The sequence below is a fragment of the Budorcas taxicolor genome, chromosome 18, assembly GCF_023091745.1.
Source record: "Budorcas taxicolor isolate Tak-1 chromosome 18, Takin1.1, whole genome shotgun sequence".
Lineage (NCBI taxonomy): Eukaryota > Metazoa > Chordata > Mammalia > Artiodactyla > Bovidae > Budorcas > Budorcas taxicolor.
The window spans coordinates 56,181,081-56,444,149 of record NC_068927.1 but is presented as its reverse complement, the minus strand read 5'-3'; the positions used below and the strand labels follow the sequence as shown (position 1 = coordinate 56,444,149).

General features: G+C 50.5%; 14 protein-coding genes and 1 pseudogene across 17 annotated transcripts; 6 read left to right on the top strand and 9 right to left on the bottom strand.

Moving 5' to 3' along the window:
• The first annotated feature begins 22,619 nt into the window (after positions 1–22,619).
• LMTK3 (lemur tyrosine kinase 3) lies at positions 22,620–43,974 on the top strand. The gene is given in 18 exon segments (XM_052656819.1): positions 22,620–22,717; positions 24,615–24,727; positions 25,623–25,756; positions 26,018–26,168; positions 26,625–26,701; positions 27,177–27,295; positions 30,338–30,425; positions 31,012–31,160; positions 31,512–31,596; positions 31,704–31,825; positions 31,965–32,114; positions 32,768–33,872; positions 33,874–35,269; positions 38,137–38,546; positions 40,011–40,146; positions 40,311–40,448; positions 42,272–42,341; positions 43,731–43,974. Coding segments are annotated over 18 exon segments (4,785 nt in total).
• A 4,585-nt stretch (positions 43,975–48,559) lies between these two features.
• Positions 48,560–57,490, bottom strand: CYTH2 (cytohesin 2). The gene is made up of 12 exons (XM_052655463.1): positions 57,303–57,490; positions 56,327–56,474; positions 56,162–56,228; positions 55,025–55,143; positions 53,692–53,772; positions 53,104–53,216; positions 52,836–52,984; positions 52,201–52,312; positions 49,303–49,379; positions 49,138–49,209; positions 48,883–49,037; positions 48,560–48,789 (listed from the first exon to the last, which is right to left on the bottom strand). The coding sequence occupies exons 1-12, from the start codon at positions 57,319–57,321 to the stop codon at positions 48,702–48,704; spliced, it is 1,200 nt and encodes a 399-aa protein (XP_052511423.1). The 5' UTR covers positions 57,322–57,490; the 3' UTR covers positions 48,560–48,701.
• Positions 57,491–61,252: 3,762 nt separating this feature from the next.
• KCNJ14 (potassium inwardly rectifying channel subfamily J member 14) lies at positions 61,253–64,403 on the bottom strand. Its single transcript, XM_052656491.1, has 2 exons — positions 63,696–64,403; positions 61,253–61,892 (listed from the first exon to the last, which is right to left on the bottom strand). Exons 1-2 carry the CDS (start codon positions 64,401–64,403, stop codon positions 61,296–61,298), a joined length of 1,305 nt encoding a protein of 434 aa, XP_052512451.1. The 3' UTR covers positions 61,253–61,295.
• Positions 64,404–69,421: 5,018 nt separating this feature from the next.
• On the bottom strand, positions 69,422–76,126 carry GRWD1 (glutamate rich WD repeat containing 1). The gene is made up of 7 exons (XM_052655998.1): positions 75,736–76,126; positions 75,416–75,533; positions 75,103–75,265; positions 72,764–72,977; positions 72,534–72,676; positions 72,167–72,364; positions 69,422–70,855 (listed from the first exon to the last, which is right to left on the bottom strand). Exons 1-7 carry the CDS (start codon positions 75,920–75,922, stop codon positions 70,538–70,540), a joined length of 1,341 nt encoding a protein of 446 aa, XP_052511958.1. The 5' UTR covers positions 75,923–76,126; the 3' UTR covers positions 69,422–70,537.
• Positions 76,127–78,150: 2,024 nt separating this feature from the next.
• GRIN2D (glutamate ionotropic receptor NMDA type subunit 2D) lies at positions 78,151–108,020 on the bottom strand. Its single transcript, XM_052656170.1, has 12 exons — positions 107,556–108,020; positions 103,472–104,091; positions 98,651–98,765; positions 98,049–98,260; positions 97,609–97,777; positions 96,916–97,069; positions 94,384–94,509; positions 93,954–94,183; positions 92,513–92,673; positions 80,075–80,262; positions 79,656–79,888; positions 78,151–79,482 (listed from the first exon to the last, which is right to left on the bottom strand). The coding sequence occupies exons 1-12, from the start codon at positions 108,018–108,020 to the stop codon at positions 78,151–78,153; spliced, it is 4,005 nt and encodes a 1,334-aa protein (XP_052512130.1).
• Positions 108,021–114,195: 6,175 nt separating this feature from the next.
• On the top strand, positions 114,196–121,948 carry KDELR1 (KDEL endoplasmic reticulum protein retention receptor 1). Its single transcript, XM_052655825.1, has 5 exons — positions 114,196–114,461; positions 115,106–115,206; positions 115,515–115,673; positions 119,916–120,168; positions 121,183–121,948. Exons 1-5 carry the CDS (start codon positions 114,371–114,373, stop codon positions 121,215–121,217), a joined length of 639 nt encoding a protein of 212 aa, XP_052511785.1. The 5' UTR covers positions 114,196–114,370; the 3' UTR covers positions 121,218–121,948.
• A 3,270-nt stretch (positions 121,949–125,218) lies between these two features.
• On the bottom strand, positions 125,219–134,029 carry SYNGR4 (synaptogyrin 4). The gene is made up of 4 exons (XM_052656720.1): positions 133,937–134,029; positions 127,453–127,690; positions 125,709–125,848; positions 125,219–125,452 (listed from the first exon to the last, which is right to left on the bottom strand). Exons 1-4 carry the CDS (start codon positions 134,027–134,029, stop codon positions 125,219–125,221), a joined length of 705 nt encoding a protein of 234 aa, XP_052512680.1.
• Positions 134,030–135,626: 1,597 nt separating this feature from the next.
• Positions 135,627–154,662, top strand: TMEM143 (transmembrane protein 143). 2 transcript variants are annotated; one of them, XM_052655991.1, is made up of 8 exons: positions 135,627–135,655; positions 136,005–136,245; positions 138,017–138,121; positions 144,527–144,721; positions 146,251–146,378; positions 147,318–147,597; positions 152,757–152,946; positions 153,572–154,662. In XM_052655991.1, exons 2-8 carry the CDS (start codon positions 136,027–136,029, stop codon positions 153,829–153,831), a joined length of 1,377 nt encoding a protein of 458 aa, XP_052511951.1. In that variant the 5' UTR covers positions 135,627–135,655; positions 136,005–136,026; the 3' UTR covers positions 153,832–154,662. The 2 variants fall into 2 exon arrangements, with proteins under 2 accessions (XP_052511951.1, XP_052511952.1); XM_052655992.1 differs by lacking the exon at positions 135,627–135,655 and having other exon boundaries at positions 136,009–136,245; positions 153,575–154,662.
• A 1,723-nt stretch (positions 154,663–156,385) lies between these two features.
• Positions 156,386–160,776, bottom strand: EMP3 (epithelial membrane protein 3). 3 transcript variants are annotated; one of them, XM_052655995.1, is made up of 5 exons: positions 160,758–160,776; positions 159,313–159,405; positions 158,994–159,096; positions 157,786–157,926; positions 156,386–156,662 (listed from the first exon to the last, which is right to left on the bottom strand). In XM_052655995.1, exons 2-5 carry the CDS (start codon positions 159,388–159,390, stop codon positions 156,493–156,495), a joined length of 492 nt encoding a protein of 163 aa, XP_052511955.1. In that variant the 5' UTR covers positions 159,391–159,405; positions 160,758–160,776; the 3' UTR covers positions 156,386–156,492. The 3 variants fall into 3 exon arrangements, with proteins under 3 accessions (XP_052511955.1, XP_052511954.1, XP_052511953.1); XM_052655994.1 differs by lacking the exon at positions 160,758–160,776 and adding an exon at positions 160,453–160,702; XM_052655993.1 differs by lacking the exon at positions 160,758–160,776 and adding an exon at positions 160,453–160,700 and having other exon boundaries at positions 159,313–159,479.
• Positions 160,777–164,188: 3,412 nt separating this feature from the next.
• Positions 164,189–187,456, top strand: ODAD1 (outer dynein arm docking complex subunit 1). Its single transcript, XM_052656335.1, has 15 exons — positions 164,189–164,241; positions 164,587–164,679; positions 165,882–165,981; positions 166,140–166,329; positions 173,626–173,748; positions 174,039–174,152; positions 177,379–177,446; positions 182,940–183,127; positions 183,340–183,474; positions 183,772–183,854; positions 183,949–184,117; positions 185,494–185,657; positions 185,750–185,853; positions 186,403–186,481; positions 186,592–187,456. Exons 2-15 carry the CDS (start codon positions 164,610–164,612, stop codon positions 187,084–187,086), a joined length of 2,082 nt encoding a protein of 693 aa, XP_052512295.1. The 5' UTR covers positions 164,189–164,241; positions 164,587–164,609; the 3' UTR covers positions 187,087–187,456.
• Positions 187,457–193,189: 5,733 nt separating this feature from the next.
• ZNF114 (zinc finger protein 114) lies at positions 193,190–197,089 on the bottom strand. The gene is made up of 2 exons (XM_052656818.1): positions 196,918–197,089; positions 193,190–194,424 (listed from the first exon to the last, which is right to left on the bottom strand). The coding sequence occupies exons 1-2, from the start codon at positions 197,087–197,089 to the stop codon at positions 193,190–193,192; spliced, it is 1,407 nt and encodes a 468-aa protein (XP_052512778.1).
• Positions 197,090–226,113: 29,024 nt separating this feature from the next.
• LOC128064166 (vomeronasal type-1 receptor 4-like) lies at positions 226,114–227,064 on the top strand. Its single transcript, XM_052656961.1, has one exon. It carries the CDS (start codon positions 226,114–226,116, stop codon positions 227,062–227,064), a length of 951 nt encoding a protein of 316 aa, XP_052512921.1.
• An 8,438-nt stretch (positions 227,065–235,502) lies between these two features.
• On the bottom strand, positions 235,503–236,151 carry LOC128063995 (vomeronasal type-1 receptor 3-like; annotated as a pseudogene).
• Positions 236,152–243,328: 7,177 nt separating this feature from the next.
• Positions 243,329–244,282, bottom strand: LOC128064167 (vomeronasal type-1 receptor 4-like). The gene has a single exon (XM_052656962.1). It carries the CDS (start codon positions 244,277–244,279, stop codon positions 243,329–243,331), a length of 951 nt encoding a protein of 316 aa, XP_052512922.1. The 5' UTR covers positions 244,280–244,282.
• Positions 244,283–256,046: 11,764 nt separating this feature from the next.
• LOC128064168 (vomeronasal type-1 receptor 2-like) lies at positions 256,047–256,976 on the top strand. Its single transcript, XM_052656963.1, has one exon. It carries the CDS (start codon positions 256,047–256,049, stop codon positions 256,974–256,976), a length of 930 nt encoding a protein of 309 aa, XP_052512923.1.
• Positions 256,977–263,069: the final 6,093 nt, after the last annotated feature.

Sequence of the window (263,069 nt, the reverse complement as noted above, 5' to 3'; positions counted from 1 at the left end):
GACTTTTCTGGTGAGTCGGCTCTTCGCATCAGGTGACCAAAATACAGGAGCTTCAGCTTCAGCATCAGTCCTTCCACTGAGTATTCAGGGTTGATTTCCCGTAAGATTGACTGGCTTGATCTCCTTGCAGTCCAAGGGACTCTCAGGAGTCTTCTCCAGCATCACAGTTCGAATGCATCAATTCTTTGGCGCTCTGCCTTCTTTACAGACCATATGTGATGACTGGGAGTTGTCTCGACACTCAGCACTTCCATATTTTAACATACATTCCATGAAGAAGCAAGTGACTCAGATATGCCCAAGATCACCCTACTCATTTATTCCATATTTTTCATATTTATTCTATAAATATCTCAAGCCCTTCACTTTTGGGACAGTAGATCTGAGACATGTTCTCCTGTCTTCCCTCTTGGCTGCCTAATGAATAAATCTTTTCTCTGTTGGAAATCTCAACATCTTAGCATTTTTGTCTTGCTCTGCATCAGGCAAACAACCTGGTTCAGTAACAAAACCTTATATATCTTCTCCACAAATACCCATCTTATGATTACTCTAAAATAGAAGCTATGAAGTCTCTGCATCTGTCTGTATGTTCGTGCGTGTCTCTCTATATATATGCCTTGTAGATGTGTGGCTTTTTCTGCCTCTAGTTGGCATTGTCTTGAGTAAGGACGCTCACTTCCTGGCAGGGGCAGTAACCCCAGGATATTCTGGGGATCCCAAAAGGGAGGAATTAACCCAAACCTCTAAGTGTGGCAGGCAAGATCTGATGGTAAGTTCTTGGCCTGACTTCCTCACCTTGAGAGATTTTTTTAAGAAGTAATATGAGATTTCTGATAAAAAGTTCGAGCAAAGCAGATTAAAAGATTCTATGTTGTCCATCACTATTCTTGCTCAGGTCAGTTCAGTCACTTAGTCGTGTCTGACTCTGCGACCCCATGGACTGCAGCACGCCAGGACTCCCGTCCATCACCAACTCCTGGAGTTTACTCAAACTCATGTCCATTGAGTCGCTGATGCCACCCAACCATCTCATCCTCTGTCGTCCCCTTCTCCTGCCTTCAATCTTTCCCAGCATCAAGGTCTTTTCCAGTGAGTCACTTCTTCACATCAGGTGGCCAAAGTATTGGGCTTTCAGCTTAAACATCAGTCCTTCCAATGAATATTCAGGATTTCCTTTAGGATGGACTGGTTGGATCTCTTTGCAGTCCAAGGGTCTCTCAAGAGTCTTCTCCAACACCACAGTTCAAAAGCATCAATTCTTCAGCACTCAGCTTTCTTTATAACCCAGCTCTCACATCCATACATGACTATTAGAAAAACCATAGCCTTGACTAGACAGACTTTGGTTAGCAAAGTAATGCCTCTGCTTTTTAATATGCTGCCTAGGTTGGTCATGGCTTTTCTTCCAAGGAGTAAGCGTCTTTTAATTTCATGGCTGCAGTCACCATCTGCAGTGATTTTGGAGCCCCCCCCCCAAAAAGTCTGCCACTGTTTCCACTGATTCCCTATCTATTTGCCATGAAGTGATGGGACTGGATGCCATGATCTTCGTTTTCTGAATGTTGAGTTTTGAGCCAACTTTTTCACTCTCCTCTTTCACTTTCATCAAGAGGCTCTTGAGTTCCTCTTCACTTTCTGCCATAAGGGTGATGTCATCTGCATATCTGAAGTTATTGATATCTCTCCTGGCAATCTTGAGTCCAGCTTGTGCTTCATTCAGCCCAGCGTTTCACATGATGTACTCTGCATAGAAGTTAAATAAGCAGGGTGACAATATACAGCCTTGACGGACTCCTTTTCCTATTTGGAACCGGCCTGTTGTTCCATGTCCACTATTCTTGCCGCATATATGTACACGATCGAGCCAAGTTTTTTGAAACCAGACTTAATTGGCAAACAAATTTATCTTTCTGTGGTTATCTCTGATGGAAATTGGGGTGCTTATAGAGAGTATAAAGCTATATTTCAGTAGACACTATAACACACACACGTGCTGGGACTTCTCTGCTGCTCCAGTGTTTGAGAATCCTCTTTACTATGCAGGGCACACGGGTCCGATCCCTGGTCGGGAAACTAAAATCCTGTGTGCCAATGAGAACTGAGTCCTTGGTGCCGCAACCCCAGAGCCCATGTGCTCTGGAGGCTGTGCTAAAACTAGAGAGAAGTCCGTGACCTGCAGTGAAGTAAGTGTCCAGACGCTGCAACAAAAGATCCCACAGGCTGCAGTGAGGATCCTGCATGACGCAACTAAGACCTGATGATGCCAAGAATAAATTTTTTTTTTAAGAAAAGAGTATTTGTTAAAAAAAATACAGAAAGTATAAAAGTCATTTTAAAAAAGTACATACCTATGGATATTAGATTCTAGTTCTGTTTATTGTCTTTGAGATTTTGTTTTCTCCCTGTACGTTGAACTAGATCCTGAACTCATCTAGTTTCCTCCAGTATTTGACTATTGTCCACTAACATTTCCAATGTTTTCCCTACCCTTCTGACTTAGAATCACGGAAGACTAACACTGCCCTGTTCCCAAAGCCTTGCAAACTAAAGCTGGACAGATGGATAGCAAAATCACAAACAGCTCATGTATGGACGGTCTTCAGGCCCATTGTTGCTATGTGAACACTCAGAAGGATCACCAGGGGGACTTTCCTGGCGGTCCAGGGGCTGGGACTCTGCAGTCTCTGTGCGGGGGGTGGGGGGGGACCCAGGTTCCATCCCTGATCAGGGAAATAGGTCCTGCCTGCCGCAAGTAAGAGTTCACAGGCCACAACTAAAGATCCTGCAGGCCATGACTAAGACCCAATGCAGCCAAATAAATAAATATTACAAAGAAGAGAAAGAAGAAGAAAGATCACCAGAGACATACGGACCAGGAAAACCTGCCTTGCTGCCATTGCTTGCCCACACTCCATCTGAAGACGTTCTGAGCCCAACACGTAGAAATGTTCTCAGCTGGCTGCCTTCAGAACTCAGAAACTGGGATTCTAATCTTCTCTAATCGTTAACCATTGTTTTCCTTTTGTTTGCATAGAAATGCCTTATTAAATACCTCATTTCTCATGCAATATAGGCCTCACTTTGGGAACCCAGCTGTACTACCACCTCCTAAAAATGAGACACAACTGTTTCACTGAACTGACCTATTTTCCAGACTAAGAGACTAATTCAACGAAATAATGGAACGATCTACCAGTTCAGCTTTTCCTGTGTGGAGTTTCCAAAGAAGTTTCAGAGGAGGGGACTGATGGGGTTTATGACAGGCTAGTCTAACACCTGCCACTTTGGTATATAGATTATTTTAAGCTGAAGACAATCAAGGCCCGACAGACCCAAGAAGTGCTTTTTACCTTTCCCTTAGCTACCTAAAAGAATTCAGATAGGGAGCCTAGTCCAGGAAGAGAACTATCCCCAGAGATAACTATTTAATACAAAGAGGATGGGTAGGTATGCTAAACTGGAGGGGGTGGGGTGGGGCTGGCCAGGTCCCCATTTGTTCAAATTCCTCTGGGTCCCATTGTCTCTCCATAACATGGCAAATATCTGTCAACCAAACATTTCCCATCTTCCTGTGAACTGGCCTCCTTCCCTTTGAAGCCCCGGACCCCCTCCCACTTTTTCTTGGCTCAGGCTGTCATTTAAGCCTCAACTGCCCGACAGTCTATGAGCCTCTCGAGTCTGTGCAAGTCTCCTGCATGTAAAGTTAACTTTGTTTTTCTCTTGTTGATTTGTCTTAATTCAATTTAATCGTTGGACCAGCCAAAAGAACCTAGAAGGGTAGCAGAAAAAATCTTAAATACTTATTTCTTTGGCTGTGCCCGGTCTTAGTCGTAGCACTCGGGATCTTTGATCTCCCTCGTGGCAGGTGGGATCCGTAATTGCCACGCACAGACTTCGCTGCAGCACGTGGGATCCAGTTCTGCGACCGGGGCTCAAACCCCGGGCTTGCATGGAAGTGCAGAGTCTTGGCCACTGCACCACCAGGGAAGCCTCAACAGAGGAGATTTTTTTCCTCCCTACTGTTATTAATTTAAGTTTATAGGCGTCCCTGGTGGCTCAGTGGTAAGGAATCCACCTGCCAGTGCAGGAGACATGGGTTTGTTCCCCGATTTGGGAAGAACTCCACATGCCGTGGAACAACTCAGCTTGTGTGCCACGTCTACTGAGCCTGTGCCTGAGAGCCCAGGAGCCGCCACGACTGAAGCCCGTGTGCCCTACAGCCCGCGCTCTGAAGCAAGAAAGATCACCGCAATGAGAAACCGAGCACCCGCTCTCGGCAACTACGAAAAGCCTTCGCAGCAGTGAAGACCCAGAACAGCCACAGATAAATACATTTACATTTATCATATGACCCAACAATTATATTCCTGAGTCTTTACCCAAGAGAAACAAAAGCACATATCCATGGGAAAACCCATGAATGGTCACAGCAGCATTATTTATTCTAAGCAACTAGGAAAAGTGAAGTGAATGAAGTGAAAGTCACTCAGTTGTGTCCAACTCTGCAACCCCATGGACTATACAGTGCATGGAATTCTCCAGGCCAGAATGCTGGAGTGGGTAGCCGTTCCCTTCTCCAGGGGATCTTCCCAATCCAGGGATCGAACCCAGGTATCCCACTTTGCAGGCAAAGTCTTTACCAGCTGAGCTACAAGAGCAGCCCCAAAAGCAACTAGGAGAGGCACCCCAAATGTTCATCAACAGGCAGTTGAATCAACAAAGTCTGGCACCACCGGACCACGGAATACTGCTCGACAATAAAAAGGAATGAACTTCTGAAGCACTCAAAAATGTGGACAAACCTCAAAATAATTCTGCTGAGCGAAAAAAAGCCAGACCAAAAAAAAAAAATAGAACATTCTGTATGATTCCATTTATATAGAAGTCTAGAAAAAATGCAGACTAATCTGCAGTGACAGAAAGCAGGTCAATGGGTGCCTGGGGATGAGGGTGGGGTGGGGTAGGAAGGAGGATTGACAAAGGGACACAGGAAACTTTTGGGGTGATGATGTGGTCACCATCTTGCTTGTGGTGATGGCTTCACAGGGGTACACGTATCAAAGCTTAGCAAATTGGGCAGTTTCGAATATGTACCGTTTCCTGTATGTTAATTATACATCAATAGAGCTGTGAGTAAGTAAATGGAAACAAATTCATTGAACCATATGCTTTAAAAGTTGAGTGAGTGAAGTCGCTCAGTCGTGTCCGACTCTTTGCGACCCCATGGACCCTATAAGGCTCCTCTGTCCGTGGAATTTTCCGGGCAAGAGTACTGGAGTGGGTTGCCATTTCCTTCTCCAGGGCGTCTTCCCGACCCAGAGGTCGAACCCAGGTCTCCCGCTCTGCAGGCTGTACTTTAAAAGGATGTGTTTTATTGTATGGAATTGGATGATTATTATATAAATTAGAGCTGAGTAAGTCTGACTTGAAACAAAAATAAAATTGCAGCCAGTAGATAAATAAGTCCCGGAGATCCAATGTACAGCGTAGCGAATGCAGACGACAATCCTGGATTACAAACTTCAAAGTTGCTAAGAGACTGGATTTTATTTATTGTTTATTCCTTTACTTTTTGGCTACACCTCGAGGCTTGCAGGATCTCAGTTCCCCAGGTGGGGATTAAACCTGGGTCACAGCAGTGTAAGCCTGGAATCCTAAGCGCTAGCTCACCGGGGAACTCCCAAGAGTGGATTTTAATTGTTCCCACCACAAAAACAGAAATGATCATCAAGAGATAGGATAAAGGTGTTAGCTAACGCTCCAATAGTAATCACACTGCAACAGATCAACGTATCAGGTCATCATATTGTACACCTTATCTTACCCAATGTTGTATGCCAGTTACATCTCAGTGTAAAAAGTGGATGGGAAGATAAGCCGTAAAAAAAACTGAATGAAAATTCTACGACGACTCTGAAGGATGGGTATGCAATATTCATCGTACAATACTTTTGATTTTTTCTGTGTGCTTGAAGTAGTTTATCAGTATATTCATGTCAGTAAAAAGGGGGCAAAGGAAAACTGTCTCCGTTCACACTTGTGGCACCACTACGTATGGTTTCTCCCCCTCAATGCCCCCCCCCACACACCCACCAATTCTCCAGACACCAGCTGGGTGTTCAACAACTCACTTCACTAACTACCCCGAGTCAGCACAGACTCCACAGGTTGAGGGCTTGGTTCCACAAGACTGGCCCATCTTCTAATGTCCATCTCAAGTCCCAGATTGTTTGGTTTTAGTTGTGGGGTTTTTGTTTTGTTTTTGTTTTTATATTGGAGTATAGTTAATTTATAATATTGCATTAATTTCAGGTGTGCAGCAAAGTGATTCAGTTATTCATAAACCTTGGAGAAGGCAATGGCAACCCACTCGAGTATTCTTGCCCTGAGAATTCCATGGACAAGAGGAGCCTGGCAGGCTACAGTCCATGGAGTTGCAAAGAGTCGGACACGACTGAGTGACTAGCACACATACATATGTCTATTTTTTTTCAGGTTCATTTCCCATTTAAGTTATTACAGACTATTGAGCAGAGTTCCCTGTGCCATACAGTAGGTCCTTGTTGGTCATCTATTTTATGTTATTTATTGGTTTTGGGCACACTGAGTGGCATGTGGGGTCTTAGCTCCTAGACCAGGGGTCAAATCTGTGCACACTCCCTGCAGTGGAAGTGTGGCGTCTTAACCACTGGACCACCAGGGAAACCTCCGGTTATCAGTTTTAAATATGGCAGTGTGTACATGTCAATCCCAATGCATCCCTCCTCCCCACCTTTCCCCGTTGGTAACCATAAGTTTTCTAAGTCTGTCTGTTTCTGTTTTGCAAGTAAGCTCATTAGTATCATTTTTAAAGACTCCACACATAAGTGATATCATATGATATTTATCTTTCTCTGTCTGACTTGCTTCACTTAGTACTTGATAATCTCTAGATCTATTCATGTTGCTGTGAATGGTTCAGTTCAGTTCAGTCGCTCAGTCGTGTCTGACTCTTTGCGACCCCATGGACTGCAGCACGCCAGGCCTCCCTGTCCATCACCAACTCCCGCAGTTTACTCAAACTCATGTCCATTGAGTCGTTGATGCCATCCAACCATCTCATCCAGGGATTGAACCCCAGGTCTCCCACACTGCAGGAAGATTCTTCACTGAGCCACCAGGGAAGCCCAGAAAATGGTGTGCAAATTTGCATTCTTCCAAATCACACTGAATGTTTGTTTTCATGAAATCACAGGCTCAAAATGGAAAACCTGATGATTACAAAAAAGGAAGAAGAGGAGAGGGTCTCTGGCAGGGCTCCTGAGCCTTTTAATGCGTGTCCTCTTCATCCTATCATTTCACTACTTGGAATCTCCCCTAAAGAAGGACTTCAACCCGCAGCAGGACGTTTCAGGATGTTCGCAGCACTATTGTTTATCACAGCAAAGGCACTGGGAACCACCTAGGTGCCGCCAATAAGAGTAATCAGATCAACTGAGACTCACCCTTCTATGAAATGTGACGCAGCAGATTAAAATCGCAAAACAGGGCTGGTGACAGATTAAGTTCTCTGAGGCCTATTAAGTGAGAAAAGCAAGTTGCTGGACAGTTCATCTGGGACACTATACAATATTTAGGTGAAAAAAAACCCTACAAAAGTGTATATTTATGAAGACTTCAATATGTGGGAGAGTATAGGGGGAGAAACACTGTGAGGAAACACACCCGACAAAAAGAATGGGTCCCCTAGGACAGACATCCAGTGACCAAGGGGCTTTCTCTATGAACTTGAACTTCGTCTCATCGAACAGCTGTGTGCAAGTAATCCAAAGATTTCGAATTCTGAAAGTCGCTCAGTCGTGTCCGACTTTTTGCCACCCCATGGCTTATATAGTCCATGGAATTCTCCAGGCCAAAATACTGGAGTGGGTAGCCTTTCCCTTCTCCAGGGTGTCTTCCCAACCCAGGGATCGAATCCAGGTCTCCGGCACTGTGGGTGGATTCTTCACCAGCTGAGCCACAAGGGAAGCTCACAAAGTTGAGCAAGATTAACCCCCAGGGGGTCCACCACCAAGAAATAACCAGGAATAGTGTTCTGACATATTTTTTTTCATTTCTGCATAGTTTACTTTTAATTGGCAGAAATGTTTTATAAATTGACATATTTATTTTTAAGGGTTTTATCTTTGTAAAATTAGGTGGTTTAGCATCCTGGTTTTTGTCTCTTAATGTCACATATATATACATTTTTTATAAACACATAATTTGTAATATAAATCTACACAATATTAATATGTGTTTATATGATATTATATTTAATATATTTATAATTTAAACATATACACATTTATATTTACTCATCCCACTGTTTTCTGTGGGGATATAAAACCCCCTCTGTGCCCCTATATATATATATATATATAGGAGAAGGAAATGGCAACCCACTCCAATATTCTTGCCTGGAGGATCCCATGGACAGAGCCTCCCTGGCGGGCTATAGCCCATGGGGTTGCAAGAGTCGGACACGACTTAGTGACTAAGCAACCATATACATATAAAATCCTCTCTATGAATGTATATGTGTGCATATGTATATATACACATAAATGACTACACAAATACGCAGAGGGGATGATATTATATCTGTCACTTTTTTCTTTTTCTTTTTTGCATGTTTCCTTTTATATCGTGCAGTTTTACACACGACTGTCCACGTAAACATTTGCCATGGTACTTCAGGCTGTTTATAAACATAACTTTTAATGCCTGCCTAAGTTTCTATGGGTGGAGTAGGGTTTACTTCCTCAGTTGCCTCTGGCTGGACATTTGGTTCCTTGCCAACTGTTCTCTGGGATAATTACGTTTGTACCCAGTGCCATCTCTGCATTTTGGATTTGTTCCACCATCTCCAGAACTGAATCCTTGACTGGTCAGCAGGAGTAAACACTTGGTTCTGAAAATGAGTTTCTTGCTTTGTGATTACCAAAAAGAAAAAGAAAAAATTGCATCCATGGTTGTGGAGCGAGTTTGGGAACTACAGATAAGCAAAAGATGGAAAATCAAAACTTCTGGTGATTCTGTCTCCATTATTGGCTCTGGAGCTTTCCATTAATTCCAAGTTAAATAATTTTCTTCCATTTCATGTTGAGAATACATTACACAGCACTTCCACATTCTGCTTATTTTGATTTAGTGCATCATAAAAACGTGTTCCCCTTTTGCTTAAAATGATTGCATAACATTCCGTAACGTTGCTATCCCATGCTTTACAGAACCTCTCCTCTAAAGCTTATTATTACTATAAATATTTCAACTTATGATTACAAATATCTTTTCCATCTATTTTTTTTTTTACTGATACAAATAATGCAACAGAGAAAATCTTTGTGCATCAGCTTTCCTGCAGATCTTAACGTTATGTCCTTCCCATGAAAGAAAACTGAAAGTTGCTCAGTGATGTCTGACTCTTTGTGACCCCATGGACTGCAGCCCACCAGGCTCTTCTGTCCATGGGATTCTCCTGACAAGAATACTGGAGTGGGCATCTATTCCCTTCTCCAGGGGATCTTTCCAAACCAGGGATTGAACTTGCATCTCTTGCATTGCAGTCTGAGCCACAAGGGTCCTTCCCATAGACTCCCAGAAACAGAATTACTGGGTAAGAGTGCCAAGTCAGCTTCTGGAGAGGTAAACAACTTCCACTTGTTTACAAAACGGATGATACGGTAGAGTTTGTGTTACACATCCTCCCTATCAAATGTTACTTTATTAGAGTTCTCCTATTGGTCATGAAAAACGGAGTCTCACTTTCATTTCTGTATTCATTCACTGAGTCACTAAACATTTATTGACCAGCTGATACATGGCCGGCATGGTTCTGGACGCTGGAGATGCAGCAATGAACAAAATGGGCTCATTCTAGGGGAGGAGGGGAGGGGAGAGAGAGTAAACAAGTCAATAAATAAAGGGATAGATCATTTCAGAAAGCAAAACGTACTATTAAAAGAGTTAAGAAGGAGGGTAAAGGGATTTCCCTGGTGGTCCAGTGTCTAAGACTCCTCTTTCCCAATGCAGAGGGCCTGGGTTCGATTCCTGGTCAGGGAACTAGATTCCACATGCCTCGACTAAAGATCCCTTGTGCCACAAGTAAGACCCAGCGAAGCCAAATAAATAAATAATTTTCTTTTTTTTTTAAAGAAGGAGGGTAAAAGCTTTCCCACAGGTTGGTAATCTGTTGTAGTTCTGCCTTGTGACTTATCCATTTATTGGCATGGCAGTTCTGCATTTTCCATATCTTTATCATTTGTCACAACTATGATAAAAACTATGGGCTTCCCTGGTGGCTCAGATGGTAAAGTATCCATCTACTTGCAATTCGGGAGACCTGGGTTCGATCCCTGGGTTGGGAAGATCCCCTGGAGGAGGGCATGGCAACCCATTCCAGTGTTAGGACCATGGAGAATCCTCATGGACAGAGGAGCCTGGCAGGCTACGGCCTACGAGGTCGCAAAAAGCCGGACAGGACTGAGTGACTAAGCATAGCACGTGACGAGCACAGCAGTGATATGTCCTCAACATCTTCTCTGTGGCAGTGATTCAGATTTGCTCTGGTCATTTCAGGCAACGGTGCTCGATAAGCATTACCTTCATTTTACAAATGCACAAACTAAGGGTCAGAGAGGTTAAGTAGCTTGCCCAGAGCCACACAGCCTTGGTGGCACAGCAAGACACTAAAGACCCTCAATTGAAAAAGCTTGAGACACTAAGGAGTTATTGGATAATTTGCCTCCTTGACAATCAAATTTTTTTAAAGTTTATACTGGACTATCAATATAAACATGTCCAATTCCATGGACCTGAATTTGAGCAAACTCTGGGAAATAGTAGAGGACAGAGGAGCCCGGTATGCTGTAAGTCCACGGGGTCGAAAAGAGTCAAGACACGACTTGGCAACTGAACAACAGCATCAACCAAGTGCATATATATAAGAGAACATATTTCAGAAGTGAACGGCTTCGTGAATTAATTCTACGTACATATACCAATCATCCAGCACCAGATTTAAACAAAACCAAAACTGGGCCCTTGTGCCCTGCGGCCCCAATCTGCAATGTAATCATGCTCCGTGGTGAATTCTCCTCTCTGCTAATCTCGTTTTAACCGCCAGCTCTGAATTCCTGAAAGGCATCCTTGATGAGATGCCTTCATCAAACCAATGGAGCATTGTCAGCATGCACTCTTGGCCCTATATGCTAAAACCCACAACTTTTCATTCTCTGCCTTCGGAAGGTAGACTCTGTCTCATTTAAATTAATAGCAGATGTGCAGACACACAAGCCCAAAGCCAGAAGGTGACATGGGGACAACCAGATGGAGGCGAAAGGTCATCAAGGTCACGGGGAACAGAGTAGGTCCCCCGGGGGGTGGTCAGGAATGTTATGGGCCAGTGAGGAACATTTCAACCATAGCTTTGAAAGCTAGGTTGAGTGTCACAAACGGGGCTGGATAGCAGTCAGCTAATTGCACCCCACGTGATACTGGTCCCAGATTGCAGCAGGCAGCCCCCAAGATAGCCCCTAAGAATCCCCATTCTTGGCGTTTCCTACACAACTACATTACATTTAAATATGTAAGTGATGGGAAGCAGCCATAGCGCAGCTTTAGGCATTAAGAGCCCACCTAGGTATCCTCTGACGCTCTAGGGATGGGGAGGCAAATGTTTTCTCCATAAAGGCCAGAAAAAATATTTTAGCCTTTGCCGTCATATGGGCTGTATCAGCACCACTTGACTCTGATCTTGAAGGGAAAGAAGACCCAGGGGGCAGGGGAGGGGAGATAAACCAGGAGTTTGAGATTAGCATATGCACACTACGGTACATAAACTGGATAAACAACAAAGACCTGGTGTGCAGCACAGGGAACCTTACACAATATCTGTAAGCTACAATGGAAAAGAACCTGAGAAAGGATACAGATATACGTACGTATATATGTTTACAAAACATGGTAAAAACAGAAGAGTGGGCTGGTTATGGCCAGAAGCCTGCTATCTGTCAACCCCTATTCCACAAGCGGGCTTTCCGCGTGGTAAAGAATCTGCCTGCCAATGCAGATGTAAGAGACATGGGCTCTATTCCCTGGGTCGGGAAGATCCCCTGGAGAAGGAAATGGCAATCCACTCCAGTATTCTTGCCTGGAGAATCCCCAGGGACTGAGGAGCTTGGTGGGCTATGGTCCATAGGGTCACAAAGAGTTGGACTGAAGCAACTAAGCATGCACGCATTCCAGGGGAACGAATCTTTGACTTACTTCCATTTTTGAGTGTATTATTGATGTTTTTGGTTTTGGTTTTCTAGCCACACCGTTTTAGTGGGTGGGATCTTAGTTCTCCAACCAGGGATCAAACCAGTGCCCCCTGCCTTGGGAGTACGGAGTCTCAACCATTGGACCACCAGGGAAGTCCCTTGATGGATTTTATTATATAACTATTTCTGTAATTCTTAAGATTTAAAATACTTATAAAATTACATTTTGCTTATTTATATTATTTTTAGCCGTCTAATTTTATTTTTTAATTGAAGTATAGTTGATTTACAAAGTTGTATTAGTTTCAGATATACAGGAAAGCAATTCGGCTATATATATGTATATTCTTTTTCACATTCTTTTCCATCATATATTATTGCTGCTGCTGCTAAGTTGCTTCAGTCGTGTCCGACTCTGTGCAACCCCATAGATGGCAGCCCACCAGGCTCCCCCGTCCCTGGGATTCTCCAGGCAAGAACACTGGAGTGGGTTGCCATTTCTTTCTCCAGTGCATGAAAGTGAAAAGTGAAAGTGAAGTCGCTCAGTCGTGTCCGACTCTTCGCAACCCCATGGACTGCAGCCTACCAGGCTCCTCCGTCCATGGGATTCTTAAGGCAAGAGTACTGGAGTGGGTTGCCATTGCCTTATCTGATTATATGTTATTACAAAGTATTAAATATAGTTCCCTGTGCTATTCAGTAGGTCATCATTGTTTATTTTATACATGGTGATGTGTATCTGTTAATCCCTTGACTTACTGTTTATTACTGATTGAGAGTGTCGTACCAGTTAAGTTAGATGTTAACTAGTCTGAAGTCAATTAGGTATGAAATGATGGTTTTTCAAGTAGAAAGACAATCCCCAAAGTTATTGTCCTTTAGGTCATGAACTATTTTTGGAGTTATGTCGCTCATTTCCCATCACTTATATATATAAATGTAATGTAGTTGTGTGGGAACGCCAAGAATGGGGATTTTTAGCAGCTGTCTTGGGGGCTTCCTGCTGCAATATGGGACCAATATCAAGTCTCTAACGCCATTATCTCATTCTGGAATTCTCTGTTTTTAAATTTTCCCTTCACCACTTGGACTGTGGGATCTTAGTTCCCTGCCCAGGGATTGAACCCAAATCCCCTGAATTGGAAGCTCGGAGTCTTAAACCACTGGACCTCCAGGGAAGTCCTATGCTTCTTTATTAACGTATTAAGTGACAAGAACTAGTAGGTTTTATAATTCCAAAGTGGAATTGAAACAATATTTCAAATATCTGCAACAGCTCTGGTATGGTTTGGAAATAGCTGTGATTTCTATCAGTAGGATAAGAGATTCCAGAATAAACATGACACGGGTATTGCTAATGTGGGTTGTCACCTACATTCGTAACTATATGAGTTATCCACTGATAGGGGGTAAACCTGTGCAAAACTTAGTGGCTTAAAACAATAGCAATCATTTACTTTGCTCTTGAATCTGCATTTGGGGTGGGGCTCAGTGGAAACAGCTCATCCTGGATCCATGAGGCAACAAGCGAGACAGCTCCTCGGAAAGTCGGGGAACCCGTTATCAAGACGGCTCACTCACCTGGTTGGCAAGTTGGGACTGGCTGTTGGGCAGCAGCTCAGCTGGGACGGGGTGGGGGGACCTCAAGCCCTCCCCATGCAGCCTTTTCCACGCACTCGTGGGCTTCCTCACAGCATGGACGCTGAGTTCTAAGAGTTTGTCCAGAGAGAACAAGGCAGAAGTAAGTACACGGCAGTTTTATAACCTAGTCCCAGAACTCACACAGCATCACTATCATTGAACCCTATTGGGCAAAGTGGTCAAACAGGCTCAAGGGGGAAAGACACAGACTTCATCTTTTAATGGGGAAGTGGCAAGATCTTGAAGATCTTACTTTTTAAGTTAAGCCCCCTGGCAGGAAAGATCGTGAACACTGAACTCAGTTCCTTGGCCTCTATCCAATAACAGAGGCGCGTCTTTGTACAAAATCGGAAGGCCTGTCTACAGAGGTCTGTCTCTGTATTTTCTGCAGAAAATACAACCCGCCCCCAAAACAGAATGAAATGTTGGATTTTAGTTGGAGGTTACTGAAAAGAAAGATGCAGTTTCCTTTTCTTTTTTAAAATAATTTTATTTTGCTGTTGATTTTTGGCTATGCTGAGTCTTCCATCCCGCAAGGGCTTTACTCTAGTTGCAGCGAGCGAGGCCTACTCTCTTGGGGCTTTCCTTGTAGCTCAGTCAGTAAAGAATCTGCCTGCAGTGCAGGAGACCTGGGCTCGATCCCTGGGTCGGGAAGATTCCCTGGAGAAGGAAATGGCAACCTACTCCAGTATCCTTGCCTGGAAAACCTCATGGACAGAGGAGCCTGGTGGGCTGCAGTCCATGGGGTCACAAAGAGTCGGGCGTGCCTGAGTGACTAACACTTACTTTAGGCCTGCTCTGTAGGGGTGTATGGGCTTCTCATTGCAGTGGCTTCTCTTGTTGCGGAGCACAGGCTCTAGGGGCCCAGGCTTCAGTAGTTGGGGCTCCCAGGTTCTAGATCACAGTCTCAATAGTTGTGGCGGACAGGCTTAGTTGCTCCGAGGAATGCGGGATCTTCCCGGATCAGGGGTCAAATCTGTGTCTCCTGCACTGGCAGGCAGATGCTTTACCACTGAGCCACCAGGGAGGCAGGCGATCTCTTTTCCTTATCCAAGTTCACGGACTCCATAAATTCTATCTACAAACCTTTTGAGGGTCCCAGGGCCCCAGGCAAGTCTAAAAAGTGACTGCTGGGAGGGGTCCACATGACCTGTCTGTGCATGCGTGCCAAGTCGCTTCAGTCGTGTCCGACTCTTTGCGACCGCCTGGATGGTAGCCCACCAGGCTCCTCTGTCCATGAGGTTCTCCTGGCAAGAATACTGGAGTCAGTTGCCGTGCCCTCCTCCAAGGGATCTTCCCCACCCAGGGATCAAAACTGCGTCTCCTCTGGCTCCTGCATTGCAGGCAGATTCTTTAGTGCTGAGCCACCAGGGAAGCCCCCTTACATAGCCTACCATGCTTCAAAGTTTCCCATGGCTCTCTTCTGCCCAGAGTACAGAGGCCAAGGAACTGAGCCCAATGTTCAGGATCTTTCCTGACTGGGCTTAACTTAAAATGCAGAGGTTTATTGTTCAACATCAATTCTCTCCTTCCTTAGTCGTATGTACAACTCCAGTTTTGTCTGAGACAGAAATGCGCTCACCTAAAATGCATCATGACCCAACCTCCCTTGCAACTGGTGGTCAATGATATTGTTTCTTTTTATTATTATTATTATTGGCATATGTGGGTCTTAGTTCCCCAACTCAGGGATCAAACCACTTCCCCTGCAGTCTTAATCACTACACCACCAGGCAAGTTCCCTCTCACTGTACTTATTATTCGGCAACTTGCTTTTTTCAGTCAACAATACATCTTAGAGGTTTTCCCCTGTCAGTCCATGGCTCTTTCTCATTTGTTTAAACAGGTGTAAAATATTTCATGGGATAGATGCACCCCTATTTATTAACCTACTGGTGAACATTAAGGTAGCTTCCAATTTTTGTAGCTTTTACATAAATGATGATCAAAGACAAATAAATAAATGATAGGCAGACAGTATCTCCACGGTGGAGCTGATGCTTCGGATTCTGTAGGCAGACCTAGCTCAGTGGTATAAAGAATCTGCCTGCCAAAGCAGGAGACTCGGATTCAACCCCTGATCTGGGAAGATCCCACATGCTGCAGAAAAACGAAACCCGTGGGCCACAACTATTAAGCCTGTGCTCTAGAGCCCGGGAGCTACAACTACCGAAGCCCAGCCGTCCTAAAGCCTACGCTCCGCAGCAAGGGGAAGCCAGCAGGAAGAGAAGCCTGCACACCGCAGCTAGAATTTAGCCCCTACTCTCCTAGAGAAAACTGAAAAGCCCACACAGCCATGAAGACCAGTGCAACCAAAAATGAAAATTAATAAATAAATATTATTTTAAAGCAGTGATTGGGACTTGCCTGGTAGTCCAATGGTTAAGACTCCGAGCTGCCACTGCCCGGAGCCTGAGTTGGATCACTGGCCAGGGAAATAAGATCCCAAATCCTGCAAGATGCAGCCAAAAAAAAAAAAGAAATCAATGAACTATCGATACATTCAATAGGATGACTGCACCTCAGAATCATTGCTCTGTGCAAATGAAAAACTCTATAAAGATACAAACTGTACGATTCCATTTAGTGCTCTAGAACAGGCTAAATTAATAAACAGTGAAAGAAAACAGACTAATGGTTTCCTGGGAATGGCGGATTGAGCGGGAAGGGGTGCAAGGGAATTTCCTGGGGTAAGCAAATAGTCTATATCTTAACTGGGATATTGACCTTGCACAAGTGTATTCATTTGTCAAAGCCCATCAGACTGTACTCATAAGACCTGTGTATGTGACTGTAGGTAAATTACAATACACCATAAAGGTGAAGTGCAGGTGGAAGGTGAGAGGAAAGTTCCAAAGGGAGGGGACATATGATACCTGTGGCTGATTCATGTTGATATATGGCAGAAACCAACACAATATTGCGAAGCAATTATCCTTCAATTAAAAATAAAAAAATTTAAAAAGCAAAGTGCGTGCCAAGTTGCTTCAAAGTCGGGTTCAATTTTCTGCAATCCTATTGACCGTAGCCCACCAGGCTCCTCTGTTCATGGGATTCTCCAAGGGAGAATATTGGAGTGGGCTGCCGTGACCTCCTCCAGGGGATCTTCCCAATCCAGGGATCGAACTCATATCTCTTAATGTCCCCTGAATTGACAGGTAGGTTCTTTACCACGAGCGCCATCTGGGAAGCCCAAAAGTAAAATAAAATGTTGTTATTAACATCGCTATCCCTGGGGACTTCCCTGGCAGTCCGGTGGTTGGAACTCCATGCTTCCACTGCAGGGAGCACAGGTTCGATCCCTGGTGGGGAACTAAGATCCCACACACCACATGGTACAGCCAAGGTCTGAAAAAAGAAAACATTGCTATCCTTGCTGCCTCCTTCTTTATGCCCATGCCAACCTGCTGGCTGGTGTGGAGACCTATTTGCCAAATGAATGAATGAGTGAGTGAGTGAGTGGATGAGGTCTGAGGGAACACCCTGGGTGCATAGAATATTCCTCCTCAAGCCCTTCAGTTTTCTAGAGGAGGAGGCTGGGTGGCCTCCCACCCTGATAACCCTATGCAAGGCCCCTCCCCTCCCCCAGTAGACCACTCAGCTCCTTGGCTCAATAGCCGGAGACTTTCGACAGCTTCACCCCTGCACATTGCTCCCCTGCCACTCCAGTCTCACTCCTTTAGTCACTAGACACACAATGCTCCAGCGCCTTCGGTGTGCAGGTATTGCAGAGAGAGCTGGCAACAAGACAGGCAAAGATTCTGCCCTCGGGAGCTCCATAAACAAACCTGTAGCCTGCTGCCAGGCAGAACTAACCCCACTGAAGCAAAACGAATTGGACTAAGGGCCTGGGGAAGGCAATGATTGGGGCTGCAGCTCTGGTGGCGGGGAGGCTGCTCTGGGACATCCACACAGGGGCAGAGGCTGGACTGAAACAAGGGCATCAACGAGGGCATTCCCTAGAGGAAAAAAAATAGCCAGCGCAAAGGCCCTGGGGCAGGTTCCTACTTGCATAGTGTGTTCAGGGAACAGGAATGAGGCCACTGTGGCTGGAGGGGGAGGGAAAGAGGGTCAAAGGAGAGAACTGAGAAATATTGAGGGGCAGACCATTTAGGGCCTTGTGGGCCAAGGAAAGGAATCTGGCTTTTACTCCAAGTGAGATGGGAGCCAAGGAGAAGGGATGTGAGCTGACTTAGGTGTTAACAGGCTTCCTGGGCAAGAAGAACCTGTAGAGGAGGTGGGGAGGGCCAAAGTAGAGAGCCTGTTGAGCTGGCTACTGCAATAGTCCAAGCAAATCATAATGGTATTTGCAGAGGTGACGAGAGTTGATCAGGCTCTGGGAATATTTTGAAAGCAGAGCCAGCTGACGGATCAGATGTGGGGGTGTGAGAGAAAGACAGGAGTCAGTGATGACTGGGAGGTTTTCGGCCTGAGCCACTGAGCTGGGGAGGCAGGTGGAAGTTTCCGGAGTGTCCCAAGCTGTTTCACACCTCCAGGCTTTTGTGCACTCCATGCCCCTGAGCCTGCAATGCCCTCCTTTCTCCACTTCCCACCCCAGCCTCAGCCTCAGCCTCGCCCCCGCTCTCATCACAGCTGAGCCCAAATGTCACCCTCTCTGGAAGCTTCTTTTGAAATGTTCTAGGCTCCACATGGTGCGCCCTCCTGCGTCCCCACAGTACCTTGCACTTCTTTCCCCAAACGGATGATCAGGGTTTATTTGCCAGCATCTCTCGTGCCAAGTGGGCGACACTGGAGGGACTGAGGAGGGGCCGTGGCTTTAACCCTGCAGCAAGTGCATTGAAAGGAAATGAACTTGAATTCTTTCCTTCATTCAGTAAATATGTCACATGCCAGGGACTCCAGTAGGCGCTGAGAAGCGAGCAGGGAACAGGAGAGGCAGGTCTCTGCCCTCATGAGTCTCTAGGGAGAGAGGTGACAATAACCCAAGCAAAGAAGTGAAAGATGTAGGGACTTCCCTGATGATCCAGTGGTTGAGAATCTGCCCTGCAATGCAGGGAACGTGGGTTCAATCCCTGATCAGGGAACTAAGATTCCACATGCAGTGGAGGAATTATGCCTACATCCGACACCTGGAGAGTCTGTGCACCACAACAAAAGATCCTGGGTGACACACTGAAGATGCCGCGTGCCATGACTAAGACCTGATGCAGCCAAATAAATAAATAATAACTATTTATTTTTTTAAATGGAAGATCTGATGTGCCATAATGGTGATGCGATGGAGAAAAAAGCAGGATTCCATGTGTGAGACGGAGGAGGTGCAGTGATTCATAAGGTGATAGGGAGGCTTCACAGACTCACTTGAGGAGGTGACATTTGAATATGGATCTAAAGGAGGTAAGGGAGGAGCCATGTGGCCACTGGGGAAGAGCAAACAGCAAGTGCAGAGGCCCTGAGGTAGGATTGTGCTCAGAATATGGGAGGAACTTGAAGGAGGCCAGCGTGGCCAGAGCCGCTGAATAGGGGGTAGAAATCCAGAGAATGGAAGGGGAGGGACCGTTCCAGCAGGACCTTAGGGACCACAGTGGAGACTTCACTTTTACTGCCAGAGAGATGGGAGCCACAGAAAGTCTCCAAGGAGGAGTGAATGGATCTGATTCAACTGTCAACAGGATTGCCATAAAAATAATAATGGACATTTACTGAGCACTTCCTACTAACCAGGAAACGTGAGAAGTTTCTGCAAGTGGTGTTGACAGAAGGCCCATTGTCTAGATGGCTAAGCCACCCTTGTGGGCCTTCTAGATCCTTCCCTTCCTCTCAGCCCACACCATCCCCTCAGGACTGATACAGTCTCCCACCAAAACATAGCCTGAAGCATTTTTTTTTTTCCCTGAAGCAATTTTTCAACAACTTGATGGAGACAGAATTCACATACCGTGCAATTCAGCCATTTAAACTGTACAGTTCAGGCAATTCCCTGGCAGTCCAGTGATTAGAACTCCATGCTCTCATACTGCCAAGGCCCCAGGTTCAATCCCTGGTGGGGAAAGTAAGATCCCACAAGTCATGCAGTGTGGCCAAAATAATTTAGAATTAAAAAAATAAATAAATGGTAGAACTCAGTGGATTTTAGTATGTTAATCACTTTGTGTAACTGTCACCACAATCAGATTTAGAATATTTTATCACTCAAAGAAACTCCTTAGGCACACCCCCATCCCAGCCCCACGCAACCACTAATCTACGTTGTCTGATTTGTCTATCCTGGATAATTCCTGTAAATGGAATTCTACAGTCTGTGGCTCTTTGTGTTACCTGACTTCTTTCACTCAGCATAATATTTTCAGGGTTCATCCATGTTGTAGCAGCTGTCACTAATTCAATCCTTTTGGTGGCTGAATAATATTCCACTGTATGAAGGTAGCCTGTTTTGTGTAGCCATTCATCAACTGATGGACATTTGAGTTGCTCCCACATTTTGGTTGTTATGAACAAGGCTGCTATGAACATTCTCATGCAAACGTTTGTGGGGACATGTGTTTCCATTTCTCTGGGGAGATACCTAAGAGTGGAATTCCTGAGCCATATGGTAATTCTGTGTTTAACTGTTTGAGGAAATGCCAGACTGTTTAAGTGCCCGCAGTCTTCCCACCAGCAGTGTATGATGGTTTTGATTTCTCCACATCCTTGTTTGTTGCCGTTTTTAATTTATTTTTTAATTTATTTATTTGGCTGCATGTGGGATCTAGTTCCCCAAAAAGGGATCGAACCCAGGCCCCCTGCATGGCAAGTGCGGAGTCTCAGCCACTGGACCACCAGGGAAGACCCTCTCCACATCTTTGTTGACACCTGTTATTGTCTTGAAGTGAGTTGCTCCTCTCTGCCTCCACTGCCAGTAGCCATCTCTCACCTGGACTTTGAAGTCACGTCCTCCTTGTGTTCCAGGTTCCACTGTCAGTCTCTCCCCACACTACAGCCAGAGAAAGCCTGTCAGCACCAGGGTCAGAGCCTGCCTCTCCCTAGCTAAGAGCTCTTGCACTGCTGTTTATTGACTGATAAATCCAAATTGCTCGCCGGGCTTGGCCCCTGTAGCCAGCCCCTGCTCACCCGTCTCTCTCTCTCCAGTTTACTCATTGCTCACGCCCCTATTTCCTGCTCATTCAGATCTAGCCACATCAGCCTCCCATTCACTTCTTGATGCCCCAAGGGCTGCCCAGCCTCAGCCACCCGCAGTGCTCTTCTCTCTGTCCTAGTACGTTTTGCACTGCTCTCCTCCAACCTCTTTCCTTCCCCTCGCAGATCTGAGCTTTACTGTGACCTTTCCAAAAGAGCCTCCTTGGACTCCTCCGCCAACCTAACAACTCCTCTCTCCCAGGCTCGTCCTTATTGCATTTAGCACTGTTACAAGTTGCGTGACTATTTGTAAGACAGTTTGCCCAATGGCCGCCTCCACCTTAGGAAGAGTCCCATGCGGGTGGTTGAGCATCAGTGCCTGGCCTGTTATGCTGTTATTGTTCAGTTGCTAAGTTATGTCTGACCCTTTGTGACCCCATGGACTGTAGCCCGCCAGGCTCCTCTCTCCATGGGATTTTCCAGGCAAGAATACTGGAGTGGGTTGCCATTTCCTTCTACAGTCCCTCCCCAACCCAGGGACTGAACTCACATCTCCCGCATTGGCAGGCAGATTCTTTACCCACTGGGCCATCTGGGAATCCCCCTCGTTTCTTTTCCTGTGACCCATAATGGTGGTGGTGGGGGGGGGATATGTATCTATATCTATATCTATAGCCTCCTGTCAGAAAATAAAAGTTTCATACATGGGTATTTCCCCTGCATGTTCTAGATTACTCTATTCAATTTTTCAAAAAACTGGCCTCAGCCAGAAAGCTTGATGTCAGCCCTTGGTAACGGATCACTGTTCATAGTTTGAAAAACTAGCAGACCTTCTATAAGCCCCTCTGACACACATCCACCCACCCCCCCTATCAAAAGCAGGAAATAGGTTTGACTGGTTACATGCTGTATCCGCAAATTCTGGCATAGGTCCTGGCTGAGCACAGTGGGTTTAATGAACATTGAGTGAATAAATGAACTAAGAGCAAGCCAGGGCCAGAGTTAGGACTGCAATCCTGCCTGTACCGCTCCCTAGGACTCAAGAATTCTGACCACCTCGATTGCAAAGATCCAGGCAGCGTAGCCCCAGCTCCAACTACTTCACCCACCCTCTGCTTCTTCTGGGGTTGGAGGTTGCGAGTGGGGAGACGACATTAACCTGAGCCTCCCTTCTGGAGGAACCAGAACTCCATTTCCCGTAAGCCTCAGGGGTGGGACTACATTTCCCATAAGCCTCTGCTCCTGCCAGAGTCTGTGCCCTTCAGCCACAGGGGCAGATAATTGCATCTTTCCTCATCCCCCAGCCCCCAATTCCGTACTCTCTACCTGCATATGGTCAGTCCACCCTGCAGCGCTGGTCCCGGCACCCCCTCCTTCCCACCCCTCCTGATGTGATGAACCTGCCTCAGTTTCTCCAATGAGTGCCCCCCTCCAAGAGGGCTCATTGAACCCCTCTCCCTCCCCTTCCCCTGGGGTTGCCAGTCCCAATTGCGCTGGCTGCGTATGGGACCCGCGGGTCCTGGACACCTGCTGGGGAACGGGGGCAGGGGCGGGCCGTGCTGGGGATGGGGTGTCTGGGCCGCCTCCGCGGTGTGCAGTGAGGCTGCGCCTGCGATGCGCAGCTCCGGCCCAGCCTCAGCGGAGAGGGACGCAACGCAGGGGCTCAGGGACCACAGAGAAGTCCGCGCGCAGGGTGGGCGCCCGTGCTTCCGGTGTGTCTGCAGCTCGGGGTGCTGTGCGGGGGCGGGGGTGGGGGAGTGTGACCCCGAGACGGCGGCGGCCTGGCACGTGATGTGTGCGTCCTTGTCTGTTTTGTCTGTGTCCCTAAGGGACCAAGTTCCAGTCCCCACTCAGCCACTTCCCGGCTGTGTGCCTTGGGGCAGATGTCTGCACCTCGCTGTGCCTGTTTCCTCATCTGTACGATGGGAATGACAATTTAAAAGTAATATGTGTAAAGCGCTGAGAACAATGCCTGGCGCAGTTAATGCTCCTAAGAATAAATAAATTAAATAAACTATGATCATGTATCTTCTGTATGAGGCAAGCACCTCTGGTTGTGTAAAGGTTTCGCAAACTCATAGGAAATGTGGGTATTTGTGATGCGTGTGTCTGTGTGTGTCTTTGTATGTGTTCTGTATGCGTGTGGGTATTTGTGTATGTAATGTGTGACTACACTGGGGTAATGTGTTTTTGTAACCTGGTGTGAAATTTGTATGCATTTGTGATGTGTGTGTCCATGTGTGTTAAGGTATGTGATGTATCTTTGTGTATCTGTGTGTTCAGTGTATATGCCTGTGTTGTCTATGTGTGTTTCTGTCCGTATGATGTGTGTGGCTGTGTATGTTATGTGATATGTGTGTATCAGTGTAATGTATTTGTATTTTTGTACATGATTTGTGTAGCTTTGTATATTCTTTGTAGTGTACATCTATACCCATGGGTGAGTTGTGCTTGTATATGTGTATCTGTGTGTGTGACTTGTGTCTCTGTATTCATGTGAATGAAATGTGTCTGTGTGAGAGATATGTGTATCTCTGAGTCTGTGTTGTGTATTTGTGTGTATTCGCATATGTGATATGCATGTCTCTCCTTGTATCTGCTGTGTATCTGTGTATATTTGTGCACGGGATACTTGTGTCTATGTTAGTGTGTATCTTGTGTGTGTCTCCATGCAAGTGATGTCTGTGTGTGTGTGTGTGATGTGTGTGTCTGTGGGTCTTCTTTGTTGCCCATTTGTTTGTGGAATGTCTGTGTTCGTGACTTTGTGCTTTGGTGTGTCACCATGGTGTCTGCGTGGATCTTTGTGGTGTGCGTGTCTATGGAGTTGGGGCTTTACTTTGTCTGTGGCATGTGTGGGTCTTTGTGATGCGCTGACGTTCCTGCGTGGCCGGGTGCATCTGTGCCGGGGGCCGGCCTGCCTGTGCGTGCTTAGTGCAGCCCATCATCCCTGCGTCTTTGTGTATGACGTGTACGTGTCCCCGTCTGCCGAGCGCTGTCCACCTTTGTATGTGCTGTGCTTGTCTGTGAGGGTCTCTGCGACACGGGTCAGCCATGTGTGGGCTGCGTGTGCCTGTCTGACATCTGCATCTTGGCGCGGAGCACACGTGTCCGTGCTGGTGGCATGTCACAGAAGAGTCCGGGCCAGGCACGGTGGGCCCTGGGTCCCCCCTACACGAGGGTCTGCTGGTCCCTGTCTGTCCCTCCCCCTCCCCTCCCTCCTGGCAGCCAATGCTACTGGGGAGCCAGTTGCTATGACGACGCTCCATCCTCCCTCCCTCCTCCCTCCTCCCACCCTTCCTCTGACAGGCTCTCTGCTCCCCCAATCCCGGCTGCCCTCGGGGGCGGGGCCCTCATTCTCCCCCCCCACCTTCTACCCTCTCCCCCCCCACCCCAGCAACCCCGGCTCCCCGGCTCCTCTCCTCTGTCTGTCTCTCCATCCCTTCATCTGTCTGTCCCTTCAGAGAGGGGGAGGGGGGTCCCTGAGCCTGTAAGCAGCCCCTCCCTCCCCCTGTCCTGAGCCTCCTGCCCCTCTCCTGGGCCGGGGGGAGGCCAGGGTCGCGCGGGTCCCCATGGCTGGGGGCTGAGGGCCCGCCCCCCCCTCCTCCCCAGCCGCCACCACCTCCACCTCCCTGCCATCCTCGACAAGATGCCTGCCCCCGGCGCCCTCATCCTCCTCGCGGCCGTCTCCGCCTCCGGCTGCCTGGCGTCCCCGGCCCACCCCGGTGAGTCTGTCGGGCCATCCTGCTGTCCAGTGTCCCCCACCCCCACCCTGGCCTGCCCCGGGGTCTGTCTGCGGGGCTCCGGCTCCGTCACCTGTGTGGCGTCTTCCCGCAGCGAGCCAGGGCCTGGGGAGGCGCAGGAATGGTGCCTCTGTCAGCAGGGCCTGTGGGAGGAAGGCTGGGGGCTGGGTGGGGAGGGGGTCCGTTCGGGCAACATGTGTGTGTGCAGACGCGCGCGCGTGTGTGTGTGCAGGTGTGTGCAGGAAGCCGGGGAAGGGCAGGGCCTCTGGGAGAATTGGGGACAGAGGCATACTATTTCTAAAGGGGACATAGCCTTGGAGGCTGTCTCCGGCTTTGGGGGAGTCCCAAGGCTTGCGGAGCTCCCGACTCGGGACCTGGGGCTGGGGACCGAGGACATGTGTGTGCTCCAAGCGTCCCTAAAAGTGGCAGGCCTCAACCCCCGTAACTAGGATCCAGCATGGGGCGAGCACCTTCTCCCAGCCTGCAGCTGGGGGCTCATCCTCTTCTTCAAATAGGGGGTAAGAAGGCTGTCGTGGGAGCGTATTTTAAATTCTGAGCGCTCCAGGCTCCACTGTTACTCCTCCTTCCCTCAGTCCTCACTGAAATTCATCCAAGCCTGAGGGTGAGGTGATGGGGTGGGGGTGGGGGGGTCCCAGTTTGGGGCGAGAGGAGGGACCCCACCCCCAACCCAACCACTTGAGAAGGCCCCAAACTACAACTCCCACAATGCCCCGAGCCACCCGGCTCCTCTGCCAAGGGGCCCCTGGGTGTAGAGCATCATGGGAGTTGTAGTCAAGACTAACTGGACGGGGAGGGGCAAGGAATCCGGGAGCCAGGGGCGTGAAGACGGGAGCCCAGCCCAGCCCTGTCCCCACAGATGGATTCGCCCTGGGCAGGGCGCCTCTGGCTCCTCCCTATGCCGTGGTCCTCATCTCCTGCTCTGGCCTGCTGGCCTTCATCTTCCTCCTCCTCACCTGTCTGTGCTGCAAACGGGGCGATGTCGGCTTCAAGGTGAGGTGCACGAGGGAATTTAAGGTGGGGAGGAACACTCTAGCAAGGCCTTTCCTCCGCTACTCCCCCACCCCCACAACCGGGGGAGCCGGGCAGTGAGTCTGAGACCCCTTCAGGCCTGAAGTTACAGCAAAATCCAACTCCAGATGAGAATTGGACTGGGATTGGAGGACAGTTGGCAGAAAGGTGGGATATTGATTAGAAGGAGCATGGCGTGTCTCACCGCTGTGTTCTCCCACCCTTCACCCCTCCTGGCCCCAGGAGTTTGAGAACCCTGAAGGGGAGGATTGCTCCGGGGAGTACACGCCCCCCGCCGAGGAGACTTCCTCCTCACAGTCACTGCCTGATGTCTACATTCTTCCCCTGGCTGAGGTCTCGCTGCCAATGCCTGCCCCGCAGCCATCACACTCAGGTATGGCCCTGCACCTTGACTGGGATCCCGTGGCCCTCCAATTCAGGGTGGGAGGAGCTGACAGCCCTCCCTCAGGGAATCAAAGAGAAAGGCAGAGGTGGGAGCCTTGGAATGTTGGAAGAAGCTGTTGCTTAACCCCGAACCAGATTTGGAGATTCTTGCGGAGCAATCCATGATGAGGTCAGCCTAGATCTTAATGCCAGAGGCAGAGCCAATGGCAGGCTGAAGTTAAGTCATAGGATCTTGGGACACCAAAGGGAAGAACGGATTGGACACTAGAAACTTGTGGGCAGCCAATGAGGAGACTGAGATCTCTTCATGGAATGTTGGGGCAGCCAATGAAAAGATTTGTTGTGTCTGCTTTGACCCCGGTCCCCACTGAGGTAGGGGATGTTGGTGGCACTTGGGAGGGGAGAGAGGCTCAGGTGCCTCCCCTTTTACTGTCCCCCACGCCAGACATGACCACCCCCCTGGGCCTTAGCCGCCAGCACCTCAGCTACCTACAGGAAATTGGGAGTGGCTGGTTTGGGAAGGTAAGTAAGTGGGGCCGGGGGTGGGAGGTGGGGGCTCCCACAATCCAGGGCGACACTCCTGTTCTGTGTCCATTGCCCCTGCTCCCACCACTTCTCATCTGCCCCCTGCCTCCTCCCCCTGCCCCCTCGGCCCACCCATTGCCCTCCCCTCTGTTCACCTCTCACCGGCTCCCACCCACCCCATCCCCCCATCTGTCGGTCAGCGCCTCCCTCCTCACTCCATTGACCACTCCGCCTCGCCATCCGGCTCTCCACGCGTCCGTCTGTCCATCCTTCCACCCGTCCCTGCGTCCATCGGACTCTGGGCCTGTGAGTCTCCCACCCCGTGTCTGGGGGGGATACGAGGGTGGTGGGAGTTGAAAGAAGAGGCTGGAAAGGAGAGGGAAGTTGGGAGCCATACGGTGGGGTGGAGGGCACTCCCTGGGATGGGGCTGGGGAATCCCCAGGCACTGATTCCTGGGTCCTCCTCGAGCAGGTGATCCTGGGAGAGATTTTCTCCGACTACACCCCGGCCCAGGTGGTGGTGAAGGAACTCCGAGCCAGCGCAGGGCCTCTGGAGCAGCGCAAGTTCATTTCCGAGGCACAGCCATACAGGTATGGGGACCTCTGGGTAGACATGGAGCCCTGAAGGCCCGAATATCTGAGTCTGTGCTTCATGGCGGTAATGTTTGGGAGCAGGAGGAGTACAGCGTGGGGTCAACTCTGGATTCCAATCCTAGATGTACCTTTCCCTGGCTGTGCCCGTCAATCTAGATCATTTCCCTCACTCAGCTTCGGGGTCTTCCTCGGGCCAGAGGCAGGGACATGAAGGCAGTGTGATGCAGGCAAGGGAAACAGTGCAAAAGCTGAGCTGGAAATCTGGAAATCATAGTGGAGAAGGCTCCACTCTGAACCTTCATCTAGAAAGTGAGTCCAGGAAGTCTGAGCAGCCTCATGCAGAGGGCAGCTGAGAGGATACAAAATGGGCCTTTGCCTGGCACAGGGTCCATGATGGTGGTCCCTTCTTCGGGCCCCTGCCTGTGGGTTAAGAAAGGCAGAATCAGAATCACAGACCAGGGTCCTGAGTGGCTGCACCAAATGGCCACTGTCCACCCACGCCTGTCCCCACTGGACTGGGAGGTCTGGGAAGACAGGACGCTATCCCTCTCCTGCCTGGCGTCCACTCTCAGAGCTTCTAGATCAGGGTTAATTAAACCTCTTTTCATATATGCTCTGTGGGGTATTGCGTGCCCAGGCATGGAGAAGGTGTATATATGGGCACCTTTTAACAGAGGGCTGTAAAAGTGAGCTTTGCCCTGAGATTTTATGAACCTTTTCCTCTGAAAACTCCCGTGGTTTCCTGTGAGTCCCAGGACAAAGTCCCAACCGTCCCTACAGCCCACAAGCCCTGTTCCCTGACCCTCCCACAGACCAGCCTCAGTGCCGCTGTCCTTGCTTTTCCCTCTGTCTGGAATATTGCTCCTGGCTCACCCACTCCCAGTTTCTGATGGTGGGATCCCTCTCCTCCCTGGGTCTCAGATCAGAAAGGCCTTCTTTATACACACAAACACACACACTGCCACCTAAGGAGGGCCCTGGGATGCTCCATCATATCAACTTGTGTATTTTCTTCATCACACGTATCTTAGTGTGTCATTATTTCATCCATGTATCCGTGACTTGCCTCTCTCTCTCAACCCATGCTGGCAAGCATCAGCCACATATGGGTACTTAAATTCATCTTAAATAAAATGCAGTCAAATTCAAGATGTCTTCCTCAGCTACCCTTGCCACATTTCAAGAGCTCAGGAGCCATATATGGCCAATGGTTCCCACGTTAGACATCTCAGATGGAGAACATTCCCACCTTCTCAGAAAGTTCAGGTGGAGAATGTAGGACTATACTGGCAGCTCGGGGTCCATCTTGTCACCCAGCTACAAGCTGGCCCTCAGTAGACATTTGCTGGATGAGCCACAGACCTGAGAACAAATCCCAGCTCTGGCACTGTTACCAGCTGTGTGACCCTGGGCAAGTTACTTTACCTCTCTGAGCCTCCCTTTTCCCCTGGATCCAATGGGAAACATCATCCTGCCTAGCAAAGGTGTTAGGAGGATTTGATAACAGAAGGGGCCAGCCGTGGCTCAGATTAGTAGGTGTGCAGTGGATCCAAGCTTCCTTCTACATCTGCCATCCTAAGTCTCCCCATGATGGGAGCTCCAGTCATTATTATTTTTTTTTCAAGCCCCAGCATATGCTGGTGCTTTAGGAAAGCTTTATCTCATTAGTCGTCTCCCAAGCAGGAGCAGAAGCCACTATCCACACCCGCCCCCCAACCCCTCTCCTGCCAGGCCCCAGTGAAACAAAAACTGTTCTACCCTCCTCAAGCCAGGTTGCAAGCTGCAACCTGGGCTGCAAGCCCTGGATGTGTTAATCTTTCCAGAGACCCTAGGGTCATGTAGCAGGGTTAAATCCTTCATTCCACACGATTTTATTGAGCACCTACTTAGTCTAGGCACCGGGAACATGGCCACACACACAAAAAGCCCCAAATCCTTGTCTTGTAAAGCTTGCCACCTAGTGGAGGGGACACACAATAAATGAGCCAGTGAAGAAATAAATTTTAACAGGAAAATATCACAGACTGACAAGTGCCTTGAGGAAATAAGGCAGGATGTGATGGAGACGGAGGAGCTCTGGGATGGGAACTGTGGGAAAGGCAGGCTTGACTAGGGTGAATCAGTTTCACAAAGCACTGTGGGAAGCGTGTTCCAGGCAGAGGGAACAGCAGGAACAAAGGCAGTGAGGCAGGAGAAATGCCAGCTCCTCTCTGCTCCTATTAGATTTCTTGCCACAACTTTATGAGGGGATTACTATGACCATCCCCATTTTACATTTGAGGGAGAGGCCAAGTGACTTCTGTGAGGTTACATGCCTGGGAAAGGTGGAGACAAGATTCAGAAACCTGCTCCCCCAACCTGACTCTTAGCCACAGTGAGAGGATAAAGGAGGGGCATCCCCCAGTGTTGAGGGAAGGGCAGTGATATCTCTTGAGGAAAGGATGTTGACATTAAGGGACAAGGAGGACTTTGAAAGTGGAGTGTTCTCCACAGAGAGAGGTATATAAGGCCTGAAGCCTAGGCAGGCACCTGTGAGTCTAGGGAGATGTACATGGGGTGAAGGGTGATGCTGGGAGAGGCAGGGGAGCAGGAAAAACAGGAGTGAGCCAGGCTCTGTCCCAGGGCAACCAGGGAGCCATGGAGGGTTGTGAACAGGTGGACATCAGGTCGGGGCAGACTGAAAGGGAGAGACTGGAGGCAGGGAGGCTGGGAGGAGGCTTGAGCTGGGGCTGTGGGAGGGGAGGGGAAAGAATCAAGGGGCAGGAAGAAAGGCTGAGGGGGTGGTGAGCCAGAAGAAGGGGCAAGGAGGTGCCTGAGGGTCTGGCTTGGAGATTGGGAGACTGGGATGGACCTGAGATGGGGATACAGGGAAGGAGTGTGTGTTTATGGGGGAGGGGGGTTAACTCTCAAGTAAGGAAACTGAGACCCAAGAGGTTGAAGCAACAGTTTGGTTTTGCTGGGAGGTTGGGGTGGGACACAGGGCTGGGGTCGGATGGATGGGGCTGTTTCCTGACCCAGGCAACCCCCAACCCCATGCAGGAGCCTGCAACACCCCAACGTCCTCCAGTGCCTGGGCGTCTGCGTGGAGACATTGCCCTTTCTGCTGATTATGGAGTTCTGTCAACTGGTGAGGGTCGGGGGGGTCGCGGGGTCGGGGGAGGGGCAGAGTGAGGAGCTGGACCCGGTGGGGGCTCAGGGCCATTCGCAATGACATCGTCATAGCGACACCTGTGACAAGATAGCATTTCTTAGATGAGCCCTCAGTCCCCAGGTGGATGGGCTTCCCTTGTAGCTCAGTCGGTAAAGAATCTGCCTGCAATGCAGGAAACCCGGATTCCTTTCCTGGGTTGGGAAGATCCCCTGCAGAAGGAAATGGCAACCCACTCCAGTATTCTTGCCTGGAGAACCCCATGGTCAGAGGAGCCTGGCAGGACAGAGGAGCCTGGCAGGCTACAGTCCATGGGGTCGCGAGAGTCAGCACGACTTAATGACTAAACAGGAAAACGGGGACCCTGACTAGCACGCGAGGAGGTGGCACACCCTGACTAGCACGTGAGGAGGGTGCGTTCTGTTACTAAAGTGTTTCTCAGCAGCAGGGGAAACTGAAGCCCAAATGAGTGCAGCGGCCGCCCCATCCTTGCCTCGGGTTGGCTGGATATGTCGATGCCTGGGAGAGGGCGGTGGGACTGACCCCTCCCTGCCCTCTCTCCCAGGGGGACCTGAAGCGTTACCTCCGGGCCCAGCGGCCCCCCGAGGGTCTGTCCCCTGAGCTGCCCCCTCGAGATCTGCGGACACTGCAGAGGATGGGCCTGGAGATCGCCCGCGGGCTCGCACATCTCCACTCTCACAACTACGTGCACAGGTGGCAGCCCGGAAGCCACCGGGCAGAATTGGGGCGAGGAGGGAGGGCGAGGGGCTTAAGGACGCAAGGACGCTTGAGTTGGGGGCGGGGCACAAAACGGGGGAAGATTCGGGATGGGAGAAGAGGCGGGGTCGGGGCGGTGGGGCGGAGTCAGGGAGGGGCGGGGTTAATGAAGGGGCGGGGTCACTGAGGAGTGGGCGGTGTCGGGAAGGGGGAGGGGTCAAAGGAGGAGAAGGAGGAGTGAGAAAATGAAGACGGAGCAGTGCGGGGAAAACGGCGCACTCTTTAAGTAGCGGGGCGGGTTTCCCTAAAGGTGCCCGCTTCTTACCTCGCCCCCTCGCCTGCCCCCAGCGACCTGGCCCTGCGCAATTGCCTACTGACCTCCGACCTCACCGTGCGCATCGGAGACTACGGGCTGGCCCACAGCAACTACAAGGTGGGGGCTGCCCTCCATCAGGGCGGGGAAGGGGGCAAGTTGGGGTGGGGGTTGCCCCGGCCCGCCTGACCGCGCCCCGGCCTGCGCACCCCCCACCCCCGCCCCAGGAGGACTATTACCTGACCCCCGAGCGCCTTTGGATCCCGTTGCGCTGGGCAGCGCCCGAGCTCCTTGGCGAGCTGCACGGGACCTTCATGGTGGTGGACCAGAGCCGCGAGAGCAACATCTGGTGAGGCGGGCGGGGGGCACAGAGGGCAAGGAAGGCGGAAGGGTCACAGGTTCTACAGATGGGGAAACTGAGGTCCGGGGAGGGGGGCGGCTCCCTGGAGGGTCAGGGCGGGGCTCTGACCTCTCTCTACTCCCTGCAGGTCCCTAGGGGTGACTCTATGGGAGCTGTTTGAGTTTGGGGCTCAGCCCTACCGCCACCTGTCAGATGAGGAGGTCCTGGCCTTCGTCGTCCGACAGCAGCACGTCAAGCTGGCGCGTCCGAGGCTCAAGCTGCCCTATGCAGACTACTGGTGAGGGCGGGGCCTGACACCCGACCCCTGACCTTCCACCTCCCAGCCCGGGATGATCCCAGAATCCTCCACTTCATTTCACACTCTCCCCTGCACACTTGCACTACGTGCTGCCAGCCCTAAACTGGAGTGGGGACGTCCCAACCCCTTCTGCCAACATCTGCTTGCCACATGGAGGAAGGGAAACTGAAGCATGGAGTGACACAGCTGGTCTCCAAATCTAGTTTCTCTGACCCTAGAAGACCTCTGCTGCTCTCCTGTCTCTGATTCCAAAACTTGTAACCCAACCAGAAGGCGGCCTTAACTGTCACTTAACTATCATTTCCCTACTGTGCCTTGCTGTCCTCTCTTCTAGGTCTCTGTCCCTCTCTCTCTGGTTTCTGTCTCCCACCTTGGTCTTTTTTTCCCCTCCCTTTTGGCTGCGGGTCAGGGCATGTGGGATCTTGGTTCTCTGACCAGGGATTGAACCTGTGCCCTCAGTAGTGGAAGCCCAGAATCTTAACCATCGTACCACCAGGGAATTCCCCTCTCTTGGTCTTGACTCACATCTCCCTGGGTGTCTGCCCACCTGGTCTCTGCCTCCCCTGGGGACCCCCCCCCCCCCACAGCTGGGACTCTGCCTTGCTCACTCTTGCCTCCTCCCTCTCCCCCAGGTACGACATCCTGCAGTCCTGCTGGCGGCCCCCTGCCCAGCGCCCCTCAGCCTCTGATCTCCAGCTGCAGCTCACTTACCTGCTCTCTGAGCGGCCCCCGAGGCCCCCACCGCCACCACCCCCACCCCGAGATGGTCCCTTCCCCTGGCCCTGGCCCCCTCAGCACAGCGCCCCCCGCCCGGGGACCCTCTCCTCTCCGTTCCCCCTTTTAGATGGCTTCCCTGGGGCTGACCCCGATGACGTGCTCACGGTCACCGAGAGTAGCGGTGGCCTCAACCTTGAGTGCCTGTGGGAGAAGGCACGGCGGGGGGCTGGTCGGGGCGGGGGGGCACCCACCTGGCAGCCGGCATCCGCGCCCCCGGCCCCCCACGCCAACCCCTCCAACCCTTTCTATGAGGCGCTGTCCACGCCCAGTGTGCTGCCGGTCATCAGTGCCCGCAGCCCCTCCGTGAGCAGCGAATACTATATCCGTCTCGAGGAGCATGGCTCCCCGCCGGAGCCCCTATTCCCCAATGACTGGGATCCCCTAGACCCAGGAGTGCCTCCCCCCCAGGCCCCCCAGGCTCCCTCCGAGGTCCCTCAGCTGGTGTCCGAGACCTGGGCCTCCCCGCTCTTCCCGGCGGCCCGGCCCTTCCCGGCCCAGTCCTCTGCATCCGGCAGTTTCCTCCTGAGTGGCTGGGACCCCGAGGGCCGGGGCGCCGGGGAGACCCTGGCAGGAGACCCTGCCGAGGTGCTGGGGGAGCGGGGGGCCGCCCCGTGGGCCGAAGAGGAAGAGGAGGAGGAGGAGGGCAGCTCCCCGGGGGAAGACAGCAGCAGCCTTGGCGGGGGCCCCAGTCGCCGGGGTCCCCTACCTTGCCCCCTGTGCAGCCGCGAGGGGGCCTGCTCCTGCCTGCCCCTGGAGCGGGGGGATGCTGTTGCAGGCTGGGGGGGCCACCCTGCTCTTGGCTGCCCCCACCCCCCAGAGGACGACTCGTCCTTGCGGGCCGAGCGGGGCTCCCTGGCCGACTTGCCCCTGAACCCCCCCGCCTCGGCCCCCCCCGAGTTTCTGGACCCCCTCATGGGGGCGGCGGCGCCCCAGTACCCCGGGCGGGGGCCACCTCCCGCTCCCCCCCCCCCCGCCGCCACCTCCCCGGGCCCCCGCAGACCCAGCCGTGTCCCCCGACCCCTCCTCGGCCGTGGCCAGTCCCGGCTCGGGCCTGTCGTCTCCGGGCCCCAAGCCGGGGGACAGCGGCTACGAGACCGAGACCCCTTTTTCCCCCGAGGGAGCCTTCCCCGGCGGGGGGGCAGCAGAGGAGGAAGGGGTCCCTCGGCCACGGGCTCCCCCCGAGCCCCCCGACCCGGGAGCGCCCCGGCCGCCCCCAGACCCGGGTCCCCTCCCGCTCCTGGGGGCCCGGGAGAAGCCGACCTTCGTAGTTCAAGTGAGCACCGAGCAGCTGCTGATGTCCCTGAGGGAGGACGTGACAAGGAACCTCCTGGGAGAGAAGGGGCCCCGGAAGACGGGGAGAGGCCCCGGGAATCGAGAGAGAGCCCCGGGCCCGAGCCGAGACCCCCCAGTCCCGGAAAGCGGGAAGCAAGCCCCAAGCCCGAACGAGGGCCTGAGCCTCCCGGTAAACGGGGTGACAGTGTTGGAGAACGGGGTACCGAGAGCCCTGGGCGCCGACGAGAAGGTGGCAGAGAATGGGGACCCCGGGTCCCCAGAGAGAGAAGAGCAAGTGCTGGCGAATGGGGAGCTGCCACCCCCAAGGAGAGAGGAGACAGTGCTGGAGAATGGGGGCCCAGGGCCCCCAGAGAGAGAAGAGCGAGTGCTGGTGAATGGAGGACTGACACCCCCAAAGATCGAGGAGGGGTCAGAGAATGGGGGCCTGAGACTCCCCAGGAACCCGGAGAGGCTGCCAGAGACTGGGCCTTGGAGAGCCCCAGGGCCCTGGGAGAAGATGCCCGAGAGTGGGGCTCCAGCCCCCACGAACGGGGAGCCAGCCCCAGAGACCTCACTGGAGAGAGCCCCGGCGCCCGGCGCGGTGGCCTTGGCCCTGAACGGCGGGGAGACAGCCCCTGGCCCCGCTGGCCCAGCCCCCAGGAGCGGGGCGCCGGAACCCGGGACCGAGAGGAGAGCCCCCGAGACTGGGGGGGCACCGAGAGCCCCCGGGGCTGGGAGGCTGGACCTCGGGAGTGGGGGCCAAGCCCCAGTGGGCACGGGGATGGCCCCCGGCGGCGGCCCCGGAAGCGGCGCGGACGCAAAGGCCGGATGGGCCGACAGCACGAGGCCACAGCCGCCCCTGCCGCCGCTGGAAGCGCAGCCGAGGAGACCGGAGCCAGCGCCCCCGAGAGTCAGGCCGGAGGTGGCCTCCGAGGGAGAGCCCGGGGCCCCAGACAGCAGGGCCGGCGGAGACACGGCACCCAGCGGAGACGGGGACCCCCCCAAGCCCGAGAGGAAGGGCCCCGAGATGCCACGACTGTTCTTGGACTTGGGACCCCCTCAGGGGAACAGCGAGCAGATCAAAGGTGAGCAGGCTGCTGGGAGCATGGAAGCGCGGTTGGGGGCTGAGGCCCAGCTCTTTCCAAGAGGTAGGGTGCGGTTGAGAAGCTCAGCCTCCCGGGTACCAGGCAGGTCAGCCTGCTAAGCAGTGCAGATCCTGGAGTCATACTATCTGGTCTCAAACCCTGGTTCCGCCCCTCTCTAGCTCTGTGACCTTGGACAAACTCCACGCCTCAGTTTCCCCATCTGCCAAAAGCAGAAGACAAGGATAGCACCTACCTAAGAGGATGGCCAGAGCTGCATGAGTTAGGACTCCCAAAGCCTTTGACCCAATGCCTGGCACTTCTAAGCACCAGCCATTACATCACAATTGACATCAACCAGGGATTGCAAACTCAGATGCTGAGCGGGGGGAAGGGCAACAGACAGTATAAGGGAATGAATGAATGAATGAACAAGAGCTGGGAGACGGGTGGGAGCTGGGGAGGAAATGCAGCCATTTCTAAGCTTCATTCGGGAATGCCCACCCAGTATTGCCAAATCTGCTGCTTTCCCCCTTTAAGCCAGAGTTCTGGGTGTTTTAATGGTGGAAACTAATTCAAACGAGGCCTCTCTGTGGGCTTGGCTGCCAGTGCATGATCTCTGGCTTAAACTTTCCACCAAGCTGAAGTGTCATCAGTGTGCCAGGCCTCCCTGGTGCCAGGCTCTGAGCTGCCCAGGGCTGGGACCCAGGGAGCCTCAGACCCTGCCCTGCCCACCGAGGTACTGGTGGCCTGAGAGCCCAGGAGAAACGCCTTTTCTTGAAACTTGAGTTTTGATAGGAACACAGTGGGTGTTTTGTCATAGAGAAAGGACAGTGTAAGAGAAGATAAATGGAGAGTAAAGATAAATGGCCCCTGTTTAGATCTGGACATAGGAGTAGTTCGGACTCCAAGCTTCCACTGCTGAGGGCATAGGTTCAATCCCTGGTTAGGGAACTAAGATTCCTGCATGCCATGTGGTGCAGTCAAAAAAAAAAAGAGAGAGAGAGAGATTAGGGACTGTGGTTCTACTCGAATCACCTGGAGGCCTGATTTCCTTAAATACTGGTATGAAAGTTATACTGGTATGACCCGGCCAGTTTCATATTGGCAACCTCATAGCCATACTTGAGGGAAGGGTTATCATCTTGGTTTGCCAGAAGAGCCTGAGATTCAAGAGGGAAAGGTCACGAAGGGGCCTGGGCCCACAACCTTCCTTCCTCAAACCCATGGTATTAGAATACTACCCTTTCCTCAAGGTTGTTGTGGAGAGTTTGCAACCAGCTGTGTCAGAAAAGACCCTGGGCCACATGAAAATGACAGAGGATGAGCAACTAAGATGCCTCAGAGGGTCTGGGGTGGGGGTGGGGGATTGGTATTGGGTGAGAAGAGACTGGGGATAGCCTTTAAAAAAACAACAAGAGTGAACTTCTACTTATCCTTCATGAGCCCACTCAAATTTCCCCTTCCTGGGGAAGCCTTCCTGATTTCTAAAGACTGTTACCCTGTACTTCCTCTGGGTATCCAAGCCCCTGATAGTTCTCTCCATAAAGCCCCACCCCACCCCATCACCTTGAGATGGGTGGTCAGGGAAGGCTTCAATGAAGAGGCAACTTATAAGCAGACATGAAGGAGTGAACCCGGTGGACATCTGGGAGAAGGATGTTTCAGGTAGAGGACACTGAGATGGGTACTAAGTTGGCATGTTCAGGGGAAAACAAAAGGCTGGTGAAGCTGGAGTAGAGTGAATGAGGGGTGCAGAGAGACTCAGTCCACTCCCACCTTTCTCCTTGCCCTACCCTGATCCTCTTCTCATTCCCACCATCGCTCTGCACAGGGCCTGGCACACAGTTCACTTATGCAGTAATGGAGGAATGGGTGGCCCCTGTCCATTTACCAGTGAGGAAACAGGCTCAGAGAAGTGGATCTGCTTGCCTAGTGACACATAGCAAGAGAGCAGGGTAGGCTTGGCATTTAAAGTGAGGTTTCCTCCTCCAGGGACCTGAAGTCCTCTTCTTCTCCGACTTCCTAAGATTAAGGAGTCACAGGGTAGGGAAAGGACCTGGAGATGCTTAGACACCCCAATTTTCTGGCCATGCAGGGCCAAAAAGGGAAAGAGAGTACCTTGGTCAACACTGTATAGCAGGGAACATTCATTCATTAATCCCACAAATATTGACTGAGTACTTCTGTGTACTGGGGCTTGGGAATGCAGCTGGAGTGAGCACGACTCAGCCTCTGTTCTGTGGCAAGGCAAAAACGTTCATCACAGTGCCGCAGAATTAGAGTTCTATACTGAGATCAACTGCTCAGAAGGAGAGGTGCTTGGTACTACAGGGGGCAGAGCAGGTAGCCTGGCCTGACCTCCTGGGAGATCCCCGAAGGCTTTAAAAGCCCAGACAAGAGCCAGATGATGTACCAGACTTGAGTTCTATAAGGAATTTCCAGGCAGAGGGAACAGCCTATGCAAAGGCTCAGAGGTGGGAGGAATGGGGGGTGGCCCATGTGGCTGGATGGAGGTCAAGCCAGAAGGAGGAGGCAACAGAGCCAGGAGAGGTCAGCAGAGCCTGGGCACTGGGCTCTGATGGTCCTGGGGAGAAGCTGGGGCCTAGTGCTGTGGGCACTGGGGTCTGACGGTCCTGGGGAGAAGCTGGGGCTTTGTGCTGTGGGCACTGGGGAGCCGTGGGGGAAAGTTAAGCACTGGATTAGGAGGAGATCGCTCCCCTTCTGCTGGGAGAATTCCAGTGCAACCTTTTGGTTCACAAGGGTGGAAACAGACTGTGCCTGAGATTACCTGAGGACATACAGCTAGGTGGGAGGGCACGCCTCAGTTTCCCCGAGAACTGGAGCTCACCGAGTCTCTCCCCTCGCAGCCAAGCTTTCGCGGCTCTCGCTGGCGCTGCCGCCGCTCACGCTCACGCCATTCCCGGGGCCGGGCCCGCGGCGGCCCCCGTGGGAGGGCGCGGACGCCGGGGCGGCTGGCGGGGAGGCCGGCGGGGCGGGGGCGCCGGGGCCGTCGGAGGAGGACGGGGAGGACGAGGACGAGGAGGAGGACGAGGAGGCGGCGGCAGCGGGCGCGGCGGCGGGGCCGCGGGGCCCCGGGAGAGCACGGGCAGCCCCGGTGCCCGTCGTGGTGAGCAGCGCCGACGCGGACGCGGCCCGCCCGTTGCGGGGACTGCTCAAGTCTCCACGCGGGGCCGACGAACCCGAGGACAGCGAGCTGGAGAGGAAACGCAAGATGGTCTCCTTCCACGGGGACGTGACCGTCTACCTCTTCGACCAGGTGCGCTGCAGCTGCGGGCCCGGGACCCCCGGGGCGGTGTCTGCGGAGGGGCGGGGCCTGGATGAAGACTGCATCTAGATTGGGGCGGGGCCTGCAGGGTGAGGGCGGGGCGTGGGAGAAACTGGCCAGGGAATGGGGCGGGACTTGGAGGACCGGATGAGGCCTTGAGTGTGAGGGCGGGGCCTGAAGGAAGCCCACGCCCATGGGGCGGGGCTTGCAGGCTGAGGGTGGAGGCTTGCTAGGGGGATAGGGCGGGGTCGAGGGGTTAGGGCCCAGTCCAGAGCAGAGGCGGGGCCTGGGGTAGGTGTGGGTGCTGGAGGGCTAGGGAGAGGCCTGGAGAAGAGAAGGGACCCGGAAGAAAAGCGTGATACCTGCTAGCCAGAGGCTAAGGAGGAAAGTGGCTTCCCTGGTGGCTCAGTGGTAAAGAATCCGCCTGCCAATGCAGGAGACTCGGATTGAATCTCTGGGCCGGAAAGATCCCTTGGAGAAGGAAATGGCACCCCACTCCAGTATTCTTGCCTCAGAAATCCCATGACAGAGGAGCCGGGCGGCCTACAGTCCTTGGGGTCGCGAAAGCGTCGGACCTGACTTAGCGACTAAACAACAACAAAGGAGAAAGTGAGGATTAGGGCATAGTCTGCAAGTGGAGGTGGAACCTAGTGAAGTTCCGGGCCGGGTTTGTTCACCAGCGCTCTAAGGATGTGGAGGCTGAGGGGCGGGCTCAGAATGGAAGAGATCTTACCCACTAGTTGGCGAGTGTCGGAGAAGCTGCAGGTAGGGCTTAAGAGATGCTGCTTGTCGTGTTAAGATGCTAAATTCAGTAAGTGGGTTCAGGGATGGGACAGAACGAATGAAACAGGGATTGAGGGTTGTGTTAAAGGTAGCCTGAGAGGTTACTGTTGAAGAGAAAATGCTGCTTGTGGACTGGGGAGGGGCATACTAAGGTCCTGAGATGAGTGGGAACAGGGTCAAGAGCTGAGGCCTAGGGCACTAAAACAAAGGGGCGAGGCTTGGAGAGCTGGAGCGGGACCACTTCAGAGGGCGCGAGGAGTTCACAGGAGGGTCCGGAGGTGCTCACGATGGGTTAGGGGTTTGGAAGATCATAGGGGCAGGTAGTTCTGCGGTCAGCCTGCAGCTGAGATCTAGGACATGGGTAAGGGTCTTGGATCGGGGCAGGACTTACGGAGATAGTCTTGGGTTAGGGGCTTCCGTGGAGGCAGCGCGTTAAGGAGCCCAGAGGCAGTTCCTGCGGTGGACTGTGTAGCTGTGGTCGAGGGAAGAACCTCAGGCTGGGGTGAGGTTAAAGCTAGCCTGCGGCTTCGAAGGGAGAGTAGGGGATTTTCAGAGACAGAATGTGAACTGAGATGCGTGAAGCCCCAGAAATGTCAGCGGGGTTTGTTGCTTGTTGGGATGCAGTGAGTGACAAGTTCGTCCCCCTCCTTGCCTCCTAATCTACCCTCATAGGAGACGCCAACCAACGAGCTGAGTGTCCAGGGCCCCCCCGAGGGGGACACGGACCCGTCCACGCCCCCAGCGCCCCCGACGCCTCCCCACCCCGCCACCCCCGGAGATGGGTTTCCCAGCAACGACAGCGGCTTTGGTGAGGGGCGGGACGGGGCAGGGTTGGGGGCGGGGTCTATGGCTCCGGCAGTGATGGGCGGGGCCTGCCGAGGGGCGGGGTCGGAGGGCAGAAGGCTGATATTGCAGGGCTAAAGGAGTGACTGAGGGGCTGACCGCCTCCTCTCCTCTCCTTACCCACGCTAGGAGGCAGTTTCGAGTGGGCGGAGGATTTCCCCCTCCTCCCCCCGCCAGGCCCCGCCCTGTGCTTCTCCCGCTTCTCCGTCTCGCCTGCGCTGGAGACCCCGGGGCCCCCCGCCCGGTCCCCCGACGCCCGGCCCGCAGGTACGGTGCTTCAGATCCTCCGCCCTGCCTCACCTCTGCCAATTTCTCTCTGTCCCCATCTCTCTGCATTTGCCTGCGTCCCTCCAAGTCTCTTCCTTTCCTCTCTCTCTGACTGTTCACCAGTGAAACCCACCCACCCAACTCTGGAATCGGCTCAGACCAAGAGATGTCTATCAGATGGGCTTGGGGAGTCATGCCCTTGTCTGATTCTCACTTTCCCTTCTGTAAGGATCCCCTCTTAGTCTTGTCCATGATATTTTTTTTTTAATGCGCTGCAAGTGGGATCTTAACTCCTCAACCAGGGATGGAACCCGCGCCTCCTGCAGTGGAAGCGCAGAGCCTTAACCACTGGATCACCAGGGAAGTCCCAGATTATTTCTTTGTTCTTTTTTCTTGTTTTCTTGCCCATCTTTGGGCTCAGATTCCTGCCTGGTACTTGTGTGATTCTGTTCCCCTCTCTGTTTGAGGGTACAGGTTGTCAGAGGCAGACAAGGAGACGGAGGAAACCAGGAGGCTCAAAGCTAGTTAGCAGGAACAAGAGCAGAGAGGCCATGGCCAGGGATTCCCATAGCGATAACAGCAAGCACTCACATAGACCCTAGAGTTTGCAACATCTTAACCTATTTAATCCTCACTATGATCCCATAGGATGGATTCTAGTCTCATCCCCATTTTACAGAAGAGACAACTGAGGCTTAAGTAGGGAGACATGAGGAGCCAGGGTACAAACCTAGCTCTGAGTCTGTGCCTTCTCCAGCAGTCAGCGTTTGTCCACTTCCTTTCTTGAGTATTACTTATGCCATATTGCTAATCCTCACCCACCTTAGGGGAACGTCCTTAGATGCAGGGCTTGCCCTGGGCCAGGCAGGTGGAGGTGTTCCCAGAGGACAGAGCTAAATAGGTGGAAGGGGCAACTGGCTCTTGTCAGGGAGGGCTCCTGGCAAGGCCTGGCTCCCCTACACTGTGCCTGAGTTCAAGTGTTGGCCCTGCCACTTCTTGGCTGGGTGATCTAGGGTGAGTCACTTTCTCTCTCTGTACCTCAGTTTCTGCAGAATGAGGAGGATAACAGGATCTAACTCATAAGATTGTTAAAGGGATTAAATGGCTTAATCCTCCCCTTGCAGGCAGCGGTGGTCTTTAACTGGTAGCCGCTACTGCGTTTAATTAAGTAGATGCTTACTGAGCATCAACTGTGCAGGCAGTGGGTGAAGGGGATGTTCTATGCTGGGCAAGATCAGTGAGCCCCCCTCCATCCCACCCACAGCACTGACCCCAGTCCCACAGTGAATGAATAAGTGCAAAACAGGGTCGCTGAGAAAGGAGATGCTGAGAGGAAAGGGCTTTCTGTCCTCGGTAATGGAAGGGCCCTTTAACCAGGGACTTGAGGGGTTGGTTGTTGTTAACTAGGTGAAGGGGAAGGGGACAGTGTTCTAGCTGATGGAACAGCTTGCCGAGGGCCTGAGGCAGGAGAGAGCTTGGCTGGTTCATGGAACAGAAGGGAAGTGGTTGTCTGGGGGTTACTTGGAGAGTGGGGCAGATGGAAGTGGGTGGGGGGAGGTGAGAGAGAGCAAGGCGGACCTTGTGGGCTTGAGGGTGGGTTGAGGGGCAGGGACTTTGTCCTGGGGGCCCTAGGAAGCCATGGGAGGACTGTGAGCATGGGAGGAGCAGCTTCAGTCCCAGAGGTAGGAAGACTTCTCCCAGGCCTTGTGGAGGTGAAAGGAGGCTGGGGAGGAGGCCAGGGTGAGTGTCCAGGAGGGAAAGAGGAGGGCATTCAGAGTCAAGGGCAGGAGGAACGGGCTGCGGGCTGACTCTTCACTTGGCAGCATCCTCAGATTTCACCCCCGAATGTCACTTCCTCCCAGAGGTCCTCTCGGAGGCCCCCACGAGAACAGGGTAAGACGGGTTCCAGCGCATGGGGACACCGGCCAAGTGGTGAGTCAGGGCTGAGGCTGGCAGGGCCAGCAGTCCGGGATGACTTCACCTTTATTCACTGGGAGACAAGAGGGAGGGCCAGCCAGGTCATGCAAAACCCCAAATCCCTTTACTCAGTCCTTAGACATTCCCACTGCAGCTGGGCTGCTGAGCTGGTTTCTAGAGACCATGGGTGGGATGGGGGGCTAGGCAGAACCCCCTTCTACCTCAGACCCCTGTGCTCGGCCTGGCTCTGCCCACATCACACATGTTCCCTGGGTGCTAAGTGATGCTACAAATGCCAGAGTTTTCCTACTCCTTTGAAAAAAAATATAAGTGTCATGATCCTCATTTAAAGATAGGGAAACCACAATTTTCCTGGCAGTGCAGTGGTTAGGACTCCATGCTTCCACTGCAGGGGTTCCTGGGTTTGATCCCTGGTCAGGGAACTAAGCTCCCATGAACTAGGCAATGCGGCCTACAAGTAAGTAGAATAAAAAATAGGGGGGACACTGAGGCTCAGGGACTGGGAGTGAGGGCTGTGACTCAGGTGGGAAGTATGCGGTGTAGTGGGAGGGTGTCTGGCATGTATCCCTCGTCAACAGTCTTCACCCCATGGGCCTCGATTTGCCGGATCTGTCGAATGGGTGAGGGGCTCTCCTTTCATGAGAGAAGAGTCGTGGTGGGAAACTTTGGTGAGAGGGCACTTTGTGCAGGGCCTCTACTGGACGCTGGGAATGCAGCAGTGACCAAATGCAGTCCCATCCTCTCAGGTCTTCTGTTTTGCAGGGGCAAGCTAGCTCTTTGACAATGACTGAGATTATCCCAGAGGAGAGACATGAAGAACATTTATGTTATGTTATGAAGACATAACTATAGTTCAGAGACTTCCATGCTCGTTAGGACTCAGCACTTTTTCTGCTGAGGGTCTGGGTTTGATCGTTGGTCGGGGAACTAAGATCCTGGAAGTCATGCCACATGACAGAAAAAACAAAAACAGAACAAAAATCAGGGGTGAGGAATGACTGCTTGACTGAGAATGGCCAGAGAAGGCCCCTGAAGAGGGGGCACGTGGGTGGAGGCCTGAGTTCTGTGGGAAGGGCTTAAGGGTGTGCCAGGTAGTGGGAGCAGCCAGTGCAAAGGCCCTGGGGTAGGACTGTGCTTGGAGGAACAGCAAGGAAGGAGACCAGTGTCGCTGGAGCAGATTGAGTTGGGGGAGGGAGTAAATAAAGACAGACAAGGGACAGAGCAGACAGACCATGGGGGTTTGTGGGCCACAATGAGAACTTGGTTTTTTACTCTGATGAGCCAGAAGCCATGAGCCCTTCTGCCCAGTAATCCCATTTCTCCCTCTTCTTCCTCCATCTTCAGGCCCCGTGGAGAACTGACTCCCCAAAGACCCGACCCCCCTGCACCCCCAGAAGAGGGGCTGAGAGTAGAATCCTCTGTGGACGACGGAGCCACTGCCACCACCACAGACACCGCCTCCGGGGAGGCCACCGAGACTGGGCCCTCCCCCTCCCCCACCATGTGCCAAACGGGAGGCCCTGGCCCCCCGCCCCCTAGCCCCCCGGACGGCTCCCCTGAACCCCCTGACCCCCTCGGTGCCAAATGAGGCAGGAAACCCCTTGCCCCTCCCTGGAGAGCCGCCTTTCTTGGAACTGAACTGAACTCTTTTGGGCCTGGAGCCCCTCTGCACAGCAGAGGCCCCTCCTTACCCCCTCCCAGCCCCAGACAGGGGCCGCAGGCTTCGGGGACCTGGACCCCTCCCATCTCGCGTCTCCCCTTCTCCACTCTGGCCTGGCCCCTGGAGGGGTCTCTGGTTCAAACCTTCGCGTGGCATTTTCACATTATTTAAAAAAGACAAAAACAACTTTTTGGAGGAACGTGGGGCATGTGTGTGTTTCAGGAGGCAAAGAGGGGAGGCTGTCTAGGAGATGTCCATTCTCACAGCCCTGTCTGACAGATGGGAACACTGAAGTCAGGAAGGCAGAAATTCCTGTGTGGCAGTGAGACCCTGGGCTTCCCACTTCGCTGGATCTCAGCTCTGTGTCTGGTGTGGGCATCACTGACTTCTACCACTGTCTCAACTTACAGTTCAAGAGGTGACGAGGAGTCGATGAGGGTTCGGGAATGGGGCAGAGCCAGGTTTCTGCAAGGTGGCCTGTGATGGTGGCCCTATGTCCCCGGGGCCAATGCCGCTGAGGGAGGTGCTCAGAAACGACCTGCCAGCACCCATACACTGCAGAACAGCACTGCCTGTCCCATCTATCTCCCTGGCCACGGTGACTGTGCCTCAGTTTACCTCTTTCTCCGTGTGACCACCTACCTCCCTGACATTCTCTTGCCTTCACCTTAATCAAAATTCTTCACTGAAATTTTGTTCTGTTCCTTTCCCTTCAGCTCCCCATTCCACCTGGCCCTAGTTTGGTCTTCATTTTCCCATCTCCCCATCTGTGTTTTTTCTGTCTGTCTTCCCATCTGATTCGATTTCTGTCTGAGCGTCTCCCCATCTCTACCTTTTTTCTCCTTGTCTGTGCCTCCTTGTCACCTTCCTGTCTCTGTGATGTCTTTCTGCCATGGCTTTTTGTCTTGATTTCTTTTTCTCAACTTGTTTTTGACTGATTCCATCTTCATCTCTTTTTTTCCTGACTGGGTTTGTCTTCTTTCTTTGCGTCTAGGATCTCCTGGCTTCTGCTTGTCCCCTCGCCCCCCTGCCCTGCACCTTGGTACCCGATTCATTTGTCTTTGAGGGATGGAGGAGGTGGGGGGTCAGGAGACTCAGCTGGGATGCTGTGTGGACTCCTGGCTTAAGAATTAAGGTGATGAGAGCACTAGGGTCACGTGTACGTTGTGGGAGATGGAGAAAAGGTGAGTGAGAGGGTTAGGTTTTGCCTCTTTCCCCTGCAGCCACTGCTGCCACGTTCGGCGTTTCTTGAACTGATATGCAGCGCATCTGCCCAGGGTGGGTGCTCCATGGAGCCCAGCCAGGTTAGGCGCAGTGACAGCCAGGCTCCTGGGTCTGAGGGAGGAGCAGGCTGGGGTCCTGGACTCCGAGGTCTGAGGGTGAAAGGGTAGTATCTGCTGTAACCAAGTCCCGCTAATTGGGTGGCTTCAACCACAGACATGTATTATCTCACGGTTCTGGAGACTAGACGTCCAAGGTCAAGGTGTCAGCAGGGCTGGCTCCTTCTGAGGATGGTGAGGGAGAATCGGTTCCAGACCTGTTTCTCACCTTCTGTTGGTTGTCTGGCAGTCTCTGGTGTTCCTCGACTTGCAGAAGCATCATCCCCACCTCTGCCTTCGTCACCTGGCGTTCCCTCCTTCTGTGGGTCTGAAATGTCCCTTTGTGTAAGGACACCAGTCAAATTGGATTAGGACCCACATGAATGACCTCATCTTAACGAATTATATCTGCAATGATCCTATTTTGAAATAAGATCACATTCTGAGGTGCTGGGTGTTGGGACTTCAGTATCTGGATTTGTGGGGGACATGGTTCAACTTGTAATGAGGGGATTGGAGTATGGGTTCCTGGGAGAAGAGGAAGCTGGAAGCCAGAATTTCTCAGTGGTTGGGGAGAAGACTGATTAGCGGACAACTGGAGGGCAATTTGGAGGTGATCTGAACGTTCCACGGGCATCTCCAGCTTAATTTGGCCAAACCACCATTGACTTCTCCCCCGTAAAGCCCCTCTTTGGCCATCTCAGTAAATGACTTGGCTGCTCACCAGTTGCTCAAGCGAGAATCCCAGAGTTGACCCAGCCCTCTCCAAGTCCCGCTGGCTCCTCTTCCAAAATGACTCTCATGGGTCCAGGTGTCTCCAGCTCTAGTCACACCTTTATACTTGGATGACCACACAGCCTCCTAACTCACCCCCCTGCTACCGGCCCTGTTCACCTCCAAATTATTCTTCTGCAGCAGCCAGAGACGACTCCTGCAACATCAGTCCAAATACATCACTCTCCTGCATTATATACCCTTGGGGGGCTTCCCATTTTAGCTAAAGATACACTCAAAGTCCTAGCACAGCTGTCCAGGCCCCAGATGATCGGGCCCAGGCATCCCCTACATTTCCCATCACCCCGTGCCCACTGCATCACTACTGCACATGCACACTGAGCTGCTGTCACTTACTCCAGCATAACATCCTTTCCTGCCTCAGCACGAGCCATTCGCTATGCCTGGAAAGCTCTTCCGGGGCATCTCCACTGAGCCAGGTACTTCCACACAGCAGGCACTCGGTACCTGTGGGATCATTCCATGCGTTCTGTGTGGAGTCATGTCCGACTCTTCACGACCCAATGGACTATAGCCTGCCAGGCCCCTCTGTTCCATGGAATTTTCCAGGGAAGGATACTGGAGTTGCTCAGTGGTGTCTGACGCTTTGAGCCCCTCTGGAGTGTAGCTCACCAGGCTCCTCTCTCCATGGAGTTTTTCCAGGAAAAAATACTGCAGTGGGTTGCTATTTCCTTCTCCAGACTCAGGGATAGAACTTACATCTCCTGCACTGCAGGCGGATTCTTTACCCACTGAGCCATCAGGGAAGTCTGTGCAGTAGAGCAAAATAAGGGGAAGATTGTGGTGGGACTCTATTAATCCAGGGACCTCATTTCCCATGACTTTCTTGGGTCAATGGCTCCATTTCTATGGAACCTTTCAGAGGAGTTTGGGAATTCTATTTCATTTGGGAACTCCATTTCCCATCAGCCCCTGGGGTTGAAATGAGCAGGCCGGGTTTCCTTTCCCAGCATGCCTAAGTGCCTATGTAGTGGAGGAGGGGATGGGGGATCAGCCTAAGGAAAACCCGACAGCCAAGTCTTAAGAAACTGCACTTCCCAGACCTCTGGAATGGTTCTCCCAACAGTGGGGTGGCCAGCACCGCACCACCGCCTGCTGGGAAGTGCAGCCCAGCAGCCTCACCTCATAGAGGAGTACACTACCTCGGCGCTGTTAATAGCGTTTAGGAACTTTCTTGCCTGTGGAAGCCTTTGGCCAAGGGCGGGGCCAGATCTTCCTCACTTCATGGCAGCACTTGACAATTAGGGATTCGGTCCCTCGGGAACACAAGAGGACACAACAGGTGGGAATAACTGCCAGTCTGGCACATCCGCAGGCAACAGGCTTCCCTTCCAGCCTGGGCTTGGTCCTGGGCCTGTCTGGGGTTGTGGTTTCTTGTACTAAATCCCCCTCAGCTGCAGGTCTGGACACAGGAGAGACACATGGGCCTGTAGACACCCCTCTTGGGATCCGTGTGCTTTTGTTCTCTGGGGACACCCCAAGCTGGAAGGCACACTCCAAGCAGGAAGGGAACAGGGGACAGACCTGGACCTGAGGCTCGGGTACCCCACCCTCCAAGGTTTCACCCTCAGAGGAAGTGGTCCTTACACTCCAGGTTGTCAGATTCCTGGGAAAGATGTTATAAAACTGCAGGTTCTCAGCGCTATCTCTGCCTAGTGTTAAAATGACCTCCAAAGGATGATCGTTACGTGGCTGAGAAACCTAGTTCCAACTGCCCAGATCCCTGCCCCCAGCCCCAAAGCCCCACTCCACCTACACTGGGCAGACCCAGCCCATTTCCGACAGCACTGACCTCTGGCCCAGCACCCTGAGCAGGGCCTTCCCACTCGCTGTACCCAACACTCCAACCTTCATCCTTCCTTTTTCCAGATTTGTCCTTCCACGCCCTCCCAGAGCAATCCCCCTTCAAAGCTCTTCTGGCTCCTAGCTTTGGCCTCAAAGCATTAGCCCAGCCCGTCAGATCTGTATTGCTCCTCAAAGACCACAAGCCCGTGGGAGCAAAGGTGGAACAAGTGTGTGTCTGGATGTCAAGTAACATCTAGAATGAATCGACAAGGTACACCTTGTCCAGGAAGCTTTGCATACCTGCACTCTCAGTGCCCTGCAGCTCTAACTGAAAGCTAATTCCAGCCAAGCTAAGCTTCTCCCTTCACTCCACCCTCGCAGCCTACAGATGAGACCAGAATCGAGCCATCCTGGAGACACACCCATGGGGCTACACGGTCAGCACCGTTTTCACACGTCATGAAAGCTACCAACAGATCAGCACTCTGGGCCCTGGTCATGGATGGGGGTGCTGGGCCAGCTCTGCCAAGCACCTTAGCTCCGTGAACCCCAAGAAATGAGGTGGGTCTGCAGGCTGCAAGTGGTTAAATAATTAATAAGATTACCAACAGGGTTGCTAATTACAAATAACAAGAGAGGAGCTAGAGGTGATGAGTTTTCCAAATGAGGAACCAGGATCCGAAGCCCCGAGGCCCAGGGGTCCGGCCACCCGGGCAGGGCAGCTCCGAAATAAATAATGGAGTCGGGGGCAAGGGGTCAGGGCTGCTCCTGCTTCTTCTTGACTGAAATCCGCTTCTTCCTTGCTGCCAGCATCTCGTAGAATGGGTCCACGCTCACAGCAGCCCTGCGGAAGGGGTGGGATCCCAGGGTGAGGGCTGAGGAGCCTGGGCCCCCGGGCACCCTCCGCTCCCCCAGGACTCTGGGAGCCCCTGCTCACTGGATGGACTTGATCCACTCGTCCTTCTCCTCCTGCGTGGGGGCCGAGATCCGGTACACCATGTGGTTCCCCTCGACCACGCGGCCGTCGGCCTCAGTTTTGCAGGCTTTGATGAGCTGCCCCTTGTTGTTGGGGATGTACAGCTCGAAGCAGTTCTGGGGAGACAAGGGAGAGGAAGGACCGCTAGGAAGTGCCAGCCCTGGGGCCAGAGGGGCCCTCCACCGCCAGCAGGACAGGGTACAGGGAGGGTCTTACTGGTTTCCGGGGGTCGTCCACCTCGCGGATGCTCAGATTCTCCAGCGGGATGATTCCTCGGGGCTCCTTGTCCTGAGAGAGCGAGTTTGACAGGATTCAGATTCCGAGTCTCCCCGGCGGCCCACCCCTAGGTCTTGGGAGTCCCGCCCCCGGCCCCGCCCTCACCGTAGTGTATTCAAAATAGTAGAGGCAGTTGTCTGTGAGGATGAACCAGCGCCGCTTCCACGTCTTCACCCGACCCCCTGGAAGGGAAGGGGGGGAGGGGGCCTGGGCTCAACAGGGGGGCGGGGGGGCCTCTGAGAGGGCGGGGAAGGGGGCGAGAGACAGAGCGAGGGCAGGGAAGGTGGGGCTGTCAGGGCCTAGGACAAAGCAATGCGTGGGAAGACAGACAAGCAGGGACAGGCGAGGAGTCTGGGCCCGGCGAACCGGTCCACCCGCCAGCGTGGGGCTCTATGCTCTCTAAGCCTGTCTGTGGACCCGAGTCCGGGCCCCCAGTCCCTCTCCTGTGGGCCCAGAGGCCAGGGCAGTCCCCTCCCTCTGTGTCGTGTTGGGCAGCAAGGATGGGGCCGGCCATGTACCTACCTCCTGGGGCAGACAGCGAGAAAGCAGGCAGGACCAGGCGAGGAGGAGGGAGGGCAGAGGAGTGGAGTGCCCCCAAGAGCCGTGGGTGGGGGCAGGGAGGGATGCGCAGCGGGTGGGACAGAGAGAGCCGGAAACAGCAGAGAGAAACACGCAGAGGGAGGGAGGGAGAGAGAGGGAAGAAAACCAGTTACATCCACACGAGGGGGTAATGGCCAGACCCTGTCCCTCCGGGGAGGCCCAGGATGCTGGGCTAGCCACGAGCACCTCCCAGCATCAGTGCCTGACTCCAGCCCCACTCCCAGGACGTGTCCCAGCCAGGCAGGCCCTCTGTTGCCACGGTGACAATGGGGAAGTCATCCCCAAGTGGCACAAGAGGAAACCCCCAGTCCTTGGGTCAAGGTGGGCGTGGGGGCCTCCATTAGCACCAGTAGGACCTGTCTGTGTGACCTCAGGACAACCACTTGTCCTCTCTGGACCCCCGTCTGGAGATCCACACCCTCCTGCTGCAAAGTGACCTGCTTCTGGGCTCCTTGTGGTCCCAGAAGAAGTAAACAGCGACAATACTTTTATTAACCATCTTTTTCACTATAACTGCTACCACTATCACTGATCCCCTTTCCTGTATTTCACTGTTTTAAGAGGTACCTTTTACTAGTAACCTTGTGCTGTGCTCTGGTCAAATCTGGGTCCAATGCCACTTCTGCCCTGTGGCTGCTGGACAGTGACCAAGCCTCAGTTTCCTCATCCAAGAAATGGGAGGGAGTCCTGAGGCTGGGGCGGGGGGTCAGTTTGGAAGAGATCTAGTCTTTCGGGAAGCTGCCCTTCCAGTTTTTCTTTCCCCGCCCATTCACTGCCAGGGGCATCATTTGACCTTCCATGAAGAATCTAAATTCCTCTGGGATCCCCCAGGCCTGTCTGCCTCCCTTGGAGCTGCTGCAGGAATCCATCTGCCCCAGCAAGTTGGCTGAAAGGAGTGATCCATATTTCGTGTGCACCAGGGACCTGCCTCTGTGGCCTGAGAAGAGAGTCCCTCTAAGAGTACAATTCCATGCGCACCCCCCTGCCACCCCACCAGAGGGTAGATACTGAGACCTGCAGGGAGGAAAGGCCTGCCTTGAGCCTGCACCCGGGCTGGAAGCTTCTTCTGGACCCTTCCCCTGTCTGGACTGCTTCCACTGTAATTCCTCGCCAGATTCTCTGTCTCCCTGGGACAGCAACTCAACACTTTTCCATTAAAAAGCCACTGCCAACCTTCCCTCGGCACCTACTATTTACCAGGCCCCACCTACTATTTACCAGGCCCGGCTCCGAGCCAGCAGTTTTCAACCTGGGCCACACATTGGGAACCGCCTGGAGAGCTTTCAACATGACCGATGGCCTATCCTGCCCACAGAGACCCTGATTTCACGAGCCTGTGGCCTGGCCCCTGTGGTTTCCAGGTGAATCTCCCAGGCAGCCGGGGTGGAGAGCTGCTCCAACCCTCAGCCAGCTGCCCTTGCCGGACCTCTGCTAACTGAACCAGAGTCCACTGGTACCACATGTTCCAAGGGGGACCGGCCCCTGTCCCACCCATCCCACCGTAGCCAGGGGCTCCCAATTCTCCTAAGTCAGCCAAGGTGCATCCCCTCTCCACGTGCATGCCAAGTCACTTCAGTCGTGTCTGACTCTGACCCCATGGACTGTAGCCCGCCAGGCTCCTCTGTCCATGGAATTCTCCAGGCAAGAATACTGGAGTGGGCTGTCATGACCTCCTCCAGGGAATCTTACCAACTCAGGGATCAAACTCCCTGTTTCTAAAGTCTCCTGTGTTGGCAGGAGGGTTCTTTACCACTAGTGCCACCTGGGAAGCTCTTCCCCTCCCCACTAGGAACCAATCCGACCAGCCGAGAAGTGCATCGGGGCATTCCGGGACCGTTTCTGCAGGCTCTTTACTGCCTACAGGTGACATCTGAGGAGGGAGGACACTTCTAGAACAGCCACCATGCTACAGGGCTGAGGAGGAGGCCACAGGAGGTGGGGATAAAAATACAGGAGTCTCAGAGTGGGTCTGCTGCGGACTCCCCGAGAGTTCCTGCCAAGCAAGGTAAAAGGCCCAGTTGCTTGGGTTGTTCTGTTTGCTACAGCTGAGGGCAGCCTGAGTCATGAACACTCTCCCCACAGACAGGGCCTGTGCCCTTTGGTTCTTGGCTGTGTCCTTAGTCCCTACACCAGGGCCCGGCACAGAGGAGGGGTTTCATAAACCTGTGTGAACAGAAGGGGTGAGGCAGCACCAATTCCAAGCCCAGCCCCAGGCTTGGGCCCAACACAAGAGACCTGATCTTGTTCTCAACCCCACTTTTCAGATGTGGCTACTGAGGTTCAGAGAGCTCAAATCATTGTCCTAAGGTCACACAGCGGCTATGTGCGAAAGCTGAGTCTAGAACCTGGGCCTGCTAACTTCCCCCACTTGCAGAGGCAGCCAGCAGTCAGGAAGGGACGTACCCAGCTTAAGGAGCCAGCCCTCCCGGTCCGGGTTGAAAAAGGTGTGGGTCAGATCATTGCCGTCATCCTCAGGGATCTTGAAGGGCTCGTTTCGGATGCTGTCGTACAGATTCTGAGGGGTGAAGGCACAGTCAGCACCTCAGGGCTCCTGGGATCCTCCCAGGGCTACTGCAGTGGGGATGGGGCTCACTGGGAACCAGTGAGACCACGGGTGGGATGGCCAAGGGAGGGAGGAGCCTGAGGAGGAAAGGGATGTAGAAGGGGGAAGAGTGGAGGGAGCTCCGGCGAGGAGAGAGGGAGAAACAAAAAAGATGCAGGTTCTGAGAGAGACAGACAGACGGGGGAAAATGGGACAGACCAAGGCCCTCAAAGAGTCAAAGGGCCAGGAACCTGGGTTCAATCCTTGGTTGGGAACTAAGATCTCACATACTGCCTGGCGCAACAGAAGAAAAAATAAAATGAAAAACAGAGAAACAAAGACAGGCAGCCAGAGAGAGAGAGAGAGAAGACTTGGGCAGGCCAGTGTGACCATGCAGTCCATGGGTGGGCGAGGCAGTGATCCTGGGTGGAAGGGGGCTCAGGCACTGAGAGGAGAAAGGGGGATGGAGCTGAGGGGGCTGGGGAGGGGGTCTGACCCTGAGCAGCTCCTCAGGCAAGTCCCCGCCCTCGTTGATGCCCCGGTTCATGGCCACGAAGCGCTCCAGTCCCGGCTTGTCCCGGACGTTGGGGTTGTGGAGGCTGGTGTTCAGCATGATCACAGCGAAAGACAATACGTAGCACGTGTCTGCAGCAGACAGTCATGGGGTGACGACTGGGGCATGCGAGCCCCCGGGACCCAGGAGCTCAAGTCCCCCCCACCCCCAGCTCCCTCCTTCCCCAGGACCCCAGGGTCTGGGTCCCTACCTGTGGACTGGAAAACCCCAGGGTTGCACAAGCAGTAGCGCTGGGCAAAGGCCTCCATCATGCGGTCAATCTTCTGGGCTTCTCCAGGGAGGCGGAAGCTCCAGAGGAACTGCCTGCGGCAGAGACAAGCCAAGGGTAGATCCAGGACTGGTGGGGCCACCCCCCACCCGCTCTCAGTGCCCGTGGGAGGAACTGGCCAGTGAGGGCGCCACACCTGTGGCCAACCTGACCACTGAGCGCCGGCCAGGAGCTCTGGATGATGTATATGCAAACGCCCTTGCTTTCTACCAAGGTTGCTGCATGGAACAGATGGTTGCTTGGGGCCTCTGCCGTCACATGGGAGGAGGGTCTGCTACGAGCAGCGCCCACCCCATGGCGAGCACAATCAAAAGCTGTCCTTCCCATTCCATTCAAGTGCCTGGATACGGCTATGCCTGAAGGAGGCTCTACTGTGGACTTTGGCAACACTTACGTGCAATCCATCCCCTAAGTTTTCATTCTGTTTTTGCCTTCAGGAGGGGGTGATCGTCACCGGTAAAGAAAGCCCTGACAGGTCCCTTCCTGCCCTTTCAATCCCATCCTTCTCACCTGAGGGCCTGCACCAGGTTGAGGTCAGTGAACTCGTGCAGATCCACGAAGGCATGAAGCACTGCCAGATTCAGCTCTTCCCTGGAAGGATAGGGACAAGGTCACGGGCAGGAAGGGGCTTGGGCAGGTGGGGGTAGAGAGGAGGTGAAGTACTGAGGAGGCTGTGGCCCCTATTCTGCACAGTGGCTACCTCTGTAGCCAGTGAAAGTTTTGGCCAAGCCCCTATCACCAGCCTGGCACAGGGGTAGGGACACTTAGAACGCTCCTGGGAAGACCATCTGCCTTAAGAACTCTGGTGTGGCTGGAACTCTGTGCAGTTGGGAGAAACACAGCAAATGTGCTCTGCTGGTCATCTCTGATGAACCCGATTTCATAGATGCCCAGAGACGGCCTCCTATCCCCTAGAGACCCATGGAGAGTCCCCGGGCAACCCAGATGCCCACAAAACCAGCCCCACAATGTCAGACAACCGGACTGTCCCTATGCACTCCAGATGTCCACAGGCGATCCCAGACAGCTAGAAATGACCCCCATGCTCCCAGACTCTCCAGTCCCCATGCCCTCCAGCTGCCCCCAGACGGTCTCTGCACCACAGATATCCAGAAGGTTCCACAGAACCCAGATGTCCACACAAACCCTGGGCATCTCACACAGTCCTGTGCACCTCAGACATTTCAGACGGCCTCCACACGTCCCGGACGTGCACCGATGGTCCCCAGGTTTCCCAGACTTCACAGAAGGTCCCAAGCACCCTGGGAGTCCAGATGGTCCCCACACACACCCCACAGCCAAAGGTCGTCCGCATGTGTCCCAGAAGTCCACAAACTCCCAGGTACCCTAGACATCCACTGCTGGTCCTCATACACTCCCGATGTCTCATGCACTCTATGCTTGTAGGTGGTCCACAGACCCCGGACATCCACAAATGGCCCCCACGTTTCCAGATGTCCATGGGCCCCTCATGCTCCCCAGATATCCACTGATTGATCCCTCCCACTTCCTGCATCACTGTCCACGTCGCTCTCATGCACACCAGCTGTCTCCAATGGTTCTCACGCTCCCATACCACCCACAAATGTTCTCCACTGTCCTGACATAAATGGGTGGTGGTCCCCGCATTGCTCAGATGTCCGCAAAGGTCCCATACCCTCCACATGCTCACAGATGATCCCCGGGTTCCTCAAAAGGTCCTCCACCCCAATCTCTGTGTCAGTCTATTTTGTCACAGTCCAGTTGCAAGGCTCATCTATCAGGGCCTCTCCTCAACAAAAGCTGGGTGCAAGGGGCAGAGAGATGCCCAGCAGGTGCTGGGTGCAGGGAGTGCGATTCTCACCTCTCCCCCAGGTAGTCCCCAATGGCCGTCTTGTTCAGGCCCTCGCCCTTGTACAGGAAGCGGGCGATCTCCTCAGGTGTGTTCTGCAAAAGTTCATTCTCCACCAGGAACTGGATCCCCTGGTGGGAAGGGCTGGGTCTCAGTGTTGGCATGCTCAGAAAGACACCCCCAGAAACCTTAGCCTCCAAACCCACCCCCATTCTCAACAGAGCAGGGCCTGAGTTTCATTTTCAGGCTCTTCCCAGACCCCTGAACACCGCCGCTCCCATAGCCTGGACTTTGCATCTACTGCTCCCTCTGCCTTTGCCTGGTGAATTCCAGTCCCCCCAGAGCAGGACCTGGCAAGGAACAGGAGCTTCATGAATGTCTGCTGAACGACTTTACAAGCTACCATTGCTTCTGGCAAGAAGAATACAGTGGGAAACTGTTAGAAGACATCAGTTCACGAGGAGCTGTGAGGGCTCAGGCTGGAGGAGGTCTTTCTCAGGCTCTCCTGATGTCTTGAGGACCATGAACCGAGGACCCCTCACTCTGGATTTTAGTATCTGCGTCTAGGGGCTCCCTGAGGGCAAGGCAGCATCAAACCCTCCACTGGGTCCTATGCATTACCTAGCAGAGACGCAGCCCAGAGGGAGGCCTGAGGAAATGGTGCAAAATGAATGAATGTACGAACGAACATCCTTTCTCCACCGGGTGGACACCAAGTCATCCTTTGCCTGACCCAAACGTCCTCCTGAGGGAAGCCCTCCTCGATGCCACCAGGCTCACTCCTCTGTGTCCACAGTCCAGTACCTCTCTTTCTCTCTGTCACGGCACTTCTCTGTCCATATTCCCTACCAGACTCAATCAAGCTCCTCCTGGGGACTCAAGAGTGACAAGAGAAATGGGTCCTAAAATATGAGCAAAAAGGAGAGGAGGACCACTCAGGTAGAAGTTCCAGCATACACAAAGATCAGGAGGCCGAAGCACTTGGTTAGTGTTCAGGGAACAAATACTGCCAATATCTGGATCCAGTGATCAGGACCAATTCTGTCCACCTAAGACAGACCTTTAACCACCACACTTCTGGAACCCAGAGATGCCAGAATCCTATCTGGATGTCAGCTTGGCCGATCCCAGCCCTGTGGCCCCAAGCACCTTTTTGGGGTCCATATTGAACTTCTTCCTGCCCATTGCCATCTTCCGGTTCCGTTGCAAAGTTTTGCTGCAGGGGCAGAGAGCAGAAGGGTCAAGGTCAATGCCTGGGCATCCCTGGCCCCCGCCTGGCCCCATGAGCCCCAGGCTCCCTGCCCTAGCCCTCACCTGCCCTCATTGGCCTCCAGACCCTCCACCTCGCTCATGGCTTCGCTGAGCTCCTCCCGCAGGCGCTGGATCTCCACCAGCAGCTCCTGCTTCCGCCGTCGAATGTTCTCCAGCTCCATCCGCTCCTCCGGAGTCAGGTCCGGGGGTTCTGGGGGAGGGGATCAGGGGCGGGAGATCAGTTCTGGGGACTGGGAGCCTGGACTTCTGAAATCTGGTGAAGGACAGAGCTCCTAGGTTCATGGGGAGGATGAGGATAAGAGTCCCGCCTCCGGTCAGTGGAAGAAGGAGCTGGGGGGCCTAGATTCCTCAGTCCAGGGGAGGAAGGGCTGGGAATCTAGACTCTTAGTCCTTGGGAGAGAAGGGGGCTTGGAGCCTCTACTCTAAGGTTTACAGGGGAAAGGGGGCTGGAAGCTTGACACTGCGGTTCATTACTTGCAAGGGGCCTGAGGCCTTGGTTTTCTGCCTCCATTCTTGGCGAGGTAGCTGGGGAACTGGGTGCCCGGACTCCTGGGTCCAAGGAAAGTAACCATGGCAGGGGAAGCTAATGACAGCTTGCGAGAGTGAAGGAAGGGGTGGGGCATCGAAGGCCCCCGCCCTGGCCCTAGCGGAATCTCTGTGGCCCCCACAATTTCTCCCCACCCCACCGTCCCCAGAAGCCCCCCTCCCCTCTCCCGGCAGGCACTGGGCTCGCCCGGCCCCTCCAGAGGGAATGGTTCCGCCTCAGCCTCGCCTCCGCCGCTCCATCCCACCCCCTCCCGCTGCCACCGGAAACAGGCTCGGCCCAAACAATGGCCTGGAACGCCCCGCTCTCCTGCCCTGCCGGAAGCCCGTCCCGCGCCCCACAAAAGCGAGGCGACGACAGGGCCGAACAAGTTTCTCAAGGCGCGCGTCGTGGGGGGGAAGGTCGTTCGCGGCGGAACGTTCGGGCTGAAACGCTCCATCTGCTCCCAGCCGGCCCCGCCCCTCCCCGACTTACCATAGACACCGTCCTCCATGGCGGCTAGGAAGGCCCGCGGGGAGTCCGGGGCGGTCCCGCCGGTCGGGCCCGGATCCGCGTTGGCCCGCGGGCTCGGGTGAGCCCGCTCAAACGCCCCGGGAGCCACCGCCGCCTCCTCAGCGCCAGTCCTCAGCGCTGAAAAGACTCTCCCTTCGTCTCCCAACCGCCCCGCCAGTAGGGACCGCCCCTCGTTTTGACACCGCCCAATCCACGGCGTGCCCTCTCTTGTGTTCCGCCTCGAAACCGAAGGATCGCCCTCCAGGGCCAATAGGCGCACTAGGAGCAGGCGTAGCAATGTTCAGCCCAAAGTAGACGGTCTGTGGGGCCAATTGGAGTGAGAGCAGGGGCCGGGCCCCGCCTCCGAAACCAAAGGGTTCTTGGCAGGCTTCCCCTCCAATGAAAAGCCTCGAAAAGGAGTTGCATGGAGGCGGGACTAAGCAGACGCAGAGAGAGGACTACGCCGGCGCAAGGGCTCTGCGCAATAGGATACCAGGTCAATCGAGCCGGGCCTATAGCAATACGTTGCTAGGGGGCGGTACTTTGTTAGGCTTGTTGCTAGGGGGCGGGGCCACAGCTCCCTGTTGTTTCCGTGAGCCACACCTCCTAGCTGGCCCGCCTGGCTTTTGACCGCAGTGGTTGCCAAGCAACCGGGAGCCGCTTTGGCTCACTTTCCTTTTGGCCCCCTTTCTCAAATGTACTGGCCTCTCCGATCTGCAGACCCTTTCCTTACCCTCCTCCTTTGACCTCCCCCATCCACCTCAGCCTCTTCAGAGTCAAGGAGTGGTGAAAAAAAAGACTTTCTCTTTCTTCCAAATGCTGCTCTTTTTGGTCTCTGTAGAGGAGAATGGGACTATAGAGGAAGGCCAAATCCAGTGAAAGGACAGGCTCTGCCTTCCTGCCTCTCGAAGCCTCTCAGTTTCCTCCCTCTCTCCCCCAAACTCCTCCCTTTATGTTAGCATCCTTTCCCTGCCCAGGACAGTTCCCCTTTCCTCAGCATCCTTCCACCTCTGATCCCTTCTCCCTTCTCCGAGCCCTTTCCCTCCTCTCTGTCTCATTTCGCGTCCCCCTCCTCTCATACTCTTGCTCTTCTTAAAGTCCTCCCTCTTCTCCGACTCCTCTGGCATCTGCGGCCATTTCCCCTCCCCCGCCTCTCATTTCCATTCCTTGAAGGCAAAACAGGTGCAGGGGCCTGGCTCGGAGGGAGAAACTGGGCACCCCCATCACGGACAGGTCCCAAATTGGGTCTGAGGGTCGTGTCTGGGCCTGGGCCTCACTCATCGTCCCAGTGTTCGGCAGGCAGGGTCAGATTCCAGGCCAGGACCTGGTTAAGCTGACAGATTAGACACGGAGCCTCCTAATCCCCTCAATGACCTTTATGAGTGGCTCAGGCTCTGCCCTCCCTACCAGAAACTCAGGTTGTGCCAGTCCTGACCCCACTCACTCCCCTTCCAAACAGAACCCTTTTCCTGTCCCTTCACCTCCAATTTAACACCCTTCTTCATGCTTAGGTTTCCATTGTCCTGCTGCCTACTCCAGCCACCCAGAGGTGGGGGAGCAGCCAGCTAATTAATCCCATCCGGTTATTATCTGGAGATTCTGCAGGATAAAGGGAGGTGGGGAAACAGGAAGGGGGGAAGTGGGTTGACACAGCACTGGGACAGGCTGATGGGCAATGACAGTGCCTGCCCTCAATCCTGGCACACAGGGGTGGGAACACGTCCTCCTTGGCACTGACTCCTTCTTCGACTGGCTTCCACCTGCTAGGCACTTAGGTAGATAGCAGCATGGGCAGAGGCCAGATTCAAGGACCCATATGTACCCCAGAAGCACACTGGGTTCCCAAAATTTGACCTGGGGGACAAGCCTCCCTAAACACATACATTCCCCTGACATTCAGAGGTAACTCCTCCTTCCCCTGCCCCTCCAAGCTGGGCCAGAAAGGAGGTGATTCTGGCCCTTATCCACAACCCATATTCTCCCTTGCCTTCCCTGTCATGCAGGCATCCAAGTTCAGACCTAGCTTCTGAGAGCATCTCCCATCCCTGTTGCCCCCAGAAGGCCAGGCATTCCAGCACCTGGTGGGGGTGGTTGACTGGGGTATCTCCGAGACCCCCATTGTACCCTCAGTGAAGAATAATGCTAGTGGAAAGGCCCTTGGACAACTTCAAGTTCCAATGCCCTGTTTTTTATGGATGGGAAAACTGAGGTGAGGGCTTCCCTGTGGCGCTAGTGGTAAAGAACCCGCCTGCCAATGCAGGAGATGTGAGAGATGGGGGTTCAATCCCTGGGTCAGAAAGATCCCCTGGAGGAGGGCAGGCAACCTACTCCAGGATTCTTGGCTTGAGAATCCCATGGACAGAAGAGCGTGGAGGGCTACAGTCCAGAGGGTCGCAAAGAGTCAGTCCTTGCAGACTGAAGTGACTTGCACAGCACAGCACAAACTGAGGTGAGGAGAGGGGGGGTGATTTGCTCAAAGCCACACACTCAGCTGAGGCAGAGTTGGGATTCAGAGCAGAACTTCCTGGATCCTTACGAAGGACTCCATTCCACTTCCTCAAGCTCAGTTTCTAACCCTACTGTAGGAACCACAGGAAAAAAAATAGATAGATATCTTTATTCATATTATATATATATATAATACATATATGTATAATATCTTTAAGAAGTAGAGACGCATCACTAGATGGAAGATTCCAAAGCACTGTAGACTCACCAGCCTTGGGCTTCTCCCTTCTCTTGCCCAATAACCAGTCCTGTTACCCACAGGATCTCATCCGGGCCCTCACCTTCTAGGTCAGCCCAGCAATGCTGGTGGTCAAGTCCCAAGTCCACCTCCTCGAACAGCCATGATCCAGGAGCTGATTAGAACTTCCAGACTGACAACAGACAACTCTGGGTCCCTGGAGCCTTGACTCCTTTTGGCATCACAGAACCACAAAGGAGTCATCTATCCTCATCAGTACTTTCCACTCCATTGGGAAAGCTGGAACCAGCAAATGTGACGTCATCACCGCCAATCCTTCCCTGACTGTGATCAGTCTAGAGTCACAGAATCTTGATTCCTTTGGATATTCTAGAATGGCACTTGAAAAAAGACACAAAGCTTATGAATCATGGAGAAGCCTTGCATCTCTCTCTGGCTGGATGCTCTACCCCCAGTGGGTTTGGAGTTGTCGCCTATCAAGAGCTCCCAGTCTGTCACTTTAGTCCTTGTAGACCCACAGACTCTCCCCTGTTTTGTGCCTTCTAGAGACATAACTCGTTAGTTTCTGGAATAGTCCAACTCTCAGGTCAAAGCTGCTCTAGAACCCCCAGTGCTGGCCTCTGTGGCCAATCTGGATTCACAGAATCTCAACTCTGGGGTTTTCTGGAGCCACAAAGTCTTTCCTTGACTTAAAATCAACAGTCTTTGTCATTGATCAATCAGTATAGTCTTAAACTCTTGGGAGCATCCCACAACTTCCCCTCCTTAGGTCATCTAGAAAAAGTGATTTGCGATGGAGTCAACTGAGTCGAGAAGCAACAGTCCCTTGAATCTAAAGTCAGTTCAGGCCAATGAATTCTGGATCTCTGTTGCTACTTGAGAACAGCTGACTTCTTCCCCTGGAGGCAGTCTATACTTTCATTTCATGATCCTGCTTAACAAACCAAACCAGCCATCTAGAGGAATCTAGAATCACCAGTCCTTGCCTCTTGAGGGGTCCAGAATTCTGGGTCCCTTATCTCTAGCGAGTCTCAGGAATTGGAACGACAAGTGGGTCTCAGGAGGGAGCACAGAATTCCGAGGAATTAAGGTCCCTCCAGTATGTTCATGGTGGGTCCACTAGGCATGGCAGAACATCACCAGCTAATAATTTACTCAGCAGGCTTGTTGGTCTTAGGAAACACCTGCCTTCACCCCAGGAGAGGGCCCAAACTCTCCATCTTGCTACCTCTGGGAAAGGGGTGCAAATAAGGGGATGCCAGCTTGCGTCACGGGGGCAAGGTCAGCGCCAGGGTTGGTGTGAGAACTTGGGGGCTGGCAGCCTTGTCCTCTGCCTCTGCCGCATCCCCCTCTGTGGCCTCCTCTTCCTCATCTTCTTCCTGGCAGCAGCTCAGAGCAAGTTCATTCTCATAGCAGAATGCTGCCAGAGAGCTAGGGAAGCCAGACTTGGGGCTCTGGGACGCACGCTCTGCCCGTTCATCCAGCTCCTTGGCGCTACAGACAGGCGTCCCTGGGACCTCATAAGTGCGATGGAAGTGGCGATAGTCGACCTCGTACTGGGAGCCACGCTGGAAGAGGACTGGCTCGAAACGATGGCCCCAGAGCAGCTCACCAGGGAGGTAGGAAGAGCGACACTGTGTGGTCATAGCTGTGGCCTCGACCATGCCCTCGAGAATGACCACCAGCTCAAAGTCAGCCCGGGCCAGCTCAGCCCGTCCTAGTTCGTACAGAGGACTGGCGGAGTCAATCTCATGCACGATGGTGATGGGAGACACAAGGAAGATGCGATCAGTGCCACCATCAAAGCCCACGTCCACATCCTGGTGGTCCAGAGGTATGTACTCACCCTCCGGGGTCACTCGAGGCTGCAGCAGAAGGCAGGTGGCCAAAGACAGCAGGAAGCAGAGAGATGAATGGAGATAGAGATAGCAAGAGGAGGGGATAGAAGTGCAGAAGAAGAGGAGGGCAGAGACCAGGAGGGGTAGGGGTGCAGAGAGAACATGGACCCAGAGAGAGAGGGATGGTGATGCAGAAAAAGGAGGACACAGACCCAGACAGAGGAAGATGGGGGTCCAGGAAGGTGAGGACAGAAACCCAGAGGAAGGGGGGAGGGTAGACAGAGACTCAGAGAGGGTTTGGGGAAGGAAATTCGAGAAAGACAAGGGAGAGAAAAAGATAGTGACAGAGTGACATTGGCACAGAGCCACAGAAATCAGCAAGACAGAAACAGTTAAAGAGACAACAGACGATAAGAATCACATCCGAAAGCAATTGGAGAAGGAGGAGAGGGATAGAAAAATGGCTTTGATTATATGGCCAGAGAAAGATAAACCAGGATGACAATCTAAGTCCAACAGAAGCTATGCTTATGTTCTGCCTGTTTCACCATTGCCTCAGTCTAGTCCCTGGGATATTCTCTTGCCCACCCCTCAACCCAACTACCTCCATCCCCTTGTGTGCCTGTATATTTCTGTGGGGTGGATGCCTAACCCCAAACCAGGTATCGGCAGTTTCACCGCACCTACCTATTGGTTCCATACCCACCTATCAAGTCCTGTCAATGCCCTACAGACTTCTGGGAGAGACAGTGTCCCTCCTGGTTATGAATCTCTGGATTTCAGTCAAGCAGGAGAGAGAAGTGGAGAATGGGGCTCCACTCTCTTGCCAATGTCTACATGAATCCCTAGAGGCTGCTGGGAGTTGTAGTTCCCACCACAACCCTGTCCTCTTCTCATCCAAGTCCAGCCCCAATCCTGCATTCAACTTAAGGGTCTTTACTGGGGCAGGAGCTGCTACTGCCCCAGAATTTGTTTGGGCAGTTTGACCACAATTCTAGAAACACTAAGGCTCTTTCATCAGAGTGCCAGAGGGAGCCATTGCCCCAGGGGCCAATGGGAATTGTAGTTTTGTTTTTGTTTTTTGCTGAGAGGCTAACATTAGAGTTTCCCAACCCCCTGCCCTGTACTTCTCTGAGCAGGAAGCTGGTGGGAAAGTCTGGGCCCCAGAGGTGGAAAATGAAGGCTCCCACAAATGCTGCAGGACCACACACCCAGAGGCCACGGAGAATTGTCTTCCCTGGCTCTGCAGGTGTGAGTAGCACCCCATCCTCAGGCCTGCATCTCCCACAAGCCCGTAGGAGCCTGACCTCCGTCACAGGCCTCTCTCTGTACCACAACACTGGCTGGGGATCGTAAACCTGAGCCGTGGTTTACACCACCAGCAAAATTACAACGCCTCTTCAGACCAACCTGGGTGGGCGCTTTCCCTGCCCCCAGAGCCTTCTGGGAATTGTCGTTCAAGAAGTGAACGATCAGAAGTGGACCTCGCAGGCCTGCATTTCCCACAACTCCACGGGGGAAGCAAGTCCCAGGGGACTCTAAGTCTCAAAATCTGTCTCAAGTCTAGGCTTCCAGGAAGAAATGATCAGAGACCTTTCTCTTGGGTTTACATTTCCCACAGAGCTTTGGGAACCATCCTCAGCCCTCAAGGTAAGGCAAGTGTCCTGCCCGAGAGACTGCTGGGAATTGTAGTCCAAGTCCCTTCCAGGCTCCACGCACACTTGCTCGGTAGACCTACAATTCCCACCACCCCCTGCGGCTCCCACTCCCAGACCTCGCGGAGGGGCCCGCCCACCAGGGGGCGTGGCCTGCCACGGGGTCGACTCGCACCTGCAGCAGCTGGGCCCGCACGTGGGCCTCGACGAGATGACTGCGGCGCAGGTTGCCGACGCGCCACATGAGGCAGAGGCGGCGGTCGCGCAGCGCCACGACGGCGTTCTCGCTGAAGACCAGCGTCTCGTTGCGCTTCTTGGGCTTGGCCATCTTGGCCATGACGGCGCCTACCACGAAGGCGTCCAGCACGCAGCCGGCGATGCACTGGAGCACCACGGCGGCCACAGCGGCCGGGCACTCCTCGGTGACGCTGCGCACGCCGTAGCCGATGGACGTCTGAGTCTCCAGCGCGAAGAGGAAGGCGGCCAGGAAGCTGGCCACCTGCGAGAAGCAGGGTGCGGGCGGCGGCGGGGCAGTCAGGTCGCCGTGCAGGGAGGCGATGAGCCAGAAGGCCAGGCCGAAGAGCAGCCAGGAGGCGAGGAAGGAGCAGGAGAAGAGCAGGCACATCCAGCGCCAGCGCACGTCCACGCACGTGGTGAACAGGTCGCTCAGGTAGCGCGCGCCCTGGCCGCCCAGGTTCACGAAGCGCACGTTGCAGTGCCCGTCCTTCTTGACGAAGCGCCCGCGGCGCCGCCCCACGGGCCACTGCGCTGGCGCCCACCCGTTGTGGCACAGCCCCGGCCCGGCTTCCTCCTCATCGCCCGCCCTGTCGTCTCCAGACTCCAGGGCGCCGCTGAGGCGGCGCAGGGCCCTGGCCAGGCCCATTGGGCGGGGACACCCCCTCCACTTGGCCTAGCAGGGGGCGGGCGCCCCGAACCTGCGGGGACAAGACACGGGCAGCCACGTCAAGAGTGCCAGGAATGGGGGCGGGGCGGGGCTCACTGGCCAGGGATACTTACTGGGCCTTAGTGGCCTCATCTGGCAAATGGGTGGAAAATCATAATCGACAACACTGATGGTAATACTATAGTAGATATTTGTGTATCAACAACAACACAACTATAGTGGTAGCAGCAGTACTGTGTTACAAGCACTACAGTTATTAGAGCCAGTGTTGTGAGCACGTCACATGAATTTAGATATTTGAACCTCAGCAGCATAAACATCATCGCCGTTTTACAGATGAGGAAACAGGTACAGAACATTTAACTTGCCCAAGGTCATGGCTGAATAAGCTGGGGTGTGAGTGCTAGCAGTCCAGATCCAGAGTCCAGACTCATAAAAGACTAAGCAGGCACAAAGAAAACAAACTTATGGTTACCAAAAGGGAAAGGAGTGGAGATGGGGTGAGGGTTGGGGAGTGGATAAAATTGGAGTTTGGGATTAATAGATACATACTACTATATATAAAAGAGATAAACAACAAGGACCTACTGTATAGCACAGGGAACTATATTCAATATCTTGTAATAACCTACAATGGAAAAGAATCAGAAAAAGTATACATATATAACTGAGCCACTTTGCTGTATACCTGAAACTAACACAATATTGTGAATCAACTATAATGCAATAAAAATTTAAATTAAAAAAAGACTGAATGGTAACTGCTGATCTGTATGGAGTCAGCTTGGAGAGATGATCCAGGGCTCTAAGGTCACCTATGGGTCAGGAGGCACAAACGACAAAAGGAAAAAAAGACAACAGACAACTTGAGCTTCATCAGAATTAAAAATTCTTGTGCGTCCAAGGACCCTAAGACGAAAGTGAAAAGACCATCTGGTAATGGGAAAAAAAAATTTGCAAATCATATCTAAAAAATTTGTATCCACAACATATAAAGAGGCCTTATAGCTCAATAAGAAAAAGACAACCCAATTTTAAAATGGGCAAAGGATCTGAGCAGACCTTTCTCCAAAAGATATAGTTGACCCTTGAACAATATGGGTTTGAACTGCATGGTTCCAGTTATACGCAGATTTTTAAAAATAAATCCTAGAGTAGTACTACATGTTCCGTGGTAGGTTGAATCCTTGGATTCAGAACCATGGATGCAGAGGATCAACTCAGGGATTTTCCTGGTGGTCCAGTGGTTGAAAATCTGCATTGTAGTGCAGGTGACCCGGTTCCATCCCTGGTCAGGGAACTAAGGTCTCCCATGATGCAGAGCAACTAAGCACAAGCACCACAACTAGAGAGGCCTTGCACCACGAGGAAAGATCTTGGATGACACAGCTGAGACCCGAGGCAGCAAATAAAAGAAATAAATAATAATGTTATACTTGGAATTTTGACTGTGGAGAGAGTTGGCACCCCCAACCCCCATGTTGTTCAAGGGTCAACTGTACAGTCAGTAAACATAGGAAAAGGTAATTGACATCATTATGCCATCAGGGAAATGCAAATCAAAACCAAAATGAGTTACCACTTCATACTCACTTAGGATGGCTATAAAAGCAAGAAAAAACAAAATAGAAAAGTGTTAACACGAATGTGGAGAAACTGGCACCTTCCTGTTGTTACTGGTGGAATGTAAAATTGCACAGCTGGTGTGGAAAATGGTCTGGTAGTTCCTTAAATGGTGAAACGTAGAGTTGCCAATTCCACACCCAAGTATCTACCCAAGGGCATTAAAAACAAGCGTCCACACACTGTACACGGATATTCACAGCCGCATTATTCACAACAGCCAAAAGATGGAAACAGTCCAAATATCCATCAACTGATGAATGAATAAATAAAACGTGGTCTGTCCACACAATTGACTACTACCCAGTAACTACAAGAATAAAAAGTGATAGATGTTACAATGTGGATGAACCTTGAAAACACCATGTGAAGTGAAAGCCAATCACTAAAGAGCATATATTGTATACTTCTATTTAAATGAAATATCCAGCATGGGCAAATCTGTTGAGAAATTAGACTAGTGGTGGATGGGACTGGAGAGATGGGGTGATCGGGAAGCAGTAGCCAGAGGAATGGGGTTTCTTATTGGAGTGATGACAACGTTCTAAAATGGATAGTGATGATGGGTACACACCATGAGGCACGCTGCAGTCCATGGGGTCTCAAAGAGTTGGACACAACTTGGTGACAAAACCACCAAATTGTACACTTTAATGTGTGACTTGTAGGGTATGTGGATTACACTTCAATGAAACTGTTATGAGAAACAAGCACAATAAAATCTAGGCTCAGCCCTGACTCTCAGATCATGGGGAAACCTTTCTAAACCTGTTTTCTCAGCAGTAAAATGGGGATGTTGGATTTTATCAAGGTCAGGATCAAGTTGTATAGACCCAGGGTCCCATCCTGGCTCAGTTGCTGACCCAGTATATGCTCTGGGACCACCTGCTTCAACTTTTGGAGCCTGAGGTTGCTCATCTGTGGAATGGGGATTAAAAAAAAAAAAATCCTTAAAAAGGAATCCAGAAGAAAGAACTTAGGCTTTTGAATCAGGCAGTTTTAGGCTGAATCCCAGCTCAGGCACTTAAAAGCTATATGAATGGTGGCAAGTCACATTTCTTCCTGAGCTTCAGTTCTCTTATCTGAGAAATGGAGGGAATCTTAGTTGAACCAGGGGGACGCAGAAGAGGGAAGGGGCCCGCCTGGACCTGTAGACCGCATTGCTCTCCAGCAGCTGCGCCGTTAACATTTGGCACTGTGGTGTTGGGGCTTCAGGGACCTGTCTGGGCTAGGGGTTAAACGTTTTGCATCTCAGTTCCATCAACACCTACCAAGCACCTGGGTACAATGAACTCCCTGTGCCAGGTTCTAGGGTGCTACGAGCCTATCGACAAGGAAGTCTGCTTGTCTTTGTCCGGTTGCTGGGGGCACTTTCTCCATGAGGAACGAGTTGTTAGTTGCTGTCAAGTTCAACTTGCATGTACCCACTCCCCTGCCCCACTGCTCTGCACCTGCTGTCTGTGACCACCCAGTCTCCACCCCCAACATGGGCATTTCTTAGGCCCACTCTACACAGGCAAAGCTGAGGCTCCAGTCCGCAGACCTGGTTGTGTGCACAGCCCACGGTGTGCCCCAACATTTTTTACACCCTCAACTTTCTGGGCATTAGAGACTGTTCTTCCAAGCAGCGGCAACTGAAGCTGTTGAAGGGGGCAGGTCTGAGGTTAGAATACAGGCAAATGTTACCATTTGCAGCCCTCTCTTGCTCAGAGTCCCCACTACCCACTAGTTTCCTTTCAGGGGCCACCTGATGACATGATGCAGGAGGTGGGTGATGGGTGGGGGGCCTCCTCACACCCACACCAATGGGTGTGGGGACTCTGCTTCTGATGGGAAAGCAAACAGAGGCGCTGAGGTTCATCCCTTGTCCTAGGTGTCTCAGTCAAGGAAACAGCAGACCCTGGACTCCCATCCAGCCTTCCTGGTGCCCAAGCCTGAGCGCCAGACTGGACCACAGACCACCTCATCACTCGCCCTTGTTTCCTGAGCACCTCGGTCCCCAGCCTTGCCAAGCTCCCAGAAGTCTGCAGCCCACCCGCTGGGCTCACCTTGGCTGCTCAGGACGCTGGAAAGTCAAGATCATCGCCCTGCTTCACAGGTTGGGGAGCGGACTCAGAGATCCGGCCAGAGCCATGAAGTGCCGGGGGTGGGCTGCCGGTTTGAGTCCTGAGCCTTTGCAACCCAGGATCTCGTTTCCCTAAATCCTCCCGTTGTTACCCTCAGCCCCAAGAGACAGACTGATCTTGTCCATTACACGAGGCAGGCTGGGGGTGGGGGTGGGGATGCCTTTCACCTCTGGGAGGGTCCCGTCAGAGTCCAGCATGGCCCCGAGAGCTGGGATGGGGCTCTGCCTTGGGGCCCATGCACCTCCCATCACCGACAGCAGGATCCGAGGGAAGCGGATCCAGGGCCTCAAGCCCTCCCCAACCCCCCACCGCCTCCCTCTGACCTGGGAGAGCAGCTTAATGTTTCCATATAAAGGTGACACGGGGCTTAAGGTGCGTCAACTTCGTTTCAAAGTCACTGTCTAATCTGGGGCCAAGAAGCCCCGCCCAAGTGCTGCCCCCCCGCCCCCCCAATGGAAGCATTTTCACATGCTCCCTGAGACCCTGGCTGTCCCCCCACGACCCTCCCCCGACTCCCCAGTGGGGCCTGAGCAACAGCAGGTTGGAGGGCAGAAACTGCCAGGAGGGGGTGTAGCATGGAGACTGCAGACAGACCAGGGTACAGAGGGTAAGAGATGGGCAGGGAGAGGCTGTCCCGAAGAGGAAAGGACAGAGGACCTCCCCACGGCCACAGGCACCCAGAGAGGACAGAGTGGGAGACAGAAAAGAGGCAGGCGGAACGAGGAGCAACCGGGCAAAGACAAGCAGAGATCCCATCTTAGGAAATGGAGAGACAGACCAGATCAGAGATGAAGATGGGACAAGAGATGCAGGATGCCTGGGCCAGGGCGAGGGCGGGGCGGGTGGCCGCGGAGGCAGTGAAAATAAGGCCGAAAATGGAGATGGGAGATGGGCTGAGCTGGGGGGCCCAGATCTGGGGGATGAGGAACCGGGAGGATAGGGTGGGAGCACTGGGGTAGACACCCGAGCGAGGAAGATGGTGGGGGGAGGCGGGGGACAGCTCTCAAAGTCAGGACCCCTGCCCAGGGTGTCTGTGTGGAGGCACGTACCTGGTGGGGCAGCCCACCCCCATGCCCTCTGCCGGGGGCTCCTCTGCTCGGGCCAAGGAAAGGCCTCTGTGGGTGCTGCGGTGCTGCGGGCCGTCTCGGGCCCCCGACCTCTGTGCTCACCGGCGGATCAGAGGAGTCCTAGCCCGAGGGGGGGCAGGGGGTGGGGCCAGCTCAGAGCCGCAGAGGGGGAGCCAGGGAGGATGGCCAGGCAGGACGGCTGGGCTGCGGCCCAAGCAGGCTGGAGAGGAGACAGCGGTGGCGGAGGAGAGACACAGGGGGGAGGGGGCGCAGAGACAGAGGCTGGGGGCCAGGAGATGTGGAGAGATGGGGACACAGTCGAAGGAACAAAGAAATGGGGAGAAAGTGATGACGAGAGCAGGGGCAGAAGGATGAGATAGACGGGGGCTCCCTTGTTCCCCCGAGGTGAAGCCTCAGCACACGGGGGCACACATGAGATAACTCTTCCCCACCGAGACCTGGGGTGAGTTCCAGATGGAAAAAAATTAGGAGAGGCAGACCCAGAGAGTGCCAATGGGCTGAGGGCTGGACCCAGCGGTCCAGGGACAGCCAGGTGCCAAACCCTCCCTGTTTCCTCATGAGACTGCGGCCAGAAGGACCAGCCCCCACAGTTCGGGCTCCATTCTGGCCCTTTATTGCCCCTCGAGAGCCCCTGACTTGCCCCCTGCACAGTGCCTGTCTCTGGGAGGAGGGGAGAAAGCTCCGCCCAGTCCAGCCCAGCTGGCAGGAAGACAAGGGCCACACCAAATTCTGTTGGAGGGACCCACAGCTCGAATTTGGTCCAGCCACTCCAAGGCGCTTGAGTTCCCTGGGGGAGACCAGCAGCAGAGAGATCAGAGAATCAAGCCCAGGGCCTGCAGCTGACAAAATACCCACAGCAACACAGGCCACCCCAGGCCCATTTGGGAAATGGGCTAATGGACTCTTCTGACAGGTGGGGCTCACTGGGTTGACCCAAGTCTTTGGGTCATAGGGTTCACTGGAGGCAATGGCAGTGGTTTTACAGGGGTCAACCCAAGTGCTTCAGTTGGAGGAATCAAGGGGAGCAAACTGAGTCTTACTTTTAGAGCCACAAGTCAAACCATCTCTCTTAGCAAGAGGGGCATTGGACCAAACCAAGTCCTTGCAAAGAGCAGTTAAGTCAGACAGAATCCATCATGGTGGCCAAAGGGCCAAACCAAGTCCTTCTGGCGAGGCACTGGCCAGCAGATATGAATGAGTCCCGTCCAGGGAAATGATGAACTTCAACTTCAGTTCCAAGTAAGTGGAGGAACAGGCAGGCTCGGCCAGGCCAAGCTCAGACGCTGATGGTGCGGAAGACCGTGAAGCCCGACAGGGCGGTGCTCACCAGCACCCCGGGGCACTGTGGGTGCCAGTGCAGCTCCTTCAGGTCCGTCTCGCCCTGGTGCACGAAGAGCAGCTGCTGGGGGAGGCCCGCCAGCGCCGGGTCCGTCTCCACGTCACCGGCCTCAGGGTCCCGCTCCACAGCCAGGTCCCACTGTGTAATTTGGTTGTCCGCACCCGAGGCCGCAAAGACCCCACTGTCCTGGGGGTGCCACTCGACGGAGGTCACAGGGGCCACGTGCTGCTTGAAGGTGGCCACTGGGGAGCCAGACTACGGGAAGATGGGAGTCAGGGCGTCTGAGTCCCTCAGCCTGACTCCAGGGGTGACCCAGGCAGAGCCCCCCATCCCTCTCCAGCCTCAGGGTTCAGCTAAACCTTCACCCCTCCAGCCCCCAAAGACCCAGGGTCTCTGAAAGGGATGGAGGGCAGAGTACAGCTGGTAATAAAGGGGTAGTGCCCCAGGGCCTGCTGGGAGTTGTGGCTTCACCTGCAAAGAAGCCCCTCCCAGCTCCAGGTCACAACTCCCCAATCCTTGCTCCTCGCTGGGCCTGCCTCCGCCTCCTTCCCTGTAAAAGGAAGGTGTGGGGGACTCCCTGCTGGTTAAGACTCTGCACTTCCAATACAGGGGGAGCCAGTTCAAACCCTGATTGGCTGGGAACTAAGATCCCACATGACACGCAGCCAAAATAAATAAAATTGGGTCTTCAAAACAAATATTTAAAGTAAATTAAAAAAAATTAAAACGTCCCCCTACTTCCCCCACCCAGAAGGCTGGGTTTTCTAAGTGCTCTCCCCAGTGATTCTAAATCATTAACGGGGGCATAGGCACGACTCCCAGGCTCGAGAGAGAGCAGATGCAAAGAAAAGCCCTTTTACTAAAAGCACAGCTGCTGGGGGCGGGATCAGCATGTCTCTAACTTGGAGGGGTGGTTCCAAAGTTTCAACCTGGGCCTGTGATCCACCTGGCCATGCACCTGCCTGGGAGGGGAAAGGGGGCTGGAACCCACGTCAAGAAGCTTCCCCAGGGCTGATTCTGTAGAGCTCATTACACTGGAGGGAGAGTAAAAAGACGATCCCGGGAAGGCCCAGAACTGTATGGAGTCGTGGCTTTGTCCAGGGGGAGGCCTGGAGCTCCTCTCAGCTCTGCCGAGTCACCACAAAGCTGGGTGATCACATCCTATCTCTTCCCGTCCCTCTGGGCCTCCATGCCTGCTCCCAGCATGACTGAGCTGAGCTCTGTTCTCAGCTGACCCTATAAAATCCACCTACAGTCCCTGAGCCCTTGAGCCCCTGGGCAGCACGGCCAGTGCACGGCTCCCCTCGGGCAGATGGGAGTTGTAGTCTCTGCTCGGCCCAGCCCCGTTCCTCCAGTCAACTCTCCAGATGGTAGAGGGAGAGACCCCACAGCAGCCCCAAGCCTTCCTGACTGTTTCCTCATCAGTATCCCAGTCCTGATGGGATCCCAGTTCTGATGGCAGGGCCTTGCCAGCTCTGGCGTATAAGCCATCTCAGAAGGGAAAACCCACAAATCCTAGTGGCCTCTGGGAGCTCTTCCCGCCCCAGGAGTTGGTTGGGATGGTACCTTGAACTGCCGCAGGTCCCAGACCTTGAGGGCTCCGTCGTCCCCGCCGCTGAGCAGGAAGGGCTCCCGGTGGCTCCAGTTGATGACGTTGATGTCCCCGTCATGGGCAGTGGCGGTGGTGAGCATGCAGGCCTTGCTGGGGGCTGCCCGGATGTCCCAGATGCGGATGGAGGCGTCAGCTGAGCAGGAGGCAAACACCTGGACGGGGCAGAGTCGGAGGGACCCGGTGGACCCCCGCTCCACCCTGGAGACCGGGGACCAGTGGTGGGCCAGCCTTTCTTTTAGTGACCCTCCCACCCTGCGCCATCACTTAGACCTGCCCCTGGCCCTCTCCTTCCCCCAGTCCAGACCCCCAGCCCTTCCTTACTGTGTCCTCGGTCGGGGACCACTGCAGGTCCTCCACGGAGCGTGTGTGGCCCACGAATGGCCGCTGGTCCACGTGCCAGGAGCCCCCATCCGTTGGCGTCCAGAGGTGGATGTTCTTCTGACAGTCACCGGTCAGCAGGCGCCCTGGAAAAAGCAGTCGGGACTCGACCTTGTCACACTCAGCCGGCCGTGGCTCACCAGACCCCGTTCTCACCCACCCGCGGGACTCACCAGGCACACGAGGGGACCAGTCAAGGGCAAAGCCCTCGCCCATGTGGCCAGAGAAGGCGAAGATGGGCTTCACGCGGGCCTGCTCATTCCGGAGGAAGGTGGCCAGGGCTTGGGGGTCATCCACCACTTGCAGGAGTCGCCGCAGCGCAAACACTTCCACCTGGCCCTTCTCTGACCACACCCCAGCCACCGGCTCCTCACCCAGCCACGACACCTGCAGGGCAGGGAAGAGGGGAGGGGAGGTGAGCGGGACAGGAAGCACAGCGTGACGACGACAGCCCTTTCATCCCTGAGAACCAGAGCTGCCGCCCACCCAAGCCCGGGACTACAGCTCCCAGAAACCTTCACAAGAATGGGCTCACAACTTGAAGACCAGCTTGGGCTCCAGGACAACTCCCCCCACTGTGGTACAGATGATGGCTGAGGGATGACAGAACTCCTGAACTCCCAAGACTTGAGCCCCCGGAAATCTGTTCAGACTCCTGGTCTCTGGAACTGTTTAAGTCTAGGCAGGTCCCAGGCCCCAGTCTCCGGATCTCTCTGCCTGTATACCTTTGCTCACTAGGAGATCCTGTTCAGCCTCAAGGTTTCCAGTAGCCCCTAGCACTGACCTCTCTCAACTCCAGGCTCACATCAAACTGACTGTTTATAGACGCCCAAGGCCAAAGCCAAGTTCCCAATTGCCCACTGCCACCTACCCCTCCCTGGGGGGTCCCCACCTTGGGCTCACTGCCTGCTTGCCTCTCCTTCCTCACACTACGCCGGCTCCACCCAAAATGCCACCACTTCCAACCCTCTCTCGGTAGCTCTGCTGTCATCACTCAGGCTACCGCTGAAGTCACCCTTCCCTGCATTCCTGTCCTGGCCCCCTCCTTCCCTGTCCTTCTGCCCTGGCCTCCCTGCAGTCTATTCGCAATACAGCACACAGAGGGATCCCTTTAAGACACAAGTCAGATCTCATCCACCCTTCGCTCTAAACCCTCCAGTGACTCCCAGTTTCTCCCCACATAAAAACCAAGTCCTTACAATGGCCCACAAAGCCCTAAACAATCTGTCTCCTCCGTGCCCACCCGCCAAACCCCGTCACTCTCCCCCTCATCCATTCAGCAGTGTTCTCCCCAACTTCCCCGAAAACTCCTCAATCAGTTTGCCCCAGGACCTTTGCACTTGTTAGTCCCTTGCTGGGAAACCTCTTCTCACAGATAGCCTTGCTTCACTCCCTCACTTCCTGTGGGTCTCTGTTCAAAGGGCACTTTATCAGTGAATGCTTCCTTGACCACACTGTTTAAACTAGCAACCCCAGGGGCTTCCCTGGTGGTCTGGAATCTGGCTTTGCAGTGCAAGGGACACTGTTCTGATCCCTGGTCTGGAAAGATCCTACATGCCTCAGGGCAACTAAGCCCATGATCCACAGCTACTAAGCCAGTGCTGTAGAGCCTGACAGCATCAACTACTGAGTCCACTCGATGTAACTACGAAGCCCTTGCACCACAGAGCCTGTGCTCTGCAACAGGAGACACCACTGCCAATGAGAAGCCGGAGCATTGAAAGTAAGAGCAGTCTCTGCTTGTTGCAACTAGAGAAAGCCAGAGGGCAGCAACAAAGACTCATTACAGCTAAAAAACTAACTAAATAAAGAAAATAGCAAGTCCATTCCAGAAGACCCTAACTCCCTTACCTTGCTTTATTTTTCTCTGCAACTCTTAGAACCTTTGGACATTACACATATGCTTAGTTTCCCGTCCCTTGTCCCACTGGCATGTAAGTTTCACGGAGCCAGAGACCCTTTGTTCCCTGTTAACTCCCCAGGTCTAAAACAGTATCTGAAACATAGTAATATCTCAACGGAAACACTTCTCAAAAACTATGGGCTAAGCACTGCTCCAAGCACTATTGCATAGAGCATCTAGTTCAATTCTCACATCGACCTGATTAGAAGGAGCTAGAACTCTGAATCACAAAAGTGACCTCACAGCCCAGGACACTCCCTGAGCAATAACAGAAAACACATAGATCTCGTGTTACTGCCAAGTGCTGTTTCTAGACCCCGGAAATCACCATATTTCAGTTATTGAAATAAGGGTACTGGCTATTCCATTTTATCTTCACATCAGCCCCACCAAGTAAGTTTGGTAACTCTCACCATTCTACATAAGAGGAAAGAACATTTTAAGAAAAACATCTCCATGGCATCTAGAACATAGTGACAACAATCACAATTAACACATAACTAATTTAAAAAACTATGTGCCAAGAGCTCTTCTTAAAGCTGAAGGGCATGGACGTGGGGGGTGGTGAGCTCCAGAGTACACAGGGCAGGCTCCTGGGGCTGCATTTACCCGAACTCTGTTGATGCCTCCATAGTGGGGCACCATAGCCAGCTCCAGCTGAGGCTTCCGCTCTTCTTCATCCTCTTCGTCGTCCTCCTCCTCCTCTTCGTCGCTGCCCTCGGATGGTGGGGGCTTTGTCCCATGCAGATTGTGCATCCGAAGCATCATCAATCTGAGGGAGGTGTGGGAGGAATGAGGCACCGGATGGCGGGATCCTTAGGAAGGAGGGAGGGAGGAAGCTGGAAACCCCGACTTCTAGGTCCTGAGAAAGAGGAAGCTGGAGGCTCAGACGCCCCTAGCCCTGTAAAGCCTCAGTTCTTACCTGTTGCTTTGGGCGCTCTCGGCCTGCGTCCCAGCACACAGGTAAAGAGTAAGAGGAAGCTCAGTCCGGTTGTCTCCCAGGTGATCCCGGACTATGTCGAAGCTGAGACAGGGGGCGCCTGGGAATGGAAGGAGGGATGGGAAAATTAGGATTGGACAGAGGGTTCTCGGCCCTCTTAAGTGTGATGTCAATCCTCTTAAGTCCTAATTTCTCTTTCAAACAGCCTCTCAAGTTAAAGATTCAGGATCAGCTCCCCTCAGGACCCAAGATTCCAGTCTCCTCATTCGTGAGGACCCAGGATGCCGGGTGCCCAGCCCTACCAGTCTGTGCTCGATGGTAGAGCACGTAGGCCTCCTCGTCCATGACCAGCTCCTCTCCTTCGCGCAGCGGCGGTCCCCGGCCCGGCAGGTAGACCTGAGCCTGACCCTTAGACCCTGTTTCTTGGGATTCGGTCTCCATAGACTCCCCAGGTTCACACGTGCGCCGCCGACCCTTGCGCGCCGCCATCTTCGGAGCCTCTCGCCGCTGGCGCGAGGTAATAACGTCACTTCTGGATTGCGTTTTCCTTTCTTAGGAGGATCCGCCCTACTGCCCGGTTACCTTGGAAACCTCCTGGTTCACCAATTAGAGAGGGCGATGGGGAGAAGGCGAAGAAGAACTAAGAAAACAGCATCCTGGCTTGGCTAGCGAGGCCTGCAGATCCGAAGCAACGATACCCTTCCCGTGACTTTGGGGCGCTCTTCCGCAGAGCGGCGGCAAGGCCTCCTGGGAGTTGTAGTTCTGCAGGAGGCCTGTTTGCCCCATCAACTATACAGGCACTCCAGACCGGGATTCCATCATTCCACCTTTGACTCCCAATGCTTTCTTACTTAATTAATTATTTGTGGATGCAAATGAGAGCTTTTACTGGCAAGGAGACTAGGTTTCTGCTCCCTGAGGATCCATAAAGCCGATTTCTTTTCTCCTCCTTGTTATGAAGGCTTTAATTTACTTCAAAATGCTTAAGGGTAGGCAGGATGATATGTATAAATTAGTTCGTTGGATCTACCCTCCAGGGGTAGTCAGTTGCCTAATCAGGCGTTCACGGTGAAGCCCTGGTCAGCAAGCACTTAATCAGAAAGTCTACCCTCTTGAGGCAGCTACTACAAGTGCTTCCGCTCTTTTTATTGCCCATCAACACCAGAGATTTGGCTAATTGGCATAATGAAATGTTAGAAATAGATTCTCATTGGTGAGATTAACAGAATTCAAGATATGTGAATTGCCTAGGATATAATAGACACTCACCTCCCTTGCATGAACAGGATATTAAGAACCTAGCAAGCCTCATTGCTTGTTGCCATAGGAATGGTACCCTAGACTGATCCTAAAATGTTATGATCCCAGATCTTTAGTGAGTTCTCTGACCCCCTCTTCTCCTTCTGCCCCCACCCTTTCTCAGCCCACCCCAGCTGTTTTGGCCTAGCTGGGTAGTTTGTGGGATCTTAGTTTCCCAACCAGGGTTCAAACCCTTGCAGTGGAAAGGCAAAGTCCTAACCACTGACCGTCAGGGAATTCTCTCTGCCCTTCTCTTTTTAGGGTCTTTTCTCACCACTTCTTTCTGGGTCTTTATTAGCCACCTCCCTCCAGGATCTCTGTTCTTGCTGAAATTCTCTTTCTGCCCCCTCTTCCTCTGTAGGACTTTTCTCGCTTTGTTTCCTCCACAGAAGTTTGAAGGGGACTAAGAGAAGGACACGGTGCTCACACTGGGCTTGAGGAGGCATAAAAACATGGTTTATTCCAAACACTGCAATGTGGTACAGGAGAGAGGGAAAAGAGGTTGGTAGTGAGTGTGGACTCCCAGACTCCTCCCTTCCACAACCCAGCTCCAGACCCGGCTGGAGATCTGGGAGGTGGAGGTTTTGGGGCGGGGTGGGGAGGGTCTGCTGCGTCTTTACTGAAAGGGTTGGATTTGGAGAAGATATGGCCGGTGGCACCTGGGGCTGGTCATGGGAAGTTTTGGCTTGATGGAGGTTGGGATCAACGCTGGGGCAGTGGAGGCGGGGCTTCGTTGGGGGCGTGTCCTAGGACAAAAGAGGGGAAAGCTACTGAGGGCGGAAAAGGAGAAGAGGGTGTCACGGTTTGACGTCGAGGGGCACAGTCTGGTCGGGGCACAGTCTGGGGCTCGGGTCACAGTATGGGGTCAGGGGTCACAGTCTGGGGTCGGATGACCATTTTCAGGGGTCGGAAGTCACAGTCTGGGGTCAGGGGTTTCTGTGTGGCGGGGCCAAGGTCTGGGGTCACAGTTTGGCGAACGCGTCTCACAGTTTCGAGTCCCAATGGATGAAAGGTTAAAAACGGGCTTCCCCGGAGGCGTGCCTGGGGGGCCGGGGAGCTGCACAGTGATGTGGGGGCCACGGCCCCGGGCGTGGGGGTGGGACGCGGGCGTGGCGTGACCCCGCCACCTCCCGCCCCATCTGGTGACGTTAAAAAGCCCTTGTCGGGTTAAAAAAAAAAGTCCAGTGGGCTCTGAGACCCCCGCCCCCTTGCTCCCAGGCTGGGTGAGATTTGAGGGACCAAATCCCCTCCGGTTTGAAGTGCCCCCCATAGCGAGGGGCGCAGGACGCTGCTCCAGGCGGGGTCCGGCCAGTTCCATTTTCTTCATTTCCAACCCTCGCGGGTCCTGTCCACCCCGCGTGCCCCCTTGGGCTGTGGCCTGCGCTGACCAAGGGGGCGGCGGGGCCTCCCAGGCCGCGTCATACCTCGGACTCGAGGCTGGAGAAGTGCGCCGAGCCCCGGCGGGTACCCAGGTCCCCGCCCCGGTGTCTCCGGTGGGGCGCGGCGGGCAGCGGCGGCCCCCAGTGAGCGGCGTGCGGGCACCGGCGCGCGTGGCGGGAGGGCCCAGTGAGCCTGCGCGCGGGGGCGGCGCGGGGACACGAGCTGAGGTCCTCGAGCGATCGCGAGGTGGGCGCGGGCGGCGGGAGGTCCCAGCCCCCGGCGGCGCGCCGGTGCCGGTGGTGGTGCGGCGCGGCGGCGGCGGGCGCGCGGTGTGAGGCCCGCGGGCGGTGAGGGTGCGGCCGCGGGCACCCGCAGCGGGCCCGGCGCCGGTGCGGGGGCCCCGCGGCCCAGGGCGGGGGCGGCGGCGCCCACCAGCCGCCGTCCAGGCCGTCGTGCGAGCAGCTGAGATGGCGCGGCGGCGGCAGCAGCTCCAGGCTGGCGCAGTGGCGACAGTGCCAGGCGGCGGGGCCGCTGCGCGGGGGCAGATAGTCCCAGCTGCCGGCGCGCCAGCCCCCGAGCTTGTCGACCGACCAGTAGCGGCCCGGCGGCGGCCCGAGGCGCTCGGCATATGGGTAGGGGAAGTCGGCGAACCACCAGGGCTCTAGGCCGCCCAGCGACGCGCCGCCCAGGCTCTCCGAGTCCTCCGAGTCCGACGGCGACGGCTCGAGGTCAAGGTAAGGGCAGGGGGGCGGCGCGGCGCGGCACGGGGGCGGCGCGGCCTGGGCTCCAGCGCCCGCGGCCCCCGCGCCGCCCGCGCCCCCAGCGCCGGGACCCAGCAGAGGCTGGCTCTCGGGGTCCGAGCGCGGCCAGCGCGTGGGCGCCGGAGGGCTCTCGTCCTCGAAGGCCAGGCGGCAGAGCGGCGGCCCGACGGCTGTGGCCGCGGCGGCAGGGGGCGCAGGTGGCGACGGGAAGCCGGGGAAGGCGCCGGCGGGGGGCTCGGCCGGCTCCTTGTCGCGCACGATGGCGAAGTAGGAGGGCGGCGGCTTCTGTGGCGGCTGCGTGGTCGGCGGAGACAGCGGGCGCCCAGTCGCACCCCGGGGCGCCGCGCGCGCCTCGCCCACGCCCAGGCCCTGCGGCTCGATGGGGCCGTAATAGCGGTGGAAGCCGTCGGCCAAGCCCGCGCCGCCGGGCGGCCCCGCACCTTTGGCGCGGCGCCAGCGATCCACGGCTGCGCGCTCGCGCGGCACGAAGGGCGCTGGGCCGGGCGGGGGCCTCGCCGCCGGGTATGCGGGGCTGGGCAGCGGCTGCGGCGGCGGCGGGGGTTTGGCGGGCGGCGGCGCAGCCTCTGCGCTGCAGCAACTGTACATGCCCTGTAGGAGCCGCGGGAGGAGCCGGGTCAGCGCGGGATGCTGGGGACCACCTGCCTTCCCTCCGACACTCCCTCCTCTCCCGCACCCGACCTCCCCAGCTGCCTTCCACTTCTCGCCATGCCTGCCAGTTTCTTCCTTTCTCTCCCCCTTCCGCCCCCCTCTCTCCCCCGTACCCTGGAGAAGGCCAGCAGGAAATCCATGCGGTGGGTGGGCCCCAGGCAATGCCGCAGGCGCCAGTACACCAGGTGCTCCCAGGCGAAGACCAGCAGGGAGAGGCCCATGGCCACCAGGAGCATGTAGAAGACGCCCGCCATGTTGTCGATGTCCAGCTTGCTGCTCATCACCTCGATCTTGTCATTGTGGCAGATTCCCGAGAGCCACAGCCGTTCCAGCATCTCGATCTCATCTGGGGATAGGCGGGTGGGCTGTCACCTTCCGTGGGCACCCTCTGAGGATCATCTTCTCTGATATGAAAGTCTAGGTCCTCAGACCCTCCCCCCCCACCCTTCCCCAGGACCCAGGGGTCTTTGCCTCCCCTCCTCCACTTTCCCTCCCCCGCCCCCTCCCCAGGCATCTCTGCGTGCAGCCGCACCATCCCCCAGGAACTGCAGCAGTGCCAGGTCAATGGGCCGCTTCCAGCGGGAACCCTTGTGCAAGGCGATGCCATAGCCCGTGGTGGCAAAGACCTTGCCCGAGCCGATGGTGACGAGCTTGCAGCCCTCATCTTTGCGGGCCATGTAGTTGAGCACAGCCGCATCATAGATGAAGGCGTCCAGCTTCCTGCGGGCAGGGGCATGAAAGGCAGAGTCAGTCCCACCCAGATGTCCAACCCAGAGCCCCGCTAACTCCTAACCTCCAACTGCTCCAGATCCTAACTGGTGGTGAACTCCTCAGAAAGCCACTGCACCTTTCTGTGCCTCAGTTTAAACATCTGCCCAATGGGGACAGCAGCAACACTCTCCCTTCCAAGGTTGTCGCACAGATAGCCCTGGGAGCAAAGGAAGTGCTGGAGAAATGTTAGCTGTGAGTGTTAATAACTACTTGTTCAGTCCCTACTGGAACCTTCCAAAAGAAGGTCCTGCATACGCCTCTGTTTTATTTATTTTAAAATTGTATTTATTTAAATATTTATTTATTAGACTGCTCTGGGTCTTTGTTGTTGTCGCTCAGTTGTATCTGACCCTTTGCAACCCCATGGACTGCAGGACACCAGGCTTCCCTGTCCTTCACCATCTCCCAGAGTTTGCTCAAACTCATGTCCATTGATTCGATGATGCCATCCAACCATCTCATTCTGTCACCTTCTTCTCCTCCTGCCCTCAATCCTCATCCTGCGCTGGGACTTAGTTGGATCTAGTTCCCTGACCTGCGCCCCCTGCATCGGAGCCTGGAGTCCTAGTCACTAGACCAGCAGGGAAGTTCCCTACTCCTCCATTTTAAAGAGGAAGGCTGAAGCTCAGAAAGGAGAATCATACCAATACTAATAATCTTGATGATGACTTCTGTTGTGCCACGCATTCGTCTAGCTACTATAATAACTCAATTCTGTCAACATTCCTGTGAGGTAGAAACCATCATCTCCGTTATTCACACCAGGAAACGCAGGCCCAGACATGTGTCTTAATTTGCTTGGGTTCTCCCTCTAGGCCCTGATTTCTACAATTCGGTGGGAAGACAAGCACAGATTCTGAGTTAGTAGTTCTCAGAGATGAATAATATGTTGTGGCACTTGCCGCACATCACTTCCTTCCTACCTGCTGCTATTTTACGTTTACTTCTGTGATGATCTGATTAATCTCAGCCTCTCCCACCAGACCGCAGACCCTCTAGGATAGAGTCCAAGACCCATCACATTCCAGGCTGTGACCCAGCAGTTCCTGACACAAACAAGGTGGCGGTTATATTTGTGGGATAAATGAAAGAATGATAAAGGAATGCAAACTTCTGGGGATGACACACCGTGTAACTATCCTGTGACATAAGATAACTGCTCTCGATCTGACCTATGAAGATGTCCAGGGTGTCTTAAGGAGAAAAAATTAAAAATCTAGTCCCGGTATCCTAGATAGAATAGAGTTCCACCGTTATTTCCTGGGGTGAAATTTTGGTCATCTTAACTGTAGACACTGGACTAGTTCTTAGAAAGAGGAATCTGTCTTGTCTAGTCCAACACTGTCCAAAAGAACATTCTGGGATGCTGGAAATGTCCCATCTGCACTGTCCAACATGGTTGCCACCAGCACCCTGTGGCTCTGGAGCACTTATGTGACCAGTACAACAGAGGGATGGAACTTTAAATTGTATTTATTTATTTATTTTTGGTCACTGCAGCGTGTGGGATCTTAGTTCCCCAACCCGGGATCAAACCCACACCCGCTGCAATGGAAGCACAGAGTCTTAACCACTGGACCACCAGGGAAGTCCCGAATTGTATTTAATGTTAGTTCAAATTCCTCCTTCATGTATCACAGCCTTGTTGTAGCACAGGGGCTTGAAAGGTCTGTATAGTCAAAGCTGTGGTTTTTCCAGTAGTCACTACGAATGTGAGAGCTGGACCATAAAAAAGGCTGAATGCCGAGAAACCGGTACTTTCAAACTGTGGTGCTGGAGAAGACTCTTGAGAGTCCCTTGGACTGCAAGGAGATCAAACCAATCAATTTTAAAGGAAATCAACCCTGAATATTCACTGGAAGGACTGATGCTGAAGTTGCAGCTCCAATACTTTGGCCACCTGATGCAAAGAGCCAACTCATTGCAAAAGACACGGATGCTGGGAAAGATTGAAGGCAAAAGGAGAAGAGGGCGGCAGAGGATGAAATGGTTGGATGGCATCACCAGCTTTGTGGACATGAGTTTGAGTAAACTCCAGGAGATGGTGAAGGACAAGGAAACCTGGTGTGTTCATGAGGTCACAGAGTGGGACACGACTGAGCAACTGAATAACAACCGGTGGTGTAGTGGTTAAGAACCCTTCTTCCAATGCAGGGGATATGGGTTCAATCCCTGGCTGGGGAACTACGATCCCATATGCCTTAAAGACAAAAATAAATAAATATTTTTTTAAATTTGAAAAAAAAAAAGGAGCCAAATGAATGAATTCATACTGGTTCAAGACCAGCATTCTGGGTGCCAGTCCCTGGACCTAAGAGCTAAGATTTAGTTAATAGGGAAAAAAATGCAAAGAGGCTTTCCTCCACGGCCAAAGCAAGAGAACAGTGTGTACTTTTAGTGAGGAATGTATAAAGAGGTGTGTGCATACATGGTTTAATTGATCTGGAAAAAAAAATGAAAAATAATGCTTCCTTTAGGGAATGGGGACTTGATGTTTCCTTTTTGGCCCTTCTAATGTGACTGAGAAATTGAACCTCTCTCATGGGCTAGGCTTCCAGAACTGACTGGGAGGAGAAGCTGTGTTTCTTTATATCTTTTTAAGAAATGCAGTTCCTTTCTCTCCCCATGAGGTTGCTTGCCCTCAGCAGTAGGGTAAGCACACATTTGGTGTGTGAGCCAGGCAAAGCCACGCGAGGCTGCCAATGCCCTTGTACCTCTCTGTAAGGATGGAATTTTCTAGTGTTGTCCACAGCGGTGGCTATTTGAGCTCCAATTTTAATTCAATTTTAAAATTCTGAAGTCGCATCAACTACACCTCCAGTGATCAAGAGCTGTTGGCTACCGTATCGGACTGCCCAGGTTTAGCACGTTTCCATCATCACAGAAAGGGCTCTAGGAAAGCGCTGCTCTACATACATGTCCATCTGGCGTCCAGACTAGAATGGAAGCTCCAGGAGAGCAGAGACTTCGATTTGCCCACTGCTGTACCCTAAGTGCCTAGCCCAGTGCCTGGTGCGAAAAGACTCTTCTATCTTCTATCTTTATGTGTGCTCACCCCACAGACTATAGCCCGTCAGGCTCCTCTGTCCAGGGGATTTTCCCGGCAAGAATACTGAAATAGGTTGCCATTTCCTTCTCCACGGGATCTTCCCAACCCAGGGATCGAATCTGCATCTTTTGCAATGCATGCGGATTCTTTACTGCTGAGCCACTGGTTTCCCAAAAGAAGACCTTAATAAACATTTACTGGATGAATGAACGAATGAATGGACGAGTGCCTTTTAACTTTTATATCATTAGGGGTATCTTGTCAGAGGCATTGTGACTCATTATTTGGTTTCTTTCTTGGTCCTCTCTATATTAAAAGCATATATATATATAGTATACACACATATACATGTACATATTCATATGCATATATAGGGGCTTCCCAGGTGGCACCAGTGGTAAAGAACCCACCTGCCAATACAGGAGACATAAAAGACACGGGTTTGATTCCTGGGTTGGGAAGATTCCCTGGAGAGGGAAATGGCAACCCACTCCAGTATTCTTGCCCGGAGAATGCTATGGACAGAACAGCCTAGTGGGCTACAGTCCATGGGGTCGCCAAGAATTGGACAGGAGCGGAGTGACTTAGCACGCACACATGCATTCATATATATAGAGAGAGAGACAGAGAGACAGGAAAAGAGACTGAAAAATACTGACATTGGGGATCCCCCAATACAAATGGTCCAGACAGCCCAGCCCACAGTGAAGTCTATAGTTAAAACCCTGCTCATGTGCTCACAGGTGCACCACTTCCAGAGTTTTGGATGCCTACTTCCAAATATGAACTGACTACCAGAGGTTACTAGACACCAGATACAGCCTTGAACAAAATTAAAGATAGAAATAGGGACTTCCCTGGCCGTCCAATGGTTAGGACTCCACATGTCCACTGCAGAGGGCACAGGTTCAATCCCGAGTCAGGGAACTAAGATCTCATAAGCCACGCCACACGGCCAAATAAACAAATAGGAGGGAGGGGGAACTAGGAGGAAACATTATACAGAGAGAAAATGTTAAAAAAACAAAACTCAGCAACTATCATTAATGTCATCAGAAAAGCAAGACAAGATACTGCAACTTTGAACCATTAATAGGGTTTTATGAAGTAGGATACTAGAGGGACTTCCCTGGTGGTGCAGTGCATAAGGACGGGCTGCTCACGCAGGAGACACAGAATCGATCCCTAACCTGGCAAGATCCCATGTGCCGCTGGGCAACTAATAAGCCTGGGGGCCACAACTACTGAGCCCGCATGCCGCAACTAAGCGTTGCATGCCAGAACAAAGATCGACTATCCCACGTCATGGAGAACTAAGACCCGGTGCAGCCAAACAAATAAGTATTTTTAAAAGTCTGTATTTGACTCTCCAAACTATATGGATGTATAACTCTGATAGAAATTGAATGAAAAATTAGAAAAAAATGTTAAAAGGAACACTGAGAAGAAAAAGAATTCAGCAGAGGCAGGAAATCCAAGCAAGAAGTGACACTGAGAAACACAGGGGGATCCTTTGTGGATCCACCAAGGGTAAGGGGCAGAGGAGGAAGAGTCTGGGTTTCTCACTGGGTGAGTGAGGTTATATAGTGCAGTGGTTGAGAAATTGGGCTGAGAATCAGACTGCCAGGGTTCAAATCCCAACTCTTCCCCTCAGCAGAATTGTAGGGTCTTACCATATATTCTCATCTATAGAATGAGAACAATAATATTCACCTATAAAGAGTTATAGCTGAGCACTGAAGAACTGATGCTTTCGAACTGTGGTGCTGGAAAAGACTCTTGAGAGTCCCGTGGACTGCAAGGAGATCAAACCAGTCCATCCTAAAGGAAATCAGTCCTGAATATTCATTGGAAGGACTGATGTTGAAACTGAAGCTCTAATGCTTTGGCCACTTGATGCGAAGAGCCGACTCACTGGCAAAGACCTTCATGCTGGGAAAGATTGAGAGCAAGAGGAGAAGTGGGTGGCAGAGGATGAGATGGTTGGCTGGCATCGACTCAGTGGACATGAGTTTGAGCAAACTCTGAGAGATAGTGAAGGACAGGGAAGCCTGGTGGGTGCAGTCCATGGGGTTGCAAAGAGTCAGACCCGACTGAGCGACTGAACAACAAATGAGAAGTTATGGGTTGAACTGTCTTCCCCCGAAATTCATAACATTGAAGTCCTATCCCAGTGCCTCTGAATGTGATCTTAGTTGGAGAAAGGGTCTCTACAGTGGTGATTAAGTTAAAATGAGGTCACTAAAGTGGGCCCTGAATGGTGTTCTTATATGAAGGAGGAATTTGGATACAGGGATATGCACAAAGGGAAGATGACGTGAAAAGACACAGAAAGGGACTTTCCTCGTGATCCACTGGTGAAGCATCTGCGCTGCAATGCAAGGGACACGGGTTCGATCCCTGGTCAGAGAACTAAGGTCCCACATGCCTTGGAGCAACTAAGTCCACACGCTGAAACTACTGAGCTACAACTAAAGACTCCACGAGCCACAGCAAAAGATCTCACATGATACAACTAAGACCCACATAGTGCCCCCCCCCCCCGCCAAAAAAAAGAAAATGAATAAAAGACACAGGAAGAAGAGGGCCATCTATGAGGCCAGGGGGAGGGGCCTGGGATGGATCCTTCCTTTATAGCCAAGCGGGATTTCTAGCCTCCAGCACTGTTAGATGATAAATTTTTGTTACGGTAGTCCTAGCAAACCAGTAACGGACTTAAATGAGTTAGAACTTGATGTAGAATAAACATTATAGTACATTAAAAAGATATAGGAATGATGCCAAGCCTTGGCAAGGATGTGGAAGAAATGGAACTTTCCTACACTGCCGATGAGACTGTAAATTGGTACAACCATGTTGGAAAATGTCTGGCAATATCCTTTGAAGCTAAGCAGACACCGCTATATGATCCAGCAGGTCCACTCATGGGAATTTACTGAAAGACAATGAACGTGTATGTCCTCCAAACACCTGGACAGGAATGTTCATAGTAGGATAGTCACAATGGCCAGTGCTGGAAACACACAAATGTTCACCAATCAGGAGAATGGAAGGATTCTGATATATTCCTGTGTTGGTATACTCAACAGAATGGAATGCAATGAACAAACTTGGTAGTAGTGTTGGACAAAGCAAGCTAGACACAAAAACTATTATATACACTGATTCTATTTATGTGATATTCAGAATGAAGCAAAACTAATTTACACTGATAATCTATGATGACTAGGTCAGAGGGGGACCAGAAATGTTCCATACCTTAACCTGAGTGTGGAAACATGAATGTGTAGAAGATCAATGAGCTTCACACTGAAGATTTGTGGATTTGTGTATGGCAGGATGTAAATGGGTGCAGCCACTATGCAGAAAAGTATAGAGCTCAGTTGGTAAAGAATCCTCCTGCAATGCAGGAGACCCCGGTTCGATTCCTGGGCCAGGAAGATCTGCTGGAGGAGGAATAGGCTTCCCACTCCAGTAGTTTTGGGCTTCCCTGGTGGCTCAGCTGGTAAAGAATCCGCCTGCAATGCGGGAAAACCTGGGTTTTTGATCCCTGGGTTGGGAAGATCCCAGAAGAAGGGAAAGGCTACCCACTCCAGTATTGAGGCCTGGAGAATTCCATGGACTGTATAGTCCATGGGGTCGAAAAGAGTAGGACACGACTGAGCGATTTTCAGTCGAATTGATTTTCAGTCATGAAATTTTAGTGAAATCTAAAAATAGAGTTACTATGTGATCTAGCAATCCCACTCTTGAGCATATATCTGGGAAAGACAAAAACTCTAATTCAAAAAGACACATACATCCCAGTGTTCACAGCAGCACCATTCACAAGAGCCAAGACATGGAAACCACCTAATGCCTGTTGACAGATGAGACAGATGAATGGATAAAGGAAACATGGTGTGTCTATATATTATATATATACACATATATGTAAATACAATGGGATCTTGTTATTTGTTTGCTAAGTTGTGTCTGACTCTGCCATGGACTGCAGCCCACCAGACTCCTCTGTCCATGGGATTTCCCAGGCAGGAATACTGGAGTAGGTTGCTATTTCCTTCTCCAGGGGATCGTCCCAAGCCAGACATCAAACCTATGTCTCCTACATTGGCAGGCAGATTCTTTACCACTGAGCCATCAGGCAAGCGCACAGTGGAATACTACCTGGTCACAAAAGAGAATGAAATAATGCCATTTGCAGCAATATGGATGGAACCTAGAGATTATCATTCTAAATGAAGTAACTCAGAGAGAGGCAAATATTATGTGATATCACTTATATGTGGAATCTAAAAAATATTACACATGAACTAATTAAAACAGAAACAGACTCACAGACATAGAAAACAAACTTATGATTACCAAAGGGGAAAAGGGGGAGGGAGAAATTAGGAGTTTGGGATTAGCAGATATACTATACATAAAATAGATCAACAACAATGGTCTACTGTATAGCACAGAGAACTGTAGTCAGTATTTTATAATAAACCATAGTAAAGAATCTGGAATATATATATACATACATACATACATATTATATTCTCTTGCTGTACACCTGAAACTAACATAACATTGGAAATCAACTATACTTCAGTAATAATAATAATAAAAGATCTGTGCATGTTACATCTCAATTTTTTAAAAGATGCAATATAAAAAGACCCAGGATGAAGCCTCAAGCTATTCTTACTTAAGGGCTGAGACTGTGGCTGACATTTAGATGAAAAGAAAAATACAGGTAACCCTCGTCCTCTGAACTCAGGGGTGGGATAGATTTGGATTCCTTTTCTTGAGATGGGGCTGTTCTCCCTTGCTGGTCACACTTTCACTGCTCTCCAAAACTCAGAAACCAAGCAGACTGAGGACGCAGGGCTTCCCGCTACCCAATTCTTGCTCTCCAAACGTAAGGATGAAATTGACTGGAAATGTGAGGGATCCCTGCAGAAGTACAAGAGAAGCGGAAGGCAATTCTGCCTCTCACGGAAGGGCACCTTGTGCTCGGGAAAGTAGGGATCGGTGAGCAGAGCCGGGGAAAGCCGCCCTACTTTGCAGAAGCGAGGTAGAGGATCTGGAATTCCCAGGGGCCTTCCCGGAGGGAGGAGCCCAGGAGGAAGAAGCGGAAGAGGGAAGGGGGAGAAATGAGTCAGCTGGCTGGCTGGGGAGGATACTGGGGGGCGGGGGGGTGAGTAAGGCAGTGAAGAAGTCCCAGGGAGGTGGGGAGGTGGCCAGAGCCCTTGTACGTGTCATGTTCATAACCTTCACTAAGAAACTTTCTGCATTTAGATGATGTACACCCAGGCCGCCCAATTCAGTAGCTGCAAGCCCCTGTGGCTGTTTTGAGCACTTGAATTGAAATGTGTGGTGTGTAAAACGCACATGCCTGCGTGCTAAGTCGCTTCAGTCGTGTCCTACTCTTTGCCACCCCATGGATTGTAGCCCGCCAGGCTCCTCTGTCCATGGGATTTTTCAGGCAAGAATACTGGAGTGGGTTGCCATGGCCTCCTCCAGGGGATCTTCCCAACCCAGGGATCGAACCCATGTCTCTTGTGTCTCCTGCGCTGGCAGACAGTTCTTTACCACTGCCGCCACCTGGGAAGCCCGGGGTCTAAAGGTACCTAGATGCTAAGGGGCAGGAAACTAGATGACATCTGGGGATCATGGCAAGTAAAGGAAGGAATTAAGAAGTGGAAGAAGGACCCGGAAAGGGACTTCCCTGGTGGTCCAGGGGTTGACTGCGTGGTTCCAAGGCAGGGGGCCCACAGGTTTAACCCCTGGTCAGGGAACTAAGATCCCTCACACCCTGTGGCACAGCCAAAAAAAACAAAACAAAACAAAAAAAATTAAGGGAAGTACCAGGAAAGACGAAGAGGAGGAAGAGAGGAAAAAAGAAAACAGAGAGGAAAGGAAGAGAACAACAAGAAGAGGTAAAAAGACAGAGCTCTAGAACTCCACTGTGACTGCCACTAGCCAGAGGTGATTGACTCTGAATTGAGATAAGAGATGGGCTGTGATTATAAAATCTGAAGCACCCACCCTGCCCCCTGCCAAAAAAGTAAAACATCTCAAGGGGTTTTTCTGGCTGTGCCTTGCAGCTTGTGAGATTTTAGTTCCCCAATCAGGGATCGAACCTGGGACCTTGGCAGTGCAAGCACAAAGTCCTAACCACTGGACCGCCAGGGAATTCCTCATCATTAGTTTCGATATTACATACTGAAATGATAATCTGTTGGAGCTGTTGGGTTAAATACAATGTACCATTCTAATTAATATCACCTGTTTCTTTTAGTGTGACTCCTGGAGACAATTACATTACATATGTGGGTCTACTGTACAACACAGGGAACTATATTCAGTATCTTGTAATAGCCTATAATGGAAAAGAATCTGAAAAGAATACATATTTAATTTATATATATATAAAACTGAATCACTTTGCTATACATCTGAAACACTGTAAATTTAAAAATGTTTACTTCAGTTAAATTTTAAAATGTTTCATTAATGAAAAAAAAACATTCATCCACAACTAAAAAAAAAAAAGAAAGAAAATTAGGGACTTCCCTGGAAGTCCAGTGTTTAAGACTTCGCCCTCGGGCACAGGGTGCTGGTTCATTCCCTTGTCCCAGAGCTATGGCCCCACATGCCTCGTGGCCAAAAAAGCAAAACTTAAAACAGAAGCGATTTTGTAATAAATTCAATAAAGACTATATAAAAACAGTCCACATAAAAAAAATCTTAAAATATATATAAATGTGTATGTGTGTGTGTGTGTGTCTCGCCAGCTCTGCTCTAGGAAAAAAAGGCTCGAGGAAATGCCTTGAAATATGAATAAGCAGGGGGAAAGGAGAGAGCTCCACTTCTTTTTCATTTTTGACTGTGAGCCTTGGGGGTTTTAGGTCCTTCAGCAGGGCTCGAACCCCGTTTCTGGGCAGTAAGAACACTGAGTCCTAACCACTGGACCGCCGTGGAATTCCCAAGATCTTCACCTTTTACATTATTATTTTTAACAATGTGCAAGTGTTAAGCAAATAAAAGCTTTAAACAGAAGCAGGAAAGAGATCTGGGAAGGGGAATGTCTGTTCATGAAACTTGGGAAGGTGAAGGCAAAAGGTGCCACATACAGAGAAAGGGGGTGTCCTCCAGGCAGGAAGCCCTGGGGAAGGGGTGAGGGCATCCATCAGGCATCACAGCTAAAGGAAAGGCAGGAGGAAGCATGTTCTGGAAAGGAGTGTGAGGCTTTGTAGCCCACAGGTTCCTGGGTGTCTTTGAGAGCCTTTATGAAATAGGGAAGTGGCAGCTTGGGGAACCACGTGACAATTAGAATCCAGACACAGAGATAGGGATGTCTTTGGTGGTCCAGTGGCTCAATTAGAATCCAGACACAGAGGTAGGGACTAGGTGGGGCCTGGGTTCATTCCCTGGTAGGAAACAAGATCCCATATGCCGCATCTAAGACCCAGTGCAGCCAAATAAATAAATATTAAAAAAAAAATGACAGCCGGGTCAAAAAGATTCAGTTACTATAAGTGGCCCCTTCAGGGATCAGCAGAGCGTGGGCCTGAGGGAAGGTGTCTGGAGGGCAGTATAGTGTGTGCGTGTGTGTGTGGGGGGGGGGGTTAGTCGCTCAGTCGTGTCCAACTCTTTGCAGCCCCATGGACTCTATCCTGCCAGGCTTCTCTGTCCATGGAATTTTCTAGGCAAGAATACAGGAGTTGGTAGCCATTCCCTTCTCCAAGGGATCATCCCCTGTGGAATCGAACCCAAGTCTCCTGCATCGCAGGCAAACTCTTTACCGTCTGAGCCACCAGGGAAGCCTGGAGGGCAGTTTAGTCTCTGTCTAACTGGTCCCTCTAATCCCCACCCCGCTTCATTCTCCACTTGGCAGCCAAGGAGAACATTTACAAACAGAAATCTAATTACATGGCTCCCTTACTTAAAGTCCCCCTTTCCCATGGCTTCTCACTGCCCTTCAAATAAGGCCCAGCCCTAACCTCAGCCTCAGGGATCACACCCTGTGTGGTACTCTCGTCTACCCTTTAAACTGAACTGTCCACCCTTCAGCCATGCTTGCCTTCTTGCTGTCACTTTTCCTTTGTTAAAAATTTTTTGCCTTTCCGCCCAGCCTGCCAGATCTTAGTTCCCCCAACAGGGATCGAACCCATGTCCCTTGTAGTGGAAGAATGGAGTCTTAACCACTGGACCACCAGGGAAGTCCCCCTGCTGGTCCTCTAAGAAGCCAAGACCACTCCTGGCTCAGACCTGCACATCCTGTTCCCTTTGCCTGCAAGGTTCTGCCTTCATAAGTCCACCTGGCCAAGAAGGGGTCCCTCACCTCCTCTGGGCTCTCCACAGGTGAGCCCAGTCACCTCCCCCGCCACTTTCTGAAATGATCACACTGATTTTTCTGCTTGCATGTTTCTTGTTAATTTCCTGCCTCTAGACTGTAAGCTCCCTGGGGGCAGGAACTGTGATCAACATGTTTGTTCACTGCCTGGGATGGAGTCAGGACTAAGGAAATAAATGCAGGCTGAATGATTAAATCAATGAGGAACAGGGAGAGAGAGTCATTGTGCCAAGCTTTGTTGTAACCTTGGACCGCTCTTTGGAGCCAGAATTTAACTTTTCCCTATGATTGGGGAAACTGATGTTAAAAAGAAAAATCCAAGTATTGATTCCAGTGAGTTCAGATTTAACGATGATGATGATAGTAATAATAATAACAACAGCAGACACCTACAGTGTGTCCCGCACTGTTCTAAGTGTTTTGCACAGATTAACTAATAATAACTACTATAACAATTCTTACTTAAAAAAACCTTATGAGATGGGTTATTCCCATTTTACAAGGAGGAAACTGAGGCTCAGAGAGGTTGAGTAACTTGCTCAAGGTCACACAGCCTAGAACGGACAAAGCCAGGATCTGAACCCTGGCAGCCTGGCCCCCAAATCCATAACCACTGGATCCTTGAAAATATCCTAAGGGGTTCATTCCTACCCTCAATGACTTCTGACCTCCAAGCCGACCCACCCTGGGCTGGCCACTGAGGCTGACAAATGACCCTGACCCCTTGCCAGCTCCGAGCCTCCTCAGGACCCCCAGTAGCCACACCCCCACCCCACACCTCCCGGCCCCCAGTCTGCGCTGACCCTGCCTTGAGCTGAGTGAGCGCTTCCTCTACGCGGGGCTGGTTGTAGCGCACCATGTAACTGTGCATGTCGGGGTAGTTGCTGCGGATGTTCTTCTCCGTGGACCCATTGGGCACCGTCCCAAACTTCAGGGGCGGGTACTGCTCCTGGGGCCGCTGGAACTGGGGCATAATGGGGAGATATTAGAGTGACCCCCCAGGGGCCATCTGGGTCAAGGATGTCCTCAACCAGCCTCTCCATTCTGGGGGCCACCGGCAGATGCCCCAGTCCAGAAGTGGTTCTCACACTGGCTCACTGTGACCCCCAGCAGGAAGCACTACTTTTCACCCAGCACGTATGTTCACGGTTATCAGTACATGTGCCCGCAAGTGGGTATACATACACGTACGCATACACAATCAGGAGTAATGTTGAAATATTTGATCCCCAGGATGGCCTGATCACGGTCTAATTAGAAAAGACCCCCTAATTAGAAAAGAGGCCCCTGATGGGTCAGGCATTAACCCTTAACTTGCTGGATCATGGGAGATTCCCAGGGTAGGGGCTGGCATGGTGCACGGTAGGGGATGGCATGGCACAGGCAAGGGGCAGTTGCTAAGAGTTACCAATCTGTTCAGAAATAGTTCACTATTTTTTTTTTTTTGCCTTACCACATGGTACATGGGATCTTAGTTCCCTGACGGGGGATCAAACCCACATGCCTGGAAGTGGAAGTGCGGAGTCTCAACCCCTGGCCTGCCAGGGAAGTCCCAATGGTGCACTGTTTTAACAACACACTGGTGTGCTGGCTCCGTGTCGGCTGTATATATGACTAAAACAGAAGCTCCCTGCAACCATACTCACCCTGATTATAGAAAATACAGTCAAACATATTTTCTAGTCTATTCCATTCCATTAAGAAAAAAAGTTTGTCATAATTCATGGAGTGGGTCATGACGCCCAGTTAACCACGTTAGTCTCAAAGTGCGCTGTGCGGACCACCTGTCCCCTGAACAAACTGTGATCCGTGGTGAGGTAAGTACAGAAACTGAGAGAGTGAGCATTTCTAGTTATCTCAGAGAATAATTTTGTGCCTAAGAAATAAAATGTGGGTTGGAATTTTGCATGTCTTGGTTTTAAATTTTATTTTACTTTTTCAGTCATTCCTTTCTATTTTATTTTATACGAGAGTCAGTCTCTACTGGATTAGAAATGTCAAAAATTAGCCCTTCATCACAGTTTAAGAGAAGCACTGATCTAGAATATTCCTTGTGGCACTATGGCCCCTAGAATATTTGGCGATACTCTTTTCTCCTTAGAATATTTAAATAGTTCATTGTGAAACATAACGTTTTCCTTCCAGAATATTCCATTCTAGTACTCTGGAACTCTTTCTGGGAAAAAAAACCCCATCTGCCACCTCCAACCCCAGCCCATTCCCTCCCTCCCCAAACACACAGACCTTTCGGTCACTGAGCCCAGACACGGTGTCCACGTACTCCTCCTGGATCATGAAGGCGGCCAGGTTGGCTGTGTAGCTGGCGAGGAAGATGACAGCAAAGAAGGCCCACACCAACACCATGATTTTGCTGGTGGTCCCCCGGGGGTTCTCCACGGGCACTGAGTTGTTGAACACCAGGGCCCAGAGCAGCCAGATGGATTTCCCAATGGTGAAGGTTGAGCCACCAGGGCCTGCAGGGGGCCAGGAGGGGGACATGAACCCCACATCCCTTCTGCTCAGAGGGAGAGCAGAGAGGACTACAATTCCCAGTGGCCCCTGAGGCCCCTGCTGCCTCAGGGGACCACAGCTCTTTCCCAGGGGCTGTTGGGAAATGTAGTTCTATCTGTGGTCCAGGCACACTGAGATAGGGTGATGGAAGAAGGGGACTCACGTTTGCCCGTGGCCAGGCTGCGGTTGTAGCCAACGGGACTGAGGTACTCGAAGATGAAAACGGTGACCGCAACCACAGTGAGGCACATGACGAACATCATCACCCACACGGCAGGGCTGTATGGCTCTGAGGGCAAGGGAGTGTGTGGTCATGATTCATCCAAGCCAAGGCTTGGGTGCCCACAGACATGTGACCCTGTCCTACTCTGCCCCCTTCTCAGAGATAGACTCACTGCCCACCAGACCCCGGGGGAGAGCAGGGGTAGGTGGGTCGGGGGGAGAACAGTCTCTTCCAAAGACAGTCATCTCAACCATTTCTGTGATTTCAACCACCAAATACAAACTGTCTCCTAAATACCTTTCCTGAACGCCAGACCTGATTCTCCACCCACCCCCAGCAATCGCCCCAGGCCATTCATACCCCACACCCAGCACCAACTCCCATGTGCCCATCCTGGGAGTTTCGCCATTCATCCAGTCACTCCCCAGACCCTCCTCCGGTATTTGCCACCCTCTCTCCCTCCTCGCTCCTCCTCCCCAGCATCCCATCAGTCCCCAATGCCCTTCTCCTGTCCTCCCTCTACCTCTACTCCCCACCTGGACCTTTCTTCTCCATTCTCTCTGCCAACAAGGCTCAGGCCACACCCTGTCCCCTGGACCATCTCCCCATGCTCTCCCCTCCAGCCCTTCCTTCCACTATGGCCCTAAGAGGCTCTCTCTACACCCAGAGATGAGCTCTCCTCAACTCACAGTCCTCTGCGGCTCCTCTGCAGCTCCCCTGCGCCCCCAAAACAAAGTCCCTGCCCCTCAGCCTTGCTTCCACTCTCCTCTCTGGACTGATCATTGTCTCAAGAACCCATTCCTTTAACCACCCAGAACCCACAGTTCCCCAAATGAGCCACATCTTCTCTGCCTCTTTCTCAATAGCTTCCCTGCCAGAGGCCCCACCCTGACCTGTCCATCAGCCAAACTCCTCACACTGCCTCCCAGAGCTCACTGACAACAAACCCAAATCACCGTTTCCTTGAGATCAGTCCAGGGAATTTGACCTCCCCGGGCCAAGTGCCAGCAGCCAGGACTGCCCCTATCACAGCAGGGTCACCAGCCTGGACTGCCACCGCAGTATCTGGGGATCTGCCTGTCACCTCCACCAGGCCACGTGATGGGGCATGAACATGACCTTGTCACTCCCTTGCTGAAGGCAGGGGCCCCACGTGGTACCTCTCAGGGTGCCCTGCCGAGACCTCGGTGCAAAGAGGAGGCCTCAAGAGACACCACTGGGAAAACAGATAGAAAACAAAACACCAGGGAAGGGCTGTCCCTTCTCCTCCCAGCCCTTCCCCCTCCCAGGAGCTTTGCTCAGACTTCAGAGAGCAAGAGGGAACGACTGGATGTGAACCGCTGCCCTTGGCCTCTCTTTTGTCCAAGCTCAGTAAATGAGCTCGCTCCTCAGTCTACCTCAAAGCCACCAGCCCATCGGGTGTCGGCTTTCTAATAGCATCCTAAGCCTGTTTACTTGTCTCACCCTCTCAGTCACCTTCCTATCCCATGCCCCAGCCTCTCTCCGCACTGACCTCTGCAGTAGCCTCCTCACGGGCCTCCTGCCTCCGCAAAGCCACCAGTGGGATATTTTAAAAGCCTAAATCTGATCATATATCCCCACACCACTGCCTGCAGTTAAAAACCTGGCCATTGCAAACAAAACAAAACAAACCAAAAACAGCCTTCCTGCCGCAGGGACCATCTGCGCAATCCACCATCCAATTCCATCTCAGTCCTCACCTCCCACCCCTCCCATGATCACACACTGCCCCCTCCCCAATTCACATGGGCTTCCTGATAGTTCACAAATAACCCCACAAACATTCCCACCTTGGGGCCTTTGCCTGTTCCCTCTGCCTGTGACACTTTTCCAGCCAGATCTATGCAGGACCAGGTCACCCGCTCAGACGGGCCTGCCTCTCCACCCAGGGCAGCATCAACCCTATTTCTCTCCATCTCTTCCCCAGCTTAATTTCTCGTAGATTTACCACCATTTGAAATTATCTGGTCCAGGTTTCCCTTTCAGAGATTGTTTTTGGTCTCCCCTGAGACTGGCGCATAGCTCTTAGAGGGCAGAGTTTTGTGTGCAGCCCAGAGCCTGGCACATAGTAGGTGCTCAGTAGACACTGTTTGATGAGGCCCGTGCTCTTTTCCTCATCTTATATACAGGGGAAGATGGGTTTTGTGGGGCCTGCTGCTTACACAATTTGGAGGGTTCTCTTTAAGAAAAAAGTACACACGATTATGAAGACAAGGGCGGGTACAGGGCCTTGAAGGGATTGTGTAGAATACTCCTGAAGCTCAGACTTTCTTAGCTGCATGGCAAAATTGCTTCTGGTGGGGGAGATTCTCCTATTTTACAGATCAGGGAACTGAGGCCCTCAGTTCACCTGAGTCACCCCGCTGGTACAAGTAATAGCAAGACGGGAATTAGACACAGAGCGGCTCCGCCCCACTCCTGACTCCTTGTCTTTCCAGGGCCCCCGCTCACCAAGGAAGGCCGAGGGGGACACAGTGCCATTGCTCCGCGCCACCATGACGCTGATGCCGGTCTCTACGAAGGGCACAGAGAAATCCACGATTTCGGACCGCTCCTCGTTGATGGTGAGGGAGCCAATTGCCATGTCTGCTCGCTGGTAGAACACCTGAAGGTGAGGACAGGGAAGGAGTGAGGGAAGCCGAGGGGCTCTGGACAGACAGGCCTCAGGAGGAGACTAGCGACAGGGTGAGAGAGAAGGCTAGGAGGGTGGTGGGGTGGGTGAGGGCGACGCAGGCAGAGTCGGGCAGGAAAGGCAGAGGTGAGAGAACAAGAGTGGGAAGAAGTGGTCTGCATCCTCCTTCCCCGCCAAGCGGAGGTTTGGGGCCGCCATCCTCCTGGCCCTGCCCCCTTTTCCTAGTCTCTGAGGTTCCACTCTCCGAGTCCCGCCTCCTCCGCGCCGAAGGTCCCGCCTCCTGGCCCCGCCCCTCCACCAAGGTGGGCCTTTCTCGTGGCCTCGCCTCTTCAAATCCAGGCGTGGCCACTTTGGCCACGCCCCCAGGCCGTAGCGTGCCCTCGCAGTCCCGCCCCTCTCGGAGACACAGCTCCTGCCTCCCGGCTCCGACCCCCGACCCAGCAGCTCCTTGCCCGAGACCTGGTCCTGGCTCCGCTTCCCACCTGCCCCTTCTCGGTCCCCGCCCACCTCACCTCCCCGATCATGCCGTTCCAGACGCCGTCGATCTTTTTGCCGTGCTTGCCGTTGGTGACCAGGTAGAGGTCGTAGCTGAAGCCAATGGTCTCCGCCAGCCGCTTCAGAATGTCGATGCAGAAGCCCTTGCAGCAGCGCTTTTCCGGGCGGGGGGCATCGGGCGGAGGGCTGCGGGGCGATCGGGCTCGGGAGCGCTGGGGACACCCCGCACCCCCACCCCGCGCCGTAGGGAGAGAGGGACGAGCAGCAGCCAAAACGGTGGCGGGCGGTGCTTTCTGGGAAAACTGAGACTCCGAGGAATTACGCGACTTGTCCAAGGTCACCCCGCTGGAGGACTTTCCGGGGCCCAAGGTGGGTGGGGTCTGGGGGGCCAGGACTGCAGGAGACTGCAAGGGGGGGGGGGGTTTGAAACGGGAACTCCTGGGTCCCAGGCTGTCACCTGTGGGTGCGGTTGAGCTGGCTCCGGCAGGGCACAGAGTCTCGGATGCAAGTGCCACTGATGGGGTCGGCGGGCTCCACGATGACGAAGGGCCGCTCTTCCAGCGTGGCCACCGTGAGGTGCTGCGTGTCATCCACTGGCTGCAGGAAGCGGCCGTAGCGCGACCACAGCGGGTACTTGAGGCGGAGCGTCTGCTGCTCCCAGCTGCCCACCTTGGCCAAGAGCAGGGGTTCAGGCTTCCTGAGGGGGGACTTTCCAGAATGTTCTGGCCTTCCTGGCCCTGCTTCCTCAGAGCCCCAGGCTCCCAGCTCCTTCTCCCTCAGATCCAGAAGTCCGGACCCCCTCCCCCACCTCTCCCCAGGACCTGGAAACCCTTCAGGCCCACGACACTGGGCTTTCTTCTACCAGGATCCAGGGGTCTGGGTTCCCAGTTCTTTCCTTGACCACCTGGCATCTCAGGCTCTCAGCCCCTTCTCCCTCAGAGGCCAGAGCCCAGGGCCTCAGCCCCCACCTCTGCCAGAAGTCTGGGTCCTCACTGCTTCTTCCCCAGGACCCAGGAGTCCCACTCCTCGCCTGTGCCTGAGGTCAGCGCTGGGACTCACCACCTCCCAGGTCCTGTCTCGGGTGAGGGAGATGACCACCAGGGAGGGGTTCACAAGGAAGCCATCCTCATTGAAGGAGTAGTCGCGGTTGTCCCAGGTAATATTCATGAAGTACCTGCCCAGGAGGAAGGGAGGGTAGTGTGGGGCCCTGGACTGGACCTTGGCACCTGAAGGCAGAGAAAGTCCCCTTGCTACTGACCAACCCCACCCCACCCCCAGTTCGAATCTCTTCCGGGTTCTTGAAGGCCTGAATATGCCCCTTCTTCACTAGCCACTCTCCTTCGGCAGCCTGGTGCCCCCAAGACAAGGTCCCAGACCCTTAGCCTGAGTTTCGGGATTTCAGGGCTCCACCTGCCTCTGCAGCCCCATCTCTGATCACTTCCCATGGGCACTCTTTCCACCCAAACCCTTTCCCTGCCCCACCACACCGTATGTGGGGTGTCCTCCAAACGCATCAAGTGGTTTCCTAGCTCTAGGTCTTTGTAGGTGCTTTTCTCTCTGCCTTCCCTGGCTCAGTTGGTAAAGAATCTGCCTGCAGTGCAGGGGACCAGGGTTCGATCCCTGGGTTGGGAAGATCTCCTGGAGAAGGAAATGGGAAACCACTATAGTATCCTTGCCTGGAAAATGCCATGGACAGAGGACCCTGGTTGCAAAGAGTGGGGCACGACTGAGAGACTAACGGTTTTCACTTTTTCTGTCTGCCTAGGAAAAAACCCTTGGAAAAAAGAGAAAGACTCCGAGCTTTCAGTGCAGGGGATGCGGGTTCAATCCCTGATCAGGGAAGTTCCACATGCTGGGCAGTGCGGCCAAAAGGAAAAAAAAAAACCTCTTATTCTCTCCTAATCCTGACTAGTTCTTAGGTGTTCGAGACTCCGCTCACGTCTTCTTTCTGGACAGAAGCCCTGGGAGGGGCTCTGGACTCCCAAATATCTTCACTATACAGTGGCAGCCTGCACTCTGAATGCTTGTCACATCACCCTGGTCACTGGACCAGACCCTCAGCTGCCATCCTCACCCTCTCACTCCCCCTCCCGCACCCCCCCCCATGCAGGGCATCCGTCCTCAAATCCCATCCTTCCTGCCCTGGGGATATCTCTGCCCCAGCCCTCCTCTCTGTCCCTACAACCCTCCAGGACCCCACCCCAGCCTCCTACTTTGCCTCCAGCCTCCAATCTTTCTCCTCTAATCTGAACCCATCCCACCCCAGAGGGGTCTGTCTACACCCCAAACTGACTCCACTCTCTCCTGCTCAGAGCCCACTCATAGCTCCCGAGTGCCCTAGAATATAGTTTGAACCTCTCAACCTGGCATTCAAGACCCTTGTAGGGACTTCCCTGATGGCCCAGTGGCTAAGACTCTGCTCTCCCAATGCAGGGGGCCCAGGTTTGATCACTGGTCAGGGAACTAAGATCCCACATGCTGCAACTAAGACCTGGCACAGCCAAATACATTTTCTTTTTTTAAAAACAGGGCCCTTGTGGCCTGTCCCCCCTCCACCTAACCAGCCTCATCCCTCCCAACCCCTAAATTCTCCTGCCTTTATCCACCCTGAGCTATTACGGTCCCACCAAACTGCCCCAAGTTTTTCTCCCTGCTGGTCCTTTGCACAATGCTCTTTCCCCTCCCTGGATTATCTATTTCTGGTGGACTCCCGATTGCCTTTGAAGCCAAATCTAAATCCCTAACCTGGCCTAAATGCCCTACCTACGCTGGGCCGCGTGTCATTCCATCATATTCTGCCCGCTTGCCCACTGTGCTCCAGACACACTGGCTTTATTTCAGGCATTTCCAGCCCCAGGGCCCTTAAACCTTCTGTTCCCCTTCCCTTCTCTTCACACGGATCTTTCGATAGTTGGCTCTCTCTCTCTGTCTCCCTTTTGTTTCTGGCCCTGCTGCTCAGCTTGTGGGATTTTAGTTCCCCAACCAGGGACTGAACCCGGGTCTTCTGCAGTGAGATCTGGAGTCCTAATCACTGCACCACCAGGGAATTCTCCTGGCTCTTTCTCTTTATCCATTTTTTTTTTTAACCTCCAAATTCCCCCTACTCAGAAAGGCCTTTCCTGACGACCTCGTCTAACCTAGCACCATAGGCATTTCTCATTACATTCTGCCTGCTTTATTTTCATCTCAGAAGTTATTACCCATTGATGTTTTTTTTTCTCTCTTTTCTTGTTTGTCCACTGATTGTCTCGCCTATGAGACTGTGAGCTCTGTAAGAGCAGAGGCCTTGTTCAACATTATACTCTGTATATAAAGCAGGGCTTGGCACATCGCAGACTCTTGATAAAGGGCTTTTCAACAAATGAATGAAGGAGCAATTTATTCTTCGGGTCTCAACTTAGATACCACCTCCTCCTGGAAACTTCCCTGAAACCATAGGCTGACCCATAACTTGGGTAGCCTAGTCTGGAATGTTGACTGGGCCAACCCAATTCCTCTCCTGGGAGAAAGTTAGCTGTGAGATTTGGAGGGATGGGTGGTGGACAGGGCTTCCCAGGTGGTGCTAGTGGTAAAGAATCAGCCTGCCAATGCAGGAGACATGAGAGACGCAGGTTCAATCCCTGGGTCGGGAAGATCTCCTGGGGGAAGGCATGGAAACCTGCTCCAGTATCCTTGCCTGTCCATGAGATGGCAAAGAGTCGGACATGCCTGAAGGGACTTAGCACGCACACACGTGGCAGACACAGTGGGCTGAAATGATGAGTATCATGAGGGAACAGAAATTCTGGGTCATCAGAAGAACTGCCTTCTGTGGGGACAGGTAGAGACAGAGATGGAGATGTTGATGAAAGAGTAGCTAGAATTGAGGAACTGGCCTCAATTCCTGATGTCTGAGTTTCTGTGTGTGTTTATCTTTTCCAATAAACCCCATTTTCCCTGAGGAAACTTGAATGAGACTCTGCTTCCTGCGACCAAAAATGTTCTGGCTTAGCAGTGCCTCCACGGTGCTCCCACAAAGCCGGTGCAACCTCCATTATTGCAAGTATCATGCTGTGCTGTCATTATGCCGTCCCTGTCTGCTACCCCTACAGGACCCCGTGTTCTTTGAAGAGAAGTCCACGGTCTTATTCATCTCTGCGTTCCCAGGTCCCAGCAGGAACCCTAGTTCCTAGCGGGTGCTCAGAAAGTATTTATGAACGAGGGAGGCTTCTATCATCGTCTGGTCCCTGGATCCTGATTCCCAAATCACCACTTCTCAATTCTCCTCCCTTAGGCTTTCTTCCCCACCTCTCACCTCTTCCCAAACTCAGCTCATCCTCACTTCAGTATCCAAGGCCCCTCTTTCCACTGCTCTGTCACCAAACTCCCAAAGCTTCCTAGGGTAGAGATGCTGTTTCTCAGCAAACCCTGGTCCCCTCATCTAAAACGGTAGTGTGAACAAATAAAATAATATAAAACAGTAGTGTGTCAGTTGGGTACACCCCTGTCCAGCTAGAATCAACATTCCCCATATTCTCTGACATTCCTTGCAGCTAATCCAGGCCATGGGCAGGTGATATTCAAACTCTAACAATCAGTGTGGCACAGATACTAGCCAATCAGAATCGGTATCTAGCCAATCTGCATGGATGTGGCCACCAACTACCAGGAATTCAAGCCCCTGCCAAATGACTATGTTCTCACGAATGGGATGTAAGACTCATCCCTTCTGCCTCATTAGCCGAAAGGAAATGGTGTGTTCTCCACTTCCTCTCTTTACCCCTTCTCACGAGCTAGAATTCAGACATGCCCTTTGACCCAGCTTCCACCTTACGGAAAGATGGCAGAGCAACAAGGTGGGAGGGTCCTGGGGCCCTTGAATGACCACGTGGAACGATGGAGTCTCCTGATAACCTGGACCATGGATTTTTGGTAGTGAGAGACCTCTCTACCTTGTTGGAGACATCGCATTGTTGGGTCTTTTTGGTTACTGAAGTTCAGATCCTACGCTAACTTAGGGTGGTGGTGGTGGTTTAGTCACTAAATCACGTCTGACTCTTTGGGACCTCTTTATGACCCTTGCCAGGCTCCTCTGTCCATGGGATTTCCCAGGCAAGAATACTGGAGTGGTTGCCATTTCCTACTCCAGGGGACCTTCCCGACCCAGGGATCGAGCCGGCATCTCCTGCATTGCAGGTGGATTCTTTACCGCTGAGCCACAGGGAAGCCCCCCAACTAGATATTTCACCGAACCTAACATGCTATCACGGAGAAGGCAATGGCACCCCACTCCAGTACTCTTGCCTGGTAGATCCCATGGACGGAGGAGCCTGGTAAGCTGCAGTCCATGGGGTCGCTAAGAGTCGGACACAACTGAGCGACTTCACTTTCACTCTTCACTTTCATGTACTGGAGAAGGAAATGGCAACCCACTCCAGTGTTCTTGCCTGGAGAATCCCAGGGACGGGGGAACCTGATGGGCTGCCGTCTATGGGGTCGCACAGAGTCGGACACGACTGAAGCAACTTAGCAGCAGCAGCAGCAACATGCTATCAACTAGAAGATGTATCGCTATTTTTACAACCATGAAGGGGAAAAAAAGCACTGCCCATGAAATCATGATAAGCGATGACTGTAAGACATGTCTTGATTTCAAAGACATTAAAACTGCAAAAACGCACATGCTAAAATCATGAAATACAGTAATCTTCTCCCGGTATCTCAGGTGTCTTTGTCCAAATCACTTGACTGAATCCCAGAAAGGAGAGCCAATTTCACTTATTTTACAGAGAAGGAGATTGAAGTTCTGAGAGGCAAGGTGACCCATTTGAGGTCACCAAGCACCCCAGGTGATCTGGCTCAGGAGTCCTCCCACGGCCCTCCCAGCCCAGCCCTGCTCACCTGTGTAGACTCTCCCCTCGATGGGTGCGGTTCTGGGCACGACAGTCGTGGCCAAGTTCAGGCAGGAAGCCATAGTCACGCAGCAGGGCCTGGGCACCTCTGGCCACAACGGCCACACCAGCTGCCACACGCCGGGCCAGGTCATCCCGCCAGCCTGCCGAGCGCACTGCAAACAGCCCAGCAGGCAGTGGGGCGCCTCCTGGCAGAAGAGGCGGCTCCCCGGGGGCGCCTGAGCCCCCGCCTCCAGCCAGCTGGGGCCCCACCATAAACCAGACGTAGCCAGGCCCAGTGAGGCCAGCCTCCTCAGCTGCGCGGAACACGGGCTCGGCCTCCTCACGGGCACAGAAGAGCAGGCGGATCTGGGCGCTGACACTGCGGAGCTGGGCGCTCAGCACAGCCTCGCCAGCCCCAGGGTCCAGTGTCAATGCCCCACGGTGCTCCCAGCCCACCAGGCTGCCATCAGTGAGCACCTCGATGTAGGACAGGAAGGCCCGGTGGCCGGGGGCACGCGTGGTCACGGCTACAAAGGACGTCCAGTCGTATTCCTCCAGCACCTCGAAGATGACCTGAAGTTGCTGCTCTGTGGATGAGCCCAGCTGCAGAAAGGTGGAACCTTTCTCCTGCAGGGGAGAAGGAGGATGTCAGTCCTCCCCCATGTGGAGATCTCAGCTCCTAGCTGCTGACCTTCAGCAGCCAGCTAGGGGCTCACAGCTCCCAGGAATCCAGAGGGGACCTCATCTCCCAACAATGGATAAGGGCATCACAGCTCTCAACATCTAGCTGTTTGCCAAACCCATCTCCTTTCCTTGCTTGGGGCACAGAGCTAGACTTGGGTTAGGTTTAGCCTCTGGACTGAGTTCTAGGCTCATCCATGAAAACCTCTCCGCCTATGCACCTTACTCTTCCCTGTCCGAGGGCAGATGCAGAGGCCCCTGAGGAGGAATCTAGGGGATTACAAAGCCACAGCATGGAGGAAACTGAGTCCCTGAGTCAGAGCTTGGAGGAGAGCCAACTCCAATCAGGAACACCTGTTTGGATTTTATATGAGTGAGGAACAACCTTCTATTGAGTTAAGCCACTAAGTGGGGGTTTATCTGTTACAGCAGCTAACATAACCCTAGTGAACACAGGCAGCAACCCAGGAAAGAACTACAGTTCCCAGAATCCACTGAGAGGGACTACATCTCCCAACAGGCCATGAGGGTGCTGAAGGTAGTCTCTCCCAAATGGGAGAAGCTTTGCTGAGTAGGCTTGCCCTTCTCTGCTTTTTTTCCTACCTTCCTGTCCCCTCCTTCTCTGTTTCCTTTGCTAGACTCTCTTCCTCCGTCAGAATTCTAAACATAGGAGTGCCCTCATCTCCTCTTTCCTTCTCTGTCCTCTCTTCCTGGTGATCTCATCCAAACCCATGGGTTTAAATATTGTCTCCTGTGGTCTCCAGTATGGTAGCTGCTAGCCACCCATGACTATTCAAATTAAATCAAAGTTAAATAAAATTTAGTTCTTTGGTTATACTAACCACACGTCAAGTGCTCAACAGCTCACATGGCTAGTGGCTATCATATTTGACAGAGTAGATGAAGACCACTTTCATCATTTCGGCAGAAAATCCTGTTGGACAGCCCTTGGGCCCACATCCAGGCCATCTCCAAGTCTTCTCAGTTCTCTGTTCAAAACATGACCCCAGCTGTTCATTCTTCACTATGGCCCCATCATGACCCTCATTGCTTCCCCTTTCTTGCCTAGACGACAACAGCTTCCTAACCCATCTCTGCTTCCTTTCTCGAACCTTTCATTCTCCAGACAGCAGCCAGAGTGATCTTTTCAAAATATTAGTTGGATCGCCTCCCTTCTTGGTTGAAAACCTTCCAAAAATTCTATGTCAGAGTCAAAGCCAAAGTCCTCTCTGTGGCCCATAAGGCCCCACATGACCTGGTCCCTGTGGCCTCTTTGACCTCATGTCCCGCCAGCCCCACCTCTTTGCTCTTCCTGAAACACCTCAGGTTCCTTCTAGATTCAAGGGCTTTGCCCTTCACTGTCACCTTTCTCAGGGACACCCCCTCCTTCCCCTCCTCCGCCCTCAGGTCCAGCTCAGTTTTACCTCCTCAGGGAAGCCTCCCCTGACCACTATCCACGGCCTTGGTCATTACCTCTCCTCCAGGACAGATTTCACTGTCTGTTATTTGTTTTGTCTGTCTCCTCATTAGGAATGCAAGCTTCGTAAGAGCAGAGACCGTGTCTTTTTTTTTTTAACCTTCCCTAACTGTATTCCCCAGAACCTGAAACAGCCCTGGCACAGAATCAGTCCTCAGTAAATCTTCCAGTAATGCAATGAGACGAGCAAGTGGACTTTCTCCCTAGGCATATGCCTGTGGTTAAATGTGAGCGGGTTACGGCACTTGTCCTGAGGGTATGAGGTTTCCCAGAATGCTATGAGACCCTGTGAGGCCCTCATGCTTGGCAGCTGAATGTGTACTCAGGGGACCACGTTCCCAGCGTTCAGTGGGGGCACAGATAGAGCTGTGAGGACCACGCTAAGACACTAAAAGGACTACATTTCCCAGAAGGCAATGGGTATGCACTCAAGGGGCCACAGTGCCCAGCCGACAATGAAATGGAGGGGCACACACTTCTCAGCCGCCATGGAGGCAGGAGGGACCACATCTCTCCGTATCCCAAGGAGGCGTCAGCCAGGAAGTAGTAAGTTCACCTCGCAGGTGATCTGCCTACAGATCTCTGGACAACCCCATGCCAAAGAGAAGAAGAAAGTTGGACAGAGGTCTTTCCCACAGTGCTCGAGACAGAAGAAAACTACGAGTCCCGGCATGCAATAGAGATCTAGTCACAAACCCGCCGGGCCCTCACAGCAGGGAATTGGTGGAGACTTAGGCTCCACCCACTCAGGTGGCCCCATCCTCAGGCGATACCCGCTTCTCTGTTACACTGGCTCCACCCCTGAATAGGCCCCGCCTCTTCTCAGACGCCTCCTCTAAACTGACCTGGTTCTTCTCAGTCCGCACACCAGGCTTGTTCAAATCCTGCCCTTCCCTACCAGAAGTCCACTCCAGCTGACCCCTCCTGTGCCCTCGGGAGGCAGGCCTCTCTCCATGCCACAGCCAGCTAGCTCCAGCCTCTGCCCCTGCCTTCCCTGCAGGCTCCTGGCTTTGACCTCTCAATGGCTGAGCCTGCCTCTAAGCGGGAAGCCTTCATCTTTCCAGGCCCACTCTCTGGATTCTCGCTTTCCACGCCTTCCAGTTGGGTACCTCCCCTGCCCAAATCCCACCCCCAGACCGTCTTCCTCTCTAGACTCTGCCCCTTTAGTACCGAACTGAGGGCCTGTCCTCCCTGGCCTCCCCCATCACCAGCTAGCCTCGCCCCTTCCTTGACTCACCTCTTCCTTGACTGGCCTTACCCCACTTTCTAGCTGCAAGGCTACCCCTCTCTCTCTCACTCACTAAGGATGCCTCCCCTTTCTCATACTCTTCCTTCCACCAGATGATTCAGTCCTTCTACATTGACCTCTAGACCTCATGCTCAGCTGCCCGGGCCCCTCCCTGTCCCTCAGTACTTAATAATCCTTTTTCCTGGTCACCGTCTCTGACTTTCTGGCTCCTGCTTGCTTACTCTCTAGCCTTCACCCCTTTTTGAGCCCCATTCCTTTTCACTTGACACCCCGTCGCTGATCCCAGAGCCCACCCCTCACTCAGATCTTGCCATCGCAGGCATGCCCCCTCTGGCACCCACCCAGTCCTCGCCCCTCGCTGGCCGGCCTCGCCTCTTCCTCGGATCCCACCCCCTCCCGATTCACCGCTCCCGCAGCCTCTCAACTCTTCCCATAGCCTGCTCACCTCAGACCCTGTTTCTAGATGATTCCCCGGCACACTCTGTACCTCCTATAGATCACGTCCCTCCAAGTCAGCCCCGCCCGTTACCTAGACCTGACCTTTACGTCTGTCCTCACTGTATCCCCGAGGCTGACCCTCAGGACTGGCCACGCCCCTTACCACCCCGCCCACCCACGGCCGGCCCAGGCCCCGCCCACGGGTCGCCCCCGGTCCCCCGAGCCCCGCCCACGGGTCGCGCGCACCTTGGGCGTGAGCACGAGCGCCGCGCCGCCGTGCACGGCCACGATGGGCAGCGAGGTCTGCGCCGACAGGAAGTCAAGGATGGGCGCGACGGCGGGCGCGCGCGAGTCGTCCTCGAAGACGACGCCGTGCACGCGCAGCCCCGACAGCAGGTCGCAGAGTTGCAGCACGAGGCTGCGTGGATCCGAGCCGTTGAGCACCAGCGCCACCGGCCTCACGTCCAGGCCCGGGCTGCGCACGGCCGCCGCTACGGCCGGGCCCAGGCGCGCCGCCTCGGTCGCGTACGCGGGCCCGGAGAACACGAGCGCCACGTTGAGCGGTCGCGCCCCGCCGGGGCCCCCGCCAGGCCCGCCGGCCCCGCCCGGCCCCGGCACCTCCTCCGGGAACGGGCTGGCACAGGCCAGCGCCAGCAGCAGCAACATCTTAGCGGGGCCCCGAGGGCCGCGGGGGCCACCGGCGCCGCGCATCGCCTGCGGGCCCTGCCGGGCGGCCTCTGAGCGCGAGGGCGCCCGGGGAGGGACACGGAGGAGGGAGGGGGGGCGCAGAGATGGGGCGGCGGACACGCGAAGCAGAGAGAGGGACAGGAATGAGAGACAAGAGGTAGAACGACAGAGACAAGGAGAGATACACGGTGAAGGGGAGATGCGAGGAAGGAGAGATGCGGAGGTAGGAGAAAGGTTGGATGGAGTAATAGCGGGAGAGACACAGGGGAATACGGAGACAAAGGGAAAGATACAGAAGCGAAGGGAGAAATAGGGAGAATGGGTAATGGGGCCAGAAAAGATACAGGAGTGGGGAGAAGAGAGAGACAAGGGAGGACAATGAGACAGGCCAGATCAGAACAGGAGCAGAGAGAGAGAGGCCCAGGAAGATAGGAAGGCATGAAAACACCCACAGAGAGGTGGTCAGGGAGAGAGAGTTGATGGAGTGGAGGAAAGAGATGGAAGAAGAAACAGACAGGGACAGATAGGCTCAGAGTAACACAGCGAGAGATAAGACGGAGTGACAGAAATAGGGAGGGAATGAGAGAGGCGGGAGAGATGCAGAGATAGACGAAGGAAGGTGGGAGAGAGGAGAGAAACCGGAAAGTTGGACCGAGAGAGGAAGGTGGAAAGAAACCCCAGGAAGATGGAGGCAGAGACCCCACAGCCACCACAAGACACGCACCCACAAGAGACGGAGAAACAGGCAGAATTAGAGATTGAAGAGGCAGGCAGAGCAGACGGAAAACACAGGAAGACAGAAATAGCGAGGCAAGGCAGAGATCAAGACCCCCACCAGGGAGGTGCCCAGCACAGACATGAAAGGAAGGCCGGGAAGGCGAGTGGCAGGAGGGATCAAAAATAAAAGGAAGAAAAAGTGAGGGGAACAAAAAAAAAGAGAGAGAAAGGGAAAAGGGGTCAGGTGTGTGGGGGGAGAGAGAGAGAGAAAAAAAGAAATTAGTGGGCCATCCTGCAGGGAGCAAATGCCTCTGTGACTGTACCCCTCCCCTGGAACACAAACCCCCCAACCCATCTTTGTCCCCTTACTCCTACCCCCGTCCCTCCACTCTCAATAAGAGCTAGAAAGAGTCACAGTCCAGACTGGGCTCTGGGGTTAGGGGGAGCACAGCTGTGGAGAGCTGGGAAGGGTGGGGGTCCCTGGCTCCCAGCCCAGAGCAATTTGGTAAATGAGAAGCAATACAGCATCTCTTCCTATGTTCCCTGTTGAATACTAGCTGCCTGGGGTGGTTGGGCTGGGAGCCCAGACTCCTGGCTCCTGGGTCTTGAGGAAGGAGGACCCTGGGGGCCTGGACCCCTGCTTCCCAGAGAGGGATTGGAGCCTGCAGAAGGGGCTTCTGGAAAGGGGTGAGGGTCCAGACAAGGAAGGGCTTGCTCTTAACTGTCAATCAGCCTCCTGTCCGGTTGCCATGGTAGCGCAGAGCCTCCATCCACCCTACAGCCACCCAGGGGTAGGGGAAAGGCCCACACCCCTTTGCCTGCCTAGAGGCCTCACTCCCTACCCTCCTACCCCCAGGCCTTCCCAAGGACCCTGGGGCACTGTCTCCCGAGGGGTGGGGGTGGGGGCTCCTCGCATGCTTCAATCCTGGCTCCCCCTCGCCCCTCCTCTCCTCTGCCCTTCCCCAAGCAGCTGGTTCAATCAGTGCTCAGAATAGCCCCCCTCTGCCCCAAAATAACCCACAGCTGTGGCCTGGCACTCCCCCCTCCCCAGGATAACACTGGCTCTCCCCTCCCTTCCTGGTGGCTGCTCACCCCTCAGCCTCTTCTCTGCCTCTCTCAGACTCACCCCTGCCTGGCCTCTGGCCTTGGGGATTCTGGGGTCCTGCTCCCTGGCTGAAGCCCAAGAGGGTAGCTCCTGCCCCACCCTTCTCAAGAGGCTGGATGCCCAGTTCTCTCCGGTGAGGGATTTGAAAGGACAGTCTCCCACCCCTCCAGGGATGGATAGTGAGGTGGCAGCCCCAGCCGCTGGGGCAGTCTGGCGTTCCAACCCCCAAACCTGCACCCTCAGGGATCACATTGTTCAGGCCTCCAATCACCACCTCCTCGTGAGTCTCAGTCCCCACTTCCATCCGCACAGGGCCAAAGAGTCCAGAACCTCATCCCCTGCCCCGTCAAGGGCCCAGGACACTGCGCCCCCAGCCCCCTCTTCCCTCAGACACAGAAGCCCCATCCTCCCAATTTCTCCCATCAACTCCGGAATCCTGACTCTCGGGCCCCTTCTTTCCCCCAGACCCACCGGGGACTGTGGGTGCTCAGCTCCATCCTTTCCCAGGACCCAGGAGTGCCGGCTCTCTCCTGCCCCCAGACTCAGGAATCCAGGGGCCCAGCCTCCTTTACACCCAGGACCCAGGAATCCAGGCCCATAGCCCTCTCCTCCCTTAAGGACCCCTTGTGGTCTCCCACCCCATTTGTCCAGTATCCTCGGCAACCCCTGCCCCAGCTCCAGCCTCTCTGAGTCGCCCCACTCAGGTCCTGTGCATAGTACAGTCTGTCCCCCAGCTGAGGAGGAGGAGGGTGCCAGAGATTCCTGGGGTGTCCCTGTCTCATCACTCCCCCCGGATCCATCACAGAAGAGATGAGAGGCCACTTCAATACACAGCCCGCGTTCCCCACCCCCCACAGTTCGCGTCGTGCTGCGGACGGCTCCCGCCCCCCCACTCCAACCCCAATCTTTCCCCACCCTGATCCTGGTGCTTGGAAGAGGCTAGAAGGGTATTCCAGAACCTTGAGGAAGGGATGGAAGCTTGGGGCGAGGGGTGCCAAGGCCTGGATACTCTCAAGGTCCTTGGCAGGGGTATTAATAGCCGACTGGCAGCTGAGGAGGGAGGGGAGATGGAGCTGGAGAGAGGGAAGCGGACCAGCCGAGGAGGGAGGCTGATGCGGGCAGTGGGGGGGGGGACGGCTCAGAGAGGGAAGGTGAGAGGGAGAGATGGGGGACAGAGAGACGGGGCGTCAGGTGTATGGGGCTGGGGAGAAGGATCAAAGTGTCAGCAATGGAGGGGTTAGGAGATCTGGGGTGCAGAGACCTGGGGAAAGGGCTCAGCAAGGGAGAAGGAGATAGGGGGCAAAGATTTCCCCCAGAGACCCCTGTCCACCATTCCAGCCCTCTCCCTCCAACTGAGGCCCCTTGCCAACTTTCTCTGTCCTAGATCTGGAGCGGGGCGGGGGGGGGGGCAGTCCACGTTCCCACCCCCTCCCCTGCAGCCCTACCCCAGCCTTACCTTTTCATGACCCTGTTCTGGGGGGTGTTGCAGGGGTGCCAGGAACGGAACCGGAGTCCAGCGACCCGAAGATTCGGCGGGGGGCTCAGGGAGCCGCGGGGTGTGTGTGTTGGGGGGGCAGGCCCTGGGGCGGCGGCTGCGGTGGTGGTGGCGGCAGCCGGGACCTCCTGCCCGGCCCTGGCTCCCTGGCTCCGGCTCTCTCTTCCTCAGTCCGTCCTGCCCTGTCTGTCCCCAAGGTTGAGGCCACCCCGGCTAGGCGAGGACGCGGCTACACATGTTGCGCTGGAAGTTGGGCCCCGGACATTGCGGAGGCTGTCGGGGTGTCCTCTCGCCGCTCCGACCCCGTGGGGATCCCCCCTCCGCCCACCCGGGGTGCCCCCCTCTGCTGCTTCAGCCCCGGCTCCTCCCCCCCGTCCATGTGTCCGGTCCCGCCTCTCCCTGTCTCATTCGCAAACCCCCACTCTGTGCCCTCAGTGCCCCCCCCAAGTCTGTGTCTGTCTGTCTGTCTGTCTGGGTCACCTCTGAAGCCGGTGGCTGGTGTGTGTGTTTGTGTAAGGGGCAGGCGGGAGACAGCCTGTCTGGGCGACTGCTTGCCCCTTCCTGCTTGGCCACCTCCCACCTCCAGGCACCCCCCCACGTCCCCACTCTCAAATACAGGCAGACACACACATATACACACACGCATACATGCACCACCTCACTTCCCTGGGATTCCCCTAAACACCCCCAGAGCTTGAGGAGGGAGACACACACACACACACACACACTGGAGGGTCTGATGGGCCAGGCTGCTGTTGCCGTCAGGGGCTGTTCAGACAGACAGGAGGACACAGGCAACCAGACGCCCGGCCGGCCGGACGCAGGCAGGAGGCGCAGAGCCCAGGTACACACCATGCATCCGGGTTTGGGGGAGGCTCGGAGGGAGGAACCTGGGGGGCCCGCGACACCCAGGCAGGTGGCTCGGGGTCGAGAGAGACAGACAGACCCCTCCCTCCCTCCTGCCCGCCTGCAGCCGCCGCAGCCCTTACAGACACACCCCCCCTCCAGCCCAGCCCCAGACACCCGCACACACAGATCCTCACCGGGCAGATGGCAGACGCACGAGAGACCCCTGGGGGCCAGGCGGACCCACCCAGGCCGACACCCCCGAGCCGGGCACCGGTGGCCAGGGAGGCTGCAGGCGGGTGGAGGGCGGTGGCGGCGGCCAGGGCTTGGAGGAGCCGGAGCGGGAGGGACTCACACACTCGCTCTGTTCTCACACACTCTCACACACACACACACACACACACACTCACTCGGGATAGGATTAACATTCAGTCCTCGTCAGCCCCTGCCGGGAGACCCACAGCCCCCTCTTGGGCTCCCTCGGGACCCCTCCTCCTGTCATGGCTGGGGGAGGGGGCCGGCCCCCTCCCCAGCTCCCAGCCTCTGCCTTCCCCCTGGGACCAGAGAGTGAGGGGCTGCAAATAAATCCGGGGAGAGGGGAAGGGGCGGGCGAGGGGGGAATGTCGGGGACTCAGGACCCAGACCTGCGCTCCAGGGCCCAGGGGCTGCCCACCCTCCGCTCCCTCCCCACGCTGAGGTTTGTGAAGCAGGAGGCCATCTCCAGACTTGAGTCTGTCACGCTAGGACCCATCTTTTGGCTTCGATTACCCTGGGAGGCCAGGCCTGCAAGAAGGACTCCCTCATGAAGCCAGGAATCCAGGCCCCCAGGCCCCTCCTCTCTCAGCCCACCTCCTTCCTCAGTTTCAGGAGTCCAAGGCCCTGTCTCCCTTCTCCGCCTGGGACCCAGTAACCAGAGCCCCCTCCTCTAGGCCTGAGTCCCTTCTAGACCCTCAGACAAACTGACTCCTTAGCACAAACCACCCTCAGTGCCCCATGCGTCCAAGAATCATGGATGTCACCCTCAAGCACCCTATCCATCCTGCGATCTGAGGAAACTGACGCCGCTGTACCCCTTCTGTTATTGACGGACCCTGACATCCATCTATCACCCATGGTTATTCAGACATCCAGGAAGAAAGCACCATGTCCCCCCTCCTAGCCGCAGCCTGTTTCCCCTCAAGAGCAGTTGCCCCGCTCCTGCCCCTCCTGATAGAGAGGGAGGCTAGGCCCCATGCGTCTATAAAGGGGTGGGGTGGAGTGTGGCACAGGACACCTGGGCTCCCGAGAGTGTCTCTGTGTGCCTCTGAGGGGGCAGTTCCGGGATGGGTGGGTGGGGGTGGCCAGAGCCAGGGCTTCCAGCTACCAACTCCAGGGTCACGGAGAGTAGGAGTGAAGGGCTCATATTTCTGAAAAAGAAGAGACTGGGCGCCTGAATTTGTGGGTCCCAGAGGGAGGAAGGGATTGTGCATCTCGATTTCTGGGTCTACGATACTTGGGACACAGAATTCTCGGGTGGGACCCTAAGTCCCAAAGAAGCGGGGACTGAGCTCTTCTTGGGTCAGGGAGAGGAAGGGCTGGCGGCTGGACTCCTGAGCCCAAAGGAGGAGGACACTGAGGTCCTGGACTCCTGAGTCTGATGGAGGAGGGGCTGGAGGCGGCTTTCTCTTCTCTCGGATGAATTGGAGCTGGAGGTCCCTGAAAAGCCAGCCTCTGGGTCTTTGTGTAGGATCCTGAAAGATCAGAGACCTGTCTCCCGAATCGCTGTCAAGGGCAGAATCTATGCGGCTGGGCTGCCACCTTTACAGAGGCGCAGACTGCCTTGGGGAACAGGCGCCCGGATTTGGGAGTTGCGGGTCTCGGCGACGCCGCAAGTTCCTAGGAGGCGGCCTTGGTGGGGAACATTCGGCAGCCGGCTCTGCAAGTGCGGAGAAGCGGGGGTAGGGGGCGCCAGAGAGCCGGGACTCCGCCCTCGGGGGCGGAGCCTTCCGCCGGACTCCTCCCCCTCCCGCCCTCCTCCCTCTTCCTAGCTCCGGCTCGGCCACCAGCTCCGGCCTCGGCGCCCCCTCCCAGAGTCCCCTCCCCGGAGCGGAGCCCACCCGAGGGCACCTCTCCCGCCCCCCGACAGCCCAGCCGCCCGGACAGAACAGCAGCCCCGGGGGGCAGCCCCCCTCCAGCCTCCCTCCAGCCCAGCTCTGCCAGGTCCCCCCAACCATGAATCTCTTCCGATTCTTGGGAGACCTCTCCCACCTCCTAGCCATCATCTTGCTACTGCTCAAAATCTGGAAGTCCCGCTCGTGTGCCGGTGAGACACCCACGGGGGCCGGAGGAAGGGGGAGAGTGCGGGGGACACCCCAGGACTCGGGGAGAGGGTTTGGAGGCATAGGGGGACGGGTCCCCTTTCCCATCCCTGCTTGCTGGGGGTCCCCCTTCCAGGTCCGGGGTCACCAGGGGGTCAGCTCCTTTCCGCAAATCGGGGATGCATCCTGTTTGGTGGGGGTGGCTCCAGGCACCGAGTTCAGCCTCCCCCCGGCCCCCATCAGGGTGGCCTCAGAGTTGCTGGGGCTGGGAACAGGGAGCTGTGGCAGGCAGGGAGGTGGCTGGAAGTTGGTGACGTGGACTGTAGCGGCCAGGAAGGGAGCCGGAGGCAGGCGACCTGTTCTGGAGGCCAGAGGTCAAGGGGGGGTCCTCCTGAGGCCCCACCTTGGATCCGGACTGCAGGAGGACCCTGAGGGTGTTGGGGGTGGCCGTGAGGCCTAGCCCGGGACACAGCCTCGGGCTGGAGTAGCTTTGGGGCCGGGCTGCCCCCTGGCTGTGGGCCGTGGGAAAGAGCCCTGCTCCGGCCGCCGGCTGGGGAGGCCTCCGGGGAGAGCTGCCCTCCAGAGCCGCCTCCAGGATTGTTCCAGGCCTTGGCCCCTGGTGTATTGACCCTGCCTCTCTGCACCACAGGGATTTCAGGCAAGAGCCAGGTCCTGTTTGCTGTGGTGTTCACTGCCCGCTACCTGGACCTCTTCACCAACTATATCTCACTCTACAACACGTGCATGAAGGTAAAGGCCTCCTGAGGGGGAGCCACCAGGAGGGTCGGGGGAGGAGGGAACGTGGGTCCCAGGCTTTAGGGAGGAGGGGGCTAGGGGTCCAGACTGCTGAATCTAAGGGGGGCTGTGACAGTGACTGGGACTCCTGGGTCTGAGGGGCTGGAGGCCAGGACTCCTAGTCTGAAGGAGGAGGGGCTGGGGGCTGGACCCCTGGGTCTGAGGGGGGAGGGGCTGGAGGTCCCGACTCCTTAGTCTCAGGAGGCTGGGGGCTGGGGCCCTGTGCCTGGAGCTGCAGCTTCCTCCTCATCCTCACCCGGCAGGTGGTCTACATCGCCTGCTCTTTCACCACAGTCTGGATGATTTACAGCAAGTTCAAAGCCACTTACGACGGGAACCACGACACGTTCCGAGTGGAGTTCCTCGTCATTCCCACGGCCATCCTGGCGTTCTTGGTCAACCATGACTTTACCCCTCTGGAGGTAGGCCACCTGTGGGGCCTGGTAGTGGTGTAGTGGGGTGGGCTGCGGGAGAACGGCTGTGGACGGTGGGCCCAGTCAGAGGCTTCCTTCTGCAGGGTTTGCTCAGACTTCCTCCTTTTAGGAAATAACGTTCAAAACAGGGGCCCTGGAGTCGGATGACAGCAATGGCACGGCAGCAGCACTCACCAAGTAGCAGACGCTGCTCTGAGCGTGTCACACGTGTCATCGCATTACTTTTCACGGCAGCCCTATTTTATAGATAGGAAACTGAGGCTCGGGGAGTCAAAATGACTCTTCCAAAATTATTGGCCTAATGAATAGTTCAGGAGTTGGGAAGGGGGGCTCTAGGGGGCTAGGCTACTTGGATTTGAATCTGTTACTTTCTATTAGCATGACCTTGGAACTTGACTTTTGTTGCCTCAGTTTCCCTATCTGTAAAGTCAAGATTAGGTCACTGTGAGGATTTCCTGAGACTAGCCAGCATCGCTTACACAGGGACTTTAGAACCAGAGAGCCAGGATTTGAAGCCCAGGGCTTCCCTGGGGGCTCAGATGGTAAAGAAGCTGCCTGCATTGCGGGACACCAGGGTTTGATCCCTGGGTAGGGAAGATCCCCTGGAAGAGGAAATGGCAACCCACTCCAGTGTTCTTGCCTGGGAAATCCCATGGACAGAGGAGCCAGGTAGGCTACAATCCACGGGGTTGCAAATGCTTGCACATGACTGAGTGACTAATACTTTAGAAGCTGTGGGGCTTTGGGCAAGTCATGTAATTTCTCTATGTCTGAGTTTTCTCATTTGTAAAATGGGGACAGTTCCTGCTTCATGGGTTCTGACTCGGGACTGATATTGATAAAGCACAGTGTCTGGCCGTAGGTAGGAAGTGCTGCCCATGACTGTTGCAGTGCTTTGGCCCAAGTGTATACTTCTACTCCTAAAGGCTGGCTGTCGAGGTTTTTATTGCCTGGTATTTTGGTAGGAGCTATACAGTTTCCTGGGAGTAATTTTGAGAGGGACTGTGGTCAGTCTGCCATCTCCTGCGTCCAGGGGCCTGGCAGGAATCAAATTCAAAGCAGTCTTTCCTCCCCCAGTACCACTCACTCCTGCTTGTAAGAAGCTGGCCCTGGAACTTCCCTGGTGGTCCAGTGGTTAAGACTGGTGGTTAAGACTCTGCACTTCCAAGGCAGGGGCCGTGGATTTGATCCCTGGTTGGAAAACTAAGATTCCCGCAATCCGCCCCTGCTGTGCTGATGTTTTCAACAGAAGCTATAATTCAGGAGTTTTCCTGAGATGTCTCACTTGACAGTTTTGGCTACAGATTCCAAATCTATTTCTAAAAGCATCCTGCAGTCTTGACAAATCTGATTGAGGGGTAACTTTGGCCCAAGTGCCCCAGAAATGTCAGAAGGAGGAAACCCAAAGCTTAGTTGCAGGGTCTGGACTTGGCAAACTTCTGATCACCATCATCTGGCATGGAGCACTCACTGAGCTGGACCCATTTTACAGGCAGGGAAACTGAGGCTGGAGGAAGGCAGTGGGGCTTGCTCTAGGTAGAAGAGGCTGGACCAGGATCTAGGCTTCTTGATTCCAGGTTGGGTGGTTTGGTTGAGTGGTTCCCTCATTCAGAAGGAGGTCACTTGTGCAAAGTATTGGCACCAAATCTATGTCTGGCTCTGCACAAATCTGTCATCATCCCATCTGATCCCTTCGCCACCTGAGGAAGCAGACCTCGTCATCCCTCTTTCTTTTAGGACTAAGGTGAGGCTCCCAGCTGGCAGTAGTGGTAAATAACCTGTTTGCCAATGCAGGAGATGCAGGTTCAATCCCTGGGTCGGGAAGATCCCTGGAGGAGGGAATGGCAACCCATTCCAGTATTCTTGCCTGGAGAATCCCATGGACAGAGGAGCCTGGCCAGCTACAGTCCATAGGGTCACACAGAGTCAGACACGATTGAAGCAACTTAGCATGCAAGGTGAGGCTCAGAGGTGAGACCTCACAGAATTTGAACCGAGGTTCACCTGCTTTCAAAACGCATACTTTGTTAGCCTCTTAGTCGTGTCCAGCTCTTCGCAGTTCCATGGACTATACCTGCCAGACTTCTGTGTCCATGGGATTCTTCAGGCAAGAATACTGAAGTGGGTTGCTATTCCCTTCTCCAAGGGATCTTCCTGACACAGGGATCAAACCCTGGTCTCCTGCATTACAGGCAGATTCTTTATCGTCAGAGCCACCAGGGAAATTCTAAAACCCCATGCTACCTCCAATTAAAAAAAAAAAACAAAAAACCCTTGCTAGCATTGGGTGCACGCTGAAAAACTTTTTTAATCATAGAAGGAAAGGATTCCTTAAAAATTCAGATGTCATGAATAAATCAAGTAAAAATACAACAGACCTTTTCTCTCTTTTTTTGTCATGATTCTATTCCCCAAGGCTAGGAATTGGGTATATATCCATTTAATGGATATGTTTCCTGAGAGCCTCAAGTAACCTGATTTACTGAGAACCTTGCTGGTGGATTCTGAGTGATTATGGGAACAAGCCCTGAAGTCTAGCTGCCAGGATAGGAATCTGTTTCTATCCACATCTCAGTTGTGTGGCCTTGGACAAGTTACTGATCCCATGGGCCTCAGTCTTCTCATTTGTATAAGGGGGATAACAATAGGTCTTAGCTCATAGGGTTAAGGCATAAGCCAGTTAGTAGCTGTAAGGTACATAAAGCAGTGTCTTGAATGTAGTGATTGCTATATAAATGTCACTTCTTAGAAATACATCCTGTTGGTCACCACTTTGCTCCCACAAACCAAAACCACCCAGGAGGAATCACACCTGCCAGCTGGTGTTGTTGTCTGACTGGAGGTTTCAGTGAATTGACATCTCACAAGTCACCCCAGGTGGGGCTTTGAGGGAACCGGGGACTGCAAAGGGGCCAGCAGCTGTCTTCCCTCTCTTGGTCTCCCTCCTACGATGCCCTGTCTTGCTTGCAAATGATGATGGTCAGTGCTCCCTGAATGGTGGCCCATGACAAGCACTTGGGGACCTCGCTCCCATTCTCTCGTGCATTCATCCAGGCATGGAGTAGGTTCCAGGCACTGTGCCAGGGGCTGGGCCCATAGAGTGCCCAAGGTGTAGGCTCCTAGGCCTCACGGAGCTCACAGTCCGGTCAGAGCTGCCAAGAGGAAGACAAGACAGGGGCTGTGACAGTCCTGGGGGGAGGACCTCGCTGATGAGCTGAGGTTGGAAAGAGGTAGAAGAGGCAGGATATGACTGTCTCGGGGGAGAGCTGCAGGAACAGCAAGTGCAAAGGTCCTGGGGCAGGAAGGAGGCTGGTATGTTGGAGAACAGACAAGGCCTGGGTAGTCCGTCGTAGCCTGGAGGGACTAGGAGATGAAGCTGGATCAAGGAGAGCCTTGAAGGTTAGGAACTTAGAGCCAAGGTTAGGAACTTGGGTTTTATTCTGGATGTGATAAGAAGTAGCTACTGGAGAGTTTTGACCCAGAGAGTGACACGGTCTGATTTATGTGTCTCAAGCTTGCACATTGAACGTTGCCCCTACCAGGGCAGGAAAATCACCCCCACTTTAGAGAGAAGGAGGTGGGGGCTCTAAGAATCTGGGTCTCTTGCCCAGGGTCTCGTAGAAGGGAAGTCTCAGAGCCAAGATCCCAACCTGGTCCTCCCTTGGGAGAGGCGTAATTGCCAAGTGCTCCGAATCCCAGCTCTGAACTCTTCGTTCGAATCCCAGCTCTGCCACTTTCTAGCAATGTGATCCTGGGCATATCTCTTACTGTCCCTGAGCCTCAGTTGCCTCATCTGTAGAAGGGAATGCTGGGGATTTCCTGGTGGTCCAGTGGTGAGGACTCAGCACTTTCACTGTCAAGGCCCAGGTTCAGGCTCCGGTCGGGGGAACTAAGGTCCTGCAAGCCGTGTGACTCGGCGGAAAAATAAAGTGGGGGAGAATGCTAATAATTTTACCTCTCTTGTGGGTTATTGTGCGGATCGACAGAATACGTGTGGGGTGGGCAGAGTGGTTGCTGGCACACGGTGAGTGCCCGGCAGGCATTGTTATCCGCTCTCCCCCGTCACTGCGCCTCCAACCGACACACCCCCTGTCCCCCCTCTGCTCTTCCACCCCGTTCCCTCCCGCCCTCTGCCGCCAACTCCAACCGACACACCCCCTGTCCTCCCTCTGCTCTTCCACCCCGTTCCCTCCCGCCCTCTGCCGCCAACTCCCCGGCGGCCCCTGGTAGATCCTCTGGACCTTCTCCATCTACCTGGAGTCGGTGGCCATCCTGCCGCAGCTGTTCATGGTGAGCAAGACGGGCGAGGCGGAGACCATCACGAGCCACTACCTGTTTGCACTGGGCGTCTACCGCACGCTCTATCTCTTCAACTGGATCTGGCGCTACCACTTCGAGGGCTTCTTTGACCTCATCGCCATCGTGGCAGGCCTGGTCCAGACGGTCCTCTACTGCGACTTCTTCTACCTCTACATCACCAAAGGTAGCTGGCGCGGAGGCGGTGGGGACGCGCCACCTCCTCCCGCTCCCGCCCTCCCTCCCCTGGGAACCTGGCTCCATCTCCTCTGCCCTGTATCCCTTGAAGGAAGACAGAACAAAGGGAGGGTCAGTGGTGGCCTCTGACTTTTCTTCTCTTGGGATTTGTCCCAAGCCCTTTCTCCTGCCCTGAGCTTCCAGAGCCACAGTCTTTCAGTCTCACACCTGTTAACAGATCTGAAATCAGCAGCCCCAGCAGCGCTCAGGGAAGGGCGGGCATCTTCTCTGCTGATTGATCTCTATCCTCACTCTCAGGGACTCAGGCCCACCAGGATTCATTCATTCATTCAGTCAGTCAGTCAGTCAACCAACAAATTTAGGGAACACTTTCTATGTCCGTGGTCAGGGCTAGGCTCTGAGATACTACCACAGGGGAAGAGATGGATGAAGCCGTCCCCTCCTTTTTTGTATTATAGTGTGTGTGTGGAGGAGGGTGGGAGGAGGGTGTGGGACGAATGAACAGGAGAAATGACTGCAAACGGTGAGAAGGGGAGAGATGGAAAGGAACCAGGGAGGTGGTGGTGGAGAGTGAGGGGTTGCCGTACATGGGGGTGGCGGTTGGGGGAGGCCTCTTAGAGATGATAATTAAAAGCTAGGTCCCGAGTCAGTTACAGGAAGGAAGAGGAGACTGGAGGGCAGAGGCCTGGAGGCAGCGCAGGATTCCCGGCAGGGAGGGCAGAAGGCGGGGGTGGTTTCGGCCACTGCCCATCAGAGATCCAAGGCCTCCAGGCCCAGGAGTCCTTCCAGGATGGAAGAATAGCCAGTGTTAGGAGAAATCGGTCCATGGATCAGTCCCTCAGCCTCAACCCTCAGTAATTCGGGTTGATCCCCCGCCGTGGCTAATCCAGACTCCGGAGGCTGCCCGTGCCAGCCCAGCGTCCAGCCCCTGGTGTGGGCGTGGGAGGCTGTCCGCGCTTTGGGGGCCCCGTGGTCACGGCCTCCCCTGCCCCTCTCTTCACAGTCCTAAAGGGGAAGAAGCTGAGTTTGCCGGCGTAGCCCCGGTCCATCTCCGTCTCCAGGACAGCGGCGGCAAGAGGCAGTGGAAGGCGACGCGAGATGAAGAGCCTTCCGGTCCAGGGGTGACTTTTTTTAAGAACCCACCTCTCCTGGCTCCCCAGCTCCACGGCTGCTGGGTTTCAGGGGGGCGGTGGAGGACCCAGGTGTTGGGGGAGCTCAGGACCTGGGCTGTTTGTAGTTTTTTGCCTTTTAGAGAAGAAAAAAAAAAAATCTTTCCACTATTTAGTTTTTGATTCTGATGACTCCTTTCTTTTCTTACTCTCCGGCTCCGATTTTTATAAACTGTTTTAAAGTGTCCTGTGGGGCGAGGCAGGGTTGGAGATCTTTCCCCTCCCCTGAGCCCCTTGGCTTCCTTCTGGATCCCACCACCCCACCTTCCACCCCACCTCCAGCCCCACTGGTCGCCAAACACTAACTCTGCCGATACCCGCCTGACACCGGCCTGCCTGCCGGACCTCTGACCGTGGCCATGAACACACACCCCCATCCACCCCCTGCCCCCCAAACTTTTGCACTGGGGAGAGGGAGGAGGGGAGGAAGTTCTCCCCTGATTTTTCATAGTAATTTTTTCCAGAATTTGGATTTTTTGGTCTTTTTTTTTTTTTGACAATTTAGGGGGGCGTGGGAAAGGGGTTGGCCCGAGGGGTCACATTTTTGTACAGAACTGAAGGTTGATTCTTTGTTCTCTTGAAATAAACTGAGGAAAATGATGCCTCTCTTTTGCTACTCCTTGTCCTCTCTCTGGTGTTCGTGGGGGTACCCCTGACCCCGGCCCCTCTCTCTCTGCTTCTGCTTTATCCTGACCACTGTTGGCAGGAGACCCAGGCCTGAGAGGAGCAGGAAGATAAGAAACTGGGCTCCCTGAGACTAGCTGCACCCTGACCACCGGGAAAGAGGTTTTGGAGGAAGAAAAGATCTCGAAGATTCTTCTTGTCTTGGCACACCACTTCCCTGACAGTTAGTTCTCTCTAATCCCAGGGTGGCAGAGGACAGCCTTCCAGAGTCTGTGATTTGAAAGTCACCAAGAGACAGCCCCCCACCCCCGTCCCTCCGTCATTTTACATTGTGTGGAACCGCTTTATGTTTTCCTTAAAAAAAAAAAAAAAAAGTAATTGGTTGCCAGCCTTTAAAAACCAGATTTTCCCATTAAAATCGAGATTTCTGGCTCCTCTTGAAAAAATATCCGTCAATCTGACAATGCCGGGTCCTCATTTCTGGGTGGCAGCAGATGGCTGGAATGAATGGCTGGGACGCAAACTCCGCCCCCTCCCCCCGACTCCCACCGCCTCCCCCTCTAGTCCCCAGGACTTGGCTGAGGGGTTGAGACCATCTATTATTGGGCTGATGCTGTTGTTTTGTGGTTTTGTTCTGTGAAGTTCAAAGGAAAGTGAATATTTGCTGTGTTTCCCTCCAGACTGGCTTCACATCTGGTCTGTTTCCTTCACTCATGTTACCTGCCTGGTCCTCGTCAGCCTTTGGAGTTTTGCCCTGGATTCTGCCAGATCCCCTACATGTCTGCTAAGACCTTCCTTAGTGGGCCCCAGTTCTCCCCTAGGCTGGCTCTGGAAGCTTCAGGAGGCAAGGAGCTGGCATTTCTGAGCATTTCATGAGCACCAGGCAGAGTGTGTTGCATGGGTGAGCCTGCGGGGATCCTCAGAGGCCCCTCCCTTTGCTGCGGAGGAAACCGAGGCTCAGCAGGGGTGCGAGTGGCCGAGGTGGCGTAGGCACCCCAGTTTCCTGCTGCTGGATCCCGGGTGCTTAGCCGCTGCTGTGGAGCTTTGCAGATGTTTTCCCTTCCTTTCTTGTAAGCCCAGAAGCCTCACACGGAAGATGGAGGAGCAGGCCTGCTTTGGTTGATTCAGGGTCGGGAGCAGGCGTGTTTTTGACCACAGTCTGCAAACCATTGATCTAAATCCGGTCCGAGGCTCTGGTTTGACAGCCAGCCCAGCGTGGGCCCAGAGACATTAAGTGGCCCGTCCGAGGTGATCCAGCCAGTGACAGGGTGAGGACTAGAGCTTGGGGGTTCCTTCTGTCTCCCATGCCGGAAGCCTGCCCTCTGCAGGGTTGCTTCTTCCTCCAAGTGCCCATAGGGACCACAGCCTGTTTATTTCTGCACCCCTAGCACTGAGCACTGCCATGTGTGAAACAAAAAAACGGGGACCACGGAGCCCATGTTGGTCTCCCCACAACTCACATCCCTTTGCCCAGTCTGTACATGAGCCCTCTGCAGCCACCATGGCCCTTGTGTGGGTGTGTTTGGATGGCTGGCATAACATCAAACTTCCTTTTTTTTTGTATTCCTTGCCAACCTATCCCACATAAAAATAAATGGATGTCCAGTTGTTCTAGAAATACCAGAAGGTTCTAGAGCTGCACCATTCAATATGATGAGCATTAGTGCTTGAAATGTGGTGGCCCCAAGTCAGGGTGTGGTGTCTGTGTAAAATACATGAAGGATTTAAAGAACTCAATGCCCGAGAATGTAAGCTATCTGGCTAGTGACTTTTTATACTGATGATATGTTGAAATGATAACATTTTGGATGTGCATGTTAGTTGCTCAGTTGTGTCCAGCTCTTTGCAACCCCATGGACTGTAGCCTGCCAGGCTCTTCTGTCTACAGAATTCTCCAGGCAAAAATACTGGAGTGGGTTGCCATTTCCTTCTCCAGAGAGTCTTCCCAACCCAGGGATCGAACCTGGGTCTCCTGCATTGCAGGCAGATTCTCTACCATCTGAGCCACCAGGTAAGCCCCCAATATTTTGGATACATGGGGTTAAATAAAATGTATATTCATTTCACTTGCCTCATTCAACTTTTCATCCTGTGGCCAGGGGACAAATTTAAATGCCCCATTTCCCTGACACCGAGGCTCAAATTTTACTTCTATTGGACAGCACTGTTCTATTTTTTTATTTTTATTTTTTGGCTGCCCTGCTGCTTGTGGGATCTTAGTTCCCTGACAAGGGATCGAACCTGTGCCCCCTGCAGTGGCAACACAGAGTCCTAACGGCTGGACACCCAGGGAAGTCCTGGACAGCACTGCTCTAGACGTCCTGGGCCACCGTGCTGAACGCTGGGTGCTGAGTGAAGGCTGCCCCTTCCCGGCCCCCACCACTCCCTTCATGGGAGCTTCACCCATTGGAGTCATCTGCTCAGAGTCTTGTGACCCGAGCGCAAGACCCTGATCGGCTTCGGGGTTCTGGAAGAGGATTCCTTTCTCCCCAAACAAGCTTTCAAATATTTGAGGACGAGCATCTCCTCTGATATCGGTCAGGGACTTGTCATCCTCTAGTCCTTAAACGACTCCTCACTCAGCATGGTTTTGAGCTGAGGAGGTGTCACTGGGGTGAGTTAAAGAAGGGTGGGCCCTCACTGGGCAGCCAGGGGGGCCTGAGTGTTGGCCCTGGTTCTCCTGCCCTCTCCACCGGTGGGAGCCTCTTGTCTGTGAACTTGAGCTTCCTCGGCTGGACAATGGGGCACCTCCTGCCTCCCTCCCATGGCCAGTGCGAGCGGTAAAGGGCTCACTGTGCGCAGGCCCGGAAGAAGGGTTTCCTTTCCCTCCCATCACTGTCTGTAGCTGTCAAGATGGCACCCAAGGGACTTCCCTGGGGGGCCAATGGCTAAGACTCCACGCTCCCGGCACCGGGAGCCCAGGTTTGATCCCAGGTCAGGGAACTAGATCTCACACATCAAAACTCAGAGCTCCCACGCCGCAATAAAGATCCCACATGTTGCAACTAAGACCTGGCACAGACAAATAAATAAATAAAACGAAATATTTTTTTAAAAGTGACACTCAGATGGAGAGTCTGGGAGGTGGGATGGAAATGGGACCTGCCGCAGAGACACTCCCTCCCCACAAGGAGACCCCTGGCCGCTCGAGGGACCGGAGAGGAACAGACGTGAGAGGACAGAGGGCTGTTTTCCGAAACCCTTCTGGAGGGAGGATTCTATCTTTATTGGTGTAAACAAGGCTCTCTAGTTGTCGGGCATCATGGCGAGGCGGGGGGCCATCGGGGTGCTCAGATAGGGGGACAGGGAGGAGCTGGCATAGCTCGGGCCGTGGGGGCCAGTGGTGGGCGTGTTGACAGGGCTGGCGGCAGACGGCGGGGAGAGGGAGGTCAGGACCACACCGCCCTCGTCCAGGGAGCGCTTGTAGGGGACCGGAGCATCGTTTCGGAGCTCCTGGAAGGCCAGGTAGGCCTGGAATATCTGCAGGCAGAGGAGGGTGAACTGGAGGCTGGCTGGGGCGGGCTAGGGAGGGGGCCACGGGGCCCAGCGCTCCCTGAAGCTGGGCTTCGTCTAACAGGAAGAAGGTGGGGGGCCTTCCCCATCTGCCCGAGACACAGAAGGGGCTTGCGGAGGCCCGGGGTGAGCTTTGAGAGCGGTTAGGTTCTTGCCCTGTTAACCCACACCACCCGTCCTGCCCTGCTGGGGGAGTAGGGGTGGGACAGGGGGCCCTCCTCACCCAGATGAGGATGGAGAAGAAAGAGAAGGTGATGGCGGCCTTGGCGCTGTTGCTCCCCAGGAGGAAGTATCTGGGCGGCGAACGGTGCCACTGGTTGGCCAGGAAGCAGAATCCCACAGCCCAGATGCCTGCCCAGATGACTGGGGGGTCGAGGGAGAGAAGAGGGGCGGGGTGGGGGGGGACGGTGGGCTCAGGAAGGGCGGGGGCTGAGGTCTCCACTGTGGCCTCTCCCTCCCAGCCCTCTTTAAAGAACCGCCTGGAGTGGGTGCTCCATCTGCTGTGGGGGTCGGCAGCCACCTGTGACTTTTTCCATTTCAATCAATTAAAAATTTCAGTCCCTTAAAATAGACTATTAAAAAAAATTTCGGGACTTCCCTAGTGGTCCAGTGGTTAAGACTTCGCCTGCCAATGCCAGGAACACAAGTTCAATCTTCGGTCCAGGAGGAAACCACATGCCTTGGAGCAACTAAGGTTGTGGACCACAACTTCTGAAGCCCTCACGCCCTAGGGCCCGTGCTCGGCAACAAGAGAAGCCACTTCAATGAGAAGCCTGTGCACCGCAACTAGAGAGTGGCCGCCGCTCACCGCAACTAGAGAAAGCCTGAGTGTGTCAATGAAGACCCAGAGCAGCCAAAAATAAATAGGTAGGGAAAAAATTTTTTTTTAAATTTCCACCCCTTGATGGCACTGGCCAAACTTTGAGTGCTCAGCGGCCATGCATGGCCCGTGGCTCCCACACTGGGAAGCCCAGGCACAGAACAGCTCTGCCCTCACAGAACCTTCTTTTGGATGTTGCTGGACTCAGTGATCTTTAGGGGCCCACCTAGCCCTGAGTCTCTGGAACTGGGCAGGTGTGGAAGAGGAGAGGAAGGAGCCTGAGGCATGAGAAAAAGGAACAAGCAAGTGTCGGGCGCTGTGTGCCAGGCTCTGTCTAAGGTGCTCAGCATTGGCTAGGAGGCTAGGCTTGGCTTGGAAGCCTGGATCTGCCGCTCAAGGTCCGATTATACAACCTCCTTGAGCCTCTGTGAAATGGGAATCTGAACAGGCCATGCTTCCTCAGGTGGTTCTAAGGAAGAAAGGAGACAGGATATGGGGCGCCCTTGACGCGGTGCCATGACACGTGGGGGCGTGCCCGGGAAGTGTCAGCATTACCACAGATGTCCTTTCTTGCCTTTCATCCTCAGAAAAATCCTGGAGGTGGTTTTTTGTTTTGTTTTTGGTTTTTGGCCATAACCATATGGCACGTGGAACTTCCCTGACCAGGGACTGAGCCAGTGCCTTCTGCAGTGGAGGAACAGTCTTAAACACTGGACCACCAGGCAGTGGGGGTTCCTATCCCAGCTTCTATGGAAGCTCAGAGAGGGGAGGAGACCTGCACATCAAGGCTGCGCTGGAGGTGAGATTTCAAACCCTGCTCTGCCTGGCGCTGCGCTCTGCACTCTGCCTCCCGCCACTGGTGGCTTTTCAAGAAAGGCTGTGAAGAAGGGAGGTGAATGCCAGGAGAAAGCTGGGCAGAAAGAGAGGCTTCTAGAGTTACCCTCAGGGTCAGAAGAGGTGACCTTTGCACTAAGTCTGAGGGATGGGCAATGATTCCCTGAAATGGTGGGTGCAGAAGAGCTTCGAGAAACGAGGGAAAGCTCTGGGTCACAGGTGGAGGATGCTCTGAGGTGGCCTCCTGGGGGCCCAGGGGAGCCTGGGGGTGGGGGCTGGGAGCTTGGGGCGGACAGTGCTGGGGCTCACTCACCGGCCAGGATGAGGTCCAGGAGCTGGAAGGCTGTCTTGAAGCGGGTGCTGGAGAGGCGGACCTCGTGGGCGTCCAGGGCCAGGAAGGCCAGCGAGCTGAGGAAGGCCAGCAGGCCGGCCCCCACAGCGAAGCTGCAGGCCGCGCTGTTGCTGTTGAGGACGCAGTGCAGCTGTGAGTTGTCGGTCTTGTTCTGATAGCCGTCAGTCAGCAGGGAGGAGAACACAATCAGGGAGAAGACCTGTGGGTGCGGGGAGGGGCGGGGGCGGTTTCCAGAGCCGGAATGGAGCTCCGTGTCTTCCCAAATCCGCTCCTCATCCCCATCACTGAGTCGGGGGGGGGGGTGGGTCAGGGTCTGCCGTCCACTCCCCCAGTGGTTCCGAGCCCCACCTCCCGGTAACGTCCTCTGAGCCTCCATCCCGGCTCAGCTCGGGCCTCATCCTGCCTGCTGGGGCCCTGCCCCAGCCTCGAGCCAGCCTCCCTGACTCCAAGTCTCCCCACTCAGCTCCCCAGGGAACCTTCCACACTCTGCCCATCCTGGCCCCCAGCACTGCCCGCCCCTCCGCAGCCCTTCACCTCTCCTCACCCCACAAACAGGTACCCGCCGCCAGACCCAACACGAAATGCTTATTAGCACATCGCCCGGGACACAGGAAGAGTGAGCAATGAGTCTCTGCCATCCTGTTGATCCCATCTGCCTCCCAGCCCTTCCCTCTGCCTGCCACTGCTTCCTCCTCCCTCCCCGCTCAGCTAATTCCTCTCCATTTTCAAAAAGGAACTTGTGAAATATTCCAAAGACACAGAAAAGAACGGAGGAAATGTAACCAACAGTGAGAACCTGACAAACGTTCCCCTTTGGCTCCAAGATTCTTTAAAAAACAAAAAACTATTTTGGCAATGCCACACAGCTTACAGGATCTCAGTCCTCTGACCAGGCATCCAACCATGGCAGTGACAGCACCCAAGTGTAACTACTAGGTCACCATGGAAATCTCAAGGCTTTTTTTTTTTTTTTTAAAGCAAACACAGGGATTTCCCTGGTGGTCCACTGATTAAGAATCCACCTGCCAACGTGGGGGACATGGGTGCAGTCCCACATGCCACAGAGCAACTAAGCCCATGCAGCGCAACCACTGAAGCCGGGTGCTGTAGAGCCCGTGGTCTGCAACAAGAAAACCCACTGCAATGAGAAGCCCACACACCACAACTAGAGAGTAGCCCCTCGCTCGTCGCAACTAGAGAAAGCCTGTATGCAGCAACGAAGACCCAGTGCAGCCGAAAACAAATATGTAAATAAATCGTATCAAACTTTAAAAACTTTAAAAAGTAAAGCAAATACAGCCTTGGGACTTCCCTGGTCAGGGAACTAGTGCCACCCGGTGTGGCCAAAAAACAAGCAAACGCAGTCTCACTGATATGCTGGCCCTGTCGCCTCTGTGGGCACTGCACTCTGCACACCGGGGTAGCACCGTCTGCCTCTACTGCTGGCGTCTGCCGTGTCCATCGATGAAACCTCCAGTGTACTTCACCAGCCCGTGTCATCCTTACAGTCACCCTAGGATGTAGGCGCTGCCAACAGTCTCTCTTTTTCTTAGATAGTGGAGCTGAGGCACAAAGAAGGTGGCGAATGGCACAGAGCCCATCAGCTTTGAGGGGGCAGCGCCTGGATCTGAACCCAAGCTGTCTGGCTCTTGAATCCACTTTGCGCACGTACGTGCTGTGCATAGTTGATCGGTTGTGCCCGACTTTTTGCGAACTCATGGACTGTGGCCCACCAGGCTCCTCTGTTCGTGGGATTCTCCAGGCAAGAATACTGGATTGGGTTGCCATTTCCCTCTCCAGAGATCCAACCCAGAGATCGAACCCAGGTCTCCTGCACTGCAGGATTATTTACCATCTGAGCCACTAGGGAAACCCTGAATCTGCCCCAACTCCTGCTATGAATGTATCTGCCTGGACCAGATGCCTGGAGGACAGTGGTCCCTGTCACCATGATTCAGGGACAATTTGAAGCTCTGGTGGCTTGTCCCTGACGGTCACAACACAGCCTGGCGGGGTGACACCAGGTATGGAAGGAACCGGTGTGTATGTGTTGGGAGGTGGGAGCTGGTCCAGGGAGTGCTTTCTGAATGTGGGGAGGCCTATAAGAACAGGCAGGGTGAAGACTACAGAGTGGGATGATCTCTGGGGGTCGGGAGGGAGCAGCGGCGGGGCAGGGTCGGCTCCAGGTGTGTGAAGGCCCCTCTGGGGCCATGCAGAGATGGACTCCGGTGAGACTGGAGGCCAGGAGGCCGGGAGGCTGGGGAGAAAGCTGGGGCCTGCAGTTGTGGAGGGAGTCAAGATTTGAGCAGAAAATGAACCCAGGGGGCTGGATTTAGGAGGAAGTAAGGCTTGATCTGAACTGCACCTTAACTAATAAGTTTTTGGGGAGGGATAAATTGGGAGACTGGGATTGACATGTACACACTGCTATATATAAAACAGATCACAAGTAAGGTGGCTTACAAGTAAGGGAGATGGTGAAGGACAGGGAAGCCTGGCGTGCTGCAGTCCATGGGGTCGCAAAGAGTCTGACACAACATAGTGACTGAATAACAGGTGGCTCAGTGGTAAAGAATCTGCCGGCCAAAGCAGGAGACCCGGGTTCTATTCCTGGGTTGGGAAGATCCCCTGGAAGAGGAAATGGCAACCCACTCTGGTATTCTTGCCTGGGAAATCCCATGGACAGAGGAGTCTGGCAGGCTACAGTCCATGGGGTCACAAAGAATCAGACACGACTTAGCAACTAAACCACAAAACAAAGGACCTACTGTATAGTATGGGGAACGCTACTCAATACTCTAATGGCCTGTATGGGAAAAGAATCTAAAATAAGGGTGGATATATATGTATGTATAACTGAATTGCGTTATACAGATTCAGTATACTGATTCCTGAAACAAACACAATATCAACTGTAATCAACCACACTCCAGTAAGAATTAAAAAGAAAAAACTGAGGAGTTTTGCAGGCAGACAGGAGGAAGGGCATTCCAGGCAGGCCGAACCATGTGTGCAAAAGCCAGCTGCTGCCGAGTGAAGCTCCTGCAGGGGTTGGAGAGAAATCTTAGCTGAGGGATCTGGTATGAAGTGAGGCTGGAAATGCGGGTGGGGAGGCCAGACCCTCAGAGGCCTTGAACACCGGACGGAGGGAACTGGACTTGGGAACCATGGAAAAAATTAAATTTCTCACTTAGACTTAATTTTATGCATGGCAGGGCTCTCAGCAGAGGATGGCCAGGGTTAGACCTGGGGGTTCAAGGCAAACTCCAGGGTCATGATGGATGGGAAGGGGCTCCTGGGAATCCTGTGAGATTTAGGACGCGACATTAGATTTGGTGATTGATTGGATGTGGTGGTGCCTGGGGATTGGAGGGAGGGAGGAGACAAGGGGAAGGAAGTTCATTAGAATTTGAACTCCTGGACAGGGTGTACGTGGGACCCTTCTGTCTGCACCCAGGACCCAGTGCCAGGCTGGACCTCCGCACACGTGTTGGAAGAGTGAATGACTGGCCCTTCTTTTTGGCTTTTGCCCTGCCCTTTAGAGTAGGAGCGGGGAGGCAAGGATTGCCCCTAAACTCCTCAGCCTCTGTCCATCCGCCTCTCTCCTTTGTCTTACTTGCCTTCTCTGAATAAGAACAAACAAAATAATAATAATGACTTTGTTGTTGTTGTTCAGTTGCTATGTCTTGTCCGACTCTTTGGCCCACCAGGCTCCTCTGTCCACGGGATTCACCTGGCGAGAATATTGGAGTGGGCTGCCATTTCCTTCTCCAGAGAATCTTCCCAACTCAAGGGTTGAACCTGAGTCTCCTGCATTGGCAGCTGGGTTCTTTACCGCTGAGCCACCAGGGAAGCCCAGTAATAATGACTAGTCTCTCCTTTTGTCCAGCACTTTAGCTCTAAGGGAGGGTATTCACATCCATTCCGTTTCAGGGCTGCAGCACTGAGTCTGCAGGAGGGGAGCGTCTTGCCCTGCTGGTCCGAGACAGAGACAGGTCAAGGACAGGAAGGCTCATTGATCATTTTTGAGCCCAGATACATTTTACCTGCGCCACCTCCCTGCAGCCTCGCTCCAGTCCCGCATGCTCGAGGTTACAATAATTCATTGCTGTTTCACAGGTGATAAATAGAAGCCTTGATGGCGCAGTGGAAAGAGCCAGACGTGTCTGACCCCACCCGCTGGGTGGACCTGGGCCAATTACTCACTGCTTGGCACCTCAGTTTCCCTGTCTGTCCTGTGCCCCAAAGAGGTGGGGGCCTGGCCCTGAAGGTAATTCTCATGACTGGCCAGAGAGGAGACGTGTCCTCTCAAGGTGAGTCATGGAGAGATGGGATTGGAATCCAGCCCCCCTGACTTCCGGGTCCGTGGGCTGTCTGTCTGCTGACCACCCCCCGTCCCCAAATCCTTGGGCTGCTGTTGGACACCCAAGAAGGGGGCTTGGCTGGGCTGGAGGGACTCCAACCCTCTGAAGCCCGAGTGCAACCTCCTTCCACACCCTTCCTGGCCTGTCCCCAGCGAGGGAGCAAAGATTCATCAGTTAAGGCACCAGCTGGCGGGCGGCCGTGAGAAGGAAAGGAGCACCAGCTGCCCAGAGACTCCCTACTGAGGAGCCAGGCCAGGGGGGGAAGGAGAAGAGGGCGGCGGGCGGGAGGAGGGAGGCAGCAGGCAAAGTCCGTGACTGAAGAGTCTGGCAAGGTTGGCGGCCCTTCCCCCCAGCCCTTCTCCACACCAGTCCACACCAGCTGGGCCTCCTTCTCCCTCACCTCCCGCCCTTCCTTCTGAAGCACTGGAAACCTGCGCATCCTTGGGACTTGCCCGCCAGCTGGGTGATGTCCTTGGGCAAGTCACTCAACCTCTGTGAGCCTTGGTTTCCCCTTGGGTCCAGCAGGCGTCAATGCCCACGTCATAGGGTCATGGTGAGGAGCGGAAACGCTGACACCACCGAGGGACTGGGAACTGGGGTGTGGAAGGCGTTTTCCCCGCTTCCCTGGGGTGACGACGATGGAGATGAGTCCCCACCACCCTATGCCTCCCCCAACCCATCTCTCTGCTTGACCATAAGTTGGTCCCAGTAATCATTGCTATTGAACTACTTGCCAGGCCCATGGTGACAGGCTGAGAGGCATTGATTTCATTTGGACATACAGTCTTTCCTGATGAGCAGGAAGGACTAGAAACGTGAGGGTCTGGAGGTTCAGAGAAATCAAGTTTCTGGTTCAAGGTCACACAGCCCTAGCATGACCAGGCAAGTTATCAAATAAAACGGGGCACTTTTGAGACTTAAAGGAGGTGCTGCTGATAATCACGCCAGGACTGAGCCAGGCAAGCAGGGGAGGATGTTGCTCTATGTGGGCACCATGTGGCCAAACTAGGATCCTCAGCCAGGCCTGATCGATCCTTCTGGAATAGGACCCTGGGTTCAATTCCAGATATTCCCCCTACTCCCCTGACCCAGATCAAGTCTCATCATCTCCCTGGGCCTCAGTTCCCAACTCTGCCAAAGGAGCACCATGGAGGCTACACAGTGTAAAGCCCAGAGTCACAGCTCTAACTCCTCAAGCACTGAGGTCCAGAGAAGGGCAATGAGCAGGTCAAGGTCACACAGCAAAGTCAGGGGCTCATTGAGGATTTGCCCCCAGGTGTCTTGACTCTTCGGGAATGTGGCAATGATTAAACAAATGCAGGTAAAGTCCTTGCTTGGCACCGTGCCTGGCACACAGCGACCACCCACCCCTCTGGCATCCTAGGTCTGAGAGGTGGAAAATGAATGGGCTGTATTCTCACAGACCCCAGTTTGAGTCCCTGCCTCTTACTGTGTGACCTTAGCCAACAGTGTTCATTGGAACTTTCTGCCATGATGGAAATGTTCTAGATCCTCACTGTCCAATATGAGAGCTGCCAGTCACATGTGGCCACTGAAATGTGGCCACTGTGACTGGGGAATTAAAAAAAATTTTTTTCTGGCTGCACCATGCAGATTGTGGGATGTTAGTTCCCAGCCCAGGGAACAAACTCCAGCCTCCAGCACTGGAAGCACGGAGTCTTAACCACTGGATCATCAGGGAAGTCCCTGAATATTTTATTTTCATTAGTTTAGATTAGAATAGTCACATGTGGCTTATGGTTACCCCCTTGGACAGCACAGCCTTCAAAAAAATTATTTAACTTTCTCTGATCCTCAGTTTTCTTCTCTCAAAAATGGGGCTTCTGAGCACCCACTTTACGGCATTCTTTCTTCCCAGGAGAGTTGATAAACGCTCAGAATACTGCAGGGCCTAAAGTTAAGATTCTCAGTAAAGGGTGACTTCATTTACAAGTTCCTTTTGGCTTTGTTCCCCCAGCTGGCCCTTCCTTTCCTCCCACCACCCTGTGCACTGGGTCTGAGAGCTGAGAACCCCTATTTCATGTCACCCACAGGGCAGCCGGCCCACAGGAGGGCCTCACCCCTGCAAAGATCCGTGTGATCGTCTTTGGCCTCTTGAGAAACTGCACAGCTTCACTGTCGGCCAGGTCCTGGAGGCTCTCCGGGATGTGCATGGCGGCTGCTCTGCTGCCCGGGCCCTGGGAGGCCAGAGCAGGGATGCTGGGTTCTGCCGGCTGGGCACTGCCGTCTGCAGGTTCCAGGCCCACCCTGGGGCTTGGCTGCTGCAAGACAACAGGGATGGTGGGGGGTGGTTAGAATCCAAGGTGCAGGGTAAAAGGGCTGCCAGGGATCCCAGGAGGAGGGGGTATGGGATGGAAGACTATTGGGGAGGGTACCAGGATGGGGTTCTGTGGGGTGAGGGGTCTGCCAAGGGTCCCAGGAGAAGGGGGCAGGGGATGACAGAGGGTTCTTGGGGTCCCAGGACAGGGTTATATGGGGTGAGGGGTCTGCAGGGTTCTTAGAAATTGGTGCATGGGGTGAAAAAGCTGTAAGGAAGCCCCACCTCCAGGTGGGGGCACAGGGTGAAAGGGTGATTCGATGGTCCTGAGTTGGGGTGCAAGCTGAGGGGGCTTCAGAGAATTCCAAAGTGGGGTACAGGGTGAGGGGGCTGCTGAGGATCCTAGGAACTAGGAATGTAGGCTGAGGAGGATGTAGGGTGAGGGGGCTTCCAGAGTCCCAGAAGTGGAGGGGCAGGACGGGGAGATCTTGGGCCAGGGAGGAGAGGGGAGAGGGTAGGATATTGGGGTGATGTCTCTGACACAGGAGCCAGAGTGCCCATTTTAAGAACTGTGTTAATGGGATTTTTGAGGGATGAGGGGTGCTAGAATGGCGATCAGAACACCTGGGAGGTCTGAAAACAGGATTCCTTTCAGATTTGGGGGCAACAGCACGCAGAGCAGAGACCCCAGGCACCTCAGGGTAGATTTTAGGCTGTCCTGGTGATGGGGTGATTGCCTTAGAATCAGGACCTTCCCTTAGAATTCAGCTCCATCTTCATAAAAGTGTTTCTCCTCAAGTTTGGACCTCAGATGTGTGGGGAACAGGGTCTCCGAACTCAGCTGTCCCCTCATAATGGAGGCCAAGCCCCTGGCGCTAAGCTACCTTCAGAGAATCCGGGTTCTTCCTTTAAGGCGTGGAATGGGGGTGGTGAAGGTTCGGGGAGATGTTGCCTGATACAGGGTCAGCCTTACTCTGGAGGCCGGGTTTAAGTCACCTGCAGGCCGGATCTTCCTTCCGCCCACCCTCCCCGCCTGGTCCCCGGCACCACCTCAGCCTTCTTTTTCCTCCTCTTTTTCCCGCCTTTTCGTTCCTCTACAGCTGATTGGCTGCGCTGAAGCCCCGCCCCAATTCCCCCGCCTATTCCAGAGTTGACACGAAAGGGGGCGTGGCTTCAGCGGACGTTAGGCGGCCCGCCGTTGGCGGGCTGCGCACGGGAATCTCTGCCCAAGTCCCAGTAGTCCCCGGAGTCTCGCGCCCGCCCTGCCTCTTCCCCTTTGAAGCTTGTGGACAAGGAAATACTTCTGTAACGCATGCGCCGAGTCCAAGCAAAGCGCGTGAAGCAAGCCAGGCAGACTGCGCATGCGTAGTCGCGACTGGGCGTTAGAAGAAAATGGACTCCGTTCTAAGACCCCAGGTATTGCGCATGCGTCCTACGACGGCTTGAAGCCGAAACTCGGAGGCCCAGGGCGCCTTTTTGCACATGCGCAGGAGGCTCAATGACAGTCGAGCGTTGCCTAAAGGTGAGGGAAAGGGTGAAAGATTGCATGGCCGGGGGTGGGCGGCCCTGCAGACTCACGTAGCTTTCCGAGCATATCCTATACTCTTAAGATTCACCTGACGCCTAGACGCCGCAGAGATTGTGTCACCACAGGGCTTCTGGGCCTGCAAAACGCTCCCCCAAAACTCCTGCCTGGGACTCAGGCCAACTGAATAGTGTGGGAGGGGATGGACAGGAGGGCCTACGAGGCGGGTGGATGGGTTTTACCCGCTGCCTGGGGTAGAAACGGCCCCTGGAAGTTGGGACGCGGAGGTGGAGGGGGCACCTTTCCCCCAGATGACTTTTGACCTCTTCCCATTTCCCTCGTTTAGGCTGCGGGGAAAGGGTCTAGCCATGCTGCATGTGACCCGAGGGGTCTGGGGATCCAGGGTCCGAGTATGGCCTCTGTTGCCCTCGTTTCTCGGTCACCCCCGGGCCCTGTCATCGCTGGAGGTCAAGATGGGGGAGTACCGCAAGATGTGGAACCCCACGGAGCCCCGCGACTGGGCCCAGCAGTACCGCGAACGGCACATCCCGTTCTCCAAAGAGCAGCTGCTCCGCCTCCTGATACAGGTACCGCCCGTCCCGGGTCCGAGAGCCTGGGGACTACGAATCCCGGCAGGCCTCGCGGCGGTACAGCCCTTCAAGCTATAGAAGAATGCCCCGGCGCCCCCTGGGAATTGTAGTTCCTTTACCCATTATGTGACAGCTTTTTGTGACTTCCCTGGTGGCTCAGACGGTAAAGCGGCTGTCTACAATGCGGGAAACCCGGGTTCGATCCCTGGGTCGGGAAGATCCCCTGGAGAAGGAAATGGCAATCCACTCCAGTACTGTTGCCTGGAAAATCCCATGGACAGAGGAGCCTGGTAGGCTACAGTCCATGGGGTTGCAAAGAGTCGGACACGACTGAGTGACTTCACTTCACTTGCCCTTTATAGGACCAGGTGAGCGAGGAGTGAGTTGGAAAGCTGGGGACTGACTGCCAAGATGTAGATGAAGCAGGGATTCCAGACTCTAGCTCGTTCTGGGGGCTTGAACAAGCACTCACATGGGCGGGTGGTTTTACCCTCTACAAAACGGGTATGATCTTCATCCTCATCATTACAGTGACTACTACCTAATAATAAGTATTGTACCAACGAAGCAATAACTATATTGCACTGAGCTCTTATATGGCACCGTGCTAAGCATTTTCCATGTATTATTGAATAATGAACAACCCAGTAAGAGGTACCACCATCATTCCCACTTTACAAAGGAGATAACTAAAGCAGGAGAAGGGCAGTGACTCACCCAAGGTCATGACTAGTGACTCAGATTTGAACCAAAGTGTACTGACTGTAGAGCAGGGTGGGGATTAGGGTAAGGCAAGTAGATACTTGCTCAACCCTAAGAGCTTAATTAAGTTCTTACCCCACTGTCACCATCATACTTGTGATTATTCTTTATCATCATTCCTTCATTTAATAATTATTATTTGATGGCATCACCAACTCAATGGACATGAGTTTGGGTAAACTCTGGGAGTTGGTGATGGACAGGGAGGCCTGGTGTGCTTTGGTTCATGGGGTCACAGAGTTGGACACAGCTGAGCGACTGAACTGAACCGAAATGCCTCTGTATGGCCTAAGTTCCATATACGTATGTATGAAATGCCTCTGTATGGCCATAGTTCCGTATATGGCTTTATCCATATACAGAAGTATATATACACACACATAAACACACATTTAGATAGACACATGTAATCACATCAAATTGTCACTATCGGTTTTTTCAGAAAGAGGGTATGATCCTCTGTTGCCAGTAAGGAAACAGACTCAGAGAGGGGATAGCATTCACCCAGGGCACTGAGGTAGGAATGCTAAAACTGTGGGTTAATATGTGTACTCTGGACCAGGCCTGGTCTCGAGTCTCAGCTTCTCTTTTATGGACAGTGTGGCCCTCAGCAAGTGACTTTCCTAAACCTAGGTGTCCCCTCTGAACAATGAGGATTATAATTCCATCAGCCTTCTTGTGTCCTCTGGAGGATGAGATCATGCCAGCAAACAATTCCTGGCACACAAATAAGCATTGTGTGACTGCTGGCCAGTAAGTATCAGAGTGGTGACTTGAAACCCTAGCTCTTTAAGCCATCTGTTTTTCACTCTTCAGGGCTACCTCAGTTTCTCTCAGTGAAATTGATCAGTCCTCTCCCCCTCCCCACCCCCCCCAAAAAAAAAACCCACAAAATTTTAAAGAGCTCAGAGCTCTGATTGTCTGTCTGGGTTGCCCAGGAAAGAATTACCCGCCATGAGGAAGGAGAGAGAGACCTAAAGAGATGTTTTGCTTCTCGAGGTAATAGGAGTTCCATTCCACTCCTGCGGAGAAGGCGGCCTTGGAGGAATTCACAGCCCACGTGGACTTTTGTACTTTGTTCCACTACCATCATGTCCTGACCCAGCTGCAGGTGAGAACCGGGACCCTGTGGCCCTGTTGTCCTTGTTTGCTTATCTGTTCATCCAGCAAAAATTCTCTGAGTGCTTACTTGGAGTCCAGCCCTCCTCTAAGCATCAGGGAGGCAGCACTGAACAGAACAGATGAAGCCATGCCCTTCTGGAGCTGATATTCCAGGTGGGAAGATGATAAATGAATAAATATGAGGGACTGGCCTGGTGGTCCAGTGGTTAAGACTCTGAGCTTCCAGTGCAGGAGCTGCGGGTTCGATGTCTAGTCAAGGAACTAAGATCCCACACGCCGTGTTGTTGTTCAGTCACTTCGCTGTGTCTGACTCTTTGCCACCCCATGGACTGCAGCATGCCAGGCTTCCCTGTCCTTCACTGTCTCCCCAGTGCTCAAACATGCTCAAACGTGCTCAAACTCATGTCCATTGAGTTGGTGATGCCATCCAACCTTCTCATCCTCTGTCGCCCCCTTCTCCTCTTGCCCTCAATCTTTCCCAGCATCAGGGTCTTTTCCAGTGAGTCGGCTCTTCACCACGTAGTGTGGCCAAATTGAAAACAAAAAATGTAAAATATGACACCCAGGAGTGGTAAGTGCCATTGAAGGTGGGATAGAAAGCGATGAGAAAAGGGCCTGATTTAGACAGGGTGGTCAAGGAAGGCTTCTCTGAGGAGGTGACAGATAAGCTAATACCTGCGTGAACTGAGGCAGTGAGCTCAATGGCTGTCTGGGGATGGACATTTTAGGTAGAAATGTCCTCTTTTTCAAGAAAAAACATTGAGAAAACGTTCTCTTTTTCAAGAGAAAAGCAATTGCAAAGGCCCTGAGGTGTGAGGGCCTGGAGTGTTGGGGGAATGGCAGTGGAACTACTGGCTGGAGGTAAAGAGGGCAGGAGGTGACAGCAGAGAGGGAGTGAGGGGAAATTGTGCCTGGCCTCGTGGGTTGTGCTGGAGACGTGGCTTTTATGTAAGCGAGCTGGGAGCCGCCACAGGAGGATTCAGAGCAGAGGTGGGTCATGAACTGATTCCGGTGTTAATAGGATTCTTCTGGCTGCTCAGCAGGGAACAGACCATCAGAGGCAGGGAGATATATTAAAGAGTCTATTATGTTTGTCCAGGTAAGAGATAATGGCAGCTCAGACAAGAGTAATAGCAGTGGATGTGGTGAAAAGTGGTCAGACACTGGTAATGGTTGGAAGGCATCAGCATTTGGCTGAGTGGGCAGGGCCTTGAAGGAGAGAAAGAAGTCAGGGGGGCCTCCAGCAGTTCATGCCCACACCTCCTGAAGGATACAGCTGCCACTTACTGAGATGTGGAAAGCAGAGCAGAGATAGGTCTGCAGGGAAGACTGAGAGCTCAGTTTAGACTTAGAAATTTGAGCTGCCTCTTGGACAGCTGGGTAGAGAGATGGACTCAGTGCCCATAGTCTGGAAGTCAAGGAAGAAGACTGGGTGAAGAAACAGTCCTGGGAGGATGTAGACAGTGCACCTTGCATGACCACCAGGAACATGAACTGATCCCTGCGAATGAGTGCTTCAACATTCTTTCCCAGGAGCCCTTCAAGGGCCAGGTCTTTGGAATGTGCAAGGTTTGGACAACTCAGGCCTGCTGAATTAACCCTTTCCTGCCCCTGCCCCCCATAGGTCCCCTCCTTGCTTTGATGAGTAGCAGCTATGGCCCCTCTGCATCAGGATCATCAACTTCCTGCAGCACCAAGTAGCTGCCAGCAGCCCCATTGGCAGAAGAAGAAACCGAAGCTCCAAGAGGGCCCCGTTGAGCCCAAGATGAGGCAGGTCCCAAGATTTGTGCTCCTGTCTGCTGGCCTCCAAGCTCTTCTCTGGGGCATCTCTGGCCTCTGGAGACAGGATTCTTTTTCTTTAAAAAGTTATTTTTAGTTATTCAAACGTTTAACTATATTGAAACATAGAATATGCAGCAAAGACACACATTCTCACCGAGGCAGCATATTTTATTTTATTATTATTTATTTGTTTGGCTGCATCGGGTCTTAACTGGCACATGAGATCTTTCGTTGAGGCACTCTAGTTTTGTCTCCTGGGCTTAGTTGCTCTATGGCGTATGGGTTAGTTTCTGGACCAGGGATCAAACCCACATCCCCTGCACTGCAAGGCAGATTCTTAACCACTGAACCACCAGGGAAGTCCTGGGGCAGCAGATTTTAAACGGAGACCCTGAGAGGGTAGGTAGAAGCATCAGAGGTGAGTGAGACACACTGGATTACATTTGCTGAGGACCTAAGAACCTTGAGGAAGCAGTTTGGAGCAGGCAAAGAACAAGAAGAGCCCCAGTTCAGACGCCAGCTTTGTCGTTCACCAGGAGTGAGGGCAACCTTGGCAGGTGCCCTCTCTCTGGGCCTCCTTTCCCTTGTGCATTCATTCATTGGATTCACTCAGTGCATGTTTGCTGAGCACCTACTGTGTCCTGCAATGGTTCCAGGCCCCTGGCCTCAGTGGTGCACCTGTGTATCTGCCTCATGGCATCACATGCCAGGGAGAGAGACCGACCCTCCACAAGGTAAAGAAGTAAAGTATGTTAAGAAGTGCTAAGTACCACAGAGAAGGTGCCGGATAAAGTACGGCACGCCCAGCTTATTCATTTCCTAATTCTGCGATAGCAAATGAGCATCCATTGGCTGGCTTAAAACAAGAGATCTCTTTGAGAGTTCAGGAGACTGGAAGTCCAAAATCAAAGTGCTGGCAGGGTTAGTTTCTTCTGGAGCCTCAGAGGAAGGGCCCAATCCTATGCTTTTCTCCAAGCTTCCAGCAGTCCGTGGCTTGTGGACACATCACTTTAATCTCTGTCTTCATCTTCATATCACTTTCTTCTCTGTGTGTCCCTTTCTGTCTCTTATAAGGACACTCTCATTGGATTTAGGGCCCACCCTAATCCAGTATGGTCTCACTTTGATACCTTAATTATACCTGCAAATTATACCCTTTTTCCAAATGAGGTCATATTCTGAGGTTCCCAGAGGACAGGAATTTTTAGGGGACACTCTTTGACCCTCTAAACCCAGTTAAATTTGAATTTCAGATAAGCTATGAGAAATTTTTCTTTTTAAAGTATAATTATGTCCATGTAAATACAATCCTCAAATACTGCATAGGACATACTTAAACTGAAAAGTTACTTATTGTTGATCTGGAAATCCAACTGAACTTGGTGTCCTGTATTTTATTTTTTGGCTAAATCTGGTAACCCTAATTAAGGAGAAAAAGAAAGGAGAGGTGTTTTTTGCAGTTTCAGGTGGGGCAGTCAGGGGCAGCCTCACTGAGGGGGTGACATGTGAGCCTGAAAGAGGCCAGAGTGAGCCATGTGGAGATCTGTGAGAATGGTAAGTGCAAAGGCCCAGTGGCTGGAGTGTGCATGGTGTGTAGGAGGGGCTAGAGGTGAGTGAGTGAAGGGGCAAAGCTGGAGTGAGTGGAGGGGCCCGCAGCCATATCCTTCAGGGCCCTATGGGACACAGTGAAGCCTTGGCTTTGACTCTGAGTGAGGTGAGAGCCAGGGAAAGGCTCTGAGCGAACAGACGCGAGCTGACTTCTGTTACAATAGGCGCCCTCTAGTGGTTGCCGGGAACAGACTTGGGGGTGAGGATGGGAGCCGGGAGACTGGTGCGGAAGCCGTTACGACCGCCCAGGAGATGAGAAGTGGTCGGATCCTGGATCTATTTTGAATGGGTGCCATCAGGATTTGCTGATGGGTTGAAGAAAGAGAGGAGTCCAGGATGACCAGAGGCCTTGGGCCTGAGCTCCTGGAAGAATGCACTTCTCTGACATGGAGAAGATGAGGGTGAGGGAGAGCAGGTTTGGGGAGGAGTTTCAGGACCCACTTTGGGACACAGCGAGCTTGAGAGTGGTCTTGAGAGGAGGGAGGCGAGGGCATTTGGAAGGGCCCTGGAGACGGCTGACTCATCCAGGCAGGAGAAGGCCATGGTGGTGTGGACTGGGCAGGACTGGTGGGGAGGAGAGAGCCTGGCGGAGTGGCTCTCTGTTTTGGAGGTGGAATCATCGTGATTAATATATCATGTGAGGAAAGGGAACAGCAGGGGTCACCCGCCACATCCAGGTTTCTGGCTGGAAGCCATGGGCGGATGCGAAGTTCCCAGAAGAGAATCTGGTTTGCAGTGGACGTTAGATGAATGTACTTCTCTCTCCTCCAGCTCTGAGATTCCCTCACTCTCAAAGTACAGCTCAGCCCCGGGAAAGTCATTTCTCAAGGTCATTCCGTGAATTTGAGAGCATGGCCCATGGGACCGGCTCTGTCAGCCTGGCTGGAAGGACTTGGACACTGGCCTTAGTTCTGGGCCCCAGTTCTGTTCTGGGCCAGCACAGGCTGGCCCTCGGAGTTAGTTCACATGAGGACTTGCTGGGCTCGATTCTCTACTACATCGTCAGACACCTGGCTCCGTTGTCTCGGAGACCCTGGACTTTCCGTCTCCAAACCTTTGCCCAGGCCATTCCTCCCACTTGGAATGCCCCCTCCCTTCCTTCCACTAACAAAAGGTTCCCCTGACCTTGATGTGTTGTTCCTTAAGGCTGCCTCTCCTGAGAGACACACAGAGGGTGGAATTTAGGGGCTGGTTTTATGGAGGGGTGCTTCCCTCTGGGGATGGTTGGATAGTCTGGGACACATTATATGTCACCCTGAAACTCCATCTCTCTGTGAACAAATAGGCAAGCCACCTGGAAGCTCGTTCTTTAAAAAAATTTTTTTTTACATATTTATTTATTTGGCTGTGCTGGGTCTTAGTTGCAGCATGCAGGATCTTCCATCTTTGTTGTAACACTCAGGGTCTTTAGTCATGACACGCAAACTCTTAGTTGTGGCATGTGGGAATCTAGTTCCCCAACCAAACCTGGGCCGCCTGCATTGGGAGCACAGAGTCCTAACCACTAGACCACCAGGGAAGTCCCTAGCTCTTTTTTTTCATTCATTCATTCAGTCAGTCAACAATTTTGGGCGGCATTGATGGGTGCATAAGATGAGATGGACAAGGCATTACCCAGTTCTGTGGGGACACTGAAGGTCATAGAAAGAATTTGGATTTTATTCCAAATGTTGTGAGAAGCTGCTGGGGGGATAGCGTCTGTTTATAATCTCAATAAGCTCCTCGTGACAGCCACGTGGGGACTGGTTTGGACATGGTGGGAGAGTGGAAACCCGATGCACCTGTCTAGGTGCGAGGCGATGGTGGCTGGGACGAGAAGGCAGCAGTGGTGATGGAAAGGAAGATTGAGTCCAGAACGATTCGGAGAGTCTGCTGAATTTGCTGAAGATCAGATATTGGGGTGATGATAAGAAAGGAATCAAAGATGCCTCCAGGGTTCCTGATCAGAGCATCTGAATGGATCACAGAGCCATTTCCTGAAAGGAGAAGACTGAGGTGGGGAGGAGGAAGAAATGGAGCATTTTCCTTAGATCGTGTTAGATCTGAGACGCCATTAGACATCCAGTTGGAGATGCCAAAGACATAATTGCCTGTGAGAATCTGATGCTCAGGGAAGAGGCCAGGGAAGGTTGGGGGGAACAACTTTGGGAGGGGGCATCCAGGATGGTTATTTTGCTGGAAGATGGGGATAGGAGGATGTGATCTTGTGGGCTTGGCATACTGGATTTGAGGCAACCATAACATCCCAAAGAAATGTCAGGTAGAGAGTTTATATTAGTTCCTATAAAGACTTAGCTGTTGTAACAAGCAGACCCCACAAGGCAATGGCTTAAAGGAGGTGGAGGATTCTTCCTCTCCCATTTAACATCCTTGTGGTAAGTGGGCCATGGTGGTAAGATGAGCAGTTCTGTTCCTCATGAGATGATGCCAGGACCCAGGTTCCTTCCATGTTGTTGCTCTGCCATCCCCTCAGGGCCCTGTCTTCATCTCTGTGGGCTCAGAACTCAGTTGTAGGCAGGAGAGCGTTCTAAGTTGTTAAGAACAAGGAAAGAGTGGAAGGTGCAGGAGGGGCAAGAAGTATCTGTTACTTCTGCTCATATTCTGTGGATGAATTCTGGCCACACCTAGCCTCAAAGGAGGCTGGGAATGGAGTCTATCTGGGCAGCCCCACAGCCGCCGCCTTCTTTACTACTGTGGGGGAAGGGGAAGTACTACTCTACTACTACTAAACATCCCCACGAACTGAAAATGGATATTAGGTCTAGAACTGAGAGGAGAGGTCCAATTTGGAGATGTGAGTTGGGTAGTTATCTACATGGAGATGGTGTTTAAGGCCATGGGGATGGTGAGGCAACTTATAGTGAGCTTGAGGGGAGAGACAGGAAGAGGGCCCCAAATCCAGCCTTGGGGTAACCCATTATTTAACATATGGGGCCAGGAACATCTTTACAATCCCTCACGTTCTGACCTAGTCCATTTTTCTTCTCTCTGACTCTCTCTTCAGGCCTTGTATGACCCCATCAACCCTGACAGGGAGACTCTTGACCAGCCTTCACTTACAGACCGTCAGCGTCTGTCCAATGAGAAGGAAGTGCTTCAGGCCCTGGAGCCCCTGCTGGCCCAGGCCAACTTCTCCCCACTCACGGAGGACACCCTGGCCTACGCTCTGGTGGTCCATCACCCTCAGGATGAGGTCCAGGTGCTTGTCTTCCAGCTAACAACTCAAACTCCCAGGAGACCTTGGGCAGGGGTGGAGCCTTTGGGAAGCAGAGGCTGCTGGGAGCTGTAGTCCTAAACACTAGCCCATGTGGCACCTTTGGTGAAATAGAAAAAGGTGCTTCTTCTCAGGTAACTTCACTGCCACCTGTTGGAAAAGCATCATAAGATACAGGTCTTCTTAGGACTAGAGACTCTATCACCATCTGCCTGTAGACTATTAAGAGAGCTGTCCTTTGGTGTGGGGGGCAGGGATTGGCTCCAGTGCCTTTGAGGATATGGAAATCCTCAGATGCTGAAGTCTCTTATATGGAATGGCATAGTATTTGCATATAACTTATGCATATCCTCCTGCACACTTTAAGTCATCTCTGATTATTTGTAATACCTAATACAGTGTAAATGCTGTGTAAAAGAGTTGGTGATACACAGAAGATTCCAGTTTTGCTTTCTGGAATTAAAATTTTTTTCAGTCCTATAGTTGGTTGAATCAACAGATGTGAAACCTGCAGTTATGGAGGGCTGACTATAATAAATAATACAAAATACTCACCATTAAAGTCAACAAAATATGGGAATTCCTTGGTGGTTCAGTGGTGAGGACTCAGCACTTTCACTGCTGGGGCCTGGGTTCAATCTCTGGTCGGGAAACTAAGATCCTATAAGCTGCATGGCACAGCCAAAAGAAAAAGTCAACAAAATACTAATAATCAAAATACTAAATACTGTAGTATTATAATCAAAATACTAAAATGACCGCATTTTGGTGATTTTTAAGATGTGCTTTTTTCTAAAGTCAGACTTTACCGTCTCTGAAATTGGATTGTGACTTAGAAGCAGTAGTGTGGCATGGTTTTAAAAGTGAAAGTGAAATGTCCCTCAGTTGTGTCCGACTCTTTGCGACCCCATGGACTGTACAGTCCATGGAATTCTCCAGGCCACAGTACTAGAGTGGGTACCCTTTTCCTTCTCCAGGGGATCTTCCCAACCCAGGGATTGAGCCCAGGTCTCCTGCAGTACAGGCGGATTCTTTACCAGCTGAACCACCAGGGAAGCCTAAGAATGCTGGAGTGGGTAGCCTATCCCTTCTCTAGCAGATCTTCCCAACCCAGGAATCGAACTGGGGTCTCCTGCATTGCAGGCAGATTCTTTACCAACTGAGCTATCAGGGAAGCCCCTGTTGCATAGTTTAATTGACAATATATTTTCCCTTTTAGTTGCTTCATAAAATGATTGAGTACCTTAAAATCAGTGGCATTATAGATGCTAGGAAATATGGTCATAAAGATGACTATGATGTGGACGGTGCCATCTTGGATGGTGTGTCCTTGTGCAGTGTACAACATGAACAACCATACATGGCTGTCTGCCTGCACACTGGATGATGATGAGTCTGGGCAGTGGATGGGGAGGCAGAGGATCACTGAGGGTAAGGCATGTAATTCCAGTATCCTGCATTCACACCGTGGCTTATGCTCAGCTGCTTTGCTTCCTTCTCCCTCCCTTTGGCAGGTGACAATAAATTTGGACCAGTATATCTACATGCATTTCTGGGCCTTGGGCCAGCGAGTTGGGAAGATGCCCCGTAAGTCCAGCGTGGGCTCCAAGCGTTTCTTCTTCAAATCGCCCCCTGCAGAGAGGTGAGGCGGCCCCTGTTCCCCAGCTGCAGCAAGAGGGAGCAAGGTTAGAGTCGAGAGGGGACCGACAGGTCAGTGTCTGGATTTGGGTGTCTGGGACCTGGGTGGGAAGTCAAGAAAGGACAAAGGGTCAATGAAATAGTGCCTCTTCTTCCCAAGGAGAAATAAGAACTGCAGTTCTTAGGGGAAGAGAAGGGCTAGGGACATTTCTCTCCATTTTCCAAATGAGGAAAACTGAGGCTCAGAGAGGGAAGGCCACATTCTGAAAAAGTGGTACCACCAGGTTTCTGAAGAACATTATGTTTTTAACACATAGTTAAATATAGATATTGTTAGGGGAGCCATATCATCTCACAGTTGGCCAGAGGGCCTGTCAGTCACCCAGTGTGTCTGGAAATCAGACTATCAAATATGGTTACAAATTCAAAGACAAAAACCAAAGACAAAAAGCCTCTCATATCCCTTAAACCGGTAATTCCACTTCCAGGAATCTATTCCAAGGAGATATTTATACTTGCAGACTGTCTGTTTAATTATTTTAATTATCTGTCTCTCATGCTGGACTATAAGCTCCACAAAGGCAGTGACTGACTCATTTTGTTGTCTCTCCAGAACTAAATAGCACTCCTTGGCACCTAGCAGATACCCTGAAATATATATAGAATTTGGGTTTGAACATTAACTAAAGAATTTTTATTCAGCTCTCATTTATCAAGTCCATAAAATCAGAAGCAACCTATGTGTCCAATAATAGGGGATTGCATCATGTTAGTGATCCCCTCTAGTTGGACACTTAGCTTCCATCTGACTTTCCTACCACCATTTTTAAGTAGCTTTTAAACTGATGGTGTGACTTCAGAGCCAGAGAGAATGTCCTAGGGTTGGAGGGGGACTCCTGGGGGCTGTTCTGACTGTCCTCGCCCCTCCATCTCTGGCCATCAGGAGATACTTTAAGCGGGTGATACTAGCAGCCCGAACAAAGAATGGGCACTTAGTGCTGAAGAGTTTCAAGGATACACCATTGGAGGGCCTGGAGCAGCTGCTGCCCGAGCTGAAGGTGCGCACGTCCACCCTGCAGCGTGCCATCCTCAACGTCACACTGGTCGTCTCGGGTGTAGTGTTCTTCGTCAACGTGGGCATGGTGGTGCTCTCTGACCTCAAGATGGCCACCTCCCTGTTGCTGCTGCTCTTCGCTGCTTTCATGGGCCTGCGGGCTGCCAAGGTACGTGACCCCCCGACCAAGCCTGCCCTTTGATGGTCAGCTAGAAGGTCAGGCCACCCTATCAGTTTGTTTCTCTTTTTTTGTGGATTATTCCTGCTTTGGGTTGGGCTTTCTTTCCCTTCCTTATTCACTCAACACAACCTTGGGAGGGTTTCTCAGTCTCCCTGAGCCTCAGTTTTCTCATCTGGAAAATGGGCTTAATAAATAGCTAGACCCTCCTAGGAGGGCTGTTGTGAGGAAGAGATGAGTGACTCTGTAATGAGCGCTGGGTGCAGGGCTGGCCCACGGCTAGTGTGACACAAGCGTTCACAGCCACTCACTGGGCACTTGGTGATGTGAAGGGTGTGTTTTAGAACAAGACTGCCTGGGTTTGAATCTAGTTCTACCGTCTTCTAGCTGTGTGGCCTATTCTTTTAGCTTTGGGGTGTGTGTGTGTGTGTGTGTATGTGTGAGAGATCCATGGCATGTGGGATCTCCGTTCCCCAAGCAAGGATTGGGGTGTGTGTGTGTGTGTGTGTGTGTGTGTGTGTGTGTGTATGTGTGAGAGATCCATGGCATGTGGGATCTCCGTTCCCCAAGCAAGGATTGAACCCATGCTCCCTGCAGTGGAAGTGCGGAGTCTTAACCGCTGGAGTGCCAGGGAAGTCCTAAGCTGTGTAACCTTGAACAAGCTGCTTAAACCTCTCTGTGCACCTCAAAGGCAGAGATGACAGTGGGTTGTTGTGGTGATTAAATGCATTAATACGCTGAACATGGAAAACAGAGTCTGGCCCACAGTCCAGAAGGTGTTGTATGAGAGTTCACCATCACCTTGATTTTTATTATTACTGATTGGGCTCTTGTCCTCCGAGTCTGGGCTTGCCCACCCCCAAACTCTGGGACCAGGGCCTGTGTTGTGAACAAGCGCCTTTCCTGATTCTGCTACATGTGAGCGCAGGGCTGCCTCATCCAGTTGTTCAGGTCGTTCATCACCCAAGGATTCATGGCCAAAGGGACAGATAGGGGCTGGAATCCAACTTGTGGTTTGCTTGCTGAACCTCGAGCTCTGCCTTGAGGCGGCTGCCTTTTTCTGATTCTCCCCGGGGTTGGCACCGGCCCCAAGAGTGCGAACTGGCGCGAGTTGTCCATTGTACCTGATCATTCACTTGCTGGTTCATTGATTTTCAAGCTGTTTTCAGCCATCCCAACGGGCTCTTAGGAAGCCTGGTAATAAATCCCACAGATAATAACCAGGCTGCGCTGGCTGAGCAGGGAGCATTTCCTGCCGAGGACCAGGGGTCGGGTGTCATTTGAGGGAAGCTCTGAAAGGCGGGGGTTGAGCCTGCTGGAGAAGGGGCACGGTGAGCATAGCCTGGGGAATCTCATAGGGATGGAGTCTGGCCTGCAGGACGGAGAAGCAAGGCCCCAGAGGGGTGGCGAGGGCCTTGAATGCCAAGGCAGGGGCTCTGGGCTTCGTCCTCAGGGCAGAGGGGAGCCACGGAAGGGCTGTAAGCAGAGAGGGAATGTGGCAACCACAGACAGGGGCAGAGGGACAGGGGGAAGAGGGTGTTGAGCTGCTCTGGGGAGGACATGCACATTTTCAGCTTAGGGAGGACCATTGTCCCACCTCACAGTGGCCCTTGGGGATGGAGAACTCTTGAGTCTCTTGGGCTCTGACACTCAGTTTAAAGCCCAGTTCACCTGTTCATTTACTGATCCCTTTTAGACATTTTTCCATGCCCCAGGCTGAGCCTCCTTAAGTTCATTCTGTATTTATTTGGCTTGTTGGATCTCTGTTCCCCAACCCACGGACTGAACCCAGGCCATGGCACCAAAGGCGCCAAATCCTAATTTCTAGACTACCAGTGACTCCCTCCGTGCCTTAAATGCAGGCCTCCCTGGCCTCTGTCCAGCTGCGCACAGAGCATCCATCTTCCCTTGAAACCCCCTTCTCCTCCCCAGCTCCGTATCTCCCCTTCTGATCAGACACCTGGGAGGCTGATTATACAGCAGGATACACGGCCCTCTTCCTACCTCTCGCCCAGAGAGCTCATCCATTTCCATGGTTTCCACAAGCCGCTCCCCCGCACCTCCTAGATCCAGGAGCTCCGCACTCAAGTCTGGAACAGCCAGGTGGAGGGCAGTGTCTCTCCCGCCTGCTCCTCCTCCTGGTTCTCCATCTGTGGACAGCCCCGTTGTCCCCAGATCACTGTCTAGACCCCTGGAAATTACCCTGCCCCTGCGCCCCAACCTGTCAGTCCTCAGCCCGTCCTTCCTGCCCCCATGGCGCTCTGCTCCCCAGGCTCTCTGTGCCCATCTCCTGTCCTCTGTCTCAGCTCCAGCTCAGATCCTCTTCCTAGCCTTCCCCCACCCAGTGATCCCCTCCAGCCCGTCCCCGATGGCCACTGGGCTGCCCTGCTCCTCCCTTGCTCACAACCTGGCATCAGAGGTGGGGCTTCCTCGGCCTCATCTGACACAATTCTCAGTTTCAGCTCCACCAAAATATACTTGTGGCTCCTCCCGCTGCTACTTCTCTCCCCTTCTCTCCCTTTGCATGTGCTGTTCCTTCTGAAACATACTCTCCCCTGGAGGAGGCCACCGCGGCCCACTCCAGTATTCTTCCCTGGAGAATCCCCACGGACAAAGGAGCCTGGTGGGTACAGTTCATGGGGTCACAAAGAGTCAGACACGACTGAAGCGACTTAGCATGCACGCATGCGTCCTTTTGCTAGGCTGACCAACCCCTCCTCACCGTCATCTCAGAGGCTCCAGAAAGCCCTCCCAGACTTCCTGGGCTGAAGGGGCTCCTGACATGTCCTGGTTCCCTGGGGAGGCCTGCGGGGCAGCCTGAGAAGGGTTGTTGAGCTGGCAGCCCAGAGATGCCTCAGGGCTGGTCCTGTCCTAGGGGGAGAGGCGTGGGGCCCATGGACAGACAGCCACATGCCTGACTGAGGCAGCAGTGGGCCCTGTAGGGACCCAGGGATGCAGCTGCTTGTCTGTGAAAAGTGATGTCTATCCTGAACCTTGACGATAAGACAGTGAGTGTTTTTCAAGAAAAGACTGGAAGCCACTTGGCCTGTCCCAAGGCCCAGAAGCCCACGAGAGCAGGGTGCGCTCAGGGCAACTGTCAGGGTAGACTGGGCTCATTTAATATGGGCTGCATTCATGGGAGAGGAGCAGGATATTGAGTGGGAGAAATCCCTGGGGCCAGGCCACAGAGTTTGGAGTCTCTGAGGGCATTAGGGGGCTATGTGAGAGTGTGAGCAGGGGAGGGGCAGGCTCAACTCTGGGGCTTTGCAGAGAAGGGAGTAGGGGAGACAGACCCGGGAGGAGGCTGGGTGATGCATTAGGTGGGTTGGATGGGAGGGGACAGGGCAGAGAGAGTCAAGGCAGGAGGATGGGGCCAGAGAGTGACAGGCTGGCAAGGAGGGGGCAGGATGGTGCCAGGGGTCTGATCTGTGATGGTGTAGATGGTGGGGCCACCCCAGATACGGACCCCAGGGGAGGAGGAAGGAGGGACTGAGGAGTTGGGTAAGGAGAGACACTGCTCAGCATGGGCCTTGGCAAGTGTCGGAGGGACATTTAACTTGCCAGTGGTGAGCCCTCTCCAGGGAGAGGTCTGGCCTCATGTGTCTGCCTCGGAATGGCATGACCTGCTCACTTAACCTGCAAGAATTCCACTCCATAAGCCTGGCAGAAACAGGCACACAACCCAATGTATTTTTCATAACAGTTGTGAATGCATCCAATTCCTGCATCTTGCCTCCAGCCAAAGAAATTGGCGATTCGTTCCAATGCAGGGACATAAACTGACTGTGCTGGCCTTGTAAGAAGAGAGTGCAGTTCACACAGAGCATGTCATTGGGACCATGCAGGCCATTTCAGTGATTTTCCAGGGCTGTGTTCATTTCAGAGGCATTTCACCGTAGGTCTCCACGTAGGGTGGGCAACACTCTTTGGGCAGAAGATACTTCAGTAACTAATCTTTAAGTACTTGTGACCGGCCAGCTTCTGTGCCATGTTTTATTAACTTCTGGTGCCCTTTCTGTCATTTGCCTTGGCTCACAGAGAGGGCTACCCGAAGACTTAGGTCTTGGCCACGGCCTCACAGCTGGAGGGGCAGAGATAGGACTGGCATCCAGGCCTGCAGGCCGCAGGACCCAGCAGCCCCGAACTCACTTGGTGGATGAAAGGACGAATTTGGGTGGATGAATCTGAGTTCGAGTCCCAGAGGGCACTGGTGGGCTCTCATCTCCCTCTTCAGGGACAACAGGAATGAGGAAAGGGGTCCAGGCAGGAGGGATGGAGGGTGGGGAAGGGGTAGCCAGTAGACAGTTGGGCCCCAGACCCGCCTCTCCCTCCCTTCTTTCCGGAAAGTGGCTCATCAAGTATTTGTCGTCCATTAACACTTCTCTTCCGGCTTCCCTGGTGGCTCAGCAGTAAAGAATCCACCTGCCAATGCAGGGTACTTGGGTTCAATCCCTGGGTTGGGAAGATCCCCTGGAGAAGGAAATGGCAACCCACTCCAGTATTCTTGCCTGGGAAATCCCACGGACAGAGGAGCCTGGCAGGGGGTCACGAAGAGTCGGACAGGACTTAGCAACTAAACAGCAACACTGCTCTTTACAATATTTAGGACCTTTCAAAAAATTATTTCAAACAAATGCACAGATGGGATAGTATGATAAGCTCCTCTGTTGTCAGCACCCAGCGTCAACAATTAGTAAAATCAGGTTTCACCTAAAGACACTCCCTCCCCCGCCCACCACCATTGGATTATTTTGAAGCAAATTCTACACATCATCTGGAAATACTTCAGTGTGTCTAGATGATAAGGACTTCAAAAAAAAATTGTAATGAAAAGTGCCCAGGCGAAAACTCTTGTCTGTGAATCCTCGAACACATCCACTGTGACGTGGCTCAGATAAGCAAATCCGGGCAGCGGCCTCCGAGGCACTGGGGCGAGAGCGTGTGTGTTAAGCGTAAAAATACCTGAGCCGGAGAGGGACGCTGAGGTCCCGGGAGCCCTTGGGAAGGGCCGTACCTGCCTGAATGACCTAGGGGTGTGCGTATGGGTGGGGTTGTATATGGGCGCGTGTGTGATTGGGCGGGGTGTGTGTATGGGCGGGGCGTGGAGTCCCAGCAGGCCCCGCCCCTCCCGGATTTTGTCCTGCGTGCAGATGTTCGGACATCGGCGCAGCGCGCAGGCGCTGGAGCTGGCACACATGCTCTACTACCGCAGCACGTCCAACAACGCAGAGCTGCTCAGCGCCCTGGTCCTGCGCGCACAGGACGAGCACACCAAAGAGGCGCTGCTTGCGCACAGCTTCCTGGCCCGGCGGCCCGGGGGGGCAAAGGGCCCGCTGGAAGGTAGGCCCGCAGGGGCCAGGAGGCCCCACCCCTTTGCAGCCCCTCTCGCTAGGTCCCGCCCGGTCTCTTGCGGCCCTTTTCCCCATAGGCCCCGCCCCTTCCTAACTGCTGGGCGCAGATGTGGCCCCACCTGGAACAAACTCCACCCTGCCACTACGGAGTCGAGAGTCCCTAGTCCCAGATGGCCTTGCCCCAGTGAGACTCCATCCCCACGATGCCCGCCGCCCAAACCCGGCTCGCGCTGGTGAACCGGATTCAACAGTCGGGACCCCTGACCCAGTTTCCGTCTCGGTGGGCCTGCTCCTGGGATGACCTCAACCTCAACCGCGATAGGAGTCTTGGATCAGACTCCTGTCGTGGTATTCTCCCAGCTCCCCGTCCGCTGCTTCCTATATACCAACCCATATACTCCCTTACTAGAGAGCCCAGATGGCTCCTCCCTGAACAAGAGTCCCTGGCTGGTCCCCAGATGAGAGCCCCAACGTTGAGCCTCCTAGGTTCTGTCCCACTCCACTAGGCTTCTTCCAAACCCAGACCCCTCTTACTCCTTGGCCTGCACCCTCCCCGCTGCCCACTCTTAGTCCTTCGGGTTGGTCTGACCTCACAACACCTGCCTCTCCCCCAGCAGAGACCTCCCAGTGGCTCCAGTCAGAGGTGGAGAACTGGCTTCTAGCCCAGTCAGGCTGTGACGTGGCCTTCAACGGAAAGAGGGCCCTGGCCCACTTGCAAGCCCTGGCCCCCACCGTCGGGATGTACCCGCCCCCGGGCCTCCCCAAACTAGACCTGTTGGCTACTGTCTCTTCCCCCAGGTCCGCACCTAGCGAAGACAACTCCTTAGAGAAACCTCTCGGCGCAGCCCAGCCCAGTAACCTGGTTGGGAACTAAGCGCCCCCTCCTCCTTGACAAGCTGTCAATCATGGCTAAGAGGCTTCGCCACTCCCCAACTTCCAATTACTCGCTACCACTTCCGTTATGCTGTTTTCTTAAACAAAACCGCCCACTGAGGCAGCCCTCCGTTGCCAGGCGCCCCTCTTCCGATGAACAGCCAATCAAAGCTTTTTGGCTTTGCTTCTGGTCCATCTCTTACTCCCTCCTTCATCATAAACTTATAAACATAGTTTGGCTGAGGAGGGAGGGCCAGCCAATCACAGCCGTGCAACGCTACACACCACCAGGCCCAGTTGTTAAACTGTGCCCTCCGGAGGCCATATATCACTGTCTGTTTAGCCCGTACCGGGCAAAATGCCCATCATGTTCACCGAGGCGGAGCTCCAGCCTGCAGCCAATGAGAACCTTTTAGTCCACTCCCCTGGCAAACTGCCAGTGAGACAGCTGCCGGGCACTACCAACCTTGGGCAGCCAGTTGTCCCTGCAGAGAAGCAACCAATCAGAATTTCTGAAGGAGACCTGTTCTTTCTATCAATTGCCGCTACTTATAAGGCAGGCCATTTGGTCAACTGCCTATCAGCTTGTCCAGGCTGAAGTGGTCGGGAGCTTTGTGCCCGGCAGAAAGCTGTGGGCCAGGAGGAACCAGAAACCAAGGCTCACTTCCACTCAGGCCCCAACAACAAAACTCAGGTGCCTTCGCTGCCCAGGCCCCTCACCCTTTCTACAGAAACTACCTCTGCCTGGATCTTGCCTCCACCAGTGCCCTGTGCAATATTTATTGGTCTATCAATTTCTCCCCTGTCCTTTCTCCCAAAGGAATAAATCATGTTTCATAAATCTGGATGAGTCAGAGAGCTGCAGGGGTTGAAAAGAAGGAAGGTTTCGGAATCCTGGAAAGAAGACACTCTGGGTCTTGGGGGAATGCATTTGGGTGGGTCCCCAGCTTCCCTAGGGCTTCCTTTGTGACTCAGCTGGTAAAGAATCCGCCTGCCGTGTGGAAGACCTGGGTTTGATCCCTGGGTTGGGAAGATCCCCTGGAGAAGGGAAAGGCTACCCACTCCAGTATTCTAACCTGGAGAATTTCATGGGCTGTACAATGGGGGTCGCAAAGAGTCAGACACACCTGAGTGACTTTCACTTTTCCAGCTTCCCTGGTGACTCAGACCATAAAGAATCTGCCTGCAATGCAGGAGACCTGGGTTTGATCCCTGGGTCGGGAAGATCTCCTGGAGAAAGGGAATGGCTACCCACCCCAGTATTCTTGCCTGGAGAATTCCATGGGCAGAGGAGCCTGGCGGGTTACAGTCCATGGGGTCACAGAGTCGTAACGTATACGACTGAGCTACGAGCATGCACACACTGGCAAAGAAAGCTGTAGTTCTGGAGAGAGACTGGGGTTGTTGCTGAAATAGGCTGCGTCACAGAAGAGGATCTTAGGGAGGACCTGACTCCCTAAAACACTGGGTCTTCTGAACACCCGAGATAGAGCAGATCGTTCACTGCACAAAGACACACGGCTTAGGGGTGGGTTGGTCTAAAACCCGGCCTCTCCCCTTCTCACAAGTGTCCTGATGTGAGGTTGAGCCTGGAGAAGGGGAGGGAGGAGGCATCTCATCTAGTTTGTACTAAGGTGTCATGTGGACTAGAGGCAACATTTGCAGAGGATGGGGGAAGAAGAGGGGCTGGGTTTCAAGAGGGAAATGGAAAAGTATCTTCCCAGAGGAAGTGTCCTAGGGAGAAAAAAAAAAGACCACTGTTACCAATGAGGGTTCTTGGCCTTCTTAATCAGTTGAAATTGATAAAGAGGCCAGACAAGGAGTTCAGGCAAGGCTTTATTGGGGCTCCTGCTATAGCGGGAAGGGAGGGAGAACAGCTTCCCTTAAGGAGAGGCGAGCTGGTCCCTTCTATAGGGTGAGGGTTATGGGTGTTTTCAGGGGTGGGGTGGAGGGGCGCTTAGGTGGTTTGCCCACCCCCTTGCTGGTGTATGTGTGTAGTGCCCTGCTTTTGTTCCTGGCTCTTCGTTCGGAAGTGGCAGTTGGGCTTTTTGGTCTGTTTGTATCTTATTGTCCAGAATTTGCCCCAAATGCGCATGCACACAGTTATTTTTAGTTCCTCATAGCTTCTTTACATTTTGTAACTGGAGGAGACCGATTGGCCAGGTGCAGGCATTACTGCACTGCAGTAAAGGGTCTCAGGTCTCAGTAACCTAGAACAAGACACACATCCTGCCTGGTTGAGAGAGAGAGACCCCTTGGCCAAGGAGGGACGGCTGGAAACCCAGACGCCTGGTTCTTATCTAGAAGTACTTGAATATCTAGGCTGGGAAGAATCCTGAGTCTTGCACCCGGAGGGCAGGGGTCCTCCGGTCTGTGGAAGGGGAAGGGCCGCCAGGACCGCGGGCTCCTGTGTCCCAGATAAGAAGGGGATCAGTTCGATGTTCTGAAGGCTGAACTGCTGGTGATGGGGGCTGTCCCAATTCAGGAACGATCAGGCGTGAGCACCCAGGGTCCCAGGAGGAGGAAGGAAGGAGTCAAAGGCAGACTCGGCGGTTAAACAGTTTTATTTTCTGTTTCAAATAGAAAAGGAGGCGGGGTGGGGTTTTGGGGGTGAGATGGAGGGGCCGGGAGTCGGCTGGGGAACCAAGGGGAGGCGCCACCCTCACTCCCGCTTCCGTAAGTGGATGTAGATGATGCCGCTGGCCAGGGCGAGGGGGAACGCCACCCAGGCCAGGGCGAAGCAGTAACCAAAGCTGCCACCCGACGGGCGGGCCGCCAGGATCTCTTCGGCATGAATGGCGTAGATCAGCGCCCCGGTAAACACCGCCACGCCTGAGGGGAGACGGGAACCAAACGTCATCCTTGACTCGCATAACGGGACTGCATTTCCCAACAAGCCACGGGGCAAAGAAACCGCCTGAGGGCGAGTGCATCACTGCCTGCTGGGAGTTGTAGTTCACTCCTCTAGCGCCGCGCCTTGGAGGCTGCTGCAGACTGGACTTGGGCAATTTAGTGGATCTTTTTGGGCCTCCGTTACTCATCCATTACATGGGACGATAATACCTACTCATCCATCCATCCATTCAAGGAATATTTTTGAGTGACTTTACACAAGCCAAGCACACAGGTAGTAAATCAGTAGAACAAGAGGAAACCTAGAAACGTAATGCTCCCCCAAATGATAACTATGATTAACTTTGCTCTTTGCACCTGAAGTCATAAAAAATGAAAAGTACATAAAAGTCCCTGAAGCGTCTGATAAAAGGTCGGTCCACAAAAAAAAAAAAGCAACTGGTTGACATTATAAGACCACTACTATTATGATTTAGAGTTCTCTCCTGGTGTTATTTGGAGAAAGCAATGGCACCCCACTCCAGTACTCTTGCCTGGAAAAATCCCATGGATGGAGGAGCCTGGTAGGCTAAAGTCCATGCGGTCGCTAAGAGTCGGACACGACTGAGCGACTTCACTTTCACGCGTTGGAGACAGAAGTAGCAACCCAATCCAGTGTTCTTGCCTGGAGAATCCCAGGGACGGGGGAGCCTGGGCTGCTGTCTATGGGGTCGCACAGAGTCAGACATGACTGAAGTGACTTAGCAGCAGCAGTAGCAGCCTGGTGTTATTAATTAGCTACCTATCCCTGCTAGCCTCCCTCTGTTCCTGGGATCTAGATTATCCGTCCACAACCCCTTCCCCAGCCCTGGCTCCTTGAAGCTCTAAGTACCAGTTGCCCCATGACTCAGAGACCCACACCACAAACCACCACTGAGACACTGAAAACTACAAGTTCCTGAAGTCCCTGGGGCAGAGAGGTAGCCAAAGGCAGAACCTCAGGTGGTCTTCGTGTTGTTGAGAAGTGTTTTCTTTCATTAGGTGTCCGTTCTTCCCCCCACCCTCCCCCCCATCCTCACAGGCCTCCTCCCTTCCTTTCAGTTCCCTGGGGAACCGTGCTCACTGGTGCAAAGCTGGCAGAAGCCAGTGGCATAGAATAGCCCTCCTCGCCGCATGGTGTAGAGCTGGAACATGAACAGGATGAAGGACAGACAGCAGAGGATGAGCGAAAGCACCATGAGGACTTGCACTGCCTTCAGCCAGCCTGCAATAAGGAGACAGAGGAGGAAGTTACAGCAGGTCCAGAGTTCCAGCTCCACCTGCTCGCTCATCATTGCTCCCACCAACCGTTCTTTCATTTAGAGGCGTTCAACCTCATATACTCAGTAGTTATTACTTATATCAACTTTGATCCCTGTAACTTTCCTAAATTCCCTTAGGAATTCTAGAAGCCATTTGCAGATTCTTTAGGATTTTGTATATAAACATGCTCACTGGGAATTGAGACAGTTTTACTTCTTCTTTTCCCATCTTTTATACCTTTTATTTCTTTTTCCTGCCTTATTGCATTGGCTACCTCCAGTATGACATGGTATCGAATTGTTAGAGCAGAAATTCTTCCTTTGCTCTTACAGAAAGAGCATTTAATCTTCCACCTTCTTTGACTTAGAAATTTTAGCGGATGCAGCTCTGCCCGTTTAGAACTCAGATGCATCTGACCCCATTTATTTTGAACCTTGCAAGGATTCGGTCTCACCTCTTTAGAATCTCAACGTGGTCCACCCCACTGGAACTTGAATAGCATGGGCCCAGCCATCCATTCAGAACACCTGTCTTGCCTCTTTAGGACTTTGGGAACATGATCTTGTCTTCTCAGAATCTTGGAAGCTTTCCCCCCATTCCTTAAACCTATAGCCTGTGGCCTCTACTCCTAAATCATCGGGAGTTGGGTTTTTAACCTCAGCAGGCAAATAATCTGCCTGCAGTGCAGGAGACCTGGGTTCAATCCCTGGGTTGGGAAGATCCCCTGGAGAAGGGAAAGGCTACCCACTCCAGTATTATGGCCTGGAGAATTCCACGGACTATATAGTCCATGGGGTGGCAAAGAGTCAGACACGACTGAGCGACTTTCACTTCACTCTAGAACACGAGCATACTTCCCCCTGCCGTTCAGAAAGGTGGGTCATCATACGTCAGCCTCAGTCACTCAGCATGGGGACCCATAACCCGCCCACTCAAACCTTGGGGGGTTCTCAATCCTTGGTCCCGGGAGGAGACTTGGGGTTATCCCTCCCTTCTGCAGATCCATCTCCAGTGCCCCTCAGGCCTCACCATTCTCACTGACGCTACTGCAGTCCCATGTTTTGTTGTCACTGTTCCATTCGCAGTCATTCCAGAGATTCAGGGACTCCTTGCCGGGGAGAGTCCACCAGGACTGGGATGGGTAGAGGAACAAGGGCAAAGTCAGGGAGGTTAGGCAGGGTTGGAAAAAGGGCAAGGTGCCATGGGAAAGCATGGATTTAATAGGAAAGTGTAGGGTGGGGGCTCATCAGGGGAAAGGGTAGGGTGAAGGCAGAGCTCATGAGGGAGTGCTAGGGCGAGGGGGCGGGGCCAGAGGGACAGGAGGCCCCTGTCCTCCAAGTTGGCTTACCTTGTCCAAAGTGGCCACGAAAAGCAGAATGAGAATGAGGATGTGGAGGGCAGAGACCACCAGCAGGAGGAGTGACATGGCTGTGTTGGAAGCCTGGGGCGGGATGTCGGGAGACGACAGTCACTTCAAGAGGTTGTTGGCACAGGGGCAGGTGAGATGCCTGAATCCTGGTGAGGACAGGGGCTGAGTCCAGACTCCCAAGTCTAATGGAAAAGGGGGCTAGGAGCCCCAAACTTCTGGTCTGAGGGAGGAGGAGGCTGGGAGCTAGATGCCTGGTTGTGAAGGAGGAGGGAGCTGGTGGCCCAGACTCATGAATTTCCCAGGGCCTGGAGGGGGCCAGTGATAGACTTGGGTCCAGGAATGAGTAGGACTAGCAATCTGGCTCCCATCTCTGCAGAGCCCTGTCCCTGGGGACATATGGGCAAGGATGTGAAAAATTCCTATTGCTGCCTGTTCAGATAGATCAGAAGCTGGGGGCTGCCCCCAGAGATGGACAATCTTGACTCACCCCACTCCTCTCTTGGGGTGGAGGGAGGAAGGGGGACCCGGTGAGTCATCCGGTCGGTGACTCATCTCACCCCCCCCCCCCCCCCCCCCCCCCGCCGCATGCCTCCAAGCACCAGGGAAACCCCAGCCCCTGTCTATGCCCACGAGGTCCCTACCCCACCCTGCCCTGCCGCCAGACTAGTGTCCAGTGGACACCTTGTAGAGAAAATGGACAAGATCCATGCTGGGGGTGGGAGAGGGCCTGAAAAGAAGGAGCCAGCCCTCATGACCCTTCAGTGTCCAGAAAGGGCGGCAGGAAGGTGGTGGCGGGTGGTGGCTGGAGTGTCTCCAGACTTCGGTTGTTCTCATGAGAAGTCCTGACCTCAGGGTCTTCCGGGGGGAGCGGACAGCCATAGAGTAAAACCGCAGGAAGTTTTTGGGTGGGGGGGTTCTGCTGGGAACCCTAAAATCCGTCGGGCCCCACCTCTTTCCAAGTCTCCACCCCAAGTGCCAAGAGTTCACTTCTTAAATTACAAGGATTTCCAAGCTTCACCCAATCTGGCAAGGGGGTGAGAGTGGGGGTCTCCTTTCCAAACTGCTGCACACCCAAGTGAAGAAAGAAATCACAGGCTGAATAACGGATTGAAAACTTACCGAGAGCGGCAGAAGTCAGATTTGAGTCCGGTCCCTTGATCGGGCCTCCGTGCCCCGCCCTTCTCTTCCCTCCTTCCACCCTCTCGAGGCCCCCGCCTCTCACCGCCTTTCTCCCTCCCTCCCTTTCTGGCTCGCTCTCTCTTTCTTCCCTCCAATTCCGGAACCCTCTCTTTCCCTCTCTCTCTTTTTCTTGCCTTCTGCCTCTTGTCTCCCTCTCCTGTCCTCACCGTCTGTACCTCGATCCTCCTCCCTCTCTCCTCATTCTCCTGGTTTCTCTTTCTCTGGCCTTCTCAATATATACTGACCCTTTTATACCCACCGCGCCCAGCTGAGGTCGGCAGCCAGAGGGAGGGACCAGGCACTCTCGTTCCTCCTTTTCTGGGCCCCCACCCACTGCCCCAACAGGCATCTTCTGGGGCTCCCCGTCCTGCGGTGGAGATGACACGTCCTTGGAGGAAAGGAAACAGAGCTGGGGCCCTTAGGTGGGGCAGGCATTTTGGGTGGGAGGATCTGATTCTCAGGCCTCTGCTCCTGGACTTGTTCCGGGAACCGACATCTGCTTTCCCTGATGGGGCTTAGGACTGGATCCTCAGGGGGATGGGTGTCTGGGCGGGGAGACCAGATTCCTGCCAAGGGGAGTGGGCTGAGGACTTGTGGGGTTGGCACCCTGGTGGGAATTGGGATGAGAAATGGGGAAGTGTGGAAGTCCGGAAGGGGGCAGGAGGTGGAAGTTAAGAACCCAGGGCTACTGTTTCCTGCCTAGGGGACCTTGACCAATTATTCCAACTCTCTGAACCTCAGTTTCCTAATCGAGAGTTGGGCACAGTACTACTTATACTGCTGACTATATACTAATGCCAACGATAACAATTCTGATACTTACTCTAAACAAACAAGGCGATACCACTGCACTAACACCCCTAACACATTTTTTCTTTTCCTCATCAAACATTTATTGAACATCTATTATGAACCAGGAGTTAATAATGAAGAAAACAGACGCGAGCCCTGCTGTTCTTATGGAGTTTACCTTCTAGTTGAGCAAGAGAGAGAATGACGCATCAGTACAGAAGCTAGACTTCAGGTGGTGGTAGGGCTTTGAAGGAAATGAAATACAGTGACACTGCTAATGATGGGAGGCAACTTTAAAAGGGTGATCCGGCAAGGTTTCTCTGAGGAGAAACCTCATTCTGAGATGAGACTTGAAGACAAGAGTTATTTGAATGCTGGAGGGAGAGGAAGGACACAGGATTGGAGAACAAGCTCAAGCTGTTTGGGGAGCAGACAGAAGAGCCAGTGTGGCCGGAATATAGGGAACTAGAGGGAGTGGTAGGAAGGGAATTCAAAGAGAGCCCTTGAAGCCTAGGGGAGGAGTTTGGATTTTATTCTAAGGGTGGTGGGAAACCATTGGCGGTTTTAAACAGAAGTGCAGTACCAGGGACTTAATGTTATGAATAACTATTATTGTTATCATTATTATTTATTTTTAGATTATTGAATAAGTGTGGGGAGTGATTACCACTATGTACCTGGGTCTCTATGGAGGGTTGGGTGCTTGGTGAAAAGCAAGGGACAGGGAGCCAGGTGTCTGGGTCCTGATGTGGAATTAAGAGCTGGAGGACTGAAATCTTGGTCCCCACAAGGGAAAGGAACTGGATGATGGGATGGCTGGGTATCTGAGGGAGCCACAGGGAGAGGGAGGGAGAGTGGTTGGTCATCTGGGCTCCCTGAGGGGGTGAGGGAGGGGCAGTTCAGTGACTGGGTGGTACTCCTAACCCTAACCTGGAAGCTGCTACCACTATGACACAGGCTTTATTCATTATCTGTCATTTGGGGCAGGTTATTAATCGCTCTATGCCTCAGTGTCTTCATCGGTAAAATAGGAATAATAATAGTAAATACCTCAAGGAGCAGTGCTTAGAGGAGTGCCTGGCATAGAGAAAGCACTGTTGTACATGCACGTTATACGACACACTGGGACATGGGAGATGAGGTGTTTGGGATTTGGAGAAGGGACAAATGCTTGGGTCCATTGGGTCCCAAGGCTAAAAATTTGGGAGTACAAAATGAAGGTCGCTGGGGGTGGGAAAGGAGTTAAATCTTTGAGAAGGACAGCGACTGGGGGTCTGAACTCAGTTCTCCAAGTAAGTTAGGAAGCCTGGGTCACCGGGGGAAAAATGAGGGACTAGAGATCCTTATGTTCTTCAAGGAGGCAAAGGGGCTGGACCTGAGTCCTGAGAGGAGTCTGGGAACCAGGGGCTATAGAGATGGAATTTGAGCGGGGGAGGTGGAGAACAGGAAGCTAGGACTCTGAATCAAACTCCTAGAGTGGAATTAGCGCCAGGTTGGGGTACCCTGGAGATGTTCTGGGCAGGGGGTCCCCCATGCTAGGGCCCTACAGAAGGGGGAGAATTAGGGTACCCGAAGGCGGTGGTGGAATCTTTCCCTCCTGGGCCTCCAAAGCCACGAGCTGAGCGCCCGCGGGCCTCTTCCTCCCACAGGAAACCGCAGGCGTTGGGCACACCCAGCCTGCAAGGAGCGGCGCCCACAGACAGCAGGCTCTGCGAAGGCCCACGTGGGCAGCAGGCGGCAGTCAAAGGGGGGGGCGTGCCCTGCGGAGCTCGGGGGCGTGCCCGGGAGGGCGTGCCCGGAAGGCAGGGGCGGCACGGAGCTCCCTAGGCCCCGCCCACTTCCGCCTCGCAGAGCGCGGACAGCTCCGGCAGCTGAAGGTTTTGGCAGTCTCTCCTGAGGCCGTTGGCCGCGCATGCGTAGTGAGCGGCTTCGAGGACTTGAGGCGGTGGTAAGCGCTCCTCTCCCTCACAACTCCCGGCATCGGCACCGCCTGCCTGCTAATGAAGCCTCAAAATAACGTGGTCTTAATCAGCTTAATACACGCATCTCTCGCGCCCCATCCTGAAGGACTTCGGCCCAGTTCCAAACCCTTCCAGACGTTCCCCTCCCAGCCCTGCCTCCACAAGCTCTTTCAGCTACTGCCTCTCCCTCCTGGAAACACACAGCCTACCCCTCACAACCCCGTGCTCCCCACACAGATCATCTCGGCGGTTACCCTCAGCACCCCTACAAGTCTTGGGAACCGGCGTCCTTCCAGCGCCCTCCCGCCAGGTCTCTCACGTGTTCTCCCAGCCACGCCCCTCGCCACCCCCCGAAGCCCCACCCCTCACAGGGCCCGCAGCCCTGCCCTTTACAGGTACTCTTGTCCCTCCCCTCTCAAAGCTCCGAAGTCCTGCTCTGGACCGTTATCTGTGTCTCTGCCTTCGTCAGGTCCCGCAGCCCCAGCCCTCTCCAGTCCTTCCAGCTCTGCTTTTCCCTCGCTAGCCCCGAAGCGCCGCGCCTCAGGCTCACGCATTCCCCTCTCCTCAAAGGCCCTTTCGGCCCCGCCCATCCTAGTCCCCCACAGCTCCGCCCCTCGCCCGGCCTACAGACCCGCCCTTCACAAGGCTTACAGTTCGGCCCTCACAGGCCCTCCCAGCCCCGCCCCTCGCAGGACTCCCGAAGCCCCGCCCTCAGCCCCGCCCCCCGCAGCACCCCCGAAGCCCCGCCCTCGTAGTGCTCCCCTAACTCATCTGTTCTTAGCACCTGACCTCCGTGAAGGCGTCGTCGTGGCCTCGTCGGCCCCTCCTCCCCAGCCTCCCCTCCCACGGCTTTCTTCTGTGGCCTTGGTCCCTCCCCGGCTGCTGTCCTCAGACCTTCATTGGCCCCTTATCTCCCCAGTAACCAGACCACAACAGTGAGCTTGGAGTACCCAGGACAGGTCAGGCACTCCAGCAGGTAGGGACCGGGCCTCGCTCTCCTCAGCCGACCGGGGCGGGGGTTTCCCCTGCCTCTGTGATGCCTCCTCCCCAAACAGCCCCACCTCGGAGATACCGAGGGTCTAGAGGACCCCGTGCCAGAGTCAGAGCCTTAACGCAAGACAGAATGTGAGAGGTGGGAGGTTGGGAGGGGCTTGGGAAGAGATCTGACAGGTGCCCCGCTCTGACTCACTGGAGGAATTGAGACTCAAAGAGAGGCCAGTTCTGGGGTCACCCTCTTCCAGTGCCTAGTCCCTCACTGTTCATTGCCCACCCTCCTCGCCCTCTCCTCGCTGTCTGAAGGGGTCCTGTGTCGCCCCTACAGGAGCCTCACCCTCTTTGGCCAAGATGCCTTTTGGACTCTCGGCTGGGAGCACTCGCTCCGAGGATGGAAGTGAGGCCTTCCTGGAGGGAATGGGTAACTCCTACTTTGTTTATTTCATTCATTCTTTCCCCCGGTTTTCCCATGTTTCAGGTCCTGTGCAGTGGGGCCCTGGGGACCGGGAGGGTTTTCAGGAGCGCCCTCTAGTGGCTACACACTTGCTCCAGAATGGAGGTGGAGCCGGACCTGGGGAGTGGGATGGCTAGAAAGGCTTCCTGCAGAAGTTTGAGTGAGGCCCAGAACTTCTCCCAGGAATTACCAACAGGAGAAGGAAGGGAAGAGTGTTTCTGAAGAGAGAACAGGATGTGACTAAAGCAGAGTCTCTTTACCTCCACATCGTTGACCCTTGGGGTCAGGGATCAGATCATTCTTGGATATTAGGGGGAGGGTTCTGTGCGCTGGAGGATGCTCAGTGCTCCCCTGGCTTCTACCCACTGCATGTCAGTAGTACCCTCCCGACCCTCCCCTACACTGTGGCAATCAAACATGTCTCCAGACACGGCCAAATGGCCTTAAGGGGTCAGAATTGATCCTGGTTGAGAACCAGGCCGTGGGGGATGGGGAGCTAGTGGATGGGACCAGAGAGGTGGGTAGGGTCGGGTTTGTGGGGCCTGGAACCCAGGCTGTGGAGCTGCAGCTTTGGAGGTGCTGGAGCACAGGGAGGTCTGTGACCGCTCTAGGCATGGAAAGAGCCTCTGGAGCTGTGAAGGGAGGCCAGGAGGTTGGGGAGGAGGCTGGGGTGATGGTCCAGGCAAGGGAGGGTGAGGCCTGAGCCAAGGGGATGGGCTGAGAGTGAGGAGGCGGGAGGCTGGGGCTGAGGAAGGGTGGTGGTGGGGTTGAACAGGAAGGATGTAACAAGAAAAGTGTCCCCCCCTTCCCCGGGAACTTGGCACATGTCCCCAGCTTTCCCAAGTTCTAGGTCCTGTGCTTCTGGTCCCTGAGGACTCTGAGGCTTCCCTGGAGTGCCCTCTAGTGGGGAAACAGAGGCATGCCCAAACCCTGGATAGAAGTAGGTTTGGGGCCAGGGAAACGCGGAGGTCAGCTTAGGGTACAGGCAGTATGCAGGGATGAGGAAGCTTGAGAGATACAGGAACTGAGAGGCAGCCCTAGAGTGGTGCGGGGGACTGGGTCTGCAGTTCAGCTGCAGTTGGTGAGCCCCTAAGGGAGCCAGAATTCCTAGGGTTTGGAGAGGGAGGGGCTGGATTCCTATGAATCCCTTGCCTGGTCCCGCGCCTCAGTGGACTGGGAGCTGAGCCGACTGCAGCGACAGTGCAAAGTGATGGAAGACGAAAGGCGAGCCTACAGCAAAGAAGTCCATCAGCGCATCAACAAGCAGCTGTGAGCCTGGCTCCCTGGAGCTGGGGAGGGGGCTGTTAAGGAGGTGGGGGGTTGCATTCCTGGGTCTGAGAGGGGAGGGCAGGCTCAGTCTGTCTGGACTTTAGTGATGCTGAGCTCTGCCTGTTTCTGGTTTCCCCTCCCCCTCCCTGCCTGGGCAGTGAGGAGATCCAGCGCCTGGAGGGGGTGCGAAACAAACTGCAGGTGCAGATCAGCATCGCCCAGAGCCAGGTCAGGCGGCTGCGGGACAGCGAGAGGCTGGAGAGCATGGGTCACCTGCTCAAGTGCCAGGTCCGGGTGCAGGCCGAGGTCAAGGAGCTGCAGGCGCAGAACCAAGCCCTGGACAGGCAGGTGGGTCCTGGGGCCAGACTCGGTGGGTCCTGCTCAGGGGCAAGTGTCATAACCTCTTTGAGCCTCACCTTCCTCATCTGAAAAGTGGGGTTATTGAAAGCATCAAAATGGGGTCATTTCAATGGTCATTTCAATGAAAGTTATTGAAAGCATCCTCTCAAGGGAGTTTGTATTCAGGCTCCCATAGGAATTATGAGTCTTTACTGCTTAGCACAGCCCCATGCCTTCAAAAAAGCGGTTAAGAGGGCAAGAGTCACCTTCTGGAGTCAGTGCACCCTGCATTATAATAGAATTTTGGTCCAGGCGCATCAGAGCTGTGTGACCGTGGGCGAGTCGTCTTCTCTCCGGGCCCGAGTTTCTTCATCTGCAGAAAGAGAATGTGGGTAATGCAGCAGAGGCTAGACCGACTTTTCATCCTGTTGGCTTCAAGATCCCGTTATTTGACCCTGGAAACGTTGTGACTTTTCTAGGCGAGTGTTTTTTTCAGTTTTTAGGACCAGGACTCACTGTGACACAGTTCATTTACAAAGAGATGCATATGGGTGTAAACACACATACAAACAAATATATCAGAAACAAAAGTTTCCCCAAATAATACTCTTCTCCACATGGGATCCATTATATTTTCTTTCTTTTTTTTTCCATTCTATTTTCAATTCTACTCTTCATTTTAAAAAGTTTCTTGCCAAAAGACTTCCCTAGAGGTCCAATAGTTAAGACTTTGCCTTCCAATGCTGGGGAGTCCTGGTTCAATCCCTGGTGGGGGAGCTGAGATCCTACATGCCTTGGGCCCAAAAAACAAAACACAAAGCAGAAACAATATTATAACAAATTCAATAAAGATTTTAAAAATGGTCCACATCAAAAAAATCTTTAAAAAAAAAAGTTGCTTGCTGAAACCAAAAGATTTCTTGCACATTACTGGATCACAAATAGGAGACTGAAAGTTAATTATCTTGGTGGGCTGTATTCGTTTGCTATTGCTGCTGTAACGAATTACTGCTTACTTGACTTAAAGTGACTTAAAGAGAACTAAAGAGCCTCTTGATGAAAGTGAAAGAGGAGAGTGAAAAAGCTGGCTTAAAGCTCAACATTCAGAAAACTAAGATCATGGCATCCAGTCCCATTACTTCATGGGAAATAGATGGGGAAACAGTGTAAACAGTGGCTGACTTTGTTTTGGGGGGCTCCAAAATCACTGCAAATGATGATTGCAGCCATGAAATTAAAAGACGCTTACTCCTTGGAAGGAAAGTTATGACCAACCTAGACAGCATATTAAAAAGCAGAGACATTACTTTGCCAACAAAGGTCCGTCTAGTCAAGGTTATGGTTTTTCCAGTGGTCATGTATGGATGTGAGAGTTGGACTATAAAGAAAGCTGAGTGCTGAAGAATTGATGCTTTTGAACTATGGTGTTGGAGAAGACTCTTGAGAGTCCCTTGGACTGCAAGGAGATCCAACCAATCCATCCTAAAGGAGATCAGTGCTGGGTGTTCATTGGTAGGACTGACGTTGAAGCTGAAACTCCAATCCTTTGGCCACCTGATGTGAAGAGCTGACTCATTTGAAAAGACCCTGATGCTGGGAAAGATTGAAGGCAGGAGGAGAAGGGGACAACAGAGGATGAGATGGTTGGATGGCATCACCGACTCAATGGACATGGGTTTGGGTGGACTCAGGGAGTTGGTGATGGACAGGGAGGCTTGGCGTGCTGCGGTTCATGGGGTCTCAAAGAGTCGGACATAACTGAGCGACTGAACTGAACTGACTTAAAGTAATACCAATGAATTATCTGGCAGTGCTGGAGGACAGAAATCCAAAATGAGTTTCACTGGGCTAAAATCAAGGTGTTAGCAGGCTGTGTTCCTTTAAGAGCCTTCAGGGGAGACTCCATTTCCTGCTTTTTTTTTTCCTGCTTCTAGAAGCTGCCTGCATTCCTTGGTTTATGGCTCCTTTCTTTTAAAAAATTTTTATTCTTAAAGTGATTTATTTTGATAGTGCCAGGTCTTCATTGCTGCTCTCAGGCCTTCTCTGGTTGCAGCAATCAGGGGCTACTCTCTAGTTACAGTGTATGGGCTTTCCCTTGCCTTGGCTTCTCTTGCTGTGGAACATGTCTAGGGTGTGTGGGCTTCAGTAATTGTGAGCACAGGATTAGCTGCCCAGTGGCATGTGGGATCTTAGTTCTCCAACCAAAGGTCAAATCTGTGTTCCCCTGCATTGGCGGGCAGATTCCTAAGCCCTGGACTGCCAGGGAAGTCCCTATGACTCCTTTCTGTACCTTCTTAGCCAGCGATGACCGGTCGATCTTTCTCAAGCTGCATCACTCCAATGCCTTTGTCATCTCTCCTTCTCTGATTCTGACTGTCCTGCTTCCCTCTTTTACTTGTAACAATGTTTGTTATGATGTTGAGCTCATCCAGACAATTCCGGAGATTATCCTTGAGTCGTCTCAACATCCTTGGCTTTATCACATCTGTAAAGTCCTTTATGCCTCTTCAAGTGACATAGTCACAAGTTCTAGGAATTTTGATGTGGACATCTGGGCAGGAGAGTGTGGGGAGTGGGGGGGGGGCTTGTGTGACTTGTTGCATGAATTCAGCAGCACCCAAGAACAGCTTCTAAATGTTTACTCCCATTTTCTGAACCTATCACACCAGAAACTGATGACAGACAATCCTTGGACTGTACCAGTTCATAGCAACAATCTATGTATATATATATATATATATATATATATATATATATATATATATGATAAAATTCAGCATCCATTCATGTTAAACAGCGATCCAGGAATAAAAGGGAATCCCCCAAATTTAATGAAGGGCAACTATAAAATATCTACAGCATACATTATATTTGATAGCAAAACATGTAAAAAAATTCTCCTTGAGATCAGTAACAATATAAGGGTGTTAGCTAGCACCACTTCTGTTTGACATTGTACTGGAATTCCTATCCAGCCCAGTATGGGAAGGAAAAGAAAGATAAACCAATTTAAAAATTGGAAGAAATGAAATTGTCAGTATTTGTTGGTGATCTATTTGTGTACATTGAAGATCCAAAAGAATCTACAACTAACTTATATTTAACAAGGTATTTTAACACTGTGGCTGGAAACAAAGGTCAGTGATATTTCCCTGTATTAACAGTAACTATTAGAAAATTAAAGAAAAAAAAAGACACATTAATAATAGCCAAAGGAAGTACCTGGGAAGAAATCTAGCAAAAGTATGCAAGACCCCTATAGAATAAATTGTAAAAGTGTATTGAGGAATATTAAAGAATGCTGGGGAAGATTTCCCTGATGCTGGGAAAGATTGAAGGCAAAAGGACAAGGGGGCAGCAGAGGATGAGATGGTTAGCTGGCATCACCAACTCAATGGACATGAATGTGAGCAAACTCTGGGACATAGTGAAGGACAGGGGAGCCTGGTGCAGTCTATGGGGTCACAATGAGTTGGACACAACTTAGTGACTGAACAACAACGAAAGAAGAATTTAATATTTGAATCATCTTTTTTTTTTTTGCTGCTCTGCATGGCGTGCAGGATTCCCTACCAGGGAGCGAACCTACACCCCCTGTACTGGGAGAGCAGTCTTAACCACTGGACCGCCAGGGAAATCCCAAAGAAGAATTTAATAAATGTAGAAGTATACCATGTTCATGGATTGGAAGAATTAGTGTTGTAAAATGTCAGATCTCCAAACTGATTTATAAAATTAGTGTAATTCCAATCAAAACACTAAAAGTTTTTTATTTTTAATGGATGAAATTGACAAACAGATTCTAAGATTTATAGAGAAGTGAAGTGAACAAGATGACTAAGATTTACTTAAAAGAACAGTGTGGGAATTCCCTGGCAATCCAGTGGCTAGGACTCCATGCTTCCACTGCAGGGGACACAGGTTCAATGCCTGGTCAGGGAACTAAGATCCTGCATGTCATGCAGAGAGGCCAAAAAGGAAAAATTTAAAAAATAAAAAGAAAAGGCCATAGGGCTTTCTTGGTGGCTCAGTGGTAAAGAATCCACCTGCCAATGCAGGAGACATGGGTTTGATTCCTGGTCTGGGAAGATCCCACATGCCCTGGGGCAACTAAGCCTTTGTGCCACAGCTACTGAAGCCCACTGACCTAAAGCCTGTGCTCTGCAACAAGTGAAGCACTCAGTGAGAAGCCCTCACACCGCAAACAGAGAGTAGCCCCAATTCTCTGCAACCTGAGAAAGCCTGCAGGCAGGAACAAACACCCAGCAGAGCCCAAAAAAAGAGAGAGAAAAGTCATAAGGAGATACCATTTACACACTCACCAGATTTTCAAAAGTAAGTGTCCAAATACACCAGGTGCTGGGGAGAGAAGGAACAGTGGGCCCTCTTAAAGAATTGCTGGTTCATAAGACTCCACCAACTGGAGGGAGTCTAAATTGTCATGTGTATTCTGAAAAGTTTTTTCACTCATTGTCTATTAACTTTGAAGAGAGACATACCCTGTGATCTGGCATTGCATCCACTCCACACGGATGGTCACCGGAAGCAGTCTTGGGCTCCACCTGACTGTGACACTCATAGGATCCAATAGGCTGTCACTTGGCACCAGGTTCACTTAACTCTGCAGAAGGACAGAGGGCAGAAAACAGCAGCATCTTTGCACGACAGCATCTTTCTTAAGCATTCAGGGGCAGAAGTATCTGAGCATCTTCAGCTGGATGATGCCATATGCGTGGGTGTTGCCCACCTTGTCATGGGGATGTTTTTTTATATTCAACACGAGCCACCACTTGTAACCGATTATCAGAGCAGCTTGTAAGACCCCACCAGGAACATATTACATTATAAGAAACACCCCACAAGGAAACCAGTTTTCTATTCATTCATGATCACATAAGCCTCCGGGGTCTACAAGTCCACTCACAGTCCTTCCAGTCCGATATAGTTCACAATCAGGGGCCACCCTTATAGTAAACATTGTTGCCTGGGAACCACAGCTGGCATTCTGTATTTACCTTAAACCCAGTATGTTTCCACGGAAATGGTGTTAGAAGGAATTAAACCAAAGTCATCCCCCAGTAGAAACCGGTTTAGATTTGTCAGTAATCCATCCTCCCACCCAACAATGCCACTTCTGTGTGTATACCCTGGAACCAGGATTCATGAAAAAGTGTTGATAGATGCATTATTCATATCATCTAGCTCCAGATTATCCCAAATGTCCATTAACATTTGAATGAATAAATAAATTGTGGTATATTTTTATAATGACATAATATATGTGTGTGTGCTCAGTCACACTGTCGTTTCTGACTCTTTGCAACCCCGTGGACTGTAGCTCATCTGGCTCCTTTGTCCATGGGATTTCCCAGTCAAGAATACTGGAGTGAGTTGCCATTTCCTTCTCCAGGGGATCTTCCCTACCCAGGGAACGAACTCTGCATTGGAAGTACAGAGTTGTAACCACTGGACCACCAGGAAGGTCCCTACTACATCATTTCATATAAGAGACTTGAACATCCTTGGATTTTGGTATCTGAGGAGAGTCCTGGAACTAATCTCCTGTGAATACTGAAGAAGACTAATTTTTCTGCAGAACTGGGAAACTAGTATAATAGTCAATTTCAAGCTACCAGCGATTGAACTCATGTACTTCCTGAAAATGTAACCGTGAGCTCTCAAGCACTGTCTGAGGAGCCCCATTATCACACTGCTAACAAATCTATTATAGCAGCTTGGCTGAACAACCCAGTAAGGGTTTGCATCCTAACAACCTAGAAACCACTTGAAAAAAAAAAATGTATATACATCAGTTGAAGAAAATCGTGTTTAGTTCTTAAAAACCACAATTACCTGTGGGATGTTTCTGCCTTTGGGGTGCTGTGCAACTTTTCAGATCTTGGTTAGATTGGACTCACCACTCATTCCATATTGATTTCTGTGCAGCACTTGCTTTCTTTTTTAAATTGAAATTTTACTGAGATGATAGATTCACAAGCAGAGAAGTCCTTGTATGCTTTGCCCAATTTCTCTCAATGGCACCATTTTGTAGCTGTGATTCTTTTTTTTTTTTTTTTTAATCGCAACAACTGCTAAAAACTGTTTCAGAAAGATGTGTCGTCCAAAGGAATCTAGCACCACATCCTGTTGAACCTGGGAACGACCTTGAGCTCCAAGTTCATGTGGTGTCTGACCAATGTCCATGTGTCTCCCTCAAAATTTAAAATATCCCTATGGTTCTCCCTGCATAGAGTTTGCTGCAATGCTCTGGGGGTGCCTTGGTGCATGTATTCATTTCCTAGGGTGGCTTACATGACAGAAGTTGATTGTCACACAGTCCTGGAGGCCAGGAGTCCATAATCAGGATGTGAGCAGGACTGGTTCCTTTGGAAGCCTTGAGAATCTGTTCTGTGTCTCTTGCCTATGTTCTGCTGGTCTACTGGAAATCTTTGGCATTCCTTTGTGTGTAGAAGCATCACTCTGATCTTTGCCTTCATCTATTTTTTTCTTCTCTTTAAAAAAAAGATTTTCTACAATTTTAAAGGTTATGCTCGAGGAAATGTTTGTGCAGGGGCAAGCATTTGCAGCAAAGGGCCCCAGGCCCCGGTCTATCTCACTCTCAGACTCTTGTCTCCACTCTGTTCACTGTGAGTGGTGTCTCATCCACCCAGATCACATGTTTCTCCCAAAATACCAGAGAGGATTCAGGCTGGCTCAGCTTGGGGCACACATCCATCCCTAATGGATTATCTTGGGGCTTCCCTGGTGGCTCAGTGGTAGAGAATCCGCCTGCTAACGCAGGAGACACGGGTTTGATACCCGATCTGGGAAGATCCCGCGTGCTGCAGAGCAACTAAACCTGTGTGCCACGACTACCAAGCCTGCGCTCTAGAGCCCATGAGCTGCAACTACCAAAGCCTGTGAACCCTAGAGCCTGTGCTCTGCAACCAGAGAGGCCACTGCAAGGAGAAGCCTGCTCCCCGCAACTAGACAAAAGCCTGCGCGGCAGTGAAGACTCAGCACAGCCAAAAATAAATAAATAAAATTTAAAAATTATTAAAAAAAAAAAAAAAAGAATTGTCTAGACCTGGGTCATGTGGCCAGCAGGGCGGCTCCTTATGGTTGGAAGCCAGACCCACGTGGAAGGTTGGGTACTGATCTCAGAAGCGGGTCCAGCTGATGGCCAGGCACACAAGGACTGCTCCCGTCAACCGCCCTCAGTCACTCACCCTCCTGCTCACCTCCTCCTCTCCCTCAATCTCTCCCACATCTCCTCAACCAATGGGTACCACCCTCTTTCCCCAGATCCAGGAATGGGAGAGCCGGAACTCTGCCCACAGCAAGAATGCCAGGTCTCCAGGATGCATCCAGGATCGCAAGGTCAAGAGCCAGCGAAGGATCAAGAGTCTCGAAAACCAGTTGGACAAGGTGAGGGTCCGCCCGTTGGCTGTCCCCAGTCCCGAGCTCTGGGGTTTACGGGAAGACCTGAGCATGGGAGTCAAGTTTTGGAAACGGTGGACCAGGTTAGGAGACACGATCCCGGAGGGATGGAGGGTCCCCCCTGGGAAGGAAGCTGATGCTTGGGTCCTTGGCGGCTCTCGGGGTCCCCAAATTGGGAACGGGCCCCCAGTCTGGCAAGTGTCCTCTCCTCTGCTGAAAGTGGAGAATGGAGGCAGGCCAGGTGTCAGACAGGCTCTCAGCACCCTCTCCCATCCCAGGTCATCTGTCGCTTTGACATCCAGCTGGCTCAGAACGCGACCTTGAGGGAGGAGCTAGATCTCCTGCGGATCGAGAGGAACCGCTATCTGAACGTGGAACGCAAGCTCCAGAAGGTCAGTGGCCCTGAAGCCCAGGAGCCCTTGGCCCAGCCCGCAAGGAGGGGAGGATGCAAGAGTCACCCTATCTTCTCCAACCCTCCCGCCTCAAGTGCAGAACACCCAGAACCATGGATTTACTTGAGTCTGGAGGGAATGGAGACCTGAAAATGTTCCAACAAAGACAACTGCAGAGATGTCACTTTGAGTGTTGTCATGGGGTCGGGGGGGCGGGCAACAAAGGCTCCGGCCAGACCATTTACATTCCACACGTTTCTCAATAAGCTTTGAAGTTCTTTGAAGAACCCTCCCTTCCTCCCTCCACCTCCCTCCCTTCCTTTTTTTCTCTTCCCCTCTCTCTAAGTTTTACTTTGAAATAATTGCAAATCTGCAGAAAAAGGTGCAGAAATAGTACAAAGAACTATCAATCCTTCACCAAGATTGGTAATTTGCCATTTTGCTCTCTCTCTCTGTCTTTCTCTTTCTGGGTAATTGTTTTTTTACTGAAAATAACATTGTCACGATTTGAGAGCTCAATGTAGACATTACAGAACGTCATTAAGAACGTCAGTGCTTATTTCCTAAGCACGAGACCATTTTCTTACATAAACAAAGTGCCCTTGCCCAAGTCAGGAGCTTGAACATCGTTACAGTTCTCAATAGTCTGTATTTAAAGTTCATGATTATTCCAACAGCATCCCGTGATAGTTAATTTAATTATCCTGCTGCAGGCTCTTGGCCAAGATCCCACAGTGCATTTGGTTGTCCTGGCTCCCTTCATCTAGAACAGTCTCTTGACACTTCTTTGTCTCCATGACTTTGACATTTTGGAAGTACCCAGCCCAGCTGTGCTGTGGGACATCCCTCAATGTGGGCTTATCTGATCTTTCTCCATGATTAGATTCAAGTTGTACATTTTAGGTGAAATATCGCTGAGGTGGTATTGTGTCATTTGTGGGCGTTACACCAGGAGCACATAATGTCAGTTTGTCCCGTAACTAGTGACGTTGACCTTGATTGCTTGGTCAGCCAGGTTTCTCCAATAGAGAGTTTCCCTCTTTATAATGAATGGGTCCCAGGAGATTCTTTGAAACCGTAAATATCCTGTTTCCCAACACATTTCCACTCTAGCCTCTCATAATGATGATTTTTGCCTGAATAATTACTTCCGTGCACGCATGCATTGTGTCTAACTCTTTGCAATCCCGTAGACTGTAGCCCGTCAGTCCATGGGATTCTCCAGGCAAGAATACTGGGTGGCCATTTCCTTCTCCAGGGGAATCTTGCTGACCCAGGGATCAAACCAGTCTCCTGCATTGGCAGGTGAAATCTTTACCACTGAGCCACCTGAGAAGTCCAATTATTACTGTAATCACTGCCAAAGAGTGATTTTTCTCTCTATCATTTCTTTTTCATTTAGAAAATGGCATTTTACTTAAGGAAGAACTTCTTAAGTATATTTGTGGATTGTCAGTAAGCATTCATGTATTCTTACTTTATCTATGAGTTATAATCCATAGCGCTCATTACTTATTATGATGCTCAAATTGTCCCAGATGTCTCTGGTGGGAGTGCCCTCAAGCTGGCTTTTTTGACAAGCCCATTGTTCCCCACCCCCAGGACTTCCTTATTTTCTGGCACAAGAAGATAGTCCAGACTTTCTTGTACTTGTTCTGCCTTAACTCTCAAGTTAGTGTTTCTCTAAAGAGTCCTGGTTCTTCCCAGTGGGAAGTAGGTGCTGAGAAACCAAAATATAGGCTCTAGGAATCCTCGCTGCTACTGGGGTGTCACTGACTTGAGGCCCTTTCTCTGGAGAGAGCTAGGAAACACACATACATTTTAAAATCATGAGTTTGTGTCCATGTCTCTCATTCTGACCCCAGCACCACTGCCTTATTCCTGAACACTCCCCATTTTATCTTTGTTTTCCCCCACAGTGGGAACTCTAGCTGCCAATAGCATTGATATATGTACTCATGTTCAACCCTATGAAATACCCAAGAGAAGTTTGGAATTGTTACAACTGCACTAACAACCCTTGAACCTGAGAGTTCACAATTCATTTGCTGATTGTTTTATCCTCTGAGGGCGTGGGTATCTACCTATCCATCCATCCATCTACACCTTATTCAGAAGTTACTAGGATTATTTCCTTTTTTTCTTGGTCTTCTTTGTGGTTCTGTTCTTTGAAAGATAGTCAGGTTCATTTGCTTCTCTTTGTATTTGGTTTTAATTCCATCCCCTATTCTTATTGACTGAATTTTCTTTGTGAACACGTCATTGACGGGTTCCCAAATCAAAACTATCCCCGCGACTTCCCTGGTCCAGTGGCTAAGCGGGTGCCAGTGTTGCACCCCTGGTCAGGGAACTAGATCCCAGATGCCGCAACAAAGATTGAAGATCCCAAGTTCCGCAACTAAGACCTGGCATAGCCAAATGAATGAATAAATTTTAATAACTATTCCAAAGGTTTCCCACAGAAACATCATTTCCTCGTCATTTCTTCTACTCCATTCCCACTCAACCCCCGTAGTTTCTGGTTCTCTAGCCTGGGTTTCTTGTTGCAAAAGGGTGTGTGTGTGTGTGCGCATATACATGTATAGGGGCTTCCCAGGTGGCGCTAGTGGTAAAGAATCTGCCCGCCAATGCAGGAGGTGCAAGAGATGTGGGTTCAATCCCTGCTTCAGGAAGATCCCCTAGAATAGGAAATGTCAACCCTCTCCAGTATTCTTGCCTGGCAAATCCCATGGACAGAGGAACCTGGTGGGCTACAGTCCATGGGGTTGCAAAGAGTTGGACACGACTGAGGATGCACGCAGCATAGATGTATATGTGTTTATACACATTAGTACATACATGCACACTATACGTATAAAAATACATACATGTTATTTCTTCCTTTCTCCTGAAAGAACTCTGCACAGACACTTCCACAGAACTAGGAAACAGATCAGTGTGGTCACAGTTTTGAAATTGACACACTTTTTTGACCCTACCTCAAAGTTAGGTCAGCACTCTTAGCAATATCCTGAGTTGGGTGTTTCACTGCATTCCTGGTCATCAGTCTGGCTTTCCTCTCCCTTGGTACCTACTTGAAAACCCTTTCATGAGTTGCCGCTAACTAGGAACGACCACATTTCTAAGGCACAGGAAACCCACTTCTTACTGGGGAGATACAGGCTCAAAGGAAAGCCCTCCAGGGGCGAGGGCATCAGAAGTGGCCTCGGTCTTGTTCTCTTGGCAGGAGATCCAGCTCCTGAAGGACGCGGTCAGGAACCTCATGGTCTCCTCCACTTCCGCCTACACCGTCAGGTAGGGCCCCGGGAGGCGTCCACACATTTTCTTAAGAAAGTGGTGGGAAGGTTCTCACCTCATGAAACAGATTGTCAGAAGCCCATCCCCCAGTTTTCCATAAGATGCCCCTTTCTTGCCCCTCCTCCACCAATTTTCCAGCTGCTTGGGCAAGGTCCTTCTTCTTGGGTGTATGAGTTAACCTTTTGGCCCCTGTCTTTTCATGGCACATAGCACATAGGGATGTAGAGAAACTTAAGGGTAGTTCTCAGTGGCCCAGTGGTTAGGATTCCAGGCTTTCATTGCCAAGGCCCGGGGTTCAATTCATGGTTGGGGAACTGAGATCCCACAAGCCCCGTGGTGCTACCAATAAACAAACAAATAAATAATATATAAACAGATTTAAGTAAGCTCAGGAAGCAGGGGGCCAGGAACGTAGGAAGCGTTGGTTCAGTTCAGTCTCTCAGTCGTGTCCGACTCTTTGCAATGCCATGAACTGCAGCACACCAGGCTTCCCTGTCCACCATCAACTCCTGGAGTTTACCCAAACTCATGTCCATTGAGTTGGTGATGCCATCCAACCATCTCATCCTCTGTTGCCCCTTCTCCTCCTGCCCTCAATCTTTCCCAGCATCAGGGTCTTTTCAGATAAGTCAACTCTTTGCATCAGGTGGCCAAAGTATTAGAGTTTCAGCTTCAACATCAGTCCTTCCAATGAACACCCAGGACTGATCTCCTTTAGGATGGACTGTCGGATCTCCTTGCAGTCCAAGGGACTCTCAAGAGTCTTCTCCAACACCACACTTCAAAAGCATCAATTCTTCAGCACTCAGCTTTCCTTATAGTCCAACTCTCACGCCCATACATGACTACTGGAAAAACCATAGCCTTGACTAGATGGACCTTTGTTCACAAAGTAACGTCTCTGCTTTTTAACATGCTGTCTAGGTTGGTCATAACTTTTCTTCCAAGAAGTAAGCGTCTTTTTAATTTCATGGCTGCAGTCACCATCTGTAGTGATTTTGGGGCCTCAAAAAAGTCTGACATTGTTTCCACTGTTTCCCCATCTATTTCCCATGAAGTGATGGGACCAGATGCCATGATCTTCGTTTTCTGAATGTTGAGCTTTAAGCCAACTTTTTCACTCTCCTCTTTCGCTTTCATCAAGAGGCTCTTTAGTTCTTCACTTTCTGCCATAAGGGTGGTGTCATCTGCATATCTGAGGTTATTGATATTTCTCCCGGCAATCTTGATTCCAGCTTGTGCTTCTTCCAGCCCAGCGTTTCTCATGATGTACTCTGCATGTAAGTTAAATAAGCAGGGTGACAATATACAGCCTTGACGTACTCCTTTTCCTATTTGGAACCAGTCTGTTGTTCCATGTCCAGTTTTAACTGTTGCTTCCTGACCTGCATACAGGTTTCTCAAGAGGCAGGTCAGGTGGTCTGGTATTCCCATCTCTTTCAGAATTTTCCACAGTTTATTGTGATCCACACAGTCAAAGGCTTTGGCATAGTCAATAAAGCAGAAATAGATGGGTTTTTTTTGGAACTCTCTTGCTTTTTCGATGATCCAGCAGATGGCAATTTGATCTCTGGTTCCTCTGCCTTTTCTAGAACCAGCTTGAACATCTGGAAGTTCTTGGTTCACATATTGCTGAGGCCTGGCTTGGGGAATTTTGAGCATTACTTTACTAACGTGTGAGATGAGTGCAATTGTGCGGTCGTTTGAGGTCAATTGTTTGGCATTGCCTTTCTTTGGGATTAGAATGAAAACTGACCTTTTCCAGTCTTGCAACCATTGCTGAGTTTTCCAAATTTGCTGACATATTGAGTGAAGCACTTTCACAGCATCGTCTTTCAGGATTTGAAATAGCTCAACTGGAACTCCATCACCCCCACTAGCTTTGTTTGTAGTGATGCTTCCTCAGGCCCACTTGACTTCACATTCCAGGATGTCTGGCTCTAGGTGAGTGATCACACTACTGTGATTATCTGGGTCGTGAAGATCTTTTTTGTACAGTTCTTCTGTGTATTCTTGCCACTTCTTCTTAATATCTTTTGCTTCTGTTAGGTCCATACCATTTCTGTCCTTTATCGAGCCCATCTTTGCATGAAATGTTCCCTTGATATCTCTAATTTTCTTGAAGAGATCTCTAGTCTTTCCCATTCTATTGTTTTCCTCTATTTCTTTGCACTGATCGCTAAGGAAGGCTTTCTTATCTCTTCTTGCTATTCTTTGGAACTCTGCATTCAGATGGGTATATCTTTCCTTTCCTCCTTTGCTTTTTGCTTCTCTTCTTTTCACAGCTATTTGTAAGGCCTCCTTAGACAGCCATTTTGCCTTTTTGCATTTCTTTTTCTTGGGGATGGTCTTGATTCCTGTCTCCTGTACAATGTCACGAACCTCCGTCCATAGTTTATCAGGCACTCTATCTATCAGATCTAGTCCCTTAAATCTATTTCCCACTTCCACTGTATAATCATAAGGGATTTGATTTAGGTCATATCTGAATGGCCTAGTGGTTTTCCCCACTGTCTTCAATTTAAGTCTGAATTTGGCAATAAGGAGATCATGATCTGAGCCACAGTCAGCTCCTGGTCTTGTGCTGCGAAGAATATAATTAATCTGATTTTGGTGTTGACCATCTGGTGATATCCATGTGTAGAGTCTTCTCTTGTGTTGTTGGAAGAGGGTGTTTGGTATGATATTTATCAATATTGGTTGAAAGAGACAGAGATTCTCTCAAGACACCTTCAGGTAAAGGGTCATGTTGTATGGAACCCTGAAGCCCCGGCTGCTCAGCTGATGGGCGTCTCTCCCTGCCTCTGGGCTCTTGGGGGCTCTACCCTCTCTCTCTCCTATCCCATCTCTACTCCTTTCTAAGCTTCAGCACTGTTCTCTTACTCCAAGAGGTTTCTTAGCTTCTATTCAGTATCTTGTTTCTACCCCACGACTTCTGCTTATCATGGTTCGTGATTCCTTGAGACATTGGCTCTAGCCCAAATCTACCTTAAGGTTTCTATAATCTTTCTTTCTTTGTTCCTTCTGTCTCTTTTTGCTTTCTTTCTTTCCTTCTTCCTTCCTTGTTGTGAGTTAAGATGCACATACAGTTCACCGTTTAAAGTGCACCTTTCAGAAGCATTTAGTACATTCGTAATGCTGTACACCAGAATTTCTGTTTCCAATACCCCAAAAGGAGATCTGTGCCCAGTAGGCAGTCATTCTCTAGTCCCCTCTTCTCCAGCCCCCTGGCAACCAGTTTCCTTGTCATCTGGAAGATTTACCCGTACATCTACCTGTCCCTAAGTGTATCTTTATGTTTCATGTAAATGGAATATTATGACATGTCCTTCTGTGTTTGGCTCCTTCCACTCAGTGTAATGCTTTCAAAGGTTCACGTACATTGTAGCATCTCTCAGAACTTCCTGCATTTTTATGGCTGATTCTTTTTGTTGTTTAAATTGCACTTCTTTAAAACACTCATTTATTTTTACTTTTTGGTCACATTGCGTGGCATGTGGGATCTCAGTTCGCTGACCGTGGATCAAACCTGCGTCCTCTGCAGTGGACACATGGAATCTTGACCGGTGAACCGTCAGGGAAGTCCTTCTGTGGTTGACGCTGTCATTTGTTACCTGTGGTCTGCCATGACCTCTTCAGAGCCTAAACTCATGGCTTCTGTTCACGCATAGCTCTGGCTTCTTCCTAACTTGGCCTTCATAACATGACTTCCTGTGGCTTCTCTCTGTACATCGTTTTAGCTTTGGCTTCCTGCTGTCCCCTTCTTAGCATCTCCCAGTGTAAACTCCGAGGAGAGAATTTGACTGGCCCGCCTCGTCTTTTCTGCCAAGCCCCACCGGTGATGGTCTGTTGGCCTGTCTTTGCATCAGAGGCATCTGGCCCCTGCCAACACTTGTCCAGCTGACTGCAGTGGCAGCCCAGCTGGGTGCAAGGACAGGGTGGTTTCAGCTAGAAGGCAAGGGACAGATGTCAGGATCAACACTTCTTGTCGGACCAGCGCTTCCTGGCTGGGTGACCTGGGCAGGCCACTTCCCCTCCCTGAACGTCCGTTTCCTCTATTGTGACATGGCAATAATAATGGGATCTACTTCATGGACCCCTGTGGGCAGCTTTAGTACATATCCTGCAGGGCCTGGCTCTTGAGAAGTTGGGTTCCCTCTTCCTGGCCCTTCAGTGGGCCTGGGGCCCAAGACACAGAAAGAACTGTAAGTCCTGATCCCTGAGGGGCTCCTAGAGGGGTCTCTGTGGGCTGGGCCTGGTGGGTGCCAGGAGAGAGGTCCCACCAAGGAGGACTCAGCAGAATTTGAGTAGAGCCAGAAGCTTGTGCCCTGAGTCGAGGCAACCAAGGTTGGCAAAGGCATGGAAAGGGGAACTAGACTGGTCCACGGGACCTGAGAAGACTGAGCTGCTGGTCTCCCCACCTAATGGCCCTCTGACCTTTGATCCTGTGACCTGTGACATAGGCTTGGGGCACTCTGAGTTCACAGTTGGCTGCACTACTGTTAAAAGCTTCACCTTCAGCCGAGCAGGCCAGGGGAGTTTCAGTCAGCAGGTGTCCCCAGCATCCTAACAGGGTGAGCACTCAAGTGCTGGGGATGGCACGTGCCTATCCCACGTGAGGCCCTGCAGGCTCCAAGCTTCTTATCTTTCCAACCACACTACCCACCCCCACCCCAAACTCCAGCACAGTTACCTTATCACCTGGGTCCACCTTTTGGAGTCTGAGTATCATCTCTAACTGTGCCATCATCGCCTCTTGCCTCCTGTTCCACAGCCACATAATAACGGCCAGGCTTCCCCGATGCCCCAGGCAGGCACTGCAGCGGTGCCCCCTCTGTGGGCAAGACCATCAGTCACTTACACAGCCCACCCACCTCCTCCTCCTCCACCCCCTACCGCCTTGTGACCCCATCCTGACCCACCACTAGGAACCTCGACAGTTCTCTGCCTTCTGATTCTGCCCCATCCCTGGGACCCCAGGCTGACCCCACGCATCCTGTGACCCCAGGCTGGCTCTGTCCATCTCTGTGATTCCAGGCTGACCTCCCCCATCCCTGGGACCCCAGGCTGATAGCAACCCTGCCCCATTCACCCTCCAAACCCAGGCTGACCCCGCCCCTCCCTGGGCCCCAGGCTGACCCCAAATCCAACCTCCTGTCTCCCTGCTGCTGCTGCTGCTGCTGCTAAGTTGCTTCAGTCGTGTCCGACTCTGTGCGACCCCATAGACGGCAGCCCACCGGGCTCCGCCGCCCCTGGGATTCTCCAGGCAAGAACACTGGAGTGGGTTGCCATTGCCTTCTCCACTGCATGAAAGTGAAAAGTAAAAGTGAAGTCGCTCAGTCGTGTCCGACTCTTAGCGACCACATGGACTGCAGCCCACCAGGCTCCTCTGTCCATGGGATTTTCCAGGCAAGAGTACTGGAGTGGGGTGCCACTGCCTTCTCCACCTGTCTCCCTGACCCCAGTCTAACCACCCCTCATCCCTCCCAGGGAAGAGGCGAAGACCAAGTTAGGCATGCTGCGGGAGAGAGCTGAGAAGGAGGTGGCCCAGAACGAGACGGAGGTGCAGATCTTGCAGCGGCAGATCGCACACTTGGAGCAGCTGCACCACTTCCTCAAGCTCAAGAACGGCGACCGGCAGCCGGATTCCGCCACCGTGGAGAAGCGCGAGCGGCGGGGTGAGGCCGGAGGCCGCCAGCTCAGCCCCCCGCAGGCGGGGCAGCGGGAGGGGCGGGGCCGCCGGGCCCAGGTCTCAGCGTGGGGCGGGGCCCCCAGGGGCGGGGCGGGGCGGGGGTCTGCGGGGCCGCCCCCTCCCCACCGGCCTCGCGGCGCAGACACCCGGCGCTCGTGGTTGCCCCGACGGCGACCTCACGGTCCCCTCGCCCCGCAGCCCGGGAGGTGGCCGAAGGCCTCCGGAAGACCTCCCAGGAGAAGCTGGTGCTGCGCTACGAGGACGCCCTGAATAAACTGTCCCAGCTGACCGGGGAGAGCGATCCGGACTTGCTGGTGGAAAAGTATCTGGAGCGTGAGTACCTGGGGGTGGAGAGGGGCAGGTTCGCGGCCCCGGCCCCCGGAATCCAGTGCAGACTGCTCTGTCTCGGGCACCGAGGGCCACCGCTTCGGGCCTGGGGGGGCCTTTCACCCTCGCTGGAGGGCCCAGGGATCAGGCTCCGCTCCACGGGACTCTTACCGTCCGCCCTGCCTCCGCCACACTCCTCGTCTTCCCCGATCTCCCTCCTTCCCCCATCTCGGGCCTTCTGACCCCTTCCTCCTGTGTTTGTCTTTGCCTGCGCGTCTCTTGTCTCTCTCCACCGGCCCCCAGTGGAGGAGCGGAACTTCGCGGAGTTCAACTTCATCAATGAGCAGAACTCGGAGCTGGAGCACTTGCAGGAGGAGATCAAGGAGGTGGGCGAGACCCGCCCCTCCCCGTCCCCGACTCCTCTGGCCGCCTTGTGGTCCCTCCGGAGCCGGGCCCAGCGTTGCGCCCCTACCCCCGCAGATGCAGGAGGCCTTGGTGAGCGGGCGCCGCAGCGAGGAGGACCGGCGAGCGCAGCAGGAGCAGCAGCGGGCCCAGTTGCAGCAGCGCGTGGACGATGTGCACTCGGAGGCCGACGACCTGGAGGCCCGCTACCACAGTTTTCGCGAGCAGCTGGAGAAGCTCAAGACCAGTGAGCCTCCGCCCCGGCTTCCTCCGGGAGGCTGTGATGAGCAGGCGGGGAGCCCTGCGGGGGTTGGCCACGGACAGACATTCCGAGGACCACTTTGTGCATTCCCTTGTCTGTCCCATATGCATCCATCCATTCTTCATCCATCCCTCCGTCCATCTTGCAGCAGCATCCCTTCCTCCTTCCAGTGCAGAGGGATAAGAGTCAGGCTGCCCTGGGTCTGAATCCCAGCTCCCCCCACTGTGAACTTTAGCGTGTGGTATCCTCTGTCAGAGCCCCCCTGTAAGTGCCTGCTTCGTGGGGTTGGCATGAGATTGGTGGGATGACAGGTGGAGAGAGACAGGGAGAGATGGCAGTGGTGATGGGGAGCAAGCCGGAAGTCCGCCTCCTGCTGCACAGCAGGAGCTCAAGTCTTGGTAGACCCTGTTTGCCACAGCGCCAAGCCTTGTGTGCTAGCTGATGAGGACTGGGCAGGTTGCGGGGCGGGATAAGAGACTGGCTTCGGATACTCATAACCCAGGGGCTGGGATGGAGGATACCCTGGGGACTGCAGGAACGAGAGGATGCCTTTAAGTCAGCATGGAGTGCAGAATTGGGGGTGGGGGGGGCAGTGCTCAGTGAAAAGTGGGGCCCCTTCTTGAAAAACCAGCAAGAATTTCAAGTGCCAGCAGCAGAACCCATGACACTGGCTCTGTCGGGCCACAGGGGAGGTCTCCTGGGAGCAGTGATGCTTGAGGCGGATTTCAAAGGATGAGTAAGCAAAAGCCTGGAGCGGGGGAATGCTCCCAGCAGGTAGGCTCCAGGCTTGGAGATGTGTTCAAGGAAGGCAGGTTCTTTGTGCAGAGAGGGGAATGGAAGGGGGCGTGGATGGGAGCTGAAGAGCCTCAAATCCTAAATGGATGCCAGGCTGAGGTTTTACTCCTGGGGTTGCGGTGCCCAGGCGTCTCATTGCGGTGGCTTCTCGTTGCAGAGCACAAGCGTAGGGCACGTGACCTCAGCAGTGGCAGCTCCCTGACTGTTGAGCAGAGGCTCAATAATTGTGGCCCTGGGTCTTTGTTGTTCCATGGCATGTGGGATCTTGCTGGATCATGGATTGAACCCCTGTCCCCTGCATTGGCAGGCAGATTCTTTTACCACTGCATCACCAGGGAAGCCCCTCCCTCACTTTTTGTCCTCTGTCATCTGGGACCTGGGGGCCAGGCACCCAGAGATGCCCGCCAACCGTCCTCCCCTGGCAGTCTGAACTTGGACAAGTCCCTTTCCATCTTTAAGCCTTGTTTGGTGTCTCCCCAGCCGGGGCAGCAGGGCCTTGAGGAGGAGGAGAGGGTTGGCACCCCGTGGGCACTGGGTCCATGACCACCTGTCCCCTCTGACTCCAGACATGCAGCACCTCTTCACCAGCGCCCAGTGTGACAGCACCCTCATCAATGACCTCCTCGGGGTCAAGACCCACATGAGAGACCGGGACATCAGCCTTTTCCTGAGCCTCATCGAGAAGCGACTGGTGCAGCTCCTGACGGTGCAGGCCTTCCTGGAAACTCAGGTTGTGGTGCAGAGGGTATGGGGGTGCGGTGTTGCAGGGGCCGGGGTCTTGAAGACGGACCTGAACAGACAGCCAGCTTCTCCACCCTCCAGAACTACACCTCCACCAGCATGTTCAACGCTGCCCTCATGGTGCTGGGCCAGAGCTCTGAGGATTTTCCTAAGAAGGTGGCCCCACCTCAGCCACCAGACAACCTGTGAGCCAGAGGGCCAGAGGGAGCAGCTGGGGAGGACTAGCCCGGGGGATGGAGGCGAGAGGTGGGAAGGGGCCGTTCTTGGGGGGATCCCCTGGACTACGGGGGGCTTCCCCGGTGGCTCAGATAGTAAAGAATCTGCCTACAATGCAGGAGACTCAGGTTCGATCCTTGGGTTGGGAAGATCCCCTGGAGAAGGGAATGGCAACCCACTCCAGTATTCTTGCCTGGAAAATCCCATGGAGAGAGGAGCTTGGCAGGCTACAGTCCAGGGGGTCGCAAAGAGTCCATGGTGACTGAGCGACTGACATTATCACTTCCTTGGACAAAAGGGTGGAGGGTGGTAGAAGATGAAGCGGGTGCTTTGGGGGAGCCAGGAGGAGTAGGGTCTCCGGGGACAGTATGGGCGATGGGGCCCTGGGTGGACCAGACAGGGAAAAGACGCTCTGACCCCGGCGTGTGGCTGAAGGTCTCGGGACCTTGCAATGAGGAGCCATCGAACTTTCGAGGGTAGGGACTTAGAGTCCCTTCCTGCCTTTTCCCCCACTTGAGGGAGGACCCCCCAGGTTTTGAGGCCAAAGACGACTATCCTCTGAGCAAGGAGGAGCTGCTGAGCTCTGTGGTGAAGGCGGTGAGGATGGGCGTCGGCAGGGGGCGGGGCGGGACGTGGCGGGGGCGGGGTGGGGGCGCCGGCGGGCCGGCGCGGCCTCCCCGGGGGACCCTAACTCACTTCCCCGGCAGCTGGAGGCCCGCGAGCAGCCGAAGGAGCAGCACCTAAAGGAGCTGGTCGAGGGCATCAAGGTGGAGAGCACCCCGAGCATGAGCTCCAGTGCCCAGAAGGTCAGCTCCAGCTCGCGCCTGGTGACCCAGCGGCCCAGTCAAGTCCCCGGGTCCATCATGAGCCACAAGACCAGCGGCATCCTGATGTCCAGCGGAGGCCGTGCCACCAGCTCCAACGTGGGCCACGTGACCTTCGGGGACTCCACCAGCGCCACCACGGGGGGACTGATGTCCAGTCGAGGCTCCACCGTGGGCCGCGTGACCTTCCGATCCCCCAACTCTAGCAGCTACCTGGGGTCCACTGGATATGTGGGATCCAGCAGAGACCATGACAGCTTTGAGGCTAGCAAAGGCCCTGGGTCAGAATCGAGTGGAGGCCTCGGGTCCAGCCCCGGCCCTGCCTCCAGCCCCGGCCCTGCCTCCACCGCCAGCAAGGACTCCCAGAGCAACCACTAGGGCACCCAGCCCCCACCCCACCCCTGGCTCCTCGCAGGGCCTTCTCTGGGTCTCTGGGTCTCTGGGTCTCTGCCTCTCGATTCCCTTCCCTGGGTTTCTGTATCTCTTCCTATCAGCTCCTCCCTCATCAGCCTCCTGGTCTCCCTGTTTCTGGCCCACCCTTCCCTTTCAGTTGCCGGATTTCCTGTTTCTGGGTTTCCCGTTCAGTGTGTCCCAGTCTTGTCCCCATGCCTGTGTTCTCATCTCTGCTCTGACCTCTCTGATGACCCCTTCCCCTCCTGTTTCAGCTTCCCCGTTTCTAACTCCCTCTCCTCACCTCCATCTCCCAGGCCCTCCTTGCATCTCATGTCCCTGCCTCTGTAGTTCCTTGTTCCCCTCAAGAGTCCTCAGTACTGACTAGTGGGGGAAGAATGGGGGAAAGATGTCAGGGTTGGCGTGAGCTGTGACCATAGGAAATAAAGGCCAGAGTCTGACTTTTACCCCAGCCTGGTTATGAGTGTATTTGTGTGTGTGAGAGAAAGCTTGAGACATGGCTGTCTCTTCTACCTCTGACCCAGGGGGAAATGTTTGAGCCTGTTCCTATTCCCTAACTGTTCATTCATTCACTTTTTTTTTTTTGAGACTTCCACATTTCAGGCTCTACTGAGAACTGGGAATTGTATCAGTCAGTCAGGATAGGCTGGGTTATGTTGCAGTAACAAGCAACCCCAGAATCTCTGAGGGGTACCTTTAAAAATTTCAAGGTTCTATTGGAATTCTCCATGTCTCAAGAGAGAGGGCTGAAAGCAGCATGTCAACCTTGCTTTCTCAAAACTGCACAAGGAAGAAAAAAAAATCCAAATTGCCTCTCAGGTCTTTAATTAGTGCTAATCAAAACATAATCAAGAATATAATTAGTGACAACAGGAAGAAAGTCTGAAAGAAAAATAAGGGACCCAGCACACATTTGTTCTCATGAATGCAGTTCAACACACAGCCTTTATAACAATGCTTTAAGAACAGGACTTCCCTGGTGGTGCAGTGGATAAGAATCCGCCTGCCAGTGCAGGGGACACGGGTTCGATCCCTGGCCTGAGACGATTCCACATGCTTGCCAGGGAATTAAGCTCGTTCGCCACAACTACCGGAGCCTGAGCACCCTAGAGCCTATGCTCCGAAACAAGGGAAGCCACTATAATGAGAAGCTGTGCACCACACTGAAGAGTAGACCCCGCTCGTGGCAACTGGAGAAAGTCTGTGCAAAGCAACAAAGACTCCAGCGCAGCAAATAAAGAAATAAGTAAAATTTAAAAAAACCAAAAACATTAAGCAAATATTTTAAAATTTAAAACAGAACAATCTTTGAAATCACTTCCTGTGGAGGTGACTCACGCTTGTGTGTCGGGGCTGCCGGCAGGGGTCGCCACCTTCCACTCAGCCATTCTGGAAGTTCAGTCCTAGGACTGTAATTTTAGCTCAAATGTGGGCTCACTAGTTTTGTTTGTAAAATAATTAACCCACTGGAGAGTTGGAATTTAATTTCCCATCATGCATATGAGGAGAGAAAAGGTCTATCTATGATCTGACGAGAAAGCTTACCCGTGTTTATGCAGTTTACAGGGAGGATGTTAACAGCAGGGCAGCACATGTTCAAGACAACCCATCAGGCCGAAAGCCTTCTAGTCACTGAAACTGACCACAGTTGCTAGTTTGGGGCATCCTAGAAAACACTTTTGTTGAAGTCACTTCTGGGTGATATTCATAAGAAACAGGAGATGTTGAATTATTAATTTTCACAGTCTACTGCTCAGGACAGAGTTAATGTTTTTGGTAAAAAAATTCCTTCACACATTATCAAACCAGATCCTTTGAATTAATGTTATAATGGGAAATCCCATCTCTCCCATCTCTTTTTTCCATTGATTTGACAAACATCTGCTGAGTATTAACTACGTGCCAGGGGTTTCCCAGGTGGCTTAGTGGTAAAGAATCTGCTTGCAAGGCAGGAGACATGCGTTTGATCCCTGGGTCGGGAAGATCCCCTGGAGGAAGAAATGGCAACTCACTCCAGTATTCTTACCTGGAAAGTTCCATGGACAGAGGAGCCTGGTGGGCTACCGAGTCCATGGGGTCAGTCACAGAGCAGACACAGCAAGCGAGCACGCATGCACGACTCTACCACACATGGTGCTAGGCTCTGGGGATGTAACAGTGAATAAGAAATTTTAAAACTGGCATTTCAGGGACGTCCCTGGTGGTCTAGTGGTTAGGACTCTACTCCCAATGTGGGGGGCCCACTCTTGCCTTCTCTTGCTGGGGCATGGGGGACGCTGGGGGTAGACCCTACACTCCGAAACTAAGTTCGCATGCCGCAACTAAAGATCCCGTGTGTCACAGGTAAGACCTGGCTGTAGCCAAATACATTTCTAAAAAAAAAACACACAAAACTTGCGATCAACTCCGTTTCAGATAATTTCTTCGTCCAAAGCAAACGTTCTCGGTCTCCTGGCTTTTGTCTTAGTAGGACTCCGCCGCCAGGTGGCGCCCGTACCTCGCCGTGAGTGGGTTCTGCTCTGTTCTGACTCAGCCCAAGCCACTGGGATTTCTTTGAAGTACCGCTTGCCCTAGGCTTCCCTGGTGGCTCAGAGGATAAAGCGTCTGCCTGCAATTCAGGAGACCCAGGTTCGATCCCTGGGCTGGGAAGATCCCCTGGAGAAGGAAATGGCAGTGCAATGCAGGAGACCCTGGAGAAGGAAATGGCAACCCACTCCGGTCGCAAAGAGTTGGACAGGACTGAGTGACTTCACTTCACTGGTGTTCCAATGGTTAAGAATCCGTGCTTCTACTGCAGAGGGCACAGGTTTGATACGCGGTCAGGGAATTAAGATCTCGAATGCTGCACAGTGTAGTCAAAAAATAAAGTTATATAAATACATAGCAATAGCAGTTACAGAAACCCTGAACTTGACGATGAAAACACTGGTAGCTTTGAAACTCAAAACACATCACTTAACATTAACCATTTTCTTAACTTCTGTGCTTTAGTTTTCTTATTCATGAAAAAAAAATGTTAAAAGTGTTTATGAGAGGAGTGGTGGTACATAATAAACAGGATAAGACCCTGATCTTGGGAGATTGAAGGCAGGAGGAGGAGATGACAGAGGATGAGATGGCCGGATGGCATCACCGACTCAATGGACATGAGTTTGGGTGAACTCCGGGAGTTGGTGATGGACAGGGAGGCCTGGCGTGCTGCGGTTCATGGGGTCGCAAAGAGTTGGACAGGACTGAGCGACTGAACTGAACTATATGCAAATATAAGCTCATGGTAAGAAGCACATAAACTTTCACCCTTACTATATGAAGAAACAAAATGATCACTGTCGTAGAAGATGGTTAAACATAGACTAGAAAGAAAACTCACCTTTAATAAAGAAAACGTCCAATTTCTTATGTATCTAATTAACATGTTTCCAAATACATTAAACAAGAATTGACAAAAGTGCCAAGACTTTGAGAATCTATGTTTAGAGTAGCATTATTTTATTTTAATTTTTGAAAATAATTTTTTTGGTTTTGGCTGTGCTGGGTCTTTGTTGCTGTGAGGGCGTTTCCCTACTTGCGGCACACGGGCTCCTCACCGAAGTGGCTTCTCTTGTTGTGCAGCGTGGGCCCAGGGCACTGGGGCTTCAGCAGTTGCGCCCCCCAGGGTCTAGAGCACAGGCTCAGTAGCTGGGGTGCACGGGCTCAGTTGTTCCATGGCCTGTGGGATCATCCAGGTTCAGGGATTGAACCTGTATCTCCTGCATTTGCAGGCCGATTCTTAACCACTGAACCACCAGCGAAACCCCAGATATTTTATTATGAACTTGCTCGGTGAGTAAAAATGCTGTTAGTAAGCGAGTCTAAAACACTCTTAAGAAGCTTGACCATTCAAATCCTGACGAGCCCACCCAACACCAAAGAAATGTACAGCCATCTTGAATCACATGAGGAATTACAAAAAATTGGTCACATATTAACTTTATCATTCTAACTCTGAGTTATAAAACCTTCCCCAGAACTGCCCAGCAGTCCAGTGGTTAAGACTCTATGCTTCCACTGCAGGGGGCCTGGAGGGTTTTTTGGCTGCAGCATGTGGGATCTGAGGTCCCCAACCAGGCCAGGTATGGAACGCATGCCCCCTGAATTGGAAGTGCAGAGCCTTCCAGCTGAATCGTTGGGGATGTTCTGGGTCAGGAGTTCAATCCCTGATTGGGGAACTAAGATCCTGCAACAGGTGTGGCACAGCCAAAAACAAAATAAAAATAATAGCTTCTACTTAAAAAACAAACAAATAACAAAACTCCCTTGAAATGCTTCTTAACCAAATTAGGGATTTGCTTAATGGAATAATTCTAGATATGCAGTCTACTGCAGCCAGGAACATCCCCAAATATGCCATTCAAATACAAAAGTGAGAAATTGTGTATTTATATTTGAGGGTCGTGTTACTGGGACCATGATCTTCATTTCAATGATCCTCAAGCTGCATGAGCTAACTCAGGGAATATCATCACATTTCCAGACCGCAAGAAAGGAAAGAGAAACAGGGGACCTGGTTAAGAGAGAGTGAAGAACATTCTCTCCTTTCCAACAGCCCTCCAGGAATCCAAACCACCTCCCTCCTTACTGGCAGTAAGCTCCATTCACCATCAGATATGAGAAAATCTGAGAAAGGCATTTCTTTTTTTTTTTTTTGCTGCATGGCATGTGGTATCTTAGCTCCCTGACCAGGAGTCAAACCCTTTCAGCAGAAGTGCAGTCTTAACCACGGGACTACCAGGAAAGTTCTGAGAAATGCTTTTAAGAACATTCCACAGGGACTTGCCTGGGGGTCCCATGGTTAAGACTCATGCTTCCACTGAAGGGGGCGTGGGTTCGACTCCTGGTCAGGGAATTAAAACCTAACAGACAATGTTAAAAGAAATCCAACTGTGCTAACTCTGGAAAAAAAATCTATCTCCCTTTAGTAAAGAAGATGAGAAGAATGTGGTCAGGCAGTGACAGAACTGGTCCCATCACAAGACCAAAATGAAAGTCAAGACAAGTATCTCCTATCAGGACCACAAAGATCACATACTCTGACCATAATGCAGTCAAATCAATGGACAGAAATGGCATCACGGAGCACAGTAAACTCCAGTCTAAATTCAATGTAGCTCAAACAGGGATTTACACGGGTGCAGTGATGCATCAGTGAAATGTTATGAAGCTCCTACAACTCAAAACTCACGTGGCAGATCCGAAAGGGTCCGTAGAGGGGTAGTCAGCATTCTTGTGGGATTTTATTAGAAATGGTGGCAAATACCGAATTTTGGTTCCAATGGAAGGAGACATGGATACGCTAGCGATCGGGACATCTACCCTGTTTCTCTTCTACTATGAGGGGCCTCCCCGGTGGCTCAGTGGAAAAGAATCTGCCTGCGATGCAGGAGATGCAGGTTCGATCCCTGGGTTGGGAAGGTCCCCTCGAGAAGGAAATGGCAACCTCTTCCAGTAGTCTGGCCTGAATAATTCCATGGACAGAGGAGCCTGGAGGGCTACAGTCCACGGGGTCGCAAAGAGTCAGACACAACTGAGCTTAAGACTCATTTGTGCCCTGCAAGTCAAGAAGGGAAATAAAGGCTTTCTCAAATCTATTACTGATGAGAGGGTCTCTCTCCAGGGTTTAGTCTCATGTGCAAAGTGAGGAATGAGTATGTAAGGTTTTCCCTACATTCCTTAATCCCATGATGCCTCTGCAGTGTGAGTTTTATTTTTTATTTTTTTAGCCCTGTGACATGGCATGTGGGATATTAGCTGCCCCACCAGGGATCAAACCTCTGCAGTGGAAGGGTGGTGTCTTACCCATTGTACTGCCAGGAAGTCCTGCAGTGTGTTTTTACAGGAACTGTACCTTTGAGACAACAGAGGGCTTTCCCATATTCCCTTTAAAAAATTAAAAGTGTGAAATCTTACATTTCCGAAGATCTGAGAGTTCAGATGTTTCCATCTTTGTTCATTCACTGAGCTCCCTTCCACCATGTTGTCCTTCTGCACGCAGTACTTTGAGAAAATAAATGAAGGCTTCTCCCCATTCCTTTCATCCGCAGACCTTCTTCAGATGGGCTTTAAGACTTGAATAATTAGTGTAGCTTTTCCCACATTTCTGACATTTATAGGGTTTCTCTCCAGTGTGAATCCTAATATGTCCCTTAAAATTTGAGGACCTATGGAAGGTTTTCCCACATTCCTGACATTTATAGGGTTTCTCTCCAGTGTGAATCCTAATATGTCCCTTAAAATTTGAGGACCTAGTGAAGGTTTTCCCACATTCCTGACATTTATAGAGTTTCTCTCCAGTGTGAATCCTAATATGTTCCTTAAGCTTTGAGGACCTGTTGAAACGTTTCCCACATTCCGGACATTCAAAGGTCTTCAGGTGGTGATTTCTCAAATGTTTATTAAGGTGTAAGATATATCTGAAGGTTTCCCCACAATTCTCACATGCGTAGGGCTTCTCTCCCATGTGAATTTTCATGTGTTTCTTAAGGGACGACTGATACATGAAGCCCTTCCCACAGTCCCTGCACTTATAGCTTTTCCCCCCCATCGAAGTTCTCCTGTGCGAATTGGAAGTCGGAACGGGGACAAGTGTCTTCCCACTTTGATTATTCTCATTATTTGTCTCTGCCTCATTGGGTTGTGTCTGCCCGGCAGGGAGAGAGTTATTTAAGAAGGTGTTTTCACACTGATGAGAATGACGAGGTTTCTCTTTCATGGGCATCCCTCGTGTCCTAAGGGAGATGTCTCCCTCTAAGGCTTTCCCACGTGGACTGTATTCGCGGATGCTCACGCCCATGTACATTTCAGCCTGCAAATGAAGCAGGTCATTCTGATGATCCATCTGTGCCTTTGATTTCAGCTCTGTCTGAGTTCTTGCACGTGGAATCCATGGCATTTCCTGCCACTTGACTCGGTCATCTTCATTGTTCGTATAGATTTTTTGATTACTGGGTAAGAGGAGAATTTGTTTCAAAATGTCTGAGTTACGTCTTGGGTTATGTTTCCTGGTGGAATCTCCGTGTGATGGCACAATCTTCTGGCCAGGGTTAGAGACGTCCCTCGTCTCGGGATATTCCCAGAATCCAGCGGGAGAGGCATCTTTCTCGTGGGCGGCTGCAACTTGCTTCAGTGTTCGCATCCAGTCTTCTCTGAGATCGGAGAGTCGGGAACTGCTGCTCGCCAGGTGTGCTATGTTGACTCCCTGAAATGTCCTTTTAGCAAGGCTGTTCTGCTGAGGGGTCGAGTCTTTGGTTTGATGTCGAATCACCCAATCTGAAATGAAGCGGTGCAAAAGTCAGGTCTTTGCGGAAAGGAAGGGTGGGCTGGAGAAACCAGGCGAATGCCCGTGGATCTCTTTTCAAATGTTCCCTCTCTAAGGAAAATGGGAGAAGGGAGAGAGCAAGAGGAGGCAGGCAGAGAGGCAGAGATATTGGAATTTGGGATGTATGAGGAGTCTGACTATGGTTAAGATAAGAGGTTCAGTACACACAGCAAGATGCTAAGAAACGGTTCTGTGGTCCAGTGGCCGAGACTTGGCGCTCCCAATGCAGGGGGCCCGGGTTCGATCCCTGGTGAGGGAACTAGATCCCACATGCTGCAACTAAAGATCTCGCCTGCTGCAACTAAGACCTGGTGCAGCCAGATATGCAAATGTGATTCTGTGAGATTGAAGGTACAATCATGAATGCCAAGTGTGAGGGAATTGTGAGGACCTATACCAAGATCACAAGTGTGAGGCTTTGTACCAAGGCCACAGACGCAGAGCCCAGCACAAAGGTTACCTCCGGAACTGACCGAGTCCCATAGCAACCGTTGTCATGAGCCCCATTCCCATCCTTCCTGGCCAGCTCCCTGACCCCATATTAAGTAAAAATGCCTACCTGGGTACTTACTCTATAGGACCCTAACCAATCACCTAATGCCACCTTTCCAGCAGGAATTTTCTTTGTCTTGAGGCTATAAAAATTGGCTGCTGCTGCTGCTACTGCTAAGTCGCTTCAGTCGTGTCCGACTCTGTATGACCCCAGAGACAGCAGCCCACCAGGCTCGCCCGTCCCTGGGATTCTCCAGGCAAGAACACTGGAGTGGGTTGCCATTGCCTTCTCCAACGCATGAAAGTGAAAAGCGAAAGTGCAGTCGCTCAGTCGTGTCCGACTCTTAGCGACCCCATGGACTGCAGCCCACCAGGCTCCTCTGTCCATGGGATCTACCAGGCGAGAGTACTGGAGTGGGGTGCCATTGCCTTCTCCGATAAAAATTGGCTACTAACTCACAAAAAACATCAACACTGTCTGGTCTGCCAGGAGGTCACCTGCTGTGCTCGCAGCACCCTCATTGTCTCTGTTCTTATAAACTCATCCCCTTCTGAAATACTCCGCGTCTGCAAATTCTTTTCCAATCCAACCTCCGACTGCCAGGACAAACTGGACCAAGAGTCTGTTATGGGTTGACTTTGTGATACCCCCCATCACAATGGTGGCACTAGCGGTAAAGAACCCCTTTGCCAATGCAGGAGACTTAAGAGATGAGGGTTCAATCCCTGGGCTGGGGAAAATGCTCCGGAAAAAGAAATGGCAACCCACTCCTGGGAAATTCTTGCCTGGGAAATCTCATGGAAAGAGGAGCCTGGCGGGCTACAGTCCATGGCATCGCACACAACTGGACACGACTTAGGGACTAAACCACCACCACCACAAATCCATGTTGAAACCTCAATCCCACAACAGGATGCTATTTGCAGGTGGGAACCTCGTGAGGCAATTAGGTTTAGATGAGTTCGTGAGGGTGGGATGGGACCCAAAGATGGGGTTACTGTTCTCAAAAGGAGAGGAGGAGACACCAGGGCTCTCTCCCTCTTTGCCATGTGAGAAGGCGGCCGTCTGCAAGCCAGGAAGAGGGCCCTCCCAGGAACTGAATCTGCCGCCATCTTGATCTTGGACTTCTCAGCCTCCAGAATGTGAGAAATAAACAACTGTTGTCTGGGCTACCCGGTGTATGGTATTTTGTTTTTATCAGCCTGGACTAAGGCAGAGGGGGGACAGGTCTTCCTCTAGGCGGGTAGAAAGGAACATCTGAGAAGATGGATGAAACCCACGACACTCTCTATATACCCGAAGACACTCACTATATACCTGAAGAAGCTCATACATTCATGAGCCTCAGCTTTCCTCTTAGATGGAATGAATTAAAAAAAAAAATATATATATGGAGATGAAATTTACACAGTGTAAAATTAGCCAAAGTGTACAGCTCGGCATTTGGCACGGTGTTTACAACCATCACCTCCATCTAGTTTCAAAACTTTCCCCCTGCCCATCCCCCGCCGCCCAAGGAAGCCTCATACTTACTGAGGAATCACTCCTGGGACTTCCCTGGTGGTCCAGTGGTTAAGAATCCGCCTTGCAATGCAGGAGACACAGGTTTGATCCCTGGTGTCCCCTTAGATCCCTAGGAACTAAGATCCTACGTGCTGGGGAGCAACTAAGCCAGGGCGCCACGACTACCGAAGCCCACACGACACGTAAGAGTCAGCGCTCTGCAACCAAAGAACGCAAGATCTGGCATGATGCAATGAAGTTCCTGCGTGCTACAACTAAGACCTCTTGCAGGAAAATAAATAAATATTTTCTTTAAAAAAAAGGAAAGCAAAGGATAGACTTCCGGGGTCACGGGGGAAACTATGTCTGCCACCTGGGGGCAGTGGTTGAGTCTCTGGAGCACAGGAGGGGCCCGTCCATCAGCAAGTGCAGGAAGGGGCCTCCTTACCCACATAGGCCAGGTGACCGCAGGTCTCCAGGGTCACATCTCTGTAGAGCTGCCTCCGTGCAGTGTCCAGCAGGGCCCACTCCTCCTGGGTGAAGTTCACAGCCACGTCTTCCAATGTCAGCGAGTCCTGAACAACACACCCATTTTGGCTCAGTGGGGTATGGACTGTCATCGCGGTGAATCCTGTCCCCTCCCCGTTGTTATTCAGTCACCCAGTCGTGTCTGACCCTTTGCCACCCAATGGACTGCAGCACGCCAGCCTTCCGGGTCCCTCACCATCTCCTGGAGTTTGCCCAGCTTCATGTCCATTGCACTGGTGATGCCATCCAGCCATCTCAACCTTTGATCCCTCCTTCTCCTTCTGCCCTCAATCTCTCCCAGCATCAGGAACTTTTCCAATGAGTCGGCTGTTCATATCAGGACTCCTTAGGGAGTTCAGTTCAGTTCAGTTGCTCAGTAGGGTCTGACTCTCTGACCTCATGGACTGCAGCACGCCAGGCCTCCCTGTCCATCACCAACTCCCAGAGTTTAGTCAAACTCATGTCCATTGAGTCAGTGATGCCATCCAACCATCTCATCCTGTCGTCCCCTTCTCCTCCCGCCTTCAATCTTTCCCAGCATCAGGGTCTTTTCAAATGAGTCAGTTCTTCACATTACATGGCCAAAGTACTGGAGTTTCAGCTTCAGCATCAGTCCCTGCCCTAAGGTATATTAAAACCCAACCCCTCCCCCACCCCACCCCCGGACTTGTGAAACTGACCAGATTTGGAAAGAGGGAAGACGGACACAAGTTAAGGTGAGGTCACAAAAGAGTAGGGAGCGTGCTAATCCACTGACTGGCTGTCTTCACAATAAGGAGATATCTGGACACAGACGCACAAGGGGAAGACACACGTCATCCAGCCATGGGGGATGTACAGACTGCAGGGATGTGTCCACAGGCCAAGGAGAGGCCATCGCAAGCTGTCTATAGATCTGGGTGGTGGTGGTGCTTTAGTTGCTCAGTCGTGTCTGACTCTTTTGTGACCCCACTGTAGCCCACAAGGCTCCTCTGTCCATGGGATTTCCCAGGCAAGAATACTGGAGTGGTTTGCCATTTTCTCCTTCAGGGGATCTTCTCGACACAGGGATCGAACCCATGTCTCCTGCATTGGCAGGTGGGTTCTTTGCCACTGAGCCACGTGGGAAGCCCATCTATAAATTTGCCCCCCTCTAATTTGAAGGCACATCAGGCCCAATTTACCAAAATTTTATAAGCAGACATCCCTTGATCTGGCATTTGCATTCATGAGATTATACTCCAAAAATACCCTGGCGAAAACCCCAAATGGTATATGCACATAATTAGTTAAATGGAAGGTTATATATAACAGTAAAAGAATGGAATATTACTTAGCCATAAAAAAAGAATGAAAAGTTGCCACTTGCAACAACATGGATGGACCTGGAGGGTATTATGCTAAGTGAAATTAGTCAGTCAGAGAAAAACATATACCATTTATCACTTATATGTGAAATCTAAAAACAAAAATCAGGGCTTCCCTGGTAGCTGAACTACGGACGGAGGTTTGTAACACTGTATAGGAGGCTGGGATCAAAAGCATCCCCAAGAAAAAGAAATGCAAAAAGGCAAAATGGTTGTCTGAGGAGGCCTTACAAATAGCTGAGCAAAGAAGAGAAGCAAAAGGCAAAGGAGAAAAGGAAAGATATATCAATCTGAATGCAGAATTCCAGAGAACAGCAAGGAGAGATAAGAAAGCCTCCCTCAGCGATCAATGCAAAGAAATAGAGGAAAACAATAGAATGGGAAAGACTAGAGATCGCTTCAAGAAAATTAGAGATACCAAGGGAACATTTCATGCAAAGATGGGCACAACAAAGGACAGAAATGGTATGGCCCTAACAGAGATATTAAGAAGAGGTGGCAAGAATACACAGAAGAACTACACAAAAAATATCTTAATGACCCAGATAATCAGGATGGTGTGATCACTCACCTAGAGCCAGACATCCTGGAATGTGAAGTCAAGTGGGCCTGAGGAAGCATCACTATAAACAAAGCTAGTGGAGGTGATGGAATTCCAGTTGAGCTGTTTCAAATCCTAAAAGATGATGCTGTGAAAGTGCTTCACTCAATATGTCAGCAAATTTGGATAACTCAGCAGTGGTCACAAGACTGGAAAAGGTCAGTTTTCATTCCAATCCCAAAGAAAGGCAATGCCAAAGAATGTTTAAACTACCACACCATTGTACTCATCTCACACGCTAGCAAAGTAATGCTGAAAATTCTCCAAGCCAGGCTTCAGCAGTACAGTGAACCAAGAACTTCCAGATGTTCAAGCTGGATTTAGAAAAGGCAGAGAAACCAGAGATCAAATTTCCAACATCCATTGGATCATCAAAAAAGCAAGAGAATTCGAGAAAAACATCTACTTCTGAATCACTGACTACGTCAAAGCCTCTGGCTGTGTGGATCACAACAAACTGTGGAAAATTCTTCAAGGGATGGGACTACCAGACCACCTGACCTGCCTCCTGAGAAATCTGTATACAGGTCAAGAAGCAACAGTTAGAACCAGACATGGAACAAGAACAATGGATTGGTTCCAAATTAGGAAAGGAGTACGTCAAAGCTGTATATTTTCACCCTGGTTATTTAACTTATATGCAGAGTACATCATTAGAAATGCTGGACTGGATGAAGCACAAGCTGGAATCAAGATTGCCGGGAGAAATATCAATAACCTTAGATATGCAGATGACACCACACTTATGGCAGTAAGCAAAGAACTAAAGAGCCTCTTGATGAAAGTGAAAGAGGAGAGTGAAAAAGCTGGCTTAAAGCTCAACATTCAGAAAACGAAGATCATGGCATCTGGTCCCATCACTTCATGGCAAATAGATGGGGAAACAGTGGAAACAGTGACAGACTTTTATTTTTTGGGCTCCCAAATCACTGCAGATGGTGATTGCAGCCATGAAATTAAAAGACACTTGCTCCTTGGAAGAAAAGTTATGACCAACCTAGACAGCAGAGACATTACTTTGCCAACAAAGTTCCGTCTAGTGAAGGCTATGGTTTTTTCCAGAAGTCATGTATGGATGTGAGAGTTGGACTATAATGAAAGCTGAGCGCCGAATAATTGATGCTTTTGAAATGTGGTATTGGAGAAGACTCGAGAGTCCCTTGGATTGCAAGGAGATCCAACCAGTCCATCCTAAAGGAAATCAGTCCTGAATATTTAGTGGAAGGACTGATGCAGAGGATGAAACTCCAATACCTTGGCTACTTGATGGGAAGAACTGAGTCATTTGAAAAGACCCTGATGCAGGGAAAGATTGAAGGAGGGAGAAGGGGAAGACAGAGGATGAGATGGTTGGATGGCATCACCAACTCAATGGACATGAGTCTGAGTAAACTCCGGGAATCGGTGATGGACACGGAGGCCTTTCATGCTGCAGTCCATGGGGTCACACAGAGCCGGACAGGACTGAGCGACTGAACTGAACTGAACTGAACTGAAAGATGGTCACAGGACCCAAGAAAAAAGAATGTGCCAATCGGACCCAGCTCAAACCCTGAAGCCCTGTCTCCAGGAGCAGTGAACCCAAGGCGCATCTTTTCAGTTTGACTGTCCCTAGAATTTTGCGGCTCAACCTCAGCACAACAGACAACCCACCCCCACCCACTCCGACACATTTGTGGAGTCAAATAACACGGAGCGAGCAAACGCAGTCCGCGCCAGGGGACCCACAGAGGCGTCCTGCAAGATTGCAGCCCAGGGATGGGAGATCCCTTCTCTCTGGGGCAACGTGAAGGGCGCACTTAAGGGTCCTCGTGGCTTCCCTTTCCTCCGGAGCTGGAAAGAATCCGGCCTTTTGCAGGCAGCTGCTCCCAACTCCTCGGAAGGCCACCCGGCCCCACCCTGGGCGTGGATCCTTGTCCCAACCTGGGAGAATTACCATTTCCCCCGGCAATCGGCTCCTAGACGGGTCTAGACTGCTGGTGGCAAGCGCTCATTCCAGTCCCAGAGGTTTGCAGGGTGGCAGGCGGGAAGAATGGAACTGTGAATAAAAAAGAATGCTGACATTAATAAATAAATAAAAATAACGAGCCCCGCCTTCCCCCCACAGAAAGGATCAAGACCAAGTTCTTATCCTGCCCGGGCGTTTCGTACTTGCTTCCTGATCCCCACGCCTCACCGTGGACGGTGTGGCGGGGAAGGAGGCGGAGGCAAGCCGAGAAGGAATCCCCAGACCTGCACCCACAGCGGCTCCGGGGGAATCCTCCCAGGAACTGACCCCACCCTCAGCAGATTTGCATTTCCGGCAGAACCTTCCCGCAAGACCTTGGAGGCAGCCGGACTTGCTGCGGTCCATCCGGTCTCCCTGCCTCGGGCTCTCCCTGTCCCCGCCCCCTCCCCACCTACCCCGTCCCCCGGCCCTCTAGGAAGTTCCCGGGCTTGGGAGCCAGCGGCGCCGCCCTGCGCCCCCCGGAGAGGACGAACACTTCCTTAGGAAAGGGAGGGTTTTAAAATCTGTGCCTGATGGAGGGACTTCCTTGGCGATCCAGCGGCTAGGACTCCCCGCTTCCACTGCAGGCATCGCGAGTTTGATCCCTGGTCGGGGAGCTGAGATATCACACCACCAAGTGGCCAAAATAAATAAAAATTTTAGAAAGGATCAAACATATCTGAGCTGTAAAAGGGCCAAACCAAATGGAGGGCCCTCAGTCTCCCTCTTGAGCCCCGTTTCCTCCCCCGCCCCCTCCATCTTTTTAGGACCTACTTGCCTGTTGGATGATGGTTTGCGATGACTGGAAATCCACTTGCTTACGACAAAGGGGAACTTTTTTGTTGTTTGGTTTTGTTTTGGCCACACCCCAAGGCTTGCAGGATGTTAATTCCCTGACCAGGATTGAATCCATGTCCCCTACATTGGAAGCTTGAAGTCCTAACTACTAAACGACCAGGGAAACCCCAAGATGAAGTTGTCTTTACAAGTGATGGAAGAAATGTTGACATCATGAGGTATTATTGTTAGAGCCAAATGCCCTGGGAAGCAAAACTCACTCAGAAGGACAGCGTGGATAGTGGAGTGCAGTTTATTACACCGGCGGGTCCCAAGCAGAGTTTCCTCCTTAGCCAAGGACCCCCGACCAATCTTTGTGACAACCTTTTATACCTGAAGTGTGCATGCCCAAACCCACATCCCCAAATTTCTCAAGTCTGCTCTGGAAAATGTTAGGAAGAGATACAAACAGGTTCCAGTCATGATTCATGTTCTAAAGGTCATCTAGCCATGCGGTGTAGCTCACATCAATGGAGATTATTAGAACTACAGAAAGTGATTGATTATATAGTGGATTATTGCATCTTTTTGGCTCTGGGGAGTCTGTTATGCCCAAGTCGTGAAATCTCCCAGTGACCACCAGGGAGCCGATATCCGATGCAAAAGCAAGAGAGTTTTTATTACCAAGCTCGAGCTGGGGCTCCCACTGATACCAACGCAGCAGCTATAGGGAGGAGCCCCGGGTTTTGGATTACATTGCTTATATAGGGAGTATACATGGAAAAAAAAGGATTTCTAGGTAGGGGAACATCTGATTGGTCACTTTCTTTCGAAGGGTTGTGTGTTGGTTCTTGATTGGTCCCTATTGTCTAAGTAGACCACAAGTTCCTGAGCGTTAAGTCAGGAGATTTTGGTCTGCGGTCTGATTGGCTTGTGGGTAGTGGGGTGAGGTCAGGTGATTTCCAAAGGCTCTTTACCTGGAACCTTACTAAATGGAGTTTTTGTGTTAACAAAATGCAGTAGCTTAGATTCTTCAAGTCTAGGTACGAGGTCAGCCTGGTCTGGTGTTTATCCATTGGGGAGGTTTGGTTACCAGATACGTAGTCCAAAGTTTGCCGAGTGCAAGATGGAGTTTCCTTCCCTTTAAAATAGAGTCGGTTTAGTCAGGGCCACCCTCTCCTTTCCTCCTTCATTCCCCTCTCTTGATGCTCCCAGCTTCCAGTGTGAGCATCATTCATAGGGATGTACTGTACCTTGGGTCTTCTACCATATATTTGGGTGAATGAATTCAATCTCAGCGAAACAAAGTTGATGATACATTGGAGAATACAAGGCCCACATAACAAAACCAACGGAGCCACTATAACAATGGCCAATATAGTTTTCCACCAATCGCCCTTTATCCACGACAAAACAGAAGTCCAAAAAGGAATATTATCATTAGGTATAGCTTTTACCTGGTTTTTCATGTCCGCTAGAGTGGCTGATACATTGCCAGATAAATCAGGAATATATACACAACACTCAACTTTAACTGTAGCACAGGTCCCTCCTTGAGCAGCCGCTAAGTATTTCTAAAGCCATCTGATTTTGAATTACTGCCTTCCTCCTTTGTATCTGTTCTTCATTTAAAGCTTGGATCGCCTTTGTGTTGTCCAGGAGGGCCTGTTTCATGAAGTTAGTTAGAGCTTCTACTTTAATCATAATATCTGTTGTTCCTATAGATGGTATGAACAAGGCAGCTATGTAATCATATCATTGAAACATGGACCTTGCCCGCCGCACATGTAAATAAGGCATATCTACTGGGGCTTGTTGTAAGGATGGCTTAATACTTCCATGAGCAAAGGCAAACCTTAAAGTGCAGCAGCCAACCCAACAGACTGGAAGCCAAGGGCACAAATTCCACACTGCCACTGGGTACCATTCGGGGCCACCCATCGGATCCCAGGGTTGTTTTTCCAGTCTGAGCCTGGCCAGCGATAGGTGACCTCTAATATTTGTTCACATTGCTCAGAGGAAAAGTATCCCACATATTTTAATTCTTTTGGATCTACAGGGTGGTCACCAAATCCAATCTTCTGTTCCGTTTGCTCCCAACAGATAGGGGCAGGGACAATAGGCTGGCTTTGTTCTGGAGTCCTTCAAAAATATTCGTCTCATATCTGGTCAAATTGTTCAAAGCACCTGATGGACTGGCCCTTTTTACTGGCCCTAGAGTTCTCACCCTTTTTTATTTTTTAAGTAATAAAGCTTGCATTTACTTCAAATGTCACCCTATGGCCTTGATCAGTCTGATTAGAGTCCAGTTTACACCAAGAAAGAAGCGACAGGTTGAGTAACCAAAGAAAGAAACGTTTCTCATTGTTGTGTCAAAAAGGAACAGAGGGGGCTAAAATCTCCCTTACGGAGAGGAGACACCCACCGAGGAAGTCGTCCATCACTGACAAAGGCATGGCTCCACAAACCCAACAGTTAGAGGTGTTATCAAAGCCTGTATAGGAATGTGCCCACGAGATGAAAACGTTGTCTTGTGCTGAAACTGTGGCGAGTCTCAGGATGATGCGGGGAAGCCCATGTAGCAGAAGTTGATTGCAGAGCTTTATTTCTGTTTCCTCTTTTTTAAGATGATCTTGGTTTCACAGGGATCAGCAGGGTTCATTTGTGTAGTCCACTCGGTGTCCTCGGGGGTCTGTGTGGTATGTTTTCTTCACCCTTGTGTGATGCCTCCAGGGAGGGACACCTGCAACTTTAACTGCCCTAGGCGTAGTTAGAGCAACAGTGTATGGGTCTTTCCACTGTGGGGCCAAGGAGTCATGGTTCTAGTCCTTGACCCACACCTGATCCCCGGGCACAAACTCATGAATCTGTTCCTCAAGGGGGAATGGCACCCTTTCTTGGACACACTTAGTTCCCTGGCTTATTACCTTACCTAATTGTTCCATTTGCTGTGAAATCCCATCTCCCCTTACTTGTGGCAAATTTGCCGACACCTGTCTTACCATGGGAGGGCGTCTCCCATAGACAATTTCATAAGGAGAATACGGCGGTAATGCAGGTTCACTCTTAATTTGAGCAAGGCCACTGGAAGTAAGTCCATCCACGAACAGTCAGTCTCTATGAGACATTTTGAAAGTGTTGCTTTAAGGGTTCAGTTAGTTCTGGCCACCATTCCGGAACTCTGGGGCCAATATGGAGTATGTAATTTGCATTTGACATTTAGAGCGTTACATACCTGTTGAATTAAATCGGCTATGAAAGCAGGGCTGTTGTCTGATCCTATACTGGTTGGGAACCCGAATCTGGGGATTATTTCTCGAATCAGACAGCGAGCCACTTCATTTGCTTTTTCAGTTCGGGTGGGAAGGCTTCCACCCATCCTGAGAAGGTACATACCGTGACCAGTAAATAACGATAGTGTCTGCAGGGTTTCATGTTAGTAAAGTCCACTTCTGAATGTTCAAAGGGCAGAGTGCTCTTTAACTGTATTCCTGGAGTTTTCTGTTTATGTCCGGGGGCAGCATTGACCTGTGAGCAAGCAGAACAGTTCTGGGATTCCATTTTACACAGGGAAGAAAGCCGTGGTATTAAGAAATATTTCCGAATTAACTTTTCCATTTTGTCACATCCCAAGTGGGTAGTCTGCTACCGGAGACACTGATGAAGGGGCCAGTGCCTTGGGAACTAGCAACCTGCCATCCGGCAGTTCCCACCAACCCCTTTCATTCTTGGTGGCCCTTTCTGTTTCAGACAGCTGGTCTTGGGCCGGGGTATACTGTGGGAGAGTTGTTAAGCACAAAAGTCTTACCAATCCCACCCCCAGCGCCTCCAAATTCCTCTGCCGCTCGTTTTGCGGCTCTGCCAGCCGGTTTCCCCGGCTGTGGGCCGTCCTCCTTTTGGTGACCCCGGCAATGTATCACTGGTATTTGTTCAGGTTCCCATACAGCATCTAGGCTCAAGATTTCTTCCTTGTTTTTAATATCTTTTCCACTAGCTGTCAAGGGCCGTCTCTCCGTGTGTAGGGCCCCATGCACACGCAGAGTAGAGCCCGTAATTCGGCCCGTTGAGCAGACCAGTGGGATGGCTGAGAGCCAGCCTCGGCTATGGTCTTCTCTGTGACTACCACGCACCCCGACAGCCGCTGTCCTTGTTTCACCAGCCTGGTGCCATCGGCGTCCGGGGCCCAGTCTGGGTCCGGGACTGGCTGGTCTCTCAGGTCAGGTCTGGAAGCATAAACTTCCAGGATTGCTTCACGATTATGTGAAGGTCCACCTTTCCCCACAGAAAGGAGTGTAGCCGGATTTAAGGCCTGACACAGCTCAATAGTAACATGGGGATTCTCTCACAAAAGCCCCTGGTGTTGGGTAATTCGGGACGTTGATAACCATTTGTGGGGACCCCCCCCTCGTAGTGAAGGAGGAAACAGAATGGGCTTTCTCTTGAAAGCAGGACTCCATCTTGGGCAGGACTGTGGACTTTGAGCTGCGATGCCCAGTATCTGTGGCAACGACATACCAACTGGAAAACCAGGCCCCCAGAAGGAAGAGCCCCAGGGCTCTCCATGCCTATAAGAATACCCTAATTATCTGCGTAACCAGATAGAATCAAACATTCTGTTATACTTATTGGGGTATGACCACAAGCTAGGCTTAAGGCATATGATCACGGGTTAAATTTGATTGTATCTTTCTTTTTCTTTTGTTCAGACTAGTTTCAGGGAACCTTATACACTTAGGGTATATAAGGTTTTCACAAAAACTGGTGGGGTCCTTGGCTAAGAGGAGACTCTGCCTTGGGCCCGCCGGTGTAATAAACTGACCTCCGCTATCTGCATTGTCCTTCTGAGTGAGTTTGTTTCCCGGAACACATGGCTACACCAGTGGGAGAGCATTGACCTCATGGGGGACTTTTACAGTTAAGTTTTGGCCCAAAGTCAGCTTGGTCGCTTCTTGGACCAGTAAGGCAACCGCGGCAATTGCCCGTAAGCACCCAGGCCACCCGGTAGCAACGCTGTCCAGCCGTTTTGAGAGATAGGCCACCGGTCTGTCTCACGTCCCCACAGTCTGGATTAATACCCCCGTAGCCACGTTTTCCTTTTCAGTTACATAAACAGTGAATGGCTCAGAAAGTTCTGGCAGACACTACACGGGTGCCGATGTAATAGCCAATTTTAACTTTTCAAAGGCTTCTCATTGCCTCTCTGTCCAATTTAGTGAATCCCCTTCCGGCCCTGCTAGGAGTTCATATAAGGGCTGGGCCCTCTGAGAGTGTCCTGGGATCCAAATTCTACAGAACCCAGCGGCTTCCAAAAATTCTCGGACCTGTCGTAGGATTTTTGGTTGTGGGATTCTCAAGACTACGTCTTTCCTACACTGGTCCAACAGTCTTGTGCCCCTTCTCAGGACAACGCCAAAATATCTTACCTCCTCCTTGTAGATCTATGCCCTTTTCCTCGAGACTTGGTAGCCTGCTTCCATTGAGAAGGTAACAGGCAAGAAGGCCAGGGGTCTCCAAACAGAGGAAATAGCCAGCAAGTGTCAAGACATGTTTATCTCACTTAAGCCGCAGGAGGAAACAAACTAGCGATATTTTTTTTTTTTTTTTTTTTTCCTTCCTATACAAATTTAAAAGGTTTCTCTTAAAATTCTGTGTTGCCATAGTGACACCTGGTTTCACCTGAAGTTAACCAATGCCTTTTTCTTATGGAAATGTTTATCTTAAGCTATGCTAATGTACTATGCATTTACCCCAAACTCTGTCTTCAAGTCGGTTCTGTCTTTCGGGCTCAGAACCTACTTGGTAAACCAGTGTGTTATGCCCCGGTATTGCTCCTCTAATCTGTGTAAATGACAGTATTCGTATGGTGCTCTGCTCTTCTTCAAGATTCAAGTTAATCCTTTTAGGGCCCAGGATAAAGTTTTGGTGCCAAGATTATCCCAAAATGCATCTTATGGGTGAGGGGCCTGTGCCATTCTGAGTTTTGAGACATTCCTTTCTTTCATTAACAGGCTGCTTGTGACTATATAACATCCAGCTGAAGACCAGCAGGGGGGTACTCTCTCTGCCCCCTTCTGATGCCTATGTCAGAAGCTTTCTCTATCTCCTTTATACTTTAGTAAAACTTTATTACACAAAAGCTCTGAGCCATCAAGCCTCGTCTCTGGCCCCGGATTCAATTCTCCTCCGGGGGCCAAGAATCCCGGCGTCGTGATTTAACAACAACCTTGCACCATCATCATCTCTAGCAAAGCCTTGGTTCCTTCCCAGCAGTCCTCTTTATTCTCAGCAGCCAAGAGCAAGTTGTTCCCATACTGTAGCAGCCAGCACCTAAACCGTTCTGGCTGGAATGAATGAGTTCGGAAGCCAAGGCTTCCGGAAAATGGTCAGGGAATTCTTAAAACCTTGTGGGAGGTGAGTCCAAGTAAGCTGTTGTTTAGTGCCCCCTGCTGGATCTTCCCATTCAAAAGCAAAAATGGGTTGAGATACCGGAGCAATAGTCATATATTTTTCCAATAGTCATGTATGGATGTGGCAGTTGGACTATAAAGAAAGCTGAGCACAGAAAAATTGATGCTTTTGAACTGTGGTGTTGGAGAAGACTCTTGAGAGTCCCTTGGACTGCAAGGAGATCCAACCAATTCATCCTAAATGAGATCAGTCCTGGGTGTTCTTTGGAAGGACTGAGTTGAAACTAAAACTCCAATCTTCTGGCCACCTGATGCGAAGAGCTGACTCATTGGAAAAGACTCTGATGCTGGGAAAGATTGGGGGCAGGAGGAGAAGGCGATGACAAAGAGTGAGATGGTTGGATGGCATCACTGACTCAATGGACATGAGTTTGAGTGAACTCTAGGAGTTGGTGATGGACAGGGAGGCCTGGCGTGCTGCGGTTCATAGAGTCACAAAGAGTCGGACACGACTGAGCGACTGGAATGAACTGAACCGGAGCAATGTGGATACAAAAAAAAAAATGTGTCCTTCAGATCTAGGCAAGTATAGATCTTAGCACTCGGTGGGAGGAGGCTGGCAAGGTGTAGGGGTTAGGAACTGTGGAGTGGAGTTACGGCTGCTTGGTTGACCCGTCTGAGGTCCTGCACAGCCCCCTTCCTTCTTAACTGGCTGGATTGGTGTGTTCCAGGCTGACTGGCATTCAATCAGGATGCCCGCCTGCCGTAGCTTATTTATATGGCGCAAGATGCCAACTCGGGCCTCCAGCAGTAGTGGGTACTGATGTTTTCTGACAGGTATGGCACTGGTTTGAGTTCTATTATCACTGGAGCTTGATGTTTGGTGAGTCCAGGGGTGGTGGTGGCGGGGAGGTTATCTTCCGCCCAAACCTCAGGGAATTGTTGGATCAGCGCTCTCGCGCTCCCTCTCCCTCTCTCTCTCTCTCTCTCTCTCTCTCTCTCGTCTAACCCATCTGGCTTCCCTTCTGGAGGGTCATGCCACCTCCATTCATCTTGAGGGGTTACCGAGAGGGAGAGTAAATAGGTGGTTGAGCCCTAGGTGGGTCTTTCTTGGGGGAAAAGGTCACTTGTGCCCCCAATTTAGACAAGTGTCTTCCCAACAGGCATTCAGGAATATACAGGAATTCATGAGTCACTTGATGGCCCCCCATCTGGCATTTCCGGGGTAGATGGAATGGTCTGGTCAACTTTTCCCCAGTTAATCCTCCCATAGCAGTGGCCTTCTCTGAGAGAGGATTGCCACCGGTTTGGTCACTGCTGACATTTCTGCTCCAGTACCCACCGTAAAGTCAATAATTTGGTCCCCCACTTTTAGTTATACCATGGGCTCTCGGGGACCTTTTGTCTTTGAGCCCCGGTACCCCTTTTCAGTCTCTAGTCCGGCCAGCCCTCTAACAGCTGATGCCAGTTCTTCCCCCCACTCCCCACCCCCCTCTATTCTGGGGGCATTCATTTTTCCAATGGCCAAAGCCCCATCATCGGGTGCATTGATTTGGTTGCAGGGTGGTCCTAGGCTTCCTTGTAGGAGGCTTTAGAGGGGGTGGAGGTTTGGGGGAAGGCACAGGGAGGGGTCTTCTCTCGATCCTCTGATCTGTTGTCTTGTTATCTTCCTTCCGTTTTTTTCTCGGCCTCCTTTTTCTGCCTCCACGTCTCTGTTTCTGAACACCTTACCAGCAATCTCAATTATCTGTGAGCTGGTCACGTCTAATAGTCCGTCTCCCTTTCGGAGCTTGCGTCTGATATCAGGGTAGGCTTGAGATACAGAGGCTGTATTTATCACAGTTTGAGACCCAGCTGCCTCCAGATCTATTGGTGTATAAAGGCTATAGATCTCGCAATATTTTGTAAAGCTCAGTAGGTGTTTCAGTCTCCTTTTGACTACTTCGGTAGGTTTTGCCATATTCATAGGCTTGCAGGGGCCCCCCTCTTGAGACCTTGTGAAACAGACGCCCGATATCTCTCAAGGTGGGCCCTTCCTTCCTCTGTGTTATAGTCCCAATCGGGCCTTCCATCAGGGGTGGCTAATTCTGCCCACTGATGTGAATTCATGGTACCCTCGGGGGCCATTTCTCGTAGCCATTTTCTAGCCTCAGTATGGACCCTGTGTCTTTCTTCAGTGCTGAAGAGGGAAACTAGCAGCTGGATTATGTCATCCTACCTAGGACGGTAGGTTCGAAAAATAGTCTCCAACAGCCTGATCATGCCCTGTGGCTCCTCCAAGTACGGTGGAGTGTGTTTTTGCCAATTTAGTATGTCCATAGAGGAAAATGATTGGTAATCATAGGCTACGTGAGGCCTGAACCGGGGGCTGTTGTAGCTCTCTAAGGGACATGGGTAGTGGGGCCCTTTCCCCGGCTCCTTGGCGGAGCGCAGCCTCTGTCTAATTCCTGTGTCTCCTTTCCCCTTTCTGTCAGTACTCACCGGGAGAGGCGGGTACAATTTAGGAGGTTCGGCTGGGGCTGAATCCTGCGGGCTTTGACCAGAGGCTCCTACCGCTGGGATCGGAGCCTGCTGAGGTAGTGTCTCTACGACCTCCGGGGTGGGGGGGCAGGTAGGGGAGCAGCGGCTGCTGGATCAGGCGTTCAGATGGCCCCCGGTGCCAGTGGAGCATTAGGTGGCAGGCGTGTCATCCAGCATGGGGGGAAAAGGGGCAGATCGTCCCTGTCCGAATCCTGTAGAATTTCCTTTTTGTCATCAGTCAATTATTGTGCTTTGAATATTTTTCCCTTCCATTTCTGAATATAGAATCTTGCCCAAGGGGGAGGATCTTGAGCTAGCCATAACCATGAATCAATATAGGGATATTGATCCGGGTGTCCTGGCTCTTCTGGGACCACTACATAGACTGCTTTTACTATATTTAAGTCCATGGGGCCCTCTGGTGGCCATCCAACTCCCAGAGAGCGCCATTCAGCCTCACAGAGTACACGGAGCTGGTTAGGCGTCATCTTCACCCCATAATCTCCTCCAAATCACTTCTTAAAATTCTTAATCATGCACTCCACTACAGTTGCCTCAGATTCACTTCCTCCCATTTTGCTTACCTCCTGGGATCTTCTTCTCTCTTCTCTTTTCGTCCTATCTCCACTCAATGAAAGATTTACATTGCCATTCTGCCTCCTTCTTAATTGGGGTGAGAAGAGCCTTACCTGCCAGATCCCAGAGGGAGAAGGGGTATCGGCGTGTCTTCACCTGCTGGCCGGCTTGGCCGATCCAGAACACCACGTGGTCCAAGACTGTTTCTCCTCTGATTTTGAAAGTCGGTTCTGCCTTGGTGGGTTTGATCGGGTGCGGGTGAAAACATAGATGGATTAAGTATCCCACATCCCAGGCCATCTCTGGAAAGGCCAATTCATATTCACTTGTATATCCCCTTCCTTCTAGCCTGACAACCCTGAGGGGATCAAGAATTCCACAGCAGATGGGACACTTCCTCAGAGAGTGCAGAATACGAGCACAAAAAGACCAAGTTTCTTCCCCCAAAGCCTTCTCTCAGTCGCCTGGTAATAATTTACCCCAAGACAGCACGGACACCACCTCGTTTGTGACATTCACCGTCAGTGTGTGTCTCCTATTTCCTCCCAGGGCGTTGATCAGGAAGGTGGGAACCTCCTTCCCTAAGCGCTCAACTCCCCTGCTGCCGTCCACTACCCACTAATGTAAAAAATCTGGGCATCGAGAAATGGAATCTTTCCAGGATGAGGCGCCTATCCCCCTCTAGAAGATCCGAGTCACGAAGACTCGGAGTAGCCCCAAACAGGACTTGCCTCCTCACAGTGAGAAGCTTCCCAGCCAAGGCACCAAATGTTATAGCCAAACACCCCTGGAAGCAAAACTCACTCAGAATGACAGTGTGGATAGTGGAGTGCAGTTTATTACACCAGAGGGTCCCAGAGTTTCCTCCTTAGCCAAGGACCCCGACTGATCTTTGTGACGATGGCCTTTTATACCCGAAGTGTACATGCCTAAGCCCACATCCCCAAATTCCTCAAGTCTGCTCTGGAAAATGTTAGAAAGAGATACAAACAGGTTCCAGTCATGATTCATATTCTAAAGGGTATCTAGTCATGCACTGTAGCTCACATCAATGGACATTATTAGAACTACAGAAAGTGATTGATTACATAGAGGGTTATTGCATTCTTTTTGGCTCTGGGGAGCCTGGTCTGGTGCTTATCTGTTGGGGAGGCTTGCTAGGCGTTGGTATGTTATCTCCATGGTTACCAGATATGTAGTCCAAAGTTCGCGGAGAGTAGAAGATGGAGTTTCCTTCCCTTTAAAACAGAAGCAGTTTAGTCAGGGCAACCTGCTCCTTTCCTCCTTCAGTATGGGGGAGTCATTTTGGCTTATTGATAGGGTCTCCGTGGGGGCTCTGGTTGAAATGGCTCAAGATGTTGACCTCGCAAACAAAGAATAAAATCACAGTGACCCTTGACTGATCAAATTGCCCAAACGACATTCTGTTTTCCTGCTGGTGCCTACCTGCTCAAGGCTACGAGGCCGCCGGATTCCAGACCTCCAGCTATGTGACCACAGGACTCAGCTACAGGCTAAAAATTAACCTTCCCTTCAAAGAATTTTTCACTGGAGGGGTATAAGAAGGACCCCGTCAGAAAGGGAGGACACAGGTTCTCCTTAAGGGCCAGTCACCCTCTCGTTTCCCTCTAATAAATGTCCCTTTTCTTGCCTGACTGCCCGGCTTGCTCTCTTTCCCTCTGCACTTGCCTTACATTTGGGTGTCAACCCGGGAGGGAAGACTCACCTCAGCTGGGTGGGCTCCTCTCACAAGCCCACCTGCGGTGATCCCCTCCCTCGGACCTTGCCGAGAAACTGAGATGAGCCCTGGAACGGGACTCCACGTGCCTTGCTGGACTGACGTCCACACACCCACACAGGCCCACGTTTCATCCATCGGTTACAAGGATGAGTGAAATCCCATCCTCTAGAAGGGAGGATCTCCACGGCCCTCGGCCTCTCCACCTTGTGCCATCTGACTTTGAAATAGGGGACGCCCATTTTCAAGCCGACTATTATATTACTCTTTGAGAAAGTCCGGAGAACAGGGAACGCCTTTTCTCTCGGACCTTTCTCGCTTTCCGGCGCCCTTGTCTACCCTTTCTGTTCGGCCGCAATGGGAAATTCTCAGTCTCAGTCCTCAAAATCTACTCCTCTAGGATTGCTTCTCCGAAACCTAAAAGCCTTGCGCTCCAAGGGGAGCTAAGACCAAAAAGACTTACTCTTCTAGCACTGTCTGGCCGCAATGCAGACTTGATAACAGGTCCCAATGGCCAGAAAACGGAACTCTCGATTATAATACTCTACCGGACTTCCATAACTTCTGCCGCGGCAAGGGCAAGTGGTTAGAAATCCCTCCTGTCCAGGCTTTCTTCGCTCTTCGCTCTCGACCCTCCCGCTGGGAATCCTGTTCTGCTTCTCAAATACACTTAGCCCACTCTGGGCCACATCCTCCTAATACAAGGTCTCCCGATCCCTGTTCAGACTTTACTTCTTCCTTTCGCCCTTCTGCCCACAGCCCACTCCCTAGCGCTCCCAATCCCCTCGCAGCCTCCAGATCCAGTTTCACAACCTCCAACCTGACGCCCCCTCCTCCCTCCCTCCTTCTCAAGCGCAGGCCACTGCCGCGGCTCCCAGCCACCCTCCCCAGTCTGTGCGAGGCAAGCTCTGAGACCTCAGCCCCACCCTCTCCCCCCAGGGTTCCAAGGCTCTACCCCGACCTCCCTAGATCCTGCCCCCCTACCTGGGCCCGAACAACTTTGAAATAGGAAACTTCGCAGCAGGACCCCGCTCCTTCCCCGGCTCCACTCCTCCTTTTGCGGGAAGCAGCCGGAGCAGAAGGCATTGTTCGGGTTCGCCTCCCATTCTCCCTCGCCGATCTCTCAAATCGAAAAGCTGCTTGGCTCCTTCTCTTCAGACCCGGATAATTATTTTAAAAGAATTCAAGTATCCTACCCAGTCTTACAACTTAACCTGGCATGATATTTACATCATCCTTTCCTCCAGTCTTCTCCCAGAAGAGAAGGAATGAGGATGGGCAGCCTCTCTGGGGCATGCCGATGAGACAGTAAGCCCTTAGGGGCCATGGGTGTCCCCTGAGATGATCCCAACTGGGATCATCAGGAAGGGAGACCTGGCCGAGCAGCCTGTAATCATATGGTTGCTTGTCTCATTGTGGGCCTTCAAAAGGCAGGGCATAAAGCCGTCAACTTTGATAAGCCCCAGCTGATAACTCAAGGACTTAGACGAAAACTGGGGAACAATTTCTAGCTAGGTTAACAGAAGCCCTACAAAAATATGCAAGATTAGACTCTGCTTCAACAGAGGACGCCATTGTCCTTAACACCCATTTTATCTCCCAGTTGTCCCCAGACATCCGAAAGAAATTAAACAAGGCAGAAGCCATTCAGACCCCTCAATGAGACCTTTTAAATTTAGCCTTTAAGATTTTCAATAACCAGGAAAAACAGGCAAAGCTAGAGAAGACACAATAAGATCAGGCCAAATACCACCTTTTAGCAACTGCCCTACCTGGCCCAAACCTCCATCAAGCAACAAAGACAGGAAGCCACCTGGGCCTTGCTTCAAACATGGCAAAAGAAGGCTACTGGGCCCACTCGTGCCTAAAGCCGAGGCCCCTTCCAGGTCTGTGTCCCAGCTGTGGATTAAAGGGATATTGGAAGGTCCACTGCCTAAATCCCCCTCCAGGGATCCGGACATCCCCTCCTGGTCCCGAGCCTCCTCCTCCTTCAGCCGCTGAAGACTGAAGGTGCCCAGGGCTCCAGGCCCTGACCCTCATCACCTCTAAGGAGTCCAGAGTAACTCTCACAGTGGCAGGTAAGCCGATCTCTTTTCTCATCGACTCAGGGGCCACTTACTCTGCTATGCCTGCTGACTCTGGAAAAACCAAGAAGTCCTAGGTTTCTGTTATGGGGGTTGATGGTTTAATATCTATGCCATGAATAACCAAGCTTCTACCTTAAACACTTCAAGATACCCCATTTTCCCATTCTTTTCTCATACTCCCAAAATGCCCCACGCCTATTCCTGGGAAAGACCTCCTGTCAAAATTCAAAGCCTCTATTATTATCCAAGCCTGGTTATTGCTCCTTAACACCCACCACCTCTGACATTTGTCTACAACAGGCTCCTTTCTGTTTCCAGACAAAACTCTATAAGCAATTCTCATCCCCCAACTAGGAACTATACCATCGCACCTCTGCAATCACACTTCATATCTCTCCTTCCCTTCAGGCCGATCTGTCTATCATGTCTCAGGAACTGTAGGACGTTCTCTTACTTTCTCAGGGAGGCTCCCTTCTGCCTATGGTGTAAATACGCCTCTTGTAGGGGCTACACTGGCCGAGTTCACTGCCTGTCTCAGAGACTCCTAATGAGTTCCCAGAAAGACTCCTATTTGCTATTGATTTCAGCTGTTGTCTTCTTACTCCTGGAATATTTTTCTTATGTGGAACCAGCACCTGTTTATGTCTTCCCACTAACTGACAGGAACATGCACCCTGGTGTATCTGCCCCAGATATTTCTACTGCTCCTACCAATCAGATGCTCCCTATCCCACTAACTCATAACTGACCCAGATGGGCAATTCAATTCATTCCTCTATTGATCAGTTTAGGAACAGTCGCTGGAAACAGAAAGGATTGGGACAGGGACCGTAGGACTCACAATCTCTTTAAATTACCACCAAAGCCTTTCTAAAGACTTCACTGACAGCCTAGAAGAAATAGCTACTAGCCTTATCACTACCCCAAACCAGTTAGATCCCCTGGCTTACAGGGTCATCCAAACAGAAGAGGGTTAGACCCCCTCACAGCAGAAACCGGAGGCCTATGTCTATTTTTGGAGGAAGCCTGCTGCTTCTACACCAACAAATTGGATGTTGCAAAGGGAGCAGCGAGAACTGTGACAAACAGGGCCTCGAGAACACGTCCATGTCTCAGTAACTCATGGGAAAACTGACGGGGAATTGGAATTGGATGCCCTGGATCCCACCTTTTCTAGGCTTTCTTATTCGACTTACCCTTATTCTAACTTTTGGCCCATTTTTAATGCGTCTTTTGCAAAATTTCTTCAGGACCGCTTACGAGCCTTCACCAACCGAACTATCCATGAGCTACTTCTGTCTCGCTCAAATTACCAAAAACTTCGACCCCACACAAATCCTCTTGACCCGCATTCCAGGTTTTTCTCATCTCCTCCTGCCCCCCACAATGCCGCTGTCCTGAAGGAAGCAGTTAGGGAAGACTGACCTTCAGCCCTTATCCTAAATCAAAAAGGCTGGAATGATAAGGCCTCCATGGGAGCTCATGGTAGAAATGGCTCATGATGCTGACCTCGCAAACAAAGAATAAAATCACAGTGACCCTTGAGACTGACCAAATTGCCCAAAGGACATTCTGTTCTCCTGCGAGCTCATGGTAGAAATGGCTCATGATGCTGACCTCGCAAACAAAGAATAAAATCACAGTGACCCTTGAGACTGACCAAATTGCCCAAAGGACATTCTGTTCTGCTGGCACCTACCTGCTCAAGGCTTTGGAACCACCGGATTGCAGACCTATGGCTATGTAACCGCAGGACTCAGCTACAGGCTAAAAATTAACCATCCCTTCAGAGAATTTTGCATTTGCAGGGTATAAGAAAGACCCCATCAGAAAGGGAGGACACTGGTTCTCCCCAGGGGCCAGTCACCCTCTCTTTTCCCTCTAATGAATTTCACTTTTCTTTGCCTAACTGCCCAGCTTGCTCTCTTTTTCTCCACACTCGCCTCGCACTTAGAGGTAATTATTGTGAGTTGGACACTAATCCTGTTTACGGTCTATTAGGCCTATTAGCTCACCCTGTTTATGGCCTATTAGACATACAGTGTATATCTGCTTTCATCATTCAAGAAAAGGGTGAATCGGCCATAAGTCATGGAGAAGGGCATGGCAACCCACTACAGGATTGCTGGGAGAATGCCGTGAACAGTGGAGCCTGTCAGGGCACCTTCCACAGGACTGCAGAGTCGGGATGTGACTGAAGCAACTTAGCATGCATGCATGACCATAAGTATACAACGTCCTTTTTAAAGAAAAAGATGCGTGAATATTCAATCTGAGCCTGTTTTTCACTGCCCATGACCCAAAAGTGAGAAAGCAGCTTTTTAAACAGAGATTTTCATGCCATAAATCTGCAAGCATTTGGAGGCCCCACGGGTTTTGCTGTAATTGCAGCAGAACAAAAATAATTTACACGTTGTATGTATGTATTCAATGTATGGACAGAATTTTAATATGAGAAAGGCTCTTGCCTGCAGGAGCATGTGGCCATTTATCCATACAAACCTGACAGTGAGTTTGGTTTTAAAGGAAAGGAATTAAAACTCTTGTTAGTCCTTGATCAAAGGGTGATGTAAGCCAGTGAGTATAAGTCCCAAAGTCTTGTTCTTGGTTGGGACTGTTCTGGGTACATCCTACATGATTCCTCAAAAGATTCCCTCTCCCTCCTCCCCTCAATTATTTTTGCATCATTGTTTTGTGGTGTTGGAAAAGACTCTTGAGAGTCCCTTGGACTGCAAGGAGATCCAACCAGCCCATCCTAAAGGAAATCAACTCTGAATATTCATTGGAAGGACTGATGCTGAAGCTGAAACTCCAATACTTTGGCCAATACTGCTGCAAAAAGCCGACTCATTGGAAAAGATCCTGACGTTGGGAAAGACTGAAGACAGGATGAGAAGAGGGAGACAGAGGAAGGGATGGTTGAATGACATCACTGACTCAATGGACGTGAGTCTGAGCAAGCTCTGGGAGATGGTGAAGGACAGGGAAGCCTGGCGTGCTGCAGTCGATGGGGTCATAAATAGTCATACACGACTTAGCAACTAAACAACAACATTGGGTCAAGAAGAATCAAGAAATCAAGCATGATCCTTCACTTCATCATGTGTACAAAGATGAATTGTAGGTTCCTGGCTTAGAGTTGAAACTCGCTCTATCGCCACTTACTGTGCTGAGCTCAGTCATAAGTCTCGTGCTTTGATTTCTGCCATAGAAGCAAGTCCAGATGAAACTCTGAATTCTATACCCAGCACCACCCATGCATGCACGCACACACACGCACGCATGCATACTCATGGCAGACAGGACCACATATTTAAGCAGTTATCCCTCCAATCGCCAACATTTTCTCTTCCTTCTTCTGCATCTCGGGCAGCACAGATCATGCCTAATTCAGGAGTCGAAAGTTGAACATTCTTCCCGATGTAAGTTTATCCTCACTTTTCTTCAGCATCTGTGAATTTGTTGTTGGTTGGCAGGAAGCCTAACTACCTGACTTGTGTGTTGATATGGCATATTATGACTGCCTAGTACGTACCTGCTTATAAGTCATCTTACAAATAAACAAATAACTCAATTAAAAAATGGGCAGAGGGCCTCAATAGACATCTTTCCAAAGAAGACATGCACACAGCCAACAGGAATAGGAAGAGGTGCCCAACATCACTAACCATCAGGAAAATGCCAATCAAAGCCACGATGAGCTATCCTCTCACACCTCTGAGGATGGCTATTATCTAAAGGTCAAGTGATAAGAGGGATGGGTGAGGAGGTGGAGGAACAGGGACCTTTGCACACAGTTTGTGGGTTGGCAGCTGTTTAAGACTTTGGAATACTGAAATGACCTCACCAGAAACCACTGACTTGAACTTGAAAGTAACAGTTTAGAAATGGGTCTTGTTTTGTTATTGAATCCTTAAGTGAACCATGCGTACCAAATAACAAAGGAGATGTTAAGAACAGTGATCTTTTCAGCTCTCCTCCTCAACTTTCAGTGTTTGGAAAATCAACATGAAGAATGTAGCTAGCCATTCCTGTGTCCTTTCTTTAGTTTGGTCAAGTGATCTGTTTCCTTTTAAATGATTTGGTCTTCAGCCATCTGCCTTAATTGCTACAAGTGTGTGTCCATTGAAGCATAACTTTTGGTAGTATGTAACACAAATCAGGTTACCTTGACGTCATGTAACCTCATCCAAGCCTGTCCTACGCACTGTACAAGTCAATAAATCGAGAGGTGAGATGTTAGGGCAAGAAATAGTGACTTTATTCAAAAATCCAGCAGACCAAGAAGATGGTAGACTAGTGTTCCAAAAAACCACCTTCTCTGAGTTAGAATTCAGGTTTCTTTTATACTAGAAGTGAAGGGGTTGAAATCCTGGATCTTGGGTGTGTTAATTTCTTCCTTCCTGCAACCTGTTTCATGGGCTTCATCAGGAGGTTTCCTTTGAGCTAAAGTTCACAAGGTTCAAAAGGTGTTTTAGCTTAAAGTTCATTCCATGGGAGGCAGGTTCGCAGAACTGGACTATTGTGTATCCTGTTTAGTTGCTAAGTGGTGTCCAACTCTTTGTGACCCCATGGACTGTAGCCCCCAGGCTCCTGTGTCCATGGGATTTCCCAGGCAAGAATACTGGAGTGGGTTGTCATTTCCTTCTCCAGGGGGCTCTTCCTGACCTGAGAAGTTCATAATTAAATAATAATAGCAGCAAAAATCTGACCAGCGCTCTTAAAGACACATTTTCATGGTACCAAAGAAACATCAATTATTTCTAAGACGGGAAAAAGTGTTTCTCAAAGTAGTGGCAACAGAATTGTTTTACAAAATGAGCAAAAGGTATCCTTGTTGAAATAATAAAGAAAGAAAATCTTCATTGTTCTGGATGTGAAAAGGGGTGCCATTCAACATATGAGGTCACATATTACTGGGCAAGTGATCCCATTAAGATGTTTCTTATTTTAAGTGCAATTGGCTCTAAGTTACAGAGAAATATGTCTAATGTTTATGTTTTGGAAATGATCTTTTAGGGTCATTTTGTCAATTTTCAATTGATGTATAGTTGATTTACAATGCTGTGTTAATTTCTGTTGTACAGCAAAGTGATTCAGTTACACATGTATATTTTCTTTAAAAAATATTCTTCATTTTGGTTTATCACAGGATATTGAATTTAGTTCTCATGCTATCCAGTAGGACTTTGTTGCTATCCATTTTATATATAAAAGCTTACATCTGCTTACTTCATTTTGTATTATGGTTTGCAATCAAAGCCTAGAATCTGGAAAAAACTCTGGATCAACAGACAAATGTCCATGAGACTCTGAACAAGAGCTGTGAGGTTGGGGGTGGAGGGCTCTGATGTGATGGTGGGTGATGCACGTGAGATGCATAAATCAGAAATAAGCTTCTAAAAGAAAAAAGAAGAACAAAGAGAAGAAAAAAAGAAAAAGAAAGTAAACTGTACCTCAGAAAACTCTAGTCATCCTGTGGTCAAGCAGAAGCCATGATGTAATCAGCTGTAAGCTTGGCAAAGCAATGACAAATGATAAGTTTAAGACTGTGACATACTGAAATGACCTCACCAGAAACCATTGACTTTTCCACTCTGGGCCATGAACTCATACTTCCACAGTTATATCACTTACATCCATTAACTGATGATATTTTTGAGTTGGGCTTCCAATACCTCGTTCCCACCTTGGGCATCTTTGCAAGAAAGAAATGATTATCAATACTTTTGCAGCTAAATACCATCTGGTGACATTGGCACATGATTTGATGAGTCATTTTTGTTGCCCATGGCACCTCACATTATTACACAGAAGCAATCACAATGTCTACGTATGACTGGATCTTCAGTAGCCTCCAGAAAACCAAGACTCTGCCTGTCGGCTATTTATTCAACATCCATTTTCTCCTTTTGCCTTACTGTTTGAATTCTGAGATTTTGGAAGCAGTGCATTGTTTTTAGCAACATGCCAGGCTGAGAAAACTGACTTTTCCCAGCCTTCCTCACGGTAGGATGGTAGTGTAATTAGATCATGGCAAATGACAGATACTACATTAACAAATACTATTATATTCTTTCACAGGAAGTGCTGACTTGGCTGGCATACGCTTTCAAGCCTTGGCTTTTCTTTCTCAGTAACTGAAATGTAGACACTTTAGTTAGAACTCTATCATTGAATATGGAGATAACAAGGGCACCCCCCCACTGAATCTCCTGGTTCCAAGACAGCATAGCATTCTGTGCGCCCAGTGGTAATGGCTAGTTAAGTAAGTAAGTAAGTGTTAGCCACTGAGTCATGCCTGATTCTTTACGACCCCATGGACTGCAGCCCAGCAGGTTCCTCTGTCCATGAGATTTTCCAGGCGAGGATACTGGAGTGGGTTGCCATTTCCTTCGCCAGGGGATCTTCCCGACCCAGGGATCGAACGCGGGTCTCCTGCACTGCAGGCAGATTCTTCACTGACTGAGCTACAAGGGAAGCCCATCTCACATTTTAATAAATTATAAAAAACAAACGAAAGTACCTCGGTCCCAGGACACAGTAAGAGACCTATTGTGTGTTTTGGCCCATAGAAATTGTGGCACTCTGGGCCACAGAAAGAAGTCAAAAGGGCCCAAAATCTACCAACTTGAGAATGAATGAAAAATGATGCTATAGTAATAAATTGGAATATGGAGCAACAGGAAAGATGCATTAACTTCAGCTATGAATCTAAACTTCTATAATTCCACAAATATATCTTTGAGGTTAAACAAGAATCCAAGTTCAATAACATTGTGTGTGTTAGTCAATCAATTGTGTCTGACTCTTTGTGACCCTAAGGACTGTAGCCTGCCAGGCTCCTCTGTCCATGAAATTCTCCAAGCAAGTGGGTTGCCATTTCCTCCTCCAGGGGATCTTCCCTACCCAGGGATCAAACCCTGGTCTTCTGCATTGCAGGCAGATTCTTTACTGTCTGAGCTACCAGAATAAGACCACCAACAGAAAGTAAAACCAAATAGTATTTTCACAGAACACATGCAGGTTTTAAAGCTGTAAGGAAAAGCAAAGGGATGATAAAACATAAAATGATGAAACCCAGAGCTGAGGGTCTACAGTATGGAATGGTGACTATAGTTGATAATTTTGCATTGTGTACTTGAATCTGCTGAAAGAGTAGATCTTGTGTTCTCACCAAAAATGAAGGAAAAAAAAGAAAGAAGCTATGTGAGGTGATCAATGTGTTGATTAACTTGATTGTGGGAATCATGTCACAATGTATATGATTATCAAACCATCACACTGTACACTTTAAACATATTACAATTTTATTTTTCAATTATACCTCAATAAAGCTGGCGGTCCAGGAGTTGGTGATGGACAGGGAGGCCTGGCGTTGTGCGATTCATGGGGTCGCAAAGAGTTGGACACAACTGAGCGACTGAACTGAACTGAACTGAACTGAAAGCTGGTCGGGGGGTGGGGGGGGGGGGGGAGGCGGGACCCACAATGGTTAACTCTGGGGGGAAGAGAAGACTATGATGATTTCTAGACGCATACTCAAATGTTCAGAGTTATTGCTAATTTTCTATTTGTTAAGCTGTGTTGTCTGTGTGTATGCGTTCTTTTCCTGTTTTTATATTTTACATACCAAAAAAGGGAAAAGACTCCAATGCTGGGAAAGATTGAAGGCAGGAGGAGAAGGGGACGACAGAGGATGAGATGCTTGGATGGCATCACCCTCTCATGCTGATGGACATGAGTTTGAGCAAACTCCAGGAGATGATGAAGGACAGGGAAGCCTGGCCCTGCTGCAGTCCATGGGGTTGCAAAGAGTCCCACACGACTCAGAGACTGAACAACAACAACATCTTACATATTATGAATGAAATATTGAGCAGTATAACTTTTTATTTAAGATGTAAGTTAAAAAACATTTAAACCTTATTCTGTGGCTTTGAAATGAGCACTAGAGAGACCTCCTTGGCAGTCCTATGGTTAAGAATCTGCCCTTCGGCAGGGGGCGTGGCTTCAATCCTTGATCAGGAACTAAGATGCTGCACACCCTGAGAGGTGGCCAAGGAAACAGGAACGAAAAAAAGAGTCCACAGCACACTCTGTATGTTATAATCTTGAGCGATGCCTGTGTTAGTTGGATTATGATAAAACACTGCACTGCATTATGCTCGCACTTTATAGAATGTAAAGGAGCTGAAACACGCACAATGGACTCAGGAAGAAAAGTGAACGCGTCCTCTGAGCTCTGGAGGTCACCTTTTATCAGGTCCTAGGGGAATTTCCGCCAGCGGAGTGGAAACTAACTTTGATCACTTGTCTAGATTCTGAAGTTCACTTTTTTTGTTTACTTAATGATGTAGATCAACCTGGGAAAAGTACGTCCCCAGATCGTGCCTTTGCCCCCTTGTCAGTAAACCGAACAAGTTTACCAGGAGGATCATTTTGCATGCGGGAGAGCAATTTGCTGCCCCTCTGGGCGCATCAGGATGACCCCAACAAGCGAGGTGCTGGAGACAGCAGGTGACAAGGGGGCCCGCTGGGAGGAGACGCTCCACCATCTGGTCCCTGATATACAGTCTTTGCGGGTCAGACCCGGCCTTTCCAAAGTGCTGCCTCCTTCTTGGGGAATCTGACTGCTTTCCTTAAGGATCTTAGACACTGCCTCCAGAAAGAGACCGCGGTATGCAGACATTTCCAGTATTCCCATCCCCCATCGGAAGCTTCCTTACTTTTTGTTTCAGATTTAATTTCCTGTTAATTTTCTGTTTGACAGAAATTATACTTCACCTTCTTCCTTACATTATGGTCCCTCTTTCTCTTTTCTTCCCTCTTTCTCTTTTCTTCCATATATGCTGTTTTTACTTTCCTTTATTCTTTGGTTTTTTGGTATCTCATCGCTTTCCACTCTTATTTCAGTGTCTCAATTATGCTTCATTTAGAAACTGTATCAGATTTCTTCATTGTATTTTGACTCTGCAGCTTATTATTCACAATGATTTAAAAACTCCATGCATCCCATGTATTGGCTATACCTCACCCTACTTGTTTTCATTCTTTTTATTCTCTACACTTTATTTGCTTTTCATATACACTTGATATAATTTGATTCAGGGTCCCTTTACTTCTTTTTTTGTTTTTTGTAATTAAAAGTTTTAATTGAAGTGTAGTTGATTTACCATGCTTCAGCTATATGGAAGACTGACTCAGATATACACATATATATATAGATTCACACATATATATTTATTCTTTATCAGGTTCTTTTCCATTACAACTTATTACAAGATATTGAATGAAGTTCCCTGTACTATGAAGTAGAACCTTGTTGTTTAGCTATTTAATATATAGTACACATTTTATTTCTTTTTAAATCACCTGTTAATCTCACTTTTTTACATGGCATCATTCTATTGTCATAGATAATATACTTAATTTGAAATTATCATACCTTGTTTCCAAAATGCTTTATTCACAGACTAATTATAGCATTTTTTAAAAGAGGTTTTACATGTTGTTATTGTATTCCTAGATTGAACAAATTTTTATATTTAAATGGTATCATTTTTTCAAATGTATTTTAAATTTCTTTTTACATTGGCATATAGAAATCCAAATGATCTTTACCCTCCCTTCCTTTCAGTAACCTTGAAAATCACTCCTTAAGAGTCTAATAAATAGGCCAATGATTTTATTGTTTTCCTAAAGTTTATATAATCTGTCAAAGATTAGATAGTGTCACTTTCTTTCCTATTATTATACATTTTACTTTCTTTAGTATAAAGTCCAGGAAAGAGTCATAAAATCACCATGAAATATACAAATGGTGATAGAAGATAATTTTACTTATAGCCAATCTCTGTGGAAAAACTTTCAATATGAAACACTTACTATGACACTGTAGACATTGTAGCTATTATCATCAAGGTAAAAGTATACCTTTTTCTTTCTATGTAATTATATATCTTCATCATAACTGTAGGTTGAATTTTGTTACATGACCTGATGCATGTATTAAAGTCATCCTGCATGTCTTGAGCGTTTAGTAGTACGGATAATCATGCAGATAAGGTTTCCGATGTAAAACTTAGTTTCCATGTTTGAGATAATTATTTGGTCAAATGCTTGATTCCTTTTACACATGGTGGACACAATTTTCCAGTTATTTTGTGTAGATTTGTATTTCCTTTGGTTCTTGAAATAGTTCTATAATTGAGCTTTTCACATTATCTTTGTTCAATGTTGCTACCAAGTTTATGCCAACCTCATAATGTGATTAATGGAATGTTCTCCCTTCTGTCCTTAGCAGTGGTTCACCAATACGATTCGTATCTGATGCGTTTGGCGTGCTTTAACACTGAGATGTTTGAGAATTCATCTGGAACAATTTTTGCTACTGTTCAATTTTATAATGAAGAGGATGGCATATTTATGCTTTTCTATTATTCCAGTATCTTTGTTTGGTAAGTTAGGTCTTCTAGAAAGTTGCCCACAGATTTCTTAAATTTCCAAACATATTGGCATAATCACGGTATTGTGTTCTTTTCTAAAATTGACAGCTTCTCCAGCACTCTCTTTAAAAACATTTAATCTTGACATCATTTGTGCTTTCCCTAAGGGAAATGTTACAGCCCCCCCTAGGTTTGTTGATTTTATGACTCTTCTGAACGATCTAACTCTTCTGTATGTCTTTACTTTCCATGTGAAGTTTGAGATCAATTACTTTCTGCTTTTGCTTGTGTTGATTCCATTTCTTTCTTTGTAGGGTTAATTTGCTACTTCTTTGCTAGTGTCATTCTTTCTTCCTTCCTCCCCACATTTGAAATAGTCATTTGAGTCCTACTCTCTTTACAAACCTAATTCTGTACTCTCAGACTTTTAAGAAACCCTGGAATTTAATCCCTGGAAATGACACGTCTTGGCTGAAACATGGAAGAGTTGAAACTAACAACTCCCTCTCCTTATACTGAACCATCAGATACCATATTCTTTAAGAGGCTCTATTATTTATAATTTCAAAATATAATTTATTTTGCTTTCTTTGAAACCTGGCTAATCGAAGGAAAACGTATAAAACAATATGAAGATAATGTTTTCAAGTGATTCAATCTTGGGGTTTTTCTTCATATCTCTGATTTGTATTGGGCTCATGGGGAACTTGGTGCTCTTCACCCTATATATAGACACTTTCTTAACTCAGTCTTGCCTGAAAAAGCCCATTGATGTGATATTCATACACCTGACCTTGGTCAATGTTTTGACTATCTTGTTCAAGTTGATACCAGATGTCATGCCATCCTTTGGAGAAAGATACTTTCTGGACGATGTTGGTTGTAAGACAACTTTGTACATATATAGAGTTACCCGGGGTCTTTCCATCTGTACTACCGCTTTCCTGAGTGTGTTCCAAGCTATCACCATCAATCCTGTTAATTCTAAGTGGGCATGGCTTAGATCTAAACTCTCTATGTGCATTTACCCCTCTTTCCTTTTCTGCTGGGTCATCAACTTGCTCATCTATATCCACATCATTGAAACTGTAAGGGCAAGGAACAATTTCACAACTGCTGGTCTTGGGTATTATGCAGTATACTGTCAAACCGAACAGTTGGAACACCACTATTCAATGGCATTTTTGAATGTCATGGTGATTCGAGATCTCCTCTTTGTGGTCCTCATGATGTGGTCCAGCATCTACATGGTGACCCTTCTCTACAAACACCGCCAGAGAGCCCAGCATCTTCACAGCCTCAGCCTCTCTCCCCAGTCATCTCCTGAAATCAAAGCCACCCATACTATTCTTTTGCTGGTAGGTTGCTTTGTTTTCTTTCATTGCTTAAACAACTTTATTGCCTTCTACTTTCTTTATTTACCCAAGAAAAAACCAGAAATGGAGAGAATTACTGGGATAATTTCCTCCTGCTACCCATCCCTGTGCCCTTTTGTGCTGATGAAAAATAAAATGTCCCAACTGACTTCCTTCCTTTCACGGGTGACAATTACCTGTTCTCAAAGAACATTTAGTAGATAATCTGATGCTTACATCTTTCCACAACAGAGCATTCTCCAGCATGGACTGTTGAGCACTTAATTTGGGGTTAGTATAATTCCCATTGAGGTGGAAACTTAGAAATATCCTCACATTTGAAATCTTCCAATGAAGAAGAGTACATAAATGTGAAATTAATTTCATAGCAATTCCTTAATTAAATTATATGAATTATGTATAAATTAAAAGTATTGTAAATATGTCATTGAGACTAACTATCTGCATGGTTTTGCTGTCTTCTGTAATGTGGCTGCTTAGAAATTTAAAATTACATGGTGATCGAGTTAATTTCTGTTCAAATTGCTCTGGGAAAAGTCATTCATGTATTCAATAAACATATAATTGCATGGTTTACTTTTTCCCAGCACTATTTTAGAGATTGGGCATATGTTGATAAGTAACATAGGCCATATATAGAATATTTATAGTATAGAAAAAGTATAAAGGTGTATGACAGAGCTTTAAAAAGACAGCAGGTTAGGAGAACTGAGAAGGATAGGAATTTTACTCCTTTGCGTAGTTAATTGCCAGTGTTTGCTTTTCAACGTCTGCATATATTTATACAGAATAATAACTCCACTTATGTTATTGTGTATGTGTCATACTTCAATCCAACCTCTTATGAGAATTTTAATGAAATGTGTTCCTTCATTTTCAATAACTTTTCTTTAGGAAACAAGACCCTTTGTGGACTACTGCACTGTATTTGCTTTAAATAGGTGTAATTTGGCAAACTATTTCCTCAGCATCTGTTTATCATTTTCATATTCTGCAATTTTGAGGTCCTTTATTTAATTCACTGTTCCATTTAAGTACCCAGAGATATGTAAGTGAAACGGTAACTTAAAATTTTGCATAATGACTTTTCACCATGGCTGATGGATTCTACATCCTCCAGACATCGGATTCTTCAGCTGAACCCTTTTCATTCAGTTGGTCACTTATATTCTATTTCCAGCTTCCCATGGTGCAGACAAGATATTAAACTCCATGTTGATGAGTGCTTTTCCTCTGAAGAGATTTCGTTTTCTCCATGAGCTTTAAAATTTTTGCTTCATCCTTAGATAAAGTCTCATAGGGTTTAAATTCTCTATGTAGTTTAAAATAGGTGTGTTTTTCATTGCTGCTTCTGATAGCCAAGAAATTAGCTGAGAGTAACTGAGAACTGACCTAATAGCCGCCTAATCCCACCAGGCAATTTACCAGCCCTACCCCTAATATTGGAGAAGGAAATGGCAACCCACTCCAGGATTCTTGCCTGGAGAATCCCAGGGACAAAGGAGCCTGCCGTCTATGGGATCACACAGAGTCAGACACAACTGAAGCGACTTAGCAGCAGCACAGCAGCCCCTAATATGTTCCCACCAGTTCTCAAAAAAGTCAGGGGCCAGTAAAAAAAAAAACCCCACCTGGCGACTGGTGGACCTTCCCTACTCTAGCACATGTGCACACTTCACACCATCCTATACTAAAGCAACCTTGGTGGCCATTGGACTCACTGACTACTCATAAATATTCCATGAATACTGAATACATACATCTAATTGTAACAGATGGAATTATGGGAAGGACATGCATGGTAGAGCATCTTGGTATATAACCTGCAACTGCCAATGAAGGCTGTCAATCAGTGACACACTCCCCCACCCCAGATTATGCAAATAATCCTGTTTTAAAACCTCGGTAACCCAGCCCTCCAGGGCCATTTGCCTCCCTATGCATGGCCTACCTCTCTCTTGAGGTATTCTCGCTTTCTTTCTTTGTGTGGGCTCAGTCGCTCAGTCCTGTCTGACTCTTTGCCACCTGTTCTTTCTTTCCTTATAGTTAGTAAACTTTCTTGCTAAGGGTAAGACTTTAGATTCTTCCTTGCATCCTTACCAAGAACTGAGGCCCACAGGAGGGAGGGTCTCCAGACCCTCCTTCCACTAACACTTCTACCCAAGATGTGGTTTGGACATGCATGTCAAATGAACTTCAAGTTAGGAAGTTGTCTTCCATTTTTAAATGATGGTCTCTTCTCCACCAGCTGTGTTATATCTCTAGCACAAGTGTTATTCCTCCCTAATAGGTCTCTGCACCCTTTCTGTGACTTGTCCCCATTATAGTTCTTACCTCTTTGGTCGTCACAATGTGATATTTTTTTCTTTGGCCTTTATCTACCAAACTCAGCTAAGCATCTGGCATCTTCTTCTTCATGGATCTACTAATTTTTTCCTTAATTTTTGTAGTGAAACTAACATGCCAACGATTATGCCCTGCTATGAATTTTCAAAATAGACACAGCTGATGTAACCAGCACCCAGATCAAGAAACAGAACACTGATGCTCCCAGAAACCTTGGCATGCCCCTTCCCAGTCATTACCCGCTAAGGGTAGCTACTAACTATCTGGAAATAATAACACCATCTACTGTAACATTTTTAGGTTAAATTCTCATTTATTCTATAAAGTTTTTTTTTAAAGTTGTATCTGAGTCTTTTCAAATATTACCTTAGATGGACTTCCATTCGGTGTCTTGGTTCCATGATGTGCATCAGCAAATCTCACCCCACATGCAACCCCAGAACTTTGGTTCCCATTATATTGTGTCTGGTTCTGCTTACCTGGAAATAACACCTAAGGTCAATAAATTCTAAATTTAACTGAAGGTTTCAAAGTATTCTGTACTACCAAAACAAATGTTTTTTTGGACTTCCCTGGTGGTCCAGTGGATAGAAATCTGCCTGTCTGCCAATGCAGGAGACACAGGTTTGATCCCTGGTTCCGGAAGAATCCACAGGCCTCAGGACAACTAAGCCTGTGCACCACAACTATTGAACCTGAGCTCTAGAGCCGGAAAGCTGCAACTGCCGAGCCCTCGTGTCCTAGAGTGTACTCCTCACAGCAAGAGAAACAACTGCAATGAGAAACCCTCATTGCACAACTAAGAGAAAGTCCCCACACAGCAACAAAGACCTAGCACAGCCAAAAATAAATACATATTAGAAACAGATTGCTGTCTTCCTAAAAAAGCAAACAAAAACTCAAACGGTTTCTTGGCAAAGGGCAGTATTTTTACTTATTCATCCCCAACACCGCCATTGAAAAATATTTAACTTGGCTTTCCTTTGGTTGCAAAATATGATAAATCCTCCAAAAGTAAAATTCCAGTCATCAGAACTGAAAATTTTACTGAACAGTCTCTTGAAACTGGTTTACTTTTCAATCCATGACACGAAACTTTCTCAACAGTGGCTAAGTTAAATTGTATGCATCAGGCAACAGGCAGGTTTGCCATAAAAGCAGCAAAGTTGTGTACAACTAAAATAATTTTTTGTTTATATTTTCTTGGCTCATTTAAATTATATCTACTAAGTGAGTAAAGTCAAACAAAGACAAATAGCGTATGATATCACTTATATGTGGAATCTAAAAAAAGTGATGCAAATGAACTCATTTACAAAAGAGAAACAGACTCACAGACACAGAAAGCAAAATTCTGTTACCCAAGGGGAAAGGTAGGGGGAGGGATAAATCAGGGTGTTGAGATTAGCATACATACACCACTCTACATAAAATGGAAATCAACAAGGACCTATTGTATAGAACATTAACTCTACTATACATACATACATGTATATATATATATATATATATATATAACTGAATCACTTTTCTGTTAACACCTTAAACATAGTATTGTAAATCAGCTATCTCCAAAGCAAAACAAAAATTAAGTAAAAAATCATATCACACCTTACAGCTGGAAGGTATCAATTATGTATGCTTTAAAAATACAGATAACATAAATAATACAGAAAACTTTGGTGGAATATACATGTTTGTCTCAATACACTATCTAAATAAATCTATTTTCTTAAAATGAGACTATTAATCTCAAACAAAACTATTTTAAATCAGCAACACAAAAAAATAGTATTAAACATATCTTTCTAATGGACAAATAACACAAGTAAAGTAAACATTTTGGCATTTAGTGTTTTCATTTGGTGGGGCATAAGATGTTACATAGAGAAAACTTTAAATCTATTGTAAGCAGCCCACTATTATCCAGCAATTATTCACTTCTGATTTCTTATTAGTGGTGCCTTGAAAGTAAATATTTTCATGGATGGACTTCTATATTTTACCTGTTGGTGCAAACTATTTTTTTTTTTTTTTTTTTTGGTGTAGACTACTCATGACATGACAAATAGACTAGGCGCCATTTGTTTCTCCAGCAAATATGGATTAATTTGGGACCATGCAACCATGGCGAGTCATGATAAGTTCTCGAATGGCAGGGAAAGTAGAGTACTTTCTAGAGAGGAAAAAGAAGTCGGTGTGGGGGGCGGGGGTGGGCTGCAGTCAACAAAGACTGCTGCTTTCATTGGCTGAGTCTTTACCTTTTTTTCCTCATTGGGCTCTGCTATCTTTTTAGGGTGTGAGAGAGCCCCCTTCAGGTCCCCCGACTCTATTTAGTTGAGGTTGCTGTTTATTTTTCATAATATTTCCCATTTTGATCAAGATCTTTCTTGGCTCTTGATGGGTGGATGGATGAGAGGTAGAAACTTCTAGCTCTAAAGTAAATATATATCCTAGGGATGTCATGTACAGCCTGGCAACTCTTATCAATAAGATTATACTGTACATTCAAACATTGCTGTGCTGTGCTTAGTTGCTCAGTCGTGTCCAGCTCTTTGCAACATTGTGAACTGCAGCCCACTAGGCTCCTTTGTCTATGGAATTTTCCAGGCAAGAATACTGGAGTGGGCTGCCATGCCCTTCCTTCTCCAGGGGATCTTTGTGACCTAGGGATCAAACCCACGTCTCCTGCATTGCAGGTGGATTCTTCACCTGTTGAGCCATCAGGGAAGCCCACTGGCAGATATCTAGAAACCAAATAATTTAAACGGAAATATAAATAGATCATTTGACCAAACTAAAGAAAGAACACAGAGATGGTTAGCTACATTCTTTCTGTTGATTTTCCAAATATTAAATGTTGAGGATAACTGATCATTGTTCTTAACATCTCATTTGTTAATTGGTATACATAGTTCACTTTAGAATCCAGCAACAAAATTGGACCCATTTCTAGATTGTTACTTTCAGATTCACAGCTGCCAACCCACAGACTGTGTGCAAAGGTCTCCATTCCTCCACCCCCTCAACAATCCTTCTTATCTCTGACCATCTGATAATGGCTATCCTCAGAGGTGTGAGCTGATAGCTCATTGTGGTTTTGATTGGCATTTTCCTGATGGTTAGTGATGTTGAGTACATTTTCTTGTTCCTGTTGGCATGTGCATGTCTTCTTTGGAAAGATGTCTGTTGAGGCCCTCTGCCCATTTTTTAATTGGTTTATTTGTTTATTTGTAAGAAGCCTTTGACTGTGTGGATCACAATAAACTGTGGAAAATGCTGAAAGAGATGGGAATACCAGACCACCTAACCTGCCTCTTGAGAAACCTGTATGCAGATCAGGAAGCAACAGTTAGAACTGGACATGGAACAACAGACTGATTCCAAATAGGAAAAGGAGTACATCAAGGCTGTATATTGTCAGCCTGCTTATTTAACTTCTATGCAGAGTACAGCATGAGAAACTCTGGGCTGGAAGAAGCACAAGCTGGAATCAAGATTGCTGGGAGAAATATCAATAACCTCAGATATGCAGATGACACTACCCTTATGGCAGAAAGTGAAGAGGAACTCAAAAGCCTCTTGATGAAAGTGAAAGAGGAGAGTGAAAAAGTTGGCTTAAAGCTCAACATTCAGAAAACGAAGATCATGGCATCCAGTCCCATCACTTCATGGGAAATAGATGGGGAAACAGTGGAAACAGTGTCAGACTTTATTTTTCTGGGCTCCAAAATCACTACAGATGGTGATTGCAGCCATGAAATTAAAAGACGCTTACTCCTTGGAAGGAAAGTTATGACCAACCTAGATAGCATATTAAAAAGCAGAGACATTACTTTGCCAATAAATGTCCATCTAGTCAAGGCTCTGGTTTTTCCATTGGTCATGTATGGATATGAGAGTTGGACTGTGAAGAAAGCTGAGTGCCGAAGAATTGATGCTTTTGAAGTGTGGTGTTGGAGAAGACTCTTGAGAGTCCCTTGGACTGCAAGAGATCCAACCAGTCCATCCTAAAGGAGATCAGTCCTGGGTGTTCTTTGGAAGGACTGATGCTAAAGCTGAAACTCCAATACTTTGGCCACCTCATGCGAAGAGCTGACTCATTGGAAAAGACTCGGATTCTGGGAGGGACTGGGGGCAGGAGGAGACGGGGATGACAGAGGATGAGATGGCTGGATGGCATCACTGACTCGATGGACATGAGTTTGAGTGAACTCCGGGAGTTGGTGATGGACAGGGAGGCCTGGCAGGCTGCGATTCATGGGGTCACAGAGAGTCAGACATGACTGAGTGACTGAACTGACTGACTGACTGAAGATGACTTATAAGCAGGTACATACAAGCCAGTCATAATATGCCACATCAACACACAATTCTTATAAAAACAAGTCAGGGAGTCAGGTTTTCTACCAGTTAACAACAAATTCACAGATGCTGAAGAAAAGTGAGGAATAATTTACATTAGGATGGATGTTCTACTTTTGACTCTTGCATTAGGCCTGATCTGTGCTGCCCAAGATGAAGGAGACATAGACCTGGAAAGGAATATGTGGGCCCTTGGAGAGGTAACTGTTTAAATATATGTGGTACTTTCTGCTGTGGACATGCAGGTGTATGTGTGTGTAGTGTTGGGTATAAAATTCAGAGTTTTATCTTGACTTGCCTCTATGGCAAAAATCAAAGCACTGGATTTGTGACTGAGCTCATCATGGCTTCCCTAGTAGCTCAGTTGGTAAGACCCAGGTTTGATTCCTGGGTCAGGAAGATCCCCTGGAGAAGGGATAGGCTACCCACTCCAGTATTCTTGGGCTTTCCTGGTGGCTCAGCTGGTAAAGAATCTGCCTGCAATGCGGGAGACCTGGCTTTGATCCCTGGGTTGGGAAGATCCTCTGGAGAAGGGAAAGGCTACCCACTCCAGTATTCTGGCCTGGAGAATTCCATGGAGTGTATAGTCCATTGGGTCACAAAGAGTCAGACACGACTGAGCGACTTTCACTTTCACTTTCATCACAGTAAGTGGTGATGGTAAGCCACTAACCCACAATCTTTTATCCTATAGCAGCATCCCTGGTGGCTTAGCGGTAAAGAATCTGCCTGCCAATGCAGGAGACATAGGTTTAATCCCTGGGTCAGAAAGATTCCATGGAGAAGGAAATGGCAACCCACTCCAGTATTCTTGCTTGGAAAATCCCATAGACAAAGGAGCCTAGTGGGTTGTGGTTTGTAGTGTTGCAAAGAGTTGGACACAACTGAGCATGCATGCACACAAATTCCATTCTACATATAAGTGTAGAATCTTCCTTAATTTCATGATCCTTGTTGTATTTTTAGCTTTGCTCCTGAGCAATGCAATGAAACAAAGTCTTTTCTTATTCTATGGTTGGGGTTGGGGAGTTTCCTGCAAAGAAGTGTGCACAGAGCAAAGGGTTTCCTAATATGAGTCAATATAAATGTTCATTTTAGTGGGCTGGAAACTGGAATACCATTTACTTGGCTGCCAACAATAAAAACATGATAAGTGAAAATGGACTACTTAAGAATGTACTTCCATTTTATTATCATGTCATCCAATGGTGATCTCAGAATCACCTTTTATCGAAGGTGGGTAGTTCATTGCAGAGAGCAAAATGCAAAATAGTTTAAAGTGGCAAGAAGAGATAGAAACACACAGCTATGAAGATCTGGAAACAAAGGAGATAGCATTTGGGTTGAGATTTTTATTTTTCAGACAGAGAATCAGTGCTATGTGAAGGACAAATGTGCCAAGATGCCAAAATGGGAAATCACATAGTCTGTTTTTGTCAACACTGAGTGCTTCCTTATGACTGGCCAGAGAGTATGGAGACAGAAATTGAAGCATGAGTTATGCTGTGAGAGGGACATAGGATATTATGAGAATAACCATGGAGAGCTTCATTCATGTGAAGGAAACTCTTGTGGGTTTGAACAGAGGATTGAGACAACATGGAAATCAAAAGAGAAACCCAGAAGGAGAACAAGGAAAGGCTATTGTTCAGAGCTGGCTCTAGCAAGGGAGTCAGCCACCATCACCTGCATTTAGCAGAGACTCAAAGACACACAGAGTGGGAGAGCTCCCTAAAAGAAAAATAAGGAAGGCTTCAGGTAAGCCATGATGGGAGGATGTTGACCTGGGGCACTAAAATGGGTCAGCAGGTGAACTAGAGGGGGGGGTGAATATCTGGCTTTCTCCAGTTGGCACTAAAGTGGGAAGTCAGGGCAAAAATGATCAAATTATTAATCAAATCCTGGCAGTTTGGGGCCAATTATTCCAGAGTTTATTGTTGGCTTCCTGCACTGGTTACTAGAGATGATGGTAGAGACGTGTAGAGACTGGAGCATATCAGGAGAAACACGAAGAGGAGACCTCAAATCACCATGACGCTCAAAAATTCCATTGAATTGTGTGGTGTGGCTTGCACAGTTTGACAGCGTATCTGAGATTGCCAAGAACCAACTATTGCGAAATTGCGTCTGGCGTCTACAGTTTTAATGCTGTGGATATAGATGAGCATGTTGATGACCCAGAAGAAAAGGAAAGAGGGGTAAACACACATAGAGAGTTTTGATTTAAGCTATGCCCAATTAGAATGAATAGGACTCACGGTGATGGCTTGGTAGGCACTCAGGAGAACGGTGGTACAGACGAAAAGACCCCGGGTAACTCTGTATGTATACAAAGCTGCTTTTACAACCTATATCATCCAGAAAATATCTATCTTCAAAGGATGACATGAAATGTGGTATCAAGTTAAACATGATATTCAAACTGTTGACCAAGGTCAAGTGTGTGAATATCAAATCTATTGGATTTTTCATGTGATAATGAGTTGAGAAGGTGAACGTGAAAAGCAATGAATTTCCCATGAACCCGACACAAATTTGAAACATATGGAAAAACCCCAAAACTTCATCACTTGTAAACATATCTTATTGATTTTAGATATATTAATTAGGTTTACCTGCTTTGTAATGAAACGAAATAGAGTATACTGGGAAATTATAATGGAGCTTGTTAAAGAAATTAATGATTGACAGTTCAGTAGGAGGAGAGGGTGCGAAATGTTCCACTCTTCTGTATTTCAGGCCCCCATATGGAACTTTCAGAGATGGGATTCTTGAGAATTCTTGAGAATCTTAGAGTAGAGAATCAGGTTTTCTGAAGAAGGTAGAATTCAAATACTTACACCCTATTTCTAGCATATTGGGACTTCCCTGGTGGTGCAGTGGTTAAGATTCCATGCTGCCAATGCAGGGGGCACGGCTTCAACCCCTGGTCAGAGAACTAAGACCCCACATACTGCGTGGTGCAGCCAAAAGGTTAAAATAATAATAAAGAAAAACTTATGTAGTATGTTACCTATGACGTGTTGGGCCTATATGCAATTTGCATGTTAGAGGGCATTTTTTCTTAAGAGTATTAGATCCCAGCTTGTTTATCCCCCCAAATGGCCACAAGCCAACAACCATGCACTTGGCTTCAGCTTCCTCAGGTTTGGCAGACTCCATAGACATCCCCTGGAGAAGGAAATGGCAACCCACTTCAGTATCCTTGCCTAGAGAATTCCATAGACAGAGGAGCTTGGCAGGCTACAGTCCATGGGGTCCCAAAGAGTTGGATAGGACTGACTAACAAACACACACATAGATATCTCCACAAGTTACTGCTTCACAAACTGACCTGGTTGACCAGATGTCCCTAGATTGCATTTTAATATCTGGATCTATATGTTTTAATATTCTGAATTTTCTGTAGAACACGGTATTCAACAGTTCTGGCACATAAAAAGAATTGTGTGTACATATAGTACATGTGTGTGTGCTGACTCATTTCAGTTGTGTCTGACTCTATGCAACCCCATGGACTGTAGCCCCGCAGGCTCCTCTGTCCAATGGGCTTCTCCAGGCAAGAATCCTGGACTGGGTTATCATGTCCTTCTCCAGGGGATCTTTCCGATCCAGGGACTGATTCTGCATCCCTTATGCCTCCTGCGCTGGCGGGTGGGTTCTTTTCCACTAGTGCCATCTGGGAAGCCCCATACAGTACATACATAAATGTGAAAATGTAAGCACAAGGCCATATGGGCTTCCCTGGTGGCTCAGATGGCAAAGAATTTGCCTGCAATGCAGAAGACCCAGGTTCGATCCTTGGGGCAGGAAGATTCCTTGGGGCAGGAAGATCCTCTGGAGAAGGGAATGGCAACCCACTCCAGTATTCTTGCCTGGAGAATTCCTTGGAGAGAGGAGCCTGACCGGCTATAGTCCATGGGGTTACAAAGAGTCAGACATGACTGAGTGACTAACACTTTTCACTTTTCAGTGAGACTGTTCCACTTTCCTCAAGGTAAGCACAAGTACTATCGAGATTTAAAACATTAAATGGATGGCAACACAGAAGCTGCAAATACTAGAAAATAATATGAAAGTATGATAAACTCTGTCAATAAATTTGGAAATTTGGGAGATATGGACAAATACCTAAGAGTTAACTTACCAAAAGAAAGATATTTGTGTCATAGAAGGTCATACATAGACAATACTCCTCATGATCAAATTGAAGAGTGGGTAAAAATCATTTCATAAGAAATTCTAAAGAATGCTTAATGGTGAAGTATGGCAAACACTTCAGAAACAAATAATATAGACAAACAACTGCTGAGGATAGAAAAAGGGAGAACATGCCATTAATCACATTATGAGATTAGCATGACCTTGGTGGCAAAACTTATAATGAAAAGGACAATAATATGAGATTATTTCAGGAACCAAATGAAAAGCAATCCATCAGAATGATTGTAAAAATTGAGTCCACAATATGCAAAAAGAATCAAGCACTTGACCTTAACTGGAAGCTCATTTTAACATTTGAAACTTCATCTGTATGATTGCTCACAAGGAACAAAAACATATTGTCACTTCAGTGTATGCAAAAAAATCGTGTGACAAAATTCACTATGTACTTATGATAAAAATGGTTAGTTATGTAGCACTAGGAAGGAATGATCTTGTACCCAGAGAAAAATATTTACTACGGCAGTTGTTCAGTTGCTAAGTCATGTCACACTCTTTGTGACCCCATGGACTGCAGCACACCAGGCTCCTCTGTCCTTTACTATTTCCTGGAGTTTGCTCAAATTCATGTCCATTGAGTTGGTGATGCTATCTAACAGTGGCAGTAGTATTATATTAAAGGCTGAATACTGAAAGCTTTTCCTTTGAGATCGGCTGTGAGTAAAAATATATGCTTCATCACTTCTATTTTTCATGTTTTCAGATTCCCTGAACTCTTTTTTTTTTTTTTTTTTTTGCCCAGCAGCATGGCTTTTGAGATCTTAGTTCTCTGACCAAGGATCAAATCCATGCCCCAGCAATGGAAGCAGAGTCCTAACCCCTGGACCACTAGGGAAGCCCCCTCCCTGGCCTTTATAGTAAAGAAAGAAGCAAAAAATTAGAAAGAATTACTTACTACTATCTTTTATCATTAAAAGATTCCATTAATTTTAAGAAGGGAACTGATGGAATCATTGGTTAAATGATTAGAATTTTTAAGAACGATTTTTAAGAGTCCTGAAGAGTCGGAACAAAAATCTTTTGGATTTCTGTAAGCCAGCATGAAAATTTTAAAATACAATTTAAAAAATAGCATCTTTTACAAACCATGAAAATTTGTTGAACCTAGGAATTAGTATATAATAAGAAATGTACTAGAGAAGGAAATGGTAACCCACTTCAGTATTCTTGCCTGGGAAATCGCATGGACAGAGGAGTCTGGCAGGCTATTGCGCAACATGACTTAGCGACTAAACAAGAAATGTACAAAACCTCTAAGAAGAAATGATGTTATCAATTAAGGTAAATGTGGCTCAAGTACTCTAAAATTAAAATTAGTATATTATAATTTGAAACAAAGGATATTATAAAAATAGCAAGTATAACAGAAGATTGTAAAAATGAGAAATTAAATGAACCTGAGAGGCAGGCTGCTGTTGCTAAGTCACTTCAGTCGTGTCCGACTTTGTGCGACCCCATAGACGGCAGCGCACCAGGCTTCCCTGTCCCTGGGATTCTCCAGGCAAGAACACTGGAGTGGGTTGACATGATATCAAATGTAAATAAATATCAACTAAGGTGTAGAGTATAAAGGTGAAAAGTGAAAGTAAAGCATAAAATAAGGAGAAGTATTAGCCAATACATGGAATGGTTTGGAATTTTCAAATAGTTATTAAAAATAAAAATGTCAAAACACAATGTAGGAAGTGTGACAGATATAGTTTTGTAAAATATATTGTGAATAATAAAATAATATAGGGCAGGAATAGGAAAAACTAAAGAAAAATAATGAAGAAACGAAAAATAATATCTATGGCGAAAAGGAGAAATAGTGACAATATCATGAGAAAGAAGATAAAATACAATCATATCAAACAGAAAATTGATGGAGGATTAAATTTGAAATTTAAAAGAAAGGAAGTCTTTGTAAGGAAGCTTAGGATGGGGAATCGGAATCTTGAGAAGATTTTTCATACCTCTCTCTTCTCAAAACTGAGTATCTCAGATCCTTATTAAAAGCAGCCGGCCTCTGCCAAAAAAAGAGGCTTCTTGGAAAGGCTGGGTCTGACCCACAAAGCCTCCCAGGGGGGTCCCCTTGTCACCTGCTGTCTCCAGCACTGTGTTGGGGTCATCCTGATGTGCCCAGAGGGGCAGCAAATTGCTCTCCCAGATGCAAAATGATTCTCATGGTAAACTTATTAGGATTATTGATGAGGAGAAAAAGTCATCATCTGAGGATGTAATTCCCCCGGCAGTTGAACTACATTTAAAAGTAAACTTTAGAAAATTAGAAATCAAAGTTAGTTGCCACTCCACTGATAGAAACTCCCCCAGGACGTGCTAAAACCTGGCCTCAGAGCAGCTCTTCATAGCGGAAGTTCACTTTTCCAGTTCCCCTGCTGTGCTTCCTGTTTTAGGGCTTTCTGCCCGCCAAGAGCTGGGCCTGGGAAGTGTAATTGACATATAACACTGTGTAAGTTTAGGTCTGTAAAGTCTGCAGTCCACCGGGTCGAGAAGAGTAGGACACAACAACAAAAGTTTAAGATCTACAATGTGTTGTTTTGATGCAGGTGTTAGTTGCAAAATGATTACCATAATAAAGTTAGCTGACATCTCAATACCTCACAGAATTAGCATACTGTTAATAATGAGAACATTGGAGACCTACTCTCAGCAACTTTCACATATACAAATACCATTAACTAAAGTAAGCTCCAATACTTCGGCCACCTGATGGGAAGAGCCGACTCATTGGAAAAGACCCTGATGCTGGGAAAGACTGAGTCCAGAAGAAGGGGGCGATAGAGATGAGCTGGTTGAATGGCATCATCAACTCAATGGACATGAGTCTGAGCAAACTCCAGGACATAGCGAAGGACAGGGAAGCCTGGTGTGCTACAGCCCCTGAGGTTGCAGAGAGTGGGACATGACTTCGCAACTGAACAGCACCTACTATAGTAACCGTGCTGCCCTTTAAGATCCCCAGAATCTATTCATCTAAGAGATGGAAGCTCATACTCTTTAACTCAGATATCCCCATTTCCCCCACACCCCAGCCCCAAACAGCCACCAATCTGATCTCTGCTTTTGTGAGTTCGGCATATTTAAATTCCACATATAAGTGAGATCATACAGTATTTGTTTTTCTCTGCGTAGTTTGTTTCACATAGTATAATGCCCTCAAGATCCATCCACATTGTGGCAAGACTTTCTTCATTTTTTAAAATTTATTTTTTTTATTGAAGTATAGTTGATTTACAATGTTGCATTAATTTCTGGTATATAGCAAAGTGATTCCATTATACACATACATACTTTCTTTTTTATGTTGTTTTCCATTACGGTTTATCCCAGGATATTGAATCCAGTTCCCTGCGCTCTACAATAGAACCTTGTTTACCCATGCTCTATGTAATAGTTTGCACCTACTAACCCCAACTGTCAGTTCATCCCTCCCCTTCTTCAGTTTTTAATAACTGATAATAGTTCAATATAGAGACAGGAAAAAATATATACATACCACATTTTATTTACACATTCATCCACCGATTAACACAGAGCTGGTTTTGGTATCTTGTTCAGTTGCTAAGTCTTGTACGACTCTTTTCGACCCAATGGACTGTAGCACACCAGGCTTCCCTGTCCTTCACTATCTCCCAGAGTTTGCTCAAACTCACGTCCATTAAGTCAGGGATGCCATCCAATCGTCTCCTCCTCTATTGTTCCCTTCTCTTCCTGCCTTCCGTCTTTTCCAGCATCAGGGTCTTTTCCAGTGAATTGACTCTTCGCACCAGGTGGCCAAAATATCGGAGCTTCAGCTTCAGTATCAGTGCTTCCAAAGAATATTCAGGACTGATTTCCTTTAGGATTGACTGGTTTGATCTCCTTGCTTTTCTTTTCTTTTTTTTTTTTTTTTTTTCCCTCCTTGCTTTTCGAGAGTCTCTTGGGTATATGAACAATGCTACAAAAATGGGGTACATACATCTCTTAAAGATGGTAATTTCATTTCCCTCAAAATAAACCCCAAAGTGGGGTTAATGTATTACGCGGTACGTGTTTACTCAGTGTGACTCTTTGAGACCCTATGGACTGTAGCCCTCCAGGCTCCTCTGCCCATGGAATTTCCCAGGCAAGGTTACTGGAGTGGGTTGCCATTTCCTTCTCCAGGGAATCTTTCTGACCTAGGGATTGAGCCCTCATCTCTTGCATCTCCTGCATTGGCAGGTGGATTCTTTACTACTAGCGCTACCCTGGGAAGCCCTCTATCTAATACATAGTAGTGTGCATATGTTAATCCCATTCTCCTAATTTATCCACCCTCTCCCTCCCCTTTGGTAATCATAAGTTTTATTTCTATGTTAAAGTTCAATTTTAAAAGCCCATGGAGAAAATGAAATTTCTTCAAAGGAAAAGAATCACTCATTTCATTTGCACCAGGGAAAATTGGAAGTCAGGGGGAAAGTGAACGATTATGGGTTAAGCCCATAATCCTATGCCTGGGCAAAGCGGAATACATCAAACATTCTGAGCAAAGATTGCTCAGATTGCTCTATGTCACTTTCATCATAACCCTGAGGACTTAAAGCAAACAATGAATTGACCGAACAAAGGCTTCAAAACAACACAAGCTGAAGATGAGGAAAAACGTGCAGAACAAAGAAATGTGCAAATTCCATCTATTTCAAGCAAATGTTGCAGCAGAGTCGATAGGAACGTGTCAGGCTGTGTTTAATAAAGAATTATTGAAAATGGAGGGACACATTTCATTGACATTATCATCACATAGCATATTGAAAATTGCGAATATATGAGCACAGCATTCGTGGGATCATTATCACGGATAGATTCACACAGACATTGAAAGATACCTCCTGCAGTTCGCTGTGTACAAGGGTGACAGCCCCAGCACTCCCGATTCACTTATCCTGCTCAAATTATTGCTTTCCTTTTAAGAAAGATTTATTTTAGTGAAATATTGTTTACTTACAATGTTGTGTTAGCTGCTCGGATAATTTATAGCCCTATCATGTGCATTTACATTTTTTAGAGAACATTGCATATGATCTCCCTGGTAATTATATTTTGCCTGTATTAATCACCCATGCATGCCCCACTCTTTTGAGAGCTTAGAACATGTCTAATGCCTAAACATGTTATATGTATTTGTTAAATAGATAAATGACTTTCCCTAGAGCAGTGCACATTAATAGAAATATAAGGTGGGTCCCAAATGTAATTTTAAATCTTCTAGTAGCCGCAGTTTAAAAAAAAAAGAGTAAAACAAAGCAGATTATTTAATGATATGACTATACTACGTTTCGCTTAATCCAAATTATTATAATAGAAACAAGTAATCAATATGAATTAGGAAAATTATTAATGGGATGTTTATGTACTCTTCTCCCTTTTGAGACTCAAATCTGTGTGTATTTTTAATTTACATTTCATCTCATTTTAGCCAACTAGCCCCATTTTAAGGGTTCAAGAGCCACGTGGCATTTTCTTCTTTATATAAGTCATTCCAGAGACCCCTACATTGCCTGCGGGCTTCAGGTCATCTCTTCAGTGTTCTTCGAGAAAAGGCCATTCTCATCTTTGAAATGGAAGAAATGCATTTGGAAACAATTTTGTTATTTTTCATCAGCACAAAAGGGCAGATCATCGGATAGCAGGAAGAAAAGATTCCGTTCATTCTCTTCAGGCTCCAATTTTTCTCATGTCTATAAAACAGATAAAGGGTAATGAAGTTGTCTGAGAAATAAAAGAAGACAAAGCAACTGACTAGCCAAAGAATGATGTGAGTGGCTTGGATTTCACGAGCCGGCCGGGGAGAGAGGGTGGGGCTGTGAATATGCAGGGCTCTCCGGCGGTGTTTGTAGAGAAGGGTCACCATGTAGAGACTGGAACACGCCATGAGGCTCACAAAGAGGAGATCTCGAATCAAGATGACACTCAAAAATGCCATTGAATAGTAGTGGTGTTCCAGCTGGTTAGTTTGGCAATATAGTGTGGAATACCCAGAACCAACAGTTGTGAAGTTGAGATTGGCTACTACTGTTTTGATGATGTGGATATAGATGAGCATGTTGATGACCCAGAAGAAAAGGAAAGAGGGGTAAATACATGTAGAGAGTTTCGATTTAAGACACGCCCACTTGGAATGAACAGGACTGATGGTGATGGCTTGATAGGCACTCAGGAGAGCAGTGGTACAGATGGAAAGACCCCGGGTCACTCTGTGTGTGAACAAAGTTGCTTTACAACCAACATCGTCTAGAAAATGTCGTACTCCAAAGGATGACATGACATCTGGTATCAACTTGAACATGATGGTCAAGACATTGACCAAAGTCAGGTGTATGAATATGACATCAATGGGCTTTTTCAGGTGAGGCTGAGTTATGCAAGTGCACATTTTTAACTTGAAGAGGACCGAGTTCCCCATGAGCCCAATACAGATCTGAGACATGAAGAAGAATTCAAAAATTGCATCACTTGCAAGCATTATCTTAATCCTGTTTTATGGCTTTCATTAGGTCAACCAGACTTCAAACAAAGCAAAATAGATTATATCCTGAAATTATAAATTATAGGGTCTGTTCAACTTTTCTGTATTTCAGACCCACATATGGCTCTTTCAGAACTGGATTACAAGGATTCTTGAGAATTTTTTGAGTACAGAATTCAGTTTTATGAAGAGGGTGTAATTCAAATACTAACATTAATTCTAGTATAATTTGCATCTTTGAAGGCATTTTAAAGAACATTGATTTACTTGGCTGCACTGGATCTTAATTGTGGCACGTGGGATCTAGTTTCCTGACCAGGGATTGAACCCAGGCCCACTGCACTGGGAGCACGGAGTCTTAGCCACTGGACCACTAGGGAAGTCTCTAGAAGGCATTTTTGGTACATATATTCAATAGAATTATTTTTGTGTGCATATTAAGTAGCTTCAGTCGAGTCCGACTCCTTGCCACCCCATGAACTATAGCCCACCAGGTTTCTCTGTCCTTGGGATTCTGCAGGCAAGAATACTGGAATGGGTTGCCCATGCCCTACTCCAGGGGATCTTCCCTACCCAGGGATCGAACCAGTGTTTCTTTGTCTTTTGCATCGCAGGTGGGTTCTTTACCACCAGAGCCACCTGGGAAGCCCCAGTAGAATACTACTCAGTCATGAAAAAGAATTGCAACAACCTGGATGGACCTAGAGAAATAAGTGAGAAAGAGAAAGACAAATCCCACATGACATCACTTACCTGTGGAATCTAAAACATGCAAAATCCAATCTATCTATGAAACATACACCAACTCAGAGACATAGAGAACAGCTTGTATTTGCCAAGGGCTGGGCGAGAGGAATGGATTGGGGGTTTGAGATTAACAGATGGAAACTGCTATATGTGGATGGATAAACAACAAGGTCCTACTGGATAGCACAGGAAACTATATTCAATATTCCGGGCTAAACCATTATGGAAAAGAACAGAAAAAAGAATGTTTGAAAGATGGTATGGGGAATGCAAATGAGAGACAATGGTAAGACAGAAAAGCTGTATACAGACTGGTTCCAATTTGGGAGAAATCGCTCATAGAAAGAGAAAAAACCAGAGGTATAGGGAGCGTTTCTCTGCTAAAAAAGATTCCCTCCAGGAAGTGGGATTCAAGAATTATTTTTAACTCTCCAAGTTTTTTCTGTTTTTAATTGACCAAATATAATGAATGTGCTATCCACAGGGACTTACCTGGTGGTCCAGTGGTTAAAGAACTTCACCTTCCAGTGCAGGAGGTGGGGGTTTGATCCCAAATCAGGGAGCTAAAAGCCCACATGCCTAACGGCCAAAAAAACCCCAAAGTATAAAACAGAAGCAATGTCATAACAAATTCAATGAAGATTTTAAGAATGGTCCACACACAAAAACAAATCCTAAAAAAAGAAAACATATGCACAAATATATAAAATATTTCTTGAAAAAAGAGAACATTTTTTCCTAAGAGTATTGCATTTTGTATCTGAACCCGTATGTTTCAATAGTCTGACATTTCTAGAGAATGTTACGCTTCTAAAACCTAAAGAGAATCATATATATTTGAAGTTCGTGTTTAGAATTTTAATGACATTATATAATACTTCTAATTAATATTTAATTACCACTTAAATATTCAACTCAGAGTCTTCCCTGGCATTCCAGTGGTTAACACTCTGTGCTTTCAATGTAGGGGGTGCAGGTTCAATCCCTGGTCCCGGAACTAAGATCCTATATGCAGCGCTGAGTGGCTTCCCACTCCCAACACGAATCATCTCATATAGAATTTTCCAAGTGGACAATTTGCCTCATGCTGCCTTTGTCCCATAGGCCAATTGCATTTCTCAGTGACATTTTCTGTTCTTAATAGTAAGCACTACAGAGTTTTGGCATCTAATGGGTGCTGCTAAACATTTTACAATATAAGGCTCTCTTCCCACAATACGGACTCTTTTTTAGCCTTAAATAGCAGTCATACTGTGGCTGATAAAACCCAAACTAATCAATATTCCATATGTATTGCTGACTGCAAAATATCTCCAATCCATATCTTCTTGTAAACAATTTTATGTGCTTGTTACAAAACCAGAATTAGTCAGCTTACAGATAGAGTGTAAGAATGGTACGACCTCCATTAAGGCTGACGTTCAAATTCAAAAGGTTATTACCTCATTCATGTTTCTTGGAATTTGGAGTTTCATGATTTCCGATTTCCTGGGCTTTGTAACAAAGTAAGAAAAAAATCAGAAAGAATTTTTTATCACCATCTTTAATCATGAACAGAATCTATACATGTTAAAAAGGAAACTGATAGAAACATCAGCTTCATTTTTAGAATTTTTAAAACTGACATACAAGTTTACTGGAAGCAAAGTCAGTACAAAAATCATCTGAATTTCTGTATTCCAGTAGGATAATTGTTTTAAAATGAAATTTAAGGAATGATACATCTCAACAGCATAAAAATTTCCTGAACCCAGGAATAAATATATATTTAATAGAAAATATGTAAAGCCTTTAAGATAAATGATGTTATCGAGCATTTTTAAATGAAAATGAGTCTACTGTAATTCAATTTGAGATAAAAACTTATATACATAAAAATAGAAAGATGCTGGGATAAACAAAAGTAAAGATAAGATTACAAAATAGTAATTAAATGAAACTGAGAGGCATTGCATTATATCAAATGTAAATAAATATCAGTTAGGGTGTAAACAATAAAGAGACCCAAAAAAGCATTACAAAAGAGGAGGTATTTGTCAAGTGAAATTGTTTGGAATTTTAAATAGCTTTTAAGAAACAAGTCAAAAGTACAATGTAGAAAATATGATAAAGTTTTAAAAGGAAAATGAATTGTAGACAGTGAAAGAGTAATGAACAGCTGTTCATTATTTAAGAAATTTAAGAAACATTATTTAAGAAATACTAAAAAAGGAAAAGAATGAAGTATAAAAAACAACATACCTGAAGGAAAAGAAATCGTGACAATATTGTGAGAAAGAAGATAAATATATTCATATCAAGCCAAAAATTGGCAGATTATATCTGAGCAAATAATGAAGTCTCTGTAAGGGAGCTTGGGATTCGGAGTGAAACTATTGAAAAGATGTTTAGGGACTTCCCTAGTAGTGCAGTGGTTAAGACTCTGCGCTGCCCATTGCAGAGGGCATGGGTTTGATTCCTGGCGGTGGAACTAGGCTTCCGCCTCCTCCTCAAGAAAATTAAAAAGGATTTTATACCTCTTTCTGGCTCTCAAACCGGAGTGTCTCAGATCCTTACTGAAAGCAACTGGCTTCCCCAAGAAGGTGAGGCATCTTGGAAAGGCTGGGTCTGAAAGGCCGGGTCTGACCCGCAAAGACTGTATATGAGGGATGGGATGGCACAGCGTCTCCTCCCAGCGGGTCCCCTTGTCACCTGCTGTCTCCAGCACCCGTTTGTTGAGGTCATCCTGATGCACCCAGAGGGGCAGCAAGTTGCTCTCCCAGATGCAGAATGATTCTCCTGGTAAACTTATTAGGTTTATTGACAACAAGGCAAAGGCATGATCTGGGGATGTACTTTTCCCGGGTTGATCTACATCATTAAGTAAACGTCAGAATCTAGACAAGTGATCAAAGTTAGTCTTCACTCCCTGATGGAAATTCCCCCAGCACCTGATAAAAGCCCGCCTCAGAGCAGCATCTCAGAGGATACGTTCACTTTTCCAACTCAGCCTTCTCTTCTGAAGCTTGTTTTTTAAAACATCTTTTCTGACACAAAGCAATATAGAACATGGGCTTCCCCAGGAAGCTTTCCCCAGTGGTAAAGAACCCGCCTGCCAATGCAGGAGACATAAGAGACCCGGGTTCGATCCCTGGGTCGGGAAGAGCCCCTGAAGGAGGGCATGGCAACCCACACCAGTATTCTTGCCTGGAGAATCCCATGGACAGTGAAGCCTGGCAGGCAACCGTCCATGGGGTCCCAAAGAGTCAGACATGACTGAGCTGACTTAGCACAGCAGCACAATATATAACATTGAGTCAATTTAAGGTGTGATGATTTGAAGCAGGTATATATTGCGAAGCAATTATCACAATAAAAGTTGGTTAACGTCTCAATACTTCACATAAGTACCATCATTTTCTGTGTGATAAGAATATATTTAAGATCAGCTTGCTTAGCAACTTTCAAGTGAACAATACAGTATTGTTAAGTATACTTTATTGTGCTGTCCCTTAGATTCCTCCAAACTGTTTATCTTAGAACTGGAGATGCATGGCCTTTGACTAAGATCTCTCCATTCCCCCCACACCCCAGCCCCTGACGGCTGCCCTTCTGCTGTTTCTATGAGTTTGGATGTTTTAGATATCACTTGTAAGTGAGATCATACATTTGTCCTTCACTGTCTAACTCACACCGTTTAATGCTCTCAAGGTCCAGCCAAGGTCTTCTAGGTTTCTTTTTAAAATTTTAATATTTATTTTTGGCCATGTTGCATGTTGGATCTTAGTTCCCCAGTTAGGGATGAGGCCTGAGCCCCTTGCGGTGGAAGCTCAGAGTGTTAACCCCTGGTGGTGTTCAGTCACTCAGTCGTGTCTGACTCTCTTTGACCCCACGGACTGTCACCTGCCGGGCTCCTCTGTCCGTGGGATTTCCCAGGCAAGAATACTGGAGTATGTTGCCGTTTCCTTCTCCAGGGGATCTTCCCTGACCCAGGGGTCGAACCTGTGTCTCCTGCACTGGCAGTTGAATTTTGAGCCACCAGGATTTCTAAAAAACCTTTTCCTTACCTTTAAGTCATTTGCCTACATAAATAAATAAAGATCTTGTGCCATGTCAAAATAATTAGTTATGTTCTACGTTATCTTCATCATGTCTTTGGTTTTTAAGTAGATCTGGTCTTAATAGCATTAAAAGATCTACGTTTTCTTGGCTTCTGTATTTGCCTACGAAACCTTTGTAAGTTTTGTTAAATGGATAACTAAACATTGTTTTCAACTGATCTATTTGACTAAGTGTTTTAAAACCCTTTAATATTTTTTGCAAACTTTTAAAACATTAAGTTAAATTCTAAACAAGGTCTTTTTGACTTTGGACTAACTTTAAGATATTCAGAGGCCCCTGAAATATCTCAAAGATTTGTTTTCTCTCCTTATTGAGAAAAAAGAGATTAAACTAACTAGGTATATTTGATATATTAAATTACATGGGAAGCATTGTCAAATAAGTAACATTAACAGTTTATTAACAATGTGTCTATAGAGGTACGTTATAAGTGTCCCAGAAATTGTAGGAAATTCCTAGAAGTCATATAGGTCCTGCCATGAAATTTTATCTGTCATCAAAATTAAGGCTCATACAAAAAGACTGAATTAGAATATCAAGAAAATACCCTGGGCTTCCCTGGTGGCACAGTGGATAAAAATCTGCCTGCCAGTTCAGGAGATGCGGCTTTGATCCCTGGTCTGGGAAGATCCCACATCCCATGGAGCAACTAAGCCCTTGAGCCACAAGTACTGAAGCCTGTGCGCCATAGAAACCCATGCTCTGCAACAAGAGAAGTCTCTGCAATGAGAAGCCCAAGGACTGCAATTAAAGAGGAGCCCCTCTTCGCCACAACTAGAGAAAAGCCCTAGGAGCAACGAAGACTCAGCACAGTCAAAAGGAAATGAATAAACAGTTTTTAAAAAGAAAATATCCTAAATGACTTTTATGAAAATATGTATACACAGTCACCCTTCTTAATTCCAGGGTGTCATATCCTTCAGACAACCTGATGATTATTCTTATAAAATGTTTTATCTATTTATATAAATAGCATCGTAAACATCATTTCATCAAAATGAGATATACCCCCTGATACAGGCCAAGAGATCTATAGGTTATCAAATCCCTGGATGCTGGATATAAAAAAAAAATTCTGTAATACAACATCTTTTGTAAAGGACTTTCTCTATTTGATACTTATAAAAACTCAGAAAGGAATGTCTTCAAGAGTAGAAATTCATCACCTCGGGCAATATTAGGCAAAGGACCATTTATATAAGACTTTATAAGATGAAATTAGTGGAGGAGCTATGAACTGCCTTAAACTTTTTGAATAGTGTGGAAACATAGGTTAAAATTTTGAATTGTCCCTTGACCCCAAAAGCCACCTTTAGAAATCAATTCTATAACATAAGAGCACCTATACGCAGAGAAAGAACATGGAAAGATATTCCCTGAACTGTTATATGTAGTGGGGAGAAATAAAACCAACTGAACTCCTGGGAAGAGTGGAGTAGTTGAAACCAACGTGGGAGAATCTATATCATGAAACGATCTCTGACTCTTTCACTGAGTTCTGTCTGTATGTGCTGATGTGTTTCGTTAGGTTGGGGTGACTTTGTCACACTGTTGGTGGAGTTGACCCTGTCATTTTAGGGTCCTCAGCTCCTGGTCATCCTTCTTCTGCTGAATCTTCACAAAGTCATCTCATCTCCTGCCCCATGATACTGTCCAGAGATTCAGGGTCACCTGCATGATGAATCTCCTCTTGCCCAGGCAGGCTACCATCTTGCTTAGGTCCTGTCTATGTGTTGGGACTTCAAGCCTGCAGTCACATTCCAGGGCCACTGGACACTTGCATCTCCAGGTCTTGGCATACCTGGTCCTGCTTCCAGGTAAATGTCTGATCGTTCAGATAAGAGTCTTTGGGTTTCTTGGTGTGATTTTTTTTGGTCCAGTATGGGAAGGGGCAATGCATATGTCTCCTTCGTCATTGCCAGCATCCTAGATGGCTGGATTCATGTCTAGCCCATATAGACACCCAAGGAATATTGTGATAAACAAACGAATGTTGCCACGCTCTCCATTACTCTTCAAGATCAAACTATTTTCTCTTGTGTAATTGTCTTTCATTTGAAAAAGATTTATTTTTTGCCTAGCCACTAGCATGCTAAAACCTTAACAGGCATAATGTCCGGCAACAATATTTCAGTTAAAAAAAAAAACAAAACTTTTAATAGGCAAAGCCTGGATAAAACAGGGCAACTACCAATGGCTGGGTTTTTGGATTGGTGAATATCAAAAGGATGCAATTAAAAAAAAAAAAAAACAGGTGGGACTTGCCTGGCAGTCCAGTGGCTAAGACTGTGCGCCCAATGCCAGGAGCCTGGGTTTGATCCCTGGTCAGGGACCATCATCCCACATGCAGCAACTAAAGGTCCCAAGAGCCACAACTGAGATCCAGTGTAACCAAAATAAATAAAAATAATTTTTTTTTTAAAAAAAGGAAAACCTGCCATTTGGAACAATTTGGGAAACTGAGGATTATTATGCTTTTCGAGATAAGTCAGACAGAGAAAGGCAAGCCACATGACCTCATTTATATATGGAATCTAAAAAAGCCTGATTCAGGATAAATATCCAATGGTGTTGCTTATATGTGGTGTCAAAGAAAGTGGTACAAATGAACTTGTTTACAAAATAGAAACAGAATCACAGATGTGGGAGATTGGGATTGACATATACCCAATGCTGCACATAAAAGAGATAACTACTAAGGACCTACTTATAGCACAGGGAACTCTACTCAATACTCTAATGGCCTACATGGGAAAAGAATCTAAAAAAGAGTGTATTTATGTATATGTATAACGGAATCACCTTGCCGTACACCTGAAACAAACACAACATAATTTCAATAAACATTTTAAAAATAATAAAAGATATCATAATTTAAAAAATTTAAATGAAAATTAAGAAAGCCTGACTCCTAGAAACAGACAGCAGAATGTGATTGTCAGGGGCTGGACAATGGGGGAAATTCAGAGATCTTGGTCAAAGGACACAAACGGCCATTTCTAAAACAAATAATGTCTGGGACTCTAGTCAATAGCCTGGTTACTATAGTTAACACTAATTAACAATACTGCACTCTATACTTGAGAGTTACCGGGAGTGTAGATCTTGAATGCTCTACACACAGAGAGAGACACAGGCACACAGGTAATTATGTGAGATGACTGAGACATTGACTTTATTATGGTAGCCATTTCGCAATATCAGTTGACCAACAGCATGAAGATTAGGGGCTCTGATGCCCGCACAGTTGAAAATCCAGTGAGCCCTCTGTATTTGCGGTCTTGGATCAGTGAAGTCAGTCGACCGTGGATCGTGTGTAGTACTACAGTACATACTTAGTGGGAAAAATGATCCACGTATGAGTGGATCCGCTCATTTGCAAACCCATGCAGTTCAGCGTATCAGATCACCACATTATACTCCTTAAACTTACACAGTGTTACATGTCAACTCTATCTCAACAAAGCTGCGGGGCAAGTTAACAATAAAAGCAGGAGGCATAATATATGTGGAATTTAGAAAGGTGGTAACGATGACCCTATATATGAGACAGCAAAAGAGACACAGATGTAAAGAACAGACTTTGGGACTCTGTGGGAGAAGGCGAGGATGGGATGATTTGAGAGAATAGCATTGAAACATGTATATTATCATATGTGAAATAGATCGCCAGTCCAGGTTCAATGCATGAGGCAGGGTGCTCAGGGCTGGTGCAGTGGGATGACCCAGAAGGACGGGATAGGGAGGGAGGTGGGAAGGGGGGTTCAGGATGGGCAACACATGTACACCCATGGCTGATTCATGTCAATGTATGGCAAAAAACACCACAATATTGTAAAGTCATTAGCCTCCAATTAAAATTAATTATTTATTTTTTTAAAAAAAAGCAGGAAGCATAAAAGGCTAAAGAGGGAGAGTGAACCGTGATTTCTGAGGAGCTGCTCTGAGGTTAGAGTTTAACAAGTCCTGGGGGAATTTCCATCAGTGAAGTGAAAACTGACTTTGATCACGTCTCTTGATTCTGAAGTTCATGAGGTAGATCTACTGGGAAAATGTACATCCCAGATGGTGCCTTTGCCTCCTTGTCAATAAACCTAATAAGTTTACCATGAGAATCACTTTGCATCTGGGAGAGCAATTTGCTGCCCCTCTGGGTGCGTCAGGATGACCCCAGCAAACACGGTGCTGGAGACGGCAGGGCAGGTGATAAGGGGATCCGCTGGGAGGAGAAGCCCTGCTACTTGGTCTCCCATATACACTCTTTGTGGGTCAGACCCAGCCTGTCCAAGATGCTTCCACCTTCTTGGGGAATCTGACTGCTTTCCTTAAGGATCTGAGACTCTCAGCCTCAAGAAAGGGACAGTGGTATGGAGACCTTTCCAGTGTTCCCTTTCCCCATCCAAAATTTCCTTATGGAGTCTGCCATTTTTTTCAGACTTCACCTTCAGTTAATTTTCTGTTCAATAGAAGTGTGTTTTATCTTCTTTCTCCTAATATTGTCCCCGTTCTCTTTTCTATTGCTTTACTTTCTGCATTCTTTCATTTCTTTTACTCATTGTATCACTTACAGCTCTCCAATACTGTTTCACTGTTCCTCTTTTTGTTTCCATTTAAAACCGTATCACATTTTCTTTATTGTATTTTGACTTTCAGTGTATTATTAGCAACTATTTGAAAATTCCACATGGTCCATGTATCAGCTAATATCACGCTTTATTTATGTTTCCTTTTGTCTCTTCTTTATTCTCTGCAATTGGGTTGTGCTTCGTCACTCAGTTGTGTCCAACTCTATGAAACCAGTTGGACTGTAGCCCACCAGACTCCTCCGTCCCTGGAATTCTCCAGGCAAGAATACTGGAGTGGGTTGCCGTTTCCTTCCTCCAGGAGATCTTCCCAAACCCAGGGATCGAACCCACATCTTCCATGTCTCCTGCATTTGCAGACAGGTTCTTTACTGAACCAGGGGGGAAGCCTCTTCTCTATATTTAGTTGTTATAAATGTGATAAAATTTGCCTCTTAGTTTCACTTCATTCCTTTCCCAGCCATCAGTATGTCTCACTTTTGTTTTTCTATGTTAAGATTTTATTTTTAATAGATAATACCTTTTGTTATTATATTTGTATGGATAATGCCATTTATCTCAAATTATTTTACATCATTTTCAATTAAAATGCTTTAATCACATGTAGACAGATATATACCATTGTTTTCTCTTAGAGGTTTTTACATATTTCTAATCATACATTAACTCCTAGATTTAACAGATTTTATGCTATATTAATAGCACTTTAAATTGCACTTAAAAACTATTTTTATGCTAGCACATAGAAATCCAAAAAATTTTTTTTTACTGACTTGCATTCAGTAATCCTGAAAATCATTCTTAAATAGTCTAATAATTCAACCAATGATTCTACCGGTTTCCTTCTTTGAATTTATATACTGTCAATGACAAAAAGTCTTCCTTCTTCACTTTCTTTCTTTACAGTAAAGGCCATGAAATCTGAAAAAATGAGGAATAGAAGGAGTGAAAGAAAATATTTTTACTTAGTGCCGATCTCAAATGCAAAGCTTTTCATGTGTAACCTGAATTAGGAGTCTTCTCATTGTTGATGCTTTTGCCAGGATAAGAGTATTCCTTTCCATTGCTGATATCTAAATATTTCTATCATAAATATATGTTGAATATCCTAAATTTTATCATATGGTCTTCTGCATATATTAAAGCGATCATCTACTTTTGTTCTTTTAGCCTACTAGTTTGGGTAATCATTGGAGAAGGAAATGGCAACCCACTCCAGTGTTCTTGCCTGGAGAATCCCAGGGATGGGGGAGCCTAGTGGGCTGCCATCTTTGGGGTCTCACAGAGTCGGACACGACTGAAGCGACTTAGCAGCTGGGCAATCATGCAGATGAAGTTTCAACTGTTTGGCTTATCTTTTATGTTCAGATAAACCTTTGGTTAAGTGCTTGATGTTTTTATGCACTGTAAACATAATGTTACAGTTATTCTGTAACTTTTTAAAAACGTTTTTGTTTATGAAATAGAGTTAACATTGTCTTTGTCATACTTCGTCATTTTTTTTGCTTCCAAAGTTATGTTAAGCCCATAATATGATTGATGGAATATTCTGTTATTCTCTCCTTAGCAGTGGCTCATAGATGTTATTTATATCTGCTGTGTTTGGCACACTTCAACATCGAAACATTCTTTGATATAGCTTCTGGATGAATTTTTCCTACTGATCAGTGTTATCATGAGGAACTTTATATACTTATGTCTTTCTATTATGTCAATATATTTGGGGGGGTAAGTTAAAGTCTTCTGGAGTTTTGTCCCCCAATCTCCTAAATTTCCAAATTTATTGGCATAGATAATGGTGGTGTTGTTGTTCAGTTGCTAAATCACGTTGGACTCTTTGAGACCTCCTGGACTGCAGCACGTCAGGCTTCCCTGTCCTTCAGCATCTCCCAGAGCTTGCTCACACTCACGTCCATCGAGTCGGTGATGCCATCCAACCATCTCTTCCTCTGTCACCCTCTTCTCCTTTGGCTTTCAATCTCTCTCAGCATCAGGGTCTTTTCCAGTGAGTTGGCTCGATAATTGTAGTATCATGTTATTTTTCTAATATTTGTCAACTTCTCCGTCCTAGCAATATTTTTAAAATTCTAATATTATTTGTGAATTCTCCCTTTTTTAGAAACCTGATTCTATATCAGAGATTCTCAAGAATTCCTGGAATTGAGGGTCTGGGAGTGACACACCTTGGCCTGAAATACAGAAGAGTTAAACATTCCTACCCCTTCCCTTGACGCTGAACTGTCAATCCTCCATTATGCATAACTTCACAATACAATTGATTTTATTTTAAACCTGGTTGACCCCATTATAGTGTATAAAACATCAGTCTCATAATGTTTCCACGTGAAGTGATTTGGGGACTTTTCTTTGTATTTCAAATTAGTATTGGGTTCATGGGGAACTCACTGCTTTTCATGCTTTGTGTGTATATCTTCTTAGATAAAAATCATCTGAAAAAACCCATAGATTTGATCTGTATACATCTGACCTTGGTCAATGCTTTGACCATCTTGTTCAAGTTGATACCAGACATTGTGTCATCCTTCGGAGTAAAACATTTTCTGGATGATGTTGGTTGTAAGGCTACTTTGTACATATATAGAGTTACCCGGGGTCTTTCCATCTGTACCACTGCTCTCCTGAGCGGGTACCAAGCCATCACCATCAGTCCTGTTCATTCGAGGTGGGCGTGGCTTAGATCTAAACTCTCTATCTGCATTTACTCCTCTTTCCTTTTCTTCTGGATCACCAACATGCTCATCTATAGCTACATCATTGAAACTGTAGAAGCCGATCACAATGTCACGATTGTTGGTTTGGAGTATTCGACACTACACTGCCAAACAAATCACTTGAGACAGAATCATTCGGTTGCATTTGGAAGCGTCGTAATAATTCGAGATCTCCTCTTTGTGATCCTCATGGTGTGGTCCAGTCTCTACACTGTGAATCTCCTCTACAAACACCACCAAAGAGCCCAGCACATTCACAGCCCCAGCCTCTCTCCTCAGTCATGTCCTGAAATCAAAGCCACCCACACGATTCTTTTGCTGGTAAGTTGCTTTGTTTTCTTCCATTGCTCAAACAACTTCATTGTTTTCTATTTGTTTCATAAACCTGAGAAAAATTCAAGACTGAAGAGAATTACTGGGATATTTTCATCCTGCTATCCAACCGTCTGCCCTTTTGTGCTGCTGAAAAACAGTAAGATTACTTCCAGACTGACTTCTTCCCTCTCCAAGCTGAGAATCATCTTTTCCTGAAAGATATTCAATAGATGGTCTCATATCCACAACTTCCTGTGACAACCAAAGAGTCTCTATAATTTACAGAAGGAAGAAAAAAAAGTGCTGTGTGGCTCTTGAACTCTGAAATGGGCCTGAGTATGAATTGAGAGAAGTTCTCCATGAAAAAATACATACAGATTGGAAGTCTTATAATGAAAAAGAGCACATCAATATGAAATTAATAATTTCCATACTGACTACTTGTTTACAATATTTTGAGTTAAAATACGTTATACAATGTGATTAAAACTAACTTTATCTGCTTGGTTTTGCTCTATTGAAAACGTGGCTGCTAAATCGCTCAACTCTGGGAATTCAGTAAGTTGCCTACATATGAAACCTGCAGGCTGTGAACTCTCAAAGATGTGGACGTTGTTTGCAATCATGTCCAACCACATAAGTTAGTTAACGTAGCTGGAGTACATTGTCCCCTCCACACATTCTCTATAAGTGATTGTGTTCTGCATCCTTTACTGGACAGTACCACGTAGAGTTCGGTGGTACCGTACCTTTATTTCAAGCCAGATCTACAAGAGGATGACTTCATTGACCTCTCTGGTGTGCAACGAGGAGCTTACTAATGAAACTGATGAAGACCTGATGGAATCAAAAGCCTGGAGAAAGGACCACGAGAGACAAGAGGAAGAAGAACTCACTGAAGAACCGAAGAGATTCACGATGCAGGACAGGGCAAGGGGATTTTCTTCATTCCAGGAGCACTGTTTGTGTTTTGAAGCACAGGATCTAAACGGAGAATGGTACAGGGAGGTTGCGGCAGCCGTTCAGAATGCAATCCAGTACTGCCGTGTCATCTATGAGGAGAGAGAAAAAAAAAAAAAAGAGCTACGAACCGGACATCACTGGATTGTTTTTTCACAGGACTAGATAAAAACTGAATCCAGCAAGGAACCAGAATCTGTGCCATCAACATCAGGAGTGGGTGAATTTGTGGCTTGCCCTCTGTCATTGCTGATGACCCTTCAGCTCTGCCATCCCCCACCACGTCTCTCTCCTCCGGTTAGTGATTCTTCTCTCCTGTTCACTCGGTGCCAGCCCCTGTATGCCAGCTGCTGTAGTGCACTACTGTACTTTTCGAGGTTCTCTAAGATTAAAAATGTTTTCTTTATTTTTACTGTCTGGTTTTTAATGTATTATTTGTGTGAAAAGTATTATAGATCTCTTACGGCACAGTACTATATAGACAATTGCATTGTCGACTTAAAAAAAAATAGTCACCACCTAAAAGTTGACAGTTATGTTTTATTTGGTGGGAATTCTTAGGACGTCAAGCCTGGGAGGCAGCATCTCAAATGACCCTGAGAGAACTGCTCTGAGGAGGCAAGGGGACGACCCAGGTCATATAGAGGTTTTGCAACAAAGGGCAGGTAGTCAGAACATCAAATGATTATTGTTAATCAAGGAAAACCAGATAGTCCAAGTGAAGGAATTAATTCAGTGCTTTTTTATGCACGGGAAGACACAAGATAACCACATAACCTCATCACCACACTGATGTTTTAGTTATAAGGAAAGCCGAAACAGCCAAAGGGCCACCTAACAGGCTACACCTGGGAGCAGCTGTGATTTGATCAAATTTATTACCATGTACATTTACACCACGTAATAGCAGTGTGTTGGGTTTCAATGTGTGTACTTACTGCCCTGGAATGAGATTTATAAACTTTCCTCTTGGCTTTGAAAGGAAAAAAAAAAAGGCTTTGTTAAAGGTCCTCTGCAAAGTCCTTCTCAAGAATATTATGTGGCTCACATGGGCGTGTACAGCAATTCTTCAAATGTCACAGCCACTGCCCGGCATCCCTCATGCCTTCAGGCCTTAGACTTGCACTGTCCAGGATGCCAGCAACTAGACACTGGTGGCTATTTAAATGGAAATTGATTTAAATTCAGTGAGCTTAAATAGTCACTTACGTTTTGGCGAACTCTGAATAAGATCTGTACCTGAGTTAACAGAATCTTATCAGAGTCAATTTCCTGGTTATTGGCAGTATGCTGGGGCTTCCCAGGTGGCTCAGTGGTAAAAACAAAAACCCCGCCTGCCAGTGCAGGAGATGCAGGTTCAATCTCTGGGTCAGGAAGATCCCCTGGGGAAGAAAATGGAAACCCACTCAGTATTTTTGCCTGGGACACCCTATGGACAAAGGAGCCTGGTGGGCTACAGTCTAGGAGGTTGAAAAGAATCGGACAGGACTGAGCATGCATGCAGGCACATGGTGCCAGGAAGGCTAAGAGGTATCCATGGAGGGGAGCTGGGTGAAGGGTACATGGGAAAGCTCTGTGCTAATTTTTGCAACTTCTCACGAGTCTTAAAGAACGGCAAACTAAAAAGTTACACCCCTCCCCAAAAAATCACTTCCACAGGGGCACTAACCATGTTTCAAACGCTCAAAGGAACCACAGGGGCCTCGTCACTAAGATACTGGACGGCCTAAATGCAGAGTGTTTCTGGAGAGATGCTATTGGACGGCGCTGTCTGAAACTGGGCGTCCACTGGACTGGGTTCCCTCCCATTCCAGCTCTGGGGACATGGAGCCCTCGCTGGCCTCCTCGCGGCCCCACACCCCACCCTCACCCATCCGGATGCACACTCTGATGCTGCAGCAGGTTGCTGGGATGCGCGAAGCCGTTGCCACAGAGACCACACTTGTTAAGGCGTGTCTCCCGTGTGCAGCCTCTCGTGGACTGCGCGGTAGTTCAGGTCCTTGAAGTGCTTGGGGCAGAAGCGACAGGCGTGGGGGCGCACGGGGCTGTGTACCCGGCGATGCTGTAGGAGCAGCGAGGGCCTGGAGAAGGCTTTGCCGCAGGCGTCGCAGGGGTAGGGCCGCTCGCCCGTGTGCGTGCGCCGGTGGATGGCCAGGTAGGACGATTGCTTGAAAGCCTTGCCGCACGTGCTGCACCTGTAGGGCCGCTCCCCCGAATGCACGCGGTGGTGAGAGGCCAGCGCGTTGGACTGCTTGAAGGCCTTGGCGCACAGCGGGCACACGAAGGGCCGATCGCCCGTGTGCACGCGCTCGTGCACGCGCAGGCTGTGACTGTGGGTGAAGCGCTTACCGCACACCCCGCACGCGTGCGGCTTGTCCACGCAGTGCTGCCGCCGGTGGAGAAGCAGGGCCGACCCTGCCGCGAAGGCCTTGCCGCAGCCCGGGCAGGGGAAGGGCCGCGAGGGAGCGTGCAGTGGCTCGTGGCGGTGCAGCTCGTAGTGGGTCTTGAAGCGCTTCGGGCAGGACTGGCAGGGGAAGGGACGCTCGCCCGTGTGGATGCGGCGGTGCTCCTGGGGACAGGGACAGCAGAGGGAGTGAGGGCACGCATCTCTGCACGACACTCCTCTCCAGACAGATTCACCCCTACTCCTCGTAGGTCTCCGGGAAACAGACTAGGTGAAAGTATATATTTGTTGTGGTTTAGCCGCTGAGTCATGCCCGACTCTTTTGCGACCCCATGGACTGTAGCCTGCACGCTCCTCGATCCATGGGATTTCCCAGGCAAGCATACTGGAGTGGGTTGCCATTCCCTTCTCCAGGGGCTCTTCCCAACCCAATTGAACTCGCGCCTCCTGTTTGGCAGGTGAATTCTTTACCACTGAGCCATCAGGGAAGCCCACGAAGGTACACATACCAACTGTTTAGGCATTTTTTAAAACTACAAATCAAACTATCAAATAAAATAAATTCTTCCTTTTCCTTAACAAATAGACCTTCACCATGATCTAGAAGCCTAGGTTCGAATTCACAATTTTTGGAATCCTCAGAATTGCACACTAGAACTTGGTGGCCCAGGTCAGCTGGCAGAGGCTTCCCAGGCCTCAGGGGATATTGCACCCACAGATGGACAGCCCTGCCCAGATGCCCAAGCCTCCCTGCCTCCCTTCCAGGCTAGAGGGTTATGCCTGCTAAAGGGGGCAAAGTGCACCCTGGGGATGGTGGATCTGCAGAGAGCCCTGGAAGCAGCCTTAGGGCTCCTTGGGCAAAGAATTTCAGGGTCCCTGGACTCAATGGACGTAAGTTTGAGCAAACTCCGGAAGATAGTGAAGGGCAGGGAAGCCTGGCGTGCTGCAGTCCATGGAGTCGCAGTCAGCCGCGACGGAGCAGCTCAAGTTTGAACATCTGGTTCAACGCCCTGCCCCGCCCCTTTTCCGCAGACCCCGCCCCTTCACAAGGCCCCGCCCACACGCCTGGACACGCCCCCGGTTCAGCCCTACCCCTTTTATTCAGGCCCCGCCTCTTTTGGCCCCGCCCCGCGGACCGCACCTGTAGGTTGCTGGCTCTCTTGAAGCGTTTGCCGCAGGCGTCGCAGCCGTGCGGCCGCTCGTCGCTGTGCACCAGCCGGTGACTCTTGCAGTCCGAGGGGCGTTTGAAGGCGGCCGCGCACAGGCCACAGCGGAAGGGCCGGGCGGCCGTGTGCACCACCTCGTGGCTCAGCAGCTCCCACGCGCGCTTGAAGGCCTTCCCGCAGGCGGCGCAGCTGAATCGCCTGGGCCGCGCCAGCCCCTCCCAGCCCTCAGAGCCGGCGCGGAGCAAGCCGGGCCCCCTCTTCTCAGAGCGCTCCTCCGCGGAACCGTCGGGCACCAGGCGCGCGGTCGAGTACGCCCCGTGCTCGTCGATGAGCTGCACCAGGGTCCCCGCCTCCGCCTCGGCTCCTCCGGGCGCCTGGGAGAAGTGGAGAGAGGGCACAGTCCTCGGGTCATCTGCCCCCCACCCCGGCCCCGATTCCACCGCTGCCTAGGCATGACCGTGGCTTGAAACTGCAGCTGTCTCATCTGCAAAATGGGCAGATAACGGGACCTCCCTCCTGGAGCGGCGGTGATGCGGATCAAATGGGTTATGATTGAAATACTGTCACTCCATACCTGCCCCTTCTGATGCCTTCATCTGAGGAAAAGGCAGCTTCTTTCCTTCCAAGTGCTCGGGGCAAAAACCTGCCACCTCTTTCTCACACATCTTCATCTAATCCCTTATTAAGCCTGTTGGCGCCAACTTGAAAATACATCCAGAATCGGACCACATCTCACCACCTCCACAGACAGCACCCTCTTATGAGCCCAATCCTCTCTTGCCCGTGCGGCGTGCTCAGTCGTGTCCGACTCTTTGTGACCCTATGGACCGTAGCCCGCCAGGCTTCTCTGTCCATGGGATTCTCCTGGCAAGAATACTGGAGTGGGTTGCCGTGCCCTCCTCCAAGGGATCTTCCCGACCCAGGGATCGAACTCGCGTCTCTTATGTCTTCCGCAGTCGCAGGCGGTTTCTTTACCGCTGGTGCCACCTGGGAAGCCCCATCTCTTGCCCGGGTTACTGCAATTGTTTGCTCTCTGGGTTCCCTGCCTCAGACCCCAATCCCCAGGTCTGTTCCCCACGCGGCCGCCAGAGGGCGCCTGTTAACACCTACGTGAGCTCACGTCGGTTCTCCGCTCGCTCAGTGCCCTCCCCCGGCTCTGCTCTAATTCAAAGAGCCCGAGTCCTCACCAAGACCCAGGAGGCCCTGCACGACCCGCCTGCGTTCCCCCTTTGACCTCATCTCTTGCTGTCTCCCCTAGGCTCACTAGGCTCTGGCCACACCCAAAGCCTCCTCAAGGGAGTTGGTGCCTGGAACCCTCTTCCCCTCCCTCACCTTGATCGGGTCTTTGGTCAAATGTCACTTCTCCTGGAGACCTTTCCTTCTCATCAAGCCAGGAGGTGATAGACCTGGGGATCAAACTCACAGCTGCTTGAACCTCTATGCAGACCGAGACCCAGCCCCTGGGGGGTGGGGGGTGGGGTCTCACCTTTTCTTCTGGGTCCTCAGCATCCTCAGGGTGTGTCCTCAGGTGAGATGGATCAAACCCCAGACAGTCCGGGGGTTCTCCGGGATCCACTTCTCCATCTCCCGGCTTCATGAGGTGGAGTCTGTCCCTGATCAGCTCTTGGGCTCTGGATGCTGAAGTGAGGGTGAGGCAGGGCTGCTACAGGTCAACTCCTAGTGGTGAGGAGGCAAAGGGGGCTGAGGAAGAAAGAAGGGAGGTGACAGGGAGGGTTTTCTCCAGGCCGCTGGTGTTGAAAGGGAGAACTCAGAGTTCTC

Excerpts from the sequence above, each read along its gene's own strand:
- LOC128064168 (XM_052656963.1), top strand. The coding sequence starts at position 256,047 with ATGTTTCCACGTGAAGTGATTTGGGGACTTTTCTTTGTATTTCAAATT.
- SYNGR4 (XM_052656720.1), bottom strand. The coding sequence starts at position 134,029 with ATGCACATCCCGGAGAGCCTCCAGGACCTGGCCGACAGTGAAGCTGTG. Across the intron at positions 125,849-127,452 it reads CCTGGACCTCATCCTGGCCG|TCATCTGGGCAGGCATCTGG; the intron begins GTGAGTGAGCCC and ends TCGACCCCCCAG. Across the intron at positions 125,453-125,708 it reads TCTTCTCCATCCTCATCTGG|ATATTCCAGGCCTACCTGGC; the intron begins GTGAGGAGGGCC and ends CTCTGCCTGCAG.
- KDELR1 (XM_052655825.1), top strand. The coding sequence starts at position 114,371 with ATGAATCTCTTCCGATTCTTGGGAGACCTCTCCCACCTCCTAGCCATC. Across the intron at positions 115,207-115,514 it reads TCTACAACACGTGCATGAAG|GTGGTCTACATCGCCTGCTC; the intron begins GTAAAGGCCTCC and ends CTCACCCGGCAG. Across the intron at positions 120,169-121,182 it reads CTACCTCTACATCACCAAAG|TCCTAAAGGGGAAGAAGCTG; the intron begins GTAGCTGGCGCG and ends CTCTCTTCACAG.
- GRIN2D (XM_052656170.1), bottom strand. The coding sequence starts at position 108,020 with ATGCGCGGCGCCGGTGGCCCCCGCGGCCCTCGGGGCCCCGCTAAGATG. Across the intron at positions 97,070-97,608 it reads GGAACGGCATGATCGGGGAG|GTGTTCTACCAGCGAGCAGA; the intron begins GTGAGGTGGGCG and ends CCTCACCTTCAG. Across the intron at positions 79,889-80,074 it reads GCTGCAGTTCCTGGGGGATG|ATGAGATCGAGATGCTGGAA; the intron begins GTGCGGCTGCAC and ends GCCTATCCCCAG.
- CYTH2 (XM_052655463.1), bottom strand. Across the intron at positions 53,217-53,691 it reads AACCTGGTGCAGGCCCTCAG|GCAGTTCCTCTGGAGCTTCC; the intron begins GTGAGAAGGATG and ends TCTCTGCCGCAG. Across the intron at positions 48,790-48,882 it reads GAGTGGATCAAGTCCATCCA|GGCTGCTGTGAGCGTGGACC; the intron begins GTGAGCAGGGGC and ends CCCCTTCCGCAG.
- LOC128064167 (XM_052656962.1), bottom strand. The coding sequence starts at position 244,279 with ATGCTTGCAAGTGATGCAATTTTTGAATTCTTCTTCATGTCTCAGATC.
- ODAD1 (XM_052656335.1), top strand. The coding sequence starts at position 164,610 with ATGCCTTTTGGACTCTCGGCTGGGAGCACTCGCTCCGAGGATGGAAGT. Across the intron at positions 166,330-173,625 it reads ACCAAGCCCTGGACAGGCAG|ATCCAGGAATGGGAGAGCCG; the intron begins GTGGGTCCTGGG and ends CTCTTTCCCCAG. Across the intron at positions 183,128-183,339 it reads GGAGAAGCGCGAGCGGCGGG|CCCGGGAGGTGGCCGAAGGC; the intron begins GTGAGGCCGGAG and ends CTCGCCCCGCAG.
- ZNF114 (XM_052656818.1), bottom strand. The coding sequence starts at position 197,089 with ATGACAGTCCATACCCCACTGAGCCAAAATGGGTGTGTTGTTCAGGAC. Across the intron at positions 194,425-196,917 it reads CGGTCACCTGGCCTATGTGG|ATTGGGTGATTCGACATCAA; the intron begins GTAAGGAGGCCC and ends GCTTCATTTCAG.
- GRWD1 (XM_052655998.1), bottom strand. The coding sequence starts at position 75,922 with ATGGCGGCGCGCAAGGGTCGGCGGCGCACGTGTGAACCTGGGGAGTCT. Across the intron at positions 72,677-72,763 it reads CTGGTCCCCTCGTGTGCCTG|GGCGCCTGCTGACCGGTGAC; the intron begins GTGAGTCCCGCG and ends TGCTTTTTCCAG. Across the intron at positions 70,856-72,166 it reads GGGACCTGCGGCAGTTCAAG|TCTGGCTCCCCAGTGGCCAC; the intron begins GTACCATCCCAA and ends ATCTTCCCGTAG.
- LOC128064166 (XM_052656961.1), top strand. The coding sequence starts at position 226,114 with ATGAAGATAATGTTTTCAAGTGATTCAATCTTGGGGTTTTTCTTCATA.
- EMP3 (XM_052655995.1), bottom strand. The coding sequence starts at position 159,390 with ATGTCACTCCTCCTGCTGGTGGTCTCTGCCCTCCACATCCTCATTCTC. Across the intron at positions 159,097-159,312 it reads TCGTGGCCACTTTGGACAAG|TCCTGGTGGACTCTCCCCGG; the intron begins GTAAGCCAACTT and ends TACCCATCCCAG. Across the intron at positions 156,663-157,785 it reads CTTCTGCCAGCTTTGCACCA|GCGTGGCGGTGTTTACCGGG; the intron begins GTGAGCACGGTT and ends GTCTCCCCTCAG.
- KCNJ14 (XM_052656491.1), bottom strand. The coding sequence starts at position 64,403 with ATGGGCCTGGCCAGGGCCCTGCGCCGCCTCAGCGGCGCCCTGGAGTCT. Across the intron at positions 61,893-63,695 it reads TGCGGGCCCAGCTGCTGCAG|CCTCGAGTGACCCCGGAGGG; the intron begins GTGCGAGTCGAC and ends CTTCTGCTGCAG.
- TMEM143 (XM_052655991.1), top strand. The coding sequence starts at position 136,027 with ATGCTGCATGTGACCCGAGGGGTCTGGGGATCCAGGGTCCGAGTATGG. Across the intron at positions 136,246-138,016 it reads TGCTCCGCCTCCTGATACAG|GAGTTCCATTCCACTCCTGC; the intron begins GTACCGCCCGTC and ends TCGAGGTAATAG. Across the intron at positions 152,947-153,571 it reads GGCAAAGGGCCCGCTGGAAG|CAGAGACCTCCCAGTGGCTC; the intron begins GTAGGCCCGCAG and ends CCTCTCCCCCAG.